The sequence below is a fragment of the Raphanus sativus genome, chromosome 4, assembly GCF_000801105.2.
Source record: "Raphanus sativus cultivar WK10039 chromosome 4, ASM80110v3, whole genome shotgun sequence".
Classification (NCBI taxonomy): domain Eukaryota; kingdom Viridiplantae; phylum Streptophyta; class Magnoliopsida; order Brassicales; family Brassicaceae; genus Raphanus; species Raphanus sativus.
This window is the reverse complement of record NC_079514.1, coordinates 36215916-36468371: the sequence shown is the minus strand read 5'-3', so window position 1 is coordinate 36468371 and position 252456 is coordinate 36215916. Positions and strand designations below refer to the sequence as shown.

Here is a 252456-nt window from a genome sequence, read left to right as displayed (position 1 = left end):
TGGATGATAGAATGTCGATGTAAACCACTGGACGTCCTTCACTTATCCTTTTGAATTAAAAACCTGACCAAATGCATTTCATTACTATAACTTGAGTCAAGTCTACACAATTGTGAAAGCCTTGACCTACGTAGCGTACATGTAGATTCGCCATATCCATACAAAATCAAATGTGCGGTGATCTTTTGGGAATGATGTCTTTTTCAGTGTTTTGAAAAAAAAAATGTTGACAATATTACTATTTGTTTTGGATTTGCCCACATTGAACGTCTCTATGTCTTATTGACGGACAAGATGTGGTGGTGCTCTGACGGCCACCACATTGTGTTTGATTATATAACATACCCAAACACGTGTTGAAAAAAACGAAAATTTGTTCTACTACATTGTCCTGCAGTAGTATGGTAACAATTATATAATTTTTTCTTTTTTTCTAAGGAAAATAATTAAAACTAGGGAAATTGGTGATAAAACATGTGATATATGCCCCAAATAGCATGTACCCATTCCATATTAGATCTGTCCAAATTCATTTTCTTTTACAAAATTCCATTTCACACTTATCAATTTTATACAGTTGGTAAATAGTGACTTGGCTCCAGTCTGCTACTATTACAAACTGATTGAATCTCATAATCATACCACACACAAAAAAATTTATATATCATATCTTAAAATAAAAATTAGATAACTAATACTCGAGAAAAAGAATTTGAAAAATATATATTAAAGACAATAAACAGGTGAATATATAAAAACACATAAACACATTAGCATTCCATTATATAATATATATATCTATATATATCTAAAAAAAAATTTGCTGAATAAATTTAACATTCATTCAAAAAAAACTCTAGTACCCAATTCCATTGAAACTCCAATACATGGATTCCAAAAATTATACATTCCACCAAATTTGGTGTTTTGTTAATAACATTACACTAAATTTGATGTAAACTATTTACCTCACCAAATACTAAAAATATATTTATTAAATTGACCCTAATAAAATCATGACTGCCTTCACAACTAATATAAACTATATTAGATGTTGACCCGCACAACCACGCGGATGTTTGTTTTCGGTTATATATATGTATTAGAACAAATTAATATATGCATTAAACAACATATTAAATATCTTATTGTATTATATTTATATTCAGTTTTGACCCGCCAACTTTTAAAACCAAATTTTCTATTAGCAATATTTTTTACATTTATTCATTTCAAATAGTATATTATTATATATACAAAAAGTGCAAGATATGTTAATTCTATACATGGATTATATAGTTTTCGAATGTTAAATCGTTATGTCATCGTATTATATTTTTAGCATAAATATTTTATATTTATGAAATTGTTTGTACAAATTTATCAATTTAATATAATTGTATCATATTTAGTTCAATATAATAGTTTCATTTAATATGAATTATTATTATAAAATAGATAAAAGATAATATTTTTTTTATTTTTCATTTTATAAATGATAATTGAATATATATATATTAATGTATAATAATAGTTCATTGCTAATTACGAAGTTAGTTGAAATATTTACATAAACTTTTTGAAATTAAGATATTGTTATTATATTTTTCAACAGATTTGTTAAAAAATTATATATATATATATATGTATAAATAAAAAGATATCATGATTAAAAGATTTTGTATTATTAACTTTAATAAAAAACATATTAATTTATATACATTTATTATAAAGTTTTCTAATGTTAACTCGTGTTACCTAGTTTTCTAATATATTGTGATTAACGAAGTTGAAAGATTCTATATATATTATTAGTTTTAATAAAATATAAAAAATTTAAAGGATATTCCAAAATATAAAATAAAACATGAAAGAATTCATTACTTTTACTTTAATAGATAAGATAGACTGTATAATTAGAAATTTTAAGAAAATAGTATACAAGTTTTATTTTTATTTTATAATAAAATCTTAACTAACATTAATTTATAATAATATTAACTATTAATCACGAAATTAATCAATGCTTAATTTTATAAAAATATTTAATTTTTTTGATAAGATTTTGTTAGATTTTTTGTCCACAGATTTTTATAATTAGAAAATAAGACTATTTTATAGGTGAACTTGTTATATATGTCAATTTTTTTTGTCACTATATGTCAATTATTTATGATGTGATATTTTAATGATACTATAATGTTAATTAGAAATAAATGAAATATGTTTTCCTAAAAATGTCCATTTAAAAAAAATCACACATGAAGATAAGTTGTGACTTCTCTTTTAATATAATAGACTAGAATTTGACCCGTCCTTTCAAAGGGCGGGCAAGATTTTTTTTTCATCATCCTATGTATTGATTTTTCGCTTTTTTTAAATGTCTGAGATTATTATTAATCTTAAAAGTTTGCATTTTGATGATTTTGATCCGCTTTTAAAAGAGCGGGATTTTTTTCGAATGATATAACTTTTTTATTTTTGATTGCGTACATACTTTTAAATGTTACACATGAAGTGTTATATTCAATGTTCTATAACCCGGTCCGGACCTGCAGTTAAACCTATAACATCGATGACTCTATATGTAATCTAGTTAAATTCTATTTAAAAGTTCTAATAAACCCGCAATTTTGATTGCATACATACTTTTAAATGTTATACATGAAGTGTTATATTTAGTGTTCTGTAACCCGGTCTGGACTCGTAGCTAAACCGATAACATCGATGACTCTATATGTAATCTGGTTAAACTCTATTTAAAAGTTCTATTAAACCCGCAATTTTGTTGTAATCTTTTATAGTGGTAAAATTTATTTTATTATTATAATTTTTGGTTAGCATTATTATACAAATTAACTATTGTCATTCAACCCGCCTTATACTTGATAACTAAATTAATTTTTAAAACATATTTAATATAAATATATATATATATTAATTTATGAAATTATTTATTAGTTTATATATCATACTTTAATGTTTGTTTTAATAAGTTGAAATATGTTGTAAAGTTCATGCATTTATTTTATTATGTTATTTTATAATTTAGAAAATAGTTAATAGATGGATTAAGTTACTTTATATTTATTACTTGATGTAGCAATTTAATTATGAATATAAATTATGTATATATGAATACTATATAATTTTATTTCTTAGTATATAAATAAAAAATGAATTAAAAATCGTTTTTAACTACAATTAGTTTATAATTATGACTTTTATGATTTAAAAGTAAATATTAAAAAGAAATATGTATTTACATTTTAAATAAAAGATATTATTAAGATGTAATCTTAGTAAAAAATACTTAAGAATATATTTTTAAAGATCTTGTTTCGAAAATATTAAAATAATTGGTTAGATATAGTATATTTAATAATAATTAAGTTGGTTATAAGAAAAATATTAGGAAATTAAATAAATGTAATGGTCCAACCTAGACTATTTTGCAAGTAGACAAAAAGTTTTCATGTTTTAGTAGTATTGATATAATATAAATATTCTCTCCCAGACAGCTAACTCTGCCATTAGACCAAAATATATTCACTCTCAGTATATATGATCAAAACTAAACCTTAATTAATAAAACTTAAATCCTTATATAAACTATAAAGGAAACCTGAACTCTTAAACTTTATGAAGTTTTAACTGATTCTTCATATTACCCTTGTACTTAAACAGTAACATTTTCTATTGATTCAGCTCTATAACGATAATGGTAGGATTTCCAAGAATTTCTGTGCCATATTTTCATTGAAACAATTAACATTTGAGTATCTATTCTGAGTGTTTTCTAAAACCTATCGATTTAAATGTTTCTAAAACTAGAAATATATATTTCTTAAGAAAAAGTCATCAAGATGAATCCTGACAAAAATAGTTAAATTTCTTTGCAAGTATGCCAAGTAAATTGGGAATACAGTCTTTAAAGAAACAGACAATTTAATCTGTCGTATTCTTCTGTGATATTTAAGTACTTCTATTTTTGTGTGTTTAGAGTGTTTCCAAATTTATTCAATCAATTTGGTTGTTTTCTGGAATTTATATACAAAATCTTTTCTTTATTTGATATTTTCTTTGATTTTTTTATAAACTGAAATTGAGAAATATCAACTATAATTGAAGGACACTGACTTCATTTACCTTATAGTTTTACAAGCTAATCTCTCCAACTAGTGTTGTTAAAAAAATGTTCAAAAATAAATCTCCAACGTCTGAGATTAATATTTAACTATTCGAATTACTACATAGTTTCACTATGCCACTGGAAACTGGAAAGTTCAAAAAAAAAAAACAATGCCATTGGAACTACTACGTATAAAACAATGATCATGTTTTCCAATGCCTGGAAATTTTGTAGCTTTGCTTTCCAAAGAAGTTATGTCTGCGTCGTAATTCAAATTTCATCTGACTCTTTCCAATCAATTTTGTTGTTCTTTAGTCAACACTAATGTTTTTAATAATATTTCCTAAGACTTCTTCTTTTAGAACCAATTTCGGGTTTAGACTCTTTCAAACCAATTCATTCCTATACATATATATAACAGAAAGGGGAAGTTAAAGAAATACATAAAGTATCCGTGTCCTCAAATCTTTTGATGATGGCAAACACTACAAAAACTCATAACACCTTTCTCAGTTACTTTGTTCTGTTCCTTTGGGGATTTGTGGTGATGGATGTTGGTTTGGGACAAAACCCAACAAGTGATGAAATAAAAGTAGGAGTAGTTATTGATCTCAAAACAAACTTTTCCAAGATCTGCCTCAATTCTATTAACATGTCGTTGTCTGATTTCTACCTAACTCATCCTCATTACCGCACAAGACTTTCGCTTCACGTCAGGGATTCCATGGAAGATATTGTTGAGGCATCAGATGCAGGTTCATTACATTTTCTGTCTCTTGCTTCCCCGTTACATAAGGGGTAATTCGGTATTGTTATATTTAGTTTTAGTTAAATGAATACTACCTATGAGGTTAGGTAACGTCCATACATGATTAGGTACTATTTTCGTTGAATCTAAACAATCTTATAGGTTGGTATATGCTTAGAGTCTTTACTGAAGATTAGTCTACTCTTAAAGAAATCTTTTGATAAACAATCTCTCGTCTCTTTCTATTCTAGAAAGTCGTGGTGACTATCGTATGGTCGAGGAATTATTAAAAAATAATATCGGAATAACATTAGATAGAATTACAGAACTATTTTTAAAAAAATATTTTGTATAACTCTAGATGTTAATAGAATAAAAGAATCATAAAACTAGTACATTAGATTTTTAAAATGTTAAATTCATAAACCAATAACAGGTAATTCTATTAAAAATATCAAAAATTATAACGAACAACTATATAATTCCACACTTACGTACAATATTGTCGTTGTCTTCTCAGTGGTCCAAACAAAGATTAAAAAAAAAAAGATTGACCGTTCTTTTGCATTTTTTGATTGCTTGTGGTGTAAGCAGCCTATGACCTAATCAAGAAGGAGAAAGTGAGCGCCATCATCGGACCAAGAAGCTCTATGCAAGCCGAGTTTATGATTAAACTGGCCAACAAATTTCAGGTACCGACCATCAGATTCTCTGCAACAAGCCCTCTTATTAGACCTGTCAACAACCCTTACTTCGTCCGGGCCACTATCGACGACTCGTTCCAGACCGAAGCCATTGCGGCCGTTGTCAAATCATTTCGGTGGAGAAGCGTGGTCGCCATTAATGTGAACAACGAGTTAGGTGAAGGTATCATGCACTCCTTGTCAGACGCCTTAAAAAACGTTGAAGTCCACAGAAGTGTGATCTCTCCAAACACTAACGATGATCAGATTTTAAAGGAACTTTATAAACTCAAGACAGAGCAGACAAGGGTATTCGTTATCAACATGGTCTCAAGTCTCGGATTCCGGGTTTTGAAGAAAGCTAGAGAAATAGGGATGATGGAGGAAGGGTATGTGTGGTTACTATCAAATGGAATGACCCATATGATGAGACATAACGGTCGTAGCTTAGAAACCATGCAGGGTTTGTTAGGTGTGAGGAGTCATGTCCCTCAGTCTAAAGAGCTTGAAGATTTCCGTAAAAGATGGAAAAGAAAATTCAAGAAGGAGAACCCGGTGGGAGAACATAATGTTTTCGCATTATGGGCGTATGATTCACTCACTGCATTGGCCATGGCCGTGGAGAAAACCAACACAAATAGAGCTATGACGACCTACGGTCCACATCTTATAGAGGCTCTCTCGGCTGTAGAATTCAAGGGTTTAGCAGGAGAGTTCAAACTCATTAACAGGCAGCTCGAGTCATCAACTTTTGAGATCATCAATGTTATTGGAGATGAAGAGAGGATTATCGGATTATGGACACCTACTAGTGGACTGGTGAATGCAAAATCAAACAAAACGACATCATTTTTAGGCAAGAGGTTTGGGCCAGTAATATGGCCTGGGAACTCAACCGTTGTTCCAAAAGGTTGGGAGATTCCAACAAGCGGGAAGAAGATTAAAGTGGGCGTTCCAGTAAACAAAGGATTCCTCAATTTTGTGGAGATAGAGACAAATCCTAGCGGTACTGTAACAAACGTAAAGGGTTATGCCATAGACATCTTTGAAGCTGCTCTTAAAGAGTTACCTTACTCAGTCATTCCTCAATACGGTTTCGAGCCTCCAGGTGATAACTACAATGATTTGGTCTACCAAGTCTGTGATGGGGTAAGTTCTTTTTTTATACTTCCTCTTCTTTATAATATATATGATGTTTTGATTTAGTGCAAAAATTAAGAAACTTATTTTTCTCTAAAAATTAATTTTAAAGATACAATTTTAAAATCATTCATCTAATTATAAAAAGAGTATAAAATCTAGTTGGTTAAACAATTTTCAATAAAATTAAAATTGACCTTAAAAACATCCAAATATCTTATATTTTGAAACAATATAAACCTTCTAAAATATCATCTAACTAGATGATGGTCTTGCACACCTGTGCGGATTAATTATCTAATTAATTCAAATTTTAACATAATTTTTAATTTTAATATAAATTATTTAATTAGTTTTGAATATTAAATTAATCAGAAGATATATTTTACATATATTACAACACAACATTGATAATGGTTTGGTGATTATAAAATCTTTTATTTATTCTATCACCAAATATCACATGTAAAAAGTATCATTATCCTAATAATCTAATAAAATTTTATTAATACTTTAAAATAGTATAAATTATAAATCTACAAAATAAACCACAAATACCAATTATTAGTGAAGCTTATGAAATCAAACCCCTTTTCATCAAACTATTAATTTTATTTTATATGAATTTCCTCTTCAACGTAGTTTATATAGTGACACATATTGATAAAATCTACAATAATTAAAAACATACTTCAATTTAAAAAAAAATTATAAACAAAAGTAATAAATTATATATGTTTAGTAAAATATGGACTCATATTTTTATCCTTTTTATCGGCGAGAAATTGTATTATTTGTACTCATATTTTTTGATTGGTAAGATAATCTGGTGACATAAAAGAGAAGCAAAAAAAAATTTAGTTAATAAAAAAAATCTAATATTAGTTTAAAGTAATTATAAGATGAACAAAACTATAAATTATTGCTAAAATTTTATAATACTTGTTAATAATAATTATTCCTGAAAATAATGAAAATAATTATTGAATAATCACTAAAATGTTTAAAAGCTAACAATTTGAAAATTTATTTATTAAAACTAACGACTCTACTTAAATCATGTATTATGACAAATAAGTTTCCAAAAATAATAAAATATGATACATAAACAATAAAAACCTAAAATCATGGAGAAAGTAAACAAAACTAAAATTAACACCTAAAATTATTTAAAATATGAAAATAAATAAAATCACAAATTAAAATTAAGAACATGAAAAATAAATAAATAACCTAAGTTACAAAGAATTTTACAAATAAGCAAAAATAATATAATTAAAAACAAAATAAATAAGCAAATTACTTAAGATTATATAAAATATTAAAAATATGCAATAAACAATGACGATACCTAGATGTTTTGTCCGCACATGCGGGAATAATCTTCTTAAGAGTACTTATTAGTTTATATCCTATTAATCAAATACCAGCACAAGAAGTTATTATTTATGTTTTCAAATAGTAAAACCAAACATCAAAGTATTTACATATATCAAATATTTTTTTATAAAAATATACACTTATTATTGTGTTAAATTTTTAAAACACTCATATCTTATAAATAGTTTAGAAAATATCTTTATATAAATTTTTCTGCTTACTAATATTTAATTATAAATTTTTCCGTATCTTAATTGTTTTTATCTTTTATAGTAAAAATACTGTTTTCAGATAGCAAGTATACTGTTTTCCGTATCTTTTAATTGTTTAAATTAATAAATTAGTGAATCAGTTAGAAACTAATAATAAATCAATAACCTAGCTAGAAGTCTAAAACCTAAATATGAAAATAAGAAAAACTAACTAAATTTTAATATAACAAATAAATTTAATATTATTAAAATAAAATTCGTTTTAATCTGATATAAAATTCATCAAGTGTATTTTTAAATTAATAAATTAGTAACTTTGCTTAAAAAAATAACGAATCAATGATTTATCTAAAACCTAATAAAAATATGATAAATAAGTAAAATTAATTAAAAGCATGGAGAACATGACACATTAACCAAATCACTTCATAAATAATAGTCTAAATTTGAAACAGAGTGAGTATATTATAAATATTTAATTGTATATAAATAGACATATAACTAAATTATATATATGTATATACAAAAATCACATGTCTAATTGAAAACAACATAATATTATTCATATAAATTAAACATATAAATTATAAAATAATATAAAATTGAAATTAAACTATCAATCAATTATTATAATACATTTACTTTATAAATAAATTTTCTTTTATGTCTGATTTCCAATGATTGATGAATGAGGCAGAAATGGGACGCAGTTGTTGGAGATATAACCATCACATCGAACAGGTCATCATATGTTGATTTCACGTTACCGTACACAGAGTCTGGAGTGTCTATGATTGTGCCGCTGAGGGGCGACAAGAACAAGAACGCATGGGTGTTCCTAAAACCTTGGAGCTTAGACCTATGGATCACCACTGTTTGCTTTTTCATTCTCATTGGGTTTGTTGTATGGCTGTTCGAACATAGAGTCAACACCGACTTCCGTGGACCTCCTCACCACCAGATCGGCACTAGTGTCTGCTTCTCCTTCTCTACCATGGTTTTTGCCCACCGTAAGTTGTTACACTTATCAAGAATCCATGTATAACATATGTTAAATTTTATTACGATTTTCATTATATACAAAACCAGTTTACAATAAGCGAGACTGGTTTACATTTTATATAAATATTTTCTAACAAGAAACAGCATTGGATTTTTCTTTTAATGAGCAAGTGTTACAAAAAATAACAGCATTGTAGTGATATAGTGAAATTCTGCGTGTGTATATAGGTGAGAAGGTAGTGAGCAATTTAGCAAGGTTTGTGGTGGTGGTCTGGTGCTTTGTGGTGCTTGTGCTCACTCAGAGTTACACAGCGAGTCTCACCTCATTTCTGACGGTACAAAGTTTGCATCCAACAGCCACAAATGTGGAAGATCTCATCAGAAGTGGGGAGTCTGTGGGGTACCAACAGGGCGGTTTCGTTAAAGATATTCTGCTTGGTATGAACTTTCCTGAATTACAGCTCAAGTCTTTTGCTTCTGCCGAAGAATGCGACGATCTTCTGTCCAAAGGGACATCGAAAGGTGGTATTGCAGCAGCTTTTGACGAAGTGCCCTACCTCAAGGATATCGTTTCTCAGTACTGCCCCAAATATGCAATGGTTGAACCTTTATTCAAGACTGCTGGTTTTAGTCCTTCCTTTAAGACTGCTGGGTTTGGCTTTGTAAGTTCCTTAATATTTATTTTTATTACTATACGAAAATGGCAACAAAAACAAAAGTATTTTATTTTTATTGCTCGCTTATTTGTAGGCATTCCCCAAGAATTCGCCTATGATAGGAGATGTCTCAAGGGCTATCTTGAAAGTGACTCAAAGCAAAGAAATGTCACTAATAGAGAACAAGTGGTTCAACCGTCTTGGCCTCGCTAGTGATTGTCCTGGTCAAGATACCGCTGATCTTTCATCTAACCGCCTCACGCTCAGTAGCTTCTGGGGACTGTTTCTAATAGCAGGCGTTGCTTCCTTCTTGGCACTTCTCGTATTTGTAGCACTCTTCTTGTACGAACATAGGCACACACTATGTAGTAACTCCGAAGGTTCCATATGGAGAAAGCTAAAGTCCTTGTTCATAATCTTTGATGCTAAAGACATAAAGTCGCACACTTTCAAGAGCAGTACAGTTCATAATGTGAGTTCACCTATTACTCCGTGCACTCCGAGTCCTTCCAATGTGCAGATCAGACCATTGCAACGAAGCATGTCACTGAACACTAGGGAGTTTGAGCTAAGAAGAGCATGTTTCGCCACGGAACATGATAAACATGGAGCGTCTGATATTGAATTTGGAGCTGAACGATAGAGAGAAGTTAATGAAACTCCATAGAAAATTACATCATAAGTTATCAACAAGTTGTTATTAACTGTACGTACATATAAGCTGTTATTCTACTAGATATTGTTATAGCTCAGCGGTGTATACTTTGACGCATTCGGTAGCAACTGATTAGGTTCGATACCATAACGCTTTGAGTGATCCCTATATCATGTTGTAGCTCTACATGATCTTCCTTCGGGTCCATTGATTCTAATTTATCCTTTTTTCTCACCAATAAGAGAAATCCGCTGATCCGCTTAACTTAGTTATCACTTCCTCCACATTGATTCACAATCTACTCCCATTAATACACCGATTATGGAGTCTTTTCTTTCAAGTATTATCAACAACAAGGTCCTAGAATCTTTTGATGATGATTCTTTAATCACCACACCTAACCATTGTGCATTTGAGAGTTTTTCTCGGTTTCAAGTGTTAGGAGATGTGGATAAATTTGATATTGATGAGCTTTCAAGCCCCCTTAGCTTGAGGGGGGGGGGGGGGGAGAGGGGGGAGTAGGGGTGGATGTTTGGATACCTGTTCGAGTATCCATCCGGATTCGGTTCGGGTCTATTCGGAGCTAAAGATTTTATTCCCATTAGAATATTTCTAATTTTGGTTCGGGTTCAATTCAGATCTTTGCGGGTTCAGTTCGGATAATCCATTTAAATTATTTTTAAAATTCATTATATATTTAAAAAAGTTTAAAATTTGTAAACAAAATAATATATTACACATATGTTTGAACAACATATGTCAAATATCTAAACTTAATATATAAATTTGTTTAGTTTGATTATTTGAATAAAAAATCAATAGAAATTTTAATTATTTTTGGTGTTTTGAGTACATTTTTGCTATTTTATTTCATTTAGGAGGGGGGTTATTGAGACAAAAATTTGTGTGAAACTTAACAATTTTAAAGTTGAAAGATTTTAAAAGTTGAGTATATTTAACAGATATTCTATCAAAAATTTTGTATTAATTTCCAGTGATTGTTATGGAATTTTATAGATTTGAATGCATATTATTTTCCAAAAGAAATCTTCTCTTAAGGTAATATATAAGTCTTTTTAGAAAACTATCAATTTTTGTACATCAAACTTATACATATACTATATATATAATGTTTTCCTTCATAAGCTATATAGAGGTAATCTTTTCCTTTTCACTGTTATCATTAGTGAATCTGTAGTCCCAGAAAATAATGAGTTTCACCCATGTCCTTCGTACGGAATTGAGTTTTCAAACTCTTGAGAAGACTTTGTATCAACGCTTCATTTTTCCAGTAACAACCATGTCATCAACATAGAGTAGAAGATAGATAACATCTGATCTTCTGTGATAAACAAATAATGATGGATGAGGAAAATTGCAGGCAAACCCAAAATCAAAAAGAAAAAGGCTGAACTTATCGAACCAAGCTCTAGGAACATGTTTTAAACCATTAAAGGCCTTCTTGAGCTTGCATATATAACAAGGTTTCTCTGGATATTCAAATCCCGTAGTTGCTTCAAATAAAATGTCTCTTTTAAGTCACCATGGAGGAAGGCATTTTGAACATCTAATTGTTTGATATTCTATTTTTGGTGACTGCAACATGTAGAACTGTTTTTAATTATTGTAGTAGTTCTAACAATAGGACTGAAGGTCTCTGTATAATCCGTCTCTTCTTCTTGCTCATTTCCTGTCGCAACAAGCCTGGACTTGAATTTATTCACACTTCCATCAGCATTAAGTTTTACCTTGTGAACACATCCGCAACTCAAAGGATTGTGATCTTCATGTGGAGGAAGCATGTCCCAAGTTTCTGTCTCATGCATTTTGTCTTATCTCAGTACTCATTGCTCTATTCCAATGTGGATCTCTTAAAGTTACCTTGAAAGATTTTGGCTCAGTATAATCAGACTTAACGGTGAATAGAGCATAGCGAAGATTTGGCTTAACTATGCATGGTCGAGCTCTTGTTGTGATTGAGTGAGGAGAATTAGGTGGTGGCTGTTGCAGAGGGATCAATTCTTCATTAATATCCCACCACGTCCAACTAAAACTGGCGAGGAAGGTTCTGGAGGCCAAACGGAAACCATATTAAATCTGCTGTGGTCGGGGCTCGAACTCGTGATGACGGACACCTCAGCCGAGGTTCCTTTACCACCAAACCACGAGGCCCGGTTGTTTAACAGATTTCTTTTAACACATTTAACGTGGTCCAGTGATAATAAGATCGCAAGCTTGAGAGAACAGAGAAAATTAATAAAGACAGGTTCGATGTGCATCAGTTTGTAACCAAATTATCTCTTCCAATTGGGATCTTCTTTTCAGCCTCTTACCCAATTGTAACCAAATAGTCCACGAAGTTTATGAACCGGTTGGTGAACGGTCATAATTTGTAGAGCTCTTATCCTTCGTGAATTAAAAACGGACCGAATGCATTTCAATACTATAAAGACTTAAGTCTATACAATTGTTTTTTTTAGTCCATACAATTTTTTTTTGTAAACTAGTCTATACAATTGTTAAAGCCTTGACTGATATAACATTAACATACCTATAGATTTGCCATGTCCATACAAAATCAAATGTGCGGTGATCTTTTGGGATTGATGTCTTTTTCAGTGTTTGGAAAAAAAAATGTTAGTATTAATATTAGTTTTGGATTTGCCCACATCGAACGTCTTGTGTAGGGGACTTATGTCGTATTGACGGACAAAATGTGCATGGTCCTCCAACGGCCACCACATTGTGTTTGAATATATATGGCATACCCAAAACGCGTTGACAAAAACGAAAATTTGTTCCAGTACATTGTCATGCAGGAGTGTGGTGGTAACAATTATGCTTGTTCTTTTTTTCTAAGGAAAAGAATTAAAACCAGGGAAATTGGCGATATTCTTTTATCACAAAAATATTAAAATAGTATATTATATATATCTATGCCCAAAATAAAGCATGTAACCATTCCATGGTGAAATTGTCTAAATTTATTTTCTTTTTCACAATTCCCATTTCACTCTTTTATCAATTTTATACAGTACGTAAAATACTAAATAGTAATTAATCATCTTCTACTCTCTTTTTTTGGCTCCAGTCTGCTACTAATACAAACTGATTGAATATCAAAATCACACACAAACATATTTTGTGTGTCACATCTTAAAATAAAAAATTATATAACTAATACTTGAGAAAAAGAATATGAACTATTTTTTTCTCAAGAAAAAAGAATATGAACTATTAAGGAAGATTGGGTATTTATGTTTTCAAGTTAAGGTTTAGTCTTACTAGGTGAAAATCTGTACCTTACCTTTTTCGCACCTTACCTTATGTGGATTAAAATATATCAACAAATTATAATTTTTAGTGTTAGTTTATATTTAATTTTCATCTCTTATACCAACAAAAAATTTGACATCAAAAACAATATTATTTTTTTTCTCAAGAAAAAAACTATTAAAGTAGATGGTGGTGACAAATATTCGAACCCAAAGGCTTTGATGTTTCGGACGTTACCAAACATAAAGCTATGGTAAGAAAAAAAATTACTCCCTCCGTTTCATAATACTTGATGTTTTACCATAGTGCACAAAGATTAAGAAAATTGTATTTTTTAATAAAAAAATATTTTAAAGATATAATTTTAAAATCAATTAACCAATAATAAAAAAGACTGTGAAATCTAATTGGTTGAACAGTTTCCAATAAAGTTAAAGTAACCTTAAAATCTCAAAACTTCAACGAATTTGAAACAAAATTATCCTTTTAAAACATCAAGTATTATGAAACGGAAGGAGTATTAAAGAAGATAAACAGGTGATTATATAAAACACATAAACACATTAGCATTCCATATATATATGTGTGTAGTTAACAAAACAATCTAAACAAATATATAATCTCCACTAATAAACCGTAATTCCGATCCTAAGGAGTAAACCCTAAAGTCAATTGCAATGAAACTCAAAGAGAGGTTCTAAAAATTATATCATCCTATATTTGGTGTTCTACGAATATATAAATAGTGTTACACCAAATTTATTATAATACTATTTATCCCACAAAATACTAAGAATATATCTTATTGTGTTCCATTTGATAAATGAGTTAAACTAATATTATTCATTAATTTGAATCTGTAATTTAAAATAAATATATAAATTAGTTAAAACAACAAAAAAAAATAAACTAGTTAAAACAAAATATTTATAAAATCCAAATAAATATGAACATAAAATTGTAATGTTTTAAAAGATAAACATACAATCTAAATATAGTAAAATAATAGTTACTCATCCCGAATAATTGAAGTATCAAAATTATTAAAATATAATATATTTTTTTTATTAAAAATTTACTGTTATGCTGGAGATGAAAATTAAATAAACTAACATTAAAATTTATAATTTGTTGATATATATTTTAGTCTACGTAAAGTTTTGGTTTTCACCTAGTAAAAACTAAACCCTAACTTGAAAACATAAATACTCCAAAACTAAAATTTAAAAAATAAAAACTAAAATCTAAATCTGCTGAGAAAAAAAAATCTGAAATTTATATCTAAAATAGTGTTTTATATACTATGTATAGTTTATATTAGTGGTGGAGGCAGTCATGTTTTTTTATTAGGGTCAATTTAATTCCAACTATATGTTTCATAGGTCAACAGGTTTTGACTATTGTTTAATCTGATTTTTTTTTTCAAAATACAAATGATTTCTTACAGAAATTTTAAGGGTCAATATTCTCTCCCAAACAGCTAACTCTGCCATTAGACCAAAACATATTCACTCAGCTACAACTTATATGATCAAAACTAAACTAAGAAACCCTAAATCATGGATGTATAAACTAAACGTAACCTGAAATCTTTATAAACTGGACGAAGTTTTGAACTCTTACAAATTGATCCTTCATATTACCCTCGCACTTAAACAGTAACCTCGTTATGGTAGACTTCCTAAGAATATCTGTGACATATTTTAGTTGAAAAAATTAACATTTTATTATAACCGTAGAGATTCCAAAAAAAATTTAGGTTGTCAAAACGAATCAAACAAAAGAGAAAGTTCCAACTAAAATCCTTTTACCGCTAAGCTAAGACAATTTGGTTCAACAATTATCATTTGAATATCTATTCTAAGTATTTTCTAAAACCTATCTATTTAAATGTTTCTAAAACGAGAAATAATTTTTTTAACCAGAAATAAATATTTCGATAAGAAAAAGTCATCAATATGAATCCTAGCAAAATAGTTAAATTTCTATGCAAGTATGCCAACTAAAGGGACAGTTTTTAAAGAAATAAACAAAACAAAATATATATTTTTGGTGTGTTTATAATGTTTTAAAAAAATTATTAAATCGATTTTTTTTCTTTTCTGGAATTTTATATACAAATTTTATTTTAATTTTATATTTTGTATGTATAATGTTCGTCCTTTTTGTATAAATCCAAAATGGAGAAATATAAACTAATTGGAGGACACTGACTCATGTACATAAAAAACTATGACTCATGTACCATAGACTTGGAAAAGCATAAATTTCATTTTTACCTCATTTTAGGTATTATTATTCATGTTTACTTTCATTAAAATGTGATTTTTGAAAAATTAAAAGGACATTTTTGCAAATACATTTTTCATTAAAGAGTACAAAGATTTTTTTATCCTTGCTTTATAGTTATATAAATGTAAATAATTATTTAAGTTAAAAGAAATTTATATTTTCAAATTATATGTTTTTAAATTCGAATTTTTTATTTTTTTATTTTTCGAATCTTTTTCAAATTTTCTTTTTGAATTTTATTTTATTTTTTTTAATATCTATTTATATATTTATTAAATCTTAAATTCCACTCCTTAAATGTAAACCTAAGTTTAAATTAGTTAATTCTAAGTATCTATTTAACTTTTTAGAATAAAAATTAATATGGCTAAATTAAACATGAAAAATAGTATTAAAAATGTAGTAGTTTAGGCAATTTCTCTACGGGAAATTTGTAGCTTTGCTTTGCATAGAAGTTCGGTCTGCGTCGTTCTTCAAATTTCATCCGACTCTTTCCAACCCATTTTTTTATTGTCTTTTAGTCAACACTAATGTTTTTGATAATAATTCTTTAGACTTCTTCTTCCAGAACCAATTTCGGGTTTAAGACTCTTTCAAACCAATAAATTCCTCTGTATATATAACAGAAAAGGGAAGTTAAAGAATTGCATAAACTATTTGTGTCCTCAAAATCTTTTGATGATGACAAACAACACTACAAATATTAAAAACACCTTTTTTAGTTACTTTGTTCTGTTTCTTTGGGGATTTGCAGTTATGGATGTTGGTTTAGGACAAAACACAACACTTGATGAAATAAAAATAGGAGTAGTTCTTGATCTCAAAACAAACTTTTCCAAGATCTGCCTCACTTCTATTAACATGTCATTGTCCGATTTCTACCAAACTCATCCTCATTACCGCACAAGACTTGCGCTTCACGTCAGAGATTCCATGAAAGATATTGTCGAGGCATCAGATGCAGGTTCTTTACTCCTTTACTATTTTTACGTAAGAGGTAATTCGGTTTGAATGAATACTACGTATAAAGTCAGGTAACATCCAGACATGATTAGGAATTGTTTTCATTGAATCTAAACAATCTTTTAGATGCCTACTGAAATTCCCAAGTGTGTTCTTGTGTACTATGTGCAATGAGTCTGTTAGATTACTACTAACAAGCTACTTGTGGTATATGCTTAGAATCTTGCTAAAGATTAGTCTCCTCTAAGAGAAATCTTTTGATAAACAATCTTCAGTCTCTTTCTATTCTGGAAAGTCGTGGTGACTATCGTATGGTCGTGTAAATCCCTACCACTATAAATTAAATTATTAAGAATTAATATCCTAATAACATTTGATTATAATAGAATTACAAACTGATTAAAAATATATACTTTTGAATAACTCTAGACGTTGAATAGAATAAAAGAATCATATAACTCCACAGTTATCATATGAGTAAAGTTGATTAAAATGTTAAATGCATTAACCAATAAGAGCTAATTCTATTAAAAATATTAAAATCTATAAACGAACAACTATATAATTCCCCACTTATTGTCGTTCTATCTTCTCTGTGGTCCAAACAAAGGATTAACCATTATATCTTCTCTGTGGTCCAAACAAAACAGCCTATGACCTAATCAAGAAGGAGCAAGTGCGGGCCATCATCGGACCAAGAAGCTCTATGCAAGCCGAGTTTATGATTAAACTGGCCAACAAATTTCAAGTACCGACCATCAGTTTCTCTGCAACGAGCCCTCTTCTTAAATCTATCGACAATCCTTATTTCGTCCGAGCCACTATCGACGACTCATTCCAGGCCAAAGCCATTGCGGCCATTGTCAAATCATTTGGGTGGAGAAGCGTCGTCGCCGTTTATGTGGACAACGAGTTAGGTGAAGGTATCATGCACTCCTTGTCAGACGCTTTAGAAGACGTGAGAGTCCAAAGAAGTGTGATCTCTCCAGAGGCTAGAGATGATCAGATTCTAACCGAACTTTATAAACTCATGACGAAGCAGACAAGAGTATTCGTTATGCATATGGCCTCAGATCTAGGATTCCGGGTTTTGAAGAAAGCTAGAGAAATAGGGATGATGGAGGAAGGGTATGTCTGGTTACTATCAAATGGAATGACCCGTATGATGAGACATAACGGTCGTAGCTTAGAAACTATGCAGGGCTTATTAGGTGTGAGGAGCCTTGTCCCTCAATCTAAAGAGCTTGAAGATTTCCGTAAAAGATGGAAAAGAAAATTCGAGCCTAATGTTTTCGCATTATGGGCGTATGATTCGGTCACTGCATTGGCCATGGCCGTGGAGAAAACCAACACAAAGGCATACATGAGGAGGACCTACGGTCAACATCTTCTAGAGTCTCTCTCGAGTGTAGAATTCAAGGGTTTAGCAGGAGAGTTCAAACTCATTAACAGGCAGCTCGAGTCATCAACTTTTGAGATCATCAATGTTATTGGAGATGAAGAGAGGATTATAGGAATATGGACACCTACTAGTGGACTGGTGAATGCAAAATCAAACGAAACGACATCATTTTTAGGCAAGAGGTTTGGGCCAGTAATATGGCCTGGGAACTCGACCGCTGTTCCAAAAGGTTGGGAGTTTCCAACATGCGGGAAGAAGATTAAAGTGGGCGTTCCAGTAAACAAAGGATTCCTCAATTTTGTGGAGATAAAGACAGATCCAATCAGTAATGTAACAACCGCAACGGGCTACGCCATAGACATCTTTGAAGCTGCTCTTAAGAAGTTACCATATCCAGTAATTCCTCAATACTACGGTTGCAAGTCTAGCTACAATGATTTGGTCTACCAAGTCTATGAAGGGGTAAGTTCTTTTTTAAAAAGTATTTAAATGTTTAATTATATACAAATTGACCTAAATATAATAGATTAGGTATTTTTCTTTGATGTCTGATTTCCAACACATTATTCATAAATGAAGCAGAAGTGGGATGTAGTTGTTGGAGATATAACCATCATAGCAAACAGGTCTTCCTATGTTGATTTCACGTTACCGTACACAGAGTCTGGAGTGTCTATGATTGTGCCGCTGAGGGACAACAAGAACAAGAACGCATGGGTGTTCCTAAAACCTTGGAGCTTAGACCTATGGATCACCACTGTTTGCTTTTTCATCCTCATTGGGTTTGTTGTGTGGCTGTTCGAACACAGAGTCAACACAGACTTCCGTGGACCTCCTCACCACCAGATCGGCACTAGTGTCTGCTTCTCCTTCTCCACCATGGTTTTTGCCCACCGTAAGTTGTTACACTTATCAAGAATCCAACTATATCATATGTTAAATTTTATTACGATTATCATAAAACACAAAAAAAAAAATATTATATTCCCATTCCATCTCAAAACCAGTTTACAATAAACTAGACTGGTTTACGTTTTATATAAATATTTTTTAAATAGCATTCTGGTGATATTGTGAAATTGTGGGTGTGTATATAGGTGAGAAGGTAGTGAGCAATTTAGCAAGGTTTGTGGTGGTGGTCTGGTGCTTTGTGGTGCTTGTGCTCACTCAGAGTTACACAGCGAATCTCACCTCTTTTCTGACTGTACAAAGTTTGCAACCAACAACCACAAATGTGAAAGATCTCATCAGTAATGGGGAGTCTGTAGGGTATCATGCAGGTACATTCGTCCGCGATTTTCTGAGAGACCTGAACTTTCCTGAATCACAGCTCAAGTCTTTTGGTTCTGCCGAAGAATGCGACGATCTTCTGTCCAAAGGGACATCGAAAGGTGGTATTGCAGCAGCTTTTGACGAAGTGCCCTATCTTAAGGATGTCGTTTCTCAGTACTGCCCCAAATATGCAATGGTTGAACCTTTATTCAAGACTGCTGGTTTTAAACCTTCCTTTAAGACTGCTGGTTTTGGCTTTGTAAGTTCCTTAATATTTATTTTTATTACTATACGAAAATGGCAACAAAAACAAAAGTATTTTATTTTTATTGCTCGCTTATTTGTAGGCATTCCCCAAGAATTCGCCTATGATAGGAGATGTCTCAAGGGCTATCTTGAAAGTGACTCAAAGCAAAGAAATGTCACTCATAGAGAACAAGTGGTTCAACCGTCTTGGCCTCGCTAGTGATTGTCCTGGTCAAGATACCGCTGATCTTTCATCTAACCGCCTCAGTGTCAGTAGCTTCTGGGGACTGTTTCTAATAGCAGGCGTTGCTTCCTTCTTGGCACTTCTCGTCTTTGTAGCCCTCTTCTTGTACGAACATAGGCACACACTATGTAGTAACTCCGAAGGTTCCATATGGAGAAAGCTAAAGTCTTTGTTCAGAATCTTTGATGAGAAAGATATAAAGTCGCACACTTTCAAGAGCAGTGCAGTTCATAATGTGAGTTCACCTATTACTCCGTGCACCCCGAGTCCGTCCAATGTGCAGATCAGACCGTTGCCACGATGCATGTCATTAAACAGGGAGTTTGAGCTAAGAAGAGCATGTTTCTCCATGAGTGAAGAACGTTTCAGGACGCAACCAAAACAAGATAAACAGGGAGGATCTGATATTGAATTTGGAGCTGAACGACAGAGAGAAGTTAAACAAACTCCATAGCAAGTTATCAGCTTAAGTTGTTATTAACTCAACGTATATAAGCTGTATTTATTGTACTAGATATCAATATTACTCAACGGTGTACACTTGACGCATTCAGTAGCAATTGACTAGTTTGGATACCAGAATGATTTATGTTAATTGTTTAGTTATGCAACTTTACGTACTTCTTATTTTGTATAATCATTTTTATGCTTTCTGTTATATTTATGTTTTGGAGAATTAGTAGCATGTACATAAACGGGACCAAGATTAGTGTTTACCTTTCAGGAAATCTTTTGGAGTCTTCGTCTTTAGTAAACCACTAGACCAATGCATTTCAGTTCTGCAACACAATCGAACACTATATTGCCTCAAGTACATGTAGACTCGTCATTTCCATACACAAGTCTTATGTGCGGTAATCTTTTAGGACTGATGTCTTTTTCATTGTTTTGGAAAAAAAACAATTGCTGACAAAATTAATATTTGTTTTGGATTTTTACCCACATCAATAGTCTTTATGTCTTATCGACGGACAAGAGTAAGAAAATGTGGTCCTCCAATGGCCAACACATCGTGTTTGATCAGATACGGCAATACCCAGACGCGTTAAACAAACGAAATTTGGTTACAATTTCTTTGCAGTAATATGTAGACAATTATCTCTACTTCTTTTTTTTTCTTTTTCTCTTTAGATAAAGTTTAAAGCTAGGAAAAAATTATGATAAAGTCCTTTTTTAGCAAAGGTAATAAGTGAATTGTATTTACATTCAAAAGTTTAATTATTAATATGCCCCTCCGTTTCATAATGTTAAAAGTTATAGAAAAAAATTGTTTCAAAATACATTTTTTTGTATTTTCAATGCATGTTTTATCAATCAATAATGATTAATTGCAAATTTCAATAAACTTAGTTGTACTTATTGAATTTTTATTGGTTTAGAATTATGAAAAAAGTCAGTCACATAAAATTATATATTTCTAAATGAAATTTATTGAGAAAAAAAATAAATTTAATATGTTCTATTAGTATGTAGGAAAAATCTAAAATATGAATAACTTTGAAATAGATGGAATATTTTTTAGTGAGAAAGCCATTAACACTATCAATACTTTTTTAGTGATAAAGCCATTAATACTTTTGAGAACTGAATCTAAACTCCAAATCCCAAAATGGTGTGTTTTGTATTAAATCATTTATATAGACTACCAAGTTCTTAATTAATATCCATTTCTCAGATATTAAAAAAATAAATCCATTTATCAATTCATTTTATAATAAGTATGCTTTCAGCAGAATTGTGAATTTGAATTAATTTTGTCAAAGAAATCAGGAGGAAAAACTTCTGTAGGGTAACAGTTATAATTTTCCATCTCTATTCTTACATTTAGAAACTGTAAAGCTTCGGGACAAATCTTTTCCACTGATTCTGTTCCATAACGATGAAGCTGCTCTTGAGAAGTTGAACTATTCAGTCACTCCTGAATACTATTGTTACGAGTCAAATAGTAACTACAAAGAATTACATGATAGAGAATTACATGGGTATTATGATTGGTAAGAGGGTTTGGAAAGAGAACAATTGTTCAAGATTTTCAAATTTTTGACACCAATGTTATTCTATGGACAAAGCTAAAGCCCATATGCCCTCGAAAGCCCTATACTCGTGAAGAAAACTAGGCCACACCTGCGCTCGGCTCATGTGAAATATCTTCGGAAATCTGTTTAATATTCAAAAACCAGAAACCGGTTTGGTCAAACCGCTAATAAACTTGAGGATTCTGGAAAGAGACCAAAGTCCGGTACAGAAACAACAAAGTTACAGAACCGCGTATGTCTGGTCTTCTCTCCATCGAACTAAACAGATAAACAAAAAACATTAAAACCCCAAACTTTATTCTCCCCCTTGCTTCCTTCCTTCCTATCAGAAACAGATCTTTCGATCCTCCTTTTTCGAATAATTTATGCGAAAACCCTTTTATTCGTAGTGATTCCTCTTAACAACGATGATGATCTTCTCCAAGCTTGGTCGCTCCTCCGCCTCTCGCTCAAGGGTCAGTGTGTTTCACTTTGTTGGTTTCTTCTCAGATTCGCTCTAATTCTCCTAATTTTTTTGTTTACGTTCTTAGGGTCTTTTGTACGGAGGTGGCGTGAGATCGGCGAGGCTGCTTGCTCCTCCGCCGGCTATTGAGGCGAACGAAGTCGAAGGTGGATTAGGGTTTCTGAGGCGGCACTTCAACTCTTTATCTGCTCGAAAGGGGCTTGTCAACAACAGTGATTTGATTGGTGCTTTCGCTAATCCGAGACTTCGTCGGTTCTTCTCCGACCAAGCTCCGAAGAAGAAGAGTATGTTGCATAAAGTGTTTAACTTTATGATTCTTACCGAATCAAATGAGTTTGACAAGTGTGTTTTCGTTACTGTCTTGCAGATTATGAGAACTACTTCCCTAAAGCTACAAAGGAAAAACCAAAGAGTGATCACAAGTCTGACTCTAAAGGTGCTTCCTTTACTTCCCATTTCCTGATCTATTTAATCAATACAAGTCTGTTTTGCTTTGGTGGTTAGAAAAAAAGATTTGAGCTTTCGAATAATTTAAATTATGTTTTTTTTTTGCTGCAAAATATACAGAGGGCTCAGACAAGAACGAACAAGAGAGCGTTGGAGATATGTTCATGAACCGTTTCCAAAATTTGCTGATTCCCCTGCTAGCTCTTGCCGTCTTCTTCTCATCTTTCTCATTTGGCTCTGGAGACCAGCAACAGGCAACCGCTTTTTATTTAATCTTAAACAAAAACAATTGTGAATTGTGATATGTTTCTTCCGACTAAATATCATCTTTGTTTGACAGATTAGTTTCCAGGAGTTCAAGAACAAGCTTCTGGAGCCAGGTCTAGTCGACCACATAGACGTCTCAAACAAATCAGTAGCCAAAGTCTACGTAAGAAGCACTCCAAGAAACCAAGGAACAACAACAACAACTCAAGATAACATCCAAGGCATCCCTGCCAAGAGAACCGGTGGTCAGTACAAGTACTACTTCAACATCGGAAGCGTCGACTCTTTCGAGGAGAAGCTCGAAGAAGCTCAAGAAGCCTTAGGCGTGGACCCTCACGAGTTCGTCCCCGTGACCTACGTCACCGAAATGGCCTGGTTCCAAGAGCTCATGAGGTTCGCGCCGACTCTGCTCCTCCTGGGAACTCTCTTCTACGGCGCGAGGCGGATGCAGGGAGGGCTAGGCGGGTTAGGAGGGACCGGAGGCGGGAAGAACGGCGGCCGCGGGATCTTCAACATAGGCAAAGCGACGATAACGAGAGCCGATAAAAACTCCAAGAACAAGATTTATTTCAAGGACGTGGCTGGATGCGACGAGGCCAAGCAGGAGATCATGGAGTTTGTGCATTTCCTCAAAAACCCTAAAAAATACGAAGATTTGGGCGCCAAGATACCTAAAGGCGCGCTTTTGGTGGGTCCTCCCGGCACCGGGAAGACCCTCTTGGCCAAAGCTACGGCCGGAGAGTCGGGAGTGCCGTTTTTATCCATCTCAGGGTCAGATTTCATGGAGATGTTCGTCGGTGTGGGGCCTTCTAGGGTTAGAAACTTGTTCCAAGAAGCTAGACAAGCTGCTCCCAGCATTGTCTTTATAGACGAGATTGATGCTATTGGTCGAGCGAGAGGACGTGGAGGGATAGGTGGGAACGATGAGAGGGAGAGCACTTTGAATCAGTTGCTTGTTGAGATGGATGGGTTTGGTACGACTGCTGGTGTTGTGGTGCTCGCTGGGACTAATAGACCTGATATTTTGGATAAGGCTTTGTTACGGCCCGGCCGGTTCGATCGGCAGATAACCATTGATAAACCGGATATTAAAGGGCGTGATCAGATATTCAGGATTTATTTGAAGAAGATTAAGCTTGATCACGAGCCTTCTTATTTCTCTCAGAGGCTTGCTGCTCTCACTCCTGGTTTCGCTGGAGCTGATATTGCTAATGTTTGTAACGAGGCGGCTCTTATCGCGGCTAGGAATGGAGGAGCGACGGTCACGATGGCGCATTTTGACTCTGCGATTGATCGTGTTATTGGTGGTCTTGAGAAGAAGAACAGGGTAAATAAAAATAATAATTTTTTTTTCAGACAATGTTTTTGAGATGTGTCTGAATGTTTTTTTTTTGATTGTGGAAACAGGTGATAAGTAAGTTGGAGCGTCGTACGGTTGCGTATCATGAGTCTGGTCACGCGGTTGCTGGTTGGTTCCTGGAACACGCGGAGCCGTTGCTGAAAGTGACCATCGTGCCACGTGGCACAGCGGCGCTTGGGTTTGCGCAGTACGTTCCGAATGAGAACCTTCTCATGACTAAAGAGCAGCTCTTTGACATGACTTGCATGACCTTAGGTGGCCGTGCAGCTGAGCAGGTAAACTAGTTGCTACCTTTGGATTATAAAATATAGTAATCTTGTTAGTCCTTAGTCCTTACATTGAGAAAAATACCATAGGATAGCATCAAAACACCTTTTGTATTTATTAAACTGAGAAAACTTTCTAAAATAACATTTATCAAGATTTAAAAAAAAAGAATTTATATATATTTGAGTTTGGATTTAGTAGTTTAGTATTTAGCTGATGGGGATTAGATGAGAGTTTTGGTATTTGGAGTAATTTAATCATTTTACTTTTAAATTAATGCTAATTAGGGAATATTCCCTTCTGTGTTATTTTTGTTAGATATTTTTTGTGCTATCTAAGGGATCCCTGTCACACTTTCAAGAAGTTTCAAACTTTCTGGTCTGTTTAACGCAGGTGCTAATCGGAAGAATCTCGACCGGTGCGCAGAACGATCTAGAGAAAGTTACAAAGATGACATACGCGCAAGTAGCTGTGTACGGTTTCAGCGACAAGGTCGGCCTCCTCTCGTTCCCTCCAAGGGACGATGGCTACGAGTTCAACAAACCGTACAGCAACAAGACCGGTGCGCTCATAGACGAGGAAGTAAGGGAATGGGTGGGGAAAGCTTACGAGAAGACCGTGGAGCTCATCGAGGAACACAAGGAGCAAGTGGCAGAGATCGCTGAGCTTTTGCTGGAGAAAGAAGTGCTGCATCAGGAGGATCTTTTGAAAGTTTTGGGTGAGCGTCCGTTTAAATATGCCGAGGTGAGTAACTACGACCGGTTCAAGTCTGGGTTTGAAGAGAGTGAGAAGGAGGAGACGGCGGCCACGACGGTTACGCCTGTGGTGGATGATGGTACTCCCCCGCCGCTTGAACCGCAGGTGGTTCCGACGTAAGAGAGTGAGTGACTTTCACTGATACGATTGTACATTTAATTAAGAATGCAATAACACATTTTACCACAACCAAAAGAAAAGCACTGTCTTGTGATTCAGTGAACTTAAGTGTAGCAATGAATATTTTTGTTCTGAATTATTGCTTCTAATAAGATGCTTTTATAGTTTGTGTTTTATAATATAAAGTAATAAAAATGACATTGTTACCGACCTTATATCTTACAGAATGATTGTTAATTGTACTTTATAGGTCGTTACGTATATCGCACGTTATAGGTTGAAAAGCCATTCTTGTTATCGTGTTAACTCTGTCGAATGAAATGAGAGAACTGTGTATACTATAATACAAAAAGCTATAAAGCCCTGGTTGATATAACAGAGTTCTGATCACCTTAGTCTCAAAATAGGATCATATGATTATGAACAACTTAAAACCATCTTCCTTGGGAAGGTTTAGGTTTTAGATACATCAGTGTGTTATCATGTCGTTTAGGTTCCACTGAAGCTATTCCCATAAATTGGTGAGAGAATCTATGAATATGTAAATGCTTAAACAGATAAATTGTGATAGAAATAATTAAAAAAAAAAAAACACATTAATATTCATCGGCAGATGATTAAACTTAAAAAAAAACCCTGTGTTTTCTTAACCTTTGAGTGAGTATTTCTTCCCAGTAAACACCTTAAACTTAGCTTCATCAGACTTCGTCGAACTTTCTTGCTCCACGTTCTTTGGATCAACCTATACATTAAGAAGCCATACAACAAAATTAGTTTATCTCTAATGGATAAATCACGTGAATGGAAAAAAAAATCAAGAGAAGAGAGAGACATACTTTCACATTTGCTTTTGAAGTTTGTTTGCTGTTTGAGCCAAAGACAAGCTTCCCTGATTTTTGCGGTGGCGTTATGGTCGACAGCTTCTCATCATCCTTTCCTTTCTCAGTTGGCTTCTCTTCTTGTTCAGTTGATTCTGTTTGTGTCTTCCCATCCAAACGCTTTCCGGACCCAGTGAATGGCGTGAACTTGGGAACTTTGTTTGCTGGTTCTTCTTCCTCAACTGCAATGACCAAACAAAGAAGATTTAGAGGCTACAATTTTCAAGAATAGATAATTTCCAAATAAGCACAAAGACAAAACCTTGGCGAGTTCGCTTCTTCAGAGGAGTCAGCTTCTGCGGCTTCTCAGGTTCTTTGTAATCAAGAGGAGGAGCAAAATCAACCTCGCAGTCCGTTTCTATGATACTCACAGCTGATGACGGCTTCGCTTCAACCACATTGATAAAATACTGCTTGTTGTTATAAGGAACCATGATTGTGTCGCCAGTGGTTAAGCAAGAGTAGCTCCTAAGCGTAGTCTCCAAGCTGCATTTAAAAAAAAAAGGAATGTAAGAAAGAGAAGATTGGTAACAAAAACAAGATTTCAGTTTTTTTTCAAAAGGTTAACAAACATGGCTTTTGGGTTGGTAATGTCCAAGAAATCTTGAGTGTGAGGCTGAAGCTTGATGTAAGTCCCTTTCACCAAGCTCATATTCTTGATTCTCACAATGTCTCCTTCTTGAAGAGACATGTTTTGCATCATCTACAAGTAAAAATGCACATATCAGTGATTTGTTTAATAATGATGAAAGAGGAAACAAAGACAAAAGAATGATGGAAGGTATATATTATATACCCAATAAGGAAAGTAAACAAGGCCTTCGTCTGCGGTGAACTCGAGTACACCGCAATGTGTGATCTTGCCAACAGATTCGTTACTCAGTTGAAACAGCATTGGGTACTCAATATGCAAAGAAGCTGAGTTAAAAAAAAAAGATTATTATTAACCGAAGTAAATAAAGAAAGATTGAAATTTGAAACAAACGAGATTGAAGCTTTTACCAAGACGGTTGAGAGCGGAAGGAGGCATTATAACTACAGAGAGATTACATAAGTAATGTCAGAGAAACATGGTAAAAAGAAACTATCTTAATAAGGGAAACAGAACAGAGAGCAAACTTACTTTTGTCCCCCTTGTCAAGATGTGCCTGCATTTAAATTGTCGGGATTTAGAATGTTTTTTTAATTCCCATTCATCATAAAAACATGATATATATATATATATAAAAAGAAACAGAACCTTTTCAATGAATGTGACAGGGTAACAACGGTAACACTGCTCGAAGCTAGACTCATCATCTCCATTAAACTCCATTGCCCACCACAAATCTACAAAGTCAATAAGAAACAAACGCTCAAAACTTTTAACAGGGAAACCCATTGACGCAAATCATCGAACACCTTGTGGGTAAAAATAAATAAAATTCGAATTACAAAAAATTTTAGTTTCCAATTTAAACACAAAAAGATAAAATCAAAGGCGATTAATCTAAAACCTTGAAAAACAAGCTCGATACAACAAGTCTAAAACCATAGTAGATGAATCTAGATTTGAGTAAAAACTGAGCTTTAACATGAACTCAATAAGATGATCGGAACAGTTCTTAGCGTTTTAAACCAAACAGATCAGGTAAAAGTTTACTTGAACAAACCGTACCAATATAAGAAGCAAACGATCTGATTTTTAGGGATTAGTTTTGGTGTTTGAAGAAGATCGGAGGAGCTTTGGATTCTTCTTCTTCTTCTTATCAAGGAGGAGTCAAAAGGCAGCAGGCAGCAGATCGGATGAGCTGAGATTTTGGAAAGTTTGTTTTGATTCTTTTATAGGTTTTTAACCCCAAGTATCATTGTACAAGGGAAGGGGCAACTTATTATACGTGGCGTACATTTGTTGGTTAAATTTCGACTCAGGTAATTGTTATTTTGCCTAAAACAAGAAGCCTCCTTGGATCATTTAAGTTCGCCCATTGGGCTTCAGATATTATAAGGGCAACATAAATAATAATAACATATATGATAATAAAATACTTCAGTTTTAATAATATACACTAGATCGCGACCGCACGGATATTAATTTTCTGTTTTAGTTTTTATTTATTTATATTAAATGATGCATTTGTAATACTTGATCGTTTTACATTGACTATGTTAGGGATGTATATTTGGATACCCACTGATTCGGTTAAAATCTATTTGGGTTTGAGATTCTCAAGTTTAAAGATTTCAGAAACATTCAAATATTTATAAATTTTGGTTTTGGTTTGATTCGGGTATTTGCGGGTTCGGTTTGGATATGGATAACCCGTTTGAATTATTTTAAAATTTTCGAAATTTATATATACTTTAAATTTCTCAAAACATATAAATTTGAATAATGTAAGCCAAAATACCTAAATTAAAAAATAAAAAACAGGTTGAACTTCAATATTTAGATGAAGAATAAATATATATTTTAAATATTTTTGGTGTTTGATTATTGTTTATCTACTTTATATGTTTACTTTTGACTATTTTTTATATTTTCAAATAGTTTAGACAACTTTAAGTGGACAAAAAAACAATTTTAAAATATCAATAATTGTTGAAGAATAAAAGTTAAAATACATTAATCTAACTAAAAAGACAAACATTAAAATAGGAAAAAAACACATTAATCTGATTGAAAAGACAAGCATTAAAATAGGAAAGAAAAAGAAACACATTAATATAACTGAAAAAGACAAGTATTAAAATAAAAAAAATCAATTTAATTCTCAGTGGCATATAATTGTAAATAATACTGAAAACTAAGGGATATTCTATATGTGTACTTCTGTTTTAATAAGATAGATATTAACGATAATATGAGTGAGAAAAAGATTAATACCAAACAAGCAACCAAATAGAAAATTAACAATCTAAATCGAAATTTTACAATAATCTAACTATTATATCAATTTTTATAAATTAAATGTCAAATTTTACTTAAACCAATATTGTTTTAACAATAAGTTACTACACTCAACTATCCAAATCATACTTAAAATTTCGTTAAATGGAGTTGAGTTAATTTTGGTGGTCAAATTTCCTTTTTTTTTACAAATCAAAATCCCAAATTTCACTAATCATTTTCAATTTTTATTTTAACATTTTATTCAAATATTATGTACTCCAATTTGGGGGAGAATTTAAGCTACAAAATCGTCCGATGTCCTCTTGACATTGCATGACCTTTTTTTTTTTTGCTAAAATATTGCATGACCTTTTGCTAGAGTCATTTACTATTTTTTAATAATAACACACATAGTTTCTTCGTTTTTTCCCTTGATTTGCTCCAATGTATGTTTGTATAATAGAGTTATAAAGAAAAACTAGATTTTGATCCGCGCTTTACGATAAAAAATTTCACTAATAACTTAACAAATATTTTGGTAATTTTTAAAAGAGTGTGTATTTAAAATACTTTTGCATTTAAATCAGTATTTTTAAATTCAACCCGATTGTGACTATACTCGTTAATTCGGAGATCTGACAATTCAATTTTGGTTTTTAAAATATTCATATTAAAAATCACTAAAACCCGAGACTAACCGATTGAACTGATGGATGACCGATATGTAATTTAAAATCTAATTAAATTTAAATTGTAATAGTTTCATAATTTGTAATCTTATAATCCAAATTTTAATGTTCATTATTTTGCAATTTATGAAAATATGACGTTTCTACAAAATTTTAAAGAAAAGATGATAGATATAAAATAATAAGATTAATTGTTGTATTGTTTGGAAAAATTGATAGTAGTATAAAAAATATTTTGTTTGGAAACATTGATAATAGTATAAAGAAATAAGTATATTGTTTGGAAACATATATAGTAGTATAAAGAAATGAATATTTGTGATTTAATGTAGATTTAACTATAAAGTATAAAAGTGTATTTAATTTAAAAACTTACAAAATAAATGTTAGGTCCAACCGAATGTTTCTGTTTTAATAAGATAGATATAGAGATATGTTATTTTTATCACTAAATATAGAAGTAAAAAATAAAGGAGTAAGATTCATCTATAATTTTCTCTCAAATAGAGGAACTGTATTATAAAAATATACATTTGCGTAAATTCATCTCTGTAGTACAGATCTCTCTATATAGAAGTGTACATTTGAGATGGTCTACACTAGATTAAGTTGATTAACCTTAACCGATTTTCTGCCTAACCACATGCCTAATCATCTTCACCTGCCACTGCCTAAACGACCCATCGATATTGAAAGCTCTAGTGCAACAGAGTTTGTGGCCTTTTTCATATATGCACTAACTTTTTTGAACATTTAATCATTATTTACACCAAATTAATTTTGGCCCATTCTTATAAGCTATGCTAAAAATTTGAGAGTTTTGGGCCATTGTTTAAATTATTTATGAACTTTTGTGCTTGTGTTATTTGTATAGGTGTAGAAGGAAAGAATACTAAAACCTGTACAAAATATAAAAATCTGAAGGTCATTGTGCAAAACAAAGAGACAACAAATCTTAAAAGAGAATCAGTTTCTTGGAACGTAAGACAAACAAACACTACACAGAAACCCAAAAAGAAGAAGCATAGACAAGTCTGCCTTTCCAGCCCTGAAGGAACCAGTTACCATCCTGATCAACATCAAACTCTTTGCTCTTGTACTCCTTATCAACCATCAACCTCAGTTTCTGAACCAGCTCCTTCTCAACCGGAAGCTGCCTCAACCCAGCTCTCACCATCCTCGACCCCCACTGCTTATAACTCTCAGGCCTCTCCACTCTCGCCGTCCCCTCGCACGCCACCACGTTCATGATCTCCCTCCCGTAGAACTCCTTCTCGAACACAACCCTCATCGGATCCTCCCTCGTCAGGGTCGTGTCGCACATGTCGAACAGCGAGGAGAAATGATACATGACTTCTCTAAACCTCGTCACAAAAAAAGGAGCGTTGTAAGAACCGCTCAATATCGAAGGGATGAAGATGTTCGGTCTTATCTTGTGTATCAGTCTCAAAACCACGTCTCTAGGGCTGTCCACTGCCACAGTATCATCCAGAAGGTTCCTAAACCTAAAGAGAGTGTTCACCGCCACGAACTCTCCTTCTCTCAGCTTCAAGTCCTCCAGCTTTATCGTCTCCCACTTCTGCGCTATAGCATTGTACTCAAACGGAACGTTCAGCTTCTTACAGTACTTAGCCAAGCGGTGTCCCGTCTCGATAACACCATTAGCCGGTCTAAACCCACGCTGAGGCAAGTCGATACCCGTGATCCTGAGCTTACACGAGGAGCCACGTCTCCAGTGAAGGCGATGAACCAGAGAATGCCACTGGAAACCGTAAGATATCCCAAAGTCTATGATGTGGATGGTGTGAGGCATAGTCTTCTTAGCCAGCTGCTGGATGCTGTGGTTAGCGAAGGCTATACCGATCTTCTTGAACGGGCAGACGGATACGTAGGACTGGTAAGCTTTCAACATGTCCGCGGCAGATGTTTTCTTGGAAGACAAGGATGTGTAGACCTGCGTGCCTGTCCCGGCTAAACGCGCTTCGAGACTGTTTGCGAAGTAATGAGCTAACCTCTCTGTTCCATCTCCGTAAGAGGAAGAATGCTGCCTGACGAGTCTTAACAACCCTTCAGCTCTTCTGTGGTCGTTGACGGACACAGCTTGTGCACATGAAAGCAAAAGGGACCTCAAGTCAGGTATCTCTTTAACGTAAGCAGATGGTTTGATTCCCCTCGAGTATGCTGTTGTTATGTCTCCTTTGGGACTTTGTGGAGCTTTGGTTGGTGGTTCCTTTTGGGAGGTTTCGTTGAGAATGCATTTAGGGTTCTCCTTGGGATCTCCGAACAAGAGAATCTTTTCAAACATGTCTGCTAGCTCGGGGTCATCGGCATAGACAGCTGATTGCTTCTTACTTCTTTCTTCAGGCAAATGCTCATCGTCTTCGTCACGCCAGTGGCATTTCTTTCCGGTGATTCTGTAAGGAACATAGTGAGGATGATGATGATTCTCATCTATAACCAGCTGAGTAGTCCTTGGAAGGAACTTGCTTGCTTCCTCCACACCTCTCTTGAATTGTAACGCCCAGTTGCTATCTTTGAACATGTTTGTAACCAAGTCATTACTAAAACTTGACCTGGTAACCGTGTTACTGCCACTATTGGGACTGGATCTAGTAGAGGGAGTAGTAGACTGGAAGACGAAGTTGTTCGGGGTAGGTGTTTGCATCCAAGAAGGCCTGTTGTTCTCCAAACTATCAAAACTCCAATCAGAGGAAGTGGTGGTGGTGGTGGTGGTTCTTGAGGTGTGACCTGAAGAAGTTATGTCACTCAACTCATCATGACTATGAGAAAGTTGGAGAGGGCTAGTGGTGGGCAGAGGCAGAGAATCCGGGTACTTTTCGCCTAGAGCTTCATAGAGAGATCTCTCAGCTGCTTGGAGAGACAAGGCATCATGGAACATACAAGGCTTGTCATCCATGTCTTCTTCCATAAGCACTTGGCTTATGTATTGCAGAACAGAATCAGTTAAATCATCATCAGCATCAGCAGCAGCAAGATTCTGTTGAGGATATGGATCTGGATGAGGATGAAGAGGAGGCAAGAGAGATGGACTTTCTAACAAAGGTTGGTCATCCACATAGAATCCATTCCCCAAATTGGAAAACTCAGTCTGGTAGAAGTTGTCAAATGATCCAAGGAATCCAGCATAGTAAGAACCCATCAGTAGTCTCAAGAACCCTAATAAACCCTAAAACTTATTCCACAAGAAACACACAAATCCTTAAGTCTGTGAGAGAAACCTTGTTTTGAAGGTTGAATATTTTTTTTTGTCTCTACCTGATCAAGATAATAACACAGCAAAAGATAAACAGATAAGTCTTTTCAAAAAAAAAAAACAAGATAAACAGATAACTAAAACACCAAACCCTAAGAGATAATGAAGTTTTGTGTTTGGTAAGAAACAAATTTCTGCAAGCGTACCTGTTGGAATTAAGATGCGTCAGATTCAGATGCTTTGGAAGAAAGCTTTGTGTTGGAGGAAATGGTCTGTGTACGTGGTCGAGATGTATTTTTTTAATGTAATTATAAACTATAGAGATAGAACAAGTGGATGAAAGGTACAATTTTTCGATTTTAAAAGTACATTTTATTTGTTTATGTGTGTCAGAAATCCACTAGGTCAGGAAACTTTACAGGCTATTTTAAAAATATGCGATATTTTAAAATGCGAGTGTTAAAAACAGATTATCACATTTCAGTTATGAAAAATATTAAAAGTAAGTCAACCAGTATGAAGGGGTAAATGAATTAACATTTTATCAAAATAGTTTTATATTTTAAAAACACGTCGAAAAATCTAATATAACACCTATGAAACTAACATTAATCCTACATAGAATATTATAAAAATATATAACTGAAATTTTACCTTTGTTAAAAATTCTTCATTATCTAAGATTTCCTAAGAGTACTATTTCAAGGTTTAGAAATATATTTTCAAATCAATAAAATGCTAATGTTATACAAAAATTTTAAATTGTCTAAATTGAACATGAATTTATATAATATAATGGTATATTAAAATAAATTTCGGAATGATTCAAAACCGATTAACTATTTGATTTTATTAAATGGGGGTCAACAAAAAAAACGATATATTAATTTAACTTCATATGCACTTGGCCCATTGTTCAAAACGTGGCAGTAAGAATCTTTCGATTTTCGCATTTGAAGTATTAAGTATATATATATATATATATATTGTTTATAAAATATTTATCCTAATGACTCAGCACTTTCTATAACAAATGTTATGTTTCACAAAGCTTTAAAGTTAAATGATTATTAAAGTTGGAATACACAAAAAGTTAGCTATATTTATATTATTTGATTATATTGTTTATCCAATTATAGTTGATATTTTATGATTGTAATTTTTTTAGTTATTCAACTAAGCTTGCAAAATATTTACAAAATTTCAAAATTTAACCTAATATATTCTCACATTTTAAATAAAAATATTTAAAGGTTTTTTATCAATTTGAGACAAATTAAAAATAATTAGTCCAACCATTGCGTGACGAACATCTTTTGTTTTTATATAGCTGAATTCACTTAGAATCATTAAAAGTTTTTTCAAGTTAAATATATATTTACTTAGAGAACTTAAAATACACAAATTATAAAATTTTAGTTTTAGTTAATTAAAATTTCAGCTAAAAATATCTTACTAAAACAAAATTATTATATGAAAATGATCTTACACTTGCATGTAATAAAAGTTTTGATTACACGTTACTCACTAAGTCACTATGGCATATACTCTTTGAATATCCTTATCCCTTATCAAAATAGATTAATTGTTTTGCTTCTGGATGTACAGTACTTTTTAATTTGATATCATTTCTCCATGTTTTCAATACAAATTTGGTCAAAATGGATCTAGATCGGGAAAACTATAATTTTTTCAATGATTAGTATAGGAAAAGGGTAGACAAATCTTCCCCAAAAAAGTTTCTGTAAATTGAATTTACAAAGGTAAATATTCAAATTCTAAATTGTATTGTCGTCTTAAATGATACAACTCAATTACTCCCTCTGTTTCATTATAAGTGTCGTTTTAGATTTGTGCACACGGATTAAAAAAACATTTAATTTTGAATATTTTCAATATAAAAACATCATTACCGATACAATTCAACCAATAGAAAAATAGAATGGAGAATAAAGTTAATAAATTTTGTATTGAAACTCTAAAACGACACTTATTTTGCAACGAAAAAAATTCTCTAAAACGACACTTAATATGAAACGGAGGGAGTATAATCTACTAAAACAAGTTAAACAACTAGTCTAACGATACTTTATTAACTTCACATAAATTTACAATAACGACAATTTACATACACTTGATGAAAAATTCTAGGCATACTATAGTTTTCGACAGGTGGCCAAAGAACAAAGAGAAACATTGATTTTTTTTATCATTTCGAAAAAAAAAATCACCTTTTACCAAGAATAATTCTTTTAGTCCTCTTTCTTTTTTTTGTTGAAAAATATAGAATAAAATTATTATTTTTTGTTAAATTTGAAAGAGAACAAGTATTCCTTTTCATTTTTTAAAATTATTTTTATTATATATATATATATATATATTTATTTTCTATTCTTTTCTTTTATTCCCAAAAAAATCACCAGCAGGATATATATATCTAATTATATAAAATAATGTTGCTTCTCTCACAGCACGCCACGTCATCGTCCAGCTAGGAAAGTCGTTCGTTTTCGCGCCGGCACGTGTCCAGGTAAGTAAAACGCGTCGTTTCATTTATTTTCGCGTGGGCTTCGTCTGTATCTTTTTATCTGGGTCTTGGGCTGCTATTTATTTCCTTATCCGGCCCGAGGTCACAAGAAAGCGACAGTTCCAGCCCCTTCTCCGTTGACGGCGATTCGATGCCGATTCGGCTTTCATTCACCATAAAAAACGCTCGGAGTAAATGATTCGTGATTGCTCCACTCAATCCGCTCTTCCACTATGTGTATTCAAAGCATACTTCAAGGTCAGGGGCTGTGTGTTTATGTATAAATAGATGTGAGATTTATTCCTTTCAACACATCTTTTCTTCGAAACTCTCTTATTCATCATCATAGATATTTTTTCTCTGATTTTAAGTCCGTAAGTTCTTCTCTTTGATTTTCAGTCCGGCAAGTGTTCTTCCACTGTTGATGTTAGATTTCTTCGTCTAATGGTTCCACCGTTAGCTATTGTGGCAAAGAAACGTATCGTTGCAGTGCCGGCCGCCTTCTACAGCAGAAGACGAGATTCCAAATATCAGTCACTTAATTGAGTTGGTGGTGGAACAGAGGACAATATCCCTGAAGCTCTAAGTAGTATGCCTAAGCCTAAGGTACATCTCTTCATTAATAAGATTCTGCAACTTAGTAGAAAGGTGCGAGAAATCATGTGTTTGCGGTTTGACTTGATTGGTATCGGAGACTGGAGATGGAGAACGATTGTTTTGCGTTCCTCGCATTGTTTTTTTTTGGTGTGACTACATTAAGGTGATGACTACAATTCGGTATGGGAACGAGCTACTATGGGCAGCTTCGTCGCCACAGAAACTGAAGATCGGTGTTGTTCTCTCCGGAGGTGAAGCACCTGGTAGGCCCACGCCCACAGTCATATATGGACCATTCGGTAAGTGTTTGTAAGACATTTTTGTGTGTTTCAAACTGATGCTTTACTTTTTTCATATGCTTAAGAAAGCGGAGTAGAAGGATTTAATTTGATGTTATAAGTTTCGAGCTTTAGTGTCTTGAGTAATCAAATTCGATGTCACTCAGTAACTTCAAACTTACTATTCACATCTCTCAAATATTATTTTCTCAGTGTTGCATGCAGGGTGATGTTGTCCTAAGATTATCACCTGCAAGTTTTCATGCTGCTGTAGCAAAGACATGCATTGAGGTACGGTACTATTCTCAAAACACTAGACTTTGACTCTGCATAACACATTCTTTCTGTACGTTTCTGATTCAAAGTACCTCTGCTTCCACTTTGTTATTCACTCAGCTGAAGAAGCATCTCATCACTGCTAGCTATGTTGATGATGGCTAAGAATGATTGGGTTACGATTCTTGGTGAAACGACATCTCAGAACTTGGATAATTTAGAAGGTGTCCTTATAACCGATGAAAATGATCAACAAGGCTCATATCAGCAATGAGAAAGTGAAGTCTTTCACCTCTTTCTGTGGTAGCATTCCCTTTCATTCTGCAGTAAATAATCTATTAGCAGATTGAATGGCTTCAGTTTGATGTATTCAAATCAATACAATAATGTGATCACGAACTCATATTGATCTTCCTCTTTTGTAACAAGTTTTTAATCTTTCTTTTGAGAATCAAAATATGTTAATGCTTTACACAAAAATACGCATTAGTGTTACATCACCAGAGAATTCTCAATAGAAGAAAATACAATTACAGAAAAGGAAAGTTAAGGAAAAATAATAACAGTATAAAGTTACTCAAAAAAAATAACCACAGAGAAATATACATTTTTTAAAAGTACAAAAGTAATTATTAAATAAGCTGAATAAAATTGTAACAAATTTAAAGTATAACTTATTAAGTTCAATAATTAGCAAATTGTCTCTATTAGAATTAACTTTCATGATAAAGTTTCTAATTCTCTTGAAATTTATGAATTTAATGTTTTTAACAAACAAAATAAGCTTTTTTATCAAAATAAGCTTTATGTTGGGTACATTTAACAATTATTTATAAATAACCAAAACAAGTAAAATAAAATAACATTCAGATCATAAGACTCGACTATTTTTATTCACTTTTTATCATGTTATATGTTATAATATTTGAACTAACAAAAAAATCACAAATTTTAAAAACTGAAAAGCAAATTAATATGAATAAACTTATATTTTTGTAACAGATGTCAATAGAACATAACAAAATATACATACAAAACCCCGGGCGTAGCCCGGGCCGATCCTAGTATTTCTATAAACTCATGTTCATTAATCTGTAGAAATTGCCCTTTAGGAATCAAACCCGGACTGGACGTCTTATTGTCCATTTATTAATTATTTTCTGTTAACCATTGTATTAAAAAGGCTCCACAATTCTAAAAGTGAATTTTAAAATAAAACTATAGCTTTATTTATCTTTTTAATGTTCTTTTTAATGAAAAACTTAATTAATATCTTGTATATATTAGGTTTTCAGTCTTAGGTTGTTTTCAGTATTTCACTATCATCTACAAAACTATAATTTATTCTTTTATGTCATGTCTTCAACTTTTTCTTATTTTCTTAAACAAATCTTCAATCTTTTTCTATTACATACGTACTATATTGTTATGATGAAAATGTTTTACTACTAACTTAATGGTATACTAAGCTTGTGAAAGTGCCCGGGATTAATCTTCAAATGAAGTGTACTCTACGAATAGTTTTCTTTTTAAATATTTTAATAAGACTAACAGCAGCATAATTCTCATTATTTATATCCGTATGACTGCATAAATTTAGTGTTGTGAGATTATTTCAAATCCAAATTCCGCTAAAATCCTCTTATCGCTGGATCTTTATTGCCAACTCTTTCCAAGTATTTTAGCAAAAAAAAAAGAAACTCTTTCCAAGTATATTATTATTATTATTAGTTTACAAAAAAGTATATTATTATTTGCAAGCCGGACGACTCATAAAGATATCAACTCAAATCTAGTTGTAATCTTTTATTATATATTAAAAAAACAAAACAATATATTAGCCAATGTTATTTCTTGTTTATTAAATGTTTTTAGTTGTAATCTTTTATTATATATTAAAAACAAAACAATATATTAGCCAATGTTATTTCTTGTTTATTTAATGTTAATATCTATTGTTTGGAGAAGTCCGATGGTGGTAAGCCCTTTAACAATTAAAAAAAAAAGTCCGATGGTGGTAGGATTATCATATTCGCACTAACCATGTACGACACTTAAAAAACATGACTAGAAACTTCAAAAACATGACTAGAAACTTTAATTAATAATTTCAACCTTTACGTCCCAGTCATATATAATAAAGACAACTAACACAGAATTTGTATTCAATCAATATAATATCGATTAGTGGTAGAAAGTGATAACTGTATATGTCACCAGACACGGGCAAGACACAGTTTATCAAGCTTGTCTTGAACCTTTAGGAGAGAAGTTTTAAAAGTAAGAGGTAATTGTATACTATAGGGATAACAGTGGATAACAGTGTCTGTCCATACGTACTATATTAAACCGTGATTTTATAAACCTGATACAAGTCAAATCCTAAATTCGATTGTAACATTTTGACAGCTTTTGTTCCTAAATCATTTAAACTTTTTGTGATTTCCATGTAAACTTGATAATCACGGTTTTGGTAATATAAACGGTGTAAAATTAAAATGGTGTAAAATAAACGGTGTAAAATTAAAATGCAGTGCATGACAATATATGGTTACAAAAAGAAAGAGTATTGACTAAATTCTACAATATTTAATACTCCTTCTATTTTTGATAAATGTTATTTTAACAAATTTTTTGTTACATAAAAAATGTTATTTATAATTCTAATGCAACTTTCATCTTAATATTAATTATAAATATACTGATTTTATAAATATTATATTTATTTCAAATATCATTAGTTGAATAGGTTCAATTAATAAAAAAATCAATTATTGTTTTAATTTGTATGAAAATGACACATTTTGTATAGCAGGAAGAGTACATAATTGAGAAATTGCACCCTATAGCTACACATAAAACCCAAATTAGCTAACTAACAAAAATCTCCTTCTCTCTCTTTCATCCTCTTCATATCTCTCTCTACTCTCACTCTAAAAATTAATTTCATTTTTGGTTATTTCACAAATTCTCCCTATATAATTACAATTTAACCAATTATATATCAAAAGAAGTTGCTGGAAATGAAAAAAAAAAATTTCAGGAAAGTGATTAGGTATGGGAATTTGACTCTCTACCTGTGGGGCAGCCCCTTTTGATCCTCCTGGGGCGGGTGCGGATCAACAAATTTTAAAAATATGCAGGACTGATGCAGATGTATGTTGAGTATATTTTATGTCGGGCGGGATGCTGATCGGTCGATTTTAAGCCGTGGGATTTGCAAAAAGTAGAAAATATTAAAAATGATTTTCTTTTAGAAAATATTAAAGGTGAATTTTTTAGATGGTAGATAGAGATGGACTGCAATTCACAAAGAATGGAAGATATACAGTTAAATCAGGATATCAGTTTGAGAGGGTTTATCTGGACAAGGAAAAATCACCAGATTTATTTGGCCTCAATGTTGATCTCTTAAAAGCTTTCTATTGGAAAGTACAGTGTCCACCAAAGATTTTTTATGACATTGGTGTCAGAGTGTATTATAGTTAAGAAAAATTTACAGGCGCGAGGAATACAAGGGGACATCTGTTGTGCCAAAGGTGGAACTCCAGAGAAATCGATAAACCATGTGTTCTTTGAATGCTCTCCAGCTATTCAGGTTTGGGCGCTATCAAAGATACTGTCAAACCCAACTATTTTCCCAACTAGCTCCCTTTTTATAAACATGGACCATTTATTTTGACGAGTTCTCCATTAAATGGATGATCATCAGTTCGCATGAATACTATGGTATATTTGGAAAGGAAAGAATAATATTTTTCTTAGTAATTTGGATATAGATCCAAGAAAAACCTTTAAATTGGCAGAAACTGAATCAACTCTGTTGGGTGGGACACAAATGATGAACATACAGAGAGCAACATCAACTGTAGTGGTCGCGACACTACCGTCAATCCCATGGCGATGGTGCTTTACCAATGACTTGGGAAAAGAAAACAATTGTCTATCCGGCAACATTGGTATAGTACTTTGAAATATTTTGATGATCTGATAGGGGTAAGAAATGTCTGGACTAGCCTCTCCCCTCTTCGTGCAGAGGTGGAAGCTGTAGTTCGGGCGATGGAATGTATGCAGAATTTACGTCAAACTTATGTCACATTTGCAACGGATTGTTATCAACTGGTAAAAATGGTGTCGGAACTAAAAGAATGACCAGCTTTTGTAAATTATTTAGAAGATAATAAAACTCTCGAAGAAAGTTTTCTTAGCTTAGAGATAATTCATGTACCAAAGACGAAAAATATAAAGACGGATAACCTCGCACACAGTGTTAAGAAGTACCGTTTTTTATTGTTTATATGGATGTAGAGCCACCCGACTTGATTTTTAGAATCAGATTGAGTCTGTTAAGTTGAAGGTAAAAAAATTATAATGAATTTAAATAAAAATTTGGTTAAAGTATATATATATATATATATATATATATATATATATATATATATTGACTGCCAATTACCCACTAATTTAAACGGAATGGATGCGAAAATAGATTTTTCTATTTGTAGATCAAATTTTTGAATAAAATAATAATTTAATCTGGGTCAGTTAACCCGCAAACCCAACACTGAGTAATGAATGACAAAAAAAAATCATTGGTGGTTTGCTCGAGAAGGGAAGATGGAAAGAAAAATAATTAAATGGAATAAGTTCAGTGTTGTGCGTATGTTTTTAGGGGCTCTAAACACACAATTTTTGATGCAAAACTAGTTGGAGGAATGAACATCTAAAATCGTGCATTTGAAAGCTTTTGTATCTAAATGCAGGAAGCTACATGCAGCATCCATATACAAAGCAGAGAAGCACTTGCTATTTTTCACGTGAATTTTAATCTTTTTTTTGTAACTTAATCTTAAAATGACAAAAAAAAGGTAACGAGAAGAGAGTTGAAAATGGTGTAGCTACGACAACAGGTAATAACCATGTCAGGTTCAATAACCATGGTTTGGAGTTTTAACGAGAAGAGAGTTGAAAATGGTGTAGCTACGACAAGAGGTAATAATGTTTACTTCAGTGGGAATAACAAAGATGATGACGAGCTACAAAGTGAGTTCAATGTTCTGCACTGCAACAGAGTTGTCTTTTATCTTCACCTTGATTCTAATAATCTGAATGTTGTCTTACATACGCAATGAAACAAGAAGTGGTTGCATATGATCAAATAAAATTAAGTGAACATTTTTTGTCCTTCCCAAGATATTCCTACTTTCTACAAAGAGTATAGCAATTAGCTTGTTTAGTACTTAGTATCAGCTGCATAACTGGGAACACAACTGCTGAACATGAGATGGGTTATCGTTACCGAGCTTATACATCTCCGTTCTCCCATTCGCAATACACGTCAAGTTCATCTGCCTCCCGATTTGGCTCGACTACACCAATCCCATAATCATTCTTAGCTTTATAAACTTATTAAGACCAAGAAAATATCTGAAATATGAAAAGTCTTTTTTACCTCACAGTATACATTTTGAGATTTACAGTTCCATAGCGACGTAGGGATACAGCTGAGATAATGGCACCATGAACAATGCTTGTTCAAATCCGTCCCTCGAAGAAGCACAACGAGTCCAACGGTATATCCTGCATGCTACCAAAAGCAGTAAAGAAGTGATCCAGATAACGTATTGATACGGCTTGTGTTTGGATTTACAAGAAGGTGCAGAATAGCCGCAAGGATTGTTTCCCTGGTTGAAGTATCCGTACTGAGGACGGATCAAGAAAACAAAGCCTAGAAGAAACCCGGAAGTGAATCCTCCGAGATGTGCAAGCTTGTCTACGTGTGGAAGAATACCTACAGCTAGATTAATGGCTATGATGAAGATGAGTGTCAAAAGAGCTGCAAACTGCAAATGAAGAAAAACTGATGAAGCTTTAGAAAACATATTCTATTTAATTGTTTTTTTACGTTTTGCTTTAAAATTTTGTTCCTTTCTTCAGATATATTGAATCAAACAGATATAACCCGAATGATAAATGATTTACTTCATGAGTTATAGAATGCAATACAAAGTAGTATTATCCAAACCGTTCCATACTAATAAAATATTAGAATGGGACGTAAAACTCGAAAATCCGATCTAAACTCAAACGGATATCCGAATGCCAAGGCCTAACACCATTCATGGAGATGAAAAGTTTTGATCTTGTTTTGGTACCTTATTTGCATATATAGTCCAGTTAGTGAGAAGCTCTGAGAGCATAGCACCAAGCAAGCCGAATAATGCACCAGAGGCACCAACGGAGATACCCTCCAGGTTAAAGAGAGATGACAACAAACTTCCACCAATTCTGGAGATCATATAGAGCAATCCAATGTGTAATGTCCAAGAATCAGACGAGGATGAGAATAATCTCAGAGCCCTGAAAGGATGAAGGTAAGATCGATACCGAATCCAAATTCTTGTTCGAGACGAATGCCGATGAAGATAAAGCTCAACATGTTGGCAAGGACGTGAAAGACACCAGCATGTAGCCAAACACAAGTGAACAAGCGCCACACCTGGTGCTACTGAAAACAAGGAACAAAAAAGAAAACTCTCAATTTTATTAATCAAATCATAAACTTATAAACTGAATACAACCATATGCATAGACGGCTATATATAATAAAACCGTAAAACCCTAAAATATTAAAGTGAATTATCTAAAATAGTTAATAAAATCAATAATAACTAATATAATAAATGATAAGATATTTAGAATATCCATTTCCGTGTCTTGTAAATCCAGAAAATATGTTCCTTACTTTTCTTATAAACTAGGGTCGGCCCGCCCTACGGGCGGGATGTCAATCGAAAACAGAGGGATAGGGTGAAGGAGTAGTATGTAGAGCAACGTTGCTTCCGTAGCATTAGTAGCGATGACGGTTAGTGTCATCTTTTATGATAGTGGTTATTGCAGACTATAAGTCATGTGCTTGTGTACTTACGCCATATGTCTTGGATATATGAAACCATATGGACGGACGTTTACGTGTATAGGAAGATATGTAAACATGAGACCCGCGTATTAAACGGTGGGAGTCAAGATAGTGCTTTAAATTGTAAACAAACGCAGGTTCAATAATAACACACAATATTCAGTAAGTGTAAGTAAACTAATATCTCAGTGGATGTCTGTACTGATTATAAACCGGAAGTATATTTTTGATGAATCAAATCAAACATAAACAGAGGAACGCGCTGATCCGATGCTTGATCTCTGCCCGGACCGTGTATATCCTTGCTAAATTCACTGCAGAAATTGAGGATATAAACTTCTAAGTTCTAACGTCAAATATTTAATTTGTCCTAAATTTTTAATGGCTATTCAAAAATCAATTCGCTTTCAACTACCAGTCTGAGAACTCAACACCATAGACAACCTCTATTCTGTGAATAATAACTTTTAAACATAACTATGGTACGTAGAACATTTTGAAATTCTTTTTCCAATCTTGCCTTATAATCTTAAACTGATACCCCAGACCTTTTAATCCTCAACCCCTTTGTACATCCTACTCTAAAATAACCAATAGCATAGACTCTATCTAAAATATTAGAACTATTGTGTTTTTTTCTAATATTGTAACTTAAAATTTTCAATGGTCGTAAAAGCTGAATCCAAACATTCTGATAATCATATTATTTTTGCAGAGCTACGCATTATGCGATCTTATATCAGTAGTATGATAAATGTAAATGAATATCATTACTATATGCAATCAAAATCAGATATTTATGAATGCATGAACTAAGGGCTTTGCTATTACATGTGTCACTTGGATGTCATTGAAGATTTCCCTGTAGACAATATTGGTCACTCCATTTTTACCGTCCGCATCGGAAGTCTCGTCTAATATCTTAAGCCCATTTGGAGACGTGACCCTAGACATGGCCACATATAGTTGACCATGAGTAAACACAGGGCGGGGAAGATATAGAGCGACATTATTTAGGCTCTGCCCCTGGCTCTTGTTTATGGTCATGGCATAGCACAGCCTGATCGGGAATTGCCGACGGTTGAAAGTGAATGGATGGATGGTATCTGTGGGTGTTAGCTGAATCCTAGGAATCAAAACCTGCTCACCAACTTCTGTGCCAGTCATGATCTCAGCTTGAACAATCCTGCTACCTAGCCGGGTGACCATCATCCTTGTACCATTGCACAAACCTAGATCCTGGTTAAGATTGCGCAGCATCATAACTGGTGCCCCTACTTTCAAGCACAGCCGGTGATTCGGAAGTCCTGGAAATTCTAGTGAATTGAGATATTCAGGTGGGTAATGGCTGGTCCAATCATCAGCTGGTGTGGCCTCAAAATCGATGGAATCTGAGCTCAAATACTCCCTAGCATGTGATGGGATCTTAGAGAGTAGATAAGCGTTGATCTCATGTACGGTATTATTTGTCGGTGTCAAGACGGCTCTTTCCTTCAGGTACTCTTTGTTTCGGTAGTTCTAGAGGAAGTTTGGATATGCAGCATCTGCCAAAGCTTCATGTGGAGTTTCAGAGCGAGGTAGTAATAAGCTCTTGTCCACAAAAATCTGACTACCTTCTTCATGCTTTGATTTATATGATGACACTGTTTCCGCTTCCCCATTTCCAACTTGCAAGAGCCATTCTGCAAAGTCTTTGTCCTCCTGCCGCAGCCTCATGTTTATTGACAGTGAATAGACTCGTGCCATTTTCCAAATATACGACTTGCTAATGGACGCGAGAACCGTATCCGGACGTTTCCCGTGTGGGATGACCGGTAGAATTTGTCTAAAATCGCCCCCAAGAAGCACCGTCTTGCCACCAAAAGGCTTTGTGGCTGCCTCGGGATCTGCGTGCGATAACAAATCTCTGAGAGAACGGTCTAGTGTTTCAAACGTGTGTCTATGCGCCATCGGAGCCTCGTCCCATATTATTAGGTCCGCCTTGCATATTAATTCAGCCAAGCTAGACCCTTTGTGTATATTACACATCGAACTATCATATAGTGCCAGTGGTAGTTTAAACCGTGAGTGGGCTGTTCTCCCACCTGGAAGAAGCAATGCCGCGATACCGGCGGTTGCAACCGGTATAACTACTTTGCCTACTGACCTGATCCGTGCGATGATGGTCCTGTACAGGTACGTTTTACCAGTTCCTCCTGGACCATACACAAAGAACAGTTGCCCTAATCCTTCTTCAACTGACTTGAGAACTGCATCATACACTGTGCGCTGATCCTGATTGAGGGCGCTAAACAACTCACGATGCGTTTCAGCCTCCTTCTTGACGTCGTAAAGTAACTCTTGCCGCAACTCCGGGTTGTTCAACTCTGATATTATGGATTTATCTGGCTTAGGCATCTCATCGTAGTCTTCTAACGTCTGGTTATGCTCTTTTAGATGTCTCTCGACCTCGATCAGAGTATACTGCTTCAACTGCTCGTAAATGTGTTACTTTCTTAACAGAAGTATTCAAGATTTAATCAAAAAAGATTTTAATAGGGTTGGGCAAAAAATCTGAACCCGAAAAAACAGAATCGAACCCGATCCGAAAAAGTAGCACCGAACCCGAACCGAAATTGATTAAACATCCGAACGGGTTCAAAATTTTGGTATTTAAAGAACCGAAACCGAACCCGATCCGAACCGAAATATTTAGGGTACCCGAAATAAATTTATATACTTAAATATATACATTATTTTTATATATAATGTATATTAAAAATATTAAAAATATATAAGATACCTTTAAGTTTTCCAAAATACTCGGAAAATATATGCAAATAGTCAAAAGTAAATGTTTAAAATAGCTAAAGTATACTGAAAACACCAAAATAGTTAAATATCTATTGATTCTTTATCCAAATATTCAAAGAAAACCAATTTATATGTTAAATTAAGGTATTTTGACATATATGTTATGAAAATTTATATGTAATATATTATCTTTTTTATAGATTTTGAAAATTTAAAGTATATAATGAATTTTGAAAATTTAAAAACATTTTAAATGGGTTATCCGAACCCGAACCGAACCCGCAAAGATCCGAACCGAATCCGAATCGAAATTTAGAAATATCCGAATGGGGCTGAAATCTTTGACCCCGAAAACCCGAAACCCGAATGGACTGAACCGAAACCCGAATGGACTGAACCGAAACCCGAATGGTTACCCGAACGTCCAGCCCTAGATTTTAATTAGGGCGTAGAACACTTCTTATTAAGGACACTTGTGCGACAGGATCTTTGATTATTTACATCTTCCCAAATGTTATTTATTAATTAACGCTTTTTTTTTACTGAAAAACACACATCTTTCCATTAATTACTACAAAACCTTTGAACGCTTCAACACCCTCACACATCTCTCCCACAGCCTCATCTGCAAGAGATCCATTTTTACCCTAAATCTCTCATTCAGAATCATTACATCCATTCGCGGTTTCTGTAACCACACGCAACAAATCAGGGTTTTGAGGTGTAATTTGGCCAATGCATGAGAAAACCACAAAGGAGAGGAGCCATGGCGATGGAGAAGTCGAGCTCAAAGTACAGAACACATTTTTGGTACGTGGCAGTGGTCTCTTTCCTCCTCTGGCTTGTCTTGCTTTACCTTTTTAACTCCTCCGTTAAAACCGTTCATAACCACGAGAGATTGTTCCGGCAAGAAAACGTCATCGATCTCCCCATCCACGTCTCACAAAAAAACCACGAATCGGACCAAGCTGCTGTCTCTGACGTCGACAACATCGATCTTCCTGTCACCGGCAATGATTCGTCTCGAGAGTTTCAGATTTCGGAAGATGCCAAGGCTGTGACTGATCTCGTTGAGGAACTTGAGAAAGAAAACGTTGAGGATGTGAAGAAGAGAGGTGACACGGCTTGGAGTCATCGGTCCACGAGGTCTAGGGGAGGACATCGTGAGTCACGAAGGAAGAGATCTTCGGATAAGATAAGGGTTCGACCTAATGATGACGACGACGAGAGCAATGTGGATAACAGTGATAAGAACGATGTTACATCAAAGAAAAAGCAACTTGATGACAATAACGATGTGGAGAGTAAGAGAGGTAATGGTAATCTCGAAGATGATAACACCTCTCAAGGAAAAAAATCGAATAATATTATTTCCAGGGTAAAAAGCAGAGTAAACACCAAGAGAAACCGACCTAAAGTTGTGGTACGGCCAAGAGTAACGCGACGTAACGATCCATGTCGTGGAAAATACGTTTACATGCACGATGTTCCGTCTTTATTCAACGAGGAGCTTCTCAAGAACTGTTGGACGTTGAGTAGGTGGACCGATATGTGCGAGTTAACATCGAACTTCGGTTTAGGCCCTCGTCTACCAAACATGGAGGGAGTTTCTGGTTGGTTTGCAACGAATCAATTCACACTGGAAGTGATATTCCACAACAGGATGAAGCAGTACAAGTGCTTGACCAAAGACTCGTCTTTGGCTTCTGCTGTGTATGTTCCTTACTATCCCGGTTTAGACTTGATGCGGTTTCTGTGGGGACCGTTTCCTTCTATGAGAGATGCGGCGGCGCTTGATTTGATGAAGTGGCTGAGGGAGAGACCAGAGTGGAAGAGAATGGACGGTCGAGATCATTTTATGGTGGCTGGTCGCACCACTTGGGACTTTATGCGTACACCAGAGAATGAATCCGACTGGGGCAACAGGTACGCCTCCAATCATATTTGTATATCAAATGAATAATGGAATAACAAAATAACATATAATGAAGCATGAGAAACACAAGATATCATTATTCGTTAAAAATAATAATTTAGCTTAAACGTTTCACTTTTACTAGTTACTAGCTATATAGCACTTCACAAACATGAAAACAGAAAACAGCCAATGAATTATGTGAGTGGTAAAATAGTTGCATAATTATCTTTACTGTCAAAACTAAATAAGTGGGAAGTGATCCAAATTGGTGAAACATGACAGAATCAAGTATAAAGTGAAATCATATGTAGAAAGGAATGAAAATTTGGTTTAGTTAGAAAAAACTCAAGTTGGTTAAACTTTAGAGAATGACAAAGTACTTCAACAAAAAAATTAATTAATCTTGGAGATAAAAATTAATGTAATGAAATGACAAAATGGTTAAGCTAGAAAAACTTCATTACCTCAAATTCTTAATACATTTATCATTAGTCTTGCATAATTACATAATAGAGAATGTAAGTTTTTTTTATTGGACAAGCTTTCTCATTTTTGTCTCTTTCTCCAGGTTAATGATCTTACCGGAAATAAGAAACATGACGATGTTACTAATAGAATCAAGCCCATGGAACTACCACGGATTCGCGGTCCCTTACCCGACCTACTTCCACCCTTCAACCAACGCAGAGATCCTCCAATGGCAGAACCGTATGAGAAGAATCAAACGCCGTTACCTATTCTCATTCGTAGGTGCACCGCGTCCAAACCTAGGCGACAGCATAAGAAGCGAGATCATGGACCAATGCAAAGCGTCCAGAAGAAAATGCAAGCTTCTCGAATGCGTCTCGGGCTCTCAAAAATGCTACAAACCCGACCAGATCATGAAGTTCTTCCTGAGCTCAACGTTCTGTCTCCAACCGCCCGGTGACTCGTACACTCGACGCTCCACTTTCGACTCGATCTTAGCTGGTTGTATACCGGTTTTCTTCCATCCAGGGTCGGCTTACGCGCAGTACATTTGGCATTTACCGAAAGATATCGGTAAATACTCTGTTTTTATACCGGGGAAGAACGTTAAAGAAGGTAAAGCGAGTATAGAGAGGGTTTTGAGTAGGATTCCGAGGGGGAAAGTTGTGGAGATGAGAGAGGAAGTGATAAAGTTGATACCGAGGTTGATGTATTTTAACCCGTCGGGTAAGAGAGGAGACGCGGGGAGGTTTGAAGATGCGTTTGATGTGGCTGTGGAAGGGGTTTTGGGGAGAGTGGAGGGGTTAAGGAAGAGGATTGAGGAAGGGAATGAGGAGATTTTTGATTTTCCGGAGAGGTTTTCTTGGAAGTATAATGTGTTTGGGAACATTGAGAATCATGAGTGGGATTCTTACTTCGATAGGCGTTGAGTGATTGACTGATTTTAGATTATCTCAACGAAAAGAAAAAAAGATATTAGATTGTTCTTTTGTTTTTTTTGTTGGGAGAGGAATGAATGTAGTTGTTGTGATTGTCATGGTAGAAAGATGTCACGAGGGTTTAGTTGTTCTTTGTCTGGTTTAGTTTGGTTCGCAAAATTTCAAGGCATGTAAAAGGAGTTCACCGGTTGAGACTACAACAATAATGTGTTGTTTCAGATTGGTTTTCTTTTTTGAACAAATTTTCAGATTGGTTATGGTAGGCTTTTGCCCTTGGAATTTGTATTGAAGAAAATTTTCTATGTTCTGTGAGTTCTAGTTGTAAATTGTTCAACAAGAAAAGAAAAGATGAAAAAAGAAGCAAAGTTTCTGTAAGAATATTTTTAGGCTTTAGAAGTATTAATGTGTGATTAGAATGATACAATAAGTTCTTGAATAGGTACACATTAAAATTGTTCCGCTTGTTTTAATGAATAATAATTTTATTGTTGAATATGTACACATCAAAGCGTCTGTAGTCCAACGGTTAGGATAATTGCCTTCCAAGCAATAGACCCGGGTTCGACTCCCGGCAGACGCATTTGTATTTTGTTCACTCCTTTTTTTTGTTTTTGTTTGATTCGCCTTCTGTTGAAATATTTTCTTGATTTTCTTTATATAAAATCAGGGGGAAATAGTTCGATACCAGTGATTTCTTGACCCAAATCTAGATAAACCCTGGAAAAAGTTACCATTTTGTAGCATGAACACATAATACTTTTAGTTTTTTAAACAAAATAAAAAAAAAGAAAATAGTAGACAAAACTAAAGCAAACCAATAAGATCTACCAATGCTAGTTCCCATCTTAAGAAACACAAAAGCAAGCATCAAAAGCAGCGTAAAGAAGACTGTAATCGGAGAAACCAAGAAAGGCATATTCTTCTAAACTTCTTCCGAGCAGAGGCTAAAGCAACACTTAAGCGCAAGACAGTAGTGTCTCTATCAGAAGCTAGACAAGCTATACACCAGAATCCACGCAAGCTGAAACATAAATAGACATTATCTTAAGGGTGGGTAGGCCGCGATAAATACTCTGTAGAGAGAGAGAGACGAAGAAAGTGTAGATATATATATACCAGGAATACACTTAGAGAAGCAAATAAACCATCCTGGAGAAGAGCTGCATGACCACCATAGTCTTCTTCATCGATCTTTAGAATCAATGCATAGTAACCATATACTATGCCTGAGGAGATCACCAGAAACCTGCCCCATTTTTCAAAGTAGCTTGATAAGAGGAATCAACTTCTTAAACTGACTGCTTAAGTAACATTCAAATCCATCCTATGTAGTCTGGTTGTAACTTAAAAAAAAAAAAACTTAATTTATATGAATGTCCCCTAAAACACTTGTAGATACACTTAACTTAAAGTAAAGACGATTGAGCTAATAAGAGGGGAAAGTTCAATTCTTTAAGGCCAAACTTGTACATTAATGAGAAGAAGAAACTTACAGAAGAAGCCAAACGCCACCAACCAAAGGTATAGCACCCCAAATCAATCCGCAGAGCAATCCAACAAATTGTCTGATCCAATGCAACACATCTCCTAGTTGATCCTGTCCCCAATCAGACAAACAAACAACAACCACAAGACTTCAAAAACCAAAAACCCATCAGAATCTGAAGCTAAAGGAACGAACTTTAGACCTAGAAAGCACAGAAGAGTATATTAATTAATACCTTATCCCAGGAAGCTTCCGAGTCGAACAATTTGGCGAATTTGAAGGAACCCAGGTGACTGTTTTCGTGGTGGATCAGTTGTTCATCGTTGTCTTGATGATTCAGCTTGGCAGATTTCCTTTCTTTCATATTTTTGTCGAAGTGATCGTAAAACCCTCCCCTTACTCCTGGAGTCGAATCGAATATGAGTTCTGAGATTTATTTGCTTATTATGAGTTGTGAATTCTGATGATTGAGATCCGATCTACCACCACCCGAAAAAAAAAGTATATAAATTTTTCATTTTACGATTTTATACTAAAATACATATATCAGTTTCAAGGGACACATGACAGTGTCACAAAAAAAAAAAAAAAAAGGGACACATGACAATAATGCACCAGAAAAAAATACACCGTAGAAACTATTTTTTTTTATCAAATTTTTTTTTCTGACTGTAGAAGAAACTAATATTTAATAAAATGAATACTAACTAGGTCTGGGACTTATTATCCTGGATTCAGATCTTATCCAAAATCCGCTCCGGATCTATTTCGAAAATAGGATATTTGGGATATCTAGATCCGAATCCGGATGATAAAATTTCAGATTCGTCGGATCCGAATCTGGATATCTTAATTTTTGAAGTCCGGATATCCGGATTCGGATCCGTTTTTTTTAAATGTATTAAATTTTTAAATGTCTTGATAATTATATTGGATATATTAATATTAATAAATAAGATTAGTCATATATTTTATATTTTAATAATAATGTATGCATAAATATAGTCACAAATTTTGTAAAAATATTTAATTATGTAATATTTTTAGATTTTTGTATTTTAAAAAATATTTTTATTTTTAATTATTTCGCGGATCCGAATCTAAATCCGAATACTCGTGGATATCATAGTTTTTAGACGGATATCCAATATCCGGATATCTGGAAAACACATATCCGAATCCGGATACCAAAATCATAGATTCGGATCTAGATATCCAGATATCCTAAATATCCGGATCCGTCCCGGACCTAACTATAAAAAAAAATCAGTTTTAAATACGATCAACTGAAAAATATTGTACAAATCAGCAAAATAATAAAAAATAAAAATCGAAGTAAGAATAAGCATACGATATCATGCTGGCAAGAAAACTAGGCACTGGTCCAGTCAAATTGTTGCTCGAAAAGTCTCTGCAGTTGCTTGCAGAAAATACAAATGATTGGCTTACATGTCGTGTCAAAATATACCATTCTTGGTTTAATTACTCAACACTGGAGATACTTGCAGTTCTTGTAATTGTGTGAGATTCTGTAAACTGGAGCTACGCTCCCAGTTAATCCACTTTCTGACAAGTTTCTAATTATAAAAGCACAAAAACACTTTCGAAATATTTGGATACAATAATTTTAATTATTAGAAAGTGTCTGTCAATGGTCTTACAAGGCTTTATCAAAAGAAAAAAAAAGGTCTTACAAGGAAACGATTTGTGGTGGAGCGGAGAGATCTACGTAACTGCATCTAAGATTTTCCCACGACCAATCTTTAGGGAGACATGGATCTCCTTGCCAACTGATTTTACTCAGTAACTTTGATGTTCTTGATAGCGTCAACTAACACAAATGTTAATCAAATAAATAATTGAGAGCCATGCAAGGTACCATCACTAGGGCTTGTTTCCAATTTTGGGAATTCAATAACCGTGTAAGCTTCGAGAGCATTAATCAGAGGTGGAAGAGTTGACTTTGCAGTTCTTACAAGCTCTAAACGGCAACCTCCCGAATCACATTGCATTGGTTCTTCTGTGAATAGTGTAAATACCTTTAACTTGGTAGGGCTGAAACCTGAATGATTAAAGTTCCCTTTCAAGATAACGTCAAATTCTCTAGTCTCGTTAGCTTCGAGGGTTTGAATCTCGGCGAAGTGCATGTACAAGTACACTTGAGCATTAGAGGGTTTGGGATTCCAAGTGATGACCAGCGGTCCACTGGCGTTTCTAGGCGTGGCAGCACTTTGGAGTGCAGTTTTTGGTACCTCATATGCATTTGAATTGTTTATGTTGAGATTGGTTGTTATTTGTGTATATGAAGAACCAAAAAATGGATTCCAAATACGATCACGAACATCATCAGCGTACCTGCACGGAGTTGTATTAGCCAAAAGGGAATTGAGTAAAAAACTTAGCTGAGATGAGGTACACAGTTGAGCTAAACCAGCTGGGCCAGCTAAAAAGAATTTCACTTGACTTGGGAGGAGAGCTTGGTAGTTAAGTCAATTGGGTCTATTGAGTGGTCAGCTAGCTGTTGGGCGAAGTAGATAATTGAGCTTGGTTGTTATGGGCGTTCAAGTTTGGATTAGATATTTTGGGTTTTGGGATTTTCAAATTCAAACTAGTATATATCCCATTTGGGTTTTATTTTAGTATGGATTTAATAATATAACACTTGGGCTCTTCGTAGCTCATGCTAAACTGAAACTCGTTTTGTAACCATTTTATTTTATTTTCGGGTTAATTCATTTCAAAATCGGTTAATTTTTTAGATATCATATGAAAATGACATTGATTGGGGTATAATTAGGTACTTATTTAAGTTTAGATATTATATGCAAATAAACATGTAATTAAGTATTTGAAATACCTATTAGGTTTTAAATATGTATTCAGATTTTTGAGTTTTTTGGTTACCGGTTCGAATTTGGTTCTAAACTTTTTGGATTCAAATATGTTCTAGACCACCTTACATGATGTATTCAGATATTTTTACATTTTGGATCAGATATATATTCAAATTTTTGGATTCGGGTTTTTCAATTTGGATGTTTAATATTTATATCTTAGTTTTGTACTAATTGGAACTAAATCTAACTTATATATTAGACTATTTTATCTAAATATATACTATTATTTGTGGAGTGATTTTTCCAAACAGAGTTCTCACGTTAAAAGTTAGACTGGTTAATATTGTTTATACATTTAATGAATAAACATATAAATTATCCATAAAATAAAAACGAATTTTAATTTTATGATGAGGTAACTGATTAAAATTAATAATGATAATAATTATCCAAAATTTAAAAATATATTTAAAAATAAAAAATTAGAGTTATTAATACCGTTTATATCCTTAATGGATAAATATATAAATTACCTACAAAATAAAAACGAACTTTTTTATTACATAAGTAAATAAAATTAATAATGATAAGAATTACCCAAAATCTAAAAATGTATTTTAAAATAAAAAATTTAGAGTGGTCAATATCATTTATACCCTTAATGAATAAAATATAAATTAACCACAAAATAAAACAAACGAATTTTAACTTTTTGATTAGATAAATTATTAAAATTAATATTAATAATAATTATCCAAAATATAAAAATATATATTAAAATAAAAGGAACTTATATTAATCATATTATTTTTAAAAATATATATTATTTTTATTTCAATCTAACAATAAATGTATTGATCCAACTATTACTTTTGTAAGTAATTTTTTTATTTTTTATGTTTAAATAGTATAGATGAGCAAAATATAAGTAATAAAATATAAATAATGGAAAAGAAATGAAAAATATAAGCAAAATATAAGTAAAAATAAGTGTACAAAAAGTGATAATAAAAGTATAAACTATATAATAAGCATATATATTTTAATAAATATATAAAATATATAAACTAATAAATATTCGTATGAAAATTGTATCCACATATGCGGGTAAGATACCTAGTTTTATATAAAATTTGGATTGATATCTGAATATATTAGATAAAGGAATAGTACAACACACAAATCACATTGAATATTTCAAATGGAGCTACTTACCTTATATGTCCATCGGAAATGTTAAGATACACCCGGAAAGACAGCCTCAGTGAACCAGTTTGGGTAACATAAGTATCGTCCCTGAGTGGCTGTATTTCTATGGCTGATATTATTGGCAACGTTGTACCTGTCTTAACAAGACATATATCCAAAGAGTTTGACCTAGATTTGTGTATGATCTGATCTAGTGTACCATTTTGTCTTCCTTCCAAATCTATACTTAATCACTTATTGGGACCAATGTAGATATCAAAGCTTGGATTAAGATTAAGACCATCATAAATCCCATATACGGAGCTAACTGCGATTAGATATTTTGTGTCACGCTTGACATCTAGACTATAACAGTTGCCCTTTCCTTCAGGAAAGTATTTCAGAGTCAAATATTGTTTTGATAATACGTCGTTGAGATTTTTATGGATTCTGCCACTTTTTCCTGTTTGGATGAATGTGGAATCCGATGTGAATGTCAGTCCATTAAATGCGTTATCGTAAGGAGATTCTTCAACAGGTAATCCACAATCCAAACTGATGAATCTTATTAAAAAGAAAGAAAAAAAGAGAAAATTTCGAAAGTTGATACATGTATTAGTATCTAATAAAGTCAAAGGAAGATCACTGTCGACGTATGTACCTTCTTGTGTCTGGGCTACACCTATAGCGGCAAAGGTTCCAATGATGACCAACAAAAGATGAATCTTATGTTGTCTCTCACTTTCAAGTTTCTATGAAATCAAGAGCAATACAATACTTGCTTCGGCACATATGAAAATAAGATATACATCATGTATAGATTGGACGAAATAATCACGAAAAGTCAAATCCGGCAAGAAAATTAAATAAATGCAGAGTTGTATAAAATTCATAGACACATTCCACGACAAGATCGTGTAGCCAGTTCTTCTTTGAATCTAGTGTTGTATGAGTGGAGACTCGTTATGCCTAGGAATATTTCCTGCACTAATGTATGTTAATCTCCAGACTCCAGTTGATATATATATTATATACTTCGACTCTGCTAAAAATGCCTGAGTAAAAAATATTCGGTAAAAGTCATCATTTAGTCGCCAGCCACGAAAACACGAACATTCCAGGCACGAAGATATGACAAGGTTCCTTTCATGGTTAACTCTTCTCTTTCGTAAGGACCTATTCTTAAAACCGGCTATAATAAATATGAAGTTCTAACTTGTTGAGCCCATATCGTGGTTATTCATACAAGGATACTCTGTAAAAGTCGTGAATCTAGAGACGAGGCTTTACGGAAAAGTAGTAGAAGAAGAAGATGTGAAGACTGATAATGAAAACCTCTGTTTTAAAAAAAAAAATGAAAAAAAACCTTTGTTTTGTAACGAACTTAACAGCTTCCTCTCTCTTGCTCCTTATGGGCTTCGAATAGTTCTTTAACTCTCTTCCCCCCCTCCCCCTCCCCCCAACCATCAATTCTGCAAGGCCCAAACCTTATTGACTTAAAGTCAACTTAGTTCACATTTTTTTTCTTTCTTTTATATTTTCTCATATAAACTCCTTTTTGATAACCAACTTCTTTTTTTTTGATAACCAACTTCAGAACTACACCTTTTATGCTACATATCTACGATTCTCTTTTTCTATGAAAATATGTAAATTCTTTACTTTATACTTTTTCCTTAAAGATTATTTCACGTTCTTAACACAAATAAACCCAATAATTGAGTAAATCGAAATTGTGTCTGCCTCTGGGTTCGTCTAGTCAAAAACCTGCTTCAAAAGCTAACATGCAAGACTACCTACAGTGTCTGTCTCTGTCCTGATATTCCAATTCACGTTAAATAATTGTAAAAATATATTAACAGAAAGAAAAAATCGAAAGTTTTCTTAATTCATATTGTTCAAATTGGCTTTTGCAGCCAGAAGAAGCTGTATTTCTTTGTCCTCCAAAATGCTCATTGTGTAATTATTTCCATACAAGTTGGTTGTTACCACCGATCAGTTTGGTGAGTCACTAACACAGTTTTTTTTTCCATTAGAGTATCTCTGCCACTGGACCTATTCTCGTAAAAAAATATAGACATTTGTTGTTAGCCTAGTTCATCTCCAACCTAATGTTTTCACACAAAAACATCTCCGATCTAATTCTAAAAGTGAAACACTATTTATTTATTTTTATTAATAAAATATATAATAAAACAAATAATAGATGAAAAATAAATAAATATATATAAACAGTAGATTAGATATTTGTAGTAAAATATAATATCTATTGAAATATTTTATGTAAATCTATTATTTAAATATTATTATATATTAAAATAGTAAATATTTTATTTAAAAAAAATACTATAGTGTTTTATGTAAAATAGTTACATAATAATAGTTACTTGTATTTTAAATGTTAAATAATAAAAAATTATAGTTTAATATATAATAATATAAAATAGTTTTAGTGTGAAATTTAATGTTATGGTTATAAATGAATATTTTTTTAGTGTTGAAATTACACTAAAATAATGTAATTCGACACTATTTTAGTATTGTGGGTTAGAAATGTTGTAATGTATTTATGACTTTTGTTGTGTGACTTTGAGATGTTAATATAAGTTAGATCAAACATTTAGGATTCTGACTTCATAATCATTAAAAAGTAAGAAAGACAATTAGGTCACCACACATTTCAAACTAATTAATTAATAAGAACTTTTTTGAAAAAGAATACTCGATATTTTTGGGGTGTTTTTGTATTAATTAATAAGAACGAAAGTTATATTTGATGAAAATCTTGCAGGTCCATCGAATATAAACGTCAGAGGATTAGTAAATACTAAATATACACAAACAGTAACAGTATTACATTGTGTCGAATATAATAAGTTTTTCGCGTAACTCACACATGCCTATGGATTTTTACTTAAGGCTCGTCTGCATTGCATCCACTGGTCCACTAGCCAAAACCAAATCACAGATATAGAATACTCAAAGTTCATAAAAGTGAACGTTGAAGTATACAATTTATGTTTCAATTACAGATAAAATATCGACACGACGGTCACGCGGTATTCGTGCATATACAAATTTGTAACTTCTCTTTTTCTTTTTGTTATATATGAGCTTGATAAGTATCCCTTAGCTGGATTCCAGTTCAAATACTCAATATATAGTATCTCCTTGTATATTTTGTGTATTATTTCTACTTTCTACTGAGAAAGGATCATGTGTGTGATGTGAACACGTTGAAAATGGATGGATCAGTTAACGTCTCGACTCTCGCGCATACTTAATGCCTTATAACAAAACCAAAAAAAATGAATATCTCTTTTCTTATCATATAGTATTAATTAATTAGAGGTGGAAGGAAGAAGCACCATGTGAAAAAGTGTTGTTCGGATAACATTTCACATGATTTTTAATTTCATTGAGGACATTAAAAGACAAATTCAATCGTAGTTGTGGGTTCAAATTGTAAAGTTGAAATAACAAATGTGATCGCATAATGATATATACAAGGTAAGTGTAACTAACACAATAAATTGAAAACCTTTTGGGAAGAAAAAAACTAACAAAATAAATTATAATTAATGAATTCTCTATTTAAGTCCCACATATCACTCTTACTCGTGGTACATATAACATAGTCAAACAAACAAAATCATTGATGTCTTATCTACTTTGTTGACAATTTATTTTGTAGCCACATAGATGAAGTTTTGGTAATTAGCTAATTACTACTCTAGTCAATTTCTCTTAAACTTGTCTTAAATTTGTTAATACTTCTCTCTATTTATTTCTCCCATGCCAGCAATTTCATTGTGATCTATCTGTTAAGCCAATAAACATTTGAAACAAGTTTACATATAGAAAACATGTAAAACAATAAACGAGATGATCTCTGAAAGTAAATATAAAATTTGATTGATTAAGCAATGTTAACGTCAGATATGATTGGATATAATCAGATGGCATACAGCTTCAGACTGTGGGGACTACTGCATTGGATTCGTAAACATCAACTAAGAAATCTTCTATGTTAGACACGCGGTTACATGTCAATGTTCCACGTTATTACATTTATTATAAATTCGTAAGACCTGAGATTTAAGGGTTGTGGAGATGATCACATGGGAGGTTGGAAGTCTTGAAGAGTGGCATGGGCCTTCACAAGTTCACTACTTATCGTCTGTAGTACACGTTCCTATTAAACCATATGGGTTCTCACTGCAATACTTTTTTTCCTTTTATAAACTTAATGACCATGAAGTTTGGATCGAAACTTCTAATTATTTCACGGGGAGAAAATTCGTATAGCTACTTCCCCATTCATGTTCTTCTCGGATTCGTATAAATAAAGTTGTATAATTTAGACGATTAGGAGATCTATATAGTTATAATCTATGAAAGGCTGAAAGCATAACGCCGTATTGATAGAACCATTTGGCCTGCTTTTCAGAACACTTCATTTTAATGATAGAGTCATGTGATTTTCCTTACTATAGTGTTCTTAATAGAGGCTCCACAACATGTTCAGCAACCTTGCAAATTCAAAACAATAATTATAATAATAGCAGTATCACGACCACGATCACGATCACGGGACATAGATATTGCCTATTGGTATTGTCTGGCGCGTGCGGCTCGAGTATATCAAGAAACATTAAACTTTATTAAATACCAGATTATGCTTAGGTTAGATGTGAGCCTATAATGTTATAGTTTTCGGTTTAACAGGTTCGCCAGTTCACATGCTCCGATGATTACGGTAATCATATGGGACCGAGAGTTCTACGTCGGACAAGTACACTTGATAGGATTCCATGTGGTGGTCCCCATGCTAGTCATCACTCATCCTCCAATCCCAGCCTTCAATTTTCAAAACACTAAAAACACTTCTTGCTCAGTCGACTGCTTGAGGCTCAATTCTTCAAAAATAGATTTGTTTATCTTTACATGATGGTAAAATGTGACTTGTTTTGCATAATTTTAGGTTATCTTCTCTCATTAGTTATCTATTTATGTCAAACATTTCAATTCTTTTTTCTATATGTATGTAGGAGTCCATATACCAAACTTCACACATGTCTAGTTGTAGATAATATACCATGTGACAACTTAAAATTGTATTAGTTGAAAATATTTAATGAAATAATATGGAAAACAACAATAGATTAAAAGATAAGATATAGTGAAGACTATATAACAATGCATTGAAACATTTTTCTTCTAGAAAGAGTCAAATTCACCTATACCTCTTGTGTGCAAATAGATTCTTTCTTTTTACGTATTACCAAAGGATTATCCAACTTGAAAGGATAATGGGTGGAAAGCTTATAATTTCTTTTAATTTTTAAAAGAAAAATGAACTATTTCTCGAAATAACCATTCACTTTTGTTATTTTCTACATGGATTATTTTTAGAGACTCTTATTTTTATGGGGTAACAAACTTCTTCTATTCTTTTTGAAACCATGGTTACCAAACTTTCTTTTAACTGTGGGTAGCAAACTTTCGTTCATGAAATGGTAATTGTGTTTTCTCTAGCTTTCAAGTAACATAAATACCTTTTATTTGATTATGTCCGTTACCTACGGACCAACTATATTTCTTGCAACCAAGGGAAATTATGCTTAAGAAAGGTATTAATTTTGATACCAAAACAATAATTTTGTCTTTAGTTTTAATTTATGATTTAAGATACTATAACAATTTCGTTATGATAATGCATGATTTAAAATAGAAAAGTATTGAAAGTATTGGTGACTATTTAAGTGTATCGTGTAGACATATTTGTATTCGTATGCAAACCTGGGACTATTATAAAACATATCATCATAATTACGTAATACTTTCATCATCATCAGTTATAGCTAGAAAATGTTTCATATTATTAAAGGTAATACAAAAAGTTAATACTTTACTTTTAGTTTAGCGTTTAGAAAAGTGTTCGCGCTATTTCAGATGCATATTCAACTTTTATTGTTTTCTGTCTGTTACTGTGTTCCATGTATGTCCAAATGTATATATACCACTCGAAGAATGTGGCTAAATACTTAATGTGTCTTGTTGTAGCCTCGCCGAAAAATGGTATAACCATGATTATAAGCTCCAGCTGTTAATATATAATTTTTTTAAACTAACCCAGCTACTACAATTGTATGCAACTTATAAACTAATCCTGCCAGTCATAGAAAAACAAGAAAATTCAGTACATTATATACATATCAATAGTTATGATAGGTCCATAGGGAGTGGTAAACTTCTTACTTTAAGAGGGGAAAATATTGATAGCAACAAGAGAGTGGTCGTCCTAACGCGCTTGAAGGGAGCATTTAGATATCTTTATCACTGTGACAAAAAAAAAGATATCTTTATCAAATCTGAGTGGAGCAACATCGGCTTTATCCATCATAGTTAGTATGATTGGGTGATATGATTCATGCGGCCTAACCCGCGCGTGGTATTGACAATATACATTTTATGATACAGAGGGAAGGGCAAGACCTTGTGCCAAAAAAAAAAGGGAAGGGCGAGACCCAGGCATAATTAATAAAGAATTTGTATTGAACTCATGACTTTTTGTACACGAGACATACTCACTAGTATTTAGTATGATCCATATTCTACACTTTTTTTTTTTTTTTGAAACTTCCATATTCTACACTTACATACAAAACTTTTAATTGTTTCTTAGTTTGTCAATGATCCCACGTCATGAAGGTACAAAAATTTGGAAAAAATAACGAGAAAAGAAGTTTGAATAAGGAGGAAAATAGCAAAGAATGTAATTAATTCTTGTAACGATAAAGGTAGAGAATATTAGGAGTCAAGTAAAATAAAAGCTTTATTTCTGTATAATGTAATTTATATAAACACCTTCATTTCCCTTCCTTACACACATGAGAAGACTCCAATAGTCTCGTCTTCTTCCTCTTGCGTCTCATCTCTCCCTCTAAAAAAAAAATGGCAATGTGGGGTTTGGTCTTATGCGTTCTTACAATTCTTGCTGATTTCACAACAATTTCTGAAGCAAGAATCCCAGGAGTTTACAGTGGAGGTGGCTGGGAAACTGCTCATGCTACTTTCTATGGTGGCTCTGATGCTTCTGGCACCATGGGTATGTGTATCTTATCTCCTACCAAAATCACATAAATTTACATTTTTGTTTCTCACATTTTCAACCTAAAGTTCCCATTCTCTTGGTACCACATTGTTGAAATCTTGAGAATATTTAATTTAAAACCCCCAAATTTTAACTTTACTGCAAGCCCAACATAAAGTTACCTTCTGTTTGTTCATATATATATATGCTAGCAGAACTTATCACATTGTAAAATTAACGTTTCTTTAAATGATATTGTTAGGTTCTTGATTTTTATCCTCAAAGGTCTAAACTCTGTTTTATTTGAACCAGGAGGTGCTTGTGGGTACGGGAACTTGTACAGCCAAGGCTACGGCGTGAACACGGCGGCTCTAAGCACGGCTCTGTTCAACAACGGCTACAGTTGCGGTGCTTGTTTCGAGCTCAAATGCGCCAGTGACCCTAAGTGGTGTCACTCAGGCAGCCCTTCCATTTTCGTCACTGCCACCAACTTCTGCCCTCCTAACTTCGCTCAGCCCAGTGACAATGGAGGATGGTGCAACCCTCCTAGGCCTCACTTCGATCTCGCTATGCCTATGTTCCTCAAGATCGCTGAGTATCGCGCCGGAATCGTCCCCGTCTCTTTCCGCCGGTAAGCAGAAGCATTTTAAAAGTGTTCAATAGAATTCAATTTTTTTTGGGTGCTTTAGAATCTCTGAAAGGATTTGATTGGTAGTTTCAGAATTTTTGGGGTTATAATGTAGTATTGTGCAAGTTTAGGCCTCGATTGTGAATGATTAAGGTTAGTGTCAGTAGGATTAAAAGTCTGGGGCATTAAACTTTACATTTAAAAAATATAAGGGTCTAATCTAGAGTCCACGTCTCTTGATATACTTTAAATAATAAACTTAAACATTTTTTTGAATCATAGGGAGTTTGGAAGTCTTGCATCTGGATTGGGTTAATGTTGGGGTTGATCAAAAGTTTTGGGGTGTAAACTTAACATTGTAGGAGTATCTGGTTACAGTTGAAAAGTCTTTTTGCTTTGATTCTTGGCGCGAGTTGGTGCAGCATTAATGCCTCGAAGATCTTATTTTATGCACAAGGACGAATCTGTCCTTCCAACAATCTGCTTTTAGACAACTATCACACTACTACTACTGCCGTAAATAAAAAAAAATAATGAATGTGTGTTGTTGTTAGTCAACACGCGTTTCAAACTTTTTCATTTATAGAAAACCATTTAATGACGATACTACCCTATTGTTTTCTTTTAAATTACGACAGAGTCCCTTGCCGGAAGAGAGGAGGAATGAGGTTCACGATCAACGGTTTCCGTTACTTCAACTTGGTTCTGGTCACAAACGTCGCCGGCGCTGGAAACATCGTACGGTTGAGCGTGAAAGGAACAAGAACCTCGTGGATGAGCATGAGCCGAAACTGGGGACAAAACTGGCAATCGAACTCTGTTTTGGTTGGTCAGGCACTATCGTTTAGAGTCACAGCTAGTGACCGTAGATCATCAACGTCATGGAACATTGCTCCGGCTCATTGGCAGTTTGGTCAGACTTTCATGGGAAAGAACTTCAGAGTCTAAGGGCAATTTCGGGAACTCAACTATCAAAAATATCAGTTATTAGTATTTCTACTTTATCTTATTGCTAAGCCGAAGGCAACTAGTAATTTGAGAAATTATATATAAATATTAATTTTCATGTCTACCTCTTTTTTTTTGTCGGCTTTCATGTTCTACCTCTGATGGGTTGTTTTCTTGTTCTACCGTGTTCGTTGGGGAGTGTGAGTGGCTGGTGTTTCTTAGCGTGTGGGGTCTTCAACGTTCAATGTGTTTTCTTTTGGGGTTAGATTAGAAGTTTGTTGAAAGTAGAAGGAGCTGAAGCAGATGCTATGAGTTCTGCTATCAAGCCTGTTATGGTAAAGAAGCAGTAATATCAGTTTGTAATGCTTCTTTTAGATCATCATATTGTAATATATATGAAGATTCGGTATGTTATGGTTTAATATCTTTAATTTCTGAAAAGTAAGACCAACTTGGTCGATGATACCCTATTACTATATGATATGAAGTTATTTTATAAGTTACATGCCAAAGAAGCATATAACATATTTACAGTTGCCAAGAAAACCAAAAGGATATTTACAGCTGTCTCTTTATATTTATGCATAAAAAGAAAAGTCTTCCTATATTCATTTGCCAAATTCACCAAAAAGATTTCACATTATTGATTGGTGACCCCTTTTTTACAATTTGTAATTGTAACGTTTACTTTAGTGTCATTGTTGGTTAACTTATTATTATACTTGAAAATAGAAGTAAATAATTAATTGATTGGTCATAAATATTTGAGTTATCTAAGAAAAAAAGTTGAGTGGATAGTATAAAATGAATGAAAATCCTGGGATTACCTCTAAAAGCCTAAAGGCTAAGGCCTCGATTGGTACAGTTGATGAAGAAGCAGTAGCAGTATGCTATAAAAGCAGTATGCTAAAAAAGCTGTATGCTCTCATTAAAACTTTTAATAAGATGATTGGTACAGCAGTAGCAGTATACAATTTTAATTTTTTATAAAAGTTATTATATAATATATTTATTTTAAAATAATATATATTAACTATAATATATATATATATATATATATATTTAATTATAATATATATATATATATTAACATATTAATATTAATAATATATTTGTTATTAAAAATAATGAATCTTAATTAATAACATAAACTAAATTTTAAATCTGAAATATTATTATTTAAAAAATAAACGTAAAATTTATTAAAAATATAAATTTATTTTTGGATATAAAATAATTTTGAATATTATTAAATAAAATAAATAAAATATATATTTACTTTTGGATATAAAATAATTTGAATATTATTAACTAAATAAATTAATTATATCTCTTCTATATATTAATATATTATATTAATATATATAATATATATAATAATAATTTATTTTATTTACTAGTTTCAAAAATTAAATTTATATAAAAATAAAATTTACAATTAAAATATCTATTTTAAAAATAATATTTAGAATTTAAAATATAATATAATTTATATAATTAAATTATATATTAAATGTGAAATACTATTTTTAAAAAATATTTATATTGTAAATTTATTTTAGAAATCAAAATTTCATTTTCTGCATATAAAAATAATTTTATGATATTATTAAATCAAATAAATGTACTAATTATATATTTTTCTTAAATTTATAAATTGTAAATGCAAATGCTCTTCCAAAAGCTTTATATGAGAGCATTTGCCGGAGAGCATTTTGAGAGCATTTGCATTTAGTAAATGCTTTTCTAAATGCTTTTATAACAAATGTTGATTGGATAATGTAGAGCATAATGTTAATGCTAATGCTCTACCAATCAAGACCACAAAACAAATGATAGTGAAATTTTGGACATAAGCAATCAGATACTTACGAAATGTAAAAATGTTTCTTATTCCCTCAGCCAAACCCATACCATCCAATATATTTACGCTGCTTGTTTTTTATAGCTTTTGCTTTTATTTATTGGTAGATATAATTGACAAATGATACAATACATTTTCATGTTATCATTGTTCTAGTTTATATGTGTATACAAGAAAAAATAGAGAAAGTGGAAACGAAAAGGGTAGAATCGAAAAGAAACAAAGAGTCACATCAAGGAGGAAGAAGGTCCATTGGATACTTAACGAGGAGAAAGAAGATGATTGAGGCTTGCACATGGGTGGTGGGTTCTTTTTGTTCTCTCCCTATACTATCTATGACTATATATCTATATAATTTCTTCCATTAACTTTTGGAAAAAATGTTATTAAGAAAAATCTTAATTTGGGACGTCAAACCCGAGGTGAGAAAGATGAGTTGGGTTTCTTGGGACAGGTTGACTTTCCCTAAGAGTGTTGGAGGACTTGGGTTTAGAGAAATAGAAGTTTTCAACGATGCACTCTTGGCGAAACACACCTGGCGGCTCCTAAAAAATCCAACATCACTACTTGGGCAAATCCTGCTTAATCGCTACTGCCATGACACTGACCTCCTCTCCTGCTCAGCTTCTAATTCAGCTTCCCATGGTTGGAGAGGGATATTGGCAGGAAGAGACATCATTAAGAGAGGAATGGGCTGGAACATTGGAAATGGAAGGTTGATTAAAGTCTGGCAGGATAATTGGTTAGCCACGGATGCTCAGGAGAGCCCGATAGGTCCCCCTACGGAAGCTGATCAGGAGCTACGGGTTTGTGACCTTATGCTCCCTAACTCTACAGAGTGGAACGTCGAGGAGCTCAGGCGCAAAGTTCCTGTTTATGAGGCGCATATTAGGAAGCTGACACCGAGCGAGAGCTACCTTGACGATGAGATCATCTGGCTCCATGACAAGACGGGGAACTACACCACAAAGTCAGGTTACGCACTTGCAAAAGTCCACAATGGTAATCTTCAAGATACCTTTAACTGGAAGCAGTACGTGTGGAACGTTCAATGTTCTCCAAAGTTGCGCCAATTCTTATGGAAATTGAAAAACAACGCAATGGCGGTTGGAGAAGCTCTAGTAAAACGTGGTATGCAAGTTGATGGGAAGTGTAAGCGATGTGGAGAGCCGGAAACGTTGTTACATTTTATGCTCACTTGCCCAACGGCGCAAAAGGTCTGGGAGTTGGTCCCGAGCTTAGCGAAACCTACGTTAAGCTCCTGCAACTCCATGGAGGACCTCCTCAAGACCTGTACGCGCATGACTCTGCTCCCACCAGTAGGTCTGCAAACCCCCCTCTACCCTTGGCTATTTTGGGTGCTGTGGACTAGTAGAAATCAACTACGTTTCGAGGACAAGTGTTTTACTGAAGCAGAGATGGTAACTAGAGCAATCAAAGCGGCAAAAGAGTGGCAGGCTTCATTGCCACCGAAGAAACACTTATCTGCTTCACCTAAAGACTGTCCCATGGGGAACAAACTGCATCAGGTTCCAGCACACGCGTCTCTCCTTTATACGGATGCTGCTTGGAATGGATCCTCTTGTGCAGGTGGGCTTGGATGGGTTTGCACAAACTCAACAAGTACTGAATTGTTCCAGGGAACGGAGACTCGCCGATACATAGGTTCTGCCCTTGCAGGGGAGGCCTTGGCGATGAAAGCTGGTCTCTTGAAGACCATTGCTGCTGGTTATAAAGACTTGATCTGTTTTTCAGACTCTAAAAGTCTCATTGAAGCAATCACAGGAAAGAAAACTGTGGCGGCGCTCCGAGGGATACTCCATGACATTGGCGTGTTGAGTAGCTCCTTCTCATCTATCTCCTTTAGACATATTTCTCGTTCTGATAATGCCCCGGCTGACCGGTTGGCAAAGCAGGCGTTGTATTTGCTTTCGAACAATCGTGAGATTGAAAACTCTGTTTCGGTTTAAGTAATATAATGGAAGGTTTGACCAAAAAAAAGAAAAATCTTAATTTACGAGTCGTCGAGTCCTCACGAGAAATCTCCTCTACTTCACATAGCCTTTTTTGCCACTGGAATTATATTGATAAAACATCGAATACATTACTAAACAAGAGCCAGCTGAATATAAAGATATCTCCATAATCATAAGCCCAAAAGAGGGAAGCACATGAAAAACAAGCAAACAAACTAACTAAACAACAATTCTTTTAGTTTGCTGAAGTTTGAATTTTAATGATATCTTAAGTCTTTTTTTTGATCAAACACACTTTCATTTCAAATAAAAGGTCTACACTCCATAGGAGGATGAAGAGTTTAGCAATGAGAAGATTGATTTTGCCACCGAATCAGCCACTCCATTACTCAACTAGGGTACATACGAAAAAGAAATAACATCAAACAAAGAACTAAAGTGATAGATATCAAACAAAATGCCATACAAAACTGAAACCGAACCTCTCTCCTTCAAAAGCTTCACCAAAGATTGAGAATTAGACAGTATCATAAGAGATTTGATGTTCAACGAAGCGGTATGCATAACCGCCGACCTTATGGCGAGGCATTCAGCCATGATCGCCAAAGAGACAAAGCGACGTGAGTCGCTAATAGGACCAGAACAGTCGCTAATGATATCTTAAGTCTTTTTAGTTAAACTTAAACATTTATGTCTAACATGTTATTCGTTTCGACCAAACTAATAAAATACTTCGCTATCTTCAAACTTGGTTGCAAGTTAGGTTAGCTCAATGAATGTTACATCATCATAAAAGAAAACGGTTCTCAACTTGACACGTCACCGGGTGTTAATCTGTCACATCAGATAATCACACATCCTCAAAAAAGTTTTTTGTGTTGACTCAGACAGAGACACCAAATGGCGAGAAGAGAGGAGAAGGAAGGATACGAAGGAGAAACAACTTAATGGTCAAGTTTTACTCTCTTTCTGCTTCATTACTCTCGTAAATGTTCCAATTTGGAATTTAGCTATATCTTTACACAACCAGGACTGGTTAGAACATGGTAAAGATAGTTTTGTTTCACTTTAAATCTTCTTATTCAGTAACAAAGCTTCAAGTTGAAGACATGAGACATCATCATTTTTACTTTTATGTTAGTCAACTCTCAGCAACTACAAACATCAATTGTCAAATCTCTGACGAGCCATTTAACTTGAATCCTCTCAATACATAAGCAGAAGAAGCAAAAAAACTGTACATCTGAAACTGAACTAAACAGAACATCATCAGACAAACAGAGGTGAAGCAGAGGGACGTGGATAAGCAGCTGCTATTCCACCCACAGCTGCTTGTCTAGCAAAACCAGCATTAGGTTTTTGGCTCACCACAACACTATCGCTTCTCCTACGCATTCTCCTCTCGATCTTATCAATGTTTCTTCCTCCACCAGCTTCATGCAAAGTTTGTATGTGTTCGAGGTGAGAAACAACCTCGGTCATGTTTGGTCTCAGCTTTATCTCTGTCGTCAGGCATCTCAGCGCTAGTGTAGCTACTTTACACGCTTCTTCCATCGAGTATTGATCGTGGAGACGGTTATCGATAACACGGAAGACCTTTCTCTTGTTTGCAAGTAACGGTTTTGCCCAGTCCACCAGTTTTTGCTCACCCGGTGGACGGTTCTTGTCCACGACTCTACGTCCTGACAGTATCTCCAAAAGCACAACACCGTAGCTATAGACATCACTCTTGGTTGTTAAATGACCTAAGCAAAGTGTAACAGTCAGTAGTCATCATAAAAAACAATGTTCAAGAGATTACCAGGGGCTAACTAGGCCTTTCAGATAAGGCTAGCGACCAATTATGAACTTATTTTAATGACTTTATAAAATTTATATATTAAAAAATTAAACTAAACAAATTTGTTACGCAAATATTATTGCTTATTTTAAACCAATTTAGACTAATTTAAAACGGTTTGAACCAAGTTAAAACGGTTTGAACTAAATTAAAACGGCTGTAAACCAATTTGAGTTGTATAGATCGGATTTAAGAAAATCATTACACATATGACTGATTTGCTGCCTAGGCGCATGTTAAACCGACTTTTAGAACACTGATATAAAGTCAGATGAAAATAAAATGTTTGAGAGACTAACCAGTCATAAGATACTCAGGAGCTGCGTATCCATAAGTACCCATGATCCTCGTAGAGACATGGCTTTTATCACCCGTTGGACCGTCTTTAGCCAACCCAAAATCAGAAAGCTTGGGGTTGTAGTCCTGTGGTCATGTCAAAGAGATGATCAATAATTATAAGTATATCAAACTGTCACACATCTTTCATCATATCAAAAAGGAGGAAGAAGGGTGAAAAGTACCGAATCAATAAGTATGTTAGAAGTTTTGAAGTCACGGTATATGACTTGAGTCTCAGCGTTGTGAAGAAAAGCCAGGCCTTTTGCAGCACCAAGAGCTACTTTCAACCGGAGAGTCCAAGATAATGGTTCGAAGTAAGAACCTCCTGCAACAACATCAAGAACACAAAGATTCAATACTCAAAAAACATTTCAAGCTCCTAGAGGAATATAGAGAAGAGAAAACAATACTTCTGAACAAATGATTCTCTAAGCTTCCACGTGGCATGAACTCATACACAAGAAGACGTTGCTCATCCTCTAAGCAATAACCGATAAGTTTCACAAGATTCGGATGAGAAAACTTCCCCAAGTAATCCACTTCCGCCTATAACAACATCAATAAGAGAAAAAAAACAAAAAAACATAAACAAACAATCGTTAGATATAAGTTCAAAAAAGATCTGATTCTGAATTTACCAGCCATTCTTGATGACCTTGCCAACCATCTTGGTTAAGTCTTTTGACAGCAATAACCATACCGGTTCCCGGTTTAGATGCAGCGAGAGATTGCTCATCAATCCATCCTTTAAAGACGCAACCGAATCCACCTTCACCAAGAACGCTGTCTGGTCTGAAATTCCTAGTCGCTGATTTGACCTCAGCGAAGCTAAAACTTTTGAGGTTTGGAGATTGCAAGATCTCTCCTTCGGTTCGAGGGTTTGTTCTGATTGACACAGAAGAGCCTTTGCTTCCCATGCTCTGTGAATCATTTGCCTCTGAGCTCATGTACTTGGGACTCGCACCTATGCAAACACCAAACAAATAGTTTGTAAATAAATTAAAAACTTTATACTTCACATTTTTGATAAAACTCATTTCTTCAAAACATAGTGCAAAGATTATGATGAAGACAGAGATTAAGAAGAATTAATCAATTATTAGCGTTAGAAAAGACAGATTTGTCAAAAACACGGAAGCTTAACTTTTAAGTTACGTCCCTTCTTATGTCTCAACTACCAAAAACCTAACCTTGAATTGATAAGAAGATAAAAACGAACTTTTAAAAATGTATAATAACAAATCTAGTATTTGTCTACAAATCAACATTTTGCATGAGTAGTCTTTATTCTATATATTTAGATGTAAGCTTGAGTTTTTGAAGTACCTGTGTTACTTGGACTCTCAGCTTTAATCTGAGCACTCAAGCAAATCCCCATGATTTTGAGACTGATCTAACAAAACAGGATAGATATCAAAAAGCTGTATACTGAATGAAAATTGATAGAGTTGAGGAAGAAAACAGATCAAATTGTGAGGAAATAGAGAGAATTTAACTCTAAAACTCACCTATTTTCTTAGTCAACCCAAGAAAGCAGATAGAGAGAAAGAGAAGAGACAGAGATAGACAAGTTTCTTTCGGCTCTTTGCTGCAAGTAGCTAAGAGAGAAAGAGAGATGCGTTGGGAGGTGGCATTGATGACGGACCGGTCCCGCCTTTAAACCCATCTCTTTATTTTCAATTTCAATACTTTTTAAAACACCAAACGTCAAATTTGTTTTTTTCCTTCGTCTCCGACAATTTTGATTTTTTTTTCCTTGTAAAAGGGATTTTTTTCAAAGAGTAATAGTGAATTAGAAAAAATAATAGTGATGTTTAACACTATTCAAAAATATCACGGCTATTAATAGTGCGTTTTTTCAAATATTAATCAGTGTTCCAAAAAAGATTAATAGTGAACTTTACAAAAAAATTATATCTTTAAAGGATAGGAAATTTAAAAACAAAAATTATAGTTGATAATGTGAAAGTTTAACGATATTTGTTTTCATAAAAAGAGATTCAAATGATTTTTCAATTATTTGGTCCATATACAAACGAAAATAAAAACTAGATATTTGTTTATTAAATTATCCGATTTTTATTTATTTAGTCATCTCCAAAAACTCGAAAATTAAAAAACAAAGTTTACAATTCCATCGTAATTCTCGTTCACAGAAATAAATAAAATCAATCATTTTCAATTTTCATCATTCGTCTTCGCTTTTGACATTTTTCTACCTTCTTTTTGAGCACTGAAAGATATAATAATCCAGAGAAATAAAAATCGTTGACAATAAAGAAGAAGAAGTCGCTTACACGGCGGTCTAATCGTTTTCAGCCTTTGGGTCCTCAACGTACTTTTAACACTTTGCTCGGTTCATGTCGGCTTGGTTTTGCCAAGTTGTAGAATGCCCTTAAATGCTTCTTCTGTACATTTTAACTTGCATTTATTTCCTTCAATTCGATCACAAAAATGTTCAACTACATTAATTAACTCTGGTATAATGTTTGATCATATTATTGGATTATAAAGGTTTGGTCTCTAGACTAGTTTCCAAACACGCTACTACGCACCTGAAAAGTTAAAGAAGCAATATCAATTTTAGAAAAATCGCTATATGGGCAACTTTTACGTGACACTAGCCCAAAATAAAACCTTTACGTGACATGATACTATTCCACCGGTACTATTTAATAAATGTAGACATATACAACCTAGTGTTCGATAGTATTACAATTTCATTGATTTACAGCTATTATAAACTACTCACCAATAAAAAAAATATATATATAATGTTAACTACGTTATGGTGGTCTAGTGGTTTCCAGTGGTTTCCACTAGAATATAATTTATCATGTTGGTCCAGACTAAGAATCGATTCTTTTATAATGCAAAACAAAAAATACTTTAATATTTCATATTCACATCGTTAAAATAGGCTTTTGTTGTTAGTTGGCTAAAAGGAAATTTCTTTTATAATGCAAAACAAAAAAATACTTTTCTCAAGATTTAATATGGAGATTACTCAAAACATACAGTATATTAAATCTTGAGAAAAGTCAGTTGGCAAAAAGGGCTCGTGTTAGTGGGGCTTCTAATAACAATATAGTGATTCAATTAGTAGTAGAGAAAAGCAAATAATAAGTGTACTAGGTGATAACCTGCGACTTGCGGAGGACGAAAGAATTTAAAGAAATTATAATTTTAAATATATAACTATTAAAAAAGGTAAAATTCATAAGCACAAATATTACATATTATTTCATGTTAAGAGATTCAACGAAATTGTGGATATGTAAATAAAGTAAGCTTCAGAGTTTTTAAATCTTGTGTTATTGTTTTGTGTGGTTGAAGTATAGTTCGTGGAAGTAGATCTATAAGAGTAACCAAAAACTTATATAAAATTAATGAAATCTGCCATTGGTGATTTCTTAGTGTACTTCTAGTTTTGTTAATAATGATTCGAAAAATTGATGTGGGTGAGAAAATGTGTTGAAACTGCTGTATGTTTAAGGTTTTAATGATGAAAACAAATCGCCAAAATCATAGTAAATATTTACTAATTAATATTCTCACACTTGCGGTACAATTTACTTTAAACATGCCTTAACACATGTTGTAATAAAAAATGCAGCTCTCAAATTACACAAAATTTGGATCTCGAATTGTATATGGAAATGTGTTTCTCAGCGACTACAGTTGAGGAAAATTACATGTTGGTTATAAAAAATTAATTAACGAAAATTATGAATTGATTCCAAACTTAACTTCAAAATTTTAGATCTGATTAATATGTTTGTAAAACCAATCAATGAATCGAATACATATTTTGCGTGAAAAAAACATAATCAAAGATTATGCAATGCTTACGGAAATTTAATGTATTTTCCTAAATAACTGTCAATTTTAATTTTTATTCTAACTGAGACTAATAGTTTTGAACATATATGTAGTTTCAAATATTGCATAGTTTTATGATTGGTCGAATCCAAAAATTAAATCATTCCAATATAGTATTTTGTAGTAGGTACATACCTCTTTCATTAGTTTTTCGTATCACATCGTAAAAGATGATTTATGCATAATTTGATCATGATCTTTGAAGTATTAAAATATTAACAAAATACTTGAAAACATGCCTTAACGCATGTTGTAATAAAAAATGCAGCTCTCAAATTACGCAAAATTCGAATCTCGAAGTGTATATGAAAATTTGTTTCTCAACGATTATTAATTGAGGAAAATTAGTTGATTGTTTTAAAAAAAAACAATTAGTGAAGATTATAAAGTGATTCCAAACTTGACTCCAAAATTTTAGATCTGATTGATACGTTTGTAAAAATAATCAATGAATTGAATATATATTTTAGATAGGAAACAATTACCGTTTTTGTTTCAGTCAAACATATTGAATTGCATACCAAATTTAGTTTGAAAGAGATTGAGATGGAGTAAAAAACACGTAGATCACGTATTATATACAAAGTTTTTATTATAACATATAAATTGATATATAAATTTTATAATATTTTAAAAAGAAAAATTGTAACTAATGACTTTTGTAAAGAATAAAATTTTACATAATATACTATATTTAAAAAAACTTACAGTTAAATACTATGCAATATTGTTGTACAAAAGGAAACAAACTGAGGATTTGGTCAATATTATTAAATTTAAAAATCAATCGGTGACGATCACATTTAATTCTTAATTTGACGTGATTGACAATTCAAATTTGGTATTTGACATGTATTAATTTTTGAAACAATACCATAATTAACATAGATATATTATTAAGATCATGCATTGATTGATATTTCTTTTTTCTTTTAACAATGTGATTGACAATTCATATTTGATCTTTAGACACCTAAATTAAGCGAATCAATGACCTAATTAATGTTGGAATATATTTTTCCGCTATTGCATTAACCTTGTAAAGACAATTCATATTTCCATTTGCCAATAAACAATCAAATAGTATATTGCATTAAGAAATATGACATTGACAAAACATAGTTATTGATTGCAAAGGAGAAGCAATTGATATTTAAAAACTATATTGGACTTATGGAAATTTTAAACAATGATTCAAAAGTACAAAGGTACCATTGATAGGGAAATAATATAATTTAAAATCGTATTATAAACTCCTTGAATCAAATACTATTATGCAACTCAATAAGCCACAATGATTCAAACATTTCTGTGAAGAAATAAAATTTGATTTTTCTATAAAAACAATTATTGCAAAGGAGAATCAATCATTATTTAAAAAATAATATTGGATCGTTTTATGGCAATTTAAAACAGTGATTCAAAAGTACAAAGGTATCATCAATATGGAAATAATATAATTTAAAACCATATTATAAACCCCTTGTATATATATACTATGTTGCATCTCAATAAGCCACAATGACTCAAACATTGACAAAGAAATAAAATATGGTTTCTATATAAAAACAGTTTTCAAAGAAATAAATTAGGTTTCTCTATAAAAATAATAATGGTTACACTTTAATACATCGTCATGTGAAAACTTATGGTCATATTCGATTTCTATATAGTCCTACAATATATTCGGAAAGTACAATATGCCTCAATAATTTATTACGTCTAAAACCATATAGTAGACTAAGTAATAAATATATTTCCGAAAATAATCAGAATATATCATTAATTGTAGACGTTTTAATTGTTGTTTGTCAATAGTGAAAAATATTATAGTATATTAGTCAAGTTATATTATAATGATCAATGGCAAATTTTGTAATTTGTCTAATTAACAAAGGGTCTTTTGATATAGAGTGTGAGATAGCTTGTGAGATTGACACATAGGAAATGGCACAATTGAAAATAACACATGAACTAAAGGTTAGTTATCAAATGGTCTCCTCAAATAATAAGAAGGGGATTATTCGCTAGAAAGAATCAAACGAATTCCCGTGATAGTATCTAGATAAGAAGCTATCCAACCTAATGTCCATGTTTCTTGCCAATCGACACATTGTAAAAGACTAAAATATCTACTTTTGCACCCTTTTTGACTAAGACTTTTGCACATTTGTTTTCGAGTTCAAATAAGCATTATATACTCACAAAGTTCTCGTGCAAATTTATTACTACGATGCTTTAGAAAACAAACCATAAGTTTAGATTACGATTGAAATAAGCTTATATCAATAATATCGTAGAATATGATATCAGAACATTGTTAAATTTTATTTTTTTTTGAACATTGTTAAATTATCATATTTTATCATTGATATTAAAACTTACAAGTCTTTTTGAATGATTTAAGAGTATACAATCAAATTACTTGTAGCTCATGATAACTCCAATACAATTTCTTTTTATTGCTTTTTGACTTAAATTCTGCGACAATGAAAAAAATCGCATGTGTTGAGATAATCAGCCTACTTATATATAGCCGCTAAATATTCCTACATACTACATTGGCACATACGGATATCGCATAGCTTCGGTAATTTTTGTTGTTGTCTATGTTCATATGAATAAACCAAGCTTTGATTGAAAATGAAATTGTTTTGAAAAACAATTCTATCCAACCAAACGGGAAATATTATACTTTGTTTCTACCCTCAATTGTTAGTGAATCTTTAAGTACGTTTCTGCTTATGGGAATAACCAAGCTCACATTTTCTTAGTTTTCCAGTAAAAAGCGACACATCTATTTTTCAAAGGTGAAAACCAATTATAATCCTATCCACTAAATCTGAGCAGTCTCATTGGTACGAAAACAATGTACCCACTTGTATTAAAATTGTAAAAACATCTACCTTTCACTTGTCAACATCCCATTATGCTAGTTAACTAAGTTCTCGTTTTGCCAACTTTTGTAAGTAGTCATGTTAAAACTTAAAAGATTAATTTTATACTAACTTGACTCGTGCGACGTTGTATTTTCATGTGATGACAATAAATTTTTAACCGTGTTCCAAAAAAAAAGACAAATAAAAAAATTTAAAACGTTTTTTATTAATTCAAAATGTTACTCTATTCCAGCAAAATTGTCTGACTTTTTCAGATTTGTATATTCTAGCTCCTATGATTAGATGATACTATATTCACCGTTTTATTAGATCCAACGACCACCCACTACATTTACTATGACTCAAATTACCTTGTAAAAACTCCTTTTCGGTCAATAAAAAGTCAATACTTCAAACATAAATAGTCTCATTAAACTTAACAAAACATAGTACTATTACATGATGTCGCAGCTTCGAAATGAGATTTCATCTAGAAATAAGGGAGGTAGTAAAGAAGGATAAATAAATTAATGTAATGACAAAGTCAAACAAATTGAGGGAGTAAGTGTCAAAGTGGTTCATGATGTCAGCGAAGAACAGTCCCGTGATTCTTCAAATGATGTCCTTTATCCGTACGACTCACATGTACTTTGGTTGTTTTGTGTACACAAAGGTCAACGACGAAATTGAAATTATGAGGAGGCAAGTTAGGTTAGGAGTAGTTTTCAACATTTCTTCGTTATTGTGACATAAACATCTTATGAAGCTAATTGTTACGTAAAATATATGTAAAGCATAAAAGAACACAAAGTAGACAAAATTTAGAAAATATGACATGCAAAAAGACCCAATCAAATGCAGAAGGTCTTTAAACTTTGTGGTGTCTAAGACTCTAATCATGGAAAGCCTCAGCCCACGAAACACCGTGAAAGACTGAGAGTCGTTGTGATCATCATGTTTTGCAGTTGCAGTAGTGTCCCAAGTTGCTTGATGCTTGGATGTTTAGTTACCTTTCTTGGTTTTTTTTTTTTTGCCATCTGAATGATTTTATAAAAGGGAACAAAGCCCATCCGAGATACAACAAAACAAGGCCCATTAAAACGGCCCAAAAGGAAAATTACAATTTGGACTTAAAGCCCATCCACACAAACAAAGGGAAGAAACCCTAATCTTCGCGGCTCGCCGTCTCCAACGCCGCCGCACCATCTCCACTCGAACCTGAGCTGTCTTCACCGCTTGGGAAACCATCTATCGGAGAGTCTCAGACGGTCTCATCCGAATCCAAGCCAACATAAAACCCATACACCAAACACCATCTACGAGATTAACTGATTAAACCGGCTACCATCGATCCCTCGCCACCGTCATCCGAGACGTAGCAGGAGAAGAACCAAGAGTCGGCTACGCTTTGAGGCATGACCACGCAGAAGAAAGAACAGAAAAAACTAGAAGAAACTAAAACAACAACCAAACCGGAGAGAGTGATACTGGCGGAGCTATCACCTCCCGGAAGTTTGAGCCGGCGAAGGCGGTGCTGACGAAGCCACCATATCCCGTAGACAAGGGCCGACGGTCATAGAGCTGCAGAAGCCTCTATCCCCCGAAAAAAACTGGACTCAGAGCATACGAGTACTTCGGTTTGCCGTCCTTCAACCTCACCGCGGAGCCGGAGAAAGCAGAGATGCCGCCGCACACCCCACGAACGGAGTGCTTCCCGGGACAAAACCCTAACCTAGAACCACCAGTATATCGGGTATATCGGGAAGGGAACGGTAGATCGAAACCCGCAGCAAATCTAATGAACGAAACCGGAAGAAAATGGGTCACCGACGCCGGCACGCGCACGTACGCGCCACCGGACGTCGGAACCACCGGAGCTCTCTCTTCTCTCTTCTCTCTCTTCTCTATGTGTTTTTAAGTCTCTATATATGTTACCTTTTTTGTTTCGGGTTGGTCTTAAGTTGAATCTCATTATTTTAATCAATAAAAAAAAGAGATCATAAAGCAAGCAAAAACCCATTTGATGTAGGAAGCCTATCAATTTATTGTTTTATCTGATGTTCCTTTTTTAATAATGTGAGTTTTGGGTTTTCTTATCGAGTATAGGTTTTAAAGTCTTCCAAATAAGTATTGTATCTTAATATGATGAGTTTTTGTTTTCTTTTTTGATGGACTGGAAATTTCTAGGACCTAGGCCTAGCCTATGGTTGCTTATAATTTTGCTTCCTTGAGTTCAACCATTAGCCCAATTCAATTCGGATGCTTTCTGTATAGTATAGATGTTGATCCGTTGAGTTATAAGATACTACTTTCAACTCTAAAAGTGGCCTTTAGCAGAAAATAACGATTTTGGCTATAAATAGAAGTCTGTAACACTTTTTTTTTTTTAGAGTCTGTAACACTTGAATTTCAATGGAGTTTAATATGCATTTAAAATCAACAAACCGAGAAACTCATACATAAAATCATGCACTACTTTAATAACAACATCTGAGCGAGGAGAATTCATCTGGCATTGATTTCTCTTAACCTCAGTTGTGGACTTGTGGGTGTATTTGCACTTCCATGGTTAAAAATATAATTTTCCTTATAATTTTTTATTGGTTCTAGTCGTTTTTGTTCTAAACCACAATCAAAACCAAACCATAATCCGTATTATTCACTAATATAATTAACTTTTCCAAATATGTGTACACATACATCGCAAGCAAGGTTCAGATAAAAAAAGACCGACCCCCTTGGATTTCTTATAATTAAATCCCAAAGACGTACAAGTTTCTAACTTGGGACTAAACCGGATCGTACCGAAGATTTAAACCCTAAACTTCTCTCCTCTCCTTGCTCCTTTACCAATCACCAAACCACTGGAACGGTTTTCTGCAAACCGGACACGTCAACTTGTAAAAACACCACGAGTCTATACACTCCACGTGAAACACGTGCTTGCATCCCACCAGGATCCTAACGACATCGTTCACCTCGAACTCCTCCAGACAGATCACGCATACATCCGCTCTGATCCCATCGCCGCCGTCACCGCCGCCGCATTTCTCTCCTTTCTTCGTTAGTCTCACCGCCGCCGGCAACGGTTCGCCGGCTTCCTCATCGCCGATTTCTGATTTTTGATCCTTGGGGTACATAACGAAGCATAGAAGAAATATCGAACCGTAGAAAAGAACGATGAAGACGACGCATAGAATCCTCAACAAGATCGATTCGGTTCCCGTCACCGCCGCCATCTCCGGCGAAGCAGCAACGTAATCCCCACAGCAACTTGAAGCCATCTTCGATTCTTTATGTATAATTTTTAAAATATAGCGAATATTGTAATTTGTAAGATTTCAGAATGATCTCTTATGTCTTTTATAAGTGTTTTTATCTTAAACGAGTGTGTAGTGAACTGTTTAAAACTGAACTAACGTAATTAGTTATACTTTTGTGGAGAGAAAGGTGGCGGGAAGGATCAAGAGGGGGATATTCTTGCTGATTAATTGTAGTTAAGAGGTTAATTAATAATTAAGGTTTTGATTAAATTATCATCATGAACCTTGAGCGTTTCTATTCATGAACTCGAAAAACTGAATTTTAAATTAAGCTTGTTTGTTTTAATCTGGAGTATCATTCGGTTACTCCATGATCAGATGATTTTGATCACGCTATTATTTTTAATATCTTTGTATGGATCGTAAGCCCATTACAAGTCCAATAAAGCGGGTAAAGCTCAATCAATTCTATAAAACCTGGGTTAAGTTTTACATTACAAACGAAATATAGTAAATGGCTTATTTTTTTATTTTTTTGTTGATCAAAATGGCTTAAGTCTATCCCTGCAATTTTTCGATCCGTATAATTCGCCTCCGGTTTTGTTATATTTCCTGTTTGTGCCCTATGGAAAAAAAGTTGAATTTACCCAATAAATTCTTCAATATACGAGGTTAAATTGTTACAAATACAAAGGTCGAGTGTAAATGTCAAATAGTAAAACCTGAAGCCAGTTTTGTTATATTTCCTGATCTTTATCATTCAACCCTCGAACTTTGTTATCTTTCCTTTTCGTCACCACTAAAGTCCAATAAAGAAAAAGGTGAAGCCGATCGATTATTCAATATAGGGCTTAAATTTGTAAAAGGTGAAGTCTCTCTCCCGGCGATCGCTTCCTATTGAATCTGGTAAGTGATCTTTTCCTCTCTTAGTATCTCTTAGTTCCAATCGCTAGATTCGTATTTGGTGTGTTGAATTAGGTCGCGAGGTTACCTAGGGTTTCGTGAAGATGCCGGCCACGGCGGGGAGAGTCCGCATGCCGGCGAACAACCGCGTGCACAGCAGCGCGGCGCTCCAGACTCACGGGATATGGCAGAGCGCGATCGGCTACGATCCCTACGCGCCGGCGAGCAAAAAGGAGGAGCCTTCGAAGAAGAAGAGTCAGGAGAAGTCGTCCGAGGAGGACCCTGAGAACTCGTACGCTAGCTTCCAGGGGCTTCTGGCACTCGCTCGGATCACGGGGTCCAACAACGACGAGGCTCGTGGGTCTTGCAAGAAGTGTGGCCGCGTGGGGCACTTGACGTATCAGTGTAGGAACTTTTTGAGCGCCAAGGAGAGGGATGGGGGTGAGGGTGAGGTTGCGGCGGGGTTGGAGAAGGTTACGAGAGGGGAAGTTGAGAGTAGTGAGGAGGAAGAGGAGAGTGAGAGTGATGATTCGGATGTTGATTCTGAGATTGAGAAGATTATTGCTGAGAGGTATGGGAAGAAGAAGAAGAAGAAGAAGAAGCGTGATGACTCTGAGTCTGATTCTGGAGATAGGAAGAAAAGGAGGTCGAAGAAGCGGAGGACGCATAAGAGGAGGAGTTTGAGTGAGTCTGAGGATGAGGAAGAAGGAAGGAGTAAGAGGAGGGGGAGAAAGAGAGATGATGATGATTCTGATGAGGATGATGGCCGGAAGAGAAAGAGTAGAAAGGAGAAGAGGAGGAGGAGAAGCAGGCGTAATGGTTCTTCTGATGATTCTGATTCATCTGAGGATGATGGAAGAGGTAGAAGGCAGAAGCGTAGGAACAAAGTGGCGGCGTCTTCTGACTCCGATGTTTCAGGCGATGAGGGTTCACGCGTTGAAAGGAGTTCTTCTAAGAGGTATGAGAAGAAGAGCAGGAAACGTCATCACAGGGGGAGGAAAGACTGAAGTTAAGCTCGATCCGGTTCTGAATCCGTCTTTTTTTTTCGATCTCCAATTTATCTCTCCATCAGTCTATGTACAATGTTTAACAATATGAAACCTGGCCTATGGGATTGGATTTGTGTTGGACTCTTGTGGTCTGCTTGTTTCAAGAATGTATTATTGAGATAGTGTTGTTAATAAATTGTGTGCTGAGTCTTTTGACTCTTGCTGCTTCAGTGATTACTAAGATGTGTTTTACTAGGGTACATTGCAATATTTCTCTCGTTCAACCAATCTTATGAGAATAAATCGGATCATTTCAAATTAATCAAACTGTTAACAATTGAAAATGTCATTTTAGCCAAGCGTTTGTAGGTGAGTAAGAGTACTAGCTGACAATCCAAAGAGTAGAGCTTTTGAGGTCTCTGGTTTGATCATTGATGATGGAGAGTGGACTGTTAATCACTCTAATCTTTCGCCACAAGAACATTATGAGCTTGGATCTTCTTGGTTGATCAGAAAACATGTAATTTTGATATTATGCGCTGAGAAGAGGTAAACAATAATACATTCATGGACAAAATGATTCAAATTTTCAAATACACCATAACCTTCTTGGTCTGACCACCGTTGATATCAAGCGTTTGAATCATTATCTCTTACCATCTTCCTTCGCTTTAAATTCTCAACAAATCAAATTTATTGCAAATTTTTCTATGAATGAGTGCTTTTCACATTTTAGGTGCTAGGATATGATATTGTTCTGGTTTCCTAATTGCTTGAAAGTTGGCTTTACATAGTGGCACTTAGTTTGTGGACCAACTTTTAAACACGAGAAAGAATTGAACAACACATAAATTAAGCTTCCGTGTTCGCTGGAAAATATCCCTTTCGAATACCCCAAATGAAATTTAGAATAAACTAAAGAACTTCGAAAAACCTAAAACTTGAATTTTGAATTTTCTAATTTAAACCTCTTTTTAATTCATTTAGTTGAAAAATTAATTATCAGTTTTGTAAATATGTTATCGTTGAACTTGTAACAAACATTTGTGTATTGAAGGAAAAATTGTATGCAATCTAGAGCCTAGCTTCTAAACACATGGATAATAGATCAAACGTTTTCTATGTTATTATATACATAATTTAGGGAGTACTTATGATTTTACTAGAATAAATAAAAAGTTTGTGTGAAAAAACTCAATTTGAAAATAATTAATTGTATATATATATATAGACTCGTTGGAAGAAATGTTGCACCAAAAGAAACAAAATGACTCATTGAAGAAGATAAGTTTATTATGGGGTATATGTAACAAAGAAAATTAGACAAGTGCTTTGTAATTAAGCTGAACTTTTAACTTGTTAATGTCCTTTTAGACTTTTTTTCATTTATATACTCAATCATTTTACTCGAAAATAAGATCTACTCCCTCTGTTTCGAGTTAGATGTTGTTTTGGAACAAAATTTTCGTTTCAAAATAAGTGTCGTTTTATGATTTTTATGCAAAATTTATTGATTTTTAAATATAATCTATTTTTCTATTGGTTGAAATCTGGTTAGGTGTATTGGTAATGATATTTTTATCTAGTAAATATACAAAATTAAATATTTTGTTAATCTGTGTGCCGAAATCTAGAACCACGATTAAAGTGAAATGGAGAGAGTAAATCACATTTACACTTTGCATGAGAGAAATTAAATTAATTTTGATTAGTGGACAGAGTCATTATGACTTATGAGAACATTGGAAAAGAGTCATAATGAGAACATTAAACATATGTATCTACTCGTTCCCTTGAAATATACTCTATACGTTTCAAAAAAATCTATATTTTAGATAAAAACATTGTTTCAAAAAGATGCATTTTTAAATTTTTTCAATATATTATTTAATGAAAAATTGTAAATTTTAAAAAGTTAATAGTGTTTACTAAATTTATATTGATTAAAAATTATGGAAAATTGTTATTCAAAAAAATAATGCATTTACAATCAAAATTTATTGTATTTTTTTATATGTAAAAAGTTTAAAATATATATCTTTTTGAAACGGAGAAAATATGTAATTTAAAAAAAATTATGTATATATATAAACCTCTCTTTTTTTCCTCGCTTTGAGCACTCTTTCTTCTTCCATCTCCATTCAAAATCCTCGTGAGCGAGGAAGGAAGCTTACTTCTTCCATTTTCTTCTTTAGACTGATTTGTGCTTCGAATAATCTAAACGTAAGCTCTCTTTCTCTAGTGTATATTTTCATTTCCGGATGTTAATTTCATAGATCGTTCAAATGAGACTGATCATTACGAAATGGGACCTTTTAAGTTGTGTACTTGTTTTTTTTTCTTTCGTGATATATGAACCATAACTTTCACTTAGTGGCAGTGATCATTGTGTTTTTTTTTCCTAAATACATGCCACCATTAACAAATAACGATCCAACCAAAAATTGATCCATTTGACCAGTTATACCGAGATAAATGGCCAAAAAGTGGACATATTATCACATCAAGTCTCAGATCGAAAATTGGATTAGATATTAAAATCATGAGAGATATGAGCTAATTTCTGGATACCAATTGGTTTTAAGTTGGAATCTAGTAATAATGACCAAACTAACAAATTCTTATGTCTGTTTTTTCCTCTGTTATTAGCTATGACGCTTTCATGTCCAAGTGACAATGTCCTAAGATTCTCCGTCACAAGCCGGCTATTCTCTTGTGAATCGGTTAGCATTGACGAGAAGTGGAAGAAGAAAAAATACATTAGTTTACCTTCTTGTCGTGGTGGTACGAGGAAGGTTTTTGCGTCAAGACATTATGTGCCAGGAGTAGTACACTTGGAAGATTCGTTGGTTGGTGAGAAAAGTCTATCAAGAAGAGAGACTGGAGAGAGGCTTGGCTTTGTGAGGACTTTGTTGATTGACAATTATGATAGTTACACATTCAATATATACCAGGCACTCAGTACTATTAATGGAGGTAGCTTCTTATCTTTCTTTTTGTTAGTTAAATTCTGCAGTTTTTTTTTTCAATTTTTTTTAACTTGGATCCTGTGTAGTGCCTCCTGTGGTTATTCGAAACGATGAGTGGACGTGGGAAGAAGCTTACCATTACATATATGAAGACGCTGTTTTTGATAATATTGTTATATCACCTGGACCTGGTTCCCCCATGTTCCCTGCTGATATAGGTACCACTCAAGTTGTTATGAAGTATTATTTCCTATTATAGGCCCACCCACCTTTGATTGTCTTTTCTCGAACTTTACTTTGGCTCTGCAGGAATATCTCTTCGCCTTTTGCTTGAATGTCGTGATATTCCAATTCTAGGTGTCTGCCTTGGCCACCAGGTACGTTTATCTTCATAAAGATGACAATTGCTTCAAACTATATCTGAGCTCTTGCTTTGTCATGAAAGTGAGTATTTTTTATCTTTCTCTCCGGAATTTCTCTAATGAGAGCATGATCTGCAGGCACTGGGTTATGTCCATGGAGCTCATGTGGTACATGCCCCAGAACCAGTCCATGGACGTTTAAGGTATTGAATAATGTAGTTTTTAGTATACATGGCTTTTTTTTCCTGAATTGAATCTTAACTGAAACAATTCTGAAACTGTTGATATTTGGTCATATCTACTCACCGTTTCCATATACTTCGTGTAGTGGGATTGAACATGATGGGAACATATTATTTTCTGATATACCATCCGGGAGAAACTCTGATTTCAAGGCAGGTCATCATCTACCATTTTACATGCAACGTTCGTTGATCTCTCTAACTACAAAGTTCTTTGGACATTCAATTCTGCAGGTTGTTAGATACCATTCACTGATCATAGATAAGGAATCACTGCCAAAGGAACTCGTTCCAATAGCGTGGACTATTTATAATGACACTGGTTCTATATCCAAGAAGAAGTACTGTGTTCCTGTGAATAACTCTGTGACCCCATCAGGGGATGGATCTATCATTTCTATTTCCGAAGAGCTGGAAAATCAAAGTTATTGGCCTTCGTCCCATGTTGATGCAAAACAAGATAGACACATTCTCATGGGCATCATGCACTCTACTTTTCCTCATTATGGTTTACAGGTTTGATGTTTATTAGGGTTCACATTTGGACTTAGTTTCCTTCGTTGTTCTGCTTTCTTTGATAATCATTGTTCGTTTAGTTTCATCCAGAGAGTATTGCTACCACCTATGGAAGTCAAATATTCAAGAACTTCAAAGACATAACTGTGGACTATTGGAATCATTGCAAATCTCCATCATTGCCTCGGAGAAAGATTAATGTAACCGGTAAGCTCTTTTTTACATTAATAGTTTCATTGGTGTGCACAAAAGAAAAGAAAAAAAGTTTCATTGGTATTACCTGTGGCATTACTTCATAATTAACCCTCTTGGAGCTTCTAATGAATAATATATATACATATTTTAGGAAACATGCAGGTGCCTGGTGCTTGTGAATTACTGAAAGAACTTTCCAGAAGTAGAAGTAAAGGAAACGGTTCGAGCTATTACGGTAACCCTAGGACTTCCCTCTCTGTTGCCAAGAAAAATGGTGTAGACGTCCTCGAACCTAACGAAAAATTGCTGAGGTTGAAATGGAAGAAGCTAGAACGTATTGCACATAAAGTTGGTGGAGCAAGAAATATATTCATGCAACTCTTTGGCAAAAGTAGAGGGAATGATGCTTTTTGGCTGGATACTTCTTCTAGCGACAAGGTTGGTACTCTATTTCTACTTAAGTTACACTAGTTGCTACTAATGACTTGATTTTAAAGAATGTCGATTTCGATTACATTGTTCCAGGGTCGAGGGAGATTTTCATTCATGGGCGGTAAAGGTGGATCCCTGTGGAAGCGGTTGACATATAGTTTATCTGATCAAAGGTTTTACGCATCACCTACTCTTTCTCTACTGGCGTAAAGGTTTATAATCTTTATATGAATTTTTGTTTTTTCAGCGAGATTACATCTAAACATGGTGGACACCTTTTGATTGAAGATGCTTACAGTTCTACTGAGAAAAGATTCTTGGAACAAGGCTTTCTAGAATTTTTACGTAAGGTATGACCAAAGACTTTAGTAAAATTACGTAACGCATAACAATCATGGATCGTTGATATATTTTTTACCAGGAGCTTTCATCTATCTCTTATGATGAGAAGGACTTTGAAGGCTTCCCTTTTGATTTTTATGGTGGATACGTCGGTTGTATTGGGTACGTGTTACATCATCTAGACAATGAATCTCTCCTCTCTCTCTCACAAGCCTTTTTTGGCATAACTACCTTTACTTGTAATGCAGGTATGATATTAAAGTCGAATGTGGAATGCCAAATAATCGTCACAAATCCAAGGCTCCGGATGCATGTTTTTTCTTTGTAGATAACATAGTCGCCATTGATCATCATCTTGATGACGTTTATGTATTATCACTTCAAGAAGAAGGCACCGCAGAAACCTCTTTCCTGAAAGATACCGAAGAGAAGCTCATTAGCATGAAGGTTTCGTCCACAAGAAACTGGAAGGATCATCAAACTATTCCTGCTATAGATTCATCTACAAGTTTTTTCGTCCCTGACAAATCACGAGAGCAGTATATCAACGATGTTGAGAGGTGTATGGGGTACGTCAAAGACGGGGAGAGCTACGAGCTTTGTCTCACTACTCAGAACAGATGGAAGATAGGGAACAGTACTGATCCTTTGGGACTTTATCTCCACTTGAGAGAGAGGAATCCAGCTCCATATGCAGCCTTTCTCAACTTCTCTAATGCAGATTTGTCTTTATGCTGCTCGTCCCCTGAAAGGTTTCTTAAGCTGGACAAAAATGGAATGCTGGAAGCGAAGCCGATCAAGGGTACAATGGCACGTGGCTCCACACCTGAAGAAGATGAACTTCTTAAACTGCAATTGAAACTAAGGTACCACCACACCTGAATCTTTGAGCTTTAACATTCATCGACTATTGTTTAAAAAAAAAGTGTTTCAAAAAAAAATTAACTTTTTTTTTGTAACTGAGAAAAAAAAATAATAATAACATTCATCGACTGAATCGACTGAACCACGTTATGGTGGTCTATTGGTTTCCACCGGATGAGGAGTCAGCCATGTTGGTTTAGACTAAGGATCGATTCTCCTCTAGTGCGAAATTGCTGGCTCCACCTGTGGCCATGCAATGTGGATCTCTAACTTCCACGTAGAACAACCTCCTCTCTTGTTTAATAATAATAATAATAAACATTCATTGAGTTGACCTTTCGTTCATGTAATCAGTGAGAAGAACCAAGCAGAGAATCTGATGATTGTTGACCTTCTGAGGAATGATCTCGGCCGTGTATGCGAGCCTGGTTCAGTCCATGTGCCTAACCTTATGGACGTGGAAACATACACAACAGTACACACTATGGTGAGCACGGTCCGTGGGCTGAAAAAGTCAGATATTAGTCCAGTGGAGTGTGTAAGAGCAGCTTTTCCTGGCGGGTCAATGACCGGTGCTCCAAAACTAAGATCTGTCGAGATTCTTGACTCGCTTGAGAAGTGTTCGAGAGGACTTTACTCTGGCTCAATAGGGTATTTCTCGTATAATGGCACGTTTGATCTGAATATTGTGATAAGAACAGTGGTGATACATGAGGATGAAGCTTCCATTGGAGCAGGAGGGGCAATTGTTGCGTTATCAAACGCTGAAGATGAGTTTGAGGAAATGGTTCTTAAGACTAGAGCTCCTGCTAGTGCGGTCGTGGAGTTTTGTAGAGGTGTGATTCAGTGATCAGAGAGGACACGAGTTCTAGTTATGTCTCTTGAAACAGTGATGGGCCATGATGGGCTGGTAAAGAGAAGGGGATTGCTCATCCATCGGGCGAGGCTATGTGTTGTGGGCTGTGGCTTTTAATCAGTTACTTTAAAATAAATAAAAACTATTTGCAGATTTCTTCTTCCGTTTTGCAGATTTGTATAATAAAATATAAAGAAAACATATTGTATTAAAATAAAATATTCTCTCTCTAGAAGCTCCAACTTCTCTCTAGTTCTTCTCAATCGCAGATCGAGTTCGGTGGCCGGTGAGCATCTTTGCCACCGGTCGCCACCCCCTTTTTGTTTTTTTTGTTTTACTCCGACTTAGTTCGGATCTGTTTTCGGCTTGTCCGATTGTATATTCCGGTCATCAGACTTTTCTTTCCAGTTGTGGATAATAAATTCGCTAGGCGACTTTTGCGGTGTGCGTGTGTTGTCTAACCTTTCACCGTTTATCACTTCAATCCCGTTGATCTATTGACTGGATACCCTGTTTCACCGAATCAACTTAGCCGCTTTTCAACGAGAATCAGTCTTTACCGATTTAGATTAGCCATTTTGGTTTAAGGTAAAGCATCTCTGCTTAAAAGATGGTGAATTCGATGGATTTATTAGGTCACGTTGAAAGGGATTCAGCAGAGCCGGCGTTTATAACGGTCCGGCAAAGTATCTCTGTCTTCAACCCGATCTAAATGTCCTCTGTTTTAAGTACGGCGAGTCATGGGTCCCTCCGGTTAATTGATCTTGGCTAACGTGAAAGGAAATTGGAGTACAAGATCTAAGCAACCTAAGAAGTTACAGTGGCTGGCGTTAGGTGTGAGTTGCCGCCGGTAGTCTCTTCCTCGCGACGGAGTCAGTGGTGGTTGAGCAAAGGGCGGTGGTGTTGATACGTGTCTCACTTCTGCACCAGATACTGCCACGTAGCAGACTAGTATCTTCCAACCTGCACGTGTAAAATATTATGTTAAGTATATTGCAGTTTGTGTTGGGTTTACTGATTTCTTTGTACTCCAGTTTGTGTAATAGCCCATTGGGCTCTCGTTTAATGAAACGAATGTTGACAAAAAAAAAAGTATAATAAAATATATTTTTGAAATAGTGATTTGATTGATGTCTTTGAAATAAATGAAACCCACTTCCTACATTTGTAGACTTCTTTCACTTTCACAATTTAATTAACTTAATAATTTTCTGGAAAATAAAATCTTCCTTTAGTCTTTCACTTTCACAAATTGAGTACTAGATTTCATTTACTGATTTCAGATATTGTATAAATGATATTCACGAATCATTTGGATGGTTGGTTCCAAAATAATTTCTGGTGACCATAAAAAATCCATTCAAAGGTATTACAATTTGGTTTCAACTTCTAATCTATCTTATTAAAACATAAACATTCTATTGGACCTAACATTTATTTTGTAAGTTTTTAAATTAAATACACCTTTATACTTTATAGTTAAACTTACATTAAATCATTAATGTTTTTTTCTTTATACTACTATCTATGTTTCCAAACAATATATTTATTTCTTTATACTACTATCAGTGTTTCCAAACAATATATTTTTTATACTACTATCAATGTTTCCAAACAATACAATAATTAATCTTAGTTATGTTATATCTATCATTTTCTTTTTAAAATTTTGTAGAAACGTCATAATTTCATAAAATGTAAAATAATGAACTTTAAAATTTGGAGTATAAGATTACAAATTATGAAATTATTACAATTTAAATCAAATTAGATTACATATCGGTCATCCAACAGTTCAATCGGTTAGTCTCGGGTTTTAGTAATTTTTTTAATATGAATATTTTAAAAACCTAAATTGAATTGTTAGATCTCCGAATTAACCGGTATAATCACAATCGGATTGAATTTAAAAACACTGATTTAAATGCAAAAATATTTTAAATACACACTTTTAAAAATTACCAAAATATTTGTTAAATTATTAGTGAAATTTTTTATCGTAAAATATTCCGCGCTTCCAAAGCGCGGGTCAAGATCTAGTTTAATTTAAGAGTTACTTACAAGAATTGAGATGTATGGGTTGGACGGAAAAGTCATATAAGATAAGTTTGATACGTTTAATCCGATTTATACAAAGAATATGTGTTCATCTAACATAGGCATATCCAAATCCATATATCCTTTACTCCTTTAGATAGTTAGTGGTAACATGATGACTTTCACACACTCATTACATGGATTCAAATCCGGTCACGAGTAGACATCATAAGAGGTTTATGGGGTTCAATAAATTCGTGTTTTGTCATTTGTTTCCTGTTTTTTTGTCAAATCATAAATTTTTAATCAAAGTAATTTTCTTGGAAAAAGTCTTATCTGTTGAAAGCTGATATAAAATGAATACACGGGTAAAATGAATGGAATTAAGATGTAACGATCAAAACCTTCGTCTGCTTTTTGTTGTGAATGTATTCCCTGGTGCGATATAAAATACATTATTATAAACACATAATAAGTTCTTGGACAAATCATCTATGGACAAGATAAGATTTTGTAAAGATCATCTTTAGTTGTCCAGTAGAGACATGTTCCGCCAAACTACATAATTAATAGTCAATGATTGTAATTGCACTGAAATTGAAACTAAAATCACAAAAGAAGACGTCAAAAAACAGAATAATATTGGTAGAAGGAGAAAGTAAAAAAGATGGGAGACAAAATGATTGAGCATGAGATATAATTTATTTATTCTCCATGAGAGTGTGTGCTTGACTTTTGCTTTCAATTTTACTAGTAAAAGTGATTTTAACTTTTTTATCTGAACAAGAAGTTTAATTCTCTGCTTAACTTCAGATGCTGATTGAGATAACTACAAATTCCCAAGAAGTTGGATATATATTCTCTTTAATTTAGAAATACTACTTGCAAGAAGTGATATACTTTTGGTGGCAGATGGTGATAACAATGTGATCTTCAACAAAACCATCAAACGCATTTGCGGCCACCATTCACATTCTTTTCTTGTTACGTTTGTGTGTAAAGAAAAACTTCATTGCCAGAAGCTTTCTACAAACGCACTACAGGTTAAGCATTTTGAGCCTAAATGGCCCAAACAAAATGACGTAGTTCGTAGCAAAGATCGCACTCGGAATTACTAAATTCAGAGGGATACAATCCCTTTTTCCTAAGTCCCAACCCAGCTACCTCTGGCATTGAGTCACTGACTATGACTATATATGACTATGCCGCTTGGGTTGTTTTACTGCAAGTCTATATAGATGATTTTGTTTACAGTCATTTATTATTTTTATTTACAATAAAATTGGTTTGCTATTTTTGTCCGGTAAGGATCGTGATTTGATTGAAACGTTTCTATCTACGTGAAGAAATCTTGGTTATATTTAGTTTTTGGTAGTAGAGTCTTTAAAACCTTGAAATTTTCTAGAACTTATATAACAAATCGTCACTAGGCTAAATTAATGTACTATAATAACATTTCAGTATCTTGTTTCTGATTGTTTTGTTATTTGTTAAGAAACAACATTACAATATTACCACACACAATTTAGTCTAATAAACTCCGGACAATTCGATTATCTACAGCCATCTCTTTTTTTTGTTATTCGTTTATATACATGACAGAGACAAAGAAACATGTACACTATCTATTATTAGTCTTCACTTTCGTTACCTTCCATGTTTTTCTTGACAAATATTGAGATATATGTCGATAGAATGTAAAATTTGTATCATAAACATTTAAGATTTATGTCAGTTAGGTGGGTAGTATAATGTCATCGCTCGTTATTTAATCGACACAGAGACTAGACTGTCAAGTATATTGTATATAGCGATTCGTTATTTTTGTCAGTCGAATCAATCTTGACTAGATATACACACAAAAGGTAATAGATGTATGATGGATCATATTAAATGGTAATCGTTAGAGTAGAGATACAGTGGTGCATGAGTGTATATATATATATGTGGGTATAATAACATAGAACGCATGTGAGATCGAAGTTCACATATGCATGCATAAAAGTTAGGAGTGTGTGTGTAAGTGATGTAGGTATTATAGATAATGATAATTTTAATTAATTTGAATAAGATGAAAGAGACGGGCTATCTTACTTCGGACACAATTCGATAATTTCTTTTAGCTTATGAATAAAGGGGAAGTAATTGACATCTTTCTTTTCGATCAACAAAATTGGCCTTTTCCCGTTTCCATGTCAATACCATTTCAGCTTTCGTATATCTTTACACAATTATTATATAGTGTGTTTTGCTAATTTAATTTATTTACCAACTTGATTAATCCAATATGAGAATGACACACATGATTTTAGAAATGCAGAAAGAATCACGTGAGTTTGTAATTTAGTTGTCGGGTTTTCAATTGGAGAACTTGAAATAGACGAGGCTTCGTATTCTTATATAATTCAAACCTCATTTTATTTATTTATTTCCTTCTAAATATTTGGGGTTTGGTTAAATAATCTTAAAGCAAAATGTGGCCTTAAAAGTCGAGAAACATGTGATTGGTATAGAGATTAACCAAATTGAGGAAAACCTTACTGTATTAAAAAGCAAGCTTTTACATAAAGTGTATTTGCTGCATCGGATCCCTCACAACATTAAGTAAAACCCCGAATGTTCCCAAAATAAATTATTTTACGAATACACAATTCAAAACAACACGTACATAGTTTTTTTTTTTGACAAAGGGCTTAACACTACATAGTTTTTACCATTATATAAATCAAAGTAAGTACTAAAAAGTCATAAACTCTTGCTCTCTTTTTCTTCTTCTCTCTCTCACATCAGAACTATTTAACCCTTCCCCCTTTCAAGTTTGAGCAACATTTTTCCTCTGAAAGATGGGTTTCTCGAACGCTGGAATTGGTCTCTCCGATCAAAACAATCTCTGCGAAACGGAACTAGGGTTTTCAGACCAAAGCGTTCAAGAACTCCGGCCAGATCAAGATCTTGAAACTAAAGTCGGAGAGATACCTAATACTCAACGCGTAGGAGAAAAGGTAAAGAAAGAAGAAGAAGAAGAAGAAGATTTATGTAAGACTCCGACACGCCTCGACCAGATTCTCCCGAATATTACAAATATTTGTCCTCCGGCGCCGAGGAAGCCTAAGAGAGTCCCATCGAGAAGTTTGAAGGTTCGAGGTTCTTATAGAAGCAGGAGAAGGATCATTTTGAATGTTTCTAGAGAGATCGATTGTATGTTTCACTCAGCATCTCTAGGTAATCAAGTTAAGAAAGCCAGACGTATTTGATGTTTCATATGTATATGTATAACGTAGCTACATGTAACCAGATTGTAATAAACCACGAGTTATGAAATGTAGTGGGATGCCATTTCAGTTTTATTCCCTTTGTTTTTTTTTTCTGTTGCTAATTATTTCTTTTTCTTTTTGCTTGACAAGTGACAAAGCTTTTATATTATATATGCATGCTCTTTTTTTCTTCTCGCAAGTCTATTATATTTCTTACATTGGGAATAATAGGTAACTAGAGGACATGAAAGCATTGGAAACAAGACTAGATTTGGTCAAATTCTTTTGATTTTAAACAAGTGGAGTTTAGTATTGAAATGATATTTAAGAACTTTCTTAGATTAAAGATTAAAATGCTTTGATCACTGAAATCAAGGTGAACTTTTTTTCCCATCTTTCCGACTATCAAGTTATTTTTTGAGAAAAAACGACTATCAAGTTTTAAAAGATGGTTTTCACAGGTTGATAAAAGAAGACGGGTTTCACCACTATATCTCACATTTTTTTCTAAAGGAAAAAGTTCAAAACAATTATTTTATTGACTGAATTTTGGAGAAGGGGTTTTACACTAATTTTAAAAGCTTTTCCTAACTAAAGATAGACACATTTAAGAACCCAGTAAACTCATCAGAAAAAAAATCTGTAAGCAAATAAAAATTTTGAAAAGAAAAGTTTAGTAGATCCTGAAAGACCAGATTAAAATATACAAAATACATATTAAGACAAAATTACATCCGATGTTTTTGAAATGGACCTAATTTAACAGTTTGTTCGTTGTTCCAATGATTTAATACAACTCTCATACGATAATTCTCTTGTAAACGAATTACTAATGATTTCATCTATTCTCGAAAGATATAAAGGGAACCAATATTTTGAAAACCCGGCCGGTCAATAATCGAACCGATTGGACCATGACTTGTTTTGTATCCGACTTTGAGTTTTGTTAAAACTCATATCTACGTTAGACTGATAAAATCTGTCAAACATGTCAAACTTGCCAAAACCAGTGATATAGTTCATTATTAAAATCCAATTTTGTAAATTTATGCCAAAAAATAAAATAAGGTTTTCAAAAAAGTTCAAATCAATGTTAACTTTATCTGATAAAGTTAGTGTACATAACAATTTATATTGTTTTTGATAATAGTAGGGGTATAACAATGTAAATACTTGATATTTTTCTTATGATTGTGGAGATGCGACTTCATTATTTAATACGGCATAAAATTGAATTTTTAGTAGTTTTAGGTGAAATTCAAGTTTAACAATGAATATATGTAATATTGAAAACTTCACTTAAAATATTTCAAAATATCTCTTTTGATATTTTTGTTTGAAATTTTCAGGATAAAATATATTTTTATTAGTAATATATATACTTGTTAAGGATCTCTGTGGTAGATATACTCTAAGACTGTGAATCAAATTATCAATAAAAATGAATACTTGTTAAGGATCTCTGTGGTATATATACTGTAAGACTGTGAATCAAATTATCAATAAAAATGAACTTACTATGATATGTACTTAGGACTATTAGTATACATACGAATTTGGATCTATCCAAATTAAGTTACAATAAACATTTCATTTCTAGTGTGAATTGTGTGCACCGTGTAATTTGAATCTACCGAAGTGGGCTGAAAAGAAATAGAAGCCTAAGCCCGAATGCTTTGCATTCTCCTACAAGTAAACCAAAGCACTCAGAAAGTAGAGAAAAGGGACAAAAACAACACAGAAAAGAAAAAAACTGCAAGTAGTTATTGTTTGCATTGGTCAATTTGTAGTAATGACCCAAGTGAGAACTACTATAAAACTGTATTAAGAGGAAACCCCTTATATATGATATTCTCTAATGTATACACTATGAAGTTGTAATATAGTATCACTACAAGAAAACAGTTCATTTCCTACAGACGATTCAGTCGAATCAAAAAATTATTTCCAACAAATTTTCTACGTAACACGTCGCTGATTCTATTTTGTTGAGAAAAAATATTTCATCAGAATTTTGTCAGATTATCCGATAAAATTTCGACGAGCTCCAATAGATGATTTTTCGAACAAAACGTCATCAGAAAAAATAGACAATAGTTTTGTCGGAAAAATCGACGGACAGTTTCGTCGAAAATGATTTACTGGTCATATAATTATCGGAAAAAATTTCATTGAAATGTTGTCAATTTTACCGACAAAAATATTTCGTCATAATTTTCTGACGAATATTTTGTGTCCGATTTTTTCTGATTTTAAATATAAAATTTAAAAATTATATTAGAAATAAAATGTTGAAAATAATTTATATATCTAAAACATTTTTGAACCGAAAGTGTAAGTTAGATTAGAAAAGCGAAAGATGAAAGAAATGAAAGAGAATATATATATATATATATATATATATATATATATTAAAGTCCAACATGATTCAGTAACTATTATCATTTTAAAAAAACAATCCATTATTTTACCTAACAAAAAAAAATTATACCAACATGATTCAGTAAATCAAGTAAAAATTCTTTAAAAAGTAGGCCATTAATAAACAAAGTGATTGGATCATGTGGGGACAACGATCCCCAAAACTCACCACCAAAGACTCTTTTCTACTTTTCATGACTCCCGCCATCTCTTTCTCCACTGGCAACTTTGAAGCCATTCCTATAGCATTTGTTCCCATCTCAACTGTCAATTTTTAATTATATAAACAAAATAGGCGAAAATCTAATCTCCATTTTCTTGGTAAAAGTTACAAATGTATTTGTGAAAAAAATATATGTATATGATTTCAATGCGGTCTGCACTGATTTTGTGGGCTATTGCAAAATTGACCTAAAACTCAAGTCAAACACAAAACTAACCTATAATTTTTTTGAAATTTCATTTACCAAGTTTAGATTATTCAAGAAAATATTAATTTTTTTTCGAAAATAACATTTTTACTGTCTCAACCTTATTATCTTCAAATATTTACAAGATTGACATTACCATCAATACACCAACCATGATGAATAATCAATTTAAAATTATTAATGCACCTCAAATCGATTTACACTCTTTCTTTCTCAATTCTTATGAACTAAAGATAGCATATCTTTCACTTTTTCTCCATATTCATAAGAAAACCAAAATTTTGATTATAAAATTCTTATGGTTCATAGGCCATTAAAGTTTATGATTTTTGGTAGGTCACTTTTATTTGAGATTCTGGGTGCTTGAATAAGACTCATATGTGCGAAACAAGTTATCTTACTGGTTGAAACTATGAAATCAGTTTTTTTCCAGGTCTGTTCGTTAGAAAACTTACACGGAAGTCTTCTGATCAATGCAGATGTTAGTTTTCCATTTGACTTTTATATGTGTATTTAGAGACTACTTGTATGGAAGTCTTCGACTTTCCTTTGTTAACAAAAAAATTCAGAAATGCCAGAGAAGACTTCCCGGTAAATCGTTTAGGATAAACATATTAGTTTTGCATTTGACCAGATTGTGTCAGAAATTTCACTTTTTCAGGACGACTTATTTGTAAGTCGTCAAAAAAAAACTTCAATATTTTATTATAATTAGACGATTTCCGTGTAATTGGTTTCATGTTATTTTTGTAATTGAAAAATAAAACTTAAATATTTACTTTTTATCTGGACGACTTACACGGAAGTTATCCGGTATATGACTTACACGGAAATCTTCCAGAATTTTATTCCGAGATTCTGGTCAAACCTTGATTATTACAGAAGATTTCTGTGTAAATCGTCAACTTCCATGTAAGTCGTTCAGATAAGCTGACCAATGAAGAGCAACGGGACTTGAGCAAGCGGCAGAGAGAATGGCTTGAACACAGTCAGCTGCCCATAGTAAGCTGCGTAATGCAAGCATGTCCTTCGATTCACAGAATCAAACATCAAAACCTGCAGATTCTCAACCAAAGATTTCATATCCAAATCAAAGAAACGTTTTCTTTGAGACGTACATTAACGGAGTCTACAAGAATCACAATCAGCTTAACTTGAATACAAACAAGATCAATGCCGAATCAGATTTTTATTTATAAACCTGCTTGTGACTATTCAACGCATCTGGATCGGTAAACGGTTTCAGAAGCAAAACATCAATATTTGGAAAAACGAAGCAAATTACTAATATATTTAAAATTAAATATTTGATCTGATTCGTTATATGAATATATAGAATTATATATATGCTAGAAGACAAAAATTATATATATATATATATATATTATATTGTATATAAGTTTTATAGTATTTTATATACTAAATTTATTAAATTATTTATTTAAATTTCAAAAAGTAAATAAAATTTTATTTTTGTAATAAAATATTATTATTTTATGTTATTTTGGAATTTTATGTTATTTTGGAATTTTAATTAATTTATTAAGTTTTCTATTGATATTTACGGATCAAATCTGATATCCAGCCAAAAATCTATTTTTTTTAATATTCAGGACATCGAATATTCAAATGTTATGGATCAAATCCGATCAGATAATTTATCATTCGAACAAAACGAATCATATCACATATACGTTCAAACACCCTGATATCGGATTCATGCCCATCACTAGTAGCAAAACAAAGCCATGCGCCTACACCATAATTTTATCTATATACATTATTTACCATCTGAACGGTTCTTAAACCTACATTCATACAAGGTTCATCTAACCTATTTGTATAATATGATATTAGTTAGTATTACCATAATCGATTTGTTCTCCATGAAGATTACATTCTTGTTATCTGATATAAACTCATTCACATATAAACTCTTCCAAAATTCATCACTCTTAATGTTTCTATTATTCCATCTGCATATTTTTGTGTAAGTAATTTTTTTTCCAGAAGGTGAATGCATAATTTTTTGGTGCTTTTCTAAATGAAAAGTAATGGTATTTATAGATGAATCTAGACAAATTCTTGATGGGTTCTCGACGAATAAATTCATCAAAATTTTTGAAAATTTTAAATAGCTACACTACTGTCATAATTTATTTCAAAAGTTTAAATGAGTAAACATATACTCCTTCCGTTTTTAAATGTTACATATTTTAATTTTTTCACACATATTAATAAAATATGTTAAATTTCATTTATATATGCAAATTTATATATGCATATTTTTGTGATTATATTTTTTATAATCTTAAGCCAATAAAAATTTAATAAGTGCAATAAAGTTTTTTTGAAATTTACAATAAATTAATAAAACATGAATTGAAAATGTACAAAATAGATCTTTTGAAACAAAAATCTTCTCTAGAACATGTAATTTTACGAAACGGAGGAAGTATATATTTTCCATGGTTATCATCGGATTTTTCTCTAGAACATATAATTTTATGAAATAAAATCGTAATATTACACATTATATATCACAATTCATTTAATTTAAAATAGTTATGTACTGTACTATATATGTATGATTATCCTTTAATTTCCCATTAATTAAGTCCAGATTTTAATTTGTCTTCAAACATCTATTCACTTAATTGAGGATCGTTTAAGTTACAACATTAAAAGTAAGAGATCCAACTCAAAATATTGATATATTTCTTACTTTATAATCATTATTGTGGAAGTTTATAATTAAAGGTAAGAAATCATTACCAGTCAAATCCCAAATCTTCGCAAATTGGTAATCTGCCGTTAATATGATAAAAACAGAAAGGCAAGTTTTGGCCGGACCAAACCGGGTCGACCCGAGCAGAGCTGTTTTCACTTTTCACCTATAACCGTTTCAGGACTCGTGATAGGTGCTCTCTCTCTCTCTCTCTCTCTCTCTCTCTCTCTCTCTCTCTCTCTCTCTCTCTAACTACAAGTCCACGCAGACAAAAGTTCTTCGTCTTCTCTGTTAATTTTTTTCCATGCTCGAGTCCAAAAACTTCTCCCCCAGATCAAGCGTTCTCATCCTCCTCCTCCACACATGAAAAGATGGCGAAAGAAGAGTTAGCAAAGACCTTAATCGAAACCGTGAAAGAGATCGCTTCGATCTCAGATCACCGTCCACCACCGATGAAGATACACTGCGCACATCTCTCCCGTCGTTTGAAGCTTCTCATCCCCATGCTGGAAGAGATCAGAGACTGCAAAAGCTCTCTCCTCCCTGAAGAATCGATGATGAAGGCTTTGCTATCTCTCCGAGATTCCCTCCTCCACGCCAAGGATCTGCTTGTTTATATAAGCCAAGTCAGCAAGATTTACCTGGTGCGTCGTGAGATGAAAAGTATCTTTTGATTTGATTCTTTGATGCCTTTGTCGGGAATACAGAAACAGATATGTTCTGTTTTTTTTTTCTTGTTTTTAATGTTTTGTCTTTATGATTCTTTTTAAAGGTGTTGGAGAGAGACCAAGTCATGGTTAGATTCCAGAAAGTGACAGCTCTGTTGGAACAAGCACTTAGTGAGATTCCTTACCGAAGTCTTGAAATTTCTGATGAGCTTCAAGAACAGGTACATAGAGAGAGACACACAGACTCTCTGTCTCTGATGTTTGGTTCTTTTACATTTACATTTGAGATTTGTGGGACTTGAAACAATATAGATTGAGTGGTAAATGATCAATACATATAGTTTTCTTAACTAATTTGGGGGCCCAATGGTATATACACATTAACCACTCAATTTTTTTGTAGCCATGGCCAATGTTTCTGCCCATGACCGTGTTCTTGACCGGACCGGCTTTGAGATTTTGAGGCGATTTAGTAAAATTTTTAATAAAAAAAAAGTTTTTACAAAATTTGAGACCTATATCTATGTAATTTTCTTTATAAACGTGGTTTGAGGCGAATGTTTCATCCGGATTGATTTGTCGGTTCTGTTTCTGACAACAAATTTGCTTCTACTTAATTGTAGGTTGAGCTAGTTCTAGTTCAGTTAAGAAGATCAATAGGCAAAGGCGGCGGCAGCCGCGAGAAGTACGATGATGAGCTGTATAAAGACCTTCTATCTCTATACGGTGGTGTAACAGACTCTGAGATCCTCAGGAGAGTGGCTGAGAAGCTTCAACTGATGACTGTTACCGACCTTACCCAAGAGTCTTTGGCTTTACTTGACATGGTTAGTTCCAGTGGCGGTGATGATCCCGGTGAAAGCTTTGAAAAGATGATGCTGCTTCTCAAGAAGATCAAGGACTTTGTGCAAACCTATAATCCCAACTTGCATGATGTTCCGTTGAGATCACCAAAACCGTCGCTTCCTAAGGCACAAGACGAAGATCAGAAGAATGTTCCTGAAGATTTTCGCTGTCCGATCTCACTCAAGTTGATGAGTGATCCAGTCATTGTTTCTTCAGGGCAGGTACTGTTAAAAGTTATTACAACTTTTGTTAACTCTGTCTTGTCTGAATCTTTTCTTTTTTGTAGACTTATGACCGTGACTGCATTAAGAAATGGCTAGAAGAAGGAAACTCAACGTGTCCAAAGACTAAAGAAACGCTAACAAGCGACACCGTCACACCAAACTATGCTCTAAGAAGCCTTATAGCTCAGTGGTGTGAATCCAACGGCATCGAACCTCCAAAACGTCCCAAGAATCCTCAACCGAGTAGCAAAGCCTCTTCCTCTTCCTCCTCACCTCCTTCTGATGAACAGTTAAAGATCCAAGAACTCCTACGTAAACTCGCTTCACAACGCCCCGAAGAGCAAAGATCCGCCGCAGGAGAGATCCGCCTCCTAGCGAAACAGAACAACCACAACAGAGTCGTCATCGCCGCGTCAGGCGCCATTCCTCTTCTAGTGAATCTCCTCACGACCTCCTCAGACGAGACGCAAGAACACGCGGTGACATCGATCCTTAACCTCTCGATATTCCAAGAGAACAAAGGAAGGATCGTCTCCACGTTCGGAGCGGTTCCGGGGATCGTTCACGTCCTCAAGAAAGGAAGCATGGAAGCTAGAGAGAACGCAGCGGCTGCGCTTTTCAGCCTCTCGGTTATAGACGAGAACAAAGTGACGATCGGCGCGGCGGGAGCCATCCCTCCGCTCGTGAACTTGCTGAGCGAAGGATCGGAGAGAGGGAAGAAAGATGCGGGGACTGCTCTGTTTAATCTCTGTATATTTCAAGGGAACAAAGGGAGAGCCGTGAGAGCCGGTTTAGTTCCGGTTCTAATGCGGTTATTAACCGAACCGGAGGGAAGAATGGTGGATGAAGCGTTGGCTATATTGGCTATACTGTCGAGCCATCCTGAAGGGAAAGTAGTGGTTGGAGCGGCGGATGCAGTTCACTATATGGTTGAGTTTGTTAGAAGCGGGTCGCCGAGGAACAAGGAGAACGCAGCTGCGGTGTTGGTGCAGCTGTGTTCGTGGGATCCGCAGCATTTGGTTGAAGCTGACAAGTTGGGGATAATGGGGTGTTTATTTGAAATGGCTGAGAGTGGTACTGATAGAGGGAAGCGTAAAGCGGCACAGTTGCTTAACAGCTTTAGCCGTTTTAATGAACAGCAGAGACGGTCTGGTTTGGGTGGTGTAGAAGATCAAGTCTCTCTGATCTGAGGTGTAGAGGGTTTTGCTTTTGCAGTTTTTTATTTTTTTACATTTTCATATTAAAGTTACACCACAAGGACAAGATTTTGAAACCTGTACAATGGAATTGTTTTTCTCTGTATATCTCTCTCCCTCAACTCGGAAAATAAATCACAACACTATCTATTGCTTCTGTCATGTCTGAAAAACTTGGTAGCAATATGATGAACAAAGAGTATACTTGAGACATAACAGGTAGCAATATGTTACTTGTCATGTAAATGATCCAGAGTGTGCAACTTCGTAAACATGTATTCATTTTTGTTATAAGTTTTGTAAAATTTTAAATGTTATTTAGATCAACGAATTAATTCAGGAAAATGAGATTTTGGATTAATGAAAAGAATACTCTCGTCTAGACATTTGTTTACAGCTAGGCATTAATTTCAAAGCAGATTGAAAGCACAATTGATACGAAATAGAGTTCCAGAATCTAACCAAACAAGCTACAATTTTATGAGGGCCAAATTTCTAGTGACAATATATAACATTAGTCACCCCAATTCCCAATTATCCATTCCTTGGTGTCTTTCAAGCAAAATCTCTGCACACCAAATGTGTCTTTGTTCTTCTTTAGGGTCTCTCGTCCAACCAAGTCTTTAAAAACCATAGACATATTACCTTCGTAACTCGCCGTGTTTGACCACTCTGAACGTCTCGTCACAGCCATAAAATGTGTTTTTTTTTGTGTGGAATTCAGTTGAAAGTTGCTGAATTGATTTTTGGTGAGATTTATTTGTTATATATATATATATATATAACTTCTAGGATTAAGAAAATTACTTTGTCTAAGATAAGTATTTATTTTTATAGATAAACACAAATTAAATACATGAATTTATCTTTTCTTTGTTGAACAAAAAAGAAATTATTCTTGGGAAATCTGGTCTGTTTTGGCTTCACGATGTTCGATCACACCGCTAAGAAGCTGGGACGCAACAATCGCTCAGCTTCAACACTTCAACGGCAGGAAAGCACACCGTTATCTCCTCCTTCTGGCCTGGCAGGCTACGATTTATCACTCTTGGCAGGAGAGGAATAATCGCATTCATAGGAGTTCCTTCAAGTCTGCTGCATCAATCATCTTCGAAATAGACAAAGTGATCAGACAGAGGATTGCTAGCATCAAGCAACTGAGATGTTCTCCCTTTGGTTCTCTCCTCTTAACCTCTCCTCTGCTTCGTGACATTGTTTTCTCAGACAAAGAGCAACAGCTTCACCTTTCTGGGCCTTCTTTTCATTTTGGTTGACACTCACTAATGGGCTAATCTTACACTAAGGGTTTAAATTGGGTTCTGTAATATCTAAGAGCTACTTGGCCCACTAGGTTTTCAGCTTTGTAACATTTTATTTCTCATGCTTTTTAATAGAAAATCTTTTGGCAAAAAAAAAAAAAAAAAACAAAAAAGAAATCATCTTCTCTTTTTTCAAACATTTTTTCATTTTTTTAAAGATAATTTTATAATATTAATTTGTAATCAGTTAAACAATGAACGATATAATTATTTACTAAATATATCAAAAATCTAATCAGTCTAATTAAATTTTTTTATTAAAACTAATGACTCAACATAAGCAAAATTACTTTTCAAATATTAGTATACATATGGATGGTCTAAAGAATTATAAAATTATTTTTATTTACATAATAATATATAAACCAGAAAAGGGTATTTATCTCAATCGATTTGGTTTATTTGCTTTCTTCAGTTTGATTTGCGTTTGTTCTCGACATAATATATTTGGGTTGGCAGCAGAGGCGGACCCAGTAAAGCTCAAGTGGGGTCACCTGACACCACAAATATGGTCAAATAAATAAAATTGTATGAGAATACCAAAAGAATCTGCAGCAGATTTGGTTACTCCGAACCCTTTGACACCCCAAAAACCAGGGTTCAAACCCCCATTGACACATCTTTTCCTTAATATTTTGAAAGTCATATCTATATGTGACCCCACTAACATTAATCTCTGGGATCGCCACTGGTTGGCAGAAATAACAGACACATGATGGTGAGCCTCAGAACCAGCAACACTTTTCAAGCTCATGGATCGCCAATTGCGTGATATAACTTTGGGGATGAAGAAGCAAAAGTCTTTCAATAACCTAATGCAATTGTGGCTTAGGAATGACTAGAACACCCCACAAAGCATACTCTGTTTTCATGGGAAAATGTTAGATAACTGAAATTAGTTGTTAATTATACTTTTGTTACTATATAGAACTTGTTGTTCCATCAGGCAATGAAGCTGCACCACCAAGCAAACGACAAGGAGAAACACCAAAGATTATAGCCACGAACAAGAACCATCAACAGCAACAATCCAAGACTTGGAAGAATCTGAATCCGATCATGAAGACTAATATTTCTTAAAACAGAAAGGATGGAAACAAATCATATGAAAATGTGCTTTTTGTGTGGAATTCAGTTGAAAGTTGCTGAATTGATTTTTGGTGAGATTTATTTGTCATATATATAACTTTTAGGATTAAGAAAATTATTTTTTTAAGATAAGTATGTATTTCTAAATAGAAAAATTAAAATTGAATTTTGAGACTACTATGAAAATATGGATGGGTCTAAAGGATTATAAATTTATTTTTTCATTTACATAATAATATATAAACCAGAAATGGGTTATTTATCTCAATCGATTTGGTTTATTTGTTTTCTTTGAGTTTGATTTGCGTTTGTTCTCAGCATATTCCATTTGGGTGACAGAAATAGCAGACACGATGGTGAGCATCAGCACCAGCAACAATTTCCAAGTTCATAGACCGCCAACTGAGTGATATAATCTTGGGAAGGAAGAAGCAAAAGTCTTTCAATAACTTAATGCAATTGTGGCTTAGGACTACTGACTAGAACACCCCACAAAAGCATACTCTACCTTCATGGCTTCATCTTGTTTTTATTTATTTTTGCCGGATGAACCCATAATAGACCAACTTTTTGTAAACATCACAACCAGTTTTCCTGTTTTTTTTGGCTTAAAATTTGGTGGATCAGTTTTCCTGTTATAATATGAAAACTAGATTTTAACCCGCACGTTCGTGCGGATATATTTATTTTTTTTAAATATATTTTATATTATTAAAAATGTTTTAAATATATAATTTCTATTTTAGTGTTATATATTGTATTACTATATCATATTATTGTTTATATTTCTTATTCAGTATTATTAATATATAATGGTTTTAAAAAAATTACTTTGTTATTGATTTTTATTACTTACTAATATATTTTCGAGTTAGGTAAAATAAAATAAAAATATGAAATACTCAAATAGAGAACCCCATTCAAATTATGTTGTTTTCTTTAATTTAAACATTTTGCATATAATACATTTTTAAATTATATTTATTTATATTATAGAAAATAAATATGACTAAAATAATTATATTTACATGTTGTGTTTAAGAAAATATATTTTAACATATCTCATTTTAGTATTTTACGGGATTTATTTATTTTAAATAATATAATCCTATTGTTTTAGTAAACTTTATACATAGTAGTATCTATCATACTATTTTATTAAATTTATTATATAGGATATTTGTTTTGGATGTTATGATATTAAGTTCTATTTTTTTTTTAAATTAAGACGTCAAAACATTAGGTTACTTTAAATTTTTACAACATATATAGTTAGTTTTTTCAGGTACATTTCAAAAAGTTAATCTTTATTATCCATGATTTTGTCTTTTGTAAAATTTGAAATATTATCATTTTGAGTTTGAATATTTATTTTCAAAATAATATATTTTTTCGAGACAACTTTGAAAAATTACACAACTATTTGAGTTTGGAATAATACATGAATTTTGAATTTGTTTTGGTACTACATTACTGTATTATTTTATAAAATATTTGAATTTTTGGTGATATTTTTAATTCTTTTATCAACAAATTTTGTTACAATTAAAATAAAATAAAATTTATAATTAAAATTTGATTTTTGTCACTAATATTTTAAATGAATTACTGAAATTTCATATTTTACTAATAACATATTTTTAAATAGTATATGAACTAAAGGTTATTATATACTATTATATTTTTGTATATAAACATTTTTAAGCAATATATTGCTAATAGTTTCAAAATAAATAAAAAGATAATGTATGGCTGTAAATATAAAATTTTAACTTATGTTAATACATTTATTTTAATATAAAAGTATTATATAGTTTTCGAAGTTTAATCCATTATAATGATGATCAATAATTTATTTAACTTAAAAAATAAAATAATTTTTTTTTGTTAATTTACCAATTTAATATATTTTTAATATTTAATTCATATAGCACTTCTATTTTTATATAATACGGAATATATCATAGAATCTATAAAAAAGTTAGTATAAAGAATTTTTTATTTTCTTTTTTATAATAAGTTTTAGTTAAATTTACTTATAATAATATTATATTACTAATTTCGAAATATATTAATGTGTTATTTATAAAAAATATTTAAATTTTAAACTAAAATTTTGTTAGATTCTTTCTCAACAGATTTTATTATAATTAAAAAAATCAAATTTATGGTTGGTTTATTGTTAATATATTTATAGTTGGTTTATTGTTAATACAAATAATCAAATATGTCATATTGACTAATTCTTTAAGTGGTCCTACTATGACTTGTTAATAGTAGATAAAAATAGAACCCTAAATTAATAGATTAGATTCACAAAGTTGGCAAAATAAAAGCAATAGTAGAACTTACTGTTCAAATGTCGCCTAAATGTTGTGGTTATGGAGCTGATTTTACAAAAAGAAAGGGTGTATTTAGTATATACATTTTTTTGACTAAAGAGTTTTTTTTTTTTGTAAACTGAAAAGAGTATATACATTTTTAAGTATACGTATGTGGAAAAAAAAATCAAAGATTGATTCAACACACATGTCAAATTACGGTTGTCTTTAAGAAAAAAAAGGTAAATGGTTTTCATCAGCAAAAGAAAAAAGATGTAATAATTTTCGCAAGTGTACGGAATATAAATACTGGAAAAAGTAAACATTTTAACGTGGTACGTAACATGCATCTACATACTCACATATCTTTATTAAGAAAGACTGACAAAGAAAAAAGAAAAGAAAAAGCTCCTAAAAATGTGAGAAATCTAAGCTTTTTTGGTAACTTTAAAACTATTCTATCAATAGAGAGACACGGAATTGTATGATTAAATTTGTCAGTCTTAACACCCTTTTACTTTTATGATTTATCCTATTGGTCCAATGAAACTATTGATTATATAAAATTTTCTTATAAACTAAGCAGTTATAATTCCTAGTAATATTGCTTCTAGTACTTTAGAAACATAACCATAGCCAAAAAGTTATAGTTCAACATTAAAACAAATGGTAAAATATAACATACTGATCTGTTAGTTATTACAGTATTTCATAAACTTTGAGTGAAGATTACGAATTAAACAAGCACAAACTCGACAGACACTCACACATCTAACAAGTTCTAATCACACAGTACGATTACTTCGTTGTCACACCTGATTGTATAATCATACAACGACCATAATCTGTATAAGAAACCCATTCTAATATACCTCTTAGTTTCTCCATGAATTGACGATGTTCATGAATGATCCAACTGCTATGAAACATTCACATAAGGTGCTGCTGCTGATCGTTAGAAGAAGAACCAGGGAGACTTAAACCGGGCCAGTATTGGTTGGATTGATTGCCCGCAGATGTCAAACCCGAAACCGGCCGGCTTATACTACCCACATGGGTTTCTTCCCTTTTCACCGGAGCAGTTTGAGAAACCCTAGAAGCTGTGGAAGAAGATAATACCATGTTGCCCTCATTAGGGAAAGAGTATAATCCCATTGATCGATCTAACATAGCAAAGTGGCTAGCTGATCCCAGAGAAGTCATAATGTTATTCTCATTGTTGTTGTTAGCCATGACCGAACCTGAAGTATTAGCTCCATGGTAAAACCCTAAATCATTAAAGAAACTTGAACTAGTGTTACTGTTTCCAACACTATTTCCATTAATAGCGGCTAAGTTCAAACCAATACCACCGAGTTGAGTAAGATTCTGTAGAGTGGGCAAAAACGGTAATTGGCTATTTGTTTGTAACTGGATATTTGTAGGACTTGGAGCGTTGACCATAGACGCTGACTGCTTGGTCTGCGAGGAGGCGGACTTTGAATTTCCGGTTTTAGCCTTCTTGTTTCTCCGGCAGCCACCACCAACAGGGACGTTCCTCAAAGCGCCGCCGTGTGTCCAGTAGCGGCGGCAAGCCTTGCAGAAGTGGCGTGGCTGTGTGAGGTTGTAGTTGTTGAAGTAACAGAACTTGGTGTTGGCTGAGTTACATCGAGGGCAGTTTAGGGGTCCCTCAGGCGGATGAGAGTTCTTAGCTAGCCTCGCTCTCTCACTAGCTGATCCGCTGAGGCCGGCAGGATCACCTGTGGCGGCCGCTGTGGTGTCAGCATGGTTGTGGTTAGGGTTAGGGTTTGGTGGGAACTGGTGAGAGTGTTGATGGCCACTAACTAAATTTCCAGTTTCTTGTAGATGGAGCTGGTGAGGATGATTAGGATGATTATTCGAATTCGCAGACTGCAAACATATGAAAGAAAAAAAATTAACTCAAACACACAATATAAGAAACAAGTACCCGAAAGTTCATATTCAATATTTTGTTATTTCTTTAAAAAAAATGAACGAGAAACTTATAGTATGTATTTGGTCTTATATATAGGCGGGATTATAAGGAAAGAAATACCATGATATGTTTTGGAACTTTGATAAAAAGAAGAGACTAAAGATGAAGAAAGATGAGAATAGGAATATGTCTTTTACAAAATGAATCAAAAATTATTAATATAAGAATCAAAACAATCAGTTAATGGAGAACTTACGAGTGCTAAAAATCACACAAAAAGAAGAAAGTAAAGAGAAGATTAGGTAATGGAAGATCAAAGAACCTGTGGCCAATTAATTGGTGGATCTAAAAAGCTTGAGACGGATGAGAAAACCATTGTTCTTCTTCCCTTTTATCTCTTTGTTCTGCTTTCTTTAATAAAGTTTGATGGATCTTTAAAACTCAAAAGAACAAAAATGGTGGGAGAATCACAATAAAAACGAAAGAAGGGAACCAAAGGCTAAAGAGAGATTGTGAGGAGAGCTCATAACCAAAAGGGAAAGAGAGAAGACAGAAGTTTAAAGATAAGAGGATGATAGAGAAGGAGCATAAAGATAAAGCAGAACATAATGCTTTCTTAAACATGGGTCATGTTCTTCTGCTTTATTTCTTTTTATATATATAATTCCCACTCTCATGCATTATATGTATATGCGTCTGTGGTGTATATATATTATAATATACAAATATTATTTTGTTTTGATTCCCTTTTTAGGGTTTAAGTGGGGGGACGTTGTTGATCAAAAAAAAAAAGTGGGGGGACGTTTCTTCGCCAATAAGGCTCCCTCCGTCGAATAATAACCACACGCGCGTATACGGTATATATATTGAAATGATTTACAAGGTCTTACTATGGATGTGATTCAAATTTGATGAACACCTCGTATTCCAGTCTAGGCCAATAAAACAACATAGATAGACCATTGTCAAACTATCGATTTCTGGTAAGTTTGTCGCAATTATCCCTTTTAGTCAGTTACAAAAAACAATTATCACTTTTGGTTAATGCTGCACGTACAACTCATGTTCACTATGATATAGATGCGTAATCATGAAAGCTTACTTACGGTATCTTAGTGGGGGCAAGAGTAGCCTTATCCCTTATTGCCGTTTAAATTTTCAATATATAAAACAATCTTATTAAACAGGAATGACTGAATCTTAGTATGGATGTTAACTTGTCTGTATATTAAAAGAGAGAAAGAAAGGAAAAAGAAGCATGAAAAGAGAAAGATAAAACATGTCATTTACAACTTCTTTCATATGGCTGAACTTTTATTTTTATTTTCAAAGAAATAGAGATCTTGCAATTTGTCTAAATTTTATCCCATCTTTTTCTTGCTTTCATCTATCAATCTTCTTATCATCTCTTTAGTTTTTGTTTTATTTTGACAAGATTTTTCCTCATCTCTTTAATTTTTCTTTTACTTTGACACGAATTCTTCTCATCTCTTTAATAATCTGTCTTTTTTTTTTCGTATATAAATGCTAAACATCCTTTTCAGCAAGAGACTGGAAATGGCGCATATGCATGTCGCGTTACATGCAAACCCTTTCATATGCCCACTCATTTACATGCTCTTATCCTACTTCATATTTTTCTTTTTCTTATTTTTATTCATTTTAAGATCTTATAGTACTTAACCCAGAAATTTTTAGCAGTTTATTCGAAAAATAATAATTGTGACAAAACATAGAGAATCAATATTTCACAATTATACGAAACATTTTCTCTTTAAATATGGAAGTATATACATGTTTTGCTTTAGGATTTAGCTAGCGCTGCAATGAGAAATTTAATGAATTATCTAATGTTTTGTTTGGGCATACGTCTTTTAGCACGTGCAAGTGGAGCGGTCGAACAGGGTCCAAAATTTTAGAGGGTCCATAATTTCTTTTTGTTTTACTAATAGTTATAAATTTAAAATCATATTTTTATAAAAAATCAGAATGACTATATTTTAATTTAGTTTTCGTATTTATAACCAATAAATGTAAATTACAATTTTTTATTTTGTTTATATAACCAACTAAAAAGACAATAAATTAGGAAGTAATTAGTATTTATATCAATTATATATTTTGGAAAGTAATAAATAGTTGTTGATGTTTGTTAGACTATTCAATGGTAGTATAAAAAATTAATATACTAATTGATTATGTTTAGAAAACAATTATCAATTAGTGATTATAGATACAAAGAACAAAATATATTTTCTTCACCATTTTTTAATTAAAAATAGCAAACACGAAAAAAATACAGCTTCTGTTGACAAGAAAAAATAGTGACTTATCCAATCAAGAGTATATAGCTTACTATCCATATTTTGTTACTCTATTATATCTGTAGATTATGATTTCTGATTATAGATATAACAAATGTAAGAAAAATTTGAAAAAATTAGAAAATGATCAAATTTGATGATTTGATCGATGATTTTACATTGAAAAATGCTAATTAATCAAGTTCAATGATTTTGCATTAATAACAAGAAAATTGGTGTTATTTAGATTATAAATAATTAAATTAATGTATTTATTTTATAATATAATGGTATTTTGTAAAAAAAAATTATTTCAGATTTTTTTTTGAAAAAAAAATTATTTCAGATTATTAAAAAAAAATCTTATTTTCTTTTTTGAACAGGGTCTCTGAAAAGTTTGAGACGGCTATGCTTCAGTTAATTTCTTAGGGGCTTCTTTTTTTGGTCAAAACATTCTCTTGAGAAGTAGTGGAAAGTTTCTATTACTAATTCAGCATGACTACGTTCTAGATCGATCATATATCGCATCTAAAATATTAATACTCAAGTACATTTAACTTTGTCCCCTTAGTTTTACACAAATATTACCACTATATACCACTGCCATCAAAACACAGTAGTTTAATCATTTAGTTTCACCATTAAAAAAATATGGCCTATTATTATTTTGTTTGGACTTTCTTTTTGACTCACATGGTCTACACTTTGAATATTTAAGCTTACATATACAAGTTATACTAAATTATAATTTAAAAAAATACACACAATAATATTTTCAAAAAAAGAAAAATTTGGTAAATTTCCATTACTTCTTAAATTTTAAAAATCCTGTAATTAAAAGTTTAGAATACATAACCTTACATACACAAGTTATAATAAATTTGAATTTAAAAAAAAAAACACACAATAATATTTTCATTCTAAAAAATGGATATTTATATAAAATCATACTTTTTAATCAAATACTCAACAAACCGAACAAAAAACACCAATCTAAAAATTCAACAAATATGAAAACCATTAAATTTTTATTATCATTTCATATTTCCAAACATACACCCGCGCGGGCGCGCGGGTCCAAAATCTAGTTCCATATTAGTTTTGAAGGTTTAACATCATTTATCAATTATATAGCTACATCTGTCCGAAACTATTTTCATAATCACTTTCTCAAAAGAACTTGATGTGATTATAATTTGCAGGATATATATTCATCTGTAGCCATGCCCATTAAATATACAATTGGTGGATAATGGCAAAGGAACAAGACACATTCATTTCAAAACTAAGTTTGAGATGACTTTGTCATATATTTAAAAATATAGAATACAAAAATATTTCCTATCAAATTGGACAACGAAATAATTGTTCTATTATTTTTTTATGTTTGTTTTGTTACCATCCATTGTAACAATTAATTACTAGTTCCATTATTTCTCTATATTTACTCTTTCTAATTTGTTCCATATAATTTATATTCATATTTTTTTTGGCACTAGTGAGAACATTAGTTTTATATTGATTGGGTTGCTTAGATCACGTTTAGGGATTCTGAGCGTGAACGCATTTGGAGAACTACTAAGGGTTTCAAGACCATCTCCAATGATGGATGCAAAAAAAAAAATAGAGAAAGAGAAATATAATACCACTTATTAGCAAGGTCAGACTTGACTTAGTTGACTAGAACTTCAAAGCATATATCCCTTTTGTTCTCTCCAGTATTCTTAGGACTTATTAGAACAGTGACAAAAAAAAGGACTTATTAGAACTATGCTAGCTTAGAAACTCCTAACTCCCACCATCACTATAGTCAATGATCAAACTTAGTGTTAGATACTTCTTCCTTGCAAGGTCGACCTTTAAATACTACGTTAGCATGTACACTCTTATAAACTATAACACTTAATACGCATTTTATGGATTCTATCATTACAAAGTAAAGTCAGTGTTGTACTTGTATGTAGTATGATATCGATAAAGGATTCAGATTAGTTAAAAAACGTTTTATTAAACTAAAAATTATAACGTGTAAGAAAGTGATTATGATAAGTAATTAAAGTAAGAAGGTGGTGGTGTGAGAATCAGATTCGATGTCAACTAACTGAAAGGGAGCGAGCAGCTTTTACTTTATTCTTTTCAAAGAGGCTTGGGAGCAGGCAGCCTTCCTTCACGATTATTTATTTTGTTTGTGGAAAGTTTACCCATTTGCCATACATTCACCAAGCATGTAGAGATGGGATCTTGTCACTAAAATATAATTAGGGATCTTGTCACTAAAATATAATTATGTTAAGATGATATAAAATTCAAATATTATTTTCATTTAATTAGGCGGAAAACGTGTATATTCTATAATCTACTTGTATGATTAGAGATTGAATCTTTTTTTAATAAAAATATATCAATTCAAACCGAAAGGGAATTTTAGATCTGTTTACGAGCACGATTCAAACAAAATAACTCAAGTCAATGTATTACAGGACCAGTTTCGCCCACCCACTAAATCCGGCACAACCCACCGGTCTGATTTTAAAATACCTAGAAACCGATTTCTATTCTTAACCTTCAACAATGATCATGGAAAGTGAAGTTCTCTTCATTGCTTCGGATGCCAGAATTTTCCATGTTGTCTCCGGAGTAGGGAGATCCTAGTGAAATCCTCAATGCTTATAATCTTCTCTACCGGTTAAACGCTCAAACACAGTAAAAGAATGGAAGAAGCACAACACCAAAGAAAATCGCTCCAACCGTTATATTGTCTCCTACAACGCTAAAAACTCGAGACATAGAGACCATAGGAGCCCCGATGACAAAAGCGGAGAAGCAAAAGTCGGGCTTGAGTAGATGGCCGCGAGATGAACCGAGAATGCTCAAGACCTGCAAAAGTGTTAGCTACAACATTACCATGAACAAACCAAGTGGCTGTCAAGGCACTGGGATATGCTGTTTAGCCGTTAAGGGTCCCAAAGGAAGAAGAGACGAGCCTCCGCAATCCTTGCCTAAACGTCAGTTACGAGAACCGCAAGCGATGAACTTTAAAATGCCTAAAAGTGATACCATTAAACGAATAAGAAGCAGAGCAAACAGCATACGAACATGTGAACATGTCGACAGAGAAGCTGTATCAGAACAATCATCGGAAGAGGAGACAAATGAGAGAGAGGGGCTTCGAGGATGCCATAGACGAAGCGTTGAGCACCTCCACGAAACCAAATACCAAGGCAGTTGACACACGAAAACGCCATCAGCTAAGCTCGTCCCTGAGTAGTCGGATATCCAGGGCACTCACGATGCAGACGAAAGGTCGCGTCTTACCCTAGACGCCAAGAGTAAAATGACAGACCCACCCCGACACCGTCCAGTCTCAGACCCTTAGAAGCAGCCAGAATCAACCGGACACCAGATCTGAAGATACGACTGTTCTGCCTCCTCCAATCGCCATCCTCTCTCCAAGTGATTTTAAGGAACCACCTGTAACCCTAAAAGCCGACCCTACCATCAGTAACCACACTGCACGCCCGCGCCTTGACTCCAATATCTAGCCTAGCCCACACCAAGCAGCGTTGACGTCTTGTTTTTCAACTTTTTCGAAAGATGAAATCAAACACATATGTTTCGAGATTCTGTAGAAACTGCAACGTTGTTGCATTAGTGAAAAGCATGTGCAAGTTAGTGATATGGTTGTAACTGCATATTTTGTTGATGCAACGTGGAAGCTAAAGAAACTAATTATCAAATACAAATATGATATGGATCATAAAAGATCAGGCCAATTTTATTGTTTTCGGACTGTTTAGATAAATGGACTTTAGAAAGTGTTTTGCATGACTATAGTCTAACAATGCAATTTCTACTATATGTTTTATAAAGAATTTAGTGTACTTTGCATGATGATTTAGCATTAGATAATTTTTTACATATGTTATACGCATATAATCAACTTGATAGCGAAGAAATAGTTTCTTTTTCTTGAAAATCGAAGTAGTTTGAATGGTTTAAGGTGTTCCTGAATAATTAACTTTCTAGCAAATGGAGCATATATTATCAACTAAAATTACAAAATAACCATGTATAGATAATTTCTATTTAATTTCAGATAATAATTACATGTAAATATTGTTGCTATGTATATATTGAGAAAATTTATGTCAAATAAAAATGTGCATATAATCAACTTGATGATTTAGCATTAGATAATTTTTTACATATGTTATGCACATATAATCAACTTGATAGCGAAGAAATAGTTTTTTTTCTTGAAAATCGAAGTAGTTTGAATGGTTTAAGGTGTTCCTGAGTAATTAACTTTCTAGCAAATGGAGCATATATTATCAACTAAAATTACAAAATAACCATGTATAGATAATTTCTATTTAATTTCAGATAATAATTACATGTAAATATTGTTGCTATGTATATATTGAGAAAATTTATGTCAAATAAAAATGTGCATATATGCAGATAGCGACCTCTGCTAGTACCCGGCTTCCGGCCTCTGATCATGTTTTTCTCCAGCCTCCGGACTAAAAAAGAAAAACTTTTAGATAAAATGAAAATATTTTCATATTTCATGATATGAAAGTATCTAACATAGAATTTGACTAGGATTGTTTATAAAAATGATTACAAACTCTAAAAGAAAGAGATCGACTAAAAAATACTTTCGACTAAGAGACTTGCATTTAAAACTACTAGAGTTCATACACCAAAACATATACTTCTGCTCTTAAGATCAATCAAATACTACTTTAATTTTATCTTGTTGCTTTATTTCATATTTCTGTAATATCATGAAGAATCTTCCCTTGTTACTCTAACAATGTGTACCACATATGTTATGATTACTAATTTTCATCAATAACTTGTTATTCATTCAAATTAGTTCATATACAGAAGAAAAAATCATTTAGTTCTGATTCTACTAGATTTTAATAAAGTATTTCAAAACCTAATTGAATAAACAAAATTGAATTTTAAATATATTTAGAAAATATGATCCAATAACACTAAATTATAAGGTATTTTAAATAACATCCCTTGGGATCTAAGTAAATAATTACTGAAATTATGATTAGTTCAAATCAATGTAACCATGTAATCAAGAATTGCGTATAATGAAATCTAGTCACAACCGGATCTGCTATTTAAAAAGACCATAAATATTTTTAGATTATTTTTTAAAAAAATATAACAATTCTGAAAACTTGTGGTCATGCAACCTATGTCTAATTCTTCAAAAAAATGTAGGCCGAAAAGAATGTTATTTCGGCTGTGCCGGGAACCGGCTTTCAGTCTGGTAAATAATTATCTTTACAACAAACACGTTTGAACAGCTCAGATTGATATAATAACTTAATAACATTCAACAACAGAGAGACATGGAACAAGTAGTGTTTTACTCCACTTCTAATTATTGGCTATGGTTCGTTGTTGTTGAACTACTAAGACTGATGTTTTGCTTGGAAAATCCGGTGAGGCCAAAAAATCACCAATGACTCCAAGCTCCTCAAACTCACACCAACTCTCAATCCCTAGGGTCGCAGCGTGGTTCTGACCGCAGGTTCTGCTTATGATGAACAGGTCATAATCGGATGCCATAGAGCGTAGAAGCATTGATGTATCCGCTCCATCTAATATCACCTCTTCCAAGTAAGTCGTGGAACTTTCTTCTTTTAAGGTTCCTGGATCGTAGCTTCGTACCAACTTTCTTAATTCCACTGCCTCGAGCGTTTGATCCGATCCTTTCATTTGTTTGCTCTTTTTCCCTGCTAGAAGGCGTAGAACCGTTAATGTTACGTTCTCTTGACGGGCCATTCGCTTTGCAAAGGCCAATGCTTCAATGTCGTCTTCTCCTCCCACAAATATCACACACACCTGTCCTCAAGTCGCTCCAAATACTTAGTAAATCTCATTTCTAATTCATTTCAACTTAAGAAGTTTGAAAGATTTCTACAGGACAACTAGGCCTGGCATTTCGGTTTTGGTTTGGTTTGCGTTTTTTTGTTCTATAGACATATATTCATTTGGATATTTATGAAATTTGGTTTGTCGGTTAGTTATTTTAGTTTCTGATTCAGTTCATGTAACAATGTTGGAAATCAGGGAGAAAAATTGGATCCAATTTGGTTCCGGTCTAGTCTCTGTCTTTGGTTAATTTGGATATAATGTTCTAATAATTCAAACTTTTTGATAAATGTAGTTAAAAGTTTTTGATTAAAATATCAGGTATCCGGATGATTTGAAATATTTTGGATAACCCCAAATAACATTCGGATAGTTTAATTTTTTTGAATAGTTCGGTTTATATATAGAATTTGTAGAATTTTGATTATTTCAAAATTAAAGATATTAATATTTTAGGTATGTAAACTATATTTTAAAAATTCTGGTCTTCTCAGTTAGGTTTAGTTTTTATGTGTTTTTGGTTCGGTACGGTTTGATTCTTCGGGGTTCCGGGAAAACGTTCCCTTGGAACCACCAAACAAGTAACGTGGATGAGATTCAAATGTTTAGTTATTTCTTACTTAGTTTTCGGTACAAAAACTAATACTATAGACAGATGATAGAATGTAATTGTGAGTATACCTTAAGGTTTTGTTGAGATTCTTGATTTTTGTTAACAAGATGACGTTCAACAAGGATACCGACAGAGCAAGGAGCTTGTTTCAAGACGTTGAAATTAAGAAACCGGATCATTTCACTGTCGGAGACGATGGATGTTCGGTTGAGAGACCATGTCCGGTGGAAAGGAAGAATGATAAACGTAACAGCTTTATCGAGAGCTAGCCAACAAATATCATCTTGCATATGGTTCGAGTTTGTAATGCAAGTAAATGTGTCTATGAAAATAGAACCGCGTACGTAACGGTGGAAATGTTCAAAAGAGAGGATGACGTTTTCCGAATATTTTGCTCCCGTCCCTGCTCCGAGTTTCTGGACTTTGTGTGCGATCAAAGTCGGAACTTCTTGACCTTGTAACTCGACAAGGTGAAGCACGTAGCAAGTGAGAGGGCTCTTGTATGATTGATAACAAGCTTCTAGAAGGTTGATCATGGAAGATATGTGGTCTGGTCTATGTATGCACACAAGAGTCTTTAGGGCTCCAGTTATCTTCATACTTGCCAAACTTCTCTTTTGATAGCACATGAATCGCTTTGATGGGTCATAGAGAAATTTGATCGTCATTGGTAGGAACAACGAGTTTAGGAGAATGGACAATACTAGGATCGAGAAGGTATCTCTGTCCAAAAGCTGTATATAATATCAAACCAATGCAAAAGTGACTTTTTCTTGCAATAAAATAAAATAATAATCAAGAAGTTGAGAGACTAACCTCGAGACCATAAGAGAAAAGGTAGAAACTTAATTCTATCAGACCTTTATGGGACATTATAAGGGAAAGAATAATAGCGTCTTTCAACGGCATTTTACAGAGGTAAGGTACGATCATTGAGGCAGAAAGCTTCAACAAGAAGATGAGCAAGACGAGACACCCAACTGCGAACTTCTTGTCATTGCTGCTATAGAATATTAAGAAGTCTTTCCAAACTCTGATATCACTCCTTAGCATACTAGCTGACATGAAGAGAGGCAATATAATACCAAAATTGAAGCTCTCTAATCGTTCGACCAAAGCAGAACCAAGAGGAGGTTCATTAGGAATAGCAAGACCGAGAAAGAAAGCTCCAAGTGCTGGAAACTGCTGAAGACCGTCCCAATACATACACGATAAAAAAACCATGATGAGAATCCCATAGATGTATTTGTCTTCGATAGGTCTCCCTTCTCGTTTCCGTATGATTACTTTAAACATTATTGGCCTCACAACAGCAAAGACAATGACGATAAAGAAGAACATTTTTACAAGCAAACCTACATCTTGAACCAATGATTGGAAACCAAGAGGAACCGTTCCCAACCAGAACATTAGTCCAACCATATTCGAGACTACGGATGTGGATAAAGCCACCTGACCAACCGACGAGTGGTTCATGCCGAGGTCAACCAAGAGTCTCGCGATTTCCGAGAAGGACGTGAGGCTCTCCATTAGCAACAATGTATTATACTCTACGGCTTTGAGCGGTATACTCTCAGCTGATTTAAATTTGTAAAGCACTAGGCCAACCGTTATAGGCAGAGCAGCGGCTGCAACTCCAGTGAGTCTTGCATGTACTTCAGCCTTGAAGATTGTCTTGACATCCATTTTCACACCATTGAGGAACCAGAACATCATGAAACCAAATGTTCCAAGGCATCCTGGAACGTCGATTCTGTTTTCGGGGAACAAGATCTCCTGAATAATGGACTTATCTCCCGAGACAGTAAGTAGAACATTCAAGAGTAGCCCTGCCTTCAATGCAACAAAGATAATGTTAGGATTTTGTGGGACAAGACTTGGGTTCACCCCCTATGGTGAACCTTTAAATTCACCACATTTCTAATAACCAATCAAAATGCAACAAGATTAATGACTTAAAAATATTAAATAATTTTTTTAAACCAAAATAATTAAAACAAATATATAGTGTCAATTTTAATAATGCTAATGTCACTATCTAATCTCTAAACTCAAATTCTATACTCTAAATCTAAATTTTAAATCATAAATTCTAAATTATGAACTCAAACTCTATACCATAAACCCAAATCTTAAACTCTAAACTCAAACCATAAATCATAAACCAAAAAACCTAAACTCTAAACCCAAACCTATACCCTAAACCTAGACTCTAAACCCAAAACGTAAATAATAAACCCAAACCCTATGCCCTAAATGTTTGAACTAATATTGATGTTGTTCTTTTGAAAATTTAAGGTAGAAAATTAAGGTTTGAATTTAGAGTTCATGGTTTGGATTACGGTCTAGAATTTAGGTTTAGGGTCTAGGATTTAAGTTTAGTGTTTATGGTTGGGGTTTAGGGTCTAGGATTTGGGTTTAGGGTCTAGGATTTGGGTTTAGGGTCTAGGGTTTAGGTTCATGGTATAGATTTGGGTTTAGAGTTTAAGTTTTTTGGGCTTACGGTATAAGAGTTGGGTTTAGGATATAGAATTTGAATTTATAATTTAGAATTTAGGGTTTAGAATTTGGATTTAGGGTATAGAGTTTGAGTTTAGAGATTAGATAGTGACATTAGCATTATCAAAATTGACATTATTTTTTTTAAATTATTTTATCATTAATTTAGTTGACATTTTGATTGGTTATTAAAGAGGTGGTGAATTTTAAGATTCACCATAGGGAGTGAACGCAAGTCTTGTCCGATTTTGTGTATTAAAATATATATAAAAATATTAAAAAGTACTTACAAGCATCATAGAGGCGAACTTTGGAATCAAAAGACCTAATTTCTTGAACAAAATATCAAAGACTTGCCAAAGGACGAACACAAGCAAGATGACAAGCTCGAGATTGGGAAGAGGATATTGCCAAATGTGAAGATGAACTTTGTTGAAAAGAGCTTTCTCCCAAATGCCATATGAAGACGACTGACCTGGATGTACCTCGCATGTAAAACCATCACTTCTTACAGCTTTACCGTACCAAGCCAAATTATTTATCCATTCTATGTCAGGCTCCCTATCTCCATAGTTCCCCATATCTACATTCGTGTTGTTCCCCATTTCCATGACATAAGTTTTGTGAGAAAACTTGTAAAAAGTGGGGAGAAAAGAAAGAAACTTAGGATTCCTTTTGATAGTGCAAAAGATCCATATGTAAACACATGCACACAATTGTATATGAATTAAATAGCTTATGCCGTTTTAAAACACGATTTGGACATATATAGAAATATGTAGTTTTAGAAGTTTTTAAGTTGTTTCTCTACTCTATTAATAGTATATTAAGTTACACCATAGAAGAAGTCAAACAGAGTTACCAGAATTTCTTTTTCAGTATAGTGATTGTCATGTACAAGAAGAAAAAAAAAGATTTGAGAGAAACTCCTTATTCCAATGGTTTAACTAAGGGTTCATTAGTACTTCTACACTAGGATGTCCGGTGTTCAAATTTTGAAAAATACAAACTATGCAGACTATGGAAAAAATAGAATTAAGAAATCTTTAGCATGATGCAGTGAGTACCATTGAACATAGATCTCATATGGTGGTAGAATTATCGGTAATAGATACGTATATGTAATATTTTTCATCGTTGTAATAACAACAATCAAATAGACGTTTAAAAAAGAAGAAAAAAATTTAGGGAACCTGGTTTGACCATAAATCATACAAAATAAATATCTAAACGTGACATTAAAAAGTTCATATCATAGAGCATATATTATCACTCAAACCTCCTTTCGATTTAGGTGATAGTCTGGGCATTCAGGATCTCAATCGGGTTTCGGTTTTATCTAATCGGGTTTCGGTTTTTCGGATTTATCAAAACTAGTCCCATTCGGATTATATAAAATTCCGGTTCGGATCGATTCGGATTCTATCGGGTTTGGGTCGGAGTTAGTAAATCTTCAAAGAACCGGTATAACCCATTATACTTTCGGATTCGGATCCCAAACGGTTTTTCGGTTTAAAAATACATGATTTGTACCTATTTTGTAACCAGAAAATAAATGAAATTGGTTCTTCGGATTTAAAATACATGATTTATATGTATTTTAATAGCCAAAACATAAGTAAACTTGATTTAAAAAAAAAAAGAACATCAATGTGATTATTCAAAATCAAACGAAAAATAAACATAGTTATTTATAGAAAGAAAACCAAATAAATGAAAGCATAGAACAAAAAGTAAATTCTCATGAAATGATAAACATTATTTAATGAGAACAAAACCAAAAATCTAAAAATATCAAGCTTCAACTGCCACCTTTAATCATCAACCTTTATATAATAGATAGTTATTTTAGAAGTTTAATAATATCTTAAAGTATTTTGGATACATATTAAGAATTAAGATCATATTTTGTAAAAGTTTTTTGTGATTTTAAATATTTCGGGTTCTATCGGATATCCATTTAAGTTTGGGTTGGGTTTGGATAATACTCATAACCCAATATACCAAAAAACAAGATCCATTCGGTATTTATATCGGATTCGGTTTGGTTCGGATTCATTTTTATTGGACCGGATTCGGTTCGGATTTTCGGGTTCGGTTTATTTGCCCAGCCCTAGGTGATAGTGTTATGTTATCACTGCTTCTCTTGCATGTTATTTTGCTCACTTGAGAATATGTATCTAAGTAATCACTATAATGTTGAATTACATATATTATCACCTGAAATATTTATGTTTTTACTGTAATGGAAATGTCAACTATTTTTAATTGAGAAAATCACATAAAAAACTTAAAAATGGCACCTAACAATTAAAATCTTAAAGTTTTTTTATTAGCATTTCAAATCTTCGAAATAGCATTTGTATCATTAAAACTTTTAATTTGGTTTACTTTTCCAATCTAGTAAAAAACTGACCTATTGTACAGGTAAATATGATGATGTATTGTTTTTTCGAAAAAAATAACTATTTAACTAATTAAATCAATAAATTTAAATAAAAATCAGAAAATCAAATTAAAAAATCAGATAACTAAATAAAAATTCAGAAAAATAAATAAAAATCAGAAAATATATACCTACCAATTTAGATATCCATGTTCAAAAACTCGTTATCCGGTCGAAAACTCATCCGATTAAATGTCAATCGAAAGGTCATCGTAGAGAAAAAGTTAATCAGTGTAACTAGACGTTGTAACGGAAAAACTTGAAAATTAGAGTTTTAAATGCTAAACTAGATTTTGACCCGCGCTTATAAAGCGCGGAATTATTTTTGTTGACATATTTATTACCCTATTTATTTGCTCACTAATATGTTTGTACGCATTTGGTTTTCGGGTTTGGTTCTAATTTGTATTTTTTTTTTGTTTTCAGATTCATTCCAGTTTGATTTTCATTTCTCGATTCAAGAAATATAAGAATCGTTCGGTTATTTATGAATTTGGATTTGATTTTGGTTTGGTTAACTTAGTTTTCGGTTTGGTTCGAATAACAATGTTAAGAACCCGTTAAAATTTTGAGTTCAATTCGACTATGGTCCGGTTCTTGTTTTTAGATAATTTAGAGTAATTGGGGTAAAAATGATCGAATTTTTGGGAAAACAACGGATAATTCAGATAAATATAGATATTTTAGCTAAAGAGTAATCGAGTGATTCTATTCTAGCAGAAAATTAAAATAATTTTAAATATTTTGGATAAAAAATAGTATGAAAATTCATCTTTTGGGTAGAAATATAAGAATTGTTCGGTCATTTATGAATTTGTATTTGATTTTGGTTTGGTTGATTTGGTTTCCGGTTTGGTTTGGAAAACCATAAAAAATTTGAGTTCAATTCGACTATGGCCCGGTTCTTCTTTTTTTTGGATAAATTAGAGTAATTAGGGTAAAATGATGTTTTTTGAAATTTCAGAAAAATAATGGATAAGTCGGATAAATTTAGATACTTTGGATAAAAAATATCCGGGTGATTCTATTTTAGCATAAAATTAAAAATAATTTCAAATATTTTGGATAGAAATAGTAGGGAAATCCGTTTTTGTGTAGTTCAGTTTATAGATAGTATTTTAGAATATTTTATCATTTTAAAAATTAAATATAATAAATATTTAAAAAATATATAGACTGTATTTTGAATATTTGGATATCCATTTGGTTTTTAGTTTGGTTTTGATTTGGTTGTAGTTTTTCTGTCCCAAGATATAGCTTTTGTTTAGATATTATAAATATTAATCCGGTGTTGATTTTTTTTTGTTTTTTGGAAAATACTATTACTAAGAACATAATAATAAACAAAATTTATTTTAAATGTTTGGTAAATATTATATCATATAATAGATACTTTGGCTAAAAATATATTCAGGTGATTCTATTCTAGCAGAAATTAAAAATAATTTCAAAATTTTTGAATAAAAATAGTAGGGAAATCATTTTTCCTGTGTAGTTCAGTTTATAGATAGTAGTTTTAGAGTATTTTATCATTTTAAAATTAAATTTTATCATTTTAAAAATATATAAACTTTATTTTGTTTATTTGGATATCCATTTGGTTTTTATTTTGGTTTTAATTTGGTTTTAGTTTTTATGTCCCCAAGATATAGGAATTGTTTAGATATTTATAAATATTAATCCGGTGTTGATTTTTTTTTTTTTAATTTGGAAAATACTATTACTAAGAACATAATAATAAATTAAATTTATTTTAAATGTTTGGTAAATATTATATCAAATAAGTATAATATCCCCTAAACTATATTTGAGAAGTGATTTTGACATGTGTCATCACTATATTAATTTTGAAAGAAAAATTATGACATGGCACACTAACATTGATGACATGGCTTAAAATAAATTATGACATGGATATTTACATTTAGTGTTGATTTATATTTAAGATAATTTTTTAAAAATATGGTAATAACTTATAGATAATTATGACATATTTACATTTAATATTGATTTATATTTAAGGTAAGTTTTTAAAATATGGTAATAATTTATATATCATAATTAATATAACAATAAATAATAAATTAAATAGAAATATAATTAAAATTAAAATTAAAATTTCGAAATATTGTTTAGCTATATTTTTATAAGTATATAATTTTTTTTACAAAAACAATTCTTCAAAATACTATGCATTTTAAAAAAAAAATCTTTAAATAGTGACATGGACATTTACATTTATTGTTGATTTGTATTTTTAGTAAGTTTTTAAAATATGGTAATAACTCATAGATCATCATTAATATAGCAATAAATAATATAATGTTATAAATAGAAATATAATATTATTTTGGATTTTTCAAAAGTTAATTCCATTTAATAATTAGTATTAGTAAAACAATTCTTCAAAATTATATAGTTTTAAATGTAATTTTCTAATCCAATACTATCAGTTTATTTTTAATATCCATAAATTTTATAAAATTATTTAGTTTTATGTTTTGATAATTATACACTTAACAAAATTTTCTCTTACATTTACAAAATTTGATTTAATATATTTTACAAAAAGATATACATATATATTACTAAATATACATTGAATAAAAATATTTTTTTAATCTTATAGTTTTACATATGATTAAAATTAAGATTATATGTTGTAAGCAAATAATAAAATCAAAAATTAACAAAATCAAAAATTAAAAATTTATATTTTAAAATAATTTTATATTTTAAAAATTTTATTTCTGCACATGGTGCAGGAAAACACCTAGTTATAGTAATATTATTATACTTATAGAAATCTGTACTCAATTATTCATTTAATTAGGATTACATATTTTCGATTGTAAATAAGGTGGGGTCTGCGATTTATTTTTATATATCAGCTATTTATTTGGTTGTTATAACTAATTTCTATAACTTATTAATTAAAATTAAATGATAATGGTACTTTTGTAAATAGTTTAAAAAATCAAGGGGATGTCTGAAAAATGTCTGTTTTAATTGTATTGATTAACGTTTATGTCTTGGATATATTAGATGCGAGTAACAACACTCACGAACATAACACAGAAAAATGGTGGAGCTGTACAAAATGAAGAAGAACGACATATAACTGTGCAAAATCAGAGGTTGAAGTCTTGAAGATGAAGATAGGATTGTCGTTTGCCTAATTCATTGAATTAAAAACCTTAAAAGTTGACAAAAAGAAAAAGCGCCATACCTTCCGTGACCCTAAAGAATCAGTAAAAGAACTCGGATCACACTACACTATGTAATCTCATCATGTACAATCCTGAAACTTAATATTCAGTAGTTGTTTATAATTAACAGATTACTCCACGTATAGTTTTTGATTAACACTCATATCCCACGTTAGATACATGGCCACGTGGTTTCTTATGATTGGAGGTAATCTCCACCATATGAAGGGAAAAAAAAGCTCTTGCGCGATCGCCAGCTTCGCCGTTTCCATTTTTATTTAAACAAACAAAAAGAAGAAAAATAAAAACACAAAATTAAAATTAAAATTAAAATAAAAATAAAAAACTTTATCTTCTTCTTCTTCTCCTCCTCTCATCCTCTCTCGCTCAGAAGAACTCCAAAATGGCGAGAGTTCTAATCTCGTCTCCATCATCCTTCCTCGGCTCGCCTCTGCTCAAAACCTCTCCCTCTCCCCGTTACTTAGGAGGAGGAGGAAGCGTTCAATTTCGTAATAAGCATCTCAGCAGCACTACGACGGTACGGTTCAGCTTAAACGAGATCCCTCCTCTCCACGGCTCCGTCGACATCGGAGCGATTCTCACCAGAGCCGAGTCTCTCCTCTACACCATAGCCGACGCAGCCGTCGTCGGCGCTGCTGATTCGGCAGCTCTATCAACAACAACTGATCCCGCCGCCGTGCAGAAGAGTGGCGGTTGGTTCGGATTCATCTCCGATGGCATGGAGTTGGTTCTTAAGGTGAGCTTGATTCCAAATTATCTGTTAGCAGTTTCTTGATTAGGAGATTTTTTTTTTAAACAGTGATCTCGTTTTTTTTGGATTTGTTTAGTTTTTGAAGGATGGACTTACGGCGGTTCACGTGCCGTACGCTTACGGATTTGCGATTATTTTGCTTACTATCATCGTCAAGGCAGCTACCTATCCTTTGACAAAGCAACAGGTGATCACAATTTGCAATTCGGCTCAATCTTGGTGTCCAACTTCATGGTTGTGATATATTATGTTAAATTCCGGGTTTATTATGAGTTTCCAACTTAAAACCAATTTTGACTACATTTTGAGAAGCATATTGCTGAAATAGATTAGGATTTGTTTCATTCTGTTAGGTTGAATCAACGATGGCGATGCAAAATCTCCAACCGAAGATTAAAGCCATTCAACAACGTTACGCAGGCAATCAGGTGCATCTTTTTGTGGCTCAAGACTGTGAGGATCATCAAGTCTGACTCTTTTGTTCTGTTTTTTGTGTGTGTGTGTGTGTGCAGGAGAGGATACAACTAGAGACGTCACGCTTGTATAAACAAGCTGGTGTCAATCCATTGGCAGGTACTAGTTATGGTGATTATGTTGCAATTTTGTTTTTTTTTTTTGTCAAAGTTTGCTTATTATATACAGTATATTGTTTGTTTTGATGTTTAGGTTGCTTGCCAACTTTAGCTACCATACCAGTTTGGATTGGTTTATACCAAGCTCTCTCCAACGTGGCCAACGAGGTTCATTGATATTTCTTGTGTTTCACTATGGACTAGAGAAGTTAGCTGGTAGGTTTTTTGCTGAAGAGACGTTTTACTTGCAGGGACTGTTTACAGAAGGTTTCTTTTGGATTCCATCTCTTGGTGGACCAACAAGTATAGCTGCTCGCCAGAGTGGATCTGGCGTCTCATGGCTTTTCCCTTTCGTGGTAATGAGAGAAAAAGCCTCTTTAACTTTTTGTTGTAACATGAAATGAATACAGTTTCCTGGTCTAATGGTGTTTGGTGGTGCAGGACGGGCATCCACCATTAGGATGGGGTGACACCGCCGCGTATCTTGTCTTGCCTGTTCTCCTTATTGTCTCCCAGTATGTGTCAATGGAGATTATGAAGCCTCCTCAAGTGAGAGACATAACATAAGCTTGTTTTAATAAAAATTCTTATCACTAAAAAGTATTATTGTCAAACTTCTAAGCTCAATGTTATTTTATTTGTTTTGGGCAGACAGACGATCCTGCGCAGAAGAACACACTTCTCGTTTTCAAGTTTCTTCCCCTCATGATTGGCTACTTTGCATTGTCTGTCCCATCAGGATTATCTATATACTGGTTGGTTTCTCACACCTCTCAATATTTTCATCTAATATTTTTAAATTAGTATGAGACAAGTTTTTTCACAGTTTTCATAGTATTTATGAGAGCACATTCAGTACACATATGACCTTAGATGGCTTCACTCAAAATGCATATAAGTGGGTAGCATACTAGCACAGATGATGGATAGTTTAACAACCTAGCTTGTTCTTGAATAACGAAACACATTTAGATTTATAGTTGATACTTACTGTTCAGATTTTTAAGCGCTGATGCCTTAATGTTACAACCTTGAAATGGTATTCTAGGTTCACAAACAATGTACTTAGCACCGCCCAACAAGTTTGGCTGCGTAAACTAGGTGGCGCAGCGCCTGCAGTCAATGAAAACGCAAGCGGAATAATAACTGCGGGACGGGCAAAGAGATCTATTGCTCAGCCTGATGATGCTGGCGAGAGGTAAGTGTGAATCTCTTTATAATCTCTCACTTCTAAACATTTTTTTTCTTACGAGTAGGGTTATATTGAAATACAACAGATTTAGACAATTAAAAGAGCAAGAGAAGCGCAGCAAGAAGAACAAGGCCGTTGCGAAAGATACAGTTGAACTCCTAGAATCTCAGTCTGAATCAGAAGAAGGGTCGGACGATGAGGTAATAGTCTCGTAAACTACAGCTCTGTTAAATGGAAATTGAGGAAATAAACACATGGTTATGTTACGATGGAACAGGAAGAAGAGGTTCGTGAAGGAGCGTTAGCTTCGAGCACAAGCAAGCCATTGCCTGACGTTGGCCAAAGGAGAAGCAAAAGATCGAAGCGAAAACGCACTGTATAGAAAACTTAAAACAAAACAAAGACAATTGTGAGGGAGGTTTGGAGTCTGTCCTTTAGTTTGATCTTTGATATATTTTTGCATATACCAAAGTCCTGCAATACCTAAACGTTTGTAAAATTAAGGCAAAGAGGTCATTCTAAAGTTAAATGCTTTTGTTGATCAAAGTAAATCGATTGTATTCCTTCTGTGATTCACCTTGTCTGTATTAACAACCTAGATGTTTGTACTGTGACTTTCATGATGTTCACTTAAATTTTGTTGCTAGCTTGGGTAAACAATACGGAAAAATTAGTACATTTTATTCCATTGAGTATTATTCATTAGAGAACCGTAGATCTTATCAGGTCTTATTAGGTATCTGAATCCGGATGATTTAAAAAATTATATGTATAAATTATTTTTGAGCATTACTTATATATATTTGTTTTTTTGGTCATTGCTAATATATATTTGTTATTTCGAGTCAATTTTCAAGATTTTCAGATATCTTTTGTTTTCATATTATTTATGGTGATAACAGGGGCTGGCTCAATATATTTATGTGCCATTGAGCAAAAAAAAAAATTTAGACCCTCAAAATTTAAATTTTATCAAATTTATCACTAAATTATATTAAAAATACATAAAAATAATTCAAGCCCATAGTTAATTTTTCTAAAAATATTTTATTTATATATATATATATATATATATATATATATATAAATTGGGCTCCCAAACTATTACTCCCTCCGTTTCTTAAAGAGTGTCGTTGTGACATTTTTCACACAGATTAAGAAAGTTGTTGAAATATATGTAAGTTGTAATTAATTATACCTCTTTGACCAATAGTATTTTAGATAAATAAAATTATTTATAAAATCAATGCAGTTTGCAATTAATTTTGAGCTGAAAGTTAGTATAATTTACATTGGAATTGTAAAGTGACACTCTTTGTGTAACAAGAATATGAGCTCAGAGTGACACTTATTATTAAACAGAGGGAGTATAAGACAAGAAGGACACATGATTAGATCCGGAGCGGTCAAAGCCGTTGTCTCCCCTACTTTAGAGTCGGCCTTGGGTGATAAATATTTGTGCCAAATTATGTTCAAAAATGAGTATCAAACTGCTCTGAAAGTGAGAGCTCAACCGACTCAAAATTGATAGGAATCGATCTGAAACTGAACTGTAACATTTATGAATCGTAAAGGATCCAAATCTCCTCTGTTAGAAAGATCTAATAAAACTGATCTGAACCGGACTCCAAGATCTGAAAATTCCAACTTAGATGTTTTCTTATGTATACTCGGCTTGTATAATCTATTAAAGAGGAAATCTAAACATAGGCAATATCATAAATCTAATATCGATGAGTAAGTGTAACCATTGGCTAGTATAAAGTTCTGAAAGGTAAAAGTAGTTCAAATTAAGGGTGCAGATCAAGTAGATCATGCAGATCAAGTAGATCATACAGATCAAATAGATCATGTAGATCAAGTGGAACAAGTACAGATCAAACGGATCATACATGTGAAATGCATATCAAGTAAATCATACAGGTAGATCAAGTAAATCATGCAGGTAGATCAAGAAGATCAAACAGTTATTATAGTTTTAAATGATAAAAAAAAAATCAAATAAAATAAATCATATTATATTTTTAAATAATAAAAATTACAATAAATAATATCAAACACACATGATATAAAAATATAATATATAAACAACAATGAATCTTGCACTAAAACTATATTGCGGGATATTGAAATCAAAATATGAAAATATTAAAATCTAATGAAATATACATAAATATCTTCGACTATTATACATATTTACACTATATTACTATATTTTCATAATATGTATTATAATTAAATACACAATAGTAGTAGGCTGTATTTCGATATTTTGGCAGAGTTAAGCACTTGGGCTTGTATTTCAACATTGATTATCTTTATGAAAAAAATGTATTAGTAGTAGCTTATTTTATCGTATTCGTAGCATTAGCAAAGCAGTTCTGTAAAATGAACGGGACAATAACATCCTTGAAAACTTTGGATTGGACATCGGTTAGGTAACTAGAGAGGTTGCACGATTTTCAAATTCTCGAAATTGCACAAGCAGACAAAAGGACATCTTGTTTTGTTGTGTTGCTACTTTGTTCTTTTATTGTTTTGTCATTTACATGTGTTTGTCAAAGAACCGGCCGATTACTATTCTGAACGCATAAAACTTGTCACTGTTAAGCCTTACTGCATTAGATTCAATAGTATCCAAAATTATACCCAAACAATTCAAAATTTAAGTGATTCATTGTATAAGTGATTCATTGTCATCAGTTATATCCAAACTATTCAAAATTATAATTTATAATAACACATTTTGTCGAACACTACGAATATATATATTTAGATTACATTGTTTAAAGAGATAATTGGCGCGTAAAGACACAAAGATTATAACCATAATTGACTATCTATCATGATAGTGTCAAAAATAATTTTGATTCCAAATTTTACTTTTATAGCCTATAACTTAACTCATGTGTATTGTCTGTGAGATATCACTCTAAAGACTAGTGAATAATGATTTTGGCCTCGATTGGTACAGCAGATGAAGAAGCAGTAGCAGAATGCTGTAAAAGGAGTATGCTGCAGAAGATGTATGCTCTCACTAAAATTTTTAATAAAGTGATTGGTAGAGCAGTAGCATTATACAATTTTAAAATTATCATAAAAGTTAGTATATAATATATTTATTTTAAAATAATATATATTAAATTATAATATACATTAATAATATATTTGTTATTAAAAATAATGAATCTTATTCAATTTTATAAATTAAATTAATTTTAAATGTGAAATAGTATATTAAAAAATAAAAAACTATTTAAAAATAAAATTTATTTTTGGAAAAAATAATTTTGATAATATTAAATAAAATAAATAAATTTTAAAAAGTAATTTATATAAAATTATCATTATATATTGGTTGAGAAATAAAGGATCCATATATAATATTATCATAAAAAATAATCTATGACATATAATTTATTTATTTATAAATAATATAAATGTGTTTATTTTATAATATATAAATATATATTATTTTATGTATTTTATTAAAAATAATGAATGATATGTGTAATTATATAAATTTATTGTATTTTAAATGTGAAATATTGTTATTTTAAAAAAATAAAATAATTAATCACAAATTTTAGTTTTTTTAAATATAAATTTATTTTTGATTATAAGCATATTTTTATATTATTAAACACACATAATTTAATTACATATAATTATTTTTGAATATATATAAATTCAAAATGCAAATGCTCTTTCAAAATGCAAATGCTCTTTCAAAAGCTTCATATGAGAGCATTGAGCAAAGAACATTTGGAGAGCATTAGCATCTTGTAAATACTTTTCTAAATGCTTTTGTGATCAATGTTCATTGGATAATAAGGAGCATAATGCTAATGCTAATGCTTTGCCAATCAAGCCATTTATCTAGCAAATTAATCAATCAATAGGTTCTTCTATTTTTCCTATAATACAATGTTAGGCAAGTAAATCAAGTTAGTAACTTAAATTTGATATCAACTAAAAATATAATAATTTCGGATTAAATCCATGAAAATTATAGAGTAATCCGTTTACTTTTTTGTTCATTGTAGAATAATTTATTTATAGAGTAAAGTCGAAGATGCTCTAAAATAAATAAAAAATTGGTTTTTTTGCAGTTGCAGAAACATAAATAGCATATAACGTGATGTAGTTATAAATCTTACAATTTTTTATGATTTACAATATCTAAATTTTATCTGAATAAACCTTACGAAACTAAACCAAACTTTTATAATATTTAAATAGAATTATAAATTGTGCTTCAAGAATTCTGAAATTAATTCGGTACGCCCATGTTTAATCTCCATACAAATCACATGCGATATACTTTATTTAAAAACCTTTTTCAATGTACATTTTTATATTTTTCTAAAATTTAAAACTATTGCAAAGTGGTTTGGTTCACTCCAATATATGATTTAATAATATAAATGTTCTATTTTAGAAGAAAATATTTTTTACTTTTATATATAGAAATACATATAAGAGTAAATCTAACTTAATAATAGAGTTTTTATTTTTTATTAAAAATATAAAGATAAATATATAAATAAGTTGGAGATGGTATAACAAAAAAACAAGGATATTTTCTGTCTCGACAACATAAATTTATTTGCAGCTCTGTTATATATACACACGTCGCGAAGTCACATTCACCTACCGAAAACCAAAAAAAAATACACACAATGGCTAAAACCTCTCTTCCTCTGGCCGCCTCCTTCCTCCTCCTCCTCCTCCTCATCTCCTCCGCTGCTGCCGCAGACACCGGCCGTCTCTTCCTCACCGTCGTTAACCACTGTCCCTTCGCCGTCTGGCCAGCCATTCAGGCCAACGCTGGCCACCCCGTCCTTGAAAAAGGTGGCTTCGCTCTCCCAACCAACACCCACCGCTCTTTCTTCCCACCATCTACCCACTGGTCCGGTCGCATATGGGGCCGAACTGGCTGCTCCAACTACAACGGAAAGTTCTCCTGCGTCACCGGAGACTGCGGCCACCGTCTCGAATGTAACGGTCTCGGGGGCGCAACTCCTGCTTCTCTCGCTCAGTTTGACCTCCACCACGGTGGACACCAAGATATATCCTCTTACGGTGTCTCTCTCGTCGACGGTTTCAACGTTCCGATGACTGTGACTCCTCACGAAGGCCGTGGAGTTTGTCCCGTCGTTGGTTGTCGCGAAGACCTCTTGAAAACGTGTCCGTCTCATCTTCAGCTCCGGTCGCACGGTGGACACGTGGTGGCTTGTAAGAGTGGGTGTGAGGCGTTCCGTACGGATGAGTTGTGTTGTAGGAATCATTACAATAGTCCTCGGACGTGTCGAGCTTCGAGCCACTCTCTGTTCTTTAAACACGCGTGTCCTTCGACTATGACTTTTGCGCATGATAGTCCATCGCTTATGCATGACTGTTCTTCTCCCAGAGAGCTCAAAGTTATCTTCTGCCACTAATGTGTCTCCCGTTTCGGCTTGTTCTACGGTTGTATTCGAAATATTGCACGATCTCTTATCTTTATGTTTGCTTTGATTTTGTTTTGAATGGGTTTTAGTTTGCGATTTCCCGGTTCAGTTATGTAGTTGTTCAAATGATGTAGTCCAACTATGAAATAATGTAATAGTCTCTTAGATTTGCCTCTGTGAGTTTGGTTCTCTTTCTATGTTTTAGTTCTAGAATAAACTATTTTTACTAAAACGACTTGTTGAGTAATAAACTATGTTTTAGTTTGGTTCTCTCTCTCCTCGTTCTCTCGCGTATCTTTCACGAGGATGAGATTGAGTTGAAGCTTCGTTCTTACGTTGCTGATATCGATCGGTGACTTGACTCCGGTATCTTTGACAAGTATATCCGGTTCTGCCTCCGGTGGCTCAGAGAACGGCGGAGTTATCTGGCTTCTGTATCCGCGTCGTGTTTCTTCTCGAAGGCGGCGGCGGCTTATCACCGGAATTTCCGGTTCAATGATCTGCGTTTTCCGACCCGGTGTGTGACTTGTTCCGCCGTGAAGATGACGTAGATCTTGGTTTCGGTCTGTTTGAAGATCGCCGTTGGAGGCGATCAAGTGGTGAAGAGGACAGGGATGGGTATGGATTTGAGTTTTCAGTGGTGTTTCCGGTGGATTTGGGATGAGATCTCAGAATAGCTCTGGTGAAGCTCTCCCGTGAAAAGAGTTCAGGCGGAAAGATGGAGGAGATGGCTCCGATTCCAGTGTGTTCCGGCGAAACCAGAGGCGGTTTTCGCTCTCTCCGGCGGTGTCTCGGTGTTAGAGTCACGATGCGGTGACTGGTTGACGCGTGTCCCTGTGGGGTGGAGATCTCAACACGTGCGCGACCGTGCGTTCTGCTGTGGACGCGTGGCCTTCGCGTAGCGTTAGGTGTGCGGTGGTTTAGTGGGTTGAGCCCAAAACCCATTTGGTTTTTCGTTAGTTCGCCTTTTGTTTGGGCCATCGGTTTTTTAATGTTTGTAACTTTTCGTTAGGCTTAGGTCCGTTAATAAAACCACTAGAAAGAAAAAAGACAAAAGGGGGATTTTTTAAAATACATTGTTTTGTTCGAGGCATGCATGCGGGCTGACACAATGTCTTGTTCTTTCACCTACTATTTTTGTTTGTCAGTAAGATATTTTCTTGCACGAGTTTTCACGTTTTTTAAAATGTAAACAATTAACCAACTATCTTGGCTAGTCGGTTTATAAACAAATATTTTTATCACCAGAAGAAATCTAAGCAAGATTTCAAAATCTGAACTGTCCACAAGCTATTTTGTACTTAGTGATATTTACAAAATAATTTTCAGAATAAAATTTCTATCGTAATATTTTTTAGAAAATTATTCTGATAAATATTTCAGAATAAAATTTTGTGGTAAATTTATATTTACAAAATAATATATCTACCATCAATTTTTTATGTTTTTTAATGTCTACAAACATATAAATATGCGTTTATAAGAACAGACAGAGTAAGTAATTGATGTTATAGTTAATGGAACATGAAACATTTTTAAATCAGCTCCTAATTAGATTTTCCTCCCTAATTTGAACTTTATTTACAAAGTTCTTTTTTGCTTAAAAGATTCGTTTTGCAAAGTTGCCTTAATTTGTTAAGCAATTGTCATTATTAAAAATGTTGTGCTATCAAGAAAATAAGTATTTCTTACAAAAATTGGGTTTAGAAATAGGGCTTAGAAATTTAGGTCTAAATATTATGTCCGCATTGATCAACGAAAACAGATAATAAATATTTATTTTCCAAGATTATTTATTTATGTGGAGGTTAAATTTGGCCTTAAAAATTTAGATCCAAATATTTTGATACAAAAGTCAAGAAAACGTCTTTTTACAACAAAAAAAAAAGTCAAGAAAACGTCAAGGAACGGGTTCAAGTTCACACAAAATAAAAGACCTCGTCAAAACTCAGGCTGGCAAGGGCATCTCCAACCCTACTCTATTTTCTACTCTAAACATTATTTTGAAGTAAAATCTTCTCCAATTCTATTATATTTTTAACTCCAAAATTGAGTAATGGCTAGAGTTACTCTATTTATGGAGTAATCTTACATATTACTCCATTTTGGAGTTGAAGTTTTTTTATTTATGAAATGATCCTTTAAATCTTTAATGTTTTTTATTTCTTATTTAAATAATATTTCAAAATGATACAAAACATAAAAAACAAGATATTTCATTATTTAATAATCTGACATTCGCGCTTTAGTATTGTGAAATGACCTTTCGTTTTGGAAAAAAAAATATTACATGACATCATGACTACATGTATAATTTTACACAACATGATAATTGAGGATGAGCATGAACTCGATGCACCAATTGAAATTGCAAGAGAAGCTTTACCTCCGGAGATCGAAATTGCAAACGATTTAGAAATATCAAAGATAAAGAAGTTCATTTTTCATCACGAAATGCATTAGTTGATCATTTGTGAAAAAAATATTCTAATGTTCATTATTGAACTAACTTATATAATTATGTTTTATTCTATTTTTATGATTTCTTGTACCTTTTAATAATAAATGTTTAATTTAAATAAATTATATTTTAAAGTATTTTTGCAAATATAAAATAGTTGGAGTTAATTGGTAAATTTTTATAAGTATATGATATTATTAACAATTATTAACTATTTTGGAGTAAAAAATGGAGTAATACATTGGAGTAAAACATCACTCTATTTTGGAGTTGTATCATTTTGGAATAAAATTTGGAGTAATACATTGGAGATGCTCTAAGCCTTGCAGCTGGTACAGTAGGTGATAGCATGTTTTAATTGTAATTGATGCTCTAATTGATATAAGCATTTTTACAACAGACCGTTTAAAATTGGTAAAAATTATCTCTCCACCACTAGATTGGTCTGTTTACTCAACACATTTAGATTCCAAATTTTCACACCTACAACCATCCGTACTACGATTAATAATAACAAAAATCTCTTTATATATCTATATATTATTATTATTATTATTATTAATATTACACTATAGTTCTTCTACGTGTTACCATTAGAAATACAAAAGTACTTTAATTACTGCACAATCACATAGATCTCATACAACAAACACAAGTACAAATAAATTTTCGTAGAATGTTCGTATTCAAATTTTATATTTTATTTTATAGATAATGTATTAATTTTAAGTTCTATTTAATATTGACGATGAAAAATCCTCTAGTGTTTTTTTTAGATTTTATTTTTCTTCTTTTTATTTGTATTATTGTTATTTAATTTAATATTTTATAAGTAAATGGTAAAAGCATAATAGTTATATTAATGTTCGGGTTTTTTTTGAAACACGTTAAAAAAGAAAAGTTATGTAAAATACAGATGGGTTAGCTCAAAAAAGCTTCAATCTGTTGAGGATTCATCCTCTAATCTTGGCTCAAATCAATCTCATCCAAAGCCTAAACGAATCTAATTAAGAGTGAATCAAGCATAAAGAGATAACACATGAGACTTTGTTTACCCGGTGCTCACCGCACTTCTCCGATGTGGAGAAGCCGCTATACATCACCGGGGAGAGAAACGGTCTCTCAACCAATCCACTATAAACGTTATGATTACAGTGTACATCACCGGAGGTTTCTCTCCTCTTCTTCCCCTCTCGCGATTACATCTAATCGAAGTTACAACAAGTATAATAGACGAAGAAGATCAAGCTCTGAGCTTCGAGAATCACATCACTCTCTAGCTCACTCTCTCTCGAGCTCCACGTCTCTCTGTGTCTGTTACAGCTCCCGTCGACGAAGACGATGATTTGAAACCCAGAAGATAATAACAACTCACGTGCTCCTCATGTGCTTATCATTAGCTTTAATAAAACCTTCTGTCGTACCTAGAGTCTTTTGCTTAGCTCAGCATACTCTAACCTTCTGTTGCACTTAGAGACTTAGAAGATTAATGACATAATCCCACAATCTCCACCTTGGCATTGATCTTGTACAGCCCAAACTCCTCTTGAGCTTTCCTCCGGTGATTGAGCAAACCTACTCACATCCTGCAACCTTTTGCAGCCTCCTGCAACCTCTTGCAGCTTCCTGCATCTCCTTGCAGTCTCCTGAGAAATTTACCTTCCCAGCTTCATACTCCTCTGAATAAAACTCCATTCAGCTTTATCTCACTTTGAGCTTCACCGCTTAGCTTCAATCCTTCCTGAAACTTGTTTCCTTCCAACATCTTATCTTGTATCTATCTCGATACACCTGAAGACTTCTTTGCCGCTGTTCCTTAGAACCTTGTAAACCCAGCTCTAGCCTTGACAACTCCCAATCTTCAAATATATAAGCAGCATCAATGAACCAGACATGTAACTTTGTTGTGATATGAATCACAATGCCATTCCTGTGCCAACAACACACACACGCCTTCTTAAGTTTCTTTTCCCAACACTCCACAAACTTGTGTCACGCCAAACTTCTTCATTGATCTTCCTTAGCACTTTCCATAACCTGGAAACTTGAGAAAACCACCAGTAACTCAACATACACTCCATAAGCTTCTCTTTTGACTAGTATAGATCAGCCTATCATGCTTGACTTGTTACTGCAACTAAGGTCTCCAAATAATCTGCCAAAACCTGAACCGATGCTTGCTTGAAACTTTTGTAGAACCCTGAATCACCACTGCCTCAAAACCTGAAGCTCTTCCACTCAAAAAACCCCTTGTAGACAACCTCCACAGCTAGTAGATACCGACTGCTTATCCTGAAGTTTTCCTCTACACCAATCTGTATGAACTTTCAACCTGAACATCACTCTGCACCGCTGCTTTAACCAGCAGAACACGCCGCCTAACTCAACCCGGTTAAGAAGACTTTCGATGTAGAGATCTCTGCTCAAACCCTGCTCAAACAAACCTGACTCAACAGAACTTCAGACCATAAATCTGACCACCTGCTGACTTCTTTATCCCTGCCTCAAACTCACAAAACCTGTGACAATCCCTGAGACACCTTCCGTAGTAGAAACCTGCAATTCTCTGACCTGCATAACTCCACCACATCCTGGTATACAAACACCCCTGTCTGTTCCAGACTTTACCGAGAACTCTGATTTCCAGTAGCTCAATCCTTCTTGTACTCTCTTGTGACAGTACCAGCAACCCTTGCTCTTTATCTTCTTGTAGCTACTCTTAGAGAATTCTCTGAGCTTGTTCAGCTTGGTTGTTGACTCAAACAGCTCCACCTTGAACTGTTTTTCCTGGTCCCTGTGAATACCTGCAAAATCACACCTCACAAGTATTTTATATATTGACTTATCATACCTGTATTAACTCTGCCTTGATGTCTTTGAACTCCATGCTTTCTGTGGAGAAACCATACTGTCTCTGCCGACATCCTCTTCACATCTCTGACCACAAGCAGAACCCCTTCCACTCCATCTGATCATAACATGTTGAGCTTGAACCTGCTGACACTGACTTGGCTCTCTTTTACTCTCCTTGCTTCACAAAACCAAACTGAATCTTTGTTGCTCTTGAAAGCTCAACCGCAAGATCTCTGAAACCTTTTTTTTCACACTGAGATAGACCTGAGAAAATTGTCTGAAACATAACACTGCTCCACCTGAAGTCAAAAACCATCTAGAGATGTGCACTACAACACTTGTAGAGGCAAGACTCCACCTGAAACAATAACCTTTCAAAACCACAACGTGTTCCTCTTCACACTTAGCTTCAATTCTCAGACTTCTAACCATCCTGCACTTTCTTCTTTGATTCACTTAACCGCTTTGTGTAGCTGACTGTAAACATGGCTTCCTGCTTCTGAAATATATTCCAGACCCCATCAAAATTATCTTCATTTTGTAGCCATTCAACCTTAGTCACTTAATACCAGAACCACCAAGTGTCGTATACTCCAATCTGATTACAATACCACCAAACTGACTGTGCTCCAACCTGTTGTAGTCTCTGCCCACAACTCAACTTCACAGAACACTTAAAACCCTGTGAAACCCTTCAGAATTTAACCATCAGAACCTGTAGCAGATAAACCAGAAACCAGATTTTCTCCAACTGATTTCTTTCCACTGGTTTTTATTATCAGTCTAACACCATGCTTCTTGCCTTTATATCTTGGCATAAAGCTTCCAAACTTTATCTCCAGTTCCTGAACTTCTCAGAATAGCAAACATGACGCCAATAACCTGCAAATAACCTGAGACATCCAGCACAGACTTGAACTTGTAGCCTCCATGTCCAAAGAAACTACAACCAGCAAAACAAACTCTTGCTTTCCTTTCCTTGAGCCATAAACCAGAAATTTGTTTCTTCTCCTTGGCTCCTTATCACTGATATTCTATCAGCCTTCTTTCTCTTTAAGAAATCATCACTTCTACCCCTCTGCAGAAACACCTTGAGTGATACATTAAAACCTCTACCATGAGCTGTCACTTCCACTCACAATACTTCTCCAAAGCTATCAACTTTGTTCCCACAAAGAAACTTTGTTCCAGCATAAACCATATTGCTTCAGAACTCTTTGTCTTTGCTCTTGGCTACTTCTTCCTGGAGATATAACATGTTCCCGCTTCTGCTTCTTTCTTGATGACTCCACGCATTCTTCTAATAAGCCGTGATGTTTGCTTATGAGAAGAAAACGCATGTGATGCTCCAATATAACCGAAATTGCTTCATCACATTACTGCCACTCAACATCATGAGTAACAGCCGTAGTCCCCTTCCGCAGAAATAACCCTTGCTGCTACAAGCTCCTTATGATCTCTTTTCTGACCTTGATCATCACCACCTGAGCTTCTCATATTCACCAGAACCTGACCCTTAATCTCTGTGACTGAACCTGCAACTCAAACTTTCTGAACCCACTGAACCAGCCCTGAATCTTCAAAGTACCAAAACTGTCTTGTTTCATTACTTCCCTGCAATTCCCTTTGACGTGAATCCTGAAACCTTTAATAATATCCAGAACAGCCTTTGACACACACATACCATCTCACTCCTAAGGCGTCCCTTAACCATGAGATTAATAAGCATCATAACTACCATTCTTTTAAACATTCTGAAACCACAAATGCAGCTAACTTCCACAAACGAGCTGAGCAAAACACGATCTGACACCAAATCTGAGTCTTGATCATTCTTCGCAAAGATACCATACACTTCCCTGTGATCCACCAAGATTCCATTCCTTATGTTTACATAACCTTGACTTGATCTGTAACCTGAGATAACTTCCACCTCAAACAACCAGCATCAAACCAATTTCAGAACTGCAGAGCTTCATATATTTGATTCATCTGATTCTTACACTTGAGTCTTGTGAACCTTCGTACGCTTGCGAACACAGCAACGTCTCTTGCGAGTCTCTAATTCCAGAACTCACACCAGCTTATAACTCTAGAGATGAGAGAGCTTAACTTACGGAACCATCTGATTTCACAAACCAGAAACTATCTGAACTGGTAGCATCTTCCTCCGTGCGATTCCTTTCCTCCGTCTCCGACGTCGTCGTCTACCACGAGCCAACGTCTTCATGTACTTTCTTTGCTCTTTGACATTGCAAATCTTGCAACATCTACTGATTCTTCACTCTTGCAACAATGATGCGATCGAAACTTCAACTCCTCCGATCCTTCTTCGATTCTCCTGCCGAACCGATCTTGATCTGTTTCCGATAAATCCTTGAATCGCCTAAACCGAGGCTCTGATACCACTTGTTGAGGATTCATCCTCTAATCTTGGCTCAAATCAATCTCATCCAAAGCCTAAACGAATCTAATTAAGAGTGAATCAAGCATAAAGAGATAACACATGAGACTTTGTTTACCCGGTGCTCACCGCACTTCTCCGATGTGGAGAAGCCGCTATACATCACCGGGGAGAGAAACGGTCTCTCAACCAATCCACTATAAACGTTATGATTACAGTGTACATCACCGGAGGTTTCTCTCCTCTTCTTCCCCTCTCGCGATTACATCTAATCGAAGTTACAACAAGTATAATAGACGAAGAAGATCAAGCTCTGAGCTTCGAGAATCACATCACTCTCTAGCTCACTCTCTCTCGAGCTCCACGTCTCTCTGTGTCTGTTACAGCTCCCGTCGACGAAGACGATGACTTGAAACCCAGAAGATAATAACAACTCACGTGCTCCTCATGTGCATATCATTAGCTTTAATAAAACCTTCTGCCGTACCTAGAGTCTTTGCTTAGCTCAGCATACTCTAACCTTCTGTTGCACTTAGAGACTTAGAAGATTAATGACATAATCCCACACAATCTATGATCCATAAAGGTGAATTCAGCAATTGGCCCAAAAGAAATATTCGGTTTAAGTATCAAACTGGGCTCCCGATTTCGTGTTATTCTTGTTATGGTCAACCTAACATGAAAGGCATACAAAAGCTATAGGTTTTTCTTTAAAAGAAAAGCTATAGGTTTTCTCAGCTCTTTATCTTCTTGGAATATTTTGTAAATAGTTTACGAATTCTGTAATTTTGTAAATCAGGACGCAATTATGTCTTCTAAATAACCTTGAAACAACATTTGGTCATGGCAAATAGCTCTTGCCTCTTGGATCAGTAGTGGCTTAATTTTTATGCGCCATAAACATTTAAAAAAAATTGGTCATATTATCAGGGATCCAAACAATATTGTGGTCAGGATATAATACGATGCTTTAATTAATATCTTAAAACTGTATATACGTAAATATATTTACATACTAAGCTGTTGTTTTTAATAACTTCTTTTATTTAGCTCGCACAACTGGTGTAATCCAAGTTAGAAATTTCCAGTCAATTGCAAAAAATGGTTATTGTTTTATTGATTAGAAGTTATTAGTTTATAATGTTTATGTTTATTGAGTATATTTTATTTTATTTCTTGTTAATCAGGGAATTCTAACTTTTACCTAATCTTAAAAGACACTTTCAGATCAGATTGCATTTCTTCAAATAGTTTCTTGTCCTTTGAAATATCTCCTACCATATCCAGAAAATACGCCAGCAATATAGATGAAAGTGTCGAGCTAATTTCTGAATAAATTTTTATAAATATAATTATTTTTCAAATACATTCTAAATAATATTTTATTATAAGTTTTAAAAGTAATATTTCACACGTTTGCGGAAAAGCCATCAGTAATTTAAGTTGATGTCTACATAAAAAAAATAACAAGATACAAAAATCATGCATTCTGCAATATTTATTTAAAATCTATAAGTTAACTATATATAAATACAAATTAGTGATAAATGTTTACGAAAGAAAATAATACTGTAGAAATAAAAATACTCGTCCCATAACAACTAAATCAAAAATTGGTTTAAAAAAAACAACTAAATAAATAATCTTCCAAATTTGTCAAAATTAAATACCTGTCTTTTATTGGTATGAAATCCAAAATACCCTAACGATGTGTAGATCAAGTTGTTAGTTTCTGTAGATAATTGTTGTTCAACGAAATACCATTTGAATTCTAAAGAAATAAAATAAGTCGATTAGAAGCTTTTAGATTTCAAAGAATTGACCTACCAAAACAAAAGTAAGAGAGATAAACAAAGTGGAAAACAAGTGGTGTGTTGTGCGGACCGTGAATTACGTCATAAGGTCGTTCCTGTTTCCTCATGTCCCAAAAGGCGAACGAGCGCATGCAACTGGTCCACAAAAACATTTGAGCAATCAAGTAAAATTTATTATTGAATCTAGAATTTATTATGATCCCACTTATTTTATTTTATATTCATATATTAGGACGCGGTGAGACGTAAGCTGACCTTTCGAAGTCGGAATCGATATGGCATTGAACTGATGCAGGCAATATGATAGGTTTTCACGAATATCACTCAGTCGACTTGTCGCATTATCTTCAGGAAAAAGAAATATTTTTCTTTCACCAAACAACGCAGGGTTCACCAGTTCAACAGTTTTTCTAATTACCAAAAAGAGTTCCAGACTGTTTTTTAACCTTTCTCGAACCAGAAACTAAAAACATGGGAATTTAATTCACTCTCCCTCATCAAGACTCAAATTCATTCAAAAAAAAAAGATTCAAATTCATAGCTATAAAACATTAGCGAAACAACAAACATTATTTTAATATGACATTTCACTCGGTTTTCTTTATTAAGGTGGTTAATCTATATTAATAAAATGGTATTCATTTATTTGCTTTTCTGAATCAACTTACAAGTTAAACTTAAGTTAATAATATTAACACAAACTTTCAAACACAAAAGAAAAACCCAGCCCTTAACAATACAGTATGTGTTATCATTTACATATTTAAAGAAACCACAATAGTTCAATGATATATTTTTAAAAAATTGAGCTACTTACTTACATTGCATTAACAAAAAAAACTGTCTCTTATTATGCTGCGAATATGTTCTGTTTGCTTATACCAAAAAATGTTATGGTTACATAAGCTTTTATTTTAGTTTTAACACCCGAATATAATTAAAAATATTGTACGTGTTAAAATAGTTTCGGTAAATACAGTGTTTTCGACCAAAGTTAATATTTTCAGCCACTCTAAAATATTATAATTGTGTTGTTAAAGTTTGATATTTATTGTCGACAACAGAACTTACTAAGATAACCCATTCACTTTTTCATCCACAACGTTCGTTCCACATGTTCTTGTATTTTAACCACATTGCACCAAACCATTCCACGGAAGAAAAAAACAACATCCAAAAGTTTCTTCTAGTGGAGGAGAATTTAACTGTGATAAGTGACCATGAGACATCATTGTATTCAGTGACTGTCCCTACCATGAGATAATAGTGTTTACCAAATTTTGCTGATGCAGTATTTGCCTCCACATTGTCCAAATACATTGTTGGATGTTGTCTTTCATAAATTACCATAAAACTTTTTCTGTCGATTTTCATATTGCCAAATCTGTATTCAACAGAAACCAGCAACTACAAATTTCCAAATTATCTGATAAATATATAACAGTTTCAAAATGCCTTTTATCAGCATTGTTTTTTTCTTCAAATGTCATACATTAACTCTGAATAAACTAATCTTTTGCGTGTTTATAGTTCTTAAACTAGTTTGGGGAGCTGATCAGTTTTAGATGTACTATTATCTGTGGAATACTCTTGGTACTTAACAAGCATAGATATAATTATAGGGAAATTAATAGATTTCCGAAGTTTAGAACTTTGATTAAGGTTCACAAAAAAATGATAACTGGTACAATACTTTTTGATGAAACGATAGTTATGACCACTAGTGTCCATGACAGTTGACGTATGTTCACAGATGTATAAAATTGGTGGATACAAATATTTATTGTTGATTTCGTGGATTCATAAAACAATCTAATGTCTTCCAATAAAACCACTTACCTACTTTAAATAGCTAACTGCCTTTGCGGATTAAATCAAAGAACAATAACGAATGGAGCATCCTAATAACGTTTCTGGGTCCAGCTAGTAAAACAACAATTATCTATTTGCAAGCAGAAAATCATATGGATTTCTGCATACCACGGAATATTAAAGTATCTTGAGAGCAATGGAACTATAAAATTGGCATTCATATACGCCGGAATTTACTGTGATTCCAAGGCAAAAACAAACTGAAAAACGAGATAACGGTAGGTCTCACTGGTTTATGATAGATCTTGATGATGATAATTGTATGGATTTCATTTTTTATAACATTTGGGTGATCCGGATCGTCATCGAACTATTGGACTAAAACAACCAGTCATTTAAGTGGTCCAACTGTTATAGAGGTGAGTCAGGCTGACATCGTATGCTTAGCTCGCTGGATTTTGAACTAGGTCATGGTACCGGATTTAAAAGGCCTGGTTTAACGTGTTTTTGCAAGGACTAGATCACAACACAATCGGCCGCAAACACAAACTGACCCATCCCTTGCTTTCTAGAGTATGCTTTTTTTTGTTCTTAGTGGGAGATAAACTCAAGGGAGATTGAGTTAAGCATGGATTATTAGAAGTTGGATATGAACCATTTTAAGAAGTTGAATGTTCCCAATGGTTCAATGCGAAGAGCCACAAATATGATCCTACTGATTGTGTATCTATCTGCTGCAACAAAGGATTTCAGAAAATTAAGATTAATTTCTTCAGAATTGAATCAGACCTAAATATTTTGCACAGCTGGATTTGACGAATGATATTGCCAGTAATTTGATGGTTTAGAGCATCTCCAAAAATACTCTTTCATCTAGATTTTGCAAAATTCTATATTTGAAGTTTCAAAGTGTTTTTTTTAAGTATAACTTCAAAATTATATTTGTCATATTAAATATAGATCCATAATTTTTTTTACAAAATAACTAGAACATATATAAAACATATTTAAAATATTAATTAATAAAATATCACATTACAATGTAAAATTATAAAAATAAATACATAATTAAATATTAAATACAAGAAAAATACCACATTATTTACTAAAAGTATTTCTGTAATGTTCCATCTTCTCTTATACAAAATTTGTTTGGACAAAATATTTTAGAGATTTTAGAGGTTTTGGAGTTAGTACTTTTTTTCTTCATGTACCTTAAAAAAATATTAAGTTTTTTTGTAGTTTTTGTTGTTTATTAATTCTAGTTTTAAAATAGTATAATTTTATTTATTTAACTTTATCTGTAAAATTTGAATTTATAAAAAGAAATCTAAAATAATTATGAGATATAAAAAACTAAAAATTGAAACGATAAACAAAAAATACTTAAGAATCATAAATGTAGTATATAATAATTATAAGAACCAAAATGCAAATAAAACGGTGAAACTTCAAATTTGAAGTTTTGATTAGTGAAACTTTAAATACGAAGTTTCACTGCTCAAAACTTTAAATTTGAAGTTTTAAAAAAAAAGTTAAAGCAAAAAATTCTATATTTGAAGTTATAGATTTTCTTTTGAATATTCTTTTTTTAAAGTTTGGTTTTGAAACATTCATATTCTATTAATGTGCAAAACATAATAATAATAATAGCAATAATAATAATAATAATTATTATTATTATTATTATTATTATTATTATTATTATTATTATTATTATTATTATTATTATTATTATTATTATTATAATGCTGATCTTGTTATTAAGAGAATCACAATGTGAATGAAGAAATAATTTCTTTTAAAAAGAAAGAATGAAAATAATTTCCATAACAATTTTAAAAAGTATCTTCATAAGAGGCTTTATTAGTAGTATTACGGAAAAAAAATGTAGAGGGGAAAATTCTCAACATATCGGATAAACAAGTGTGTATAATAAATGTCATTTAATTTTCCAAGTGCTGGCCAGGCCAAATGTTTCAGCAAAATTTATCTGAGGCCTTTATCTCTCTGCTAAATCCATATTATGCTAAATCCATATTATATTAGAACAAAAATACGACATATTAATAAATGTTATGTCCAACTATAAATTTCATTTATTTAAATGATTATTTTATCAAATTAAATTAATATTAAATAGAAATATGATTTATTTTTTTAAATCAAATATCAAAATTAAAATTTTCAAAAAACTTAAAACAAAAATATACCCGCTTTTCGAAATGGCGGATCAGAATCTAGTTTAATATATTAATTTAAAATTCTATTTTTTATCTATTTTAAAAGAGTTGTTATTAAAATTTGAAGTAGTGTTAAAAATATGTTACAGTATTTAAAGCATTATAAATCTAATGTAGTTTGCTCAAAAAATGTAATATAGTATTAAAGGTTTTGTGGGAACCGAAATTCGCACCGTCAATATTTCGTATATTTTAGGAAACTAGGAAAACCCTAATTTCCCAGAGGTTCCGGATTTCTGAGAAACCACGCGTCAAACAATTAGAACACGACAATAACGGAAAATAAAATAAAATCGTAAAAAAAAGCAAGAAGGATTTTATTCCGACGATTTTATTCCGAATCTGCGTATGAGCGTAACAACAACAGGATAACGTGCTTCGGCTACGAGAGCTGTCGGCGAGATCCTAGTTCTAATACCCGAAGGTGGCTAAACTTAATTGAGTCGCAGCTAGAAAAAACAAAAACGGAAAGTTGCCTAAAATGCTATAAGTGCTAGGTTGCTCTGGAAAAGTGATGCCATCTATGCCTCTCGCCTAGAGCTCCTTATATACTCCATCCACAGTCGGTTTACGCTTCCCCCTTTTGCCCTTAAGCCGTCATAGTCGAAAAATGGGAATATTCCATTTTTCTGATCTTCATGATTATCTGCGGAAAGTTTCCATTTATCCGCGGAAACTGATGCTTATCCTTCAAGCATAAACCGTCATAAGGTTTATGGGTTCTTAAGAAATTGTAAGTGGGCCTCGAATCAGGTTTAGGACCCATTGGGCTGTCTTTTTAATTCGAGACATTTTTTACGATTTTTCCGATAAGGTTAAGTTTCCGCGGTTTTATCGTAAACCGAACGGACGATTCCATTTGATCGAGAGATCAAGAAATGGTTAGTCGTGGGTTGCGGAGAATAGCTATACGAATAGTCGAGAATGCATAGTTTTACGTCGTATCGTCGTTTCGGAAGACTTCAGACGTTTCGGAAAATAGTCGATGTACGAATGCTCGATCGCTATAACGACCGGACTTGTTCCGTAGCTCGGTCGCTATAGCGACCGAGATCTATCCGCAGCTCGATCGCTATAGCTCTATACGGAGCTCGGTCGCTATAGCGACCGAACCTTGCTCGTGGCTCGGTCGCTATAACGACCGAGCTCTGTTTGGAGCTCGGAGCGACTGAGATGTAATCGAAGCTCGGTCGCTATAGCGACCGAGCATGGTCTCGTGATCCGTTCGCTATAGCAACCAAGCTCTTGTTTGTGTCGTGGACTGAGATCCGTTGTCCAAGCGTCCGAAACCATTGCGAAGCTACGATGCTCTTAGGATGTTTGTTTGCGGATGTTTGAACCTTTGATAACATATCCTTCCGTTGATTTAAGAAATCGTTACTTTTATAAATCGTTGATTTTTTAAATCGTTGATTTCCTAAGTCGTTGATTAAGAAATCGTTGAACAAGAAGTTAAACTAATCTGCCTTGGAACTTCAAAGAGGCCGTTCTCTCAAACCGTGAGGACCCAGAAAATGATCAAGATATCAAATCGAAGACCTCGCCGAGACGGGTCTGGTGAGCTCGGTCCCTATAGCGATACAGCTTTTCCGTAGCTCACTCCCTATAGCGACCAAGCTTTTCCTGTAGCTCACTCCCTATAGCGACCGAGCTTTTCCTGTAGCTCACTCCCTATAGCGATCCAGCTTTTCCGTAGCTCACTCCCTATAGCGACCCAGCTTTTCTGTAGCTCACTCCCTATAGCGAGTGAACTTGTAGCGAGTGAGCTTGGAGCGAGTGAGCTTGTAGCGAGTGAGCTTGTAGCGAGTGAGCTTGTAGCGAGTGAGCTTGTATTGAGCGAGCTTGTAGCGAGCGAGCTTGTATTGAGCGAGCTCTCGGTATTGAGCGAGCTTCGTATTGAGCGAGCTTGTTCCGCGAATTGAAATATTTGTTTCGAGAACCCGTTGTCCGAGTATTCAAGCTTCAGTTTTACGACAAGAACATGATATTGTCGAAAAGTTCTACGTAGAGATTTGAATGCTTGGATACCTTTCGCAAAGACACCGTCGACAATTTTTACGAATGATTTGATACTAACTTTGTCGTCAATACGAACCATTGGAGCTTGTTTCGACGCTGCGGACAAATCTATTCAAGAATTTTATCGTAAAAATTAGTTTAAGTAATTTTTACGGGAATTATCTTTTTCGAGGAATATTTTCGAACGTTAATTTTATTGTAACCGTTTTTGACCCAACAGGTTTTAACAGTAAGACTAAGGTCATCTCCAATGAGACAGCAAAACACCAAATTTGGTGTGATTTCATCTCCAATGGGATATCAAAAACACATCATCCCACCAAATTTGGTGTAGAATGAATAGTGTGAACACTATTCATCACACTAGATTTTTAATATGCATATTTTATTATATTTTATTTAATAATATAGTTCAGTTATTATTAATCAGTTTTAATATGTAAATAAACATAAATATATTATATTATTTATATTTAAATTATTTTTCATTACTAAATTATTTTTATTTTATTTCCAAGTAAGAAATCACTAAGTGATTATTATAATTTTCTTTATATTGTAAGAAAGTAAAATATCATAGAATTTTATATTTTATTTTCTATTGAGAAATCACCAAATGGTTATTATCCTTTATTTTATATTGCAATGTATTTATTATTATAAAATATCGATTATAATTTTTATTTAAGTTATATTTAATCAGTAATGAACAATTAATAATGTCAAATTATTGTAAAGTTAGATTTAATAGAAAATAATTAAAAATTTATGTAATACTATTAAATTCACCAAACACTAAAATAACTTTATTTTATTTTATAATATAGTTAAACTTGTATTATTAACTAATAAATTTTTTATTAAAATAAATATATTGTTTCGTTATGTGCTTTTCATAATTAATAGTTTGTCATTTTATATAAAATAAATACACAAAAGGTATAATATTGTTAAACCAAAAAATATAAATGTAAATAACTTTTATAAACACAAAAAATTTAAAATAACTATGTATATATTTTATCAATTTATCAATTTAAATGTGTTAAAATAATTATTTATCAATTTCAAATAATAAAAATATAAAAATTATCAAAACTGAAAACATAAAATAATATATAATATTATTCTTGGTGTAATATTTGGTGTCATGGTTGGAGATGACACAAAAAAATTGACACCAAAACACTAAATTTGGTTGATTTTAACATCAAATTTAGTGTTATGGTTGGAGATGCTCTAAATATTTAAGGGATAAAAATTTGTTATTAGCATCTAAATTATCTAAAAGGAATGTTTGAGGGCTGTTACTATAATCCAAAATATTCGGCCAATAAAAAATTTGTTTTTATATTTTCTTTTGTCAACTTAAAAGAGCCCAAGCATTCATTTATTTTCTAGAACCTAAAATTCTATAAAAGGTTTGAAAAACTAAAAACATGTCATTAAACTACACAGTTACAATACGACATTATTTTTCACACGTTTATAAATGTCAACCTATGATCATTAAAGTAAGCTTTCTTAAAATTTACACCCAAAATGTATGTCCTCATGCAAGTTACTAATTTGAAAATCACTTGCAAATAAAAATAGACTTCACGTAAATATATTGTTTAATAGACTTCATAATAACTAATTGTATGCAAAACTAGAACCAAAAAAATCGATATATTTTAACAAAATAGACACTACTAGAAAAACCCCAGCATTACTTTTTAAAAAAGTAAAAAAAATCTATAAATACATGAAGAAAAATTTGTAAATGTTAGCATTCATAAATAAAAAAAACTTTACCCTTGTTCAACGCGGTTAAATTCTAATAGAAAATTAGAACATCTCCAATGAGGGTTCTATCCATTGGAGTTTTAAAAATACATATGTATATATTGTATATGTGTATGTAAGTGTGTGATCCATTTTTTTTTTTGATAACTCTGGTATCTGAGCAGTTTTTTTTTTATAACTCTGGTATCTGATCAGCCACATTCCTAACTATCCTCTCGAAAAGAGTCCAGCACCTCAACGGAAGGGATGTTAAATCCGTTGTAGCCAAGATTCGAATCCGGATGGCGGACAGTACAGCTGGCGTAATCTATTTTTGGTAGAGAACTCTATCCAAAAATTCTTAAATTAAGGTTTTAAAAATCTTTGGATGAGGTTCTCGACAAAAAAATAAACCCTACATCTATATACATATATACAATATACATATACACACATATGCATTTTTAAAACTTCAATGGATAGAATCTCCATCGAAAGTGCTCTTAGAACAATATAACGGACCTACTTTGATGTCATTTATTTGTATCTCCTGAAACCTAATTTTTAAGCTGTGATGCCACTATTGGAAATTTAAGCATTTTAATTGTGGTTTGCCAGCAACTTAATAAGTGACCTTCATATTAAGTGGGGTTGTCACGTAAACGACCATCGTCATTCGCATAGTGAGCATTATGGGCATCATGAACTTGATTACGCCATCAAATTTAGGATATAGATATAAACATTTGTATAGTTATTTTGTCTTTTATATGTGTGTGTGGGCGTGCGTAAAATTAATTATAATTTATGGATAAAATATGTCTCGTATATGTATAAAAAAATCAAAGCATTGAACCCTTTCTCAAAAAAAAATCAAAGTATTGAATAAAATAAGAATCTAAGCACCAGTATAATAAGGTGAGCATAGACAATGCGAATAGTATAAACTCTGTTAGTCAATAATATTTAGAAAAAACACTAAAAAGCCAAATACTAATATATTAAGAAAGATATACTGTATATTATTTAATTGAGAGCCAAGAAGATTATACAATTGTTATCTTTAACTAACAAATGCACTAACCAAAATTCAAAGAAGGATTCGCAACTTCCCACTTGACCCTTCCTCCTTCTCAAGGAACAAAACAAAAAGGATAAATATCTTAAGTAAATTTCAGTACAATTAGGACCAAGCATAATATAAGTGGAAATCTAGAGAAAATCCACTTTGTGAATAAAGGGTTTTGGAAATTCTGAATTCTATAATCAATGACATCAGCTATTATACATATCTATTTTATTTTCTATTATTATATTTTGCGAATTTTCTGTTTTATTCGGAAATGAGAAATTAGGATATGATGTTATCAAATAGGAAAGATCAACTAGATAAAATAGAAGCCTCTGGGAGATAAATTATAAGCAGACAGTTAATTATTGAAAATGTTGGTGAAACGAAATCAGTAAATAGGATACCAGATACCATCCAATTGTGATGTTTTTAATCTTCTATTGTAATCCACTAACTAGATTTTGATCCGCGCTTTTTGGAAGCGCGGAATATTTTACGATGAAAAATTTCACTAATAACTTAACAAATATTTTGGTAATTTTTAAAGAGTGTGTATTTAAAATATTTTTGCATTTAAATCAGTGTTTTTAAATTCAACCCGATTGTGATTATACCAGTTAATCCGGAGATCTGACAATTCAATTTAGGTTTTTAAAATATTCATATTAAAAAAAATCACTAAAACCGGAGACTAACCGATTGAACTGATGGATGACCGATATGTAATCTAATTGGATTTAAATTGAAATAGTTTCATATTTTGTAGTCTTATAATCCAAATTTTAAAGTTCATTATTTTGCAATTTATGAAATTATAACGTTTCTACAAAATTTTAAAGAGAAAATGATAGATATAAAATAACTAAGATTAATTATTGTATTGTTTGGAAATATTGATAGTAGTATAAAAATATATTGTTTGGAAACATTGATAGTAGTATAAAGAAATAAGTATATTGTTTGGAAACATGGATAGTAGTATAAAGAAAGGAACATTAGTGATTTAATGTAGGTTTAACTATAAAGTATAAATGTGTATTTAATTTAAAAACTTACAAAATAAATGTTAGGTCCAAAAGAATGTTTCTGTTTTAATAAGATAGATTCTTATCATTATTTAATTGAAACAAGGTTAGGATGGCTTTCTTCTTGATTTAATTTCAGCCGCATGATATAAAGTTAAGCTTAGTTATTTTGTAGTAGTATATGGGATTAAAAAGTAATACTAATAAATTAGAGGAGTAACGTAGAGAATAATGGTGAGATCTAGATTAGCTTTAATGGACAAAGAGAGATTTGGTTGGAGATTTGTAGGCGGCTGAAGCTCATCGGCTAACATGCACACGTTAATTTTCGCCGCTTATTAACTAGAAATGTTGATTTTGTAGTATACTAATAGAGTTATAACTATTCTAATTTATCCGTCGAAGATGGTGTCTCGATTGAATTCGAACTAAAAAGAAGTGGCTAAAGTACTGAAAATTCTCTAAGCCAATGAGTCAGTTACACAAGGCACGTATTGGTTATCATGTCTAAGGGTTGCTACTTGCTATAGAGTTTGGTTTAGTATCTGGTTAATAGATAACAGCTGTTAGCTAAATGCTATACAGCAAAGAGATTAATAAAATAAAAACATGTGATTTGCATAGAGTGTACAAATGCTCCTTTCTAAAAAGTGTGTTTGAAACTTGTTGTGAAATAACTTGTTGTGAAATAACTTGTTGTGAAATAACAGCGGCACGGCTTTGAATAAGTTGCTTTCTCCGCCATTGACCATCTTTCTCGGGCATTTCTAGTGTTATGTCTCCCTTTCTGCTAATTTCTTGATGTTTAGTTTTTAAAGTTTTTATGAGAAATTGTGTAAACGGCGCATACCTTACGTGATTTATTAATTTCTCTTGTCGGGACAGATGATATTAATGTAACGTATTTTAATATGCAGGTACATTAGTAATTGAGGAGAAAAAAGAGTTAACATTTCATATGTACACACGTTCCATCGACACATTAGTTACATACTTTTTCGGAAAAAAAAATTTTAACAGAACAATGTAACTTAGTTTTTCATAGCAGGGAAATCGAACCTGAAACTTGTTATCATCCCATACCTATTTACTGTCACTTGACCACAATGCCCATTCCATTAGTTACATACTTACTAGTGTAAAAAAAATATTTTATATCCATGAAATACAAAATTAATTGATATGATAAAAACTGATATACCATCCACTTGTCTTAACTCTGAACCAATCATCAGGAATTTTAAGACTCTGAACCAATCATCAGGAATTTGGTATCTTTCTAAAATCTTTGCATGGGAAGTTTCGAGCACTAGAAATCATCACATGCAACATTTAAATAGTATAGGTTTTGATCTTCAGTTTTATAGTGTAGAAATTCTTTTATATGTTAAACCATCAGACAAAAATATTTTGTACGTGTGATCTTGTTTCTACATATTGATTGGTCTCCAAGTAGTATATGATAAATATATTTTAGTTTAAAAAAAAAGAGTAGTATATGATAAATACGCTTACCCATTTATGGTACTGCAAATTAATGAGATAGCTAAGGCCAACTCCAACGGCAAGTTTTCATCAGGTTTTACTTAATTGAAAAAAAATTAGGAAAATCACAAAAGAAAAAATGTGTCAGAAAAGTTTTTTACAGCAAAACTTTAGGGCATGATTAACCCATTCTTTTGACCGGGATTTTTAGTTAATGATTTGATATTATTTCTCTTACATTTTTCGGCCAAAATAAATTCTTATATCTCTTATTTAAGAAACAGTTATTAGTTTTTATTAGTTAAAATCTGATAAAAGTTAAGAACCATCTCTTAATCGAAGCGAAGAACCCCAGTAAAGAAACCGGGATTAATCATGTTAAGGCATCAGTTAAAACCTTTTGAAGATACATGTCCTTTATCAATTGAATAACTTTTTATACAAAATACAAAATTAAATAAAAAACTAAGTATTTATTAAATTATTAATATTTTTATTACTAGCAACCTCAATTAAACATCTTCACCATTAGAGAAGACGGTTAAAAACAGTAAAGAGAATGTGATAAATAAATGTAAGAACTACGTAAGTTTGTTTTTTTCCTCCTTTTGAGTGTTTTATTGTGTATTAATCATATAAATTAATTTTAATTATGATATATAGTTTAGTAGCTTTTATTAGTATAACCACTTCGCACAAAAAATATCCATAAACCTTATTAATACATATCTAAACATTTCCTCTATGAAATCTAAAATATATCAAGTATTTATTATGTAAAGTTACAAAAAGTATTTATTATGTATATTATTCAAACGGAAAATTCATCAGTTACAACCGGTGGTGGTGGCCTAGTGGTGCTTGAGGAAATTGAAAAACCCAATAAGACGAACCCGGGTTCAAACCCCACCGGCCACACGGATATGAGTTATTGCTTTCGACAAAAATAGGATATCTAGAACTTGAGTTTGTCTCAATAAGACTTTGTTTAATTTTTTTGTCTTATTAGGATTTTAATTAATGTTAATACGATTATATCTTTGGATTAATCAAAACTCAACTAAATTAAAATTATAATATTTGTTAATCGTTTTGTTAATATAATTCTATAAGTAAAAAAAAAGAAATATAAAATACACAAAACTCCAAAACAGTTCGTCACAGTTCGTCGCCGTAGCCGTCTGTTCTTCTAAATCTCAACAAAGAGATGTTATCCTTCTTCACACCTTTAACTTTTAATTTCATTCATGGATTCCCAGATTACGTCCAATACAAAAGATAAGGTCCATGATTCAGAATCATTGATTCCGGTGACGACTCCTCCACAGAAAAAGCTTTCCGATATAGATACTGGATAGCCGTATCTAAAGAAGTGGTCAGTGACCATCCCTCCATCTACTCAACCGTCCTGTCTCCCTCCTTCAAAATCATCAACTCCTCTTAGTGACACAGAGGATTTAACTCAGCAATTAGCGATACCCTCTTTTTTTTGTCAAATACAATTAACCATATCTTGTGGTCTTGAATTAGGAGAAGAAGACAATTCGACCTAGGCCTGGGCGTTTTTATCCGAATCCGAATTACTTACCTAAACCCGGACCGGAAAAACCGAAACCGAATCCGAACGGTTATACAAAAATATCCGAACAGGACTTATGAGCTTAATACTTTGGTGTTTGGTTATAACCCGAACCGATCCGAAATCCGAACTAGGATCCGAAGATATCCGAAATTAGTTAAATATGTAAATGTTTTGATATATTTTAAGGTGATATAGATATTTTCGACTATTCAAAATATTTTTGTAGTTTGTTTTATTTGTTATTTTGAATTATTTTTAGTTAATTTAGTTAGTTTAACTAATATTTAATTAGATTTGTAAACAATTTATATATTTTGAAACAAAAATTTGTCACTTTTCGAGGTTTAAAAAATATATTTTTGAACGATTTTAAATATTGGTTACATCCGATCCGAACCGAATCCGGAAGGAACCGAACCGAATCCGATCCGATAATTAGTAAATACCGAATGGTACTTCTAAACATAAACCCAAAAATCCGAAAATCCGAATCACCCGTACCGATACCGAACGGGCCACCGAACGCCCATGCCTAATTCGACCTCCAAAATAATTAATAGTCTGTGCGAATATATTACTATGACAGGTGATATATACCAATAGTCTTTCTGTCCTAGTGGTTAAATATCCTTTGATATTGTTAGAGGTGGTGGGTTCAATATTCAATTTTGCCTTTTTACCTTTTCTTGAAATTTAATAAATGAGGCAAAAATTTAGTACAGATTTAATTTAGATTTGGGAAACATATTTGATATATCTTTAACCGAAGGTGACGAAAAATATTACCATATTGCCACTCATAAAAAATAAATAGCAAAAATGAAAGAATGGTGCTTCGAACTCACGATCTGATTGTGTTAAAAGCACGATATAGCTTGCACCATCCAACAAGATTCTTTTGTTTTGCTTTTATAAGTTATGAATTATATAAAGAGGAAAGAACGTGATATTTGGAGAAAAAATCGTGGAAGACAAGAACGTGATATTTGGCGAAACTATTTTTTGAAAGATTTAGAGGTGATTTAGTTTAGATTTAGGAAATTTCTTTAACTGAATATGGAAGTTTCTATATTTTTACGATTTGCCTAGAATATGTATACTACCTAATCCAGAACAACGTATAATAGGTGAGACATGTATTCTATCTCGAGGCGTCATATAAGGTAAAAGGCAGAACAAGTTATGGCACGTAATGTAGCTGAGCTATAACATTGAGTTGCGGCTATAACTCGTTATCAAACTGTAGTTACACCAAAGACATATTTCTTGATTATAACGTAACATATTCTATCTTAGGTAGGGTATAGAATAAAGGTTAGTTTACACTATATAGCTTAGATATAAATATGTATAAAACTTAGAATCTGGTTTATAAACTAGCAAGACGACTAGAATGAGTATTCTAACTATAGGTAGAAGATGAAATAAAATATGATTCTATTTTTTTTAAAACAAATTTAAACATATATATTGTCACACTTATGTATCCAACAGTTTTCATTTTTTTAACATTTTTAAAATTTGATTTACTATTTTTCCAATAAAAAAGGTAAAAAAAATTCAAAATTGCCAAAAGTATTAAAAATTCTATTGTGACAATCAAAAGTTGAAAGTGTCTCATTTTTCTAATTCTCTCTTTATTAAATACACAACCACTTTAAGTATACAGTAGACATTTCTTACCTTCGTTACGCATCGTTGTTTCTTCACCACTTAAACTCTCTTTACACCACTAAGATTTGATCATAAGCTCACCTTTTAAACCCAAAGGGTTAAGCTTGGGCTGGTTGGTTGAACATTTATGCATCCCTCGATCAAGTTAACATCAAAACTCCAATCCTCATTAGATACGTAAACAAATAATTTTATCTTTTTGCTAAAAGCGTGATTTAAAGACCGCTTTGGGTGTCAAATACTATAATATATCGTAATCCTCCTTACTACGTTGAGCCGTTAGAGCATGTTTATAGGTGGTTTTTAACTACATATCTTATACTAAATAAAATTAAAAAATTAAAACAAAAGAATAAAATACAAAAACATATCTTAATTAAGAGAAGCATGAGAAGTTCTTAGTCCACATGTCTATACATGAATGGTTAGAGGAAAGATGTAAAAAATTATATTAAAAGATCTGATCATGATGGGGCCTGCCATTAATGCTTAAGAAACTTCAAGTGAGTTTTGTTGATAAACATGCTCTTAGACCATCCGCAACGCGGGATGTAGACAAATCCTTAGCCCAAATCCTTAGTGTCATTTGATTATTTTAACAATATAATAGACGAAACAGCTAAGGATGAATCCTTGCTCAAGGGTTTTAAGGATTCAGTCCTTGAGGACGTGGCATCATTCTTCATTTTTTTCAATAGATTCTCCTCCCCTTTTTTGTCACTGACGGTAATCACTCCAGCTACACGTATCGCGCCGCAGCTTCACTGATCCTTTAACCACCGATTGACACTCCCCTCCGCCTCTAAGAAACTCCTCTTCCTCAGAAACCCCACTCCCAGCCCCACGTTCGTCGTCGTCCGGTGCCAGAAACCTTACTCCGATCGGCTCAACGGAATCCACGAACCATGCCTTTTCTGCTTCGTTCAAGCGGCCTCACCTTCAAGCTCCACCCTCTCGTGATGCTCAACATCTCCGATCACTTCACCAGGGTCAAAACTCAGCTCAACCCTCCATCCGATCAGCTCAACCAGGGTCATCGCTTTCTTCCTCTTTAAGGTTCGTTTTGATCTCTCCTCTGTTCGATTCTGTTTGAGGGTTCTGGGTTTTATCCCGATTTGGTTAAAAAAGCTAAAGACTTGTTCTTTTTTTTAATGATCGCAGGTACTGATCGAATCATCACCATGGCTAAGAACTCATTCAAGCTCTCTAATCCTCTTGGTTAGTCTCGTTCCCTTGCCTGCTTCTTTAGTTTGTGTTATGATTCTGATCGTTGCAGAATAGTAGTTTGATCTTTATGATCTGGTTTTGTATTTTATGTATATGTATAAATAATCTTGATATTTGCTATGAAAGTCACTCAAAGGCTTGGTTGTTTTGGGTAATCTAGTGAGTATGTTAGTTTGGAGGATCTTTAGCAGAGTGATTGTACTTTAGTATAAGATTTGCTATGACAGTTACTCAAAGGCTTGTACTTTTTTGAGTAAGCTGGTGAGAGTGTTAGTTCTCACTTCTGAGGACCTTTAACTCAGTCTCAGGTATTCATTGACCATATTCATGTTTCTCTGCGATCTGTTAATCTGTATTATGATTATATAAAGTGTGTTAAATAACTCTATGATAGGCTAGTGTGAGTGGAATCTCAATGTTACTGTAGTGATCTTAGATTCATATACGAGTCATGTTTTTCTGAGATGAGTTATTCTGTTTGTTGATCTTATAAAGAATGTGTTATTTATTATTCTGGAAGGACACTTTATAGCTAATGTTAGTTGATTTTGGGGTGTGACAGGACTATGTGCCTACTGTGTTTGATAATTTTCAGCGCCAATGTGATTGTGGATGGAAACACTATCAACTTGGGATTGTGGGATACTGCAGGCAAGCTACCTTTTCATTTCATCATCTCTTTCTGAATATTTTGCTCTGCAGAGAGAGAGTGAGTCGTTTGTTTATTTGTTTTGGACTCTGGATGAAACATGACAAGAAGACTACAATAAACTAAGGCCTTTGAGCTATCGAGGTTCAGATGTCTTCTTACTTGCCTTCTCACATTCAGTTTCGGTTAAGTTGATGGTGTTTATGTGAATAAATGGTTTAAATTTGCAGCAAGCTTACTTCAATTTTGTAATACTTCAAATACAAGTGCTTTGACAGAAGCAATTTTGTATATATTAAGGACTTCAAATTGAAATACACCATTGGAGATATATTTTGATTCTGAGTCCTTCACTATTCAAACAAAACAAAATTAACTTAAAAAAATAGTTTAAAATTCCTAAGGACTCCCATGGTGAATCCACCATTGTGGATGCTCTTAGATCGGTAGAGACTAGAGGCAAAGAATACATAAATAGGCACGAAATATGATTAATAATAATACCCACTATGCCGTGTTGATTAAAAGATAAGAGTTTGAATTTTCATTACATTAATCTTCTCACGTGGAACCCACTTGGTGTACTTCCACGTCCCCTAAGAGAGCACTGACCCACTCATCAAATGAATACATCTTTAAAAACCCCTTCATCGTCACACACTTCTCTCTCAAATTATTCCATATTCTTCTAATTTCTTTTTGTTACTCCTCGAATCATTAGATTCTCACAAACAACGAACTAGCTCCCAAGCCTAAGCTTTTCTTTCCTTATAATTGTTCTTGGCTTTCTCTCTATAAATAATGCAAATGACTGAGAGAGGCCGAGCCATGTGGCGCACGTGCTTAGCCTCAGCTTTCCGTACAGCTCTAGCTTGCACAATCGTTGGTGCGGCTACACTCTACGGACCTGAATGGATCCTCGGCTACGTGGCATTCCCGGCATTTTCTTACGTCACGATCATTCTCATCATCACCGATGCTACGCTCGGCGACACGCTACGTGGCTGCTGGCTAGCTCTTTACGCCACATGTCAGAGCGTTGCCCCCGCTATCATTACACTAAGGCTTATAGGACCAGCTCGGCTCACTGCCGGAACTACTGCTCTAGCCGCGGCTCTAGCAGCGTTTGTGGTGGTGCTACCAAATGGTTCGACCCATCTGGTGGCTAAGCGGATTGCACTTGGCCAGATTGTTCTTATTTATGTTATTGGTTATATAAATGGAGCCGAGACCGATCCAGTCATGCACCCTCTTCGAGTCGCAGCTAGCACTGCGCTTGGTGTTATCGCTTGCGTTCTTGCACTTCTCGTTCCACTTCCCCGTTTAGCTACTTGCGAGGTACCATCTCTCTCAATACATACACGTATAAATACTCGAACTTTTCTTATTTACTTATATGAGTGCACATATTTATCTTTCTACGTAGTAGTATAATCATGGTTTCGTTAATTGTTTCAAATATCCATAATATATTTGTGTTTACACATAAAATATATAAATAAAAGTAAATAAAGAACCGAGATCTACATGAAGGTTTTCTTATCCTTTTTTTAACTGAAAGTTTTCACATCTTTGCATGGGAAGATTATCTTATTTTACAGAAGGAGCCTCAAAGTTAATTAGCTATACTTCGATCATTCACGATAGTACATATGAGAAAGATAATATGATTAAATAATAAATATGTTGTGGATTTGTACGTGACCCGAATTAAATTTGATGAAACAAACGAAGAAAGTAAATCAGTGAGCATAATAGTTAATAAGTGGAGTTTGGTTTATACAGTCACAAAACATGTTGACGTTAGTTTTTAAAGTGTGTTCCCAGCTTTATTCCGTACCACATTATTGTTATTATATCCTTCTTATGTCATAAACCACCGCCTGAAATTTTTGTCCTAATTCTTCCGATTATTGCGTACAAGCTGGGTCGCATCACGGACAAATATGATTCCCTTTTTCTATTAATTAACAAATATAAATTCGTGGAATTATAACAAACTTTTCTCACCGTTAAGAGTAATATTCTTTGTGTATAGTACTAAATCCCAATTGGCAATGGTATAGGATTCTCTGATGTAATAAAAAGGAGAGAACCAAAATGATTAACTTTATTTACACAATTGAGCAGGTGAAACAAAGCTGCAAAGATATTGGTCAAAATGTAACAACGCGAGTGAAGTTGTACATGAAAGCTTTTTGTGCGGAGGATGCCATGACAGCAATGGCTTCGGTCTCACAGGCTCGAGAGTTGTCTCGTATTTCCTCCAAGCTTTATCAAACCATCAAACGTTACCAAGTAATTAATTAATTCTCATATTTTCGTTTTATCATAAATAATTTTGATATGAAATGTAGGTAAATAACATCTAATATTGGAATGTTTATATATATGTAGCCTAGCATGAAATGGGAGAGGCTTCCATTTAAGATATGGAGATGGCAAAACGTGAACGATAACAAAGGAGAGAAACTACAAAGCATGGAGATTGCTCTTAGAGGAATGGACATGGTACTAGCAAGCAAGACTCCTATTCCTGCGAGCTTGCTTGAGGGAGAAGTAAAAGACGGTCTCAAGAACATACAAGAACGTGTGATTCTCTCCATCAAACGAGTAAACAACATACCCCAGCCGTCAGTGACTCCTGAAACCGAACTACAAAAACCGGATGAGTGCCTCCAAACACTTCAGGAAGTTCCGGAAACATCTCAAGATTTGCCCTTTTACTTCTTCTTGTTCTGCCTCAGGCTCCTCGAAACCATCTCAGTGGCTAAACCGGAGGAGACCAAAGTAAAACCGGAGGAGAACAAGGGCTCAGTCAGAACCAAGGGTAGGTCTTGGTCTTGGTCTTGGTCTTGGTTTAGTGATTGGGACAGCAAGAAGGTTATGCCGGCTACGAAGCTATCGCTTTCGCTAGGTTTAGCGATTTTCCTAGGGTCATTGTATAGTAAACCAAACGGCTATTGGGCTGGTTTACCGGTAGCGATCAGCTTCGCGGCAGCAAGAGAGGCGACGTTTAAAGTGGCGAATGTTAAGGCACAAGGGACCGTGATAGGGACAGTGTATGGAGTGATGGGTTGTTTTGTGTTCCAGCGGTTCTTGACGGTTAGGTTCCTTTCTTTACTTCCATGGTTTATCTTCTCTAGCTTCTTGAGCAAGAGCCGGATGTACGGACAAGCCGGAGGGATATCGGCAGCGATCGGAGCCGTATTGATTCTAGGGAGGAAGAATTTCGGAAAGCCAAGGGACTTTGCTATCGACAGAATCATCGAGACTTTTATAGGGTTGGCTTGTTCCATCATGGTGGAGCTTATCTTGCAGCCCACGCGAGCCGCTAACGTCGCGAAAATCGAGCTCTCTCGAAGCTTCCATGCTTTGTACGAGTGTGCAAGCTTGTTTGGAGCTAAAGCGAGCAAAGCAGAGATTATGGAGAGTCAAAAGAAGCTGAGAAGCCATCTGAACTTGGTCAAGAAGTTTACTGAAGAAGCACAAGCAGAGCCGAGCTTCTGGTTTACGCCTTTTAAGGCTTCTTGCTACGAGAAGCTGTTCAAATCATTGTCTAAGTTGGCTGATCTGTTGCAATTCAGCGGTTACGCGATAGGGTTTCTTGAGGAACAAGGAAGATGGAAATCACCAGAGTGCAAGGAGATTGTTAGCGACATAGACAACGATCTCAAGAGTCTGACACAAAGTATAAGTCTTCTAGCCAAATCTTTCGAGGAGATCACTCTTCTCAAATCGCTCGACGCCCTCGAAAAGGCGCTCACCAAGAACGGTAACACTTCATGGGATATTGAGTTGGGGAAGACACCAAACCCTAGTTTCTCAAATCCCGAGAGCGAGCCAGGGAAGATTATAAACACGTATCTCCAGCATTGCAGAGGAGTTGCGGATGGTATATTCCGTGGGGGGCAAGAAGGAGAAGAGATTGAAGTGGACAAAAGTGAGGTTGTGTTGAGTTTGAGTGCATTAGGGTTTTGTGTGGAGAAAATGGGGAAAGAGACAAGAGAGATTGAAGAGATGGTGAAAGAAGTTGTGCAATCAGAGAATCCTTCAAGCCACGTTAACTTGCATGAGATCTCTTGCAAAATACGTTCTTTATACAAATAAATGTAATTTCTATTGATAACACAAATGGCGTGTGCAAGAAGGAAACTTTGGTGTTTTTATGGTTACCTTCTTTTTTTTTTCGTTTTTCTTTTTTTCTTGCTAATAAGGTTGTGTGGGGTTCACCGGTTATACTAATAACGATACCAATTGTGTGAAGACTAATTAGAGTGCATACTAAGGACACAACTCACAAGTTTATTAGTAAAAACTTGGTCCAGTTTCAGTATTCGTGGGTGTCTTACTCTTATAAGGCTTTTTCCAGAGAGTGATATTATTTAAAAACAAACAAAAAAATAACTGTGGCTGCTGGGATTCGAGCCCAGGTCTCCACGGCCACAACGTGGAATTCTCACCACTAAACTACAACCACTTTTTGTTGTGATTTTGCTTAAACGATTCAGTTTCTCTCGTTTAACACCCAGTTTGTTATTGATTATTATATCTACACCTATATGTTGCTTTATCCCAAACCATTTCTACTTCGAAAGTTCTATGTTTTCTCACACGCTCATGTAAATCTCGATGCTTATATTTGTTTTATAAAAAAAAATCTCGATGCTTATAAAGTCAAGATCTTAATGTTTATTATGAGAATGTAAATCGTGATCCCTGTCTCTAGAGATGTAATATGGAATGCAAAGGAACATCAACATATGTCCTAGTTTCTTCGATCAGAGAGGGATTATGAAGACCGCAAGAGAGAAGAATGGTCATGGAGGAGAGGGACTATCAACATTTCAAGGTTCATCATCATCAACTATCAACATATCCAAATACGACCAATCTATACATTTTAATGTCATAAAAAAATAATAATATAAACATGCTAATGGACAAGGTTTTCGCAGTGAATCTGAAGCAGAGAATGCATAATCTACTTTTCATATAGCGCACCTAAAGAAAAGAACACACAGAGCTAAAAGAGTGAAGGAGTACGGTTAGAAACACATCCATAACCGGCTCGGTTAAATTTCTGGTTCCATTTAAAAAACCCCAAACCAGAGCAGCCCAACAAACGGAAAGCACAATCCTTTATTTTACTTTGGGATCAATTCACAACCGTCGATTCAATAGTAATCGACGATTCACACACTCTCTTAAACATTCTCTCGGATCGTCATCCATATCCGCACAATAAAAACACTAATCCAACGGCTGCGATTCACTTCATCTTCCTTTATAAACCAAATCTCAATCTCCTTCGTCACAGTCAAAATCATCATCTCAATCTAAAGACTCCAATCGAGAAAGAAGTTCCAAATGTCAGGAAGAGGGAAAGGAGGAAAGGGACTGGGCAAAGGAGGAGCGAAGAGGCACAGGAAGGTTCTGAGAGACAACATCCAAGGAATCACCAAGCCTGCGATCAGGCGACTCGCTCGCAGAGGAGGAGTGAAGAGGATCAGCGGGTTGATCTACGAAGAGACGAGAGGGGTTCTGAAGATCTTTCTCGAGAACGTGATTAGAGACTCCGTTGTAAGATCAAGAAAAGAGCCAAGTGTTGGGAGAATCAGAGCGACGACGTTTTACACAAAGGATCTTGTGTGTTACACGCAGATGTCGCAGAGTTATGGAAAGATGACGTGGCGATACTCATTAGATTCCAAGATATAACTTGCACATCAAGTTGAGAGAATAATGGAAGATTTGGATTCACCGAGATATTAGGAAAATAGAATATTCGGTAAGGACTACTTAACTAGATTGTCTAGGGCATATCTAGGTTAAGCACGTTATTGTAAAAGCTTGAGCAAGAGGGTGTTCTTGTCAAGAGTTAGACGATCGAGTGCCTTGTGTTGAGCAGCTCGATTGTGTCATTCATATTAGAAATTGGTCCGTCTCTAGTCGTCTGTGACTGAGAGTAATTCGGATTAAACAGATCTAGGAAGATTGTTTAAAAGGTTTCTAATAATCAAGGAAAGTGTTCTTGAATTGTGTTTTGTGTTCCTTTACTGGTTGTCTCTGAACTTTCATTTGGTATCAGAGCGGGAAACCTCTGTGGTATCATATACTACTAACAGGTTGAGATCCTGCGAGTTTCATGGACACGATGAAGGAACTAATCACGCTGCATAAGCCTATCATTCTGGATGGAGGGAATTTCGGACATTGGAAGGCTAGGATGCGTCACATAATCAGGGGTATCGATGAAGATGCTTGGACTGCAGTTGAAGATGGGTGGTCAGCTCCTACTGTGCTGATGGAGGACAACTCCTTAGGTCCTAAACAGAAAGATAAGTGGACTGACTCTGAAAAGGCCGCGTCAAAGTTTAACTCAAAGGCGCTCACTGCCATATTTTCTGCAGTTGATCTCGATCAATTCAAGATCATTCAAGGTTGTGAATCAGCAAAAGAAGCATGGGACACCTTGATAAATCACTTTGAAGGTAACACCAGTGTTCGAAGGACCAGAATTGATCACCTTGCATCCAGGTTTGAGAATCTACGAATGGGTGATGATGAACCAATTGATGGTTTCATATCCAAACTCAGTGAACTGGCTAGTGAATCCTCTGTTTTGGGCAAAAAGTACGAAGAGAAAGATCTTGTGAAGAAGTTACTAAGATGCTTACCACCTCGGTTTGAAGCCTACAAAGCAGTGCTAAACATCGCTGTGGACACTGACGAGATGAAGTTTGATCAACTCTCAGGGATTCTAAAGGTACATGACCTTGAGAAAACTGACAGACTCACTGATACCCAGAAGAGTATTGCGTTTGCTGCTGAATCAAAGGAGGAGGACAGGGTTGCTAAGATTGAAGAGAATCTTGGTTTAATGGCACGTAACTTCAACAAGTTTGTCAAGAGAATGGAGAAAGGAGGGAGTAGATCAAGTGGTCGTTTCCAGAAGAATGAATCAGATCGTGGTTCCAGACAAGATGCATCTAGAAACTCCAAGAAAAAGGAGTTACAGTGTCATGAATGTGAGGGGTATGGACACTTTCGCAACGAATGCCCTCTCACCAAGCGTAAGGAGCTGAAGTGTATTGAGTGCAAAGGCTATGGTCACACTCGTAGTGAGTGCCCTAACAACCTAAAGAAAGAAAAATCCTTAATGAGTTTCAGTGACACAGATTCAGACAGTGAAAGTGATGGAGAAGAGCTTCACTTAAACTTCATGGCTCTAATAGGACAAGATGTTGATTTGACTAGCACGACAGAAGCCAGTGCAGTAGATAGAGAAGATGAGGATGAGCTGAATCACGACCTTGAAACAGAGTATAAGACACTGTTTAATCAGTTTGCTGAACTGAGTCATGAGAATCTGCAATTGCTGAAAGATAAAGCAATGCTGAAAGCTCAAGTTAATATCCTGGAGTTGGAAAAGCCAGGGAACCAAACTTTACCTCTCTCCCCGCTGAAGGAATCTGATCAAGAGCTACTATCGGTCAAACGAGCCACGGCTGAACAGGAACGAATTCAGAAACTGTTCGAGATGAAAGTAGGTCAACTGAGTGAGCTACTTGAGAAGGAGATGGACAAAAGCAAGTTACTTGAAAGTCAGCTAGCTGAGAATCATAAGCAGATCAGAATGCTCTCCGTGGGAACATCAACTCTGGATCATCTCCTAACCATTGGACAGTGTCCGAGTACTAACCGTGGACTAGGATTTCAAGGATCTGCCTCCAAAACTTCCTCTGAGAAACCAATCTTTGTGAAGGAAGCAGTTAACGAAATCAAGGTGACTAAGCAAGAGAAAGGCAAAGCTGTTGTCAGTAATGATGAAGTCAAACGTAAAACACATAATCCAAGGAGAAGGAATGGGTGTCACTTCTGTGGAAAACTTGGTCATCACGTCAGATATTGCTACTTTCGTCAGAATCAGTATCAACGTGCTTGGAGAATGAATCTGTGCTATGTGGAACCGACTATATATGGTGGAGTATGGATTGCTAAACGTGACTTGTACCCAAATTACAAGGAAAAAATGCCGGTTGTGCCACACAATCAAATGAATGAGTCACATCTTCAGGAGGAAATCACATTGTCCTGTAACTTCTCAAGTACTTTTCATGAGAAAGAGTTTCTGAGCAACGTAGCCTATACGAGTGCTGATGCTGATGCTCCAGAAGAGTTACCATGGTACTTTGACAGTGGATGTTCAAAACATATGACTGGGAAGCTTGAATATCTTGAGAAGCTCGAGCTTATTAAAGGTGGAAAAGTGACTTTTGGAGATGGTGCTCAAGCTAAAATTCGTGGTGTAGGGGTAACAGACAGAGCTGATCTCCCACGACTCATCAATGTGTACTATGTGGATGGACTCAAGGCAAATCTCATAAGTGTGAGTCAATTGTGTGACGAAGGATTGGAAGTTATTTTTAATAAGAAGGAATGCCGAGCAGTAGATGGTGATGGAAACATAGTTCTGTATGGAGTGAGGTCTGGAAATAATTGTTACATGTGGAAACCATCTCAGACTACATGTTTTTCAGCAACTGAATCAAAATTGGATCTCTGGCATCGGAAGCTGGGACACATGAACACTAATGGTCTGACTCGATTAGTAAAAGCAGAAGTGGTTCGTGGTGTTCCTGATCTCGAGAAACACACCACCACTGTATGCAAAGGATGCTGTCAAGGAAAGCAAGTCAAGGTGCAACACAAGCAAATTACAGAAATCAGATCGAAGAAAATTCTGGAACTTGTGCACATGGATTTGATGGGACCAATCACCCCAGACAGCATCGCAGGGAGGAGATACATATTTGTGCTTGTTGATGACTTCTCTAGGTATACCTGGATTGACTTTCTAAAAAATAAATCCGATGCTCTTGATAGCTTCCGTGTGCTCGCATTGCAACTCAAACAAGAGAAGGGTGGAATCGTTCAGATTAAGAGTGATCACGGAGGAGAGTTTCAAAATGAGCAGTTCGAATTGTTCTGTCAGAGCCAAGGCATTAGACATCAGTATGCAGCTCCGAGAACCCCCCAACAAAATGGTGTTGTGGAAAGGAAGAACCGAACACTTCAAGAAATGGCTAGAGCCATGCTGTGTGGTAACAATGTACCATCCAACTTTTGGGCAGAAGCAATTGGTACAGCTTGCTATATCATAAATCGAGTTTACGTGAAGCCGAACACAAAGACTACTCCGTACGAGCTCTTCAAAGGAAAGACTCCGAACTTGAGCCATCTGCATGTATTCGGATGCCTCTGCTACATCTTAAATGACAAGGATCATCTGGGCAAATTTGATGCAAAGAGTGATGTTGGAATGTTCCTGGGTTACTCTACGAACAGCTCTGCCTACAGAGTATACAATCATCGTACTAAGTTCATTGGGGATAAAGTGAATGTTGTGTTTGATGACAGTATTGGTTTCTACCAAACTCAAGTAACTCAGCCTATTGATTGTGCTACACAGCCGAGCAAATCCAGTCCAACAACCGCGCAGATCAAAGATGAATCTGAGGATGAAGATGATCAAGAAAGATTAGAAGTAAAACTGGACCAAGGCAGAGTGCATAAGAATCATTCCCCAGATGATGTGATTGGAGGGATCTATGATGAGAGAGTTACTAGGAAGAAACAAATCGATTTCAAGGAGATGGTCAGACTTGCATGCTTCACTGTCAAGATGAATAAACTGGAATGCTTTGTATCTCAAATCGAGCCTAAGACTCTACAGGAGGCATTAGATGATGAATACTGGACAGAGTCAATGCATCAGGAACTTGAACAATTTGTTCGCTTGCAAGTGTGGGAGCTCGTTCCCAGACCAGAAGGTGTGAACATCATTGGCACTAAGTGGATACATAAGAATAAGACTGATGAAGAAGGGAATGTCATCAAGAACAAGTCACGACTGGTAGGGCAAGGATACACGCAAGTTGAAGGTGTTGACTTTGATGAAACCTTTGCACCAGTGGCACGTCTTGAATCGATCAGATTGCTAATTGGAATGGCTTGTAACCTTCGCATCAAGCTATATCAAATGGACGTGAAGAGTGCTTTCCTGAATGGGGTTCTACAAGAAGAAGTATATGTGACACAGCCAAAAGGATTTGAAGACCCTCACTTCCCTGATCATGTATACAAGCTTAAGAAAGCCTTGTACGGACTTAAGCAAGCACCCAGAGCTTGGTATGAACGCTTGACGGACTTCCTTGTTGGAACTGGTTTTCAGAGAGGAGGTGTTGATAAGACGCTGTTCATTGGAGAAAAGGGAAGAGACATCATGATTGTCCAAGTGTATGTGGATGACATAATCTTTGGAAGTACCTCGATGCCTATGGTGGATGACTTTGTCAAAACTATGACTAAGGAGTTTGAAATGAGTATGGTTGGTGAACTGAGTTATTTTCTTGGCCTACAAATCAAGCAGCTTGATGATAGGATCACTGTCTCCCAGAGCACTTATGCCAAGAATCTCATCAAGCGATTTGGAATGCAGACAAGCAAAATTGCCAACACTCCGATGAGCACTACAACCAAACTCTCTCGTGATGAAGAGGGTAAACCAGTTGATGAAAAGCTATACAGGGCAATGATCGGAAGTCTTCTGTACCTCACTGCAAGTCGCCCTGACCTATGCTTAAGTGTGGGTATCTGTGCCCGGTACCAAGCTTGCCCAAAAGAGTCTCACTTGAATGCAGTCAAGCGAATCATAAAATATGTGAAAGGTACTCTGGATTTCGGACTTCATTATACATTTGAGACTAACGTGAATCTTGCAGGATTCTGTGATGCTGATTGGGCAGGTTGCTTGGATGATAGACATAGCACGTCTGGTGGTTGTTTCTTTCTCGGAAATAACATGGTGGCATGGCATAGCAAGAAGCAAAACTGTGTGTCACTCTCAACAGCCGAAGCTGAGTACATTGCATTGGGAAGTTGCTGCACTCAGTTACTATGGATGAGACAAATGCTTGTGGACTACGGTATTATTACTAACCCTATGTTAGTACATTGTGATAATATGAGTGCTATCAACTTGTCTAAGAATCCTATTCAGCACTCACGCACCAAACATGTGGACATCAGACATCACTTTGTGAGAGAATTGGTTGAGATGAAAATAGTGATCCTAGAGCATGTATCAACAGAAAAGCAACTTGCTGATTTGTTCACCAAACCGTTGGACTACAACACATTCCTGGGGCTCCGTAAAGCCTTGGGAATTGTTAATCTCTGAATAAGTCTAGTCAGAAGAGAAGGGTCGCTGTAAATTCGAAATATCGTGTATAGTCTCCACCACCACAACAAAACCTTGAATCAACAAGTTCCTCTTTGTGAAGCATCCAGCTTGATCTCAAAACATACACCGACTCTGATTCACTAAGGAAGGGTACTCATCTTGGACTAGGATGCTGCAACATTTTAGGTCTGAGTCTTGATCACTACCTGGATTGAATAATGAAACACAAGAGAGGTGAGTGTAAGAAGGAGAGAAGTATGTGTGACACAAAAGCAGTGAAAAGTGACACAAGCCGTGAGAAGTAAAATAAAAAGGCCTGGAATGATGGATACTCGTTTTTGGAACTGGGTGTTACAGCACTTGCTTCTAAGCTCGATCACTGTCTGGACTGGGCAGAGCATATCACTGATTTTGTTTTTGAGATAACTCAGAGTGGAGCAGGGTGTTACCCCACTTTGTCTCTACTCTTGATCACTATCTCTTTGATCGAATTGGTGATTATGCTCTTGGTGACACAGAAAACTACAACTTGATATATACTATGTCGTGTTGAAGTGACAGACACAATAGGCCTACTTTGTGTTTCTATACCTTACAGATCAGTGTGATGTTGAGGTCATTGCTTGGATGGTTTACTGGGAGGAATCTCGTTTGTGACAGCTACTCGGCTGAGAAATAGCTACTGACTTGAGTTGATTTACTGAATTCTTCGAAAATTTTTTGGTGGTAGACTGTGTGTGAAAAGCGATTTCTGCTCCCCTTCTCTGGACAAAAGGCATATCAGATATGCCTGTAAATAAGTGTAATTGCATAGTCATGGTGCTTCACTGTTGATGCTAAGCTTCTCGTGAGTCCAAGATTCATCTGTTCCATCTATCTCATGACTATAAGTGATGCCTCATCCATCTTGGTTATATTTTAAAAAAAAAGGTGGAGTCTTTAATGGGTTTTAGACAATGACATTGGTTTCTTTGGTTTGATTTGGGCTCTTAAGCCTTTTGTTTATTACTAATAAGCCCAATTGAGTGTGATAGGGTTTCAAAGAAGGTGCTCATATCTCTCTCATTCTCAAAATCGATTCATTTGTTCTCTCTCTCTTGGCGGCGACATGCAACCGGTTAGGAGGAGCTCACGCCTGAATCGCTCTCCGATGGCACCTGGCAGTTCGTCTCAGCCCTCACCGGCGTTCTCTCAGCCCTCTTCTGCTTCGTCCTCGCGGAGGCGAGCACATCGCCGTTCGACTCGAGCAGCCTCTCCCGAACCTCTCTCGCCTGAAATTGAATCCCTCTCCGATACGGATTCCGACAACGATGATACTCCTCTTGATGCAACTGAGATCCGTGTCAATCAGGCCAAGGAGCAACGTTTTGAGGAAAGTCGGAGCACGTACCGGACCAAATCGCAACTCTATCCTGAGCTCATGGCACCGCACACGACTCCTTTGGATCAGCGATTCTTTACCGCTGCGGCTGCCGAGAGGTTCCGTTCGCTTCGTCGTCGTAAGTTCATCACTCAACATCGGATCTCTCTCATCGATGTGAACATGCAAGATGTCAGGAACGTTGTGCGTGGAGCAGGGCTACTTCACACACTCACTGATGTGGATGCGTACCAACCCACTATGGTTAAGGAGTTCATTGCAAATCTCCAAGATGCTGAGGAGCGAGATGTTGGAGTTGCTGTGTATTGCAGGGGATACATGATTGACTTCTCTTCAAGTTTAATCAATGATATCTACTGTGTGCCTGGATTTGAGGATGACCCGAATTGGTTGGGTGAGAACATTGATGAGGTGTGTGGTTTTCTCACTGATGGTCGCATCAATCGATGGGAAAACATGAGCTCCAAGTTCCTTACTCGCACAAATCAAGTGCTCTACAAGTTGGTCTGCACGAACTGGATGCCTACTATGAACTACACCAACATGAACCAAGATCGTCTGAAGTTTGTGTACATGCTTCATCACAACGAAGACGGGTTCAACTTCGGGAAGCTTGTCTATGATCAGATCATGGCTATGGGAGCTAGAACTAAGTCAAAGCGAGCTTGGCGCATCATGTTTCCAACATTGATTCAGCAGGTCATCAACTATCAGCAGCGTTTTCCTGTTGAAGAGTCCACTGGGTTTCCGAAGCTTGTGGTCAAAGACATTAAGGCTGGTCGTGGAAATGGTGCAGATGCTCGACCTCCGAACCTTGAAGAAGATCTGAGTCGTATGATTACCGGTCTCAATGCGATTCGCATTCGGCTGAGGAGTAAGAATATCAGTGCTCTTTGCTTTATCTGGTTGTTTTGGCTAATGTGCGCTTTTGTTTTTATCCCCATGTGCATCTAAGCAGGGGGAGAATATGTTCTGCCACATCAACCGACTGAGCCAGCTGAAGACGAGCCAGCTGAAGACGGAGGCAATGACACTGAGGAACTGAGCCACTGTGATGGTGATGAAACGGAGGAGCTGAGTGACACTTTCTAATGTGTTGATTCTGATTTCTAGAATTCGGATTATCGTGTAGTTTTAAAGTAGTGAGATCTTGTGGTTCTTGTGTGCTACTCTTAAGAATAAGTTCTCCTAAGCAATGTGTGTTATCTCTAGGAACTCTTTGATAATCGGATATATCTATGGATGTTTTATGCTGTCATGTCCTGTTGCTTGTGTGGAAGTTTTCGTATTTATGCAGGATGCTTAGATTGTCACATTGAGATAAAAAGGGGGAGAATGTAAGATCAAGAAAAGAGCCAAGTGTTGGGAGAATCAGAGCGACGACGTTTTACACAAAGGATCTTGTGTGTTACACGCAGATGTCGCAGAGTTATGGAAAGATGACGTGGCGATACTCATTAGATTCCAAGATATAACTTGCACATCAAGTTGAGAGAATAATGGAAGATTTGGATTCACCGAGATATTAGGAAAATAGAATATTCGGTAAGGACTACTTAACTAGATTGTCTAGGGCATATCTAGGTTAAGCACGTTATTGTAAAAGCTTGAGCAAGAGGGTGTTCTTGTCAAGAGTTAGACGATCGAGTGCCTTGTGTTGAGCAGCTCGATTGTGTCATTCATATTAGAAATTGGTCCGTCTCTAGTCGTCTGTGACTGAGAGTAATTCGGATTAAACAGATCTAGGAAGATTGTTTAAAAGGTTTCTAATAATCAAGGAAAGTGTTCTTGAATTGTGTTTTGTGTTCCTTTACTGGTTGTCTCTGAACTTTCATCCGTGACTTACACGGAGCACGCGAGGAGGAAGACGGTGACGGCCATGGATGTTGTTTACGCTTTGAAGAGGCAAGGTCGCACTCTCTATGGGTTCGGTGGTTAAAACCGGTTTAAGATTATTTTCTTTTCGGTTTGGTCCTGTTGCTACTGATATTAAGTCTTGCTGTCAAGAAATCTTTGTAGGTTTAGGCTTCTACTCCTTTGCTGGTTCGTTTCTTTGTCTGTATCAATGATCTTATGCAAATTCCATTATCAAATATTCTCCCATCATTCTCGATCGAATAATATTTAGTAAGTTTTTTTCTTAGCTAAAATAAATGTATTTGAAAGTTGATTTAGAATCGATTTTCAGTATTGTGAAAATTGAACCGGGAAGGCTAAAAATTATTCAGATGTTTTGTTTGGCGCCAAATCTAACCTCGGTGGACGCTATTTTAATCGTATGCCACGTAATCAAACACGGATAAAACTTGAAACAACCGTCAGATCAGAGTAGATCACCAACGGTGACTATAACTTTTTTTTTTCTTGAATAAAAAGGAAAGGGCCCTATCGGATTCGAACCGGTGACCAATTACTTTGCGGGCAACCGCTCTACCACTGAGCTAAGGGCCCTTATTGATTTACAACTACATAATACTGTATTTAATATTATCAAATAAGAGAATTGTCATAACTGAAGAAGCTTAAAGGACTCGGACGTGGTATAACGCTTTTGATTCCTTTTCTTTTCTTTTCTTCGAACAACAGGCTTTCGATTCCAAAAACATAACATTTATACATTGGATGATGTTAAGATATATATATATATATATAGCTAGAGAGAGAGACTCTGCGTAATGTTTTAATACACTGGTCTACCGGATGAATCGAGCTTTAAAACAGTCGTTGTATCTATACGTCCCCAAAACACGATCGTATTAGAGAAACTGATGCAACAACCATCACTCCCGCGAAAATGGTCGGCACGAAAAAGTCGTAAGGCGATCGCTTCACCGTTTCGGACGGCACGCACACCATCTCTCCCGGTAAATCTATCGGAATCCTCACCAACCCATCTCCTGCGCAGGGAACTGAGGAAGATGATAGTTTAGACACGAACGCCATCTCCGGAGCGAAAGAAGCAAAACCCACCGTCAGCATTAGGAGCACTGTCCACGTGGCAGCTTGTACGAGGATCGGCCAAGGCGCAGAGATTTTCCTAAGAAAAGGATCCATCGCAGACGCTTTTAGCACATTAATGTTTCGATTTGGTTTATGTCGTGTGATTAAGAAGGGAGTGGGAGAGAGGACGCTTGCACGTTTAGCGAACTGCTGTTTTAAATTACGCTTTTGCCAAATAATTATATATGATTAAGTTTGTGGTTAGTATTTTATTAAAACTGTAACGAAGGTGTTTTTAATGATTTATCACCTAACTAACCAACGACAAATAAATGTCCACCGCAAAACTATATACGGCTTTGATTGAACGGTTAAGAATTGTTTGACTCATGTAATTTTACTCTCACGACGAGAGTAATAAGCCTGTTTTGTTAGTTGTTTTTGTAATTTTTCAAATCGTAAACACAAAGATTAAGTGAACATGATACTTTGAAAGTATGTGCTTATTTTTCCCATGGAAAATCGGATTTTTAATTAGAGCTATGGTTGATTTATTGTTGATTCTAAGTTTTATTCTCGCTTTCTTCAATTAGTATCTTTTTTTTTGGTAATCATTCAATTAGTATCTTACTAAACCATTTTTAAGTCATATAGCTTGTTTTACAGTTTCTGTTGTCACCATAAACTCAGTTTCGCATGAAGATAACACAACAATAGGCTGTTTTCTTCGATCATGAATATCACTAGTACCGCTATCTCCAATGACCTTTCTTAACTAAAAAGACCGAAGTTATTAATTCCTCTTACATACCTTGAGGCTTGAGCTTTGCATATACCGACTTAAAACACCAACCGCGGAAGATCAGCACAGTCCCGTGTGGAGTAAATACTTTAGACATGATTGATTAAAAATAAAAATATAATATTACATAAAATAAACCTAATACTCTACTTCTTTGTTTTTTCTTGGTCATTGAGTAATTTAAAATTTTGTTTCACAAGACAGAGCTTGGATGAAAGAAAACAAGAAACTTGAAAACCAGTAGGCTCAAACCAAATCCCGAACAGATGGGAAGATAAAGAAAGATAAACTATCAGAGAGACCCTTGTACTCACCAAGTTCCACCAGGAAACCTTTAACGTGAAGCTGCCTCTGCTGATAAAAGAGGGAGTATCCATCTAGGCCAATTACTAGCCACATACAAATGATGACGTTGGTCTCTTGTGACGCTTAATGCAATTGCCGAGACTGCATTGTTGCTTCTTTGTTAATATGTGCATTTGGTGAATTATAGTTTTTTTGTTGATTATAAGTATTTTATTGGATTTGAAAATCTAAGCTAATATTTTCAGATTCACTCAATCCTTGTAAGATTCTGCTTTTCTCGTAAACTTGTTTGCAAATTTTTTGATATACATATGCAGAAATATGTTTTGCAAAATAGCAAAGAAGTTTTAACTTTGGATTCTGTTTTTCGGCTTTACTCATTTGATTCATCTACCAAAATATTAGAACATCTTTTGAGCTGTATAAATTGGTTTAGAATAAATTCTTACTAAGACTTGTGTTTTTGATCCATAATCTCTTCCAATCCGAGATTAAAAAAAACAGGTTAATTTTCTAAGTTCCCGTCATGAACCTGAACTCGTAACCTCAGTTTTCACTTTCTCTATCATTATTGCAAATCGTTATTTTTCTTTTCTGATTAATCCGGATGTATCCCAAACCTATGAAAAATATTTCGATTAATCCTAAAGGGAGATGCATCCCACACATGAACTTTTTTTTTCTAGGTAATGGAATTGACCGTAAACAAATAGGTCTATATCTGCGTGGTCACATGTGTTGCAAATTATTCGGTGCTATATTTTAATATATGCGTACAGTGGTGGTACAGTGGTGGCTTCCAGGATTTCACAGAGACCTAAAAACGTCTACACGTTCTTTTTTTTGTGCTTAAACTTTGAAAATGTCTACACGTCAGGGAAACAACTTTTTGTTTTAATAACGCTGGTACAGTGTGTATGGTTACTTGGGATTAATGGCTTGTCTTGGATTATCATTTAGTTTGATCGCAGACCGTTGGATCCCTTAAGCTTAGTGGTCATGTCGCCGTATACCGTAGAAGGCATTGTAGTGGCTAACGAGGAACATGGTCGTGTTTACATAACGTTACGTCACCTCATCTCTATGACGTACAACACGTCCTGGCCACTTTATTCATATGTTTCGTGGCCACCCTGGACTAAGGAAGCATTTCCTAGCTTATATTCTACTTAACTCTTTCTTTGTTTGTTAATTTGTATTGCTAGGAGGCAAATTTATCGGCCTTTAGATGCACTTGATACGACGATGGTCGATTTGTTATTCGCAAAGTATATCACGTTACATTTTTGGAAAGCGTCAATGATTCTTGTAGAATATCGGTTAAAGAATTTATGTGTGGAAGATCACTATCTAAAAGTCATTTTTCTAGAGAAAACAAGTTTGATTACTAAAAACTTCATTACAAATTTTTCAAAAACAAATGTACTTCAGAAATATCCGATTGGTAAAGACTCCGCTTTAGACTTTGACTTTAGACTTATGGAGTAGAGATTTTGGTTTTAGAGGCTATAACTTTTAGTTTAAAAGTTTAAAAGCTTGATTGGTATCAAAAGTTTTAGAAGTTGTGACTATTATAAATATACATCTCACATTTATTACCAATATATATTACCTATTTTCTATTTACTTTTTATTTATTGGTAAAAAATAGCAACAAATATATTTTTTTTTATTTATTTTAACCAACAAATTTATTTTTATTATTTTAAATAAGTACAATTATTTAATAAAACAAAAAGATATTAAAATTTAACAGATCCTAATCTATACGTTGTTTGCAATTTTATCTCGAACACCTTTTTTCCATGTATTGTCTTGAACTAAGATCTTGTCCATTAATTGTATTTAGAAGTTCTTCCTCATTTGTCGTTTGTTCGTTTTCATTTTCTTCCGACTGAAAATCGAGATCCACAAGATTTGACTTACGAATACAATTATGAAAAACCATGATTGCCACCACAATTCGACGTATTGTAAATATGTTATACCTTATTTCTATCTTTCACATAATTACAATTACAAGGTATAGCATAATTACAATTGCGTCAAATTGTGGTGGCAACTGCTAATTATATTTTTGATCTGATGAATAAATAAATCATATTAAAAGTTTTTTGTGACACAATTGTGACTTTGATAGTTAATGTACCGAATAATAGTTAAACAATTTCATGACATAAAGTGACCTTCCCATTTTTAATATGTGTGCCAATAAAATAAAATGTCAAGTGGAACTCACGTAAAATACTGTTATAGATATAATTAGCACAAAGCATGCTGTCTAAAATATAATACAGTATATTGGACTGCCGTCTGATTCGTTTACTTTCATTCTTACAAATCTTTCCATTTTCAATCTTCAAAGTCAGACTGCTGTCTGATTCGTTTGCTTTCATTCTTACAGATCTTTCCATTTCCAATCTTCAAAGTCAGATCTTACCAAGTCAAAAAAAAAAAAAACGTTCATAGATGACAGATGCACCCATAAAACGAGATATATTTTAAAAGATCGTTACAGGCAGGTGCAAATACATAATGTATTTTGGGTCGGTGCACAACTCGTAAAAATATAAATGAATGACATTATCTGAATCATATCAAACCTGAGATATCATCGGTGTACATGAAGATTTTTTTCCATTTTAGCTAGCTTGAATTTTAATATTTTACATACAATTTGTATTATATTGATAAAATTATGGGTGCACTTGCCTCATTGGTCTTGTCCTGCCTTCACCCCTGGTTGCAGGAACATGTGTATATAAAGATTAAGATCAACCGTCTTCTGTACACACTAACACATTCTATACAAATTACAAACAGAAGGAAATAGACATGGAAGGTGAAAACAATTTAAGTCCCTTGGTCGTTGAGAAGTCACAAGTGGTTCTAGTGAAACCCTCAAAGCCAACACCTGATGTCTCTCTGTCTCTATCCACCCTGGACAATGATCCTATGATGGAAAGTATCGTCCAAACCATATGCGTATTTGCCCCTAAACCCTACGTTGAAGATCAGCCCAACCACGATCTGGCTTATCTTCTGCAGTATGCCCTCTCTCATGCTCTTGTCTATTACTACCCTTTTGCCGGAAAACTTCACCGGAAACCCGACGACAATAGACTTCAGCTTAGTTGCAAACCCGGAGATGGAGTCCCCTTTATAAGGGCAACTGCTGCATGTACCCTCTCTTCTCTCGATCACGTGGATAGTGCTGGTGACGAAGCTTACCAACTTGTGCCATGTTACGAACCTGTGAAAGGTTGTGAAGGATATGACCCTCTGGCTCTACAAGTCACCAAGTTTGCGTGTGGAGGAATCACTATTGGAATGGCTCACTCCCATTCCGTTGCTGACGGTGTTGGAGCGGCTCAGTTTTTCCGAGCGATGATCGAGCTTGCCTCTGGAAAGACTCAACCCAGCGTCATTCCCGTATGGAATAGGGAAAGGCTCACCTTTAATGGTATGCATCCAACAACATATGCATCCAAGAACATATACACTCTTTTAATCGTTTAGCAAAAAAAAAAACATATATACTTTTCTGAGTGTTTTGTTACACGTATTTTATTTTTCATCTTTTAGAAAATGAAATATTTTGTTATTCTCATCTATCCTATTAAAAAGATAATCAATATGTGGATGAAAAAAAACAATCAATACTTGTAGAAAAAATCTTTAGTTCTATGTAATATTACTTAAAACGTAGATAATCAATGAAATGTTAAAGTTTTTATTAAGAATAATTATGGAAAATAATATTTAAATAAATATATTTCCAAACAAATAAATTAATATGTTTTCAAATCATCTAAAAAACAGAAATAACCTTTTTTTAAAAATTGTTTTCATTAATATGAGGATAATTATGTCCCGTGTTGACCAATTAATGCAAAAGTATAAATGACAAATTAATTCAAAATATATCTATTTTGCCATTTTGTCTTAAAACACTCTAATAATTTGTGAAGAAAACTGTGAAAATATATATAACTAGATTATATATCTATACTATTAAAAGAGGAACATTCTGAAAAAATCTATTTATAAAAGGTTGTTGGACCTATTCATTAGAAACTTAATATGTCTTATGTTATATTTACCTTAACTAATCAATAATTACCAATATTATTAAAAGGAAATAATCCAACTGTTTATCATTTTATCTCCCGATATTTTTGCATCTGCGTATCCTTCCTTTTACACATCTCAATATTTTGAATGCATTATTATTCACTTCGTTAAGGAAAAGTCAAAACAAATTAATTTTCGACCTTATATAAATAACGTAAAGAATCTAACTACTACCGGTCGGTAATCAAATTAATTGATATGCTATTCATGTACTTTTTTAAACTACTTATGAACTTATAACATTTGTTCAAGGGTATTATGTATATTTTAATTACAAACCAAATCTCTATATATACCATAAACCATATATTATATATTTATTTGACTTTCACCATTTTTATGTATTTTCTAGAATTTAGGTATTTGCTAGAATACATATTTTCAAGATATTTTTATCATACTTTTAGTATAAATTAAACCCTTTACCCAAACCATATTTCAATAAACTTCTAAGTCATATATCCTAAACCCTAATTCATATATTTCTAAATTGTAATCTGATTTTATATACATGTAATTCATATGACAAATCAAATAGTTTATTTAGTTTTATGTATTATTATGAAATACATGAGAAGTTTAATAAATATTTTTAAAAATTATTTTCAGTTTTTTTGGAGTTTTTACCAGAGCAATTAGTGTCGGTTCACGGGTTTGGGTTTTTGGATTTTAGCCGATTTTTATTTAATAAGTCTTTATTAAATCCAAATTTTGTGCAATATATCAGTGGGTAGAAACATAAGTCAGCCCAAATTATTTATTGGTTCAACGTGGGTCTAGATTGGATATAAAAACATTACTTATATCTTAATTTGTCTGTAAACCACATATGTACCCCCAATAAAAAGACTTAAATAATTGGTAATAAATAAAATGCTTTCTTCGCACCATTTTAATGTAGATATACTATGAGTCCCAACATTCGATTTCGGTTCGTGTATTTTGTTTTTAGTGTTTCGGTTCTAGAAATTAAGGAACCGTTCATGTATTTACAAAATCTGGTTTGGTTTCACTTAGGTTATTTAAATTTGGTTCAATTTGATAGCAATGTTGGGAACGGGCCACCATCCCAAAAAATCAAGTCCAATTCTGTTCTGGTTTGATTCTGATTTTTTGGCTAATTTCAGATATATAGATAAAATATTGGATAATTTGGGGTTTTCAGTTTAAATATCGGGTAATTCATTTTGTTCAAATAAAAATATTGGATAATTTGGATAACTTTAAATATTTTGAATAAAAAATACTCAAGTAATTCAACCTTTGAGTAATTTGGTTTACAAATAGTAGTTTTAGCATATTTGGTTATTTAGAAATTAAATGTAATTATTATTTGTAGCTATATAATTTATATTTTGAAATTCAGATATCTATTTGGTTCTCAGTTCGATTTTAGGTTTTTTTGGTTTTAGAGATATGAGATATGCTCGATGATTTTTTAAATTCATTTCAAATTTGGTTTTGTGTTTTCAGTTTGATATGATTCGGTTCACGGTTCCACGTAAATGTGCATATACCTATACACTGTATTATATAAACATTCATATAAAAGAGTTTATTTAATTTCAAAAATAAACCCGCGTTTTCGAAGCGCGGGTCAAAATCTAGTTGTGGATTAAATAACGAGAAATATTTTTATTTTAATAAAAATAAAGTAAAATTAACGGGCAAATCAATCCATATATTTTGCAGTTTGTTTTGTTTGTGTTTTGCTCTCGTGATTATGAATTACAAATAAAATTTGATATAATAATAGGAGACGACGTCGATATTCCCAAAGCTGGCTCTTTCCCTGCCACTCCCTCGAATACATTGACTGGCGACATGGCTCGTGAGATCGTGAACATTACGCCCGAAGATATCATGAAACTCAAGAAAAAAATAGCAAATGAGAATGATCACCATGAGGAGAAGGTTGCGGTCACAACCTTCGAGATTATTGCGGCCCAAGTCTGGAGTGCACGATGCAGAGCCCTGGATATGAGCCCAGACGAGGCGGTTGTTTTGGTTATGGCCATTGGCATCCGCAGCCTAGTAGAGCCCCCATTACCAGAAGGCTACTACGGCAATGCCTTCGTCAGCGGCTCTGTCGCAATGACAGCAAACGAGCTGAGCAGATCTTCCTTGTCTCGCGTCGTGAGGCTCATAAAAGACGCGAAGAGAGCGGCGCTGGACAAGCGGTACGTCTTGGGGAAGCTTTGCGAGATTGAGACAAGGGTGAAAGAGATGTCTACTGTAGACGTCAACAACAGAGGGGTTTTGACCGTGACGGATTGGCGGCAAATCGGTCTACAGTACAAAGGGTGGGGAGGATTAGTGAACATTATACCTTTGGTTCCGATGACAGCGAATCTATGTGTTTTATTGCCGGCGTCAAAGGCGGACCCGGGGATGACCGGTGGCGTTAGGGTGCTGGTAACGCTTCCTAGGGATGCGATGGACAAGTTCAAGGAAGAGATGAAGCTTTTCTAACTATTAAACGACGTGGTCTTGCCTAACTTGATAATTTTGTGTCCATGATTCTTGATGACGCTTTGTCTTTATTTTGAATAACTACGTACTAAAATATGTGTATTGCATGAATTGTTTTTACCTTCTTATTTTTTTCTGAATTGTTTGTACCTTCGTTTCGGTGTCCTGAAATTTGTATGTCTGTTGGAAAATTCAATGTTGAATTTTTTTTGGAATATTAAAACCAAAAGAGGTAATCTTGGTTTGGTGACTATCCCTGAAGAAATTTTGAAGCATTGTCAGCCATTATGTTCAAAATATGTTGTGGGATTTTCATTGGAGATGACACACCTATCCATGCGCCAGACTAATCGAATTTTGGACCAGCCCGATTTAGGTTCAAAGATTGATGCACAGTTTCTTAATCCTAAAACGTTGCTATTTCGTATTGAAGATGAAAATGCTAGGTCTCCGGGTCTTGAAACGGCACTTCTAACTGGCATATAAGAGATATTCCTATGATTGTACAAGAATGAAATCGAAAAAACACCATATCCCAAAACCAGATTTATCAGAGAAATGCCAAATATTGGTTGTTCTAAAAGAGCCACCAGATCATCAATTTTCAGAAGTTAATCTGAGATTCTTGGGAGGTGTCAACGGTGTCTCACTAGAGCTTCACCCTAACACTCTGATGGCTAACAATTATTAACGAGAGGGATGACATAAAACCACAAACATATAATATTTTTGAGATTCTAGATGATTTATCTCTTTTGTCACACTTCTTATATTTTTCATATCAAATTAAAGGCAAAGCGACGATATTAAACCACGAACACGTAACATTGAGATTCCTACTTCCCCAAAAGAGACCGATTCAAAACATCAGATTGATATGTTCTTCAACCAATTACAAAACCAAATCATAAAACCAGATCTAGAAACCCTAATTCAAGAGCTAGTAAACTTAGTAACCGCCTTGGTCCCTTCGGAAACAGCGTGCTTAGCGAGCTCACCGGGGAGCACGAGCCTCACAGCGGTCTGGATCTCGCGGGAAGTAATCGTGGGCTTCTTGTTGTACCTAGCGAGCTTGGAGGCCTCCCCGGCGAGCTTCTCGAAGATGTCGTTGATGAAGCTGTTCATGATCCCCATGGCCTTGCTCGAGATCCCGATGTCCGGGTGGACCTGCTTCAGCACCTTGAAGATGTAGATCTTGTACGTCTCCACGCTCTTCTTGCTCCGCTTCTTCTTCTTGTCCGTCGCGGAGGAGGCGCCGATGGAGGCTTCTTTCGGTAGCTTCTTCCCGGCTTTTGGTTTCTTCTCCGCCGGTGATTTCTCCGCTACGACGTCCTCCGCTGGCTTCTCCGCCGCGGCGGGTTTCTTCTCTGCGGGTTTCTTTCCTGCCTTTGGTGCCATTTTTTCTCGGGAAGCGGAGAGAGAGGATTTGATTTGATTTGATTTGAGATTAAGGTTTTGCGGTGAAGAGCTTCTGAAGCGGCTGGGGATGTTAAGAAGGGAGAAGTGGACAGATTCTATTGGATGGAGATCAAACTCGTGAGGATCGGTGACGTGGGACGGTAATGTCCGTTTGATGTGAGATGATAAAATGTCTTAATCAGCGGCTGGAATGCGATTTTGGATAAGTGTTTTTCTTGGATTGCTGACGTGGAATCACCGCTTTTTAAAAATATTTAGGTAATTCATATAATTTATTTCTTTTTAATATTTTGTTTTTGAAAACAATTATTAATTAAGATATATTTTTTAATTATAGTATTATGTGTTTTAACTTTTGATAATCTAGTATAAAGCTTGGAAATAATATATGTATTCAAAAAAACCTAATTTAGAATTTATCTGAAAATTTTGATTCCAAATCTGGTTGGACCTATTTCAACTTTTTTAATATATACTGGGTATTTGAATATATGTATATAGTTTATATTTTATATTTAGATAAACTAAATTTTCGGCGGAATTCAGATTTATGTGTTTTGGAAACTATGATATTGATTTTAATTAAAAATCTACTGTAGATTTAGTTTCTATTATGTTGATTAAAAGATTTTATATTTTTACCTAATAACATATGTATATTTTTCAAATCTAATAAAGAATTACCTAAATATGAAAATAGTATAATTCTTGACATATCTTACATATTGTTTTAAAATGTTTTGAAATTAAAATTATTTCAACTTTATTTTTAACCCGTCTTTTATCAGTTACATTAATTTTAACAATTTATGATAAAAGTGAAAAGTGTTTTCTAAAATGAAAATAAAAATGTTTGGGTTAAGTAACATTATAAAATTATAATTGTACAAGATATTAAAAGTTGAACAAGGGGGACGAATACATATTTGTGACCCAGCTAAAAAAAAAGATTTTTCATTCTGCAATTTGATATTATTGAAATTTCTAATTAGCACACATACTAGTTGCTTATAATAGACCCCATGAACACATATAACAAGGCATTTTACATATAACTAATCAACCCACATATGTTTCTTACCTATATAATACTGTATATATATTCTAATCATCTAATCTATTAAAACTGAAGTACAATTAAGAAATAACTCTTAATTTACTTTAATATTTACCAACTTATGCCACTGCATTTAAAACAAATTAATTCTATTAAAAATACTTTACAAATAAAATTACAAGATATAACACTATCATTTAATTTATCTTATTACCTTAATTATATTTTCGAGATCTTCTTAGAATCTTGATTTTTAAAGCGTTTAACAGTAATTGAAATAGTAACCGAAAAAATATTATGATTTATATATAAAAATATATTATAACAAAATATTATTGTAAAGATGATTAATAAATTAGTTAAAATAGTGAAAATGAATGTAAAAATATAATAAAACAGTTGAAAATAAGTAAGTTATGTTTTGTACTTTTGTAATAAACATGATCCTGATTTATTTAGATAAGATAACAAAGAAAGTGGCAAGTATTGTTTTGTATTATAATTTTAATAGAATAAATTTGTTCATGCGCATCTAGGGATGATATCCAAATTTTTATGTTTTTTTATTGAATATTCAATTTGCTTCGCACAAATAAAATAAATTAAAACAAATTAAAGATAATATAAAATAGATTTTATATTTGTATTCTTTTAGTTGGTTCGATTTGTGTACTTTAGGAAACGGAATCACCTGCTTCGTCTCTTTTGATATTGTTTGATTAATCTCCAAGTGTGGTTACCGGTTTTAAGCCTCAACAGCTGACACACCTTCAGTTACGATTTCGTTGCCGTATGACGTCTTACTAAGTCTTGATCTTCGTTCGGAATCCAAACTCGACCAAGAAATGCATAAAAGGATTGTTCGTCGCAAGTCGTACGACTAACTAATATAACAATTAATTGTCTATACAGTTGATTTTAGAGTATCCAAACTCGACAGACATGGATAAAGGACTTCGACTATTCTTTTTCCGGATAGAATATTACATGTTGGACATTAGTGGAGGCTGTTATAAATTTACCTGAATCACCAATTCAACTAGCAGCTTATAAGATTAGAGACTGAATTGATTCTTATTATTCACGTACAATGTGTTTATATACGATACAAGTAGGGCACTAGTACTTTATACTAATTACATAGAAGTCCTCGACATATATACTTATTCTCTAACACGCCCCCTCAAGATGGTGGGACTGCTGTGACACCAATCTTGCTGCATAAGTGTTGAAATACCGATCTTGGGAGAGGTTTAGTGAGACCATCCGCTAACTGGTCATGTGTAGACACATGAGTAACTCTGAGCATACCATTCTGAACCTGTCCACGAACAAAATGGTAGTCGATAGCGATATGCTTCATGCGGGAATGAAAGACCGGGTTCGCACATAAGTAAGTTGCACCAACATTATCGCAGTAGACTGTAGGTGCTGATGGGATAGAGACACCCAGTTCGGTAAGAAGTGAACAAATCCAACGCAGCTCTGCCGCTGCATTCGCTACAGCTCTATATTCGGCCTCCGTGGAGCTGCGCGCGACGCCCTGTTGTTTCCGTGAGGTCCAAGACACCGGCTGACTCCCCAAATAGATGATGTAGCCGTTAGTCGAGACGTAGTCGTCGGAGTCTCCTGCCCAGTCTGCATCTGAAAAAGCATGGAGATGAGGGTTGTGTTGCTTGCGGAGGAAGATACCATGGTCCAAGGTGCCGGAGAGATAGCGCAGAACTCTTTTCACCGCCTGCCAATGATCAGTTGTTGGTTGATGCATAAACTGAGATAGCCGGTTCACCGCGTATGAGATATCAGGTCGGGTGAGAGCTAGATATTGCAGGCTGCCCACAATCTTTCTGTACTCATGAGGTTCGGTTAAGGGTGTACCAGACCGAAGAGAAAGCTTGGGAGAAGACGCCATTGGAGTTGAAACCGGCTTGGCATGAAGCATGTTACTTTTCGTGAGGAGGTCAGTGATGTACTTCCTCTGTTTAAGATGTAAGCCATACTTGTTTCTCACTGCTTCCACGCCTAGAAAATAACTCAAGTCACCCATATCTTTGATCGAGAATTTCTGAGCCAGGCTTTGAATCACACTTTGGATCAGAGATGGAGAGGTACCTGTGACAAGAATATCATCTACATAAACTAGGACATAAATGAAGTCTTGTCCTTGTTTATATATGAATAGAGATGTGTCCGCCAGGGAGTTCCGGAAGCCACAAGAGAGGAGATAGCGATGAAGCTCAGAGTACCAAGCCCGTGGTGCTTGTTTGAGGCCATAAATGGCCTTCCTGAGCTTGCAGACATGCGTGGGTCTATCAGTATCTGTGAAACCCGGAGGCTGACACATGAAGACTTCTTCGTTCAGGTGCCCTTGCAAGAAAGCCGTATTAACATCGATTTGACGAACTGGCCAATCTTTGTTCACAGCCAAGCCAAGTACAAGTCGTATGGTAGTTGACTTGATTACTGGACTGTAGGTTTCTGTGAAATCAACTCCAGCTTGTTGATTGTAGCCTTTCGCAACGAGACGCGCTTTATAACGATCAATCTCTCCATTTGGTAGATATTTAATAGTGAATATCCACCTGCAGCCGACTATGTTCATGTTCTCCGTTACTGCTTTTAGATCCCATGTATGATTCTCAAGCTGAGAATTGATTTCCGCAAGCATCGCTGCTCGCCATTTGGGATGCTTGAGAGCTTGTTGCCATGTAGTCGGTATCCAATGAGGGTCAGACTCGAGGTTGACGTTGAGATTGTACTTGGTTGCAGGCTTGACAATATTGTTCCTGGACCTCGTGGTCATGGAGTGACGAGGTTGAGCAACCTGAGTAGTGGAGCTTGCGGCCATAGTTTCTGCAGCAGGCGGAGGCTCTTGTTCTGGTGCTGCAGGCGGAGGCGCTGGTTCGCTTGACTCGTCCGTTTGTGATTGTTCCGGTGGAGGAATCGGAGATGGTGCAGGTGCATCACTCGGTGAAGAGTCAGAGTTCGTAGGTGGAGTGTTCGCAGCCGTCGACGGAGACTGTATGAGTGATGGGGTAGGGACGATGGTGGTATGGGAAGGATAGGAGTATTGTGGGTTCTCGGTTTCAGGTGCAGGCGTGGGTTTCGGCTGGGTAAGTAGCGGATAAGGGAAGGAGGTTTCATTAAATCTGACATGGCGAGAGGTATAAATTCGGCTAGTGGTTGGATCAAGGCATAGGTATGCACTCTGTGTTAAGGAGTATCCTATAAAAACACAAGGAGTGGACCGATGTTCAAGCTTATTAGGAGCATAGGGACGTAACCAAGGATAACATAAGCAACCAAAGGTTCTGAGTTTCTGGTAGTTGGGAGTGGTATTGAATAGTTTCTGGTAGGGTGATTGGTTGGATAAGACGGGTGTGGTGAGACGGTTTATGAGAAACACTGCAGTGGCAAATGCTTCCGGCCAGAGGGTTAGAGGCATCTTGGCGGTAGATAGGAGGGAGAGGCCAGTCTCCACAATATGTCTATGTTTCCTTTCGGATAGACCATTGTGTTCTGGAGTATGTGGAGGTGAGGTTAGGTGTGAGATACCTTGAGCCGTAAGGTAAGGGCGAAGGGCTAGGTATTCTCCCCCATTGTCAGAGTATAGGTTTATGATTTTGGTTTGAAAACGGTTTTCAACCAGTGGTTTGAACTGGGTAAATATATTTTTGACATCGGATTTGGCTTTGAGTGGGAAGAACCACGTGTAACGTGTGTAATGATCGACAAAGAGGAGATAATATTTCTGGTTTTGGGACGATAAGATCGGAGATTGCCAAACATCCGAGAAAAGATATTCTAGAGGTTTTGTGGAGACAATGGAACTTTGATGAAAAGGAAGTTTATGAGTTTTATTGAGAAGGCAATCATTGCAAGGAAAAGCACTTGAAGTGTTTGAACAAGGTAAATAAAAATTGGAAACAACAAATTTAAGAGTAGAGGGAGATGGGTGCCCAAGCCGATGGTGCCACTGGGTTAAGGTTGCCTTCGTATCAGGGTAGGTAGCATAAGCAGTGGGTTTTAGGTTAGGCATGGGCCACTCATACAGTTCATCCTTCGTGCGGCCTTGAAGCAACTTCACCCCCGAGCTGAGATCCTTCACCTGAAAATGAGCAGGAAAGAATTCAACCGACACCTTGTTAGCATTGCATAATCTATAAACTGAGACAAGATTTTTGCTAACTGTAGGAACACACAAGATATCATTAAGTTTAAGAGTCTTAGATGTCGTAGGGATAGATGCAGAACCAGTGTGAGTTATCGGTAAACTCGATCCGTCAGCAATAGAGACAGCTTCACTGCCGTTGTAAGGCTGATGGAGAGCCAGGTTCTGGAGATCGGAAGTGAGGTGGTGTGTGGCACCGCTGTCAAGTATCCATGGCGCAACATTGTATGGCGTCGATGTAACATAGTGTGCGCGCGGCTGCCATGGCTGTGAAACTTGAGACGGAGGTGCTTGAACCGCATACGACGAACCGGACTGAGGCATCTGAGGACAGCGACGAGCGCTATGGCCAAACACCGAGCATATTTGACAGCGACCTTGGTAGCCACTACCTTGTCCTTGAGTCGTGTTTGGAGTGAACGGCTGCTGCTGCTGCCAGGTCTGATTTCCGCGACCTTGATAGCCACCACGACGTCCACTGTTATGCTTGTTGTTGTGACTGGAGTTCCCTCTGTAGTTGGTGAAGTTAGCCGTAACAGGGGCAGGAGTAACTTGAGCAGTAGCTGTATGAAGCTTGGCTTCATGATTGATCAGCTTCTCGTGAAGTTCCGAGAGAGATGGTGCTGTATCGCGACCTTCAACTTGATCAATGAGTGTCTTGTAGTCATCTGGAAGACCACCAAGTACACGCTCGATCTGATCCTCGAGGTCCATCGGTTTCCCGAGAAGAGCCAGTTGATCGAACCTCGTCGTGAAGCCTTGAAAGTACTCGTTAATGGACTTGGTTCCTTTAGTCCAAGCTTCGAGTTGCTGCCTGATTTGTTTGAAATGTCCGCGAGTTGGTTTCGCATACGTCGAGTTCAACGTGTTCCAGATCTCCGCCGATGTGGTGGTAGTAGAGAGGATCGGCTGGATGGTAGAGGTGATTGCGCCTAGGAGGCCACTGTAAATAAGCCGATCTTGACGCTTCCAGATAGTGAACTCAGGGTTAGGGACGATTCCTGCATCGGTCGTGATCGTAGCAGGTGGGACGACGAGCGATCCGTCGATGTGTCCAGCCAAATCATAGCCGTCGAGCAAAGCGTGCACTTGACGGCTCCACATGAGAAAATTAGAGGAGGTGAGCTTTGTCACATTCATCATGTTGACATTGAGGATGCTTTTTGTGGTTGAAACCGTGATGGTTTCGTTGGTAAAAGCTTGAGTTTCGTTGGCCATGGTGGCTGAGGAAGATGATAGAGGAAAAAAAAAGAAAAAAAAAAGATTTGAAAAACAAGAGATGGCGGCTTAGCTTAGGGTTATTGCTAGCTCTGATACCATATAAGATTAGAGACTGAATTGATTCTTATTATTCACGTACAATGTGTTTATATACGATACAAGTAGGGCACTAGTACTTTATACTAATTACATAGAAGTCCTCGACATATATACTTATTCTCTAACACAGCTAACCTTACAAGCATGATTCCTTGTATGAACACTTTGGGCCGGAAAACTAAAGGTATATACTCATACATCATTATCATCTTCACAACGAATTACAAACCAAATCTTTTTAAAAATCCAAATCACCACGAAATATGTGATTCCTTGCTTCCAACCATTAATTAGTTGCATAGGACCCATTATCGTTTCATAGTGACAATGGTGAAAATGACTGTTCTGAAAATCTGTTGAAGACTATTCAGTTTAAATATATATAATTTGATCAAGAAATTATAGTATCATTGAATAATTCTAAAACTTCTCTTGACAAACTTTGAAGGTCATTTTCTACTTTGGGCTTCTCTTATTAATTTGAATTGTTGTTGTACTACGTCGGTTCTGTTTGATGGATTTTTGTTTTAATGTCAAACAGCTATTACATTATCCACATTTCCAGGTTCAAATCCCTTAAAGACCAAGACACGGACACTAAACAAATAACCAGTGTTTGATGATTAGATCGTCGTAATAACCAGTGTTATGGAGCATAATTCTACTTTATCCAATTTTCTTGCACCGTTGCTGGTCAAAATTATATATTTAAATGAAAATGTGATACCATTAACTAAAATTTGGTTTGTTATTTTGTAAATTTATATGTTGTAAATTAATTAAATTGATTGTCTCTAAACAGTTTTGTTTGATTACCAGGTAACAGGGGGTCGTAGCTACTAGCCTATATATTCCTGGCTAGCTTAGGATGGTTGCCATCTTGATACTGTTGCTGAAATACTTATGTTGAAAATTGGTTTCTCTCTTGAAATTTATAAGAAAGTACTACACTACTAGTGGTAAGATGCATTTCATCCCTATATCCTTATACCTGAAATATGCATTAGTTAGATAACAAGAAAACATCTAGCAAAATCTTCTACATGACTATAACAACTAAACTACAAAACACTTGCTTATCCTTTATCATGTTTTCGTTCCACGCGAATATTTATCACCATCGACTCATTTTAGTTGAGATTTATTTTATCTGGATACTTTGATTCTCCATGAGAATGACATAATTTTGAAATACTAATCAGTCGATTTATTTAAACCAAAAAGTCATAGCAACAACGAGAAGAATTATTGAAATTTCTAGTACATGACTTTTCTTTTTGTTACCAAAAGCTTTTAGCAGATTTTTGGCAGTGTTAAAACATAACTAAATGTCCTATGTATAGAGACAAATAACATGTTCTTTATAGACAAATTAACAAAACCAAGATGCACTTCTACTTATAGAAAAATATTTTTTTGATTAGTGGTGACAAACTTATTTTGGAATTACAGACTAGGATTTGAGTTTTTCCAGAGTATGATTTTCAATATTTGTTGACAAAATAGATCTTTGTCAGTGGAAGCTTTACTACTAACAAAACAATAAGACTACAATTCTATTAACTAACAATCTAAACCTACCGTGTTTTCTTTAAAACCATCCTAACATGTATTCATTCCCTACGTATTCGATGAAACCCCAAAATAATTCAACAAAAAGATTTGGCAGACCTATATATTAGTTATTAAATTATAATAACTCGACAATATAGACAAGGTGTATATATGTCTATAGATAACAGTACCATAATTAAGTTCTTCATACACAACTACTGGAGTCCAAAATAAAATAAAATAACCTCTCTCTACACAATTATATCCACAAAAGAAGAAGAAAGTAAAAGATCAGAAAATCACAACCTCCCAAGCTCCAACGTCAAATAATCATTCTCTCCCGGCGTCAAGTTCAAATCCAAACACAAGACCCTCTTTCCGTTACCCCCGCCGGATTTCTTCATCGTTACCGGCGTTGGTGCCAAACTTCGGCTACCTCCTCCTCCTCTATGCTTCCGCATGTGACCACCCAAGGCTTGCCCTATGGCGAACTCGGCACCGCATATAGGACACTCGTGTTTCACCGGTTTGACTCTCTTGGGAGAAGGAGGTGCGTGGCCTTCAAGAGCCGCCGATCTGCGGTGGCTTGCTCGGTGGCCTCCCAAGGCTTGGAACGACGGGAACTCCTTGTTGCATGTCTTGCACGCGAAAACGCGGCTTTTGGTGTCGTGGTGGTGATACTTTGATAGATAAACCAAGCAGCTTGCCATCTTGTTGATCATCTCTATCTCTCTTTCTTTTTCCATTTGATTTGATTCGATTTGATTTGATTTCTCAAAAAACACTTTTTGTGTGTGTGTGCGCGCTTTGGTCGAGAAATGGAAAAAAACGAAATGAAGAGTTTGTTGAATTATAGAATTACGATCGTGTTTATATAAAGAGGAAAATAAGCTTAGCTTCGGATTGACCTTTTTCTGTATATATTGGCTTGTTGAAATTATAGTTTTACCCTTTCCCCTTGCTGAAAAAACACCGTCTCGTTGACTCTCTCATGTTCAATAATTGTTTTGTGTTAGTCTAAATTAGGGGCGGGTATTAGAGCATCAATATTGGGAAGGCCTTGGTAAAGTCCTTAAGAGGAATAACGCGGGGACCGAGAAGAAAGAGAGTGAGAAAGCCCTTATTTAAAGGCGAGTCCTTACTCTCTACCGACTAAAAAAAAAAAAAACTCTTAGTTAAGGGAGAGAGAGTGGACACCAATAATGATGGTCTTACATCCGTGATATTTAATTTGATTTATTGCATTTTTCAATTTGATCTAAGAAATCCGACACTTAACTCTAATACTAAAACAAATTTTACTATCTAATATATATATATATATGCATATAAATAATTGTATAATTTTATTACAAAGTTTTACAATGTTTTTATTCATTACATTAATTATTTAGGTATTAAATATTTAAAAGAAAATAAAATTTATAATGAAATATTGATTTATACTTATCGTATTTTTTTATTTCCTGAAAATTGTATTCATTTATTTATAAGAAACGTATAAGATATCTTGCTAAAACACAAATTTTATTGAATATTCAAACACAGAATCCTACATAATGGTGGAACAAATATAAATCATAAAATTGACGTACCAGATAAAGTAGAATGGATAAAAATACCCAGATCAGATAGCCGCTATACGTCTACTGTAATCAATATACAAAATAGTAAAATTAAGACGATAATAACTGAGTACATTGATGTATAAAAGGCTACTAGTACAAGTATGTCATCATGTTCAACGGCTTAGATATACATGCAAACATAATTTATAAGGCCATGAGTTGGTGGAATTACTTAGGATAAAATTATATGACATTCATTTATATCATACACCAGTTGCTGATTTTGTTTTTTTCTTCTTTTAACTAAAAGCCAAAACGAGTAAACAACTCAATCGGTCATGCAAAGAAACTAGCTAGCTAATACATGGCTGAATTTGAATTTTGATTAACAATTTTAATAATAATGTATAGAGAATTAATATTGTTAGGAATGTCAATGTCACATATAAATTAGAAAATACTTAGAGCTATATAAAATTAAAATTACTGCCAACTGTTTATTTGTTTGGAAATCTGTAAAAGTAAATATCCAATTAGTAGGTCTGAAGTTCACTGCTAAAACTTATGTTTTAGAAAATAAAATATTACATCACAGTAAAATACGGTTCAGTGTGCCTACAAAATTCAATACCTCTTATAAATTGAATATACACTACTGATTTTGATACCAACAAATGTGTTAAGTAATACCACTGCTAGTTATCATCCATATATAATGTACTTATGAGCATAATTTTTTTTTTTTTGAGAAAGGGTTTTATTAGCATAAAATTAAAGAGTTGTTTTCGTCAATAATTGTAGCATAGATCTAAATGTAGATAAAATTAAATGTATGATGCATAACCAACGATAAGCTGGTCTACCAGATACAATTTTAGGATTATATGGTAAACTAGATGATAACCCGCGCCTTGCGCGGGGTGAACTTTTTTTTAAATATATTGTATCTAAATAAATAATACATTTTTTTGTTATCAATAATTTTTTTTACATTTGATTAGGGCTGACATATGGGTAGGTATCATTTGGTTTGGTTAGGTTCGGTTTGGATCTTTGCAAATTTGGTTCGAATCTTTATATGTTCGGTTTGGTTTTAGATTCAGATAACCCATTTAATTTTTTAAAAACTTAAAGTTCATATATACTTTAAATTTCTCAAAACATAAAAATAAAAATAATATGTTACATATAAATTTGAATAATTTATACCAAAATACTTAAATTTAACATAAAATTGGTTTAATTTAAATATTTGGATAGAAAATGAATAGATATTTTCAGTATTTTGGTATTTTGAGTAATGTTTAGTTATTTTAAATATATAATTTTTACTATTTTTATATATTTCTAAATATTTTGGACAATTTAAAAACATCTTAAGTATTTTGTTTATTTCTTTGAGATATTAATTTTTTTAAATAATATATTTAAGTATATAAATTTGATTCGAATATACTCGGATACCCAAAATATTTTGGTCCGAATCGGGTTCGGTTCTGGTTTTTAGATACCAAAATTTTAAACATGTTCAGATATCTAACCAAATTGATTAAAGTTCTATACTATTTTGTAGATTGGATTTGGTTCGGTTATTTGGATTCGGATTTTTTTCCCAACCATATATTTTTTATTGTAACTAAATTTTAAATGAAAGTGACGATGGTTCATACTGATTTTGGGTATGCTACAATTTTTAAACCAAAACACTTTCTTTTATGTACGTGATTTATTTAGTTAATCATTAAAAAAATGTTCAAGACCCATTAAAAACGATAGGCTGAACTGAAAAAAAGTTATTATTGATCACAAAATTTTCAATGTGAGGCTTGTACCATTTTTAGTAATTTATAATCGTTTTAAAAAATTCGAAATACAACATATAAGAAAAAATATAAATTTTTTTTTATTATATGCTTAATGTGATTGTTTAATTTATTTTAACAAATAAAATTAAACGAAAAGTATAGAGGATAAAAAATTATTATTAAATCTTTATTATTCATAATCATTAATGGTGATATATATGTCAATCATATTAGGAAGTTCCGTACTTTTATTTAAGGAAACAACATAGAATATTCTTTTGTATATTAATAATTGATTTAATAGTTATTTAATAAAAACTATAATATATGTGTAGATGGACCAACTTATTTCTCTAACAATCCTCAGAATAATTCTCATGATGACACGTGGCTACCAAACAATGTTGCAATGTTCCAGGATTAATATATAGGGGATAATTAGAGGTCATAAGTTTACATGCTTTAGAAAATATCTGCTTTCTACATGAAATTTAAATATAGTCTAAACCTTATTTTAGAGGAATCCACCAGTGGAAGAACCTCGAATCAAAAATCTTGTTCAGGTGGCCGGTGGCCTTTGCCGCCGGTTACCATCCTCTTTTTGTCTTTGTTGTATCATATTACTTTCTCTTTAATCGTTTTAAGTCTTCGTAAGGCGATAAGTTTCTCGTTTGGCGAATCTTCTTTTCGCTTTGGCGATTTTTTGTTCTGGTGTTTCAGACTCAAACAGAGCATAACTTTTCTTACTCTCTTTAGTTCTCTGTTCCTGGGTTGATGTAAAATAAGTTTAAATCATCCGATTTAAATCGGATACTGTTACAAATCTCTTCTCTTTACTCTTAAATCCAAATCCCTTATGCTTTTAAGAGCTGAATCACCGCAGTTAGTTATCCTTGAGCTCTATCCTCAATGGAAGTCAATCTTCGCTATAGAAGATCAAGAGATCAAGCGGAGTTTTCTAAAGAGATAAAGTTTCAAGCTTTGCATGTTTGACTCCCCGATTTAATCTAGACTAAGAAGAGTTGAAGCTTGCTTTAGTAAGTGTTTCAACGTCTGATATTGAATCGTTTGGAGTTTCATGGTGTTCTTAACAACTAGCGTGGAAGATGATGGTCTTTGAAGGCAGAGGTGTTGAAGAGAAAAGAGCAATCAAATGGATTCAAAACCTGTTGAGTTCGGAGTTTGGAAGTGGTGTGTTCATCTGAATTGGGCGCTGCTCCGGCGAAGGCTTGACACAAGTTCCCCTGCGTAACACGTGACTCATACCTTAGCTTAGTGATAAACACGTGGATGGACAGAAGATTGTATCTATTTTCATCCTTATCATTATAGATTTTCGGGGTTTTGGTGGGTTTAAAATTTTATTGGATTTCAATTTGGATCCATTTGTATCATTATGCTTAACTAAAAGCACTGTTGACAAAAAAAAAAGAGGAATCCACCAGTGTACATGTCCACGACTTTCTAGTAATTCTATAATATATATGCATATTATTATTATTAGAATGATAAAATAAGGATAAGACGTAATTTAGAAAATAGGTATTTTGGTAAATTAAAGAGGAAGTACGGCAAGACTTTTGGTACGGCAAGTTGTGTTGAGTCATGGAAACGTCATCGATACTAAAATAGTCGTGAGTCAGACGCTCTAGAGTGTTTTACTATTAATCATGCTTTCTCTTCTATCCCACTCGCGGGTGCATGTCAAACTTCCAAGATTGTTCTTCTCTTCATTCAGCATCACGCATGAAAATTACGTAACGTGTTATCTTTGGTATTTTAGGTGTGGAAGTTAATTCCTAATGACTGCAACTAATTTTTCCATGAGTTCATACTTTAAACTATTCATAAATCGAAACTTTGATAACTCTATTAAAACAAACATATTATATTGAATAAATTTTGTCCCAACATATATTTCATGAAAACATCATTGATTTAAAAAGTTTGAACTCATATTAAACGAATTCAAATTATAAATTATCCTATTTTTACCCTCATATAATTGTATTTATATAAATTTATAAATTTATTTATAAAATTATTAAAACACAACAAATATGAAATATGTTATTTTATAAAAATATAAAATGAATGTTTTATTAAGAATAAAATATTTTGTAGCAATAACATGAATTCTTTTCCAATTTTATATTCCTTATTTTGAAAATTGAAAACATCTATTTGCAACAATTTAACAACTAAAAGCTGAAATACAGAGTTATTTTTCTTTTATTTTTTTTCCAAATCCCCCATTATTTTCCTCTTATAAAATTTGAAAGCAAGGTATTTACATTGAATATCTTTGCCTAAGCAGTTAATGCCTTATACTGTCAGTATATATGGCACATAATATCCAGTTAAGTGTATCATTCAATAACCTTAGTACGATATAAAGGTTTTTCAAGCTTGAAATTTCTACATAGAACTTTGTTTTTTTCTATACCTTTATCCCAATCCAATGAACCTTATGCTCTGTAATTCTTTAGCACCAGGTGTCCTTTAGTTATTAGAAGTCTCTTATACACAATTAGAAGATGACTTTTTTTTTTCTTTTTCAAAAAGCTAATTATAAACACGGGTTTTTTCCATGTCTTGATTTTGTTTTCTTTGTATATTCATTGAAAGGTAGGAGATGATTTTCTAGTTTTCTATAGTTCAATTCCAATACAATGTCTTAATTTTAATTTTCATCTTCTCATATCAGCTTTTACTTTTCCACTGGTCTTCATTTCTCTGGTTCCAACTCCCAAAATCAATTTCAGATACAATTCGCTTCTATCTTTAGTGTCAGGTAATTCAGTAAAACTCTCGCTTCAACAAAGTTATCTTTTATTTGGAGATTTGATATCATTTGAATGTTTTATTAATATTCTCAAAATAAAGTTCAGTTTCGATCAAATTTGACATAAATGTCTTTGGTTTAATTTTTCTTCAATCCTTCATTTCAACACAAAACCTTTTTTGCATGAATCACATGTGTTTGAATATCTAAATCCTGGTAATCTAATTTGCATAAAAGGGGTATTAAAATCGTTTTTACTCAAAACTTTCTTGCTTAACAGTAACTGCGAAAATATCTTTCAATAAATCCGTACAAGACAAAGTACATTTTTGACAAAAAAAAAACATTAGGAGCGCGTGAACTGAAGTGCTGCTCATATAAGTTTGGAAAAGGGTTGGAAATAATAGAAGATTGAATAAAACAGTAATACATGTTAAGATTATTTTATAAAGTCCATGATTCACGCCGCCCTTCACAGAAGAAGTTGACCATTAAATATTTGGAAATTACAAGATGTTTTAGTAAATACAAGTTGCAAGATTCTAGACTTAAAATTTAGGACTAGTCTACCATTTACCTAATTAATAAAATCATGACTCTTCACGCTTTACAACTACGTGGATAATCTTGTCCCACGCAGTTAGATTTAAGAGTGTGTTTAGATGAACTAATTATTTGACTCCAATTCGTTGACAGTCAAAGAACTTACAGGGCCGTGGGGTCTCGATATCTCATAATTGTTTCCGGATTAGTATAGGTTGTTTACAATCAGATTCTCAAGTTTTTATGGCTCTAAAGAAAGTATACGTACAATCGAACTGAATATTTGGACAACTTCACATGGAAAAAGAGAAAGAAATGAGAGTTATGAAATGAAATCCTTGTCTGAGTGTTGCTTTCACAATAAGTTTTGTATCCGAACTATGTTCTTTCATTACTCCGTTGTGAGAGTTATCAAATGAAATCCTTGTCAAAAAAAGAGAGAAAATTTGATAATGTGTACTTAAAAAAATAACATTTTAACAATCCAAATACATATCTTGCTTCTTCTTTTTTTTAGTTTATTTTTTAATATTTAATTCTTGAAAAATTTAAATGAAAAACCCATCAATGCAGTTGGTCTTATTTACCGAGATATAAGTTATTGTTTTTGAATTATACATGAATATCTCGGTGCCCACCATAAAATGGATTCAGACTATCCTCGCATTTATAGATAGTTTATGTTAACGGTATGTGCGTCGGTTCTATGTTCTTGACAATACCAAAATATTAATTTTCCAGTGATCAGCACGGTCTATTAAGAGATCTCCCCTCAAATACCACTAACCCAAAACCAGCTGGTTATACCAGTCTAGGAGGTTGGTCCTATCCAACATGGCGCATCAGAGTCTTAAAGGGTTGTGTTGTGAACAGCCGTCGTTTAGGTTAGAAAAAGAATAGAAAATAAAACGTATTGAGGCAATTACCCGTTTAGGGTTTCTTATTAATGATGTGATAATAATTTACAAACCCTTAGACCCATATTTATACAGCCTCAAAAAATTTGATTTCCTTTTCCCAATAGAAATAGTAATTTTCCTAAACCGAAAAAGCATACCGTACTTTGATAACGAGTTTCGTCCGCACTCGGTCGGACTACGTCCGATCCACGAGTGCTGGGCATTTTACTGGTACATCAGAGATTTAAGATACACAGATGCAACATGTTGCTTCTTTCCATAACCAAAATTCGTTCATATTAATAGTGAATACTGGCTATTTTTCCGGGGTCAATAGCATTTTCACTAATTAAAAATAATTTATTGCAAAAGCTATCTCTTTGGTTTTTAGGGTTTTCACGCACTCCATATCCTCTATCAGAATTTCACATTGCGCATGCAAAAATAATAAGCTTCGTCGGATATTCATGGTCCCATCATACAAAGCACCTGATGTTATGTATAAAACTTTGATCTGTAAAAAAGTCTTGTTTTCTCCAGACTCCATCTACGTGGCATTGGCATGTGTCTTCTAAATCTTGTCTTCCAGACGTGTAAAAAATCCTCTCTTGTGTTTTGGATTCTTTGAGTTGTGCTTCAACCCATAAAAGTCATTTTACTTCTGAAAAACGCAAAATTTTCATCGAATTACCATTTTTGTTTTTGTAAAGCTTACCATTCCTAGTGGAACTTTTTCATATGAACCACATAATTTTTAAAAAGTAGTTATATTCATATTCATTTTGTAATCTCCAAAATAAATAAATTATGTTTGTATAGACCGAAGATGAAGAAAAAGTTATAGTTTTCAAATCTGCTATAAAACTCATAAAATTGTTTTTAGGCAAAAGAATATGTATATTGTCTCATTATGCTAATCTCACTAATAATTTTCTTATTGGGTTTATTATTTCAAAATGTCAACAATATTATTAAAATTTAATTATAAATTTGAAACTAAAATTATAAAATAATTATAATATATTTAGATATTATAATAAAAAACTAACTATAATTAAAATAAACAATAAAATAACAGAAATAAAAATAAAAATCTCCAAATCAGTTTATTCTAAACAATAAAATAAAACAAATAAAAATAAAAATCTCCAAACCATTTTATTCAGAGTTGCTTCCTTCTTGGCGCTTTGGTACATGCATGGTTATAAAATGTTCGTAAGCACAGCTCCAGTTCAGTTCAAGCCAACACTGGACCACAAGCATAGTTGCTTCTCTTACAGCAGCGATAATTAAACTTAGATTGTGTATCTCAAATATTTTTATATTATTATTATTTACGTATATGGCGTATTCTAACCCTAATAGATTCAATAAAAAACATGAATTTCATTTTTCACTTTATAAAATACCAATTCTGCTATCCGTAGAATAAAATCTGAAATTTTGATTTAAACAAAATATCTCTAATTTAATATATGTATTCCATCAGTAGTTTCTGTTTTTCCAATTTTTTTGTTGTAAAACTATTTATTTATACTTTTAAAATAGAAAAGTGCATTATAAACAAAAATATGATACATGTAGAATTAATTTAATGAGATAATCTACATATTTTTTTGGTCTAAAAAACAATTTTCTTTTGTATTTTTAAAGCTGATAGACATCCAAAATAACATGATTAATTAATTCAATCTCTGCTCCAAATAAACTACACTATATTTCACATTATATACTTCGAGATTGTAAATTTTTAGTAATTGATAAGGTACCGAAATAATTTGCCAAAAAATATGTTTTAGTTTTGATGTACATTTTAATTTTCACACATGACCCAGAAGAAGATTTTGTATCTGGTGCATAAAACACCAATCCAGAATTTCTGTCTTGGAACATTTTTTCCGTTTTATAACCCGATGCAATGCTGAAATGATTACTATGCGATGTAGAAAGTGAAATATAACCTGTAGTTTAGGCAAAACACATATTAAGGTCATAATGAATATAAATGAATTCAGTTATTAATTGACTAGATAATTTTACTATATATGCGTAAGCTGCACGGATATTTTAAAAGATTGAACTTATGTTTATTAAATCTTAAACTTTCAAAAAACCATGTATTAAAAATTAACAATTTTGCATAAATTTACTCTTCCATGTTTAGCCCTATTTCAAAAAAAAAATTTAATAAATTTCTTTATATGAACTGAAATTATTGTATCAACCAAATTTGGATAGCGATAAGAAGTACAAAACTTTTCCAAATACTCAGAAATTAAATTACAGGATGCTATATACAAGTAGAAAATATTTTTTAATTGACATTACAGCATCAACTTTTAATAAAAGAGATATCATATACATATAATATTATATTAAATTTACGATTTGTTGTGAAATAATATATAATAAAATTTAAATAGTTTCAGATAAGGTGGATAACTGTTTTTTTTTGTTAAAGTAGGTGGATAACTGTTAAAGAAATAGTATCCAAATTCTGCGAGTTAAAAATTATTGTTTTATCCATAATTATCCAAATTATTTTCTTGAAACAAATAATTATCCGACGTCTGATAATAATAATAATATCGAAATGCTATGAATTGATAATTACAGTATTAAAAATAAAATTACAGTATTATCTATAATTATCCAAATGGTGATAAGTGTAGTTATCCAGAGTCAAAGATCAGTTTCCAAAGACTCTCTCAATTTGTAACCGAATGGATATTCTCAGCCATATAAATACGCACCCTCTCTAACCTATCAATCACTTGTCACTTCTAAAGTCTCTCTTTCTTCAATTATTCTCTCACCGTTTTACTTTAGCTTTTAACAATGGAGTTGGATCTTTCACCGAGACTACCAAAAAAAGTGTACGGAGGAGACGGTGGTTCGTACTTTGCATGGTGTCCTGAAGAGTTACCCATGCTACGTGAAGGTAACATTGGAGCCGCTAAGCTCGCTCTAGAGAAGTATGGCTTAGCTCTTCCTCGCTACTCTGATTCCTCTAAGGTCGCTTATATTCTTCAAGGTACGCTTTTATTGTTTATTTCAGGATTATAGTATTATGATATAACTATTTTCTGCGTGACAAAAAAAAAAAAAAAAAAAAAAAGATATAACTATTTTCCGTGAACGGTATTATAAGAATGTTTATTGAAACAAATTTTCAGGATCTGGAACAGCTGGAATTGTTCTCCCTGAGAAAGAGGAGAAAGTGATTGAGATCAAGAAAGGAGATTCCATAGCTTTACCTTTTGGTGTGGTGACATGGTGGTTCAACAATGCAGACACCGAGCTTGTCATTCTCTTCCTCGGTGAGACACACAAGGGTCACAAAGCAGGACAGTTTACCGACTTTTACTTAACCGGATCCAATGGGATCTTCACCGGCTTCTCAACGGAGTTTGTAGGCAGAGCATGGGATCTCGATGAGACCACCGTGAAGAAGCTTGTCGGATCTCAGACAGGTAATGGGATCGTGAAGGTTGATGCGAGTTTGAAGATGCCTTCACCGAGGAAAGGTGACAGAGAAGGGTTTGTGCTGAACTGCTTGGAGGCTCCTCTTGATGTTGATATTAAGGATGGAGGAAGAGTTGTTGTGTTGAACACGAAGAATCTTCCTTTGGTTGGTGAAGTTGGATTTGGTGCTGACTTGGTGAGGATTGATGGACACTCGATGTGTTCTCCTGGATTCTCTTGTGACTCTGCCCTTCAGGTTACCTACATTGTTGGTGGTAGCGGTCGTGTTCAGGTCGTTGGTGCGGATGGGAAGAGAGTTCTTGAGACTCATGTGAAAGCTGGAGCTTTGTTTATTGTTCCTAGGTTCTTTGTTGTGTCCAAGATTGCTGATTCTGATGGCTTGTCTTGGTTCTCCATTGTGACTACTCCGGAGTAAGATAACCTTTCTTTTATTCTATTTTTGGACTGATTAAAAGTTAAGTTACTTAGCAAGTTCTCAAATGTTTTGCAGTCCTATTTTCACTCATTTGGCCGGGAAAACATCGGTGTGGAAGGCATTGTCGCCAGAGGTTTTGCAGGCGGCGTTTAAGGTTGCTCCGGAGGTGGAGAAGACTTTCCGATCTAAGAGGACTTCTGATGCCATCTTCTTCCCTCCTCCCCACTAAAATATGAAAGATGATTTGGTGGTTTAGTTTGGTTTGTGCTTTAATTATGTGTTTTCTTAGTGGTCTTGGTTTTTATTTTCCTTTCGGTTATGTGGACGATGGTGCATTGTTCTAGTTGTTACGATTTGAATAAATAAAGAGAATAAACGACCCAAGGATGAAAAACTTATTTTTATTTGTTTTCGGGTCAGTTATTGAGGATAGTGCAACTGATAACATCAAAAGTAATATAGTTAGACAAATAACCAGTTTTGGTAAAATACATAAATGTATTGATTAAGGTTATTTGTTTATTTGTATTAGACAAATAACCTTAATCAACTAAAGTAAATTATTAAAGTAACTGTACCAGACGAGAAAACTTAATCAGTTACGTGCACATATTTTTATCAAAAACAAAAAGTAACCACAAAACAAAAGTATGGTAATTATCGAAACGTTTTTTGTTTTCAGTTAAATTATTTAAACATGGATGTTTTTTGTTTTCAGTTAAATTATTTAAACATGGTTTTTTACCGTATATCTCGTTAGTCAAATGAATCAAAAAAAGTACTGCTGTAAATACGCGGACCAGACTTTTAGTCACTAATTCCTATACTAAAGCGCAGTCAAAGGTAATCCATAAAATGAGAATGCAATCCATTGATGAGAACTAAATGGTATACTACTCCCTCTCTTTTTAAATAATACTCCTAGGATTTTCTAGATTTTATTTTTGTTCTACAAAAAAAAATTTTCTATATTTTAAAGATAGTTTTGTATATTTTTGAGATACTTTTGTATACTTTTGAGGATCATTAATTATGAATATTTGAATTGATTAAATTTCATTGGTTGATAGTTATTGGAAATTGTATAAAACATAAATAGTAAACTAAAGTTGGCAAATATTTATTGTAGTCTTAATAAACGTGAAAACTCTAGAAAATCTTACTTTCAGGAACGGAGGGAGTAGATGTTTTGAGATTTTCACACTTTTTAATAAAACATATTAAAACTTACTTATTAGTACATAGTTTTTTGTTATTTTATATTTCCTATATTTCTAAACCAATAAGATTTCAAGAAATGCAATTAATGTTTTTGAGATTCACAATTATTCATAATTAGTTGACAAAAATTACATTGAAAATATAAAAAATATATCTTTTTGAAACAAAAATTTTTTCTAGAACATACATCTTTTAAAAACAGAGAGAGTATAAAATAACGAAATATCGTAATTCTTATCATGTTTTGGATAATAAACAGAACTACAAAATCCACGTAGGTTCTGGTCTATACAAAAGACCAAAATTAATATTGGATTTCGGTTTAGCACATTATCTTAATAGGAAATAATTTTCAAATCTTGGGGAGAAGTTATAGCTGAGTTTTAATGAGTTTTTTGTATTTGTATGTTTTCTTCTCCAAAACCGAACCACCAGATAGTAGAAAAAGCTGTACCACCTGCTCCATTTCATCAACTCCATCTTCTGATGACAATCTCAATGCGTATACTCACTCCTGTCTGTATATATATACTCTTTCAGAATTAGTTTCTATCATCAAAAACATTTAATTCATAACGATCTCACTGCGTATATTCATCTCTGATCATATATTTTTTTCCATGGCAGGTCAAAAGATACTCTCTTTCCTAGTTATAGCTTTATTTGTTACTTTCGCAGCTGCGGCTCGGCTTCTTGATGAAGAAGATACATTCACAGCCACAACCACCCCTGGCTTTGCCTCAACTTCTGGCTCAAGTCCTTTCCCTGCGTCTGGCGCAGCATCTGGTGGAACTGGCTCTGGTTCTGTAGGTACCGGTTTTGGTTCAGGAACAGGATCAATACCATCAAGTGGTTCAGGTGGTGCAACTGGTCTCGGTGCAGCAACAGGAACAGGCTCATCAAGTGGTTCAGGTCCTTTGACTACTACTGGTCCTGGTCCTCTACCAGTAGCTGGCTCTGTTCCTGGTCCTTTACCAGTTGGTGGTGGTCCAGGTTCCTTGCCTGCCACTGGTCCCGGTCCTCTACCAGCTGCTGGTTCTGGTCCTTTACCAACTGGTGGTTCATCCACCGGTCCTGGTGTAGGTGCCGGTCAAGCTCTTGGTGGTGGTGCCGGTGCCGGTCCAGCTCTTGGTGGTGGTGGTGTAGGTCCTGACAATACATTAGTATTCTTTATGCACGACATACTCGGCGGCTCAAACCCCACGGCTAGAGCCGTAACCGGAGTGGTTGCGAACCCGGCTTTAAGTGGCCAGCTCCCATTCGCTAAACCAAATGGCGCAAACCTTCCTATAACCAACGGAGTTCCATCTAACAACAACAACAATGGAATAGTCAACAACAACAACGTCCCTCTTCTCGTTGGACTAGGTGGAACCACGGCTAACATCCTCCAGAACAACGGAAATAACGGTAACAACAACCTTTTAAACGGTCTACCAGTTGCTAACGGCGGTCAGCTCCCGAGTGGTTCTGCTCTACAGATGCTTATGTTCGGGACAATGACAGTGATCGACGATGAACTAACTGAAGGCCACGAACTCGGGTCTGGTCTGCTCGGGAAAGCGCAGGGATACTATGTGGCGAGTGCGGTTGATGGAACTAGCCAGACGATGGCGTTTACTGCCATGTTCGAGAGCGGCGGTTATGAAGATAGTATAAGCTTCTTTGGTGTTCATAGAACAGCGGCTTCGGAATCGCATTTAGGAGTCATGGGAGGGACCGGGAAGTATGTGAACGCGAGAGGATTTGCGATTGTGAAGACGTTTACAGGATCTAGCGGGACACAACAGCAGCAGCCGCATCAGTTCACTGATGGACTTGAAACTGTTCTTCAGTGTACTGTCTACCTTTCTTACTAGCTTTTGTTTTCTGTTCTTTCGGGAGTTTGGTGTGGAATGTATGTGATGTATCATTTGTAATATAAATGTGAAACAGTTGTGTAAAAAAATGTACTTGAATTTGGGGTTTGTATTACTACTTTTGTTCTTGTTTCTGAAATTACAGATTTTATTATATATATATATATATTTATTTATTTTTTTTTTTTTTAGATTTTATTACTTGAATTTTACAGATTTATATTTTACATATTTTATTACTTGAATTTTTTTTGTATTACTACTTTTGTTCTTGTTTCTGAAATTACAGATTTTATTATAGATTTTATTATATAAATACATTATTATTATTAACTCTCTACCTTCCAAAGCCTCATTGTCAATTTCTAGCGGTGGTCGGCTACTTCCTTTGCATGTTGGGATAGTCCTATCGGTTAACATGTAACGTTAGATGTATAGTTTGTCATATCTCTATAATATTATTTGAGAAGTCAGTTTCCTACGTGTCGCACTCACGTTAATTTTCACGTTGGTTGATTACAATGACACCCTTAATGAATTAAAAATATTATATGTAATTACTATACTAAAATAGATTTTCCTTTTTAAATAATTTCTACTAATTAGAAATTTTCTTTTTAGTTAACATATATAATTCAAAACATTTATAAATTAAAAAAACACGAATTTACAATCAAATATATATTATATATAATGTGATTTCATAAAAAAAGGAAAGTTAACAAAAATAACTTTGATATTAAGAAAATAAATATTTCATTTAAACATAATCTAAGCAATATAAATATATTTTCAAAGTAATAAAAATATTTGCCTTATATATCTATATATTTTCTCAGATAATTGCAGAAAATAAATTGATTAGATAAGCCAAGATACCTTTAGTTGAATAATAATATTTATAATTAGTATTATTGAAATGTTTTATTCATTATTATAATATTTGTTGACTAATAATATTTATAATTAAGAAAAACTGAAAAAATTTATGAAAACATTTTACATATATAAAATAGTTTCTAAGAAAAAAATTAAAAGAACTGGTTTTTTATTTTTAAAAAATTAAATGATACTTTTATGAAAACTAATTTTACCACAAGCAAATTTGAACAAATAATTACAATTTTTTTTTAAATAACATAATCCTAGACATTTTTAACGAACTAAACATATTATATTTTTCTTCAATTAAAATTATAATTTTTACTTAATATTTAGTTTTTTTTTTGTTTTTCCCTTTATATTTTACAATCTAATATACCTATAATAAAAGTACATAATAAAATATGAATTATTATATTTAAGATTATTTAAAATAATTTTCAGTTTAATTTATAAATCTAAGGTATAATATTACTTAGAGCGTACAAAATATTTTAATAATTATTAATATCGATATTCGTTTATGAGCTTACAAAATTTTAATAAGTTATTTTCTTTTATGAAAATTTCTACTGATCATCAATTTATTTTTTAAAATATTTTAAAATCAACAAATAATAAATTACTATAAATATTATAAAAATATATTTACACATTTAAGATGAAAAACTGAACTTGATGTGATAAATATAATCAATCTGATTTGGTTTGATAAAAATAAAAATAATTATACTTCAATACAAATGAATATATGTCACCCTATTCACAAAATGAATATATAGACTAACTAATTTTATTATATCTAAAATCTAAGGTAAAATAAAAATATATTATTTTATAGTAATGTTTATTTCTATTTATACATATAAATTACGGGATTCTTCAAACCATACCAATAAACTAAAATAAAATATTAACTAAATGTTACCATTTATTTATTTTGGAAAACATATATGGATGAGATTTCAAAATATTATTTTTATATTTATTTATGTATTATGAATCGATCAACAGTTAAATTTATTTTTTCTATTTGATTTTCAAAACAATATATATTATACTATCATTAAAATATATTTACATATCTAAGAGAAAATCAATCTAAGCTCACTGAAAATCACAAATTATTCAAAACTTTAATCTATTTAGAACAAAAAATCATGGTTGAACTAAAATAATTTGATGTTATCTAATATACTAAAGTGATAATCAAACTTATCATATATCACGTATCCAGAATCACATGTCTAACTAAATTAATATAATATTATTTATAAAATTACAAAACAATTAAAATTAAAATTAAACTATTGATAAATTATTATAATATATTTTCTTATAAATATTTATATCCGTGCATGAGCACGGGAAAATCCCCTAGTTATTATAAACTATAAAGGTTACATTAAGATTTTTTTATTGACATCAAGGTTACATTAAGATAACCAAATACCGTAGGTGTGAAAAATATAAATTAGATATGAAGCAAAATCTATTTTATTAAAATAACATCATGACCTGTTGATATATGTGTGATCCAACTATTTTAATAGAATATATTTAAAAAATTTATTAATTATTTAAAAAACTTATTATACAAAAATATAAATATGACTAAGAACGTAAATATAAAACTAAATTTCTAAAAAATATAAAACAAAAAATTAAATTTCATAATCTAGTTTATATATTAAATAAGTACCTAATTCGCTTTTGGTACGCGAATTCATTGCAAATCGGTTTGTATCAATCATAAGCGAATATTACTCCAAAACATTGTATTCACCTTTAAAGAAATGTTTGTTTTGAATAAGTTCAAAATTTAAAATATAACTAGTACTTTATGTCCAGAAAAGAATCTAAATTAATATATTAGATATCTTTTTATTTCAGTTGATTTTCAAATCAGTTGTTTTGGTATCGATTTGGTTTAGATTAACATGACTGGTCTAGAGTCTAATTCTCTGGGTCACAATGAAGCTCTAAGCAAACGTGTTGTGGGCTCACTTACATTTTGATTTATATTATATGGGCTAAAGGGACTACAAGGCCTCACAATTATCATTGTGCCAGGGAATAATACTAAAGATGCTACTAGTACTACTACTGCTGTGAGATACGAACTAATCATACACTCTAAAAGCCGTAATCACATTTTTGAAAATGAAGATCATTCTGATAAAGTTCTGTTAAAGTCAATTTTAAATAATATCTTTATTTTACAAAATGAATATTGAGAATTTGTTAAGAAAAATACAGAAAAAGTTCTCCAGGTTCACTTTGTTAATTTGGTATCGTATAGTTCGTTTAAATTAAGCCAAATAATAATAAGTTAATAACAATAAACATTTGAACAAGTGACATTAACATTTTACCAAAAAATAAAAATAAATATTTGAGCAGTGTAATGATAAGAAGATTGAGACAATGCCAAACGGATTTCATTTGTATGGCTCAAATGAAGCAAAGCATGTCATGTTATAAAAGTGACATAATGGTGCTCTATCATTAGTTGCCGTCATATGAGATTTGCTTGTTGGGAAACGTGTAAGAATAGTATTTGACATAATGATGAGATTTGCATGGTGAAAATTGCGAAAAAGTTTTCCAGAGAAATATCCAAAATTATACGAATCCACCCAAAAATTAGATACATTGGAGATGTATTAGAATATCTGCATTCTGCAATGTAAAATTCCATTTTTAGTTCAAAATACAATAATTTCAAAATAGAATTGGGTTTTGCTTTAACCTAACTCCACTTTTGAAGTAAAAAAATAAAATAATAAACAAAAACAAAAAAATATATTTATGGAGTAAATTTATTATTTACTTCATTTATAAAATAAAAAATACAGTGGAATTGTTCTAAACTTCTTTTAGAGTGAAATATATAATAGAATTGGAGATGTTCTTACTTAGAAAGTAGAGGAATTAAAATTATTAGTTGATAATAAGTTAATAACTATATAAAGAACCAGGTTATAAAGTTGTATAGTTTTAGTTATCCTTTTTCTCTTTTACTTTTGATGCTTTAGGCCATCAGCATGGAAAAACTTCTCAAAAATTTTCTTTAGATAAAAGATACTAATAGAAAAAGAAAAAAATTAAAGAATTGTTTATTCTACGAGAGACTATTATTTATCGATATATAATATTTATATTATTTTAATAATTTAGCTTTTGATTAAATTTTTAAATCAGATAGAAATTATGTTTAACTGTAGCATGACATGTGTAATGGGTCCCCTTTGTTGTTTAAGTGAGATATCCATTACTATTTTTATTTGATTTATTGTTTAGAATCTCTATATACATATCATTGAAGATGTTGTAAGTGATCAATAGTTAACTTATAAAACAATCCTATTACAATTATTTTTAGTATTAAAATATGTTTTCATGAACTCAATAGAGCTTCTAAGCGATAAGGAAGCTTTTTTTTAAAGTCCTCAACTTGGATAATCTGGTTTACTGCTATGCAAGTACGAAGAAATTATGGGCATGTAAAAAAAGAAAATAAAAAATTATGGGCATGTTCTTAAATTCAGATAGCTTTAAAAAAAATTCAGATAGCTTTAAGTTTAAAACTCTGCTTATTTAAAGTCACTTTTAGGCTATTAGAATATTTCTATATGTAGGATGGAAGCAGTATCCAAAAATAAAAAAATTGTAAAATAAAAATAAAATGAAGTAAAAGAGAGTAAAAAGTTCTTTACTACCACATCTTTAGAAACTCTCTATACATCAGTAGTCCAAATGTCAAATTATTAGTAGTTGAATTTTTAAAATAAAAATAAAATAATTACATAAATAAAGTTTAGTTAAAATAATAACATAAAAGTTATAAAAATTGGCCAATTCTTTCAAATATCACTTTTTAAGTTTTTGTCAGAAAAATAACATTCAAAAAATAAAATGATCAAAATAGCATTTTTTTTGTTTTGAAAATTTTAATATTTTTTTTTATTTTTAAAAATTTGAACACATTCCTATAACTTTATCCTTTAACTCTAAACCCTAAATATTATATTAATTAACCCAAGGACTATAAATAAATATTTACCATTCAATATTTTTTTTGGTTATTTCATCTTTACGATGCTATTTTGTGATAAAAATTTGATTTGGTGTTATTTTAGTTTTTTTTTCATAAAAATTTATTGTGTGGTTCCAAACGGTTGGAGGTGCTCTTACTAGTACTAGTCAATAGGCAGCTTTATTTGTAGCAAGTTTGCGATCTTTGAAATAACCAGAGGCTATGAATAACCAATTACGTAGTTCTAAGAAAAAGTATTTACATAACTCATTTAGTATTATCGCCCGATGTTCAGTCCTATTTTCTGGACCCGCCTTGGGTTAATATTTTTAACCGAATGTTAAATTATTCAAAAAACAAAATAATTTTTACGACAATTTGTTTTCCTAACAAGAGACTGAAAATAGAACAGAGATTTTAGATAAGTTTTATCACTTTTTTTTTGTAAGCTTGTGTTATATTTTGTTTTGGTTGAACTGTTATGTTAATAATGTTTATAATTTTTTTTTTGAAAGTCTGTATTCAGCGGATCAAATTCCAACTGACTAATTTTCTGAAGATCTGTCCACCGACGACAAATAAATTCGATTATTTGTAATATCAATTAGATATTTATATTACTAGTTACACAAACAGTCAAATCTGAATTTAATAGGTTCTAAATTTGATAAATTTGGAATCTTCGACCACATTTGTATTAATAATGTATGATTTAATCTGTTGTTTTGCATATATATATATATATATATGTATAATTTATTGGTGCAAAATATAACATTAGTTTTTCTACTTTGAAATAGTTGTTCAAAAGAATTAGATTAACTTCGTTTCTTGAGAATTTAAGTCGTGAATACCATCTAATAATTTTGACTTGGAGAAATATTATTTTATTTTATTTTTAAGATCATAATATGATAATGTTACAAGAAAATCATAATATGAAATATCTGCCGACCAAGCGTACCAAATTTCTCTAGAAAAACGTATAAGATAACTTTTATTTCGTACTTTTAGCTTTTAAATCTTTCCGGCCGCCTAAAGAGTTTAGTCTAAAGTTATGCAAAACTTCCACAAACAAAGACTTAACAAATACTTTTTGATCGATAAAATTATAAAATGATAATCATGTGTATTCGTTGATGTCTCCTCCTGAATTTTCGCTCCTCCTTCCTCCTATCAGTGACCCTGTTTTAAGACCAGCCGTAGATCTTTCACTCGTAAACCATTTGAACATGAGAATTAATCAAGAATTATTTGGAACCAGAACCAAGTAGTCTTTATCAAACAAATTCATACGTTGGTTTTGATAACTTTTTGATAACTTATACCTCGATATTTATGTAGACTAAAAAATTCAGATGTGAGAGAACCATGCCCTGGAAGTATCTCAAAACTTCACTTTGATCGACCATAAAATTCACGTTTGAAGTATCAGGAAACAAGCTATCATTAGCTAAAACATGTCATTTCATAATGCTGGTTATGTTTGGAGAACAATGGAACCAATTCGCCCCACCGTGAATGTGATTGAAAGAGGCACATGTCCCTACGACACTAAAGAAAAGATGACTTTGATCATAATTTGTATTTAAATGTTTTACTTTTCACTATTTCTGAAACTATATAATATCGGTAGCACGCCAGACATTCAATGGTACTCATGTTTCGCATCACATTATTCACCTTTCTCCTCATTTTCTCCGATCCCCGCAAATATGCAAGGCACGTGTCTATAGATGTCTTCATATTATTATATAGAATCTATTATAATATCAATCAAGTAAGCAATAAAGTTGAAAGTAATAATCCAAACGAAAAAATCCTAGAATTTCGTATGGGCGGTTTATAAACAAACTTTATATAGTGCGTAGGTCGTATTTGGTAATTATTAACCAGCATTAGGATAATCATACGCCTCAGCAACGTCAAACTATTTACAAGTTTTTTTTTTGGTAACATATTTACAAGTTATTTACGCCAAAAAACGTAATCAGTTAGATAATATGTTATTCATAAAATAATATCTATATTAGAAATTTCGTTTTAACATTTAAAAACATTAAAACCAAAAAAGTTAGTTAAAGATATGCCAAATCAAATATTTATCAATCTATACAGACACGTAATTTTGCGACTGAGGTTGTTTATATAGTATGCAAAATATTTTATAGTTTCGTTTATGCGACTTCTCTTTGTAAACATAGAAAAGAAACACGGATGATTCAACATATGTTTGTTAAAATACATCACCTTAATATTACATTGATACCAATCACGACATGATCGATGACTAATAACAGTAGATTAGATTACAAGAAGAGAAAACTAAGATTTGATGAGGGAATGATTAGGAACGTGAGGAAATGAAGGAGACGAAGAAGAAGGCCAAAGCTGAGCGAATTTGACCCTGGAGATGCTTTCTACTACTTCAGAAGGTGTTACCTTCCCGACCACCGTCACCTTCTTTGTTGCTATATCAACGGTGTATGATGTCACCCCTGTTAAATTTTATTTAACAACTATATAATTATCCATTGTCTTTTCATTCAAATTTTCTATAGAAAAGGAAAAAGTTGTCTCTCAGAAGTATCCGATGATCAGGAAAAGTCAAATCACTAAACTTCTAAGCTCCTAACCAATATCCTTTTTATAATATTTATCTTTGACAAAAATTGGACAATATCTCACATACGGTCATTGATCCTTTGAATGTTTTAACTTAATTGTATAAATGTTCTGGTTGGGTTTAGTAGGATTAATTAATTAAATGTTTTAGAATGAAGAAGAGACTCTTTGGTACCTTCCATTTTGGAGATATGCTTTCTAACCTTCCCTTCACATCCCTTGCAATGGATCGATACCCTCAAAATCACAACCTACCAAAACAAAAGTAAATGATAATAAATAAATTCAACAGTTTGTTACTAATTTCAAGAGCACATAAGTGATATGCATAAACAACAACAAATAAAGAGAGCCACATGTTAAATTTATATACGCTTTATGTTACATGCAGATATTATATATACAACTAAATAGGTATCATTCACCGTTTGGATACATGGTGGAGGATATTTGAATAAATTGAGTTACTATTGATTCACACTGCATGGAACTATTTAGGGTGAAAAGATGGACGTGCTATAAAAATTAAGTAAAAACTCAATTTCATTAAGCATACGCGGAATATACAGGTAACCTTTTTGAATGAGGAATAATAAACCAATTCATCAAATGAAAATTTAAACCATAAAATACTTTGGTTAAAAGAAGATTAATCAAACCTGATCATCATCAGTGGATGGAGCCGGCGATGAACCATTGGTTATAGAAGACGACGAAGATGAGGAAGTAGAAGATGAAGAAGAAGAAGTGACGTTGCGGTCACGGAAAGGAATCAAATCCTTAGAACGATCTGATGATGATAACCAAAGGTCCTTATCATCTTCTTTAGAAGACTTATGATCCTGTAGAAGATACCTCGACGATGATGAGCCTTGTAGAGAACTCCTCGATCTCCTCAGGACGTCGCCTACGTCAGCTGAGCTTTTACGGCGAGTCTGAACGTCTCCGCCGTGAGCCGTAGTGATCTTGCGACCGGTTGAAGACTCAAAAGAGTTTCTATAGCTCATGGTCGGACGAGGAATTGGGATGAAAGGCATCTCGGAAGCGAAGCATGGGGCGTTTTTGTCCCTTTTGTTATTAGGGTTTTGTCTCCGGCGGAGGCTATCCACAGATCTGCGGCCTCCGGTGATTCCTCCGTCGTGGGGAAGTGTACTTCGTCGTACGGCTGTTGATGCCGGAGAAGAGCAGAAAATATCACTTATCCTCATTCTCTCACTATTTCTCTCTTTCTCACTATAACACTCACACTTTCTGTCTGTTTTATGACAAGAATAGTTGTGTGGTTGCTACTAATATGGGTTTTAAAAGAGGAGAGTTTTATGAATCGTTTTATTATAATCTTTTTCAAAGAAGAAGATATAATATTTTTATTGAATGGGCCCCATCTCATAAGAAGGAGTGTGTGGAAAGCATACTTTGGAGCAATATGGATCTTGCACCTTCGTTACCATTTTACTTTTGTTTTGATTTGTAATGTTCAGAAAGAAAAGTTGTTACACTATTCCACATTTCCATACTTTCTACGATTGCATTTATAAAACAAAGGTTCCTACAAGCTTGAGAATTGTTCTCTATAATTGATTTCATCCCCTTCCATATATGTTTGGGAATAGTTCTCAAATTTGTTTGTGATTTCTTTTCTTTTTCTAAAAATCTTTATGTTGTGCTGCTTTAAAAATTATATCGAGAAAGGGTAGCATATAATAACGTTATTTTGACCCATTCACAATAACACAGACATTTGGCCTCTAAAACAGAAATTTTGACAAAATAGTTGGTATATTTTTGTGGCAGCAGAATGATGAAGTTTTGTTCATCGACTCCTAATAGACGAGATGAAGATATGGACTGGTGTGCGTCAAAGGGAGGTGTTGGCCGTGCTAACTTTCGTAGCGTCAAGGAGACACACTTTTTGATCTCATGGTCTATACAGATCGATCCACCTTTTTGCTAGGACTAGAGATTCCAGTACAACAATGATTTTTGATAACAGCTTATGAGATTCGTATTTAGGTTTTATCATATAACATGATATTCATTAGTCAAATAAGTTCCGATCAAGTGGCGTTTTCGTGTGTTCGTCTCCCTATTGCCTATTGGGACGAACTTCACGAAGTCTCAACAGATAAACCTAAGAATTTTGTATAAACCTTCCTGTATGTTATTCCCAGTATGATAATTAATCCAGATTAGAGTCTGATTAATTGAAGGTATGTAAGCTCGTTGGATAAAAGCACACTATGTGAAACATTCTTCTTGAAACCTGAAACCAATGGGTCCAACATATGTGTACTTATGACTTACCACTTCAAAAACCACTGGACCACATCTGCTGGATTTCATTAACACAACATCAAATTTAGTTATATAGCACGATCGGATATATAAGGTAATGCTATTTACTTAATCTCTCTGCTATGTCTACACGCATTTAATGGAGTTACTAATCAGTTATCACTGATCATCTTTATATGCATGCCATCACTCGAAATGTTATATATGCAAAAGCATCTGAAACCCATTTGAAATAAAGTGGAACCAAACTGTAAAACCACATGATGGGTTTGTGAATTATGTGTAAACACGCATATATATCTATCTTATTAAAACAGAAACATTCTGTTGGACCTAACATTTATTTTGTAAGTTTTTAAATTAAATACACATTTATACTTTATAGTTAAACATACATTAAGTCACTAATGTTCCTTTCTTTATACTACTATCTATGTTTTCAAACAATATACTTATTTCTTTATACTATTATCAATGTTTCCAAACAATATATTTTTTATACTACTATCAATGTTTCCAAATAATACAATAATTAATCTTAGTTATTTTATATCTATCATTTTCTCTTTAAAATTTGGTAGAATTGTCATAATTTCATAAATTGTAAAATAGTGAACTTTAAAATTTCGATTATAAGATTACAAATTATGAAACTATTACAATTTAAATCCAATTAGATTACATATCGGTCATCCATCAGTTCAATCGGTTAGTCTCGGGTTTTAGTGATTTTTTTAATATGAATATTTTAAAAACATAAATTGAATTGTCAGATCTCCGGATTAACCGGTATAATCACAATTGAGTTGAATTTAAAAATACTGATTTAAATGCAAAAATATTTTAAATACACACTCTTTAAAAATAACCAAAATATTTGTTAAATTATTAGTGAAATTTTTCATCGTAAAATATTCCGCGCTTCAAAAGCGCGGATGAAAATCTAGTAGCTTTTATGTCTGAAGCTAAAGTATTTACCGACCGCGATTGAGACGGTATAATTGGCTATTTGTAACGTCATTTGCTTTATTTTTTTTTTAATCCAAACTAATGTAATTCATCTAAATCATTTAATAAGAATGCCCGAAAATATCTTTCACAAAAGTGTTGCAGAACTAAATTAAAGATTAAAATTGGCATTGAATATATTGTATAAATGTTAAATATTAATTATGTTTATAGAAGTGAGTTGTGACTAATTAAAACATTCATATCGCAGTAAGTAGTTTTATCAATATCAGTATCAATAAATAAATAAATTTTTTTTCTTTGACAACATAAATAAATATTTTTACTAGTCCTATATTATATAGTGTAAAAAAGAAGAAAAGGATTATACATCGTATATACCCACTAACTAATGTGTCAAAGTGGGGACAAATATTGAAAAAGCTGGGTTTCAACTTTTGCTAGAATGATTACTATCACTAACATATATACAACTTTGAACCTAGCCACTAATCTCATAATTGAAATATAAATACTGCCTAAAAATATACTAAATGTGATTAAGTTACTTATATATTCAATTATATATGCTAAGTCCTCTGTGTCTAAATTTTGAAAAATTATTCTGTGGCATTCTTAATAGATTGTAATCTTTTTTTTTTGTTTATTTGGATATCATATATTTAAAAGAATAACTCTATATATTAAAATAGTTAAAATTTTTATATTTTCAACAACTCTATAAATTTAAATCATAAATACTAGTTATTTCAGTTATATGATTTATATAGTTCGGAGAATGGAAATATAATTATAATTTAATGTTTGAGCTCAAGTATTTACTTTTTTTAGTTAGATACCAACTTAAAATAGTGAGAAGGATAGAAATTAACCCATTTATAAAGAATAAAAATAAATTAAATTTGTATGATTTTTTAAAAAATTGTGAACGAACAGTAGCTTAAAAAAATCTCCACAAAACTAAAAGGAGAAGAACAATATATGAATAAACAAAATTCGTATTTTGAAATGAATTTTATTATTTGGTTTGGAAAAATATATGAACTTGCCGATAATAAAATAAAATAAAATAACAATAAATAAATAATGACCAAAAGTCCATAATTCACAAGGTTCTCTTTTACGGGCTTTGTTGCGGAAATCAGTATCAACAACCCAATGGGCCTTCACGTGCTCTGAAATAGGTAGGTGATGAGAGTTAAAACCAAGGTGTGATTCCAAATTAGAAACTTTAACTAGAACTTGTAGAAGCTAGAGAATTTATTTAAATTCACAGCTTGACCAGGAACCTTATCATACTCCGATATCTTTTTTGATGATTGTCGCATACGATTTAGGATGCGCAGGTCAAAATAAATAACATCAGCAGGCTAAAAATAAATGGTTAACTGTAGGTCCTCACAAACTTAGTTGTGTTCGTTATCAAAAAAAAAAGAAAACTTAGTTGTATTCGTTTGAGTTTCTTTGAGGCCTCCACTTTATGATTCAGCAGCACAGAAGAACTCCGTATGTGGATTACCAAAATGTAATCAATTGTTCATACTCCTGAATTTCCAAATTGCTCCTTTTACAAGTAAGTTTCTAGCTTGTAGATTGTTTGTATTTGGTGTTGACCAAAAAAAAAAAGATTGTTTGTATTTGGTTAATCTCTCTTGCAAGATTCTGACAAGAAGAGAGGATTTGGTCTAACTTGAGTTTTAAAGATTGTATTCTCTTTGTTTCGTCAATATAGTATGGATTTCTTTTTTGGATAAGTTAGTATGGAAATATTTGCTTCACTCCAGATGGATTTGAGCAGTGTTTCTCTCTGTTCTTTCAGCCGAAGAGTGGGCAGTGCATTTTGCTGTCTCAGTTTGAGGCTTGAAGATTTGATGAGCTTCATGTCCCCTCAGATTATAAATCCTTGATCAATCTGATTGATGAGTTCTTACATCCATGGGGTTGTCGACAATGTTAGGTTCTCTAATTATTTGTTAATTTTATTTTTAGACCTTCTTCTATTATTTTTTTTTTAAAATGGCAAGATCTATTTTTTCTCAAAAAACAAAATGGGAAGATCTCAATTTCACATTCTACGTTAATTAGGCAGACAAAACTCAACATACATGAAGTTTTAGAAAATATCATAATTACAAATAGAGTATCATATCCAAATCCATTTTCTTACTCCTTTTTGCTATTTTAGAAGTGGAATTGTCTAAAGTCTAATTCAATAGTAAATCGATTTTCTTTTCTTAGAAAAAAACAAAAAAAAAAGAGAATTGAGGATAACCACAAGCTTTTATAGACTCGAATCAAAGACCTCAAATAAAATAGTCATTGAAAACTTTACTTCCTTAGAACCTCCAAAACCAACATTTTCTTTATCATTTCTTCACTTTCCAATCAAATCTACAAACCTAAAAACTTGAAACTTGATACCAAAAAAACTAAAAAAAACAAAACAAAATGATGCTACTATTCAAACCGTCTACGGCCCATGCAAAAAGGTCAAAACCACGTCCATACCAAAGCTTCTCCGAATCTCTATTGATGGATAGTATCGAAGCAACAGAAGCTTTCACCAAGAAATGGATATCTCCAGACCATCTCTCCGCTTGCTCCTCGTGCACACTCTCCTCCATTTTCTCCACCGACAACCGCCTCGAAGGAAGAAAATTCGTAGACGTTGTAAACAGCTTACAATACGCTATCCAAGGAGTAATGCTGGTGAATCCCGAGTCACACAAGCTGATCACAAGAGCACATAATCTCCTCAGCTCCGCGATGAAACACCTGGAGAAAGAGTTCTACCGAGTCCTAAAGTCGAACCGACGGAATCTCGATCCAGAATCCGTCTCTATCAGATCCATCCCATCGTTCAACCCTAGGAAGAAAGTCTCCAACTACTCGAACGTTCAGAAATCCGAAGAGGCGAATATCATGACCGATCTTCAAATGATCGCTGATTGTATGATAACTTCTGGCTACGAGAACGAATGTGTTAGAACCTACAAGAAGATAAGAAGATCGATCATCGTCGACGCGTTGAGCAAGCTAGGTTTCGAGAATCTAAGTTTCGGAAAGATTCAGAAACTAGATTGGGAGAGCATGGAGAAGAACATACAGAAGTGGTTAGACGCTACCAAGATTGTAATAAACAATCTCTTCGACAGGGAACGCATCTTATGCGACCACGTTTTCTCCACGTCATCCTCCGTCGCCGAGTCTTGCTTCTCGGAGATCACGCTCGACAGTGCGTTGACTCTCTTCATCTTCCCCGTGAGCGTCGCGAGGTGTCGCAAGACCGTCGAGAAGATCTTCTTGACTCTCGACGTCTACCAAACGATCTCTGACCTTCTCCCACATATCGAAGAGATCTTTAGCTACGACTCGACTTCTGCTGTTAGGTTACAAGCAGCTGACTCGTTGAGGACCCTAGGAGAAGCTATTAACTCGATGGTGGCTGAGTTCGAAGCCTCCGTCGCGAAAGAGTCGTCGAAGTCGGCGATACCTGGCGGCGGGGTTCATCCGCTCACGAGGTACGTGATGAACTTCGTCGTGTTCTTAGCTGATTACAACGAGTCCCTCGGGGGACTTCTCACGGAGTCGGACCTACCTTTACCCGAAGATTACTACAGGAACATCGACGTAGGAGAGACATGTTCTTCTTCTTCTTCTACAGTGACAACTAGGCTCGCGTGGCTGATCCTAGTCTTGCTATGTAAGATCGACACTAAGTCTCGGTTGTACGAGAACATGGCTCTCTCGTATCTTTTCTTAGCGAACAATCTTAATTACGTGATCGACAAGGTACGCAAGTCGAATCTGAGAGTCGTCTTGGGAGACGAGTGGGTGACGAATCACGAAGGGAAAGTGAGTCAGTACCTGGAGAAGTACGAGAAGGTGGCTTGGGGAGAAGTGTTGACGTCGCTTTCTGATGACGTGATGGTACAGCTCGAAGAAGACGTGGCGAAAGAGCGATTGAAGCGGTTCAACGTAGCGTTTCAGGGAGCGTTACAGAGGCAGAGGAGTTGGGTCGTGCCGGATTCTAAAATGAGAGAGGGTTTGAAAGATTCCGTGACGAAGAAGTTAACTGATGTTGCTTCTTTGTTTTATGTTAAGTACAACGTGGAGACTTGGGAGGATGTTGTCAGATACGTCCCTAAGGATTTGGGTAATTACCTTTCTGACCTTTATTTGGGAGCAGGAAGGACTAGTATTAATGTTCCTTCACTCAAAATTTCGGAATCGGGGCGTTGATAAGTATTGGAGGAAGTGGTGTATATTGTACATTTAAGGTTGTAGTGATGAAAAATTGATAGTTGGACCGATCTGCGTTGGACAAGTGTTGGCATGTGAAGCCTTGTGATTGCTTAGCAAGAGTGTCTATATCGTTTCTACCTTGTAGTACGTATGTGATTGACCAATATTTGTATTGTGCGACTTTGAACACTATTTAGTATTTACTAACTATGCCACTCCTCATTTTAACCTACTTCATTTAACTTGCTAAAATAGATGGTCAAATATGGGAAATTAACCAAACGTTCATACTGTAAAAGTCTGAAAAAATATATAACAATTCTGCTTAAAACTGAGTATCGCCAGTAAAGTGGCTTGATTGTTTTCTGGTGGTGAAATCAGAAAGGTTTGCAAAAATGAAATTTAATAACCTTATCAATTTACCTCAATTATGAGACGATCTTGAGACCTCCTTCCATATTTTCTATTACTGAACCATTTTTGCAAACTTTTCTGGTTTCACCACCAGAAAACAATCAAGCCACTTTTACTGGCGATCTGTTGACCAACACCAAAAGTGGAGATCTGTTGAATGTGGGAACTGGTCTCACTGGATCGATCAATCAACATTGATGAATCGATCGATCTAAGGCTAAATAGCCGAAAGATGAAAAGCGAGAGATGGCTTGCTCTCGGATTTTGTCTGAAGATTAGATCAATCACTTTGGTTAATGAATCGGCCGATCAAGTGATGTGTTGGGCCAAATTTACTTTGTTTTTTTCCGCCAGAAAATAAATTTAGATGACTGAGTATAAGTTTAAAGTTTCCGGATGACACTATGAGCCCAACCAGTAACAATAATTGAGGAAAATAATAGCAAGGAAAAGAACGTTCCACCTAGTTCCTTATATCTTATCTTATAACTAAAATAAAGTTGCCTTTTTTTTCTTTTTGGGGGGATTAATCCCACGTGGCACCTTATTTATTTTTTGGGCTGTCGTATTTTTAGTATAGATTAGCTGGGCCTGAGTGTGTTTGCTTTAGTTTTTTGGCCCATTGACCCTAGATTTCTCCGTGGTAAGCTTTGAGGTCTCTACTATGGCCGCCGAAATTTCCAGACGAAAGAAAAATGAAAAAAAACTTATGAGCGTTTACAACGTCTTTCATCACTCCGCAGCATTCAATCCCAGTCATTACGTTCATCCCACTCCTCAGCGTTCAATCCGAATCATTGGGTTCCCAGAGTAACTTACTGGAGCTCTGAGTATAAATACCCCCTCATCCAGAGATGGAGATTGCAGCTTCAACTAGAACCAGAAGAATACTCTGTTCAACTTTCCGGTTATTACAACGGCGAATCCCCAGATCCTTCTTGCCAAATTGAGAGCTGGGCGGCCGTTGGAGACAACTCTGGGCGGATCCGGCGTGGCGTGTCAACATGCGAATCTGATACTCATGATTGAGAAGATGATAAAGAAACCACAGTTGGTGGGTCTCAACGCGAGAGACGATCTTCTCAAACAGAAGCCTGTTGGTTGCGATTAGGACAAGTTGAACATGCATTATCTGAAGCTAAAGTCTGCAGAGAACTGAACCTGATTGGCCTAAAGAATTTTTCCGAGCAGGTGCTGCTCTTGGTTTGCTACAGGTAATAAAAATCATCTCAATTCTATTACAAAAAGCCTTTAATTTACTGAGTTATCAATGAATCTCCAGCGATTTGATGAGGCAGCCAATGCTTTTTACAAGAGAGTAAATCAAGTAGATCATTGATGCTTTCAGGTTTGTTTGAAACCCTCGTGATGTTTTGTCTTTTAAAAAAAAAAAAGTTTTCTCAAGAGAGTTAAAGTGTCTTTTCTTTCTTCTACAGACCAGTTGTGTAGATGCTCGACGGAAGTTTGACGCCAAGGATAAAATTAAGGCCAAACCATAGCTTCTTCTAAAGAAGCTTTGTTTAGTATATGTATGAAGTTTTGATTTTGCTTCTTACCTTGGTCTCTCCCCTATGCAGTTGTTGCCTATTTTACATATATGTACTAAAAACTTCAGGTCTAGAGCTTTTTTGTGCTCTGATTTTTTCATTGTGTTTGGATTTACAGCTTTGATTTTTAAAAATCGTAAACAATAATTTTATTTGTTTTAGTTAACATGTTATTTTATTTTTGCCAGCAAAAATCTAATTTACTAAACCGTTTTTGTCTTTGGATATTTAATCTATTACTACTCAAATCTGAACGACTGACTAATAAAATATAACTCTCTATGTTAGTATGATAATATCTAGAAATTTTTCATAACACTATTACATACAGTCCTAAGACTGTCTTTGTTGCCGACATAAGTTACCACTTTTCTCAATGATGGTGCGTAACCGCTGTCAGCTTCACTTCCCCTCCCATTTAGGCAACCTGGAGAAAGGAGGAGAGCTTATGAATGTAGACATGGTCTCGATCAGAAGGTTATCATACTCAAGCTTCTACCATTTAATCTGTTATAGATTTACTCAAAACCTCCAGAACTTTACGGTTCTCCAATCACATTTTAGATTTGCAGTCTACCCTGATCCATGAAGCCATTGCAGTACATAGACTAAACACTTTCAAGAACTTCATCACTTTCAAACCCCTCATGAAAGAAGGAGAATTCTATGCGCTTAGTAACTTCGATGAGGTTACTGGCAGCAAAACCTTCAACAATGGAAACTAAATCATTCACTACATCTGAATTGACATGTATGTAAGTAGCCATGGGCATTTTGGTACCTTTTCAGATATGGATACTATCTATTTCGAATATCGTTTTCTGGATTTTAAAAATGATCTAATTCGGATATTACAAAAAACAGGGCCGGATTCTCATTGAATCCTCCTGGATCTGGATGGGTTCGGGTTCTAACCGAAATAATCAAACTATTCAATTCCACGCTGATATTTTATAACCAAACTACTCAAACTTATCTAAAATAACTTAAAACCAAAATACTCAATCTATATAGTAGAAATTGGTTATTTTTTATTTCTGAAAGTAACCATGAATACAATGTTATTTGAGTATTTTTATCCAAAACATCTATTTTTATCTATAAATATCCAAAATAATTAATATATTTTATTTATAATTTTAATTTTAGATATTAATACTATTATGAATATAATTAAAATAATATTACATATATATGTTTGGATATGTTCAAATACTCATTCGGTTTTCGGATGTTGAAAAAAGAACTGTTTCAGATATTTAGGCAACATACGATCGGGTATGGATATTATGCCCAGCTCTGTATGTAAGGATTAATATTGCTACACACTTATGAAAGACAACACACTTTAATAATAAAGAAGTTGGTGTACCTTTATTCTACTAAATGGGAGAGGACATTGTACACCAGCTCACGCAAGGAAGGACCTCGGCAGTTCACCGATTCCTCCTTCACTATGTATTTCAGGCTGCTGTCTACATACTTTGGAGAGAATGGAATGGAAGGAAGCATGGAGACAACTCCAGTTCAATAGATGTTCTCTTTCGGTCAATCAACAGACAAGTGAAGAATAGAGTAATGACTCTAAAGCAAGAGAAAAAGATGGTGAATGCTTACCAAAGCTGGATTTGTATAGGCTGATCTAAAAATCAAAGTGGCCCATATCAATTTAATCTCTCCAAACCCTAAAGACCCGACCATTACTCGACTCTTTCATTTCCTTATTGTTTCATGTGTGTGTAAATCGTCATTCTAAAATTATACATCGTAGTAATTATTAAACAAAAATATATAAATGTAACCTCATTTCCTAATATACACAAAGTATGGGAGGATTTTTACTACTTTAAAAGGATGAAACAATTTATTATATTCCTTCAAACAAGATAATCACAAAAACAAACATAACTATTTACTTCCCTTCTAGAACACGAACTTTATATAATGTTTAAATTTCAACTAAATTAGTATTGTTACGTCTATTAGCGTTTTGCTCTACATTTATTGAATTTGGTCAATGACAAGCATTTATGATACTCCACTTATAATCAGAAAAATATATCATTTTCTTTTAACATATTTTCAACATCAAAAATTTTGAACACAATCTCTTTACGAAAGACACAAAATAAATTGAAAATTCATTTCAGAATAACATGTACAAATCCGGCGCGTAGCGCCGACAGATCACTAGTATATATATATATTTTTTTTTTGTTTAACCTGGGGTATCCCGAGACTATGGAAAAGTTTAAACTAATCTCTAAGAGGAGATACTGTCCACGAATAAAATCTTTTCGGATATGCAAATAGACCCTAAAATATGAGCTCATATCCGTGTTGGTGTCCAAAAATCATGACTAAATTCCCTCCGGCAGAATTCAAACTCGCAACCTAGATACAGAAAAATCTGGTCCTTACCATTGGACCATGATATTCTAGACAAATTCTTTATATTTTTACTAGTTGCAAATAAATTTTATTATTTGTAGGATTTAAGTATTCCTCCGCATTCCTTTTCTTACGAGGAATTATAGTGTAAATATATTTCACATCAAATTAGACAATGAACTAAATTAATTCTTTCTCTGCAGTTTTTTTTAATTAATTCTTTATCATGTTCTTGCCTTTTTCTTTATAATTTCTATCACTTTAAAAGTGGTCACTAGTTGGACCGTATGAGTTTTGTAACCTAACTTTTGGAAGGAACCCCCACTTTTAGAACTCTCACGAAAACAAGAGGTAAGAAAAAGTAGAAAAACGTTTGAACAAAAAAAGAGTAGAAAAACATGAGACTGATGGGAAAAACCACAGAGGGTCGAAGAGAAGGAAAAAGAGGACATTGTCAAGAGTACAAGTTGTTTCTCTTTCTTTGCTCTATGAGTTTTATCTTTTACACATTCACATTTACAGTAAGCTTAGATCTTTAGCCTATAGTTGAACTTTTTTCTTGGTGAATAAAGAAACAGTGAGATTATATTATGTAACTCTCAAGTCCTTGTTAACACATTAATCGAGTAAATCATTAAGAGTATCGTCATCTTCTTAAAATATCAAATTAAATTCCATATTGGATAATTAGATAAAGAATATCTAATATATAAGAAAAATTCAATTCTATTAGTACGAGTTTTTTTGGGAAGAAAACCAAAAGTAAATCTATGCGGACTAGTCTTTTAGGACCAGAGTGAACAATATTGTATTAATCGGATAATATAGAGTTAGACATGAGATTTCACAATTTCAACAATTGGTATCAGAACAGTTGACGAGAAATATGTAAGAAGACCAAAATACTCTTCGAAATATGAATGAGATCCTTCGAATTATGAATGAGAGGTATGTGTGGTGGAAATCAAATCAAAAGATCACGGAAGTCAGTTGTGGGACAGATGATGAATATGATTTTTAGTTTAAGAGAGAAAATGTGAAATATCAAACTAAGTCTCACATTAGATAAGTATGTAATATATAAATAGAAGTCAAATTCTATTAGTAAGATGCATTTTGAGAAAAAAAACCAAAAGTATAAATTCATTTGGACCAATCTCTAAAATCCAAAATGAACAAAAAGAAAACGGAGTAAAAAGTTATTTTGTATTATCCCAAAAGTTGGACATGAGCTTAACAATCCAATACCTATATATTGTTAAAGAAAACGGAGTAAAAAGTTATATTGTATTGAGTAGGTATTGAGTATTATCCCTTTAACTGACTCAAACAAAAGAAAAGTTACCCAGGTTAAGCTCATGTCCAACTTGTTAATACTGAATTTAATTGCATTCAGTCACGTTGACTTGTTTATAAACCGCTAAATACAAATATATTTTAAATAAAACTAGGTAGAGACTTGCGCCTTGCGCAGGATGAGAATATCTGAAAATAATTGAATTTATTTAACATTTTTGTTAATAATCTCCACATCCCTCTTTTCTGTTAAAAAAACAAACAAAGCTCCGTTTAGTGAATATGTTTATCTGCGGAAGGTAGAAGTACACTATGTGAAAGGCGTAAAGGAACCAAAAGAAAGTCAAAGTGGGTGATTGGTTTGGTTGTATTTCTTTATTTTAGTTTTATTTATTTTTAAATCACTAAATTTTACCAATCATGTTGTAATTTTATTTTTAAAAGTTAAAACATACAAAAAATTTCTATTAACTTTTACCAATCATGCTTTAGCTTTACTTTTAAACATACATCAATAAAATTAATACAAATTATTTTCTTATCTATTTTAGATAAAAACCCTACATCTTTGTTTTATATGATGTAGAAACGGTAAAAATGAAAAAATTACCTATTATATCAAATAAATTAGATAATGATAGTAAAAACATTTATAGAAATTTTAATTTAATTTTGTGTGTTTTAAAAATTATTGAAATATTTTAAATAACAAAAATATTATTTACATATCACATCTTAAATGAGAGTAAACTTTGACAATTTATAAAAATCATTAATATAAATTATTTTGGTTGATAAAAATAATTATTTTATATATACACTACTTATTTTATTTTGAAATATCTACAACATATAACTTACATCTACAACAAATTTACTTACATCAAAAATCTCTGCAGAAAAATCTGAAGTAAAAACTCTAAAATTACAACCAACTTACTTACAGCTAAATTTTTACACCTAAATTTTTACAGCCACAGTCGAACCAATCATCACCATCAAGTATCTAATTTATTAAAATAGAGTCATATTAAAAATTTACCATGACATGTTTTAAATTTGGACATATTGAACATGTGATTAAATATAAAAACATGATTCTTATGTAATTTTGTACTAAAATAAGACATGCGCCTTTCGCATGATGAGTTTAAATTACAACGTGAAAATGACCAAATTTTCTATAAATATAGTATAAGAATAACAAAATTGAAAATATTTAAAATGTATTACTGATTTGTTATTTAAATATGTGTGGATATATTCAGAAAGTGTATAAAAGCATGATCAATTTGGGTACAGAATTTTTAAGTATCATCTCGAAAGAAAAAATTAATGTTGTTTTATTGAATAACTTAATTTATAAGTTGAATAGGACAAATGAAAATTCCAAAAAAAAAACATGAATTATTTTTAGTGTTGACTTGAAGTTTTGAGTCATATTTTTAAAAATATCATTAATAATTTAGTTTATATCACTTAAATGTGAATATATTCCATATTTTTGTTAAATTAGTTAATTAATTTATTATTTTAAAATGTCTTACCTAAAACTAAAATACTAAACATATATATATATATACATACATATTCAAATAATCAACCTCATTTATACAAATGGAAATAAATGAAATTTATTTTCTAGAGTTTAAATGTAAGTAAAGCTGAAAATTGAAATGTCAAAAGAAATATAAGTTATGAAAAAATATTTATATTTATACTGAAAAACCCTAATTTTAGAAACATTATTAAAATTCGAATTTTACATTACTAAAATTTGAATTTTACTTTAGAAAAATATATTTTATAAAAATCATTACCACTACGCATGTCGTAGAAAACTTCTTAGTTGCCTATAATTAGTTTGCAAATATAATATCTCATTTATGGTGACCGGTGTAATTGTTCTACTCAAGATATATATGCTTAGAATTGCATAAATATTGCCTCTATTTACGTTATTTTATTTATGGAAACTTGAAAGCTAATATCTTATTTCCTGGCGTGACCATATTAAAATCAATGATTGGATCATTTTAGGAAATGATTTGGGGCTAAATTAAATATTATATATTGCACCTGCCCACCTATTAATTGGTTTATGTTATAACTTATAATGCACTAACAAAATATGTAATATAAGTACCAATGGTAATTATTGTAAATTTTCTAGTAATTAAAAGTCTAACAATTAACATGGTTGAAGAGATCTCTAAGTTTGACACATAAGCTAAAATGGCATAGTTGTTATTAATCTACTAATTTAAGGTTAATCTTAAAATTTGCTTCTCTTTTAATAATAAGAGGATTTAAGATATAAATTATTCTGAATTTAATTGCATTTTGTCCCGTTGACTTGTTTATAAACCGCTAAATACAAATATATTTTAAAGAAGATTTAAGATATAAATTATTCGTCCCTGTTAAATCATTAATTCTAACGAGTTACGAAAGTGAATGAACAACGTACCTGCTACCAGAACGGATTAAGGCAGTTTTAACTTTTAACACAAACGTGATACTTAGGACATTAGTCGACTAGTCTAATGTCTTTCCGTGACATATACCCCATACTAAGAGTTAATATAGTCGGAATATGCTTGCCTCTCGGCTACAAGAAAAGAAAAATATGCTAGCGTCTCTGTTGAATAAATAAAACAAGAGTAAGAATGATTGTATCTGTATTTAATTGCATTCAGTCACGTTGACTTCTTTATAAACCGCTAAATACAAATATATTTTAAAGAAGATTTAAGATATAAATTATTCGTCCCTGTTAAATCATTAATTCTAACGAGTTACGAAAGTGAATGAACAACGTACCTGTTACCAGAACGGATTAAGGCAGTTTTAACTTTTAACACAAACGTGATACTTAGGACATTAGTCGACTAGTCTAATGTCTTTCCGTGACATATACCCCATACTAAGAGTTAATATAGGCGGAATATGCTTGCCTCTCGGCTACAAGAAAATAAAAATATGCTAGCGTCTCTGTTGAATAAATAAAACAAGAGTAAGAATGATTGTATCTGACATCTTGTTGTTAGGTTGGTCAATATTCAGTAATAAAATACTGAGCCTGGTATATTGTGGAAGGCTGATGAACGTTTGGATATGAAATAAATAGTTGCTAAAATTATTAATATTCAAGAATTGTAACAAAACTATATTACTATAGTTTTGTGAAAGTCTGCTCCTGCCGCAAAGCTGTTACAAATTGAAACGGCTTTATGACTTTTTGATGTCTGATAATAAACTTTCAACTGCTGACAAAAAAAAAGGAAAATAAACTCTCAACCGTGGCAAATCTTTCGCGTATGATTAGCACTAAATATTACGAATATGGTCTCTTCAGCAGTTCAGCTGCTAGCCTGCTACTAAACAGGTAGTTGGCAGACATTATTAGAGAAACACTAATAAAAAATAGTTACATACTCCGAGTGTATTAACAAATAACAATTCACGTTGCAGTGCATTAACTTCAAATCTAGAAAAAATTTCTCGCTCGTGACCCGTCCCACATTTACAACCACTCGAATGTACTTCCTTTAAACTTTGGCAATTATAAACTATAAAAAACTTTTAAGTTAGTATATAATGAAATATTTGTAGTAACAAATACATTTGCGTTCTTGCAAAACAGTTAATTCATTATTTTATCTTCTGTAAAAAGACTACTCTTGTACCAACAACAAGGACTCCAAGAACATCAATGACACTCCAACTATAACCCTGGGCCAAATATATTGTCTTGCTTTTTCTGTAGATATGAATAATATTACGTGTTATATACACATTGTCATGTTTGATTTGTAAAACCAGATCACATGCAGCATGCTGGACCAAAACCAGTAATTTTGTTTTAATATTCTTTGTTTATAAAGATACAGATGGGGGTGCCTCGATTAAGATAGAACTCATTTATTGATTGTTATACATAATCATGTACATAAAATTTATATGAAAGAGAGAATCAGATTGACTCAGTATGGACTCTATGGAAGGATTAAATTAAATGAAAAGAAATAAACGAGAGAGTAGACTCAACATAGCTCCCCATGTGCATGCATACATGTAAATGTATAAACAGCTGCATGTATATAGTAAGTTATTAAAGTCATAACCAGAAACCCCCAAAATAAAATAATATATTATTTTTGTTTTCATACGTATATTTACTCGAATACGATGGTATGGACATGTATTGTATATATATGGCGACGGCACACCAAAGGAGTGGCATCTTTAATAATTACTATTCGTATGTATAATACATATGGTCAAGCATCCAAATGAGAAAAAAGACCCTAAACTTACAACTCTATCGATATCTTTTCATTATAGATACAGCACGGAATTTTAATTATATATCACATATACATATTTTACATTTTATGCCGCCAAAGGAAACTCTCAATAATTCTTCCATCATTTGGAAAATTCTTCTAAACTACAGTATTGCATTCCATAATACAGTTGCGCCCTTTATTACATATAGCTACTAGCTAGTATTATTATTCGATCCAATGTAGATTATTATTATTATTATTTGTTTAAGGATAAAGGACTATTTTACAGAGACTTTTAAAGACATCACCGTTCTTGCTGGTAGCGATGATCATGTTCCAAATGTTCCTGTCGATGATTTTTATCGTTGTTGTCAATTGTCATCGGCCTTGTTGTCTCTCTGTTCTTTTCCTATCACACTGTTATAGGACCAAGTGTGATAATATACAGAGCTGACCAAGCAGATAATGGATAGTAAGTAAGAATGTGGAGAATATTAATGTGTTAGTTATCAATCGTTGTTACTGTTAATTTTGCACATCTAACTTCATGACAAAATAAAAATAAAAAAACTTCATGCATTTGATAGATCCTTGTTATTGAGACTATAACGGCGATTGCAGCTTTGTGACTATAACGGCGATTGCAGCTTTGTTATATGAAATCTATTTTTTTTTAAAGAAAATTAATATATAAGAAAATCTGACGAAGTCGTCTTGGTTGACTACTAATGTCGTCTCCTCATTTATAATCTCAGTCTCCAAAACTCTTAATTACAACCTTTGCTTTCACTTGTATAAATAGATTTTGATACAATTTCTAGCAGCCTGTTGACTGCATTTATTTACATTTCGTCGTTATCTATCAAACAACCAACTTTTCAACTATCTTACTATGATTATATCTAAACCATAATGCGAAAGTCAAACTAGAATTGACAACTGCTTGTAATTATACACCAAAAATGTTTATTTAGTAAAAATTTTATTTTGTTCAAGATATGTTTTAAAAAAAAAAGGTTTACTTAACCAAAAAAAAGCTTACTAGTTTCTTCACCTGTTTTATATTAGATGTCATTTTAGTTTATTTTCTTGTTTCACAAAGAATATCGTTCTATAATACCAATACAATTTATATAACATTATATAGTACCAATATAATTTATATAACATTTCAGTTCAAAATTAATTGTAAAATGTATTGATCTTATAAATAAATATATTTATCTAAAATGCTATTGGTTAGATATGTGATATTAGTAAAAACATAAATACATTTTAATGAGTTTTTTAATATATGTGAAAAGTGTCTAAATAACATTCTTTGTGAAACGGAGGGAATAATTTCTAATGTAAATGCTATGAAATACATTTCAGATTACTAAAGTCTTCTATAGTTTGGATCTTATACAAACAAAAGAAAAACTACGTCTTTTTCAAAAAAAAACAACTATTATTCACCTATAAAGATATATTATTTACGGTTGTGCTAATTATTTGTTTTCATTTTCTGTTTGTATTATTCTAGTTTTCCAACTACAAAAATGATTAATAGTACTCCGTTTCAGAATGATCTATATTTTAGGAAAAATATTTCTTTTTAAAAGACAATATTTTACATTTTTAATATATATAGTAATGACAAATTGTAAACTTTAATAGTATTAATTCTATTTATTGAATTTTGATTAATTAAAAATCATAAAATAGCCAAACATATAAAATAATACATTTTATTATCAAAATTTTACGTGTTTTTAATAAGTGTGAAAACTCTCGAGTATACATTATTTTGAAACGGATTAAGTATTATTCAACTAGTCTGTGACACTAATGCACGGGTATATTTAAATTACTCCACATTGGCATTGATAGTGTTAAGTTCCTGGAGCCGTACTTTTACTATACATAAAGGTCCATGCACATGTACACCTAACTAATTTGTTGGAGTGAGAGTTGAATTAAATACATACTAAATAAAGGCATAATACTTACATTCCACAAAGATACAATTTTAATATTTTCACATATATTAACAAAACATATTAAATTATTATAATAAATATATCATTTTTGATAAATTTTAATAACTTTTAACCAATCTTAATTCAATAAAACCAATTATTTTTTGCAGTTTACAACTTCTTCCTAGAAAATACAAAAAGTTTAGTTTTGTAAATTTTTTTTTTCTAAAACATCTATCTTAATGGAACAGGAGGAATAAGTTTTTAGAACAACAGATGAAGAGAAGATGAAGAAGTAATAAGAAACGCACGCAGAAGGTGTGAGACAAAGTGTTTGTTTAAGTAATGAAAGATTAATACGTTATCTCTACTCAAACCACTTTTAGTTGGTGGACGTTGAGATGACTCAGGACAACTTCACGATCTCTTGCATATATTTAGTTTAATTTTGGGTTACTTGCCTCCCCCCTTTGTTTGCTCAGACTAACCTTTTGAAGAATCTCTTTAGTTATAGTTCATAGAACCAAACAACGAAATTAAAATTAAGTGCTATAGACATCAAAAGAAATGTTGTATAGGGTATGTCTCTTAGCATCTATATATAGGTAATAGTCGATCTAGATATTATGAATGATTTATAGCATATGTGATAATCACTCTGCATAGCCAAACAAAGAAAATGAGCTCGATACTGTTTTCAGCCTCTGCTTTTGCTATATTATTCTTTTTTTTTTTTTGTAAACTTTTGCTATATTATTCTTCTTTTTGAAAATCAGCATAGATCAATAACCAACGACTTTTGATCCCAAAATCGAAGCTTAAAACATAATTTAAACCAAACAAAGTATATCTATATAGTAAATCATGTCTAATTTTTAATCATGATATATTTGTGACTAGTCATATTTTTCCATTTTTTTTTACTCTGTGAAAATTTTGTGATTTTTATAAAATTAGTCACAAACGCATCGTGACTATTTCGTAGTTATACGATAAATTTCTACAAGTGAAACTAAAGAAACAAAAACTCCAAAAGAAGGAGCATAGGTTATGCGTCCAGCTGATGTGTAAACACAACATGTTCATGTTCGAGAGAGAAGATTCGACAACTCAACAATAGAAGAAAAATAAGTATCGACAATGCTATAAATATTACAATACATAATGGTAACTTGTTGTAAGAATCTCTTGTGTTTTAATAAAGGAACAGGTTAAGACTTCTTCCACATTGCATATCCATCTACATCAACATCAACGCATCCCCCCTTATCTCCTAAATCCTAAGTCGCAAAATTCACCGCAAACTTGGGCTGTAGAAAGTTTATTTAGTTTTGTTTATTCTAAGTTATTAAAGTTCTCACCAAACGAAAAAAATTCAACGGTGATATGTAGAACCCACTGAAACATTCAAAGCTGTCGTTTCCTCATCCACTCTCTTATATAATCCCCTTCACAGTCTCACCATATCCTCATGCATCTTACTCACTTCATCATCTCTTCTTAACCCCGAAAACAAAAAGATAAAGAAAAATAATAACAATATGGATCTTCTCCTTCTCTTGTTCTCCCTTCTTCTCTCATATCTCTTCTTCAAGATCTGGAAACTCATAGACTCAAAGAAAGACAAAGACTGCTACATCTTAGACTACCAATGTCATAAACCATCCGACGATCGCATGGTGAGCACTCAATTCAGTGGAGAAATCATTCACCGAAATAAGAACCTCGGATTAAACGAATACAAGTTCCTTCTCAAAGCCATAGTAAGCTCAGGGATCGGAGAACAAACCTACGCTCCAAGACTCGTCTTCGAAGGCCGAGAAGAGCGTCCTTCGTTACAAGATGGGATCTCGGAGATGGAAGAGTTCTACGTAGACAGCATCGGAAAACTCCTGGAGAGACAACAAATCTCACCTAAAGAAGTCGACGTCCTCGTGGTCAACGTCTCCATGCTCTCCACAATGCCTTCTTTAGCTTCAAGAATCATTAACCATTACAAGATGAGGGAAGACGTCAAGGTGTTCAACTTGACCGGGATGGGATGTAGCGCGAGTCTAATATCTGTGGACATTGTCAAGAACGTTTTCAAGAGCTATGCAAACAAGTTGGCTCTCATCGCTACCTCCGAGTCTTTAGGCCCTAATTGGTACAGCGGAAACAACCGTTCGATGATTCTAGCTAACTGCTTGTTCCGGTCAGGTGGCTGTGCCATTCTCTTGACAAACAAACGTAGCTTGAGAAAGAAAGCTATGTTCAGGCTCAAGTGTATGGTACGGACTCACCATGGAGCTAGAGAGGAGTCTTACAACTGTTGCATCCAGTCAGAGGACGAACAAGGCCGTGTTGGGTTTTACTTGGGGAAGAATCTACCAAAAGCGGCCACTCGAGCTTTCGTAGACAATCTCAAGGTCATAACACCCAAGATTCTTCCAGTAACCGAGCTCTTGAGGTTCATGTTAAAGCTACTCATCAAGAAAATCAAGATGCGTCAAAACCCTAGCAAGGGTTCCATGAATCTCCCACAGGGGGCTCCTATAAAGGCAGGGATCAACTTCAAGACCGGGATCGAACATTTTTGCATTCATACGGGAGGAAAAGCTGTGATCGATGGGATTGGACATAGCTTGGATTTAAGCGAGTATGATATTGAACCGGCGAGGATGACTCTTCACCGGTTTGGGAATACGTCGGCTAGTAGTTTGTGGTATGTTTTGGCTTATATGGAGGCTAAGAAGAGACTGAAGAGAGGAGATAGAGTGTTTATGATAAGCTTTGGAGCTGGTTTTAAGTGTAATAGCTGCGTTTGGGAAGTTGTGAGAGATCTCACCGTTGGAGTATCAAAAGGGAATGTGTGGAATGATTGCATTGATGATTATCCACCTAAATCGATTTCGAATCCTTATTTGAAGAAGTTTGGTTGGATTCAAGATGAAGAACTTGAGACTTTTAAGATCCCTAACGGATTTATGTAAAACGTTTTCCGCACAAATATGCAAAACCAGAAAACAACACAAAGGTGAAAATTTTCTTTCTTATTTCTTTCTTTTTTTCCCTTTTTAGTTAATTTTTTACATGTTTTTATTTTGTTAAAGAATGGGATTGGAACAGGGACCGGATATGAATGCATGTAAAAGAAACTTGGACTTCCTTTTGCTTTATATAATTTTTTGTGTAATAATTTGTTGATTTTACACTGTTATAATCAGGGCAAGCACTTCCAATAAGATGAGAATTTTTAATAATTTGCCATCATATTGGAATGTTGGCCTCTTTTTCGTATGTTATGAATTTAATATTTTTGTATTATTGTTCATTTCCACTTTAATTCGATCGTACTATTATTTCGCATTTACCGAAGTTTGTCAAGTTTTAATTCATTTTACTCCTCTTTTCAAGTGATTGATTGCATGTTTTCAATTGTTTGGTTGAAAACTAGTACATAGAAATTAAAGAGTCTGCACTTGACTTATGAATTATGATGTTCAGATTCGGAACATGTCTTAATCTACGTTTCGTTGTTATTGAAATCACATTCACATGTACATGGGAGATATAATTGTTTTTCCTATTTTTATTCTTGGAACAATCGTTCATGTCCACCGTTTTCAATTAAAAATGAGAATGCACGAAAAATGGAAAACAAATTGAAGACGAGTTTGTTTGGTGAGAAAACATTCAATGAGCATTTCATTCCACCACCAGATCTCGGGCCCTGTTTTTCTCCACAGAAAATGACAAAATCGATAGGCATCCCAAAATCGGAGTATTTGATTGGTACGCACATATAATAAAGCTTACTCATATGCCTCAAGACAAAAAATTAAAGTTAACAAATGACCCAATAGGACTGATTTTTTTTTATGAAAACCAATTAGGACTGGTTTAGTTGAGACTTATTTAGTAATCTGGGAAGAAAGAATATTTACTAAACATCATTATCTCAGACTCTCAATGACTTTTTGATCCCATAATTACAGAAATCTAAGCCGTCATACTTTGCGAATAAAGGAAATGATAATGATATATTTTTCAGGTTAGAGAAGACTCCTCTAGGTCACTTGATTCTGTGACTTATTTTATGAACCAAACATCTCTATTCTATGTAGTGAATTCATTATAGTTGGAGTTCTTATAAACGAGAGACCCATCATTTTCATTTTAAATGCATCTATCTTATTAAAACAGAAACATTCTATTGGACCTAACATTTATTTTGTAAGTTTTTAAATTAAATACACCTTTATACTTTATAGTTAAACTTACATTAAATCATTAATGTTTCTTTCTTTATACTATTATCTATGTTTCCAAACAATATATTTATTTCTTTATACTACTATCAATGTTTCCAAACAATATATTTTTTTATACTACTATCAATGTTTCCAAACAATACAATAATTAATCTTAGTTATGTTATATCTATCATTTTCTTTTCAAAATTTTGTAGAAACGTCATATTTTCATAAATTGTAAAATAATGAACTTTAAAATTTGGAGTATAAGATTACAAATTATGAAATTATTACAATTTAAATCAAATTAGATTACATATCGGTCATCCAACAGTTCAATCGGTTAATCTCGGGTTTTAGTAATTTTTTTAATATGAATATTTTAAAAACCTAAATTGAATTGTCAGATCTCCGAATTAACCGGTATAATCACAATCGGGCTGAATTTAAAAACGCTGATTTAAATGCAAAAATATTTTAAATACACACTTTTAAAAATTACCAAAATATTTGTTAAGTTATTAGTGAATTTTTTGATCGTAAAATATTCCGCGCTTCCAAAGCGCGGGTCAAGATCTAGTTAAATGGTAAAAGTAAAACAGACCCATTGTGTCCAACGACAAATGCAACCCCTTGTTCTATGGATGAAAACCAGGAAATTAAATTAGTAGGAATTTGAAATAGTGTATTAATTCATTTTTTTTTGTGCACTGGTGAATTGATTCTGAAAATAATTTAATCAGGATATGTTTTCTATGGTAGTATCTATTTCTAGAACACATTTAAAAGCGATTTGTTAGTCTGTAAAAATCTTTTTACCTTTAATTTTTTTATCAATAAAGATCCATGTTTTAGAAAAGAAATTTGTTTCAAAAATAATTTTCAAAAAATTAGTTAATGGTAAATTGTAAACTTCAAAAGATATTATTAAGTTTATTGAAATTATACTGGTTAAAAATTATGTGGAATAGTTAGTTACAAAAAAAAATGCATTGACAATCAAAATTTCATTTATTTTTTCATATATATAAAAAAATTTGCATATTTTTGAAAAGAATAAAGAGTATCATTTAAAATTACCAATCATACTTTAAATCAATTTTTAAAGATTCAACAAAAAAATACAAAACAGATTTTTTTTGGACAAAACAAAACAGATTTAAAACTCATGTTTATTAAAGAAATATTTTCTATGATATAGAAAGATATACGGTTGTAAACATAATTTTTGTTTCAATTGAATTTTAACAGTTAAAACATATACATCTTCAGCAAAATCTTTTACGATTAAATTTTACGTCATAATTTTTAAAGCTATGTCTCATCAACAAGCCCCAGATAATATTGTGAACCATCTTTTACCAAATTCTGAGATTTAGTGGGATTTCTCAAATTTGATTGTTTGTACTATATTATATTGTGATACGAGGCCATTGCTATTTCTTTGTTCACAATATATATATACGGAAAATGATGTTATTTCTTTATCAAAATATTGTTTACATTGTTTACATTTGGTTCGAGATCAATTATTTTGTATGGGATTATCAATGTTTTTCTGTGCGGGCTGGTTATATATTTTGAAGACTTTCGTTTAAAATATAATACAACAATTATTGGGAGATTTTATTATTATTAGTATATATTTTAGTTTATATAGTTGTCGTATGATAATAATAATAATAATTAAAGAAAGGAACAAGCTAAAAGGGTAATAAATAAGGACAGGTAAGTGACAGAAGAAATAAAGCGGTCCAAAATCGAATAAAACTACTTTTGCTACTCTTTCTTTAAATTCGCCACTCATGACAGATAAACATTTATTTCTCCACAACACGTGGCTTTATTAAATGCCGTTGATCCTCATAAATCTTTGTCAATAAATTGGCATCTGTATCTTTGTAACACAACGGGATTATATTTGGGTTCAATTTGATGAATATTCATAGTAGCCCGTTTATTGAAGAATATAGCCATGGCACTGTTGATGGGACAATTTCGGTCCACTTTTTCCCCTTCGCTCCCTGGCCGCGCGTTAAGCGTGAGGTAAGTGGCGACTCTTAAAACCCATGTGCTCTATTGTTTTATACCAAACCTATTGTTTTAGTCTGTCCAATCTCTAACATAACACTAATTAATTTCTAATTTTAAAAGAGACTCTTCCCGCTCAGTTCTATACTGGAGTCATTTATTGTATGGTTATTAAAAGTCATTGTCCTTATCTTCTCTAATTAAACACAGAGAGAATAAACAAGAAGAATGTCTGAAGAAGAAGACAGCAGCGAAGTTAAAGCATATACTGCCCACAGCGAGGTAGTTATCTTCATCTTTACACTACATCTTGTCATAAATGTTGATCATAAAAGCATGAACAATAAATGAAGAACACTTGAGTCTATAAAGGGAAACCGCGTAGAACATGAGAAATACCTTTCCATTGATATGTATAGAAAGGAATATTTTAAAAACGATATTAGCTCAGCCGTTTTGTTGTTTCTGGAGTAGCTGTTACGCGATTGTGTAGAAAATATAGTTACTCTGAGACATATGAATAAAAAGGTTAGATCTGAGTTTCATGGGGAAGTCGAACAATAAGAGATTAATTTTTTACAAAATAGTTAAAATTTGATCCATTTATTGCAGATGACAGAACAAGACTATGTTCGTATACTCAAAGGAACCTGGGTACGTGAGGCTACTGGAACATGGGTGTTCGATTCGGAGAACGAGCAAGAGATAAAGTATGTTAGACTCAAATCCGGGCTTGAATACGAGGAAATGGTGGACCTCGTGAAGGAGAGACTTCGTATCGAGTCGCGCTACGTCACAATAAAACTGTCATACCAATACCCTTCGTGGATGCTGATAGACGACGGAGATGGGTCAACTCCACAGTTCATATCAGACGACCACGAGGTAGAGGTCTTTGTGCAAATGAGGCGCAAAATAGAGGAGGTCAACCTCTTTGTTACAATTGCTCAAGTCGTCGATGGTGTAACGAAAGCACCACCGAAGCCACATGCAAAAGATGTGGAAGCGGAGGATGAGTGGATGGAGTTTGCTATTTCCGAAACGCCTTTAACGCGTCCCACACTGACGAACGCTGTGGGAGGAAGTTTTAGAGCTGTTGTCCACGAGACTATACCATCGCGAGCAAATGGAATAGTAATAAGGGAGAACCAGCCTACTATCAGGCTTAGAAGCCCACCCCCGTGCGAAGGGAATCGTGGAAAAGGAAAGGCGATACTGAGGGAAGATGACAGTGGAAGCCAGATTGGCCATCGTTTCGGCCGGAATGGAGGTACGCCTTATGCGCCATTTGCTGAGGCTGGCGAACCAAGTAGGGGAGTTAAAAGGAGGTTGTTCTCCCCTGAAGGTATTGAAGATGACGTTGATATGGTTGCTGAACCCTCGGAAGCTACATCTGTGCAAGCTCCAATTCCTGTTACAGAAGCAGCACTCGTTGAGGCGGCTGAGCGAGCTGCAGGCCTAACCCATTGGTCAAGTTTTCAAGATGCACTCCACCAAATCCTTGATGATGAAACGTCCCAAAATGTGCTGTTTGAACGCGATGCTCCCCCTGTCGTCGAGACTTGTGAGAAAGATGGTAAGTTATATACTATACCATATTACATATGTTTAAAGTATAGTACAAATATATACCGAAGTATGAGTTAACATCATCAAATTTTGAAAACAGGGATAGAGGATGCACTGGAGGCAGTGCCGTACGAAGGTGATAATCTATTTGTGGGGCAGGTGTTCAAGTCCAAAAACGATTGCAAGATAAAAATTGCAATTCATGCAATCAATCGGAAGTTTCATTTCAAGACAAAGCGTTCGACACCAACCTTCATGGTTCTTATATGCGTTGCAATTGACTGTCCTTGGAGAGTATACGCCGCACGTGTTGATGGCACAGGAAATTTCCAGATCAGACAGGCCACACTAAATCACTGTTGTACGCTGGATGCACGCCGAAACTACCACAAGTTGGCCACAACTCAAGTCATTGGGGAGATCATCCAATCGAGATTCATTGCCATTAAACGTGGTCCAACGCCGGCAACAATTCGGAAGATGCTTCTCGACGACTTCCATGTCAATGTATCGTATTGGAAATCGTGGAGGGGGCGTGAGATTGCAATGGAATTGGCATTAGGCTCTATGGCAGGCAGCTACGCACTAATGCCCGCTTATATGGGACTCTTGCAAACAACAAATCCCGGTTCCATCTGCGAGCTGCACACTGAGATGTTGACGGATGGGCGCATGGTGTTTAAGTTTGCGTTCATAGCTTTGGATGCATCGGTCAAAGGGTACAGGTACATGCGCAAAGTCATAATCATTGATGGAACAAGTTTGAAAGGACGCTATGGTGGTTGTTTGCTGTCGGCCTCTGCGCAAGACGGCAATTTTCAAATCTTCCCTCTCGCATATGCCATAGTCGACAGTGAGAACGATGAGTCGTGGTCCTGGTTTTTAACGCAGCTGAAAATTTTTGCTTCGGATGAAGATCACCTGGTCTTCGTATCAGACAGACATGGAAGCATTTACAATGCAATTGAGAAGGTACGATTTTCAGCATAGTGCAGACTATACTATTTGATATTATAGTCTGGTTAACATGTTATACGTTTGCAAAACAGGTGTACCCAAGAGCTAAGCATGCCTCTTGCACTGTCCATCTGTGGAGAAACATAAAGGCCAGATTCAAATCCAAGCGCCTGGCATCCTTGATGGGAGCAGCAGCAAGAGCTTACACGATTGAAGAGTTCAATAAGAAATTCCTGGACATTCAACGCGTAAGCCCACGATGTGCTGGCTATCTACTCGAAATAGGTATAGACTTTTCTAATTCTATACTATTGTACATACGTTATAGTTTAGTATATCTAAATTCTTCTACAAACAGGGTTCGAACATTGGACGAGGGCACATTTCGCAGGACAGAGATTCAATATTATGGATTCAAATATCGCAGAATCGTGGAATGCGGTTTTGACGGAAGCAAGGGAATTCCCCCTTATCTCCATGTGCGAGTACATTCGCACCAAAATGATGTGCTGGTTTGCAATACGACGTGGAAAAGCGTTGGAACATAAGGGGACCCTAACTCCAAGTGTCCGCCGAATGGTGGAAGCAAACTACAACGCATCGACGGGGTTTGCGGTCACAGGAATCAGTGAAATGGAATTCCAAATTCAGTCAACAACAGGCGAGTTTCATATGGTCAATTTACATGCTGGAACATGCACCTGCACGTCTTTTCAGCAGCTTCGTATTCCATGCAAACATGCTGTTGCAGCAGCAGGGAGAGCAGGGATGGCAACTGAAGCAATGGTTGCAGCCGCCTATTTCGCTGAGACATGGCACAGCGCATATGAAGCAAAAATTTACCCAATTCCTTCTGTTGGTCGGACCCAAATAGGAGAGACATACGCTGAATCTCTACTTCCCCCCGCCGTTAAGCGTCCTCCAGGAAGACCCAGGAAGCAGCGTATCCTTTCAGTCGGCGAAGATAAGGTGTGAAAATAAATTCTTCAAACTTTAGACTTTACTATATAACTATATAGTATAGTCTGACCTCTAAGTATAGTCTGACCTCTAAGTATTTCGGTTTTGGCCTCTGCAGCGATCCAACCAGCTGCAACCAAGAAAATGCAGTAGGTGCAGGGGAGAAGGTCATAACAAGGCCTCCTGCCGTCATCCAATATGATTAACCTAGTGACAATTCGGGGCATAACATGTGAGCTGTCTAAGGTTTTGGGAGAAGGTTAAATAAAGTTTCCACCCATTTAGTAGATGGTGTGATGATGCGGCGTCAACATTTGGTGTTTTCATTATTTGAAAATACTGATGTATACTTCTGCCATTGAAGTATACAGAAATATTTTCAAGTTTTCCTTTTGTTGACTTAGTGATCCTGTGTTTGTAAAATAGCTAAGCCTTCTGAACCCCTTTTGTTTTTGTGTAATATAAATGAACTGCCCCGGTTGAATGTATTAAATATGCAACTTTTGTTTTAAACAACCTTAACTCAACAAAACATATAGTAAAATAAACAAATCAAGAGTGTCTGCGGCATACTATTATATCTGTTAGTATAGATCTAAACCGTTCCAGATAAGCAACATGTTAAGCAATACTAAGTCGAATTAGTTGATATAGTGTGAAACATTTTAACAATATACATAGAAAAAAAATTGGCGACAGTATTGGAGAACCAAACAATGTAATTGATCAAGTAGTGAGAGAGCTGATAAGTGGCGAAGGTATTGGAGAACAAAACACACAAATCATACGTCTTTTTGTTTGGGAGACACAATTACGTCTATACTAAAGGAAATGAAAGTATAGTATAGAATTGGTGATTCCAAACATACATATAAACACTAAACCCAAATACTAATCCCTAAACCCAAACTATATACCCTAAAAAGAAACCATATTTCTATACCCAAACCATAATCCTAAACCCTAAACCCAAATATAAAATCCTCAACCCAAACACAAATCATATGTCTTCTTGTTTGAAATCCTAAATATCACTATACTATAGGAACCGATATTATAGTATATATTAGATGATTCCAAACATACATATAAACACTAAACCCAAATACTAATCCCTAAACCCAAACTATATACCCTAAACCCAAACCATATTGCTAAACCCAAACCCTAATCCATAACCCAAACCAAACATAAAATCATCAACCCAAACCCAAATCATATGTCTTCTTGTTTGAAAAAAACAAATACCATTATACTATAGCAACAAATAGTATAGTATGGAATAGATGATAAACCCAAATACTAATCACTAAACCAAAACTATATACCATAAATCCAAACCATATACCCTAAACCCAAACCTTAATCTTTAACCCAACTCAAATATAAAATCCTCAACCCAAACACAAATCATATGCCTTCTTGTTTGAAAAACACAAATACCACTATACTATAGCAACAAATAGTACAGTATGGAATAGATGATTCCAAACATACATATAAACTAAACCCAAATACTAATCCCTAAACCCAAATTATATACCCTAAACCCAAGCCATAAACCCTAAACCCAAACCATATTTATAAACCCAAACCTTAATCCTTAACCCAACTCAAATATAAAATCCTTAACCCAAACACAAATCATATGTCTTCTTATTTGAAAAACACAAATACCACTATACTACAAGAACATGTATTATAGTATGGAGGAGATGATTCCAAACTATATACCATAAACCAAAACCATAAACACTAAACCCAAACCATATTTCTAAACCGAAACCCTATCCCTAACCAAACCCAAATATAAAATCCTCAACCCAAACACAAATCTTATGTCTTCTTGTTTGAGAAACACAAATATTAGTACACTATACTAAACCGCAATTATAGTATAGTATATATGATTCCAAACATACATATAAACACAAATCATATGTCTTCTTGTTTGAGAGTCACCAATAATACGATACTATAAGAAATGAATTATAGTATAGAATTGATGATTCCAAACATACATATAAACACTAAACCCAAATACTAATCCGTAAACCCAAACCATATACCCTAAACAGAAACCATATTGATAAACCCAAACCCTAATCCTAAACCCTAAACCCAAATATAATATCCTCAACCCAAACACAAATCATATGTCTTCTTGTTTGAGAAACATAAATATCACTGTACTATAGAAACCGATGGTATATTATAGATTAGATGATTCGAAACATACATATAATCACTAAACCCAAATACTAATCCCTAAACCCAAAACTATATACCCTAAACCCAAACCATATTGCTAAACCCAAACCCTAATCCCTAGCCCAACCCAAATATAAAATCATCAACCCAAACACAAATCATATGTCTTCTTTTTGAGAAACACAAATGTCACTATACTATAGGAACCTGAAAATATAGTTTAAAATAGATGATTCCAAACATACATATAAACACTAAACCCAAATACTAATCCCTAAACCCAAACTATATACCCTAAATCCAAACCATATACCCTAAACCCAAACCATATTTATAAACCCAAACCTTAATCCTTAACCCAACTCAAATATAAAATCCTTAACCCAAACACAAATCATATGTCTTCTTGTTTGAAAAATACAAATACCACTAGACTATAGCAACATATATTATAGTATGGAATAGATGATAAACCCAAAAACTAATCCCTATACCCAAACTATATACCCTAAACCCAAACCATGTACCCTAAACCCAAACCATATTTGTAAACCCAAACCTTAATCCTTAACCCAACTCAAAAATAAAATCCTCAACCCAAACACAAATCATATGTCTTCTTGTTTGAAAAACACAAATAGAAACATATTATACCATATGGTAGTATAGTATGGTGTAGATGATTCCAAACATACATATAAACAGTAACCCCAAACTATATACCCTAAACCCAAACCATAAACCCTAAACCCAAACCATATTTCTAAACCAAAACCCTATCAATAACACAACCCAAATATAAAATCCTCAACCCAAACACAAATCTTATGTCTTCTTGTTTGAGAAACACAAATATCACTATACTATAGGAACCGGTACTATAGTATAGATTAGATGATTCCAAACATAGGTATAATCACTAAACCCAAATACTAATCCCTAAACCCAAACGATATACCCTAAACCCAAACCATATTGCTAAACCCAAACCCTAATCCCTAACCCAACCCTAATATAAAATCATCAACCCAAACACAAATCATATGTCTTCTTGTTTGAGAAACACAAAAGTCACTATACTATAGGAACCTGAAAATATAGTTTAGAATAGATGATTCCAAACATACATATAAACACTAAACCCAAATACTAAATCCTAAACCCAAACCATATACCCTAAACCCAAACCATATTTATAAACCCAAACCTTAATCCTTAACCCAACTCAAATATAAAATCCTGAACTCAAACACAAATCACATGTCTTCTTGTTTGAAAAACACAAATACCATTATACTATAGCAATAAATAGTATAGTATGGAATAGATGATAAACCCAAATATAGTTTAGAATATATGATTCCAAACATACATATAAACACTGAACCCAAATACTAAACCCTAAACCCAAACTATATACCCTAAACCCAAACCATATACCCTAAACCCAAACCATATTTATAAACCCAAACCTTAATCCTTAACCCAACTCAAATATAAATCCTCAACCCAAACACAAATCATATGTCTTCTTGTTTGAAAAACACAAATAGACACATACTATACCATATGGTAGTATAGTATGGTGTAGATGATTCCAAACATACATATAAACACTAACCCCAAACTATATACCCTAAACCCAAACCATAAACCCTAAACCCAAACCATATTTCTAAACCAAAACCCTATCAATAACACAACCCAAATATAAAATTCTCAACCCAAACACAAATCTTATGTCTTCTTGTTTGAGAAACACAAATATCACTATACTATAGGAACCGATACTATAGTATAGATTAGATGATTCCAAACATAGGTATAATCACTAAACCCAAATACTAATCCCTAAACCCAAACGATATACCCTAAACCCAAACCATATTGCTAAACCCAAACCCTAATCCCTAACCCAACCCTAATATAAATCATCAACCCAAACACAAATCATATGTCACTATACTATAGGAACCTGAAATATAGTTTAGAATAGATGATTCCAAACATACATATAAACACTAAACCCAAATACTAAACCCTAAACCCAAACCATATACCCTAAACCCAAACCATATTTATAAACCTAAACCTTAATCCTTAACCCAACTCAAATATAAAATCCTGAACCCAAACACAAATCACATGTCTTCTTGTTTGAAAAACACAAATACCATTATACTATAGCAATAAATAGTATAGTATGGAATAGATGATAAACCCAAATATAGTTTAGAATAGATGATTCCAAACATACATATAAACACTAAACCCAAATACTAAACCCTAAACCCAAACTATATACCCTAAACCCAAACCATATACCCTAAACCCAAACCATATTTATAAACCCAAACCTTAATCCTTAACCCAACTCAAATATAAAATCCTGAACCCAAACACAAATCACATGTCTTGTTGTTTGAAAAAAACAAATACCATTATACTATAGCAACAAATAGTATAGTATGGAATAGATGATAAACCCAAATACTAATCACTAAACCAAAACTATATACCATAAATCCAAACCATATACCCTAAACCCAAACCTTAATCTTTAACCCAACTCAAATATAAAATCCTCAACCCAAACACAAATCATATGCCTTCTTGTTTGAAAAACACAAATACCACTATACTATAGCAACAAATAGTACAGTATGGAATAGATGATTCCAAACATACATATAAACTAAACCCAAATACTAATCCCTAAACCCAAATTATATACCCTAAACCCAAGCCATAAACCCTAAACCCAAACCATATTTATAAACCCAAACCTTAATCCCTAACCCAACTCAAATATAAAATCCTTAACCCAAACACAAATCATATGTCTTCTTATTTGAAAAACACAAATACCACTATACTACAAGAACATGTATTATAGTATGGAGGAGATGATTCCAAACTATATACCATAAACCAAAACCATAAACACTAAACCCAAACCATATTTCTAAACCGAAACCCTATCCCTAACCAAACCCAAATATAAAATCCTCAACCCAAACACAAATCTTATGTCTTCTTGTTTGAGAAACACAAATATTAGTACACTATACTAAACCGCAATTATAGTATAGTATAGATGATTCCAAACATACATATAAACACAAATCATATGTCTTCTTGTTTGAGAGTCACCAATAATACGATACTATAAGAAATGAATTATAGTATAGAATTGATGATTCCAAACATACATATAAACACTAAACCCAAATACTAATCCGTAAACCCAAACCATATACCCTAAACAGAAACCATATTGATAAACCCAAACCCTAATCCTAAACCCTAAACCCAAATATAATATCCTCAACCCAAACACAAATCATATGTCTTCTTGTTTGAGAAACATAAATATCACTGTACTATAGAAACCGATGGTATATTATAGATTAGATGATTCGAAACATACATATAATCACTAAACCCAAATACTAATCCCTAAACCCAAAACTATATACCCTAAACCCAAACCATATTGCTAAACCCAAACCCTAATCCCTAACCCAACCCAAATATAAAATCATCAACCCAAACACAAATCATATGTCTTCTTTTTGAGAAACACAAATGTCACTATACTATAGGAACCTGAAATTATAGTTTAAAATAGATGATTCCAAACATACATATAAACACTAAACCCAAATACTAATCCCTAAACCCAAACTATATACCCTAAAGCCAAACCATATACCCTAAACCCAAACCATATTTATAAACCCAAACCTTAATCCTTAACCCAACTCAAATATAAAATCCTTAACCCAAACACAAATCATATGTCTTCTTGTTTGAAAAATACAAATACCACTAGACTATAGCAACATATATTATAGTATGGAATAGATGATAAACCCAAAAACTAATCCCTATACCCAAACTATATACCCTAAACCCAAACCATGTACCCTAAACCCAAACCATATTTGTAAACCCAAACCTTAATCCTTAACCCAACTCAAATATAAAATCCTCAACCCAAACACAAATCATATGTCTTCTTGTTTGAAAAACACAAATAGAAACATACTATACCATATGGTAGTATAGTATGGTGTAGATGATTCCAAACATACATATAAACACTAACCCCAAACTATATACCCTAAACCCAAACCATAAACCCTAAACCCAAACCATATTTCTAAACCAAAACCCTATCAATAACACAACCCAAATATAAAATTCTCAACCCAAACACAAATCTTATGTCTTCTTGTTTGAGAAACACAAATATCACTATACTATAGGAACCGATACTATAGTATAGATTAGATGATTCCAAACATAGGTATAATCACTAAACCCAAATACTAATCCCTAACCCAAACGATATACCCTAAACCCAAACCATATTGCTAAACCCAAACCCTAATCCCTAACCCAACCCTAATATAAAATCATCAACCCAAACACAAATCATATGTCACTATACTATAGGAACCTAAAAATATAGTTTAGAATAGATGATTCCAAACATACATATAAACACTAAACCCAAATACTAAACCCTAAACCCAAACCATATACCCTAAACCCAAACCATATTTATAAACCTAAACCTTAATCCTTAACCCAACTCAAATATAAAATCCTGAACCCAAACACAAATCACATGTCTTCTTGTTTGAAAACACAAATACCATTATACTATAGCAATAAATAGTATAGTATGGAATAGATGATAAACCCAAATATAGTTTAGAATAGATGATTCCAAACATACATATAAACACTAAACCCAAATACTAAACCCTAAACCCAAACTATATACCCTAAACCCAAACCATATACCCTAAACCCAAACCATATTTATAAACCCAAACCTTAATCCTTAACCCAACTCAAATATAAAATCCTGAACCCAAACACAAATCACATGTCTTGTTGTTTGAAAAAAACAAATACCATTATACTATAGCAACAAATAGTATAGTATGGAATAGATGATAAACCCAAATACTAATCACTAAACCAAAACTATATACCATAAATCCAAACCATATACCCTAAACCCAAACCTTAATCTTTAACCCAACTCAAATATAAAATCCTCAACCCAAACACAAATCATATGCCTTCTTGTTTGAAAAACACAAATACCACTATACTATAGCAACAAATAGTACAGTATGGAATAGATGATTCCAAATATACATATAAAGTAAACCCAAATGCTAATCCCTAAACCCAAATTATATACCCTAACCCAAGCCATAAACCCTAAACCCAAACCATATTTATAAACCCAAACCTTAATCCTTAACCCAACTCAAATATAAATCCTTAACCCAAACACAAATCATATGTCTTCTTCTTTGAATAACACAAA

The 252456-nt window shown here is 33.6% G+C and overlaps 30 protein-coding genes, 3 long non-coding RNA genes, 3 other non-coding genes and 1 pseudogene across 46 annotated transcripts; 24 read left to right on the top strand and 13 right to left on the bottom strand.

The window, feature by feature from the left end:
- The first annotated feature begins 4592 nt into the window (after positions 1-4592).
- On the top strand, positions 4593-10833 carry LOC108854101 (glutamate receptor 2.8). Its single transcript, XM_018627607.2, has 5 exons — positions 4593-4887; positions 5475-6712; positions 8993-9305; positions 9526-9959; positions 10048-10833. The coding sequence occupies exons 1-5, from the start codon at positions 4605-4607 to the stop codon at positions 10594-10596; spliced, it is 2817 nt and encodes a 938-aa protein (XP_018483109.2). The 5' UTR covers positions 4593-4604; the 3' UTR covers positions 10597-10833.
- Positions 10834-16837: 6004 nt separating this feature from the next.
- LOC108833252 (glutamate receptor 2.8-like) lies at positions 16838-20979 on the top strand. Its single transcript, XM_018606679.2, has 5 exons — positions 16838-17140; positions 17790-19003; positions 19124-19436; positions 19639-20072; positions 20161-20979. Exons 1-5 carry the CDS (start codon positions 16855-16857, stop codon positions 20755-20757), a joined length of 2844 nt encoding a protein of 947 aa, XP_018462181.1. The 5' UTR covers positions 16838-16854; the 3' UTR covers positions 20758-20979.
- Positions 20980-22591: 1612 nt separating this feature from the next.
- On the top strand, positions 22592-26186 carry LOC108855404 (ATP-dependent zinc metalloprotease FTSH 3, mitochondrial). Its single transcript, XM_018629212.2, has 7 exons — positions 22592-22794; positions 22870-23086; positions 23170-23238; positions 23370-23503; positions 23590-24843; positions 24924-25151; positions 25537-26186. Exons 1-7 carry the CDS (start codon positions 22747-22749, stop codon positions 26017-26019), a joined length of 2433 nt encoding a protein of 810 aa, XP_018484714.2. The 5' UTR covers positions 22592-22746; the 3' UTR covers positions 26020-26186.
- Positions 26187-26555: 369 nt separating this feature from the next.
- On the bottom strand, positions 26556-28717 carry LOC108849568 (uncharacterized). The gene is made up of 9 exons (XM_018623126.2): positions 28555-28717; positions 28138-28226; positions 28021-28045; positions 27900-27932; positions 27694-27815; positions 27470-27600; positions 27160-27383; positions 26856-27079; positions 26556-26761 (listed from the first exon to the last, which is right to left on the bottom strand). Exons 2-9 carry the CDS (start codon positions 28210-28212, stop codon positions 26666-26668), a joined length of 930 nt encoding a protein of 309 aa, XP_018478628.2. The 5' UTR covers positions 28213-28226; positions 28555-28717; the 3' UTR covers positions 26556-26665.
- A 2629-nt stretch (positions 28718-31346) lies between these two features.
- Positions 31347-34000, bottom strand: LOC108848499 (scarecrow-like protein 33). 2 transcript variants are annotated; one of them, XM_057009932.1, is made up of 2 exons: positions 33879-34000; positions 31347-33645 (listed from the first exon to the last, which is right to left on the bottom strand). In XM_057009932.1, the coding sequence occupies exon 2, from the start codon at positions 33616-33618 to the stop codon at positions 31456-31458; it is 2163 nt and encodes a 720-aa protein (XP_056865912.1). In that variant the 5' UTR covers positions 33619-33645; positions 33879-34000; the 3' UTR covers positions 31347-31455. The 2 variants fall into 2 exon arrangements, with proteins under 2 accessions (XP_056865912.1, XP_056865911.1); XM_057009931.1 differs by having other exon boundaries at positions 31347-33734; positions 33879-33988.
- Positions 34001-36297: 2297 nt separating this feature from the next.
- Positions 36298-37791, top strand: LOC108833251 (uncharacterized). Of its 3 annotated transcripts, XR_001946656.2 has the most exons (5): positions 36298-36489; positions 36599-36805; positions 36894-37095; positions 37288-37365; positions 37471-37791. It is a non-coding gene; the product is annotated as an uncharacterized LOC108833251 (long non-coding RNA). The 3 variants fall into 3 exon arrangements; XR_001946655.2 differs by having other exon boundaries at positions 36299-36457; positions 36599-37095; XR_001946654.2 differs by having other exon boundaries at positions 36299-36489; positions 36599-37095.
- A 9878-nt stretch (positions 37792-47669) lies between these two features.
- Positions 47670-50452, top strand: LOC108852729 (probable xyloglucan galactosyltransferase GT11). Its single transcript, XM_018626221.2, has 2 exons — positions 47670-48988; positions 49549-50452. Exons 1-2 carry the CDS (start codon positions 47802-47804, stop codon positions 50375-50377), a joined length of 2016 nt encoding a protein of 671 aa, XP_018481723.2. The 5' UTR covers positions 47670-47801; the 3' UTR covers positions 50378-50452.
- Positions 50453-50894: 442 nt separating this feature from the next.
- On the top strand, positions 50895-50966 carry TRNAG-UCC (transfer RNA glycine (anticodon UCC)). Its single transcript has one exon. It is a non-coding gene; the product is annotated as a tRNA-Gly (tRNA).
- Positions 50967-51077: 111 nt separating this feature from the next.
- Positions 51078-52381, bottom strand: LOC108849672 (uncharacterized). Its single transcript, XM_018623262.2, has 4 exons — positions 52108-52381; positions 51880-51983; positions 51503-51632; positions 51078-51407 (listed from the first exon to the last, which is right to left on the bottom strand). The coding sequence occupies exons 1-4, from the start codon at positions 52234-52236 to the stop codon at positions 51369-51371; spliced, it is 402 nt and encodes a 133-aa protein (XP_018478764.2). The 5' UTR covers positions 52237-52381; the 3' UTR covers positions 51078-51368.
- A 773-nt stretch (positions 52382-53154) lies between these two features.
- LOC130511332 (probable leucine-rich repeat receptor-like protein kinase At2g28990) lies at positions 53155-57047 on the bottom strand (annotated as a pseudogene).
- Positions 57048-62773: 5726 nt separating this feature from the next.
- LOC108854503 (expansin-A6) lies at positions 62774-65010 on the top strand. The gene is made up of 3 exons (XM_018628077.2): positions 62774-63008; positions 63306-63624; positions 64260-65010. Exons 1-3 carry the CDS (start codon positions 62855-62857, stop codon positions 64567-64569), a joined length of 783 nt encoding a protein of 260 aa, XP_018483579.2. The 5' UTR covers positions 62774-62854; the 3' UTR covers positions 64570-65010.
- Positions 65011-69510: 4500 nt separating this feature from the next.
- Positions 69511-142386, bottom strand: LOC108831849 (probable serine/threonine-protein kinase PBL10). 4 transcript variants are annotated; one of them, XM_057008138.1, is made up of 7 exons: positions 142382-142386; positions 71915-71976; positions 71227-71552; positions 70999-71134; positions 70771-70913; positions 70549-70672; positions 69511-70154 (listed from the first exon to the last, which is right to left on the bottom strand). In XM_057008138.1, exons 2-7 carry the CDS (start codon positions 71964-71966, stop codon positions 69679-69681), a joined length of 1257 nt encoding a protein of 418 aa, XP_056864118.1. In that variant the 5' UTR covers positions 71967-71976; positions 142382-142386; the 3' UTR covers positions 69511-69678. The 4 variants fall into 4 exon arrangements, with proteins under 4 accessions (XP_056864118.1, XP_018460860.1, XP_018460861.1 ...); XM_018605358.2 differs by lacking the exon at positions 142382-142386 and adding an exon at positions 72097-72247; XM_018605359.2 differs by lacking the exon at positions 142382-142386 and adding an exon at positions 72097-72237 and having other exon boundaries at positions 71915-71981.
- On the bottom strand, positions 80007-80725 carry LOC108831850 (RING-H2 finger protein ATL72). The gene has a single exon (XM_018605360.2). It carries the CDS (start codon positions 80631-80633, stop codon positions 80196-80198), a length of 438 nt encoding a protein of 145 aa, XP_018460862.1. The 5' UTR covers positions 80634-80725; the 3' UTR covers positions 80007-80195.
- Positions 81367-82741, top strand: LOC108831848 (CAX-interacting protein 4-like). Of its 2 annotated transcripts, none has more exons than XM_018605356.2 (2): positions 81367-81518; positions 81591-82741. In XM_018605356.2, the coding sequence occupies exon 2, from the start codon at positions 81620-81622 to the stop codon at positions 82520-82522; it is 903 nt and encodes a 300-aa protein (XP_018460858.1). In that variant the 5' UTR covers positions 81367-81518; positions 81591-81619; the 3' UTR covers positions 82523-82741. The 2 variants fall into 2 exon arrangements, with proteins under 2 accessions (XP_018460858.1, XP_056864119.1); XM_057008139.1 differs by having other exon boundaries at positions 81386-81518; positions 81608-82741.
- Positions 84622-90404, top strand: LOC108850870 (aminodeoxychorismate synthase, chloroplastic). 2 transcript variants are annotated; one of them, XM_057008136.1, is made up of 14 exons: positions 84622-84727; positions 85154-85480; positions 85560-85691; positions 85783-85850; positions 85974-86038; positions 86164-86230; positions 86312-86593; positions 86674-86800; positions 86940-87226; positions 87314-87393; positions 87468-87570; positions 87642-87724; positions 87811-88428; positions 88781-90404. In XM_057008136.1, exons 2-14 carry the CDS (start codon positions 85156-85158, stop codon positions 89274-89276), a joined length of 2733 nt encoding a protein of 910 aa, XP_056864116.1. In that variant the 5' UTR covers positions 84622-84727; positions 85154-85155; the 3' UTR covers positions 89277-90404. The 2 variants fall into 2 exon arrangements, with proteins under 2 accessions (XP_056864116.1, XP_018479834.2); XM_018624332.2 differs by lacking the exon at positions 84622-84727 and having other exon boundaries at positions 84843-85480.
- On the top strand, positions 93909-94678 carry LOC108852059 (cyclin-dependent protein kinase inhibitor SMR10). The gene has a single exon (XM_018625546.2). The coding sequence runs from the start codon at positions 94163-94165 to the stop codon at positions 94571-94573; it is 411 nt and encodes a 136-aa protein (XP_018481048.1). The 5' UTR covers positions 93909-94162; the 3' UTR covers positions 94574-94678.
- Positions 100374-103244, top strand: LOC108850869 (U-box domain-containing protein 12). The gene is made up of 4 exons (XM_057008137.1): positions 100374-100797; positions 100926-101042; positions 101445-101888; positions 101954-103244. The coding sequence occupies exons 1-4, from the start codon at positions 100525-100527 to the stop codon at positions 103079-103081; spliced, it is 1962 nt and encodes a 653-aa protein (XP_056864117.1). The 5' UTR covers positions 100374-100524; the 3' UTR covers positions 103082-103244.
- LOC108849142 (dof zinc finger protein DOF2.2) lies at positions 108450-110339 on the bottom strand. 3 transcript variants are annotated; one of them, XM_018622655.2, is made up of 3 exons: positions 110075-110339; positions 109166-109706; positions 108450-109084 (listed from the first exon to the last, which is right to left on the bottom strand). In XM_018622655.2, exons 1-3 carry the CDS (start codon positions 110126-110128, stop codon positions 108747-108749), a joined length of 933 nt encoding a protein of 310 aa, XP_018478157.1. In that variant the 5' UTR covers positions 110129-110339; the 3' UTR covers positions 108450-108746. The 3 variants fall into 3 exon arrangements, with proteins under 3 accessions (XP_018478157.1, XP_018478155.1, XP_018478156.1); XM_018622653.2 differs by having other exon boundaries at positions 108450-109706; positions 110075-110338; XM_018622654.2 differs by lacking the exon at positions 110075-110339 and adding an exon at positions 109873-109973 and having other exon boundaries at positions 108450-109706.
- Positions 117462-121676, bottom strand: LOC108850868 (cation/H(+) antiporter 8-like). Its single transcript, XM_018624330.1, has 4 exons — positions 121362-121676; positions 119389-120405; positions 118641-119306; positions 117462-117929 (listed from the first exon to the last, which is right to left on the bottom strand). Exons 1-4 carry the CDS (start codon positions 121674-121676, stop codon positions 117462-117464), a joined length of 2466 nt encoding a protein of 821 aa, XP_018479832.1.
- Positions 127047-129834, top strand: LOC108855771 (inner membrane protein ALBINO3, chloroplastic). The gene is made up of 11 exons (XM_018629667.2): positions 127047-127483; positions 127575-127685; positions 127852-127926; positions 128011-128071; positions 128165-128238; positions 128322-128426; positions 128512-128619; positions 128722-128825; positions 129119-129268; positions 129348-129462; positions 129540-129834. The coding sequence occupies exons 1-11, from the start codon at positions 127130-127132 to the stop codon at positions 129642-129644; spliced, it is 1362 nt and encodes a 453-aa protein (XP_018485169.1). The 5' UTR covers positions 127047-127129; the 3' UTR covers positions 129645-129834.
- Positions 133901-134887, top strand: LOC108852467 (osmotin-like protein). The gene has a single exon (XM_018625971.2). It carries the CDS (start codon positions 133945-133947, stop codon positions 134701-134703), a length of 759 nt encoding a protein of 252 aa, XP_018481473.1. The 5' UTR covers positions 133901-133944; the 3' UTR covers positions 134704-134887.
- Positions 142387-159466: 17080 nt separating the features above from the next.
- LOC108811199 (uncharacterized) lies at positions 159467-161132 on the top strand. Its single transcript, XR_001943254.2, has 3 exons — positions 159467-159979; positions 160085-160141; positions 160713-161132. It is a non-coding gene; the product is annotated as an uncharacterized LOC108811199 (long non-coding RNA).
- Positions 161133-161486: 354 nt separating this feature from the next.
- On the top strand, positions 161487-165071 carry LOC108849488 (uncharacterized). Its single transcript, XM_018623041.2, has 3 exons — positions 161487-162137; positions 162930-163097; positions 163197-165071. The coding sequence occupies exons 1-3, from the start codon at positions 161601-161603 to the stop codon at positions 164907-164909; spliced, it is 2418 nt and encodes an 805-aa protein (XP_018478543.1). The 5' UTR covers positions 161487-161600; the 3' UTR covers positions 164910-165071.
- A 136-nt stretch (positions 165072-165207) lies between these two features.
- TRNAH-GUG (transfer RNA histidin (anticodon GUG)) lies at positions 165208-165279 on the bottom strand. The gene has a single exon. It is a non-coding gene; the product is annotated as a tRNA-His (tRNA).
- Positions 165280-166073: 794 nt separating this feature from the next.
- On the top strand, positions 166074-166831 carry LOC108849359 (uncharacterized). Its single transcript, XM_057009798.1, has one exon. It carries the CDS (start codon positions 166170-166172, stop codon positions 166518-166520), a length of 351 nt encoding a protein of 116 aa, XP_056865778.1. The 5' UTR covers positions 166074-166169; the 3' UTR covers positions 166521-166831.
- Positions 166832-173197: 6366 nt separating this feature from the next.
- On the top strand, positions 173198-174520 carry LOC130511331 (uncharacterized). The gene is made up of 2 exons (XM_057008263.1): positions 173198-174302; positions 174387-174520. Exons 1-2 carry the CDS (start codon positions 173198-173200, stop codon positions 174518-174520), a joined length of 1239 nt encoding a protein of 412 aa, XP_056864243.1.
- A 1287-nt stretch (positions 174521-175807) lies between these two features.
- Positions 175808-175879, bottom strand: TRNAC-GCA (transfer RNA cysteine (anticodon GCA)). Its single transcript has one exon. It is a non-coding gene; the product is annotated as a tRNA-Cys (tRNA).
- Positions 175880-180311: 4432 nt separating this feature from the next.
- LOC108835334 (spermidine coumaroyl-CoA acyltransferase-like) lies at positions 180312-184082 on the top strand. The gene is made up of 2 exons (XM_057008262.1): positions 180312-180939; positions 183367-184082. Exons 1-2 carry the CDS (start codon positions 180312-180314, stop codon positions 184080-184082), a joined length of 1344 nt encoding a protein of 447 aa, XP_056864242.1.
- Positions 184083-184888: 806 nt separating this feature from the next.
- Positions 184889-185560, bottom strand: LOC108849079 (histone H2B.3). Its single transcript, XM_018622582.2, has one exon. The coding sequence runs from the start codon at positions 185478-185480 to the stop codon at positions 185016-185018; it is 465 nt and encodes a 154-aa protein (XP_018478084.1). The 5' UTR covers positions 185481-185560; the 3' UTR covers positions 184889-185015.
- Positions 185561-193694: 8134 nt separating this feature from the next.
- Positions 193695-194528, bottom strand: LOC108852915 (zinc finger protein ZAT12-like). The gene has a single exon (XM_018626389.2). It carries the CDS (start codon positions 194347-194349, stop codon positions 193903-193905), a length of 447 nt encoding a protein of 148 aa, XP_018481891.1. The 5' UTR covers positions 194350-194528; the 3' UTR covers positions 193695-193902.
- Positions 194529-203964: 9436 nt separating this feature from the next.
- LOC108852332 (glutelin type-D 1) lies at positions 203965-205488 on the top strand. Its single transcript, XM_018625827.2, has 3 exons — positions 203965-204237; positions 204380-205100; positions 205180-205488. The coding sequence occupies exons 1-3, from the start codon at positions 204042-204044 to the stop codon at positions 205331-205333; spliced, it is 1071 nt and encodes a 356-aa protein (XP_018481329.1). The 5' UTR covers positions 203965-204041; the 3' UTR covers positions 205334-205488.
- A 1384-nt stretch (positions 205489-206872) lies between these two features.
- LOC108852571 (dirigent protein 10) lies at positions 206873-208342 on the top strand. The gene has a single exon (XM_018626071.2). The coding sequence runs from the start codon at positions 206946-206948 to the stop codon at positions 208182-208184; it is 1239 nt and encodes a 412-aa protein (XP_018481573.1). The 5' UTR covers positions 206873-206945; the 3' UTR covers positions 208185-208342.
- Positions 208343-215323: 6981 nt separating this feature from the next.
- On the bottom strand, positions 215324-217033 carry LOC108851566 (protein SODIUM POTASSIUM ROOT DEFECTIVE 3). The gene is made up of 3 exons (XM_018625018.2): positions 216390-217033; positions 215906-215981; positions 215324-215603 (listed from the first exon to the last, which is right to left on the bottom strand). The coding sequence occupies exons 1-3, from the start codon at positions 216936-216938 to the stop codon at positions 215431-215433; spliced, it is 798 nt and encodes a 265-aa protein (XP_018480520.1). The 5' UTR covers positions 216939-217033; the 3' UTR covers positions 215324-215430.
- A 4330-nt stretch (positions 217034-221363) lies between these two features.
- LOC108853283 (exocyst complex component EXO70H1) lies at positions 221364-223299 on the top strand. The gene has a single exon (XM_018626711.2). It carries the CDS (start codon positions 221443-221445, stop codon positions 223234-223236), a length of 1794 nt encoding a protein of 597 aa, XP_018482213.1. The 5' UTR covers positions 221364-221442; the 3' UTR covers positions 223237-223299.
- A 1006-nt stretch (positions 223300-224305) lies between these two features.
- Positions 224306-225361, top strand: LOC108852158 (uncharacterized). Its single transcript, XR_001949450.2, has 3 exons — positions 224306-224867; positions 224936-225001; positions 225090-225361. It is a non-coding gene; the product is annotated as an uncharacterized LOC108852158 (long non-coding RNA).
- A 10954-nt stretch (positions 225362-236315) lies between these two features.
- LOC108851689 (3-ketoacyl-CoA synthase 12) lies at positions 236316-238492 on the top strand. Its single transcript, XM_018625153.2, has 2 exons — positions 236316-238156; positions 238249-238492. The coding sequence occupies exon 1, from the start codon at positions 236682-236684 to the stop codon at positions 238110-238112; it is 1431 nt and encodes a 476-aa protein (XP_018480655.1). The 5' UTR covers positions 236316-236681; the 3' UTR covers positions 238113-238156; positions 238249-238492.
- A 3526-nt stretch (positions 238493-242018) lies between these two features.
- Positions 242019-244907, top strand: LOC108850865 (uncharacterized). Its single transcript, XM_018624327.1, has 4 exons — positions 242019-242982; positions 243076-243947; positions 244025-244217; positions 244291-244907. Exons 1-4 carry the CDS (start codon positions 242019-242021, stop codon positions 244905-244907), a joined length of 2646 nt encoding a protein of 881 aa, XP_018479829.1.
- Positions 244908-252456: the final 7549 nt, after the last annotated feature.

Coding starts and splice junctions, on each gene's coding strand:
- LOC108855404 (XM_018629212.2), top strand. CDS start 22,747: ATGATGATCTTCTCCAAGCTTGGTCGCTCCTCCGCCTCTCGCTCAAGG. Junction 22,795..22,869: donor CCTCCGCCTCTCGCTCAAGG/GTCAGTGTGTTT, acceptor TTACGTTCTTAG/GGTCTTTTGTACGGAGGTGG. Junction 23,504..23,589: donor GCTCTGGAGACCAGCAACAG/GCAACCGCTTTT, acceptor TTTGTTTGACAG/ATTAGTTTCCAGGAGTTCAA.
- LOC108852729 (XM_018626221.2), top strand. CDS start 47,802: ATGAGAAAACCACAAAGGAGAGGAGCCATGGCGATGGAGAAGTCGAGC. Junction 48,989..49,548: donor GAATCCGACTGGGGCAACAG/GTACGCCTCCAA, acceptor CTCTTTCTCCAG/GTTAATGATCTTACCGGAAA.
- LOC108848499 (XM_057009932.1), bottom strand. CDS start 33,618: ATGGGTTCTTACTATGCTGGATTCCTTGGATCATTTGACAACTTCTAC.
- LOC108851689 (XM_018625153.2), top strand. CDS start 236,682: ATGGATCTTCTCCTTCTCTTGTTCTCCCTTCTTCTCTCATATCTCTTC.
- LOC108854503 (XM_018628077.2), top strand. CDS start 62,855: ATGGCAATGTGGGGTTTGGTCTTATGCGTTCTTACAATTCTTGCTGAT. Junction 63,009..63,305: donor TGATGCTTCTGGCACCATGG/GTATGTGTATCT, acceptor TATTTGAACCAG/GAGGTGCTTGTGGGTACGGG. Junction 63,625..64,259: donor GTCCCCGTCTCTTTCCGCCG/GTAAGCAGAAGC, acceptor AAATTACGACAG/AGTCCCTTGCCGGAAGAGAG.
- LOC108853283 (XM_018626711.2), top strand. CDS start 221,443: ATGATGCTACTATTCAAACCGTCTACGGCCCATGCAAAAAGGTCAAAA.
- LOC108854101 (XM_018627607.2), top strand. CDS start 4,605: ATGATGGCAAACACTACAAAAACTCATAACACCTTTCTCAGTTACTTT. Junction 4,888..5,474: donor TGTTGAGGCATCAGATGCAG/GTTCATTACATT, acceptor TGGTGTAAGCAG/CCTATGACCTAATCAAGAAG. Junction 9,306..9,525: donor TACCATGGTTTTTGCCCACC/GTAAGTTGTTAC, acceptor GTGTGTATATAG/GTGAGAAGGTAGTGAGCAAT.
- LOC108849488 (XM_018623041.2), top strand. CDS start 161,601: ATGCAAATGACTGAGAGAGGCCGAGCCATGTGGCGCACGTGCTTAGCC. Junction 162,138..162,929: donor CCCGTTTAGCTACTTGCGAG/GTACCATCTCTC, acceptor ACAATTGAGCAG/GTGAAACAAAGCTGCAAAGA. Junction 163,098..163,196: donor AAACCATCAAACGTTACCAA/GTAATTAATTAA, acceptor ATATATATGTAG/CCTAGCATGAAATGGGAGAG.
- LOC108849142 (XM_018622653.2), bottom strand. CDS start 110,128: ATGGTTTTCTCATCCGTCTCAAGCTTTTTAGATCCACCAATTAATTGG. Junction 109,707..110,074: donor CACCAATTAATTGGCCACAG/GTTCTTTGATCT, acceptor ATATGTTTGCAG/TCTGCGAATTCGAATAATCA.
- LOC108850869 (XM_057008137.1), top strand. CDS start 100,525: ATGGCGAAAGAAGAGTTAGCAAAGACCTTAATCGAAACCGTGAAAGAG. Junction 100,798..100,925: donor AAGTCAGCAAGATTTACCTG/GTGCGTCGTGAG, acceptor TTCTTTTTAAAG/GTGTTGGAGAGAGACCAAGT. Junction 101,043..101,444: donor CTGATGAGCTTCAAGAACAG/GTACATAGAGAG, acceptor ACTTAATTGTAG/GTTGAGCTAGTTCTAGTTCA.
- LOC108831848 (XM_018605356.2), top strand. CDS start 81,620: ATGCCGGCCACGGCGGGGAGAGTCCGCATGCCGGCGAACAACCGCGTG.
- LOC108852059 (XM_018625546.2), top strand. CDS start 94,163: ATGGGTTTCTCGAACGCTGGAATTGGTCTCTCCGATCAAAACAATCTC.
- LOC108850865 (XM_018624327.1), top strand. CDS start 242,019: ATGACAGAACAAGACTATGTTCGTATACTCAAAGGAACCTGGGTACGT. Junction 242,983..243,075: donor CGAGACTTGTGAGAAAGATG/GTAAGTTATATA, acceptor TTTTGAAAACAG/GGATAGAGGATGCACTGGAG. Junction 244,218..244,290: donor TGGCTATCTACTCGAAATAG/GTATAGACTTTT, acceptor TTCTACAAACAG/GGTTCGAACATTGGACGAGG.
- LOC108852467 (XM_018625971.2), top strand. CDS start 133,945: ATGGCTAAAACCTCTCTTCCTCTGGCCGCCTCCTTCCTCCTCCTCCTC.
- LOC108850868 (XM_018624330.1), bottom strand. CDS start 121,676: ATGGGGAACAACACGAATGTAGATATGGGGAACTATGGAGATAGGGAG. Junction 120,406..121,361: donor AGTTCGCCTCTATGATGCTT/GTAAGTACTTTT, acceptor GTTGCATTGAAG/GCAGGGCTACTCTTGAATGT. Junction 119,307..119,388: donor TTTTCTCTTATGGTCTCGAG/GTTAGTCTCTCA, acceptor TATTATATACAG/CTTTTGGACAGAGATACCTT.
- LOC108835334 (XM_057008262.1), top strand. CDS start 180,312: ATGGAAGGTGAAAACAATTTAAGTCCCTTGGTCGTTGAGAAGTCACAA. Junction 180,940..183,366: donor GGAAAGGCTCACCTTTAATG/GTATGCATCCAA, acceptor ATATAATAATAG/GAGACGACGTCGATATTCCC.
- LOC108833252 (XM_018606679.2), top strand. CDS start 16,855: ATGATGACAAACAACACTACAAATATTAAAAACACCTTTTTTAGTTAC. Junction 19,004..19,123: donor TCTACCAAGTCTATGAAGGG/GTAAGTTCTTTT, acceptor TAAATGAAGCAG/AAGTGGGATGTAGTTGTTGG. Junction 19,437..19,638: donor CACCATGGTTTTTGCCCACC/GTAAGTTGTTAC, acceptor GTGTGTATATAG/GTGAGAAGGTAGTGAGCAAT.
- LOC108849359 (XM_057009798.1), top strand. CDS start 166,170: ATGTCAGGAAGAGGGAAAGGAGGAAAGGGACTGGGCAAAGGAGGAGCG.
- LOC108851566 (XM_018625018.2), bottom strand. CDS start 216,938: ATGAGGATAAGTGATATTTTCTGCTCTTCTCCGGCATCAACAGCCGTA. Junction 215,982..216,389: donor CATCCACTGATGATGATCAG/GTTTGATTAATC, acceptor TTGTTTTGGTAG/GTTGTGATTTTGAGGGTATC. Junction 215,604..215,905: donor GCATATCTCCAAAATGGAAG/GTACCAAAGAGT, acceptor AAAATTTAACAG/GGGTGACATCATACACCGTT.
- LOC108849568 (XM_018623126.2), bottom strand. CDS start 28,212: ATGGAGTTTAATGGAGATGATGAGTCTAGCTTCGAGCAGTGTTACCGT. Junction 27,601..27,693: donor TTGTTTACTTTCCTTATTGG/GTATATAATATA, acceptor TTTTACTTGTAG/ATGATGCAAAACATGTCTCT. Junction 26,762..26,855: donor CTTCAAAAGCAAATGTGAAA/GTATGTCTCTCT, acceptor CTTAATGTATAG/GTTGATCCAAAGAACGTGGA.
- LOC108850870 (XM_057008136.1), top strand. CDS start 85,156: ATGACGCTTTCATGTCCAAGTGACAATGTCCTAAGATTCTCCGTCACA. Junction 86,039..86,163: donor CCAGTCCATGGACGTTTAAG/GTATTGAATAAT, acceptor TACTTCGTGTAG/TGGGATTGAACATGATGGGA. Junction 86,594..86,673: donor TTCCTCATTATGGTTTACAG/GTTTGATGTTTA, acceptor TTGTTCGTTTAG/TTTCATCCAGAGAGTATTGC.
- LOC108849672 (XM_018623262.2), bottom strand. CDS start 52,236: ATGAAAGAAAGGAAATCTGCCAAGCTGAATCATCAAGACAACGATGAA. Junction 51,984..52,107: donor CGGAAGCTTCCTGGGATAAG/GTATTAATTAAT, acceptor GATTGGGGACAG/GATCAACTAGGAGATGTGTT. Junction 51,408..51,502: donor CTTCTCTAAGTGTATTCCTG/GTATATATATAT, acceptor TTTATGTTTCAG/CTTGCGTGGATTCTGGTGTA.
- LOC108852332 (XM_018625827.2), top strand. CDS start 204,042: ATGGAGTTGGATCTTTCACCGAGACTACCAAAAAAAGTGTACGGAGGA. Junction 204,238..204,379: donor GGTCGCTTATATTCTTCAAG/GTACGCTTTTAT, acceptor ACAAATTTTCAG/GATCTGGAACAGCTGGAATT. Junction 205,101..205,179: donor TCCATTGTGACTACTCCGGA/GTAAGATAACCT, acceptor AATGTTTTGCAG/TCCTATTTTCACTCATTTGG.
- LOC108831850 (XM_018605360.2), bottom strand. CDS start 80,633: ATGGCTTCAAGTTGCTGTGGGGATTACGTTGCTGCTTCGCCGGAGATG.
- LOC108849079 (XM_018622582.2), bottom strand. CDS start 185,480: ATGGCACCAAAGGCAGGAAAGAAACCCGCAGAGAAGAAACCCGCCGCG.
- LOC108852571 (XM_018626071.2), top strand. CDS start 206,946: ATGGCAGGTCAAAAGATACTCTCTTTCCTAGTTATAGCTTTATTTGTT.
- LOC130511331 (XM_057008263.1), top strand. CDS start 173,198: ATGGCACCTGGCAGTTCGTCTCAGCCCTCACCGGCGTTCTCTCAGCCC. Junction 174,303..174,386: donor GATTCGCATTCGGCTGAGGA/GTAAGAATATCA, acceptor GCATCTAAGCAG/GGGGAGAATATGTTCTGCCA.
- LOC108855771 (XM_018629667.2), top strand. CDS start 127,130: ATGGCGAGAGTTCTAATCTCGTCTCCATCATCCTTCCTCGGCTCGCCT. Junction 127,927..128,010: donor AACGTTACGCAGGCAATCAG/GTGCATCTTTTT, acceptor GTGTGTGTGCAG/GAGAGGATACAACTAGAGAC. Junction 128,072..128,164: donor TGGTGTCAATCCATTGGCAG/GTACTAGTTATG, acceptor TTTGATGTTTAG/GTTGCTTGCCAACTTTAGCT.
- LOC108852915 (XM_018626389.2), bottom strand. CDS start 194,349: ATGGAAAAAGAAAGAGAGATAGAGATGATCAACAAGATGGCAAGCTGC.
- LOC108831849 (XM_018605357.2), bottom strand. CDS start 71,625: ATGAGTTTTATCAAAAATGTGAAGTATAAAGTTTTTAATTTATTTACA. Junction 71,135..71,226: donor AAGGTCATCAAGAATGGCTG/GTAAATTCAGAA, acceptor ATGTTGTTATAG/GCGGAAGTGGATTACTTGGG. Junction 70,155..70,548: donor TCCTGAGTATCTTATGACTG/GTTAGTCTCTCA, acceptor CACTTTGCTTAG/GTCATTTAACAACCAAGAGT.